The sequence below is a fragment of the Heterodontus francisci genome, chromosome 3 (assembly GCF_036365525.1).
Source record: "Heterodontus francisci isolate sHetFra1 chromosome 3, sHetFra1.hap1, whole genome shotgun sequence".
In the NCBI taxonomy this organism is placed as follows: Eukaryota; Metazoa; Chordata; class Chondrichthyes; order Heterodontiformes; family Heterodontidae; genus Heterodontus; species Heterodontus francisci.
In genome coordinates this window covers 57,618,371-57,906,728 of record NC_090373.1, presented here as the reverse complement: position 1 = coordinate 57,906,728, position 288,358 = coordinate 57,618,371, and the positions used below count along the sequence as shown (strand labels likewise).

General features: G+C 45.1%; 1 long non-coding RNA gene across 1 annotated transcript; it reads left to right on the top strand.

The window, feature by feature from the left end:
* Window positions 1-59,178: 59,178 nt before the first annotated feature.
* Window positions 59,179-267,477, top strand: LOC137356585 (uncharacterized). The gene is made up of 5 exons (XR_010971097.1): window positions 59,179-59,275; window positions 71,352-71,390; window positions 153,392-153,484; window positions 231,223-231,293; window positions 267,212-267,477. It is a non-coding gene; the product is annotated as an uncharacterized lncRNA (long non-coding RNA).
* Window positions 267,478-288,358: the final 20,881 nt, after the last annotated feature.

The window sequence follows — 288,358 nt, the reverse complement described above, 5'->3', positions numbered from 1 at the left end:
CCCCACCACTGCAGTGCCTTTCCCAGATGGGAAAGTGAAGGCACGTGAGTGCCAGCTGCCGCTCAGAAGATCATGGCCCGATGGTAAGATTGGAGTTAATTTTATTTAAATGTATGCCTTCTGCTAATTTGAATATTGTAATCCAGGTCGCATCGCCCATCGTGCCTGGCCCTCCCGGCATCGGGCTCCATGGTGGGTCACTGCCAGAACAATCTTCTGGCCCCCTCCGCCACGGAGCCCAACATCGGAGCTCTGTAAAATCCCGACCTAAAGGTTTACATACACACAAGTATAGATTGGTTGAGTTAGAGTCCATAACAAAGGTCTACAGTCTGTGAAGTTTGGTGATTCAGCTGGCTTCTAGCTGAATTCAGTGGTCCTGAGGCTTTTAGTTTAAGGAAGTAGATGACTGGTTCAGTGAGTTTTATGGAAATAGCGATGCGGATGATTTCTTCCAACAGGGTTTCTGATTGTAGCCGGAGTATGCAAAGGTGATCAGTCAACAGCAGCATTTGAAAGCTTTCAAGCTGGAATGGAGAAAGAGAGAGAGAGAGAGGGACCCCCACTTAGGGTCTGCTCATGTCAGAGTCCAGTTGCTTCTGCCCTGCTGCAGAGAAAAACACCAGTTTAAAAACCACAGATGGGGAGGGGCTTGTCACATGACAGTCACTCAGTGATTCAAAACACAGCAGTTAGCAGTATTTCTCTGCTTGCTGAAAGAACAGGTAGTTCCTTTAAACTTCCTGGGTCTTGGTTCTTGCTGAGAAAATAGCAGACATTTGGGGCTGGATTTTAAAGCCCCTCCGCCATTGGGAACAGTGATGGGGGGGCAATGAAGATCGGTGCGGCGCAGGCCTGGCACCAACCCTGATGGCGGCTGGCCCCTTGCTGATCTCGCCAGTGGTGGCGAGGCCTCATGGCGGCTGTCCCGCCGCTCGGCAACTGGACCCCTATTTCAATATGTAAATTAATTTACATACCTGGTTTAATGAGGGTCCCATCACCTCCTTAATTGCCGCACCAATCTTCATTCAGGTGGCCGACAATGCCGTGCCTTCAACTCCCCATTAGGGGAAACGTGGCGTGACACTGTGGGGAGGGGGGAGGAGGATTTTTTTCTCTGTGCGAGAGGTGGGGAGCAGGGTGACAACAATGTGGATTGGTCGGAGTGGTGATGGGAAGGGGTAAAGGGCAAAGTTGCTGAACTTTGCGGGGGATGGGGGAGGGGAAGGTCAAATTCTCAATATTCTACTTCCGGGGGGAAGGGAAGGGCACGAATGTTTGGAAATGCCATTGGGATGGGAGGCGGTGGGGGGGGGGCGGAAATGTCTGGAAAGATCATTTAATTTTATTTTGTTAAACTTTAACTTATCTGGTCTTTTAAATTTTAAATGTCCATTAAGGGCTGTATGTTCTTTAAAAATGTCGCCAGACTCCATTGCCTGCGTCAGCTCGCCCGCCCCCTCCACGTCATCGTGGGGGGCGGGCACCTTGGCCATACAAATGAGCTGCCGCATTTGATATCGCTGCGGCTCCGTGACGCGGTGCCCGTGCGGGCGGGCGGCACTTTCTTACTTCAGTGGCGGACTCGTAAAATACAGCCCTTCATCTCTCTCCTCACAAGCATTGCAGGGTAGGATACAGTGTTGCAAATTAAGTAGCCAATTTAAGCTGAAAGGATGACTTTGCTGGCAGCATGTCCTTTTGAAAATGTTCTTTTTAAATTTCTTCAAAAAAATATGAAGTCAGATCTCCAGTCAGTGGACCGAAGAAAATTATCATTCAACAAAACACATTGGCATAACACCGACATATAAATAATTGAACAAGGGTTACGAAAGGCAGTTATGGGATTTGGAAAGGGGAATGTAACCCATGTTAAAAATAAAATATATATATGTGTTCTATATGTGTGTGCTGCATATGTGTGTGCTGCTCTCTTTCTTCTGTTTTTCTCTCTCTGTACTCATAGGCCTTTTAAAAATCTCTTTGGAAAAATTATTTTGCTTTATTCTGTGCTCTCCCATTTTCTCTCTGTGTTTCTCTCTATTAATCCATATCCATGTCTTTGTTATTACCTCTTTCTGTTTCTCACTTTGGGTATATATATATTACCTTTCCTTTTTCTCTCTTTACCACTGTGCTTTGAGCCCCTTGCAAACTAGTGCTGCAAGGAAGAACACACTTTAGAATAAGGAGTGGCTGGAACTGGTGGAGAGACATGGGAGCGAATGACTGGGGAGTGACTAGCATCAATATCAGAAGATAAGGAGGATGGAGCCATCAGCATGTATGTGCCTTTGACCTGTTGTGCATGTCATAGAGGCACAGAGTCATAGAGACATTATGGCACAGAAGGAGGCCTCTGTTCTTGACACTGGGTCATAATTTGTGGGTTGATGCAGAGCTGTTTGCTAGTAGGAACAGGTGCAGTGGGTTTTAGGTGGTTGATTTTACACTGAGGGAAACATCAGAGAAATTGAAAGTTGGGATTGAGGAAATTAATAGGTAAGGTTGCAACTTTTTTCATAAAATATTGTCTATTTTTAAGTAAATGTTTGTTCTGTGATAAAGTTTACTTTTAGGGCCCAAGAGTGGGATTGGTAAGAGATGGTCATCGTGGTTACCTCTAAGATCAATTTCTTTTTTGCTGCAATGAGATAGATCAGAAAATTGTGGAAGAAGATCTGGTGAAATCTGGTTGGTGAAGAACAAATAGAAGTAAACCATAGAGATTGAATCAATGATGGAGAAGGAAAACACTTAGCCAATGTGGATTGATATTACAGTCACAAACCTATATTTATAGATAGATATACAATACTGCTTATGTCACTTTTACAACACTGTTGAAACATTTTTCAACTATCATTGACAAATTGATTCTAGTATATAGATAAAGTTGTTTCCTATACTGTTCAGTCTACAGAACTGCATTACTTAAGGCTGTACCACAAGCAGAATGGAGATAATTGAGCAATTCCCCCATCACTGCTGTAAGTGACTAGGATTGATTTTATATAATTTGTATTACACAACTAACCTCCACTCACTGCATTTTGCTGGAGATATAATCCTGCTTTTATTGGGAGACTTTGCTGTCATTTCAGTCCACAAAACTTTGCTTTGCTATAGTTCATAGAGATTCTTTTTAAATATACTCTGCTGAGTAAATAGATTTTATTTGCGGTAAAATAGACTGCTGTAAGTCCCACCCTACCTCCAACTGATTGGTTGATGAAGTACAACTGATTGGTTGACACACTGGTATAGTTACTCACTTTGTTTACTTATTGCTTCAGAAACAGTCGTACATTATAATAATTCATCTAAATGTCAATGTAAATGTCTAAGTCATTGCACTATCAGCTGTGATATGATGCATATGTTAAGGTTTATACTTTGAGAAGGAAGTGGAACACTAAATTTCTCATTTTTGCTAAAGATTAGTGTTAAGGATGAACACTGAAGCCAATATCATTTATTTATAATCTAAATAAAGCAATGGGGTACAGGTATCTGGCACAGAGTCTGTCCCTGTTGCTCAGAAGGGAAGGGGGAAGAGGAGCAGAGCATTAGTCATTGGGGACTCCATAGTTAGGGGAACAGATAGGAGGTTCTGTGGGAACGAGAGAGACTCACGGTTGGTGTGTTGCCTCCCAGGTGCCAGGGTTCGTGATGTCTCGGATCGTGTTTTTGGGATCCTTAAGGGGGAGGGGGAGCAGCCCCAAGTCGTGGTCCACATAGGCACCAACGACATAGGTAGGAAGAGAGATGGGGATTTAAGACAGAAATTCAGGGAGTTAGGGTGGAAGCTTAGAGCGAGAACAAACAGAGTTGTTATCTCTGGGTTGTTGCCCGTGCCACGTGATAGCGAAGCGAGGAATAGGGAGAGAGAGGAGTTGAACACGTGGCTGCAGGGATGGTGCAGGAGGGAGGGTTTTGGTTTCCTGGATAATTGGGGCTCTTTCTGGGGTAGGTGGGACCTCTTCAAACAGGATGGTCTTCACCTGAACCAGAGGGGTACCAATATCCTGGGGGGGAGATTTGCTAGTGCTCTTCGGGGGGGTTTAAACTAATTCAGCAGGGGAATGGGAACCTAAATTGTAGTTCCAGTGTACAGGATGTTGAGAGTAGTGAGGTCAGGGATAAGGTTACAAGGACGCAGGAGGGCACTGGCAAGCAAGAACCTGGTTTAAAGTGTGTCCACTTCAACGCCAGGAGCATCCGGAATAAGGTGGGTGAGCTTGCAGCATGGGTTGGTACCTGGGATCTCGATGTAGTGGCCATTTCGGAGACATGGGTAGAGCAGGGGCAGGAATGGATGTTGCAGGTTCCGGGACTTAGATGTTTCAGTAAGAACAGAGAAGATGGTAAAAGAGGGGGGGGTGTGGCATTGTTAATCAAGGAGAGTATTACAGCGACAGAAAGGATGTTTGAGGACTCGTCTACTGAGGTAGTATGGGCCGAGGTTAGAAACAGGAGAGGTGAGGTCACCCTGTTGGGAGTCTTTTATAGACCTCCGAATAGTTCCAGAGATGTAGAGGAAAGGATAGCGAAGATGATTCTCGACAGGGGCGAGAGTAACAGGGTAGTTATTATGGGGGACTTTAACTTTCCAAATATTGACTGGAAATACTATAGTTCGAGTACTTTAGATGGGTCAGTTTTTGTCCAGTGTGTGCAGGAGGGTTTTCTGACACAGTATGTAGACAGGCCAACCAGGGGCGATGCCACATTGGATTTGGTACTGGGTAATGAACCCGGCCAGGTGTTAGATTTAGATGTAGGTGAGCACTTTGGTGATAGTGATCACAATTCGGTTAGGTTTACCTTAGCGATGGGCAGGGACAGTTATATACCGCAGGGCAAGAATTATAGCTGGGGGAAAGGAAATTATGATGCGATTAGGCAAGATTTAGGATGCGTAGGATGGGGAAGGAAACTGCAGGGGATGAGAACAATTGAAATGTGGAGCTTATTCAAGGAGCAGCTACTGCGTGTCCTTGATAAGTATGTACCTGTCAGGCAGGGAGGAAGTTGTCGAGCGAGGGAGCCGTGGTTTACTAAAGAAGTTGAAGCGCTTGTCAAGAGGAAGAAGAAGGCTTATGTTAGGATGAGATGTGAAGGCTCAGTTAGGGCGCTTGAGAGTTACAAGCTAGCCAGGAAGGATCTAAAGGGAGAGCTAAGAAGAGCAAGGAGAGGACACGAGAAGTCATTGGCGGATAGGATCAGGGAAAACCCTAAGGCTTTCTATAGGTATATCAGGAATAAAAGAATGACTAGAGTTAGATTAGGGCCAATCAAGGATAGTAGTGGGAAGTTGTGTGTGGAATCAGAGGAGGTAGGGGAAGCATTAAATGAATATTTTTCGTCAGTATTTACAGTAGAGAAAGAAAATGTTGTCGAGGAGAATACTGAGATTCAGGCTACTAGGCTGGATGGGATTGAGGTTCACAAGGAGGAGGTGTTAGCAATTTTGGAAAGTGTGAAAATAGATAGGTCCCCTGGGCCAGATGGGATTTATCCTAGGATTCTCTGGGAAGCCAGGGAGGAGATTGCAGAGCCTTTGTCCTTGATCTTTATGTCGTCATTGTCGACAGGAATAGTGCCGGAAGACTGGAGGATAGCAAATGTTGTCCCCTTGTTCAAGAAGGGGAGTAGAGACAGCCCTGGTAATTATAGACCTGTGAGCCTTACTTCAGTTGTGGGTAAAATGTTGGAAAAGGTTATAAGAGACAGGATTTATAATCATCTTGAAAAGAATAAGTTCATTAGCGATAGTCAGCACGGTTTTGTGAAGGGTAGGTTGTGCCTCACAAACCTTATTGAGTTTTTCGAGAAGGTGACCAAACAGGTGGATGAGGGTAAAGCAGTGGATGTGGTGTATATGGATTTCAATAAGGCGTTTGATAAGGTTCCCCACGGTAGGCTATTGCAGAAAATACGGAAGTATGGGGTTGAAGGTGATTTAGAGCTTTGGATCAGAAATTGGCTAGCTGAAAGAAGACAGAGGGTGGTGGTTGATGGCAAATGTTCATCCTGGAGTTTAGTTACTAGTGGTGTACCGCAAGGATCTGATTTGGGGCCACTGCTGTTTGTCATTTTTATAAATGACCTGGAAGAGGGTGTAGAAGGGTGGGTTAGTAAATTTGCGGATGACACTAAGGTCGGTGGAGTTGTGGATAGTGCCGAAGGATGTTGTAGGGTACAGAGGGACATAGATAGGCTGCAGAGCTGGGCTGAGAGATGGCAAATGGAGTTTAATGCGGAAAAGTGTGAGGTGATTCACTTTGGAAGGAGTAACAGGAATGCAGAGTACTGGGCTAATGGGAAGATTCTTGGTAGTGTAGATGAACAGAGAGATCTTGGTGTCCAGGTACATAAATCCCTGAAAGTTGCTACCCAGGTTAATAGGGCTGTTAAGAAGGCATATGGTGTGTTAGCTTTTATTAGTAGGGGGATCGAGTTTCGGAGCCACGAGGTCATGCTGCAGCTGTACAAAACTCTGGTGAGACCACACCTGGAGTATTGCGTGCAGTTCTGGTCACCATATTATAGGAAGGATGTGGAAGCTTTGGGCGGCACAGTGGCGCAGTGGTTAGCACCGCAGCCTCACAGCTCCAGGGACCCGGGTTCGATTCCGGGTACTGCCTGTGTGGAGTTTGCAAGTTCTCCCTGTGTCTGCGTGGGTTTTCTCCGGGTGCTCCGGTTTCCTCCCACAAGCCAAAAGACTTGCAGGTTAATAGGTAAATTGGCCATTATAAATTGTCACTAGTATAGGTAGGTGGTAGGGAAATATAGGGACAGGTGGGGATATTTGGTAGGAATATGGGATTAGTGTAGGATTAGTATAAATGGGTGTTTGATGTTCGGCACAGACTCGGTGGGCCGAAGGGCCTGTTTCAGTGCTGTATCTCTAATCTAATCGAAAGGGTGCAGAGGAGATTTACTAGGATGTTGCCTGGTATGGAGGGAAGGTCTTACGAGGAAAGGCTGAGGGACTTGAGGTTGTTTTCATTGGAGAGAAGGAGGAGGAGAGGTGACTTAATAGAGACATATAAGATAATCAGAGGGTTAGATAGGGTGGATAGTGAGAGTCTTTTTCCTCGGATGGTGATGGCAAACACGAGGGGACATAGCTTTAAGTTGAGGGGTGATAGATATAGGACAGATGTTAGAGGTAGTTTCTTTACTCAGAGAGTAGTAGGGGCGTGGAACGCCCTGCCTGCAGCAGTAGTAGACTCACCAACTTTAAGGGCATTTAAGTGGTCATTGGATAGACATATGGATGAAAATGGAATAGTGTAGGTCAGATGGTTTCACAGGTCGGCGCAACATCGAGGGCCGAAGGGCCTGTACTGCGCTGTAATGTTTTAATTCTAATAATTCTAATTCTAAATCTTAACTAGTACCAGTAAGCCAGAGAACTGGAAATTTATGCTGACTTTGGAAATTATTAAAATGCACAATTGTTTGGACTGTACCTGCCATAATTTAAATTTAATCCCCATTATTTATTTTGTTATCGCATCTTATAGATCATTCAATTCAGAGTTTATTAGCATCTAAACAATACACCTGGACCTGCATATTTCAAGAGTTATTCAGACGCTCTCTTTGGTGGAATAAATACAGGATTCAAAGTTATTGGGTATGCTCTGTCTATGATTTTTAAAGCTGCCATCCTCATGAAAGTTTTTAAAAATTAAGCACTTTTCAAAATAGTAAAAGGCTTTTGCATGAGATAACAGTTTTGCACATGCACTCGTTTTTTGTAACACTAACTTTGATTCTGTAACTATTTCAACTCAAACATAGAACTAGAACTTACTCTAGAAATATAATCGATATATTTTAGAGACTTAAAAGAAAGATTTGAATCTATATAGCTGCTTTCATAACCTCAGGCCATCTCAAAGTACTATACAACTAATTAAATGCCTTTGAATTAGATGCAGGCAGTCAGATGGAGAACATCAAGCTCCCACAAGCAGCCACAAAATAAATGACCGAATCATTTGTTTTAGGTCTTGGATGCGGGATAAACATTAGCCAGAACAGCTGAAGAAATTCCATGCTCTTCTGGTGCCATGGAATCTTTTATGTCCACCCAAATGGGCAGACGGGGCCTCAGCTTAACATCTCATCTGAAGGACAGCACCCCGACAGTGCAGCACTCCCTCAGTACTGCACTGAAGTATCAGCCTGGATTTTATGCTCAAGTCTCTGAAGTGGGGCTTGGACCCAACTTTCTGCCTCAGATGTGAAATGCTACCATTGAGGCATGGCTGACATGTTTATGTGACTCTGTACATGCTGTTTTTTGTGAGAACTTGATTTTATATGGTATAAATTTGTATGGCTAAAAGCTCTGACTATTTTTGGTCTCAAGATAGCTTTGTGGGAAATGCACCATGCAGTTTGATGCAGAGCCATATGGACCAAGAGGACCCAGGTTTGATCATCTGATACATACTGGGCCAAAAAGAAGGCACTATAATTGGGACCTCTGCATCCTCAGTCTAAAGAGGGGGAAATTGATCCGTTCTGCTGTTTGTCTTCCAGTTGTTCCCACTGGGATTGTTTGGATACTTGGTTAAAAAATAGGATCAGGGTTTCACTGTGAGACTTCCAATGGTAAAATAGCAGCCGAAATTTTATGCCCCCAACTCCAGGAGCGGGCTAGGAGGCGGGGGGAGTTGTAAAATCAGGATGGGATGGTGGGGGGGGGGGGGGGGTGGGTGCTGTGTCCATTGCCTAGCTGCCCGCACTGGTATTTTACCAGTGGTGGGGGAGGTGGCAGGCGACCCGCGCGCTCTTAGGCCAATTGAGGCCGTTAAGTGGCCAATAAGGGCTTCTTCCTGCCGCCGCTGGTATTTTACCAGCAGTGGATGGGCACTTCACCACCAGGGGAGGCTGCTCAATTAAACATGGCGGCCTCCTTGATGGGCTGGGGGGACCCTCCTAATTAGGCAGCCTGTACCCCATGGAGAGCTCCCTCAGCAGCATGGGCCATCTCCACTGGAATAAACCCCCCTCCCCCTCACTACAGCCTGGCAGATTGGCCCCGACCCCACTTACCTTATCCTCCGGCCTCCATTGCTGGCTGCATCCGGGCTTTGCTGCAGTCCCAGCACTGGCCACTGCTCCTGGTGGTGCTGCTGGGACTGAAGAACTGCAGGCCCTTTGACCGGAGTTCTTGGTGGCTCTTGGTGGTGGGACTTCCTGCCTCAGGGGGCAGAAGTCATAACCTCAGGCAGTTAATTGCCTGAGGACTATAAAGTATAATTGTAGCTTCCAAGGTTGGTGGAGGTGGTCTCGCCCTTGGCTTTCCAGTTGGTGGGCAGGGCTACCGCCTCCTCGTTAAATTTTTGGCCACTAGAGGTAACTACTGAAACTGGTGCTTAGCAATTCAAACCCAAGCAGGTAATAGCGTTTTGCTGAGGTCAGTCATCTTATGGTTCTGTAGAATCTTACTGGGGCTTCAAGGGTCAAATGATGAGGACAGGTTGCATACACTTGTCTTATATTCTCTAGAATATAGGAGATTGAGGGATGATCTGATCGAGGTGTTTAAATTGTTAAAAGGATTCGATAGGAACATAAGGGACGTAATCTTAAAAATAGAGCAAGGCCATTTAGCAGGGTTATCAGGAAGCACTTTTTCACACAAAAGATAGTAGAAATCTGGAGTTCTCTTCCCTAAAAATGCTGTGGAAACTGGGACAACTGAAACTCTCAAGACTGAGATCGATTGATTTTTGTTAGGCCAGGGTATCAAGGGATATGGAGTTAAGTTATGTATAGCTGTTTAACACTGATAAAATGCTCGGAGATATCAGTACACACGAGGAATGCTGCGAGGAAGTAAGATGCTGAAATTGGTCCCTCCACTGCATAAGTGTTATCCTACTCATTGGAAACAGACAGATTCTACCAAAATCATGAGTCCAATGGTAACCTTTACCTAGGGAAGCATCAGAGGAACCTGCATATTCTACATATGATTCCCTAGAGCCTTCAGTAACATTCTAGGTTGGCTTGGCACAAATATATAGGGGAATCTATTGTATTTTTAAATTTATGACATTCACATTAATAGCGATGCCAAACGGTTACCATTTGAAGAAATAAATTTAGATTCTCATTCCAGCCAAAGCAGACATATTTTATGTTGCATTTTTATTGGCATTCGCTTTATGTAATAGGTAGCATCATTAACTGTTGTGGATGTTAGGTGGAAAAGAAACACAGATTTATATTCTGCAGAGGTTTCATTTTAGTCAAAGAAGTATGTTCACATCAGTGGTTGCAATGTCTGATGTGTGTACATGCAGCCAGTAGTGTCTACAGTTACATATACAGTCTCTAACGTGGGTTTGTATATAGCGTTTAATGTATGTATGTATAAAATGCCTGACATGTGTAACTTCACAGTGTATGATGTGTACATAGGCAGCATCTGAAGTAAATTATTTCTGATGTTTTTCTGTAGTTATTCTGGGATGTGGGCATTGCTAGCAAAGCAGACATTTATTACGCATCCCGAGATGGCCTTGAGAAGGTGGTGGTGGGTCTACTTCTTAGAAACATAGGGCTGATTTTACTGGGCCCTAGGCTAAGAGGCCGGGCTGCTGGCAAAATGGCAGGGCAAGGTGTCAGGAGGGAAGTTCAATGACTTCCCACCGCTATGCCATATTGCCAGTGGCAGGAAATTTGACGGCTTGGGCACCTGCCGGGAGACCAATTGAGTCACTTAAGTGGTTGTGAAGGGCCACTTACTGCCTCTGCGGACATTTTTTCCACGTCAGGAGGACCCGCTAGGTGGGGAGATGACCCAGTGAAACAAACGGCCTCCCAGAGGGTTCTAGGGGGGGGGGGTCAATGACCTACTATATAGGCACTCTGTAGCCCAGTGAGGGGCCCTCGAGCGGCAATGACCCTCGTGCCAACGGCGTCGCCAGCGCTCAACCCCCCATACCCTGATCACCAGGGCCTGCCTGGCCCCTGTGTCCCCCAACCCAACTTACCTGCCTTCAAGGGTGTCTGGCCATTGAGGCACCCTTTCCTTGGAGTTGCATCCTTAGCACTGGCCCCTGGTGACAGTCACGCTGCTGAGCTGCCGGCCCTCTGATTGGCCCAGTAGCTCTTGGTGGGCGAGCTGCCTTCCTTAAATGGACAGCGACCCTGGCAGTGGTCTCTTAATGACTGTTGCTGGCAAAATGCCGCCCCAGGGCTTGCCGCCGGCCGAATCAGGGTCACCACCAACTTTTGGCTTCAGCGATGGGACTTCCCTGTTGACGACAAAATTCATCTGATAGGAACAGAAGTACACCATTTAGTCCTTCGAGTCTGTTCCACCATTCAATGAGATCATGGATTATCTGCAACCTAACACCATATCTCTTAATACCTTCAGTTCGCTAAAATCTATCAAAGTCAGATATAAAATTAATAATTGATCTACCATAAATTGCTGTTTGCAGAACAGAGTTCCAAACTTTTATCTCCCTTTATGTGTAGAAGTGTTTCCTAATTTCACTTCTGAACGGTCTGCCACGGTTTTGCCCGTTCACTTAATCTATTAATATCTCTTTGTAATTTTATGCTTCCATGCTGCTTGCAATGTTCCTATCTTTATGTCATCGGCAAATTGGAATATTTGGTTTTCTGTCCCATTATCTAAGTCTTTAATAAATATGGTGAATAGTTGAGACCTCAACACAGATCCTTGTGGGACACCATGAGCTTTGACTTTAGCTAACAGTCTCTTATGAGAAACTTTATCAAGTGTCTTCTGGATGTCCATATAAATAACATCCAAAGACATTCCCCTGTCTACTACTTTAGTCATCTCTTCAAATAATTCAGTTGGGTTCTTCAGGCATGACCACCCTTTATAAATCCATGTTGGCTCTCTCTTATCAGCTGAACTGTGTCAAGTTGTTTGTGATGTTCTTGGGACTGGAGTGAGGTTTCGCCGAGTTTGGAATAAGATATGTGAGACAGAGACTGCAGGCTGTTGAACATAATGGAGTGTCCTTTATTCTGCTTTACTATCACTTTCCCTTTGCTATCATGAGTTTTGTACAGTGGCCTCAAGTTAACAAAGTTTACAATGCAATTTCAAAACACAACAACAATATAGTGTTCATTCAATCTATCGTCAATTATAGATTCCAGTAATTTCCCACAACAGATGTTAGGCTAACTGATCTATAATTCCTTGGTTTCCCTCTGTCACTTTTCTTAAATTACAGAGTGGCATGCACAATTTTCCAATCTAAAGGAACGGTTCCCGAATCAAGAGAACTTTGGAATATTGTAGAGAAGGCATCAGTGATGGTCTCATCTACTTCTTTAAAATCCAGCATGGAAACCAGTTGGTCCGGGGGGAGTTTGTCACTCTTTAGTGCCATTATTTCTTTAATGACTGTTATTTTGCTTATGTTATTTTTGGTGAGTCCCTGTCTTTGATTCAATATTAGTTTCCTTGGGGTGCTCAGCGTGCTGACGTTTCTTCAACTGTAGATACTGACACAAAATAATTATTCAATGTGTCCACCATTTCCTTATTTTCATTGATGACATCACCTTTATCAGTTTTCAAAGAGTCCACATTGGTCCTGACCACCCACTTTCTGCTAATATAATTTTTAAACATTTTTTGTGTTGATTTTGATATCCCTTGCAAGTTTCCTTTCCTACTTCCTCTTGTAGCTCTTACTTTCTGTTCGTCACCCTTTTCTGTTCTTTGTATCATTCCCATTCACCAGGATCGGGGTTATTTTCTGCATTTTTGTGTCCTTTTTCTTTTAGTTTTATGTTGTCTCATGTCTTTAGTCATCTATGGCATTTTTTTGGCAAGTAGAGATCTTGCCCCTTAGGGGAAAAACCTTTTCCATATCACATTACTTTTGTTTTGAACACTTCTTACTGATCTTCTGTTGTTTTACCCATTAACAGATTTGCTCAGTTCACTGTGAATGGTCTCTGTCTTATCTCATTGAAGTCAGCATTACCTAAATCGAGAATCTTAGTAGCTGTTTGTGCTTCTCTCTTTCGAACAATACCATATTACGATTGCTATTAGATAAATGTTCACACACCATCAGGCTGTTAGCAAAATTTGGCGCATTACTAATCTAATATGGCTCTAGGACATATCTTTGCAGAAAACTATCCTGGACACAGTCACGAAATTCATCATCTTTCTGACATGTGTAAGTTTACTTTTCCCAATCTGTATGAAAGTCAACATTTCCTATTAAAACCACTTTGCCTTTATCACATGCTTGTCTAATCTTTGCATTTATACAATCTACCACTTCATAGCTGCTACCAGGAGAACGTAAGAATATGAGAAATATGAGCAGGAGAAGACCATGTGGCCCATTGAGTCTGTTCTGCCATTCAATACGATCATGGCTGATCTTGGGTTTCAACTCCACTTTCCTGCCCACTCCCCATATCTCTTGATTCCCTGAGAGACGAAAAATCTACCTCAGCCTTAAATATATTCAAGAGCATCCACAAACGTCTGGGGTAGAGAATTCTAAAGATTCACAACTATTTGAGTGAAGAAATTTCTCCTCATTTTAGTCCTAAATGATTGGCCCTTTATCCTAAAACTATGCCCCTTTGTTCTAGTTTCCCCAGCCAGGGGAATCAACGTCAAGCCCCTTCATAATCTTGAATGTTTCAATGAGATCACCTCTCATTCTTCTAAATTCCAGAGAATATAGACCCAATTTACTCAGGAGGCCTAAACACAACTCCCATGACAGTCTTAAATCCTTTTTTATTTCTTAATTCTACCCATAAAATCTCCACTGCCTGGTTACCTCTTGATATATTCTCTCTTATTGTTGAAATAATTTTATCCTTTATCACTAAGGCTACTGCTCCCCTTTTACATTTTCCCTATCATTCCCACTGACTTCTAACCTGGAAAATTAGTTCCCAGTCCTGACCATCTTGCAGCCATGTCTCAGTAATGACTGCTATGTCAGACTCTTCAAGTTGAATTTGTGCCTACAGTTCCTTCAATGTGTTTCTTAGACTCCGTGTGTTTGTATAAAGAACACATATTTGGGCCAAACACCCTAACCTGTCCTTCTGTTCTAATATTTTACTCACATGCTTTTTTGTTTCTCTCTACTGGTTTAATTACTTTATTTACTTTAGTTTTCTTTTCACCTACAATGCCTAAAGCACAATTTCTGACTGTTACTCTACTCCTTTCCCTTTCTTTGGTTTTGGAATGATTATTTATGCTCCCTTTTCCACCTGAGCTCTCCCCCACCATTTACCAGTTTAAAATTCTTGTGTCTGCCCTATTTATCCCGGCCTGGTTCCAAACCACTCCTCAGTGTCTGGTCGCTGCAGCTACAGCAGCAGCCACCGCCTCTGTGGTGGCGCTGCAGCTGCCAGCCTCTGATTGGCCGGCAGCTCTGCAAGGCCGGGACTTCCGGCGGCAGAATCCTAAATTGTGTGGAATCCCGCCACTGTCCAGCTAAGTGCCTGAGTGGCACTAAATTTGGCAGGACTTCCGTAAAAAGCCGGCGCAGGGATCTTGGTGTTGGTTTCCCTGACATCGAGACCCCTGCCGCCAGCACAAAATTCCACCCATACTGACCAATACTTACCAGAGAATTTTCACTCTCACCAAATTCCCAATATTTGCACTCTATTTATGATGCACTTCTTTTTCAACCATTCTGTGTGACAACTCTGTGTGTCAGCAGATACTTTTTACTTGAACCACGACAGTTCATGTGGTGCAGGTACTCTCACAATTAGGTAGGGTAATCCAAGATTTTGACCTAATGACAATGAAAGAATGGTGATATATGACAATATCAAGATGATGTATGACTTAGAGGTGATGGTATTCTCATGTACCTGCTGCTATTATTCTTTTGAATGGTGGAAGATGTGGCTTTTGGAGGTGCTGTTGAAGAAGCATTGGTAACTTGCTGCAGTGCATCCTACGTGTATGCAACATCTGATGTATGAATAAACAATTTATATTTATATAGCAGCTTTAATCTAGTAAAGTCCCACGGTGATTAACTAAAAGAAAAAAATGCAGACAGCGAGCATTATTAATAGTGTTAGGGGATGTGAGTGAGCAGGTAGTTGAAGGGGAGAGTGAGGTAACATATGCATTTGGGGAGAGAGTCCCAGTGAGCAAGGTAAAACTGGCTGACAGCTCTGCCACTAAAGTTGAAGTGGAGGGGGAGAATGCACAGAGGACCAGTGCCAGAAGAATGGAAGACACACACTACCACATCAGGTTGAAGGGGGTTGCAAATTCACGGTACAAGGCCATGAAGTGACATGTAACTAAGGAGGAGAATTTTTTTGTTATACATTCATGGGATGTGGGCATCACTGGCCAGGCCAGCATTTATTGCCCATCCCTAATTGCCCTTGAGAAGGTGGTGGTGAGCTGCCTTCTTGAACTGCTGCAGTCCATGTGAGGTACGTATACCCACTGTGCTGTTTGGAAGGAAGTTCCAGGATTTTGACCCAGCGACAGTGAAGGATCGGCGATATAGTTCCAAGTCAGGATGGTGTGTGACTTGGACGGGAACTTGCAGGTGGTGATGTTCCCAAGCATCTGCTGCTCTTGTCCTTCGAGGTGGTAGAGGTCGCGGGTTTGGAAGGTGTTGTCTAAGGATCCTTGGTGTGTTGCAGCAGTGCATCTTGTAGATGGTACACGCTGCTGCCACTGTGCGTCGGTGGTGGAGGGAGTGAATGTTTGTGGATGGGGTGCCAATCAAGTGGGCTGCTTTGTTCTGGATGGTATCGAGCTTCTTGAGTGTTGTTGGAGCTGCACCCATCCAGGCAAGTGGAGAGTATTCCATCACACTCCTGACTTGTGCTTTGTAGATGATGGAAAGGCTTTGGGGAGTCAGGAGATGAGTTACTCGCCGCAAGATTCCTAGCCTCTGACCTGCTCTTGTAGCCACGGTATTTATATGGCTACTCCAGTTCAGTTTCTGGTTAATAGTAGACCCTAGGATGTTGATAGTGGGGGATTCAGCGATGGTAATGCCATTGAATGTCAAGGGGAGATGGTTAGATTCTCTCTTGTTGGAGATGGTCATTGCCTGGCACTTGTGTGGCGCAAATGTTACTTGCCACTTATCAGCCCAAGCCTGGATATTGTCCAGGTCTTGCTGCATTTCTACACGGACTGCTTCAGTATCTGAGGAGTCACGAATGGTGCTGAACATTGTGCAATCATCAGTGAACATCCCCACTTCTGACCTTATGATTGAAGGAAGGTCATTGATGAAGCAGCTGAAAATGGTTGGGCCTAGGACACTACCCTGAGGAACTCCTGCAGTGATGTCCTGGAGCTGGGATGATTGACCTCCAACAACCACAGCCATCTTCCTTTGCGCTAGGTATGACTCTAACCAGCGGAGAGTTTTCCCCCTGATTCCCATTGACTTCAGTTTTGCTAGGGCTCTTGGATGCCATACTCGGTCAAATGCTGCCTTGATGTCAAGGGCAGTCACTCTCACCTCACCTCTTGAGTTCAGCTCTTTTGTCCATGTTTGAACCAAGGGTATAATGAGGTCAGGAAGCTGATTGGCCCTGTCAGAACCCAAACTGAGCATCACTGAGCAGGTTATTGCTAAGTAAGTGCTGCTTGATGGCACTGTTGATGACACCTTCCATCACTTTACTGATGATTGAGAGTAGACTGATGGGGCAGTAGTTGGCCGGGTTGGACTTGTCTTGCTTTTTGTGTACAGGACATACATGGGCAATTTTCCACATTGCTGGGTGGATGCCAGTGTTGTAGCTATACTGGAACAGCTTGGCTAGGGTGCGGCAAGTTCTGGAGCACAGGTCTTCAGTACCATTGCCGGAATATTGTCAGGACCCATAGCTTTTGCAGTAACCAGTGCCTTCAGTCGTTTCTTAATATCACGCGGAGTGAATCGAATTGGCTGAAGTCTGGCATCTGTGCTGCTGGGGACTTCGGGAGGAGGCCGAGATGGATCATCAACTCGGCACTTCTGGCTGAAGATTGTTGCAAATGCTTCTGCCTTATCTTTTGCACTGATGTGCTGGGCTCCCCCATCATTGAGGATGGGGATATTTGTGGAGCCACCTCCTCCAGTTAGTTGTTTAATTGTTGACCACCATTCACGACTGGATGTGGCAGGACTGCAGAGCTTAGATCTGATCCGTTCGTTATGGGATCGCTTAGCTCTGTCTATTGCATGCTGCTTACACTGTTTGGCATGCAAGTAGTCCTGGGTTGTAGCTTCACCAGGTTGACACCTCATTTTGAGGTATGCCTGGTGCTGCTCCTGGCATGCCCTCCTGCACTCTTCATTGAACCAGGGTTGGTCTCCTGGCTTGATGGTAATGGTAGAGTGGGGGATATGCCGGGCCATGAGGTTACAGATTGTGGTTGAGTACAATTCTGCTGCTGCTATTGGCCCACAGCGCCTCATGGATTCCCAGTTTTGCATTGCTAGATCTATTCGAAATGTATCCCATTTCGCACGGTGCTAGTGCCACACAACACGATGGACAGTATCCTCAACGTGGAGGCGGGACTTCGTCTCCACAAGGACTGTGTGGTGGTCACTCCTATCAATACAGTCATGGACAGAAGCATCTGCGGCAGGCAGATTGGTGAGGACGAGGTCAAGTATGTTCTTCCCTCATGTTGGTTCCCCCACCACCTGCCGCAGACCCAGTCTAGCAGATTTGTCCTTTGGAGCTCGGTCAGTAGTGGTGCTACCGAGCCACTCTTGGTGATGGACATTGAAGTCCCCCACCCAGAGTACATTTTGTGCCCTTGCCACCCTCAGTGCTTCTTCCAAGTGGTGTTCAACATGGAGGAGTACTGACTCATCAGCTGAGGGAGGGCGGTAGGTGGTAATCAGTAGGAGTTTACCTTGCCCATATTTGACCTGATGCCATGAGACTTCATGGGGTCCGGAGTCGATGTTGAGGACTCCCAGGGCAACTCCCTCCCTTCTGTAGACCACTGTCCCGCCACCTCTGCTGGGTCTGTCCTGCCAGTGGGACAGGACATACCCTGGGATAGTGATTGCAGTGTCTGGGACATTGTCTGTAAGGTATGAATCCGTGAGTATGACTATATCAGGCTGTTGCTTGACTAAACTGTGGGCCAGCTCTCCCAACTTTGGCACAAGCCCCCAGATGTTAGTAAGGAGGACTTTGCAAGGTCAACAGGGCTGGGTTTGCCGTTGTCGTTTCCGGTGCCAAGGTCGATGCCGGGTGGTCCGTCTGGTTTCATTCCTTGTTATTGACTTCGTAGCGGTTAGGTACAACTGAGTGGCTTGCTAGACCATTTCAGAGGGCATATATGAGTTAACCACATTGCTGTGGGTCTGGAGTCACATGTAGGCCAGACCAGGTAAGGACAGCAGATTTCCTTCCCTAAAGGACATTAGTGAACCAGATGGGATTTTACAACAATCGGCAATCGTTTCATGGCCATCATTAGACTAGCTTTTAATTCCAGATTTATTAATTAAATTCAAATTCCACCTTCTGCTGTGGTGGGATTCGAACCCATGTCTCCAGGTCTATACCCTGGTTCTTTTGAAGTCAATGTGATAATGGAGGGCCAGTAGAGATTGTTTACAACAGGAGAGATGAATGAGTGGAACCTAGTGTGGGATAGGATGCAAAGAGTGGAATTTGGATCGGGTAGAATTCAAGGGGCTATCGAAGACTGCGTTGAAGAAATCAACCCTGGAGGTGTGGAAGGAGTTTGAACAGAAGTGGGGATTAGGTAAGGGGAGAAGCAGGCTGTTCTGAGGACATGTAAATAAGTGGTTAAATGCCATGCCCATGATACTTCCTTATTTTGAGCCAGTATGATCAACAGAGCAGTTCTACTCAAGCCATCTCATTAATTTGATAAACTGATTCCAAGTAATAGCTTGCAAGTCTGGTTTCAAAGTATAGATATCAGAAAAATGATCCCTTTCTAAATATATCATTCAAAAAACAAGAGTGTCAAATGTTACTGTACCACTTTTGAATATCTTATTGGTCAATAGCATATTAGATTAATAATGATCAAGCCATGATTCAACACTAACTTCCTGAGGGAGGTTTTCAGCATGTTACTTTGAAAAGTTATGTATTAATCTCATTAAGCTGGAAGAATGACTTTACATTTATCAGGTCTTTTCAGTCTTGAAAGATCCCTGTTTCCACTCAATTTCCAAATTACCGAAAGCTGTATTATTGGATATACCACTGCCCAATGTCCCCATTCCTGCATCTTGACAGAATATTACATCAGGTATGTGGCATCATGGATATAGTAACAAGATGCTAAGGAGTTTGTTGACAGAAAGAGATAGATTGTTATCAATAGTATGGCCATTTGAAATAATTTAAATATTTTCTTACAAAATAGCAAATTAGAAGCAGAATCAGAAAGGAATATCAGTTGAATGGTAGTAATTGGCCTAATGGAGGAAAGTATCGCTGAATGAGATCAGGTAGATTAATATTGATGGATATGTGTTCAATTTATCTGAAAAAAGTCTATTTACAATAAGACTACCAACTGTTAATGCAGCAACTCTAATTGGCCACGTAGGTTTATTCGAAAACGAATTTCAGTTTAACTTCCAAACAGAGAGAAAAAGAAAAATATGATAGGCTAACAGAGAGATACATGGATAATAATGAGATAATGTGTGTGAGCCATACAGAAAGAGAGACAGGGAGATTCACCTCTATTATTATGTCTCCAAATGGGGTGAGGTAGTGGCAGAAACTGCAGGAAAATCAGGGGGTGAAGCCTACCCCTGTGGTCTCACCTTGACCTCTATTTCCCTCCCACTCACCATAGCCAGGAATGTCACCAGCTACCCCTTTTCGCCACCTGTCGCATATAACTGATGGTGGAAGCAAACCATCTGACTTCTTTCTTAATGCCGCTGATACTGCCAGATCCAGGGACCACCAGGGAACAGATGACGTTAGTCCATTGGAGGAGCATTGACAAGACCTGTTCTTGATTGGAGAAGGTCTAGTAACGGCCTCTCCTTCCATTGTAGCCTTAAAACCTTACCTGTTGTAGGCCTCATTCCAGTCAAGTGCTTCTAATATAAAATGGAATATGTTCTTCAAGGCTCTTTTGCCCTTTAATTTTGACTCCACCTCTTCTGGTACGACATTTGGCACCGTTTCATCTCGCAGGCTCCTTCTTAGGAGAACTTGTCCTACGTAAATAATCAGCCTTTACCAAGCAACATAAATAGTCTCTGTTCTAGAATAAAAGGGTTCATACCAGAACACTGGTCCTCGATCTAGAATGAAAGGGTTTATATCAGACCAGTGATCCCTAAATGAGAATAAATAGGGAAAATATTATGCTTTTCTACTCAAGGGATAAAACCTTGTCCACTGGGAACTCTTTTCAGGAATAGCCAGAAAATCTGACTCTTTTTGTGCCTGCGATATACAGTCCTGGTAGGCAAGACTTCATGTTTGGCATTAAAACAAGAAATTTACTCAATAGTGTTCATACTATAACAGCGGTCCCTAGTCGAGAATAAAAATTTTGCTAGGAACATCGGAAAAGGAGTAGGCCATTAAGCCCTTTGCGCCTGGTCCACCAACCCAGTTGGATCATGGCTGATCTTTATCTTATCTCCACCCACCTGCCTTGGTTCCATATCCGTTAATACCCTTGTCTAATAAAAGTCTATCAATCTCAGTTTAGAAATTTTCAATTGACCTAGCCTCAACAGCTTTTTAGGGGAGAGTTGTAGATTTCCACAATCCTTTGTGTAAAGAAGCACTTCCTGACATCACCCATGAATGGCCTACCTCTAATTTTAAGTTTATGCCCCCTTGTTCTGGGCCATCCCACCAGGGAAAATAATTCCTCTCTATCTATCCTATCAGCTTCATTGAATATCTCAATTAAGTCAACCCTTGATCTTTTAAACTCAAGGGCATGCAAGCCTGTTCTATGCAACATATCCTGATAAATTAACCCTTTTAGCCCTGGTGTTACTATGGGGAGTCAGCACTGAACCCCTCCAAGGCCAATATATCCTAGCGTCCCCATTTGAAAATGAATTGTTAAAACCAGAATAATGCTTCTATTTAATAAGTATAAATGCAGGTATTCATTCATTGCAAACACCCCTCTAAGTTTGTAATGCAGGTATATTTTATTTAAATGTATTTGAAAAGCTAGCTCTTCTGAAGGCTATTGGAAGATTGGGATTGTATTCTAATAGATCAGTATGAGGGACTCATGTCATCAGTATGAAGAACCAATGTGTTCTCGACCTATCTGCTGCACATTACATTTGACTAAAATTTGAAATAATTAAATGGGCAGCATATTCCAAGCTGAACAGTAAGTTTGCAAGCAACGCAAATTTCTGAAGGGGGAGCTAGTCAGCTGCTGAGAACCAGGATTGCATTGAATTTACATGAATATTTCTAATGGGGAGCAGTACTTACCGCAAGGTCAGTTTTAGATTTCTGCTCACACTGCGAGGGTGCAGGATATCTCAGCTAACAGTGGGCAGCCCCACAAAAAACTGTATCACTTGCAGATTAAAGAGTGAGTTCTACTCCGCAATTCACTAGCAAACAGTTAGCAAGATAAACATACAACAGGTCGGTGAGATATTCTTATACAGTTACTGTATGGAAAGTGCAGAGGAGCTAGTGGTGGGAGTAAACTGTACCTGTTCATCTACATATGTTTCTCTTGAGGTGTCAGTCCTATCTTTAGACCAGAGGAATAGATTGACTACAATATAACTTCTAAATATGTTCTGTCTCCAATTGCCAGTACTGTGCTAAATCCACCTAAACAGGGAGAAAAATAAGGATCTCTGACATAACTAAAGACCTAGAAATAAATATTGTAAGGCCGAGGCAGCACCCTTTTGGGAAAGTCATATATTAAGCCTTTTAAAGAGGGGAAATGTTCTGAAGAAAAAAAAGACTTGCACCTTTCACATAGAATCATAGAAAGTTTAAGGCACAGAAAGAGGCCACGTGGCCCATTGTGTCTGCGCCGGCTGAACAACAATCCACCTATTCTAATCCCACCTTCCGGCATTTGGTCCGTAGCCCTGCAGTTTACCGCACTTGAGGTGCATATCCAGACTCCTTTTGAATGAGTTCAGGTTCTCTGCCTCAACTACCCTTTCAGGCTGTGAGTTCCAGACCATCACCACCCTCTGGGTGCAAAAGTTTTTCCTCATCTCCCTTCTAATTTTTCTACCAATCACTTTAAATCTATACCCCCTCGTCACTGACCTCTCTGCTATGGTGAATAGATCCACTCTATCCAGGCATCTCAAAATTTTGTACATTTCAATCAGATCTCCCCTCAGCCTTCTCTGTTCGAGGAGAACAACCCCAGTCTATCCAATCATTCCTCAAAGCTGCATTTTTCCAGTCCTGGCCTCGTAAATCTCCTCTGTAACCTCTCTAGTGCAATTATATCCTTTCTGTAATGAGGTGACCAGAACTGCACACAGTACTCAAGTTGTGGCCTAACCAATGATTTATACAGTTCCAGCATAACCTCCCTGCTCTTGTATTCTGTACCTTGGCTAATAAAGGAAAGGATTCCATATGCCTTCTTAACCACCTTATCGACCTGTCCTGCTACCTTCAGGGATCTGTGGACATTCAATCCAAGGTCCCTTACTTCCTCTACACTTCTCAGTATTTTCCCATTAATTGTGTATTCCTTTGCCTTGCTTGACCTCCACAAATGCATCACCTCACACTTCGCCAAGTTGAATTCCATTTGCCCTTTTCTGCCCATCTGACCAGACTATCAATATCTTCCTGCAGCCTACAGCTATCCTCCTCACTATCTGTCACACGGCCAATCTTTGTGTCGTCTGCACATTTCTTGATCATGTCCCCTACACTTACGTCCAAGTTGTTAATATACATCACAAAAAGCAGGGAACCCAGTACTGAGTCCTGCGGAGCACCACTGGAAACAGCCTTCCAGTCACAAAAACAACCATCAATAATTAGCCTTTGTTTCCTGCCACTGAGCCAATTTTGCATCCACCTTGCTGCATTTCCCTGGATCCCCTGGGATTTCATTTTTTTAACCAGTCTGCCATGATGAACCTTTTCAAAAGCCTTGCGAACATCCATGTAGACCACATCAACTGCACTACCCTCATTTATCTCCCTTTTACTTCTTCAAAAAATTTGATCAAGTTGGTCAAACAAGATCTTCCCTTAACAAATCCATGCTGACTATTGTTGATTAACCTGTGTCTTTCTAAGCGACAGTTTATTCTGTCTCTCAGAATAGATTCCAATAATTTTCCCACTACTGAGGCGAGACTGACTGGCCTGTAATTATTCGGTCTATCCTTCGTTCCCTTTCTGAACAGAGGTACAACGTTAGCAATTCTCCAATCCTCCGGCACCGCACCTGTATCCAGTGAGGACTGGAAAATGATGGTCGGACCCTCTGCTATTTCCTCTCTTGCTTTTTTTAACAGCCTAGGATACATTTCCTAGTGGTGATTTATCAACTTTCGAGGATGCTAATCCCATTAATACTTCCTCTCTCCCTATGTCTATCACATCCAATACTTCACACTCGTCCCCCTCTTTTGTGAAGACAGACGCAAAGTATTCATTAAGAACCATACCAACTCCTACACATAGGTTACCTTTTTGGTCTTTTATGGACTCTACTCTCTCCTTAGTTATCCTCTTACTCTTAATGTATTGATAAAACATCATTGGGTTCACCTTGATTTTGCTTGTCAATATTCTTTCACGCCCTCTCTTTGCTTTCCTAATTTCCTTTTTGATTTCACTCCTCCACTTTCTATACCTGCCCATTTACCTCCTCTCTCCTCACTATCCCAGGCCCCAAACACACCTTTCAGGTGAAGCAGCGATTTACTTGTACTTCTTTCAATGTAGTATACTGTATTCGCTGCTCACAGTGTGGTCTCCTCTACATTGGGGAGACTAAGCGCAGACTGGGTGACCGCTTTGCGGAACATCTCCGCTCAGTCCGCAAGCAGGACCCTGAGCTTCCGGTTGCTTGCCATTTCAACACTCCCCCCTGCTCTCATGCTCACATCTCTGTCCTGGGATTGCTGCAGTGTTCCAGTGAACATCAACGCAAGCTCGAGGAACAGCATCTCATTTACCGATTAGGCACACTACAGCCTGCCGGACTGAACATTGAGTTCAGTAATTTCAGAGCATGACAGCCCCCCATTTTACTTTCATTTTTAGTTATTTTTTCTTCCTTTTTTTTAACATTCTTTTTTACATTTTTTACAATCTTTTTTTTGCATTTATTTCATTTCATCTTTGTTTGTTCAGTTTGCTTACCCACTGTTTTTTTTCAGGTTTGCACTTGCTGCTGTTCAATATTCAGTGTATTTACACCTAATCTGTACTAATGCTTTGTCTTTCAACACACCATTAACATATTGTTTGCCTTTGCTGCGTGACCTTTTGGTCAGCTACGTGGCCTGGTCCAATTTAGAGCTCCTTTGTTATCTCTTGCCCCACCCCCACCTCACTTGCTTATAACCTGTGACTTTTCTAATATTTGTCAGTTCCGATGAAGGGTCACTGACCCGAAACGTTAACTCTGCTTCTCTTTCCACAGATACTGCCAGACCTGCTGAGTGATTCCAGCATTTCTTGTTTTTATTTCAGATTTCCAGCATCCGCAGTATTTTGCTTTTACTTTCTATACTCCTCTCGGCTTTCTGTAGTATTGAGTTCTCAGTGTCGAACATAAGCTTTCCTTTTCTGCCTTAGCTTACCCTGTAGGATCCTTGACATTCATGGGCCCTAGATTTGGCCGCCTGACCCTTTTTCTTTGTGGGAACATGTTTTCCCTGAGCCCCTTGAATCTCCCCTTTGAATGTCTCCCACTGTTCTGACACTGATTTATTCAAGTAGCTGTTTCCAGTCCACTTTCGCTAAATCACTCCTCAGCTTAGTAAAATTGGCTTTGCCCCAATTAAGAACTCGAACTCCTGTTCTATCTCTGTCCTTTTCCATAATTATGCTAAAACTGACTGAATTATGATAACTATCACCAAAATGCTCTCCCACTGCCACTCTTACCACCTGCCCATCTTCATTTCCTAAAACGAAGTCTAAAACTGCACCCTCTGTTGTTGGACTTGCTACATACTGGGCAAAAAGGTTTGCCTGAATGCACCTCAAGAATCCTGCTCTCTCAATTCCTTTCACACTAAAACTATCCCAGTTAATATTGGGGTAATTAAAATCCCCTACTATTACTGCCCTATTGTTGCACTCTCAAAGATTTGCCTACATATCTGCTCTTCTATCTCCCTCTGGCTGTTTGGGGGTCTATAGTGCACTGCCAGCAGTATGATTGCCCCTTTTTTGTTCCTTAGCTCAATCCTTATGGCCTCATTTGATGAACCTTCCAGCTTCTGTGCCTTAAACTTTCTATGATTCTATATCATCCCTCCTCACAGCTGTAATAGTTTCCTTGACCAAAATTGCCACTCCCCCTCCTGTCTTATTCCCCTCCCTATTGCATCTGAAAACCCTGTAACCAGGAATGTTGAACTGCCATTCCTGTCCCTCCTTAAGCCATGCTTCTGTAATAGCTATGATATCACACTGCCACGTGTCTATCTGTGCCCTCAGCTCATCTGCTTTATTTGCTATAGTCCTTGCATTGAAATAGATACCCTTGAGCACTGGCAAACTATTTTTTTATTCTCTAACCCTCGTTTCCTCTGTCTTTCAGACTCATCCATTAATTTTTCACCTTCCATTTTAATTTCTGATTTCGTCCCAGCTGAGTCTACCCTCAGGTCCCCCTCTCTCTGCCAAACTATTTTAAACCCTCCCCAACAGCACTAGCAAAGCATCCCACAAGGAACATCCCAAAGTGTCGTACTGCCAAATTACTTTTTGAAGTGCAGTCACTGTTGTAATTTAGGAAATACAGTAGCCAATTTGCGCATTGCAAGCTCCCACAAACATAATGTGATAATGACCAAATAATCTGTTTTTTAGTAATACAAAAGCAAAATATTGCAGATGCAGGAAATCTGAAATTAAAACAGAAAATGTTGGAAATACTCTGCAGGTCTGGCAGCATCATGGAGAGAGAAACAGAGTTAATGTTTCAGATTCATCAGTTCTGATAAAACTCGACCCGAAACATTAACTTTGTTTCTCTCTCCATGATGCTGCCAGACCTGCTGAATGTTTCCAGCATTTTCTGTCTTTTAGTGATGTCAGTTGAGGAGAGAATTCCCCTGCATGTCTTTGAATAATGCCATCAGGTCTTTTAGGCCCACCTGAGAGGACAGACTGGACCTCAGATTAATGTCTCAGCTGAAAGATGGCGTCTCTGACAACGTAGTACACCCTTGTTACTGCACAGGAGTGTCAGCCTAGACAATGTGCTCAAGTTTCTGGAATGTGGCTTGAACCCATAGCCTTCTGATTCAGAGATATAAGTGCTACCACTAAACCACAGCTGGAAATAAGGACTTCATGTAACATATTAGTAAGGGATCCTGAGACTGCAGATGTGACAACATTAGAAGTCATGCCAAATTGCAGCCTAATTAAAATGATTGGTTATTGTACTGGAATATTGTGTTGTCCTACAACACTCTGACATCTCTGCGCTCTTCCAATTGTGACCTCTTGTGCATCTCTGATTTTCATCGCTTCGCCATTGATGACTGTGCCTTCAGCTGCCAAGGCCCTAAGGTCTGGAATTCCCTCCCGAAACCTCTCTGCCTCTCTTTCGTCTATTAAGATGCTCCTTAAAATGTGTCTCTTTGACCAAGCTTTTGGTCAGCTGTCCTATTCTATCAGTATGAGGCTTGGGGTCAAATTTTGTTTGATTATGATCCCGTGAAGCACCTTGGGAAGTTATATACAATATTAAAGGTGCTACATAAATGCAAGTTGTTGCTGTCGTGGCTGAAGTTGTCCATATTTGAAAGTGTTTAGTTGTCCATGTTCCTCGCTAACAGTTTTGGGAATGAAATCCATCTCTTTTATTCTCTAAACACAATATTTAAATGCTGTCACACTGGGATTTGTATGATAATGGATAATTAATGTCAAAAAGGGCTGGCACAAACAAAGAAAAATAAAATAAATAGATGACTATCATATTTGTGAGCCAACATGGAGGAATGCTAATTGCCTGTGGTGTTTTGATTGATTCTTTGGCATTTGGGTGTGTCAGATCTTCACAGATTATTGACATTTCAGGGACTGTAGATTTTTTAAATTTCTGGGACATTTAAACATCTTGCATTTATCACACATCCATCAGACTTTGGACATCACACTTCAAAGCGTTCCTCTCACCCGAATCCAAGAATCTACAAGCACCTGCTGATCAGTAATCACCTTTCACGAACAGCAGTAACTCTCTGACCTCAGGATTTAATCCAATTAGATCATGTGGCCTTAAAATAATAAGACAAATATAATGCATTGTATTTGACATTGTGTGACTGTTGTATCATTTTAAAGTAGCCTATCATAGAACATACTGTAAACAATGCCTTGCCTGCTATTTTTTATGCAGAAGTTCCACAGATTTAACTTTCTTGTTGAGTGTTGAGGTGGCCATGTTTTGTTGCTTAATATGCTTTTTGTTCCTTTTTAAACTGAAATGTGGTACATTGGTTCTTCATCTGATAGCATTTGTTCCTCATACTGACAGCAGCAATTATGAAAGCTGGTCACGTGTTGTAGGTCAAAATGTTAGAAAGTAGCCCCATGATATTAAAATGCTGATATCACACCACTACAGAGTCACTGTATTGTAGAAATGTGTAAAAGAGAGGAGATTTTGCAATTCCTGGCACTCCCTGGGCTTTGGCATTCACCTCGTCCACACACCAGAGCAACAAGGCAAACCACTGTGCATATGCTTTTCTTTGAAAGCTGCAATTCTAGACTTTGTCCAGAATTGTCCCAATGAGTGGGCTGGTGGCAGGGGACAGGAGCTGCTGAAAAATTGAGCGGGAGGGAGGGCCGTTCCCAATGTCTTCCCACCTCTGCTACAATTTTACGCTGGAAATGGCCTGCCTGCCCCAGGCCAAGCAAGGCCCTTAAGTGGCCAATTAACTGCCGCTTAAGGGCCTCCTCCCGTCGCCACAGGTATTTTACCCTCGGAGGCCAGATGGCAAAGGCCCCAAGAACCCTGCCTGGTAAAACCAAGTGGCCTTCTTACAGGCTGTGGGGGTGGGGGGGGGCCCTCCTGATAGGGCATTCTGTGCCCCACAGAGGGTCGACCCCGAAGCCCCAACCGTCCCCAGTGCACAACACTCGCCACCTGCCCCCCCACCCCACCCCAACCAACTTCCCTTACCTCGTCAGGGCCCGGCCGATTGTCCCCGGTGAAGCCCCAAAAACTTACCTGAGTTCCGGGGCCGTCCTTCGTCTTGCCTCTGATGGCTGGGTGCAGTCCCAGCAGTGGCCACTGCTGCCAGTGGCACTGCTGGGACTAAGAGCTGCTGCCCCACTGATTGGCTGGCAGCTTCATTTGCTGGGACCTCCTGCCTGAAGGAGGTGGAAGTCCCACCCAAGACCAATTAAGGGCCTGGGGAGCTAAAAATCCTAGCATGGCTTCCCAGGCCCGGTGGAGGCAGGCTCGCCACCGACTTGGTGGATAGAAAATTGGTTGGCGGACAGGAAACAAAGAGTAGGGATAAATGGGTCTTTTCCCGAATGGCAGGCAGTGACTAGTGGGATACCACAGGGATCGGTGCTAGGACCCCAGCTATTCACAATATACATTAATGATTTAGATGAGGGAACTAAATGTAATATTTACAGATTTGCAGATGACACAAAACTGGGTGGGAGGGTGAGTTGTGAGGAGGATGCAGAGAGGCTTCAGGGTGATTTGGACAAGTTGAGTGAGTGGGCTAATGCATGGCAGATGCAGTATAATGTGGATAAATGTGAGGTTATCAACTTTGGTAACAAAAACAGGAAGGCAGATTATTATCTGAATGGCTATAAACTGAGAGAGGGGAATATGCAGTGAGACCTGGGTGTTCTCATACACCAGTTGCTGAAGGTAAGCATGCAGGTGCAACAGGCGGTAAAAAAGGCAAACGGTATGTTGGCCTTCATAGCGAGAAGATTCGAGTACGGAAGCAGGGATGTCTTGCTGCAATTATACAGGGCCTTGCTGAGGCCACACCTGGAATATTGTGTGCAGTTTTGATCTCCTTATCTGAGGAAGGATGTTCTTGCTATAGAGGGAGTGCAGCGAAGGTTTACCAGACTGATTCCTGGAATGGCGGGACTGACATATGAGGAGAGATTGAGTCGGTTAGGATTATATTCATTGGCATTTAGAAGAGTGAGGGGGGATCTCATAGACCACAGAAAGCAGTTGAGGCCAAAACATTGTATGTTTTCAAGAAGGAGTTAGATATAGCTCTTGGGTTTAAAGGGATCAAAGGATATGGGGCGAAAGCCGGTATAGGCTACTGAGTTGGATGATCAGCCATGATCATAATGAATAGCGGAGCAGGCTCGAAGGGCCGAATGGCCTACTCCTGCTCTATTTTCAATGTTTCTCTGTTTCTATGACTTTTCGGCTGGTGAGTGGGCCCTGCTGCCCAACGTAAAATTCCAGCCTTTGTTTCTGTCTTTTCTATCTAACAGATAAGCTGAGTAGTCAGTCAGACAAAATGGTAGGCTATGCTTGCAGAGATGGGTTCCAGAACACCAACGAAAACCACATCTTCAAATTGGATCCTAATGCCTTCGGAGGTTCATTCGCGTTACAACACTGCCTGCCTTGAATGACAGAGTTGTAAGGGCTAATTTTATTAATTCTGTGCCCCTGCTTGAAGCCTCGCTCACCCTTTATGCATTCCAGGAAATCAGGAGGACATTCCCCACAATTTTCCATCTACGATTTCCTAACATGCTACAAATGGGTGAAGTTCTCTAACTGGAGAGTGACTTTGTAAAAGCAGCCCTGTAATGCAAAAGGCGCATAAAACAATCTTATGATACAAGACTCGAACTTTTATTAGCCTTACATGCACTTTCAATAAGTAGAGTGAATGAGTGGCATATGGAACAGTTTGGTGCCTCATAGGTCGAAGTGAAGTGTTAATAAACAAGGGAATATGTTCTATTAGAAGAAAATGGTGGCGTTTTAAATCAAATTTCCTTCACATTTGAGGGGCTGGCAATCTGACATAAAACTGCGGATGAATATTAAATGCTTTTTGCGGTTTGAAGATGGCAGCCACTGTGAGGAGTTACTGATGAGTAAATGTCTCACAACAGAGCTATTATAATTTGTGTTAAATTTAATACATTTGCTATTTTAATTTGATGTTCCGAGGTGGCATAGTGGGATAACATTCACTCGCAGACCTGGGTTTCAATCCAGCCCAGATTAATGGGATGAAGGAAGATCTTCTCTCTGCACTGGATATAACAATCCTATGTGAAATTAGTCTGGGCAATCTTAACCCAGTTCCTCATGGACATGGGGGCAACAGTATAAAACTGATCCTAAATCAGTATTAAAGGAAAAAAATCAATTGTACAGCATCACCTCATGAAGCCTCAAAGCAGTTTACAATCAATCGATTATTTTTGGAGTATAGTCATTGTTAATTTACACACCAATGCATCGCCCAATTTGCATAAAGCAAACTTCCACAAACAACAAATGAATAGATGACCAGATAAGCTGTTTTTGATGGTGTTGTTTGGAAGAGTAAAACATTAGGAAGATGAATATGGCCATTCAACCCCTTGAGCCGGTTCCACCATTCAATTAGATCATAGTTGATTTGTACCTTAACTCCATTGGTTCACTTTTGACACATATTCTTTGATACCCTTATCTAACAAAAATCTCATGTTGATCTCAGTCTTCAGAATTTCAATTTACTCAACATCCACATCCAATTGAGGGAGAGCATTACTGATTTCTACTACACTGTGTGAAAAAGTGCTTCCTGATTTCACTCTTAAATTACTTACCTGTAATTTTAAGATTTTGCCCCCTGTTCTGGATTCTCCCAGCAGAGGAAATAATTTCTCTGTATCTACCCTATCGAATCCTTTTATCATTTAAAAAACCTCAATGGACTATAAGGCATGTTGACGCAACTTTGAGAGAGGAATGCTGTCTAGGACATTGAGTGAACTCCCTGCTCTTCTACAGTAGTGCCATGGAATAGTTTACATACACCCGGTGAGGCAGATATTTTAACGGCTTATTTGAAAGACAGTGCCTCCAAAAGTGTAGCACTCCCTTAATATCACATAGAAGTGTCAGGCCAAATCCAGAGTTGGATTAGAGCATCCTGATCTGGAGGTAGTGCGTGCCACCAATTGAGGGATCCTGACAATTAAATTGCCAATCTTATTCAGAGAGGCCACAGGATGGCTGGGACTTTATGGCTCCACACCCCCAAGGCGGGATCAGAGGAGGGAGGGGCACAGAGTATCGTGACAGGTGGCAGGGGGTGGCAAGGCGTGGCAGGGCGGAGGGCTTGTCTCCCAGCGATCTTCCCGGAGGCAGGATAGGCCGACGATGGTCTTCCCGTGCAGAAACCAATTGAGGCCCTTAAGTGACCTATTAACAGCCAATTAAGGCCCTCTTCCTGCCACCGCTGTGATCTTACAGTGGGTGGGGGGGCCTCTGCTGCATGGGGAGGACACCTTGCGGATTTGGGGGCCCTGCTTCATGTGGAATTTGTGGCTCACAGAAGATCCCTACCAGGAACAACTTTATCCCCAGGATCCCCCTCCCCCTGGACTGAACGACCACCCTTCCCACCTACCTCACCGGGGCCTTCTGGACTGGCCCCGATGACTCTGCTTCACCTACCTCTGGTCGGGGGTTCCAGGGCTGGGCTGGGTCCAAGGCCTCTGCAGTACCATCAGTTGACACTGCTCCAAGTGGCGCTGCTGATATGACTGAGCTGCCGACTCTCTGATTGGCCTGCAGCTCTTGGAGGTGGGATATCCATCCTTTCAAGTCTTTAAAGGGACAGGGATCCCACCTTCTAAAACATTGACACAAAAAGACCAGAAGATTGCTCTGGGCATGTGGGGGTGTGAAAAAAAATGCTGAGGTGGGGTTCCTTCCGACATTTTGGCCTGGCCCTGGGAGTACCGCATCCAGCACAAAATCCAGCCCGATGTCTTGTGTTTGTAACTGAAGTGTTGCATTGGTGCAGTAAAGGGGTTCCCTACTGCGGTGGGGGTGAAGGGATGGTGTTTGGATAGAATAGATGGATTTTTACTCTGTATCCAACCTACACTGTACTTACAGAATATGCTAGAAATGCTCAGCAGACCAGGCAGAGCCTGTGGAGAGAGAAACTGGGGATTTTACTAGAGTCAATGAGAAAGGGAAGGTGGAAGTGGAAGTGGGTGCCGAAGGTCTTCCTGCTCCCACTCCCGTTCCCATAGCAATTTTGCACCAGCCGTCCAATTAACGGCCAGTAGGAGGGGATGCCGGGCACTCAGTGCCCGAAGGTGGGCTATCAGTTGGTGGCCGCGTCGTCACCTGACAATGAAGAAATTGATAGAGCCATGTTTAAAAGGCTGCCAGCACTCAAGCAGCAAGAGACCCCGTGACCTGGCAGCCCCAGAGCTGTAGGAGATCCTGTGACCTGGCAGCCCCAGAGCAGTAGGAGATCCTGTGACCTGGCAGCCCCAGAGCAGTAGGAGACCCTGTGACCTCGCAGCCCCTGAGCAGTAGGAGATCCTGTGACCTGGCAGCCCCAGAGCAGTAGGAGACCCTGTGACCTCGCAGCCCCTGAGCAGTAGGAGATCCTGTGACCTGGCAGCCCCAGAGCAGTAGGAGACCCTGTGACCTCGCAGCCCCTGAGCAGTAGGAGACCCTGTGACCTCGCAGCCCCTGAGCAGTAGGAGATCCTGTGACCTGGCAGCCCCAGAGCAGTAGGAGACCCTGTGACCTCGCAGCCCCTGAGCAGTAGGAGACCCTGTGACCTGGCAGCCCCAGAGCAGTAGGAGATCCTGTGACCTGGCAGCCCCAGAGCAGTAGGAGACCCTGTGACCTCGCAGCCCCTGAGCAGTAGGAGACCCTGTGACCTCGCAGCCCCTGAGCAGTAGGAGATCCTGTGACCTCGCAGCCCCTGAGCAGTAGGAGACCCTGTGACCTGGCAGCCCCAGAGCAGTAGGAGACCCTGACCTCGCAGCCCCTGAGCAGTAGGAGATCCTGTGACCTGGCAGCCCCAGAGCAGTAGGAGACCCTGTGACCTTGCAGCCCCTGAGCAGTAGGAGACCCTGTGACCTGGCAGCCCCAGAGCAGTAGGAGACCCTGTGACCTTGCAGCCCCTGAGCAGTAGGAGATCCTGTGACCTGGCAGCCCCAGAGCAGTAGGAGACCCTGTGACCTCGCAGCCCCTGAGCAGTAGGAAACCCTGTGACCTGCCAGCACTCCAGCAGCGTGACCATGTGACCTAAGTCCTCTGTAGCCAAGGCCTCCCCTCGGCAGCACCAGATTTTGTAAAGCACAACAAACCATCACCATCTGGGAGACCCTTGCTGGGCATATTGTAGTGCCCCACCAGAACGATCCAGGCACCTGAATCTCATCTTGAGAAGACCGATGGTCTGCTCGATGGTGGTGTGGGTTGCCACATGGCTCGCATTCTAACATTCCTCAGCCTCTGTAATAGGGTTCTTCACAAGTGTCAGCAGCAAGTATCTATCCTTGAAGGCGTATGGGTGGCAGGGGACTTGGTGGGGGGGTGGGTGGTGAAAAGCTGTGGCTCCTGGGAGTGCCGGAGGATGTAAGCATCATGGCTGCCCCCAGGGTACGGTGCACACACCTGCAGGATCCATTGATGGTGGTCACAGACGAGTTTATGTTGAAGGAATGAAATCTCTTCCAGTTAATGAAGGTTGCTAGCTGGCCTGCGGGAGCCCTGATGGCCACATGCATGCAGTCTATCACACCTTGCAGTAGGAGAACCCTGCCATGGTGGCGAATCCTCTGGCTCTCTGAGCCTGATGTCCACATCAGTTCAGTAATGAATGTGCTGGCTGGCCCTCCTGAAGAAGGCATCTGTCACCATCTTGATTCAGTGATGTGCAGCTGATTGGGAGATGCCACCTATGTGCACAGTAGGCCCCTGGAATGAACCTGAGGCATAGAAATTCAGGGCCACAGTGACCTTGATGGACACTGCAATCAGAGTTCACCTCCTCTGCCATCATAACACACAGAGCCATCATGGCCTCTTGGGGGAGGCACAGTCTATGGAGACACTCAGATGCCCACCTCAGTTCATAAAGACTCCTCTTGGACTCTGCCACACCTGAGCAGGGCTGGATCAAGGTGCTGTAAGCTGCTAGGCTGAGCTGTGGACTGGGAAGAGTGGAGGGTTTGACCGACAGGCCTGGAGGAGATATCAGGGCAGGCACACGTACTGCTTGCCCCCTTTTCCTCCTGGGATGTTTTACTGGAGTGGTTTTTGTTGAGGTTCATCCCAAGCAGCTCTGTAACACAGGGATCTGTGCTCCACAGGCTGTTCCCAGGGATATGCACCGAGATAAGCATCAACTGCTGCTGGAGGACCATCAAGTCGGTGAAAGACACTCTTTGGTCTGCCCGAAACTTGCTGGTCTTCCAGTGCAAAGAGTTGTCCATGACCGAGTGTTGCAAACTGGCAGAATCCAAGGTTCAGGACAAAGTGCTGAGGGACGCGCTAAAGCTTGGGGCAGCCACTGCAAAGGCACAATGGGGAAAGACCCCTTTGTAAGGTCCTCCCACCAAAGTGAAATGAGGGGCTGCACCCATGGGAAACCCCTCGGGCTGTATACACCAAATATGGGTTTGCTATAAAATGTACATGGCATGTAAAATGGAATGGAAGGGTTTGTGAGGCAGCTCACTCTTCTACTGAAGGAAACTGATTTCCTTTGCACTTTTTGGAATGTCACCTTGGTGCTGTTTTGAACTGTGTTGTAATGTATTTTTTTACAGATTTTTATGAATTAAGTATATTTTTGGGAAAAAAGACATCTGGAGGTAGCTCCTCCTCTGCCTGTATCCCCTTGCTGCAGGGCACTTTCATCTCTAAGCTGGTGCCTGCTTGTAATCCCCTCTGCGGCCTTCCACCACTTGCCCATCAGGAGGCTGCTCCTACAACTGGCCAGGAGGTCTCTGCTGTTCCGATGTATGAGGCCGCACCTCCACTCATTTGAGATTGTGCTCCTCGCTGGAGGGCCCTCCACTGGAATGCATGATGCCCATGGCACTTGGGCACTGCCACTCCGACTTGCACAACCTGCCAGTAGATGCTCCAACCCACCAACACTCTGGCTTCTCTCTATTGAGCCCCCCGCCAGAAGCATGTTCTCATCAAGGGGGCAACAACCCCCAATTGAATAACATCAAAAACCTTACTGCACAGTTGCCAAGTGCAGCAATGGCAGCAGCTCCCGCTTTGTTGCGGCCCTTTAAAGGCTGCTGAGGCTCCAACACCCTCTGTAGCTTGTACGCGTAATGTTAAAAATGGACGGGCCCATATAATCCCTTTCAATTGCCTTAATAAGTTACTTAACTGCTTTTCAAATGCTGATTCTTGAATTGCGAATGGAGTTGCCGTGCATCTTGCCGGCCGCCACTCGGAATGCAGCTGAGGCGAGATGACATTGGGGCTCTGCCATACTCATCCCGTACAGTTTTACAGTCCCTCCCTTGCTTCCATTGCCATCCGCTTATGGATTGTAAAATCCCAGCCGATGTTTCAGGTCGATAATTTTTCATCAGAAAGATCATCGAGCTGAAATGTTATCTCTGTTTCTCTCACAACAACTGTTGCCAGACCTGCTGAGCATTCCCGGCATTTTCTGTTTTTATTTCAGATTTCCAGCATCAGCAGTATTTTGTTCTTGTATTCTGTACTTAGTCTGGGCCAGTGTAATGCAAGCAATAGATGACTAATTTTCTAGTGTTAACATTCTTCAACTTGGTAAGCATGAAAATTCACCAAAAAAATTATCAAATAATTATAGGAGCAAAATATTGCAGACGCTGGAAACCTGAAATGAGCATAGAAAGTGCTGGAAATACTCAGCAGGCCTTGCAGCATCTGTGGAAAGAGAAGCAGAGTTAACGTTTCAGGTCTGTGACCTTTCATCAGAACTGACAAAGTTTAGAAATGTAATAGACTTTGAGCAAGTGAAAGGAGTGGATTGGGGGGGGAGCGGGGTTGGGTGCGGGTAGAAGAACAAAAGTGAGTGTGTGTGATAGGGCCGAGGGCAGCAGAGATTAAATGACAGAAATGAGATGGGAAAAAAGGCAAAGGGCTTGCTGAATAGTTGTAGTGAAAGACAAAGCATTTGTCCAGAGAGAGTGCTAATGGCAGAATAATGAACAGCTCTGTCCAAGAACAAAAACATGAAAAAAACTATACTTGTTTCTTTAATTTAGCATTTTTTGTACTGTCATTCTCAGTAATGCCACTGCTCACCAGTTTAGAAACTCCAGAGTGAATAATAAGATGGAGCCAATTTTATTGATCTCCCCTCCCCCCATTCACAGGCAAAAAGGTCAGGAGAAAGGGGATGGAGACCTGTTAAGTTGGATATCTGCCTCTTTCATGTAACCCTGGGATTTCCAAGCCTTCCAAATGGAAGGGTGTGGAGTGGGATCAGAACTGGATTTGCACCTGCAATGGCCTTAGGCCCATTCTGTTGGTGCAATTGAATTGGGTGATAGTTTTTCTAGGCCCTCCCATCTCAATTTCCTGTTCATGCAGCTTTGGGGCACCCAGATATAGGAACCCCCATAAAACTGGCCATGGAGGCTTGTAAAGGGGCTCCTCCTCAGACTGCACGATACCAACAGTAAGCGAAAGATAAGCCCGAAGGTAATTGCCGCTCTTTCTTTAGTGTTACAGATATTCTTGGCCAGTTGGCTTTCTTGCTGTTGCCCTCTGGCCACAGCCAGAAGACCCCAAGGTTGGTGGCTCAGCCCCCATATGCAGGCTTCCTAGGCCCGCAGCTGCACTCTTTTCCCCCACCCAGTTGCCCAGCACTGAGCCCAGCCAGGGGCAGGGCTGCACTGGGATTTCTCCCAAGCAACGTAAATAGTCTGGGACATTGGAATACATCCCACTTACCTAATCCAGGCACAGGCTACCAAGAGTTAAGCTTTTGGAACCAGCAAATGTGAGAGTAAACCCTTCCCATTGTAGTGAGGATGATGTAATAGCACATGGGTATTAGGAAGGGGCTAGAAGCAATACGAGGTATGCTGGCTAGACAGGCTTGTGGAAAGTGTAAATAATTATATCTGTCTATAATAAAATAGTTATTCTTTAGCCCTACAAAGACTCTGAGACTACTGTAGCCAAAACTCGATCTACGCTACAACTAAATCCACACAGCTGACAAGCACAAAGAGTTTCCAGCTGTTTATTCAGAAAGGATCACCCTATCTGCTACAAGAATGTCAAGCAAGGTTCTTTGGAACCAAATGGGGGATTCCCAGTTCGCTACTGATAGATGTTCACTTCCAGGTCACATGAGCTAGTTTAAGCGGTCAATCTTTAAAGGTGCACTGGCATACTGCGAGCTTGCCTGCTTCAGTTATCAGGTTGCTGAATCTGCCACAAAGGATTGTTTCACTTCCTTTCTCTAGTGCCGGGTGCCATTTTGGAGCTGCCTCAAACTCAAAGGGACTTTACTTTCCCCCCCCCCCCCCCCCCACCTGATTTCAAGGAATACAGTCACTACTCAGTCATTAGGCAGCTGACAAGCAAATGGAAGCAAATAAAGTAATTGCGTTTCACCAATTTGCAAAATTCTGTGCTGAGGGTTAATTTTATTATCAGTAACCTTTGAGGAGACATTTAAAATATAATTCCTCATTTTTAAACATGCGCTTGGAGTTCCAGAATAACATTAAGTATCATCTAAATAAGTTAGTAAGTGCATTTACAATTTCCAATAAAAAAGAGAAGTTGCTACAATGCAGAGATCATTCAGCACCCTGAGGAGAAAAACAGAGTTAATATTTCTGTTTGGATCCTTGATTAAAACAGGCATGGTCAGGTTAGAGAAGCAACAACAAATCAAAGTGAGGGTAGAAAAAACAGGTGGAGGTCAAGAGTACAGATCCACTGACTATTTTCACAAAGAGGCAGTTAAAAGTTTAATAGCCTATAATTAGAGTTAAAACACTGGAAAGAGGTGTAACATGTTAGATGCAATATAAAAAAAAGGCTTCTCATGTACTTTTTATCTGTACCATATAATTTGATTTTATTCAATTGTAAATAGTGCATTTGCCCACACATCGCTGGTCATGTTGTGTGAGTTCCTAGCCCATATTTTTAATAGCTCAGTGCATTCTGTAATGGCTTCTGTAGACTGAACAGAGGCTAATGTAGTCTCCATCTTTAAAAAAGGTGAAAAAACAGATCTGGGTAACTAATCTGGGTAACTATAGGCTCATTAGTTTGACATCTGTAATAGTAAAGATGATAGAGGGAATCATTAGGGATACAACATATGATTGCTTGAATAGAAAGAGACATATTAGGGACACCAACATGACTTCATGAAAAGGAGGGCATGTGTAAAAAATCTAATTGTATTTTTGTAAGAAGTTATGAAGTTGGTGGATGAGGGAAACCCAGTAGGCATTGTCTACTTAGACGTCCAAAAAACTTTTGTTAAGGTACCAGAAAAAGTTTCTCTATAAGTTTGTGTGAAATTGTGCTTGTTTTGCACCATTTTTTGGTTTCTACAAGTGCCATTCATGCTCCAAAATGATGTCTGTGTTGAGTGTAAGGGGGTGAATCGCGCCGGACGCTATATTGGTGCAGGAGTTAACGCATGTGCAGCAATCATATGGTAGAAGTACACAGAGGAGGCAGACCATGACTTCAGTCAGAGTGCAACAGTGCTTAGACACCAGTGCTACCATTTTGGAGCTCACCCCTCCAGCTAACACCCTTTCTTAACCTCTCACTTCTGAACATGTGAACAAGCATTTCTCCTAAGTGAACTTCAGTGAGGAACAATGTGTGAGATGTCTGTGCTTCAGTAAGGAGCTCCTCGCCAAAATCTGCCATCTACTGCGACTACAATTGCAACCAGTGCAGGGAGAGGACTGCATTGCCAGTGGCTGTGAAGGTGATTGTGATGATGTATTTTTATGTCTCTGGCTCCTTTCAGGCTGGAGCTGGAGATATTTACAATGTCTTCCAGTTTTCTGTCCACTGTTGCATAAGGAAGGTCACTGAGGTTCACCATTCATTGAGAACTAACTCTATTTCATTCTGAAGCAGGCAGAGTTGAGCATACAGTTTTGCTAGGATTACAGGCCTCCCCATGGTGCAGGGTGCCATTGACTTCACGCACACATGGCTTTGCAGGTGATGCATGGCAACTCGTCCCTATACCCAGAATAGAAAGGGATTCCACTCCTTCAACATCCAGCTGGTGTGTGACTACAGACAGCACATCATGCAGGCCAATGCCCAGTATCCTGGTAGCAGTCACAATGCCTTCATTATGCACTATCCACTGTGCCAGCTGTATTTCAGCCAACACAGCAAACCAAAGGGTGACTGTTGGGTGACAAGAGCACTCCTCTGACGACATGCCTGATGGCTCTGGCTTGTAACCCACACGCACGTGTGCAGCATGCACACAATGAGAGCCATGTTGCCACACAAGATGTGATAGAGCAGACCATTGGTGTGCCTGGACCACTCTGGAGGAGCCCTGCAGTATTCGGCAGAGCAGGCATCAAGATTCATGGTGGTTTGTTGTATGCATTACAGCCTCACCATCTTGAGGGGACAGCCCCTGCTCTTTGGCGAGCAGCTAAGGAGCAGGAGCATAAGGAGGAGAAGGTGGAGGAGGAGGTAGAAGAGGAGCTAGAGGAAGGGAGGAGACAACTTAGGCAGCACCTTTCTGCCCAGTCAGTCCATGAAGAACTCATTCCTGTGTGATAAAAGCAACTGTAATCACAATTCCCCATTCACCAGCAGTCCCACACCTTACCTTCCCTCTGTCACTGATCATCACAGTGTCTGCTTGGCTACAATGTAGAAATAAAAGCCAACACAAAATAAACATTCCAAGCTAAATTTATGAATGAAATCATCCCATATTGCATACAAATGTAAACTAAGCATCCTTGTGCATTCCCTTAGCGCCTGTCTCTTGCCTGTCTTTACCTATCCCAGTGCTCCTATGCTGTGCCACCTGAGTGGCTACAGCATGGCTAGTGGAAGGCTGCTGACTTTCAATGGAGAAGACTGAATATTGAGCAACTCTGGTCTTTGAGGGTCCGGCTGCCGAGAGCACCATCACAGCATGGGCAGCAGCAGTCTGGATGGGCTGGGTGACAGGCAGCAGCAGGGGAACTGGCGGAGTGGCAGCAGTGAGAGGACAAATGCGGAGCCACTGCCACAGCCCCAGGTTTGGGCCTCAGCAATCCTAGTAATCTGTTGGAGGACAGATTGATGGACTGCTGTGACACCTTGCAAGCCCCTTTGAACACTGGTATCTGTATCCATGATGCTAGTGGTCTGAGTCATCAGAAGCTGCATTATGGTTAGGTCCACAAGCGTGCAAACAGAATTGGCCACCATTTCTACACTGGAAATGATGATCTCCAACCTCTGCACAAAGCCATGTGTCAACCACCATGCTCCTTGACATTGAAGGCAGGCTTCCCAATGCACCATGCATTTTGTTGTGCATACCCATCGATATTCGTCCGTAGATTACCACATCAAAGTCCTCACCACAGTCCTCTGTTGCAAAACCTGTGTGCGCTCTTGCCTTCTGGCAAGCTGGCACCTATACTATACTTGTCCCCGCCTTGTCTGCAGGCCACTTGTGCCCAGTGTCTCGCCACATGCAGATCCCGCCTCTATATATCCTCTAAATTTTATGCACTGTCAATGTCTGAGCTGGTGGCTACGAGTGTGAAATTGAGTGATGCTGTGCCTTTATTATCACTGTCCTCCACTGCCTGGTCAGATTGCAACTTCGGGTATCTGAAAGGAGAAAGGCAGAAGGAAAATTTGTGGTGCGGGGAGGGGGCGGGGTAAGTAAGAGGTTCATGCTTATATTAGCTGCAACATGTAAATTTAACATATGAATGTAAGGTATGAGGCCTGATTAATCGAGATTGTTGGTAGTTGAGCAATAGAGGTATGCTGATTTAGGCAGTAGCTATGGCTACTGGTGCAGTTGGTAGGATATGGCATTTGAAGATGCATTCATTGACCTTAATCATTTGTGTAAGATCATTGAACTTCTTGCGGCACTACATCCAGTTCCTCGGGGTTTGACTCCTGGAATCGACCCCCATGGCTATCTGCTCTCACTGCCTTTTGAATGAGTGTCTGAAGGGCCTCCTGGCCCTCTGTGGATACAGGACATCTCTCCTACTTTCCACTTCCTTCACTAAAGCCTACAGTGCAGCATCCAAAAACTTTGGAGCCTTCTCTGTCTCATGTTGTACCATTCTTCACTGTTTCTCAGATCAGATTAACTTCCTGCCAGCACCTTCTCCAGCCACAATGCACCTCCCGTTTAAGCAGTGCAAGTGAGCTTTAACTAGTGCTAGCAAGTTACGATTTTGGGCTGCTGCTAATGCAAGTAGCCAGTCAACAGTGCAGTTACCGCTGACTGCACACAGAAATCATTCAAAGGAGCCAGCAATATGACATTGGTGTGCCGCCTGCATTACAAGCAACAAGTGCGGGCGAATCATGCATTGCGATTCCCGTGCCCGTTTTTGGGGGGGTTTCCAATTTAGTCCCGGATATGTCCAGAGGAAAGAGCCTGAGAGAAGACAACAAGATATTAATAACAGATCAGAGCCTCTGTCGTTTGAGTGAACTGCTGATTCTTAGTATCAATAGCAAAGATGTTATGTTACTAATCAGTGTAGAAATTGCAATGTTAATTGAGAGCAGAATGTTGACATCATAAAGGTCATTAAAACTCAGGAAGGATAATACTGTTGTAGTTCTGACCTCATTTTGCTTTAGGAAATAATTACCTTTTTTTCCCCTAACGTGTTTTTTATTATTTAGTTTAATTTTTCCTTATTTAGTTTTCCTGCCTTGCCCTTGCTTAGCTGGGTTCACACACATACACACACAGAAACACACATGCACACACACAATGTACAGAATAATAGCTCTGAAACAATACAAACACCCATAAGCATATGAATATGCAGTATAAAATATATACTGAAAAGGAAAGATTTGCAGGGCTATGGGTAAGTATGGGTGATTCAGACTAATTGAATAGCTCTTTCAATGAGTCAGCACAAGCATGATGGGCCGAATAGCCTCCTTTTATTTTGAATGATTCTATGAAACAGAATAAACAGAATGCGAGAAGGCACGCAACCAATTACCAAAGTAAGCAAAGGGTAGTATTGACTATACAGCAAATGATAACCGTGAGTAGTTAACTAATAGTAATGAAAACACAGTGACTGCTGCATCTCAGCTGCATTTTAGTACTTATACCTAGTGGGTGTTGCATTAAGACATGACAGGAGGCATGCCTGTAGAAATCGGGATGGGTCTGATCTGTGTAGCTCTCACATCACAAATACCAGAAGGCTAGCTAAGCTCTATGTTTCATATCAGTTGTATTGAGACATACAGTAAATGTCATTGTGTACCCTGCATATTACCAAATTAGTCATAGCATCTGGCACTGGTCAGCCATGAGCCAAGTCAGTTCTCTTATCTATAGTTTAGCGCTGTGAAAGAAAGCATGAGTTTACAGCAGAAAATCCTTCAGAAAAGTAATCTGAGATATCATGAGACGGAACATATGACTGCAGATTCCAATGCCTTGCTTTCTCATTAAAGAAGAAACAGCTAATATGACTGAAAACGAGTAAGAAATTGACATTTTGAATCACTTTTTTTCCTCACATTGTGATACATATTCCTGCAAACATCTCGTGAAAGGCAATCTATAAAGTTATTTGCCTAGTCAATGAGACACCTCAAGGTAACTATCTGGTAACTACAACATTAGTTTTAGACTCCAAATTATAAAGGTTAGTTGCCAAAATAATTAACCCTCACTTGCCACATTAAGCAACCTGAACTGGCAATTTCACAACTGCCCATTGAAAACCAGGTGGCCTCAGACCTGGGACAATTCAGAGGTACATGGAAGTCAGCCAGTACAATCAGGCAGACTCCAGTGCTGAATTCAACATATCTGAAAAGAATGTCCACTGTATCCTGGCCACTACCTGGCTAATAGTTGAGAAGCAGCAGGACAGATAGGAAGGGTGAAAGTGATGACAGCACAGTGAGCTGACAATGGAAAGGCAAAATAAATCAAACTATTGTAACCATGGCTTATGTGGGAGTTGTTTAGCTCAAGATGTAACTCCAAATATCTGAACGGCTATAAACTGAGAGAGGGGAATATGCAGTGAGACCTGGATGTTCTTGTACACCAGTCGCTGAAGGTAAGCATGCAGGTGCAGCAGGCGGTAAAAAAAGCAAATGGTATGTTGGCCTTCATAGCAAAAAAATTCGAATACAGGAGCAGGGATGTCTTGCTGCAATTATACAGGCCTTGGTGAGGCCACACCTGGAATATTGTGTGCAGTTTTGGTCTCCTTATCTGAGGAAAGATGTTCTTGCTACAGAGGGAGTGCAGTGAAGGCTTACCAGACTGATTCCTGGGATGGCGGGACTGACATATGAGGAGAGATTGAGTCGGTTAGGATTATATTGGCTGGAGTTCAGAAGAGTGAGGGGGGATCTCATAGAAACCTATAAAATTCTAACTGGACTTGACAGGGTAGATGCAGGAAGGATGTTCCCAATGGTGGGGGAGTCCAGAACCAGGGGTCATAGTCTAAGGATACAGGGTAAACCTTTCAGGACTGAGATGAGGAGAAATGTCTTCACCCAGAGAGTGGTGAACCTGTGGAATTCGCTATCACAGAAAGCAGTTGAGGCCAAAACATAGTATGTTTTCAAGAAGGAGTTAGATATAGCTCTTGCGCCTAAAGGGATCAAACGGTATGGGGGGAAAGTGGGAACAGGTTAATGAGTTGGATGATCAGCCATGATCATAATGAATGGCAGAGCAGGCTCGAAGGGCCGAATGGCCTGCTCCTGCTCCTATTTTCTATGTTTCTATCTCCCAATCCTGAGCGCTTTAGCACATGAAAGTGCGAATTGTGAGACTTGCTTGTAGGGGGCAGTACACCACTTAGTATTTGCATGTGTTTGGAACTCTTGGGAACTTTCAAAACACACTGTTCTATGTTTTACTATTGGCTTTCATGTGTCCTTTCTGCCTGTACTTTTCTAAGCTTCAAAATGAGTCACTCAAGGAGCAATACTCTGCACTGTGTCCAAGCACACAGTGCTCAGAGCACTTTGTTGCTATGTTTAATGAGAGACGCTGCTGATGGTACAACTCGGGTCTGTGAGTCTGACACTGGTATCTGCAGTATAAGCTACAGAATAATTTTGTAAAAGCATGCCGCCTGCCATTGATTGCCACTTGCAGCCTTGAGTACAGCATCCTTTAAATGAGCAAACTGGTATGAATGGGAGGACAAAATATACATTAAAATTCAGTGCAAATAAAATTTTTGCCAACATACCTAGACTAGATTTAAATGATTAACGCAAAGGCCTAAAGGTTCTTTTCAACTCCCATAACACACAGATGGATTCTATTATGTAACATTTGATAAAATGCCTTCCTCTGCATTTTATGTGGAATATTGTCCATGAAAATTTGACAAATATAGTAATCCAGGGAACAGCCCCCATAGTGCAATACCTTGCCAATAAACCAGAGATATGACATTCCTATTACATTGTTTTCTTGCTGTAGAAATGCACTACAGCCCTCAAATTAATTTAAAAATAAAAGGGCTAAATTGGATAGTCGCCTCAAACAGGCATGGGGATCGCAAAGTGTGATTACCCTGTGCAAATTCAATGTAATGTAGGCAGCATGCCAGCTACTCCTTTGAATGATTGCTGCATGTAGCCAGTGCTATTCATTGCACTGCATGCATCAGCAGGAGCCCAAAATCGAAACCTACTAGCACCACTTAAAGCTAGCCGGCACTGCTTAAAGTCAGCGGGGCGGGGGTTGCATTCTGGCTGCAGTAGCTGCTGACACTCATGCAGGAAGTGAATCTGACCTGTTAAACTGTGAAAAATGGCTCAGCAGGGGAGAGCGTGGGTTCCAATGTTTTCGGATGCTGTACAGGGGCCTTGGGGGAGGAGGTAGAAAGTAAGAGACATGTCCTGTATCCACAGGGGGCCAGGAGGCCCTCTAGACTCACGCTGAGAAGGCAATGGGAGCAGTATAGTCCCAAGGACCTGGATGCACTGCTGCAAGAAATTTAATGACATCTCACGAGTGGCCACGGTCAGTGAATGCATCTTCAAATGCCATATCTTACCAACTGCACCACTGATCTCAGACATACTGCTCAAATCACCATCACTCACCTATCAACAATCTCTTTCAATCAGGAATCCTACCTCGTGTTCATATGTGTCACCACACGCTTACAAGTTTAGCATTGCTGCAAGCCTGGCATCCACAGCTCACCACTTGCATACACTACCAGCTATTTATCCATGACAGCCGCAACAACCAACAGCATGCACCACATTCACATTATTTATTTCAGGACAAGGTGGTGTAAAACTGGAGACAGCAGGAGCTAACCGGAGGAAACAAGCGCACTGTGTGTCCTAACCTCCATGGAGCAGATGGTACTGGCCATTACTGGAATGCCAATTGCTGAGGCCATGGGGCTGAAACCATTGAAGATAATGGTATCCTCAAACCTAATCTTCTTCCACTCATCCCACATCCCCCTCATACCACAGTCTCTTCTGATTTACAATCTGCAGGTGTTGTAAGAACGCACCTTTTACATTCACCTCCTCCCCTTGTGCCTTTTTCCTTTCAAATACCCAAGAGGTGCAACCTGACCAGACTGTGGAGGAACACCAAGAAGAGAGTAATGATGAAGACACAACATCAATCACTTAGTTTCACATTATCAGCCACCAGCTCAGATACTGACAGTGTGTGCTTCTTAGAGGTTACATTAAAGATGGCATGCTGAAATTTACCGGCCCTCCAACACTGGGGGGTTGTAGCAGGGGGCCCAGAAATTTCTTCTAGGAGAGGCCCGCCACGACCCCCAAGGCCGAGAAGGCCCTATCGCATTTTACCGGCTGCGGCGAGGTCTCAGTGCGGACCCCCCCCCACCCCCACCCCCCGCCACCGCTTGGTGGTGGGCTTTCATTTTAATATTAAAATTAATTAAAACACATGCAAATAAATTACCTTGTCCTGGCGGCCATCCCACGCTGATATTCCGGCCGCTGGCCAGACCTTCCGTGCCTTCGGAACTCTAGTGTGACACTGATGGGGAGGGGGGAGGAGTGAAATTATCAGGGCGGGTGGGGGAGCGGGAAAATATGTTTCCATTGGCTGAGGGGATGGTGGGAAGGGGTTGAAGGGCAAAGATTATAAAGTTTGGAGGTGAAAGGTCAATACTGACAAAAATGTATTTTTGGGGAGGAGAGGGAAATAGATATATTGTTTGATCATGGGCGGAGTGGTGGAAGAGGAGCTTTGATGTTCAATTGACAGTGTTTGTTTAAAGTAAAGGTGCTGTGCTCTTTAAAAATTTAAATTGCCGGTAAGGGCTCGACGCCCTTTAAAAATGGCAGCGACACCTGCATGGTGGCGGTAGGCACCATTGCTGGGGATGGAGAGGCGATGACGTCATCGGGAGCAGCTATTCCACTTCCTCCATTTAAATGAGCCCCCGCACGAAATATCACGGGGTCTCAGCGACTGCCACTCCGTGCGGGCGGACTGCCAACTTTAAAGCGTGCTGCCGCGGTTTGCAGCGTGCTAGTAAACTTCAGGCTGGGATCTACGTGTGATGAGACACGGGGCATAAATGGACTGTAGCCAGATCAGACAGCAATGATAACATAGGTGCCAACTCGCTGCAGGGCAAGTTCACACACAGTTTCTGCTGCAGAGGGTTCAGATGAGCACTCCGATGGGGCAGCTTACAGATGAATACTGATGAGTATGCACAGTGAAATGCTTGGTGCATTGGAAAGCCTGCCAGAAAGCTTGCATTCAGTGTCAAGGAGCATGGAGGAGTCCAGTACAAACTTGGCACAGGGCTTTCTGCAGAACTTGAAGCCCATCCTTTCCAGCCTGGATCTAGTGGCCAACTCCATTCGCACACTTGTGGACTCAACCATAATGCAACATCTGATGGCCAAAGTCCTAGCTTCCGTTGCAGCACAAGCAGCTTCCACTGAACACCTGAGTGCTGTCATGCAAGCTCAGACTGCTGTCATGATGGCTATGATACTAGTGTTCAAAGGGGCTTGTAGGGTGTCAGCAGTTCAGCAATCTGTCCTCCAAAAGATTAATAGCGTTGCTGAGGCACTGCCCCAGGGGAGTGGCAGTGGCTGCACAGAGTGCAAACTTGCTTTCCTCTTTCAAGAAGACAACCCTCCCAATCCTGCCACTCCACCAGTGCCCCTGCCATTGCCCGTCATGCAACCAGCCCAGACTGCTGTCGCCATGCTGAGATGTTGCAGTTCGCAACCAGACCTTCTAGGCCCAGAGCTGCTCAAGGGCATCCTTCAAGGCCATCTGCAGTCTCCTCCAGTGAATAGCAGCCATACTCTAGCCACTGAGGTCATACTGAATAGGAGCACTAGGACAGGCAAAGACCCACGGAAGACTGCACTAAGAAAAGGCACAAGGGAGATTAGTTGACTTTTGTATGTAATATAGAACGATTTCATTTATAAATTTGGTTTGGAATGTTTATTTGTTTTGGCTTTTATTTTTGCATCGTGACCAAGCGGACACTGTGATGGTCAGTGACAAAGATAAGGTAAGTTATGGGACTAGGTTGCCTCATCTGTTCCACTTCCTCCTCATGCTTCTCCTCATGCTCCTGCTGTCCCTCCTCCTCCTCTTTATGGTCCTGCTCCTCAACTGCCTGTGTATTGCTGGTGGCAAGAGCTGTCACCTCATGTTGGTGAGTTTGTGCAGAATGCAGAGGACCACCATGAGTCTTTGCAATCACTCTGATGAGCACTGAAGGGGTCCTCCAGAATGGTCCAGCAATTTTTCAGCGTACCAATGATCTGCTCTATCATATTTCATGTGGCAGCATGGCTTTCACTGCATGCTTGCTGTGCATCTGTGTGGATTACACACCAGAGTTATCAGCAGATAGCTCTTGTCACTCAGTAGCCACCCTTTGGTTTGCTGTGATGGCTCAAATTCAGCTGGCACAGCGGACCGCCACAGAATGAAGACATCACAACTGTTGCCAGGATACCGGGCATCGACCTACATGATTCTCTGCCTATGGTCACACATCAGCTGGATGTTGAGGGAGTGGAATCCCTTCCGGTTCCGGTATAAGGCAGAATTGACATGCAGTGCCCACAAAGCAATGAGCATGCAGTCAATGGTGCCCGGCACCGGGGGAAGCCTACAATACTAGTGAAGCTGGGTTCTTGCTCCTCCTGCTTGACTTTGGAGAGAGAATAAAATGTAGTTCGCTCACTTCGAATAGAGAGTCTCAGTGACCTCCCCGATGCAATAGTGGTTGGCAAACTACAAGATGTTGCAAATATCTCCAGTGCCTAGAAGGAGCCAGATGCACGAAAGTTCATTGCCAATGGCTGTGAAGGTGAGTGTAGCAATATGGTCCTTGTCCTACTGTGAGGCTGAGTTGTGGCTACTGCAGGTAGTAGATTGTAGTAAGGATTAAAGGCCTGCTACCCAACCCGAACCCAATGGGACCCGACAACATGTGTCGGGTTGGGTTCGGGTCGGGTCGGGTCGGGTTGCATTTCCGGGTCTGGCATTCGGGCTTGGGTCGGGCTGGGCATGCTCTATCACAGGTAAGTGGCTCTACTGTTAATTTAATTTTTGGACTAGAAAGGTGGTTTTGTTACAGTTATTTTAAGCTTATGCAGATCAGCAACAAAATGAAAAACAGAAGGTAAGTTAACTGATGGTCGGGTTGGGTCGGGCGCGGGAAAAAATGGAAGGACTCGGGTCGGGCTCAGGGTTGGATGTGGTTCTGTCGGGCTCAGCTTGGGTTTTTTTTGCAGACCCGAGAAGGTCTTTAGTAAGGATTTCCTTACTGAAGCCCAGAAGTCTCTCACATTGTTCCTTGCTGTGGTTCAGGTAGCAGAATTGATCCCTGAACACAATGAGTCCTTCTCCCCCTCATCCTTTTCCTTCTTTTAGCAGCTTGTGCTCTGTGTGGCCTTTGTTCATTCTGTAAGACATGCTGGGCAGGACTTTTGTTTTGGGGTCAGGATGCCGACATCCCGTAAAGTTCCAGGTCCCAACCCCACGTTATGTTGGCCCGACACAATTTTTGTAGGGATGGCCAATTAGCGGCCAGGGGGAGTACACTCGTCATCCAATTAAAGACAGTAGATGGGCTCCCGAGGCTGAAAGGCCAGTAGGAGGCCGTCCAGCAATGACACAATCGGCAGTCCCACTATCAGAGGTGGAGGTGTTCTCTAAAGATGAGGTGAGAAAATCTCAATTTACAAAGGCCACAGCTGTTGGCCTGTCATTGTGGAGGGGCAACCTCTTCACTGGACGGGCAGCGCCCGCAGCTGTGGCCTGATGAGCATCATGGTTGCCGGGGGAGGGTCCTTAGTTGGATGGATCGCTGGCCATCCTCCCAACCCCCACCCCGTTCTGCCCCTGAGAGGTTGCCTCAATCCCCTGGCCATGTTTCAGCCACTGCAGGGGGCCTGACTGCTGACTGGAACGTTCCAGTCAGTGTCTCCCCACTGCCATTATGGGCCCTTTAAGGGTAGTGGGTGGGTAGCCGTCACCTGACCCCAGTTATTCACTTTTAAAATGGCCCAGAGGTGGGAACATGCTGGCAAACCAGCATGACCCTCCCCAAGGCCAATTTTCCAACCGTCCTACCTCTGGTCCCTCTTCGGCCGGGCATCAAAAGTTCTGCCCACTGTGTTCCAATAGGAATGTTTATTAGTGCACCCATGTCTGGTTTGTGTAGAAGCCTTGAAGTCATCAAATAGTCCTTGAGCACCAACTACACCATTCCCTGTAGACTTTTTCAAATTGAAACGACTATAGAAAGCACCAAACACTTGTAGCAGCAGCCAGAAGAAATCAACCAACATCTAAGCTGTAAGTAGTTGATGATCCCTTTCAATACATTGGACCTTCCTGCTGTGCTCAGCTGTGCGAGGTTAAGAGAGGGCATTAGCTGAAGTGTTGCACTCCAAAGTGGCACCACTGGCATCAAATCAGCATTGCATGCTGATTGACGTCATGATCTGCCTGCTCTGCATACTTCTGGTGGGTATTCACTGCAAGCACACGCTAACGCCCTCACCAATATGGCATCCGGTGCGATTCACCCCACAATTGTGCACGTGCCGCAGCTGCTATTGTGAAGCTCTAAGGGCACTCAGGGCTGGTTTTTATGGAGGAGGCGGAGCTACCGGCACCAGGTGAAAAAGGCAGGAGAAAACTTGCCTCGGCCTTTTTGTGCGGCCCTGGAGTGATCCTCCAGTGATTTGAAGCCTTGCTGGCCGGCGTCAGGATTGCTGTCCCTTTAAAGACAGGGATCCCACCACCAAGAGCTGCCAGCCAATCACAAGGCTGGCATCGCAGCAGTATTGGCAGCACCCCCAGGAGCGTGAAGTCCGGGGTTGGAGTTTGCCATGGAGATGTCAATTTTGCCGGCAGGAGTCCTCTGTGGACAACAGATTGCCCACGAAGGAGGAAATAACCCCCCCCCCTCCAACCAAGGAACAACCCCCACCTCCCCCCCCCCGACCAAGCCCACAGGGAGTGCGCCTCATTTTACAAGGCACCCTCCCCTTGCGGAGATCCTTGAGCGGCCTTTAATAGGCTTCAATTGGCCTCTGGACGGGAAGGCCGTTGTCGGTCTACCTCGCCCCGGCAAAATCACTTGCGAACGGGGTGGCAACGGGCCCTCCACCCTCACCGCCCATCAGAACTCTTTGGACCCCCCACCCCCACCACCCACCCCCCCCCCAACCCACGCCTTCAACACCACTTCAGGGAGACCCATAAAATCCAGGCCATAGAATCCAAAAACGGCGCTAACGGGCCCAATTTCTCATTCAAAATATTTGTCAAGTAACAAAAAAATTACAAAATCCCCTGATATCCAGATCCATTTCATAAATAGTGCTTTGTGATCATCATGTGGAAATTAGTTGAATCTTTTCAAATGATCACTGAGTCCATTTATCTTGAAAATTTTATAATTGTGCATCTAACATTTTCCACTATGAATCGGGACTCAGATCCAGCCTTTCTTAATCAGCAAGAGATGGGCTGCCAAGTAAAATTGCCTCCACTTTGTTCTGCAAATGTGATTTAACTTGACTCTTAGAACAGTATTCTGAGTGCGCTTATATGACACTTTTTATTTTTCTTGCCAGCCGCTCCTCTGACCTCGCCTATGCTCCTTCATACTTCTGGATGCATCAGAAGGTTGGTATGAGCAAGGTACATTACACTTGCACTTTTGAGAAGCAAAACTTGCTCTTGTTGTAGCTGTCTTGTAGAAGTTTGAGCCCAGTTTCCCCAGAAGCTCTGAAAGGTACGCTGGTAGTCGAATGGCACGCAATATGCAAGCATACCGGTGGAGCAATTCCCTCAGAGGGATTCAGATGGCTTAAGGGTCAAAATGTGGGCATTGCAGCTTGGGCAGATTTAAGTATTGTATTCTGGCACCCCTCATTTAATAAAATGTTTTTCAAAAGATAAAGCAGTTTTCTTATTGAATCTATTTCCTGCCAGTTGTAAAAGCAAGTCCTCAATGTAAAATCACAGTAGATTTTACACTCTTCGGTTACAGCTGCTGGTTTATCAGCTCGGACCTCACACTGTGAAGAATCTAATTTTTGTAGGCAAAACATTTTTGTTCCAGCTGGGACATTATGAAAATGTGGTCAAAAATTGTATCATGTCTGTGTTATATCCAAGCAAGGCCTGCAGAGTCAGAGGTTATGTATAAAAACATTGTTTATGGATCATATTGTACTGTAGTTTGAAATGATATTTGGTTAACTAATTTAAAGCAGTTCCATGAGTTACTCATAGCAACCCATGAAAGCTATTTCCTACATATATCAAATGTAAAGGTAATAGTGACTGAAGTGACACTGCACAGTTGTGCCAACTTGCTTTAGGTGGAATGTATTTGCCATTTTCTCAACACTGCACTGCAAATGCACGGAGCTCGCTTTGAGAAGAACCAGACCTGGAGAACATGTCAAGAAGATAAGAGGTACTCGCCCAAACAGAGGAGCTGTCTGCTTCTGCTTGAGGCAGCCAGCATTAGCCAGAAGTGAGAGTATTAGGCCTTGAGCTTCAGTGAACCGAAATATCCTGTGTAATGATTTATCACAGATAAAGAGATGCAATCCTCCAAGTGAGTCAGCAGCTTAGTGGTGGCAAGAAGTGTTAAACAGGTTGCCTGCACTTGACAGGACTTTGAACTGGCCTGCTCTGCTGTCTGTCTTGTAGGTGTGGGCGTCACCATGCAATGGAACAAAATTGCTGTTCTGAAATACAGGGTTAGCTCCTTTAAGGAAACAATATCAATAGAGACCTTAGAAAGGGGCCTAAAGAGTTACACCACAAACATACTCTACGAAGCCATGTCAAAGAAATCCTCATTATTTTATACCATGCAAATGTTCTGTGATGCACATATTGTAGCCAGTAGCTATGTTCCTCTGTTGTACCATCCATGTGGCTGCTAATTGTGGTGGATTCTTCACCTGGAAACAGTTTATTTTATGCCATGTGACTTTGAACCATTTTGAATCAGGACATAGATTCACCTGCCTTTAATACTATTGTTCTGAAACCACTAACGAATGGGTTGAACCAGATAAATGTTGTGCGGTTTACTGAAATGTAAAGCAGCTTATGAAAATGGGCCATGAGCTGACCTTTTAGATCGGTTAGGTCCTCTTCATTGACACTCTTTTTGCAGATTCCCAGCAATTTATCCTTCATCCATCCTGCCTGAGTGAGTGATATGCTTATTTACATTTCCAATCCAGTTCCTCCTCTCCTGAAAGTGCTAATATTTGAACCATGGGTACCGCACTCCCGTACCTTGCCCAAGTGACAACTCTTTATGTTCAAATCTAGACAGTGAGTGCTGGCAGGCTGGCAGGATGGCATTTCAGCTCCAGGAAGAGAAGTTGTCAAGGGCGGGGGTGGGTGGAGGTGGGTGGGAGTAATCATTATGGTCACGCCTGATCTGTCCTCACACAGCACTTATGCAGGCACTTCCCCATGTTGCAAAACTACAAAAACTCTCAAATAGCTGAAGGAAGCTTAAAAAAAGGTCTTAAAGGATAACATAAAACTGAAAAACAGCCCTGGGTAATCAAGATCATTACTTGCAGGCAATTGATTAAGATTTTTTTATATTGTATTGGATTTCAGGATTTTTTGTAAGTATATGACATTACGTTCTGCATGCTAGTTGTTTTTCTGTAGAAATTGAACCCAATGGCCTCTGCTATGACAGATGAAAGAAAGTGGTTATAATGAGAGTGCAACGAGATATCAGTTTGCTATAATATAGCTGCAGCTATTCACAGTATCTCATCAGTTGTGTTATTATAGGGGACAAGCTGAAGTATACAAAAGTGCAATTTTTGCACTGGTGGATTTTTTTTTTATAAACCTTTTGAAGAGGCAAATGAGCAGATTTTGTGCAAAAACTTTTTTTTTCTGGGTCTGTCTAAGGATATGCTCCCTCACTGGCAAGTTTTGATCTTTTGACACATTTTAGGGCATTTTTCCCAGTTTGGAATCCATTGTAATTTTTACTTTTGAAGTTAAAAATGACAAATCATAAAGCACACTAGATACCCAGGAGGCGCCTCAGCAATACACTATCATATGTGAAAAGGCACATGTTTCAGAAATGCTCAGTACAGACACCCTGATACTGTTCTTTATGATGTCGTTTACACACCATGGATGAATACATTGGAGTGAAATTGGACACGGGCAGGAAGAAGTTCAGTGAGTTTCCCGTCTACACTTACATGGACCTTGAGGTACTAAATGAGTACTTTTCATCAGTATTCACCAAGGAGAAGGACTTGGTGGATGATGAGCCTAGGGGAGGGAGTGTAGATAGTCTCAGTCATCTCATTATCAAAAAGGAGGAGGTGTTAGGTGTCTTGCAAAGCATTAAGGTAGATAAGTCCCCAAGGCCTGATGGGATCTACCCCAGAATACTGAGGGAGGCAAGGGAAGAAATTGCTGGGGCCTTGACAGAAATCTTTGCATCCTCATTGGCTACAGGTGAGGTCCCAGAGGACTGGAGAATAGCCAATGTTGTTCCTTTGTTTAAGAAGGGTAGCAAGGATAATCCAGGAAATTATAGGCCGGTGAGCCTTACGTCAGTGGTAGGGAAATTATTAGAGAGGATTCATCGGGACAGGATTTACTCCCATTTGGAAACAAATGGACTTATTAGCTGACTTGGTAGGAAAAGGACCAAGCTGGGAACTAGGGAATACTGGCTTACCCAGTCCAGAGGCCAAACTGGGAACCGTACAGATTGCAGAGCAAAGCTAAAAGCTGAAGACAGATAGGGCGGCACAGTGGCGCAGTGGTTAGCACCGCAGCCTCACAGCTCCAGGGACCCGGGTTCGATTCTGGGTACTGCCTGTGCGGAGTTTGCAAGTTCTCCCTGTCTCTGCGTGGGTTTCCTCCGGGTGCTCCGGTTTCCTCCCACACGCCAAAGACTTGCAGGTTGATAGGTTAATTGGCCATTGCAAATTGCCCCTAGTTATAGGTAGGTGGTAGGGAAAATATATAGGGACAGGTGGGGATGTGGTAGGAATATGGGATTAGTGTAGGATTAGTATAAATGGGTGGTTGATGGTTGGCACAGACTCGGTGGGCCGAAGGGCCTGTTTCAGTGCTGTATCTCTAAAAAAAAAATACTGAGGGAGGCAAGGGAAGAAATTGCTGGGGCCTTGACAGAAATCTTTGCATCCTCATTGGCTACAGGTGAGGTCCCAGAGGACTAGAGAATAGCCAATGTTGTTCCTTTGTTTAAGAAGGGTAGCAAGGATAATCCAGGAAATTATAGGCTGGTGAGCCTCACATCAGTGGTAGGGAAATTATTAGAGAGGATTCTTCGGGACAGGATTTACTCCCGTTTGGAAACAAATGGACTGATGAGCATGAGGCAGCATGGTTTTGTGAAGGGGAGGTCATGTCTCGCTAATTTGATTGAGTTTTTTGAGGAAGTGACAAAGATGATTGATGAAGGAAGGGCAGTGGATGTTATCTATATGGACTTCAGTAAGCCTTTGACAAGGTCCCTCATGGCAGACTGGTACAAAAGGTGAAGTCACACGGGAAAGAGGGGAGCTGGCAAGATGGATACAGAACTGGCTCGGTCATAGAAGACAGAGGGTAGCAGTGGAAGAGTGCTTTTCTGAATGGAGGGATGTGACTAGTGGTGTTCCGCAGGGATCAGTGCTGGGACCTTTGCTGTTTGTAGTATACATAAATGATTTGGAGGAAAATGTAGCTGGTCTGATTAGTAAGTTTGCGGACGACACAAAGGTTGGTGGAGTTGCGGATAGTGATGAGGATTGTCAGAGGATACAGCAGGATATAGATCAGTTGGAGACTTGGGCGGAGAAATGGCAGATGGAGTTTAATCCGGACAAATGTGAGGTAATGCATTTTGGAAGATCTAATGCAGGTGGGAAGTATACAGTAAATGGCAGAACCCTTAGGAGTATTGACAGGCAGAGAGATCTGGGCGTACAGGTCCACAGGTCACTGAAAGCGGCAACGCAGGTGGATAAGGTAGTCAAGAAGGCATACGGCATGCTTGCCTTCATCGGTCGGGGCATAGAGTATAAAAATTGGCAAGTCATGCTGCAGCTGTACAGAACTTTAGTTAGGCCACACTTAGAATATTGTGTGCAATTCTGGTCGCCACATTACCATAAGGACGTGGAGGCTTTGGAGAGGGTACAGAAGAGGTTTACCAGGATGTTGCCTGGTGTGGAAGGTATGAGCTATGAGGAGAGGTTGGATAGACTCGGATTGTTTTCACTGGAACGATGGAGGTGGAGGGGCGACATGATAGAGGTTTACAAAGTTATATGCGGCATGGACAGAGTGGATAGTCAGAAGCTTTTTCCCAGGATGGAAGAGTCAGTTACCAGGGGACATAGGTTTCAGGTGAGAGGGGCAAAGTTTAGAGGGGATGTGCGAGGCAAGTTCTTTACACAGAGGGTGGTGAGTGCCTGGAACTTGTTGCCGGTGGAGGTGGTGGAAGCAGGTACCATAGAGACGTTTAAGAGACATCTTGACAAATACATGAATAGGATGGGAATAGAGGGATACGGACCCCGGATGTGCAGAAGGTTTTAGTTTAGGCAGGCATCAAGATCGGCGCAGGCTTGGAGGGCCGAATGGCCTGTTCCTGTGCTGTACTGTTCTTTGTTTGTTCTTTGTTCTTTGGAGCCAGAGTACGCCTCCTGAATAAAGTACGAGATTTGTCCTTGTACTCCCACAGCTTTCTCCTTCTCCAAGACAGGTGCATGAGGAACTCGGTCAAAAACCTTTAAACAATTGACAGAAGTAGCGTAAGGGAGGCCCTCTTGCAACCGTCTGCAATAAAGCCACAACCTGTCCTTTGACATTCCTCATGAGAGCAAATTGTAGCCTGTTCTTTCCTGTTTGCGTATGTAAGCATCTGGTAAACATGCCACAATGACCTGATGAGCCACTTTAAGAGTCAGTGATCTCAATAAAACTCCACACACGCATGCAGGCAAATTTGAAGGCATTCTGACTTGACAGCGAGAACTGCCAGAAGCAGAAAATGATATCCATTAACAAGTCCTGCCGTACAAGCAGTACGGGGAAAATTCTGAATGTCAGCATGAGATGCTGACAGTTTCCATGTGTGTTTCTGTGTCATGATCGGTTCAGGCACGCAATTTATTTCCCACAATTTACCTTGGCACTTGCACAGTGACGAAACTTCAAATTTAAAAAAAGATCACTGTGAATACACAACCTCTGAATGTGAGATTTCAATACCACTACTGCTCGGATCCTTTCAATATAGCAATGGACGTCCCTTTTCTCTATCTCGCTCTCTCTTCCCTCCACTCCCTCACCTAGACTTAAATTGAATAGAATGAAAGGCCATGACTACCTAAAACTTCACACATCAGTAAACACTAGTCTGATTTTCCAACAACACTGGTCTGCTCTTACATGCATGCAGCTGAGTGCTAGGCTGAACAAGTGCAGTGCCTGGGTAATAATACCTCAGACTTCATGCTGATTTGCCTTAATGTCACTGATTTGCACACAATGAATTGGGAGTCACTCTGCAGATTCTGGAGCAACTTTAAGAAAAAATTGCCAGTTGTAAACGCTGATTTCAATCAGCAGTTACTGACAGGCTGACAGGGCTGGGAAGACGCAAACTGCCATTGCAAAATACTGATGATTGTCAGCTATGTTTTCCAGAAAGTGTCACTGTCATGCTAGGCCCCCCACCTGCCAAGAATGAGGCACATCAATTTTGTCATGAACATTGATTTTTAACTGTTGTTGGAGCGAGGAAATGACTTGTTAAACAGATCAGCCGTGGCTGGAAAAAAACATTTACATACTATCAGACATCGAAGGTGAGGAAGCGCAGTCCAGTGCCTGCTAAGGAGGATACAATCCACAAGGGCCAGGACTGGTTAGACCAGGTGGTCACATGACAAACTGGCTGTTCCAGGGTTTTCTTTTAAACTGGCCAGAGAGAGTTTGAACTCAGAAAGACTGTTTGCTCCTGGACTGAAATGATCTCTCCTGTCTGCTCCCATCTCTTTCTCACAAGCATCTGAATCCACTGAAGACACGTAAACCCCAAGAGAGAAAAGTCTCCTACAGTGAATAAGGTTTATGAAGAATACTGGGCCACAACGAAAAGCAAGACCTACCTACAATCAAGGGCTCTACATTGAGCTTGAAGAACCGTAACAAAATCTCTTCAGATATTGCCTCAAATTTTTCCACTTTATTTTTCTTCTGTTCTTTTCTGTCTCTACTTGCATGTGTGAATCACCTTTGCATGCTAGCGTGGACGCATTGTGAATCCGTAGGTGCCAACCAAATTAGAGTTTATGTTTAAGTTTAATAAATTCCAACTTTTCTTCCTTAAACCTAAGAAAACCCGTTTGTGCTGGTTTCTTTGCCTTATAATTGGAAAGCGGTGAACAAGGATTCACCAAGGGGGAGCTAATAACACAATGTGTTTAAAATTAAACCCTGTTATGGTAAGACCAGATGAAGGCTGAGAGGGACCTCTAGACATCTTCTTCACCGGGTCGTAACATTCACTAAGTAACAATAAAAATCAGGAATTTAAACTAATTTATTTCCTCCCTCCTTTCCTAGCCCAGGAAAGCCAACATCAGTTCTAACCATGATGAGAATGAGGGACCCAGCTGACTTTATATATTCAGTACCAGACTGGCTAACTGGGGAGTGCTAGTAAAAGTTATTGCAAATAGCTTCCATTTCATAATGGAAGAGAGTTTAATGCAGAAAGCTGCTTGTTTACTGAAATTCAAGAGACTGAAAATGGGAATGTGATAGAAAGAAGCTTATAGATGAGGAAACCTAAATTGCACCAGTCTTTGTGATAACCTATGGTACTGGAACTAGGTCCCACATTTAAGTGCTCGCAGCCACACTTACTGCAGCTCACTTGTTTATATCAGTCCGTGGCTCTGCTGAAATTTGCTTTTTTTTTAAACACATAAACACATTCAGCAACTGTGTACATCGGACACTGTGGGCTGAATTTTTGCTTCAGGTGTGGGAAACAGGAGCCGGGACTGTTTCCGGGTCCTGAACCCGCTCCAAAGGGGAAACAGTCATGTTGGAATTTTGACCAGGGCACCCCCCCCCCCCCACTTAATTGGCATTGAAACAGGTTCCCTGCCGAAGTAAGGGCGGCAGACAGGCTCTCAAAGTTGGAGGGGCAATCAGAGGCCTTCCTGCTTCAGAGGAGAGGTCGGCTACAGTAAACAGTAAGTAACTGGAACAAGAACAGTGCCCTCTCAGCCACTTTAAAAAATTAATTAATAAATACAGAAACCAGCCAGGCCACCACTGTGGTAGGCTGCGGGGGCTGGGTGGTGTGGTGGTGGGTGATGGAGCCTCTCTATAATGTGGTCTTTGGGTGTACCCCTACCCACGCAGGCAGGTAAGGCCTGTACACCTGCCTGGAAAGCTGGACCTCCGGCCTGCTGCTGGGTGCCCGCCCCCAGGCAGTTAAACTGTCTTCCGTCACTTCAGGAAACTGGAGGCCGACTGGAAAATCCCAGTCAGCCTCCTCAATACCAGGTTAACAAGACTCTTAACAAGCCTAATTACCTTCCCTCCTTGTGGAGGTGGGTGGCCTTGCTGAGCCCCAAAGTCGAACAGGGTCGGGAAACTGGCACGCTGGCCAGCCGCGTAATTTCGGGCAGTGTCCGCCTCCATTCTCGACCTGGGTAGGGCCCGAAAACTCAGCCCTGTGTTTGTCTGTCTTCAACCCAGGAGTCCCTGTAGCTATAAGAGTCGCAACATTTCCCTTGTTCTGATAAACCAGCTGACTGTAAAGTAACCACCATGAGACATTCTAAAGGAAAGAACTTTCAATGCACAATTACTTTATTAAAGCTTGCTAAATGATTAACCTAGAATGCATGTGACTCTGTGCTAAAGGGGCACTGACCTCGTGAAAAATGTTTGGCAAACCTGTTGTTTTTGTGGCGGGTGAACAGCCAGGCAAGTCACATCTCATTTTTGTCATAGTGACATCATAAATGGATGACTTTCAGGCACATTTTTAGTTTAATTTATATAAATACTATACAATTATTAAGAAGAAAATAAACTCACTGAACATTTTTTCATGAAGATATTGTTCTTTTAAATCTCAGCTGCGAGTTTCATCCTTCAGGCTACAAGCATTTCGAAAGAAAGATTTGCATTTAAATAGCACTATATCACTTCTCTCAGAAGTATCTCCAACGTTTCATGATCAATTAATTACATTCAAATGTAGCAATTTTTGTTATGTAGGTAAATAGCTGTTGTTCTTTGGTTCAAAATTCTGGGAGATTGTCAACCTGCACCTGGAATAATGGTGCAGTCAGTCTCAAGCCACAACTAGTGGAACCCCTCCCATGAAGACAGCAAAACCCTGGCATGAGGTCTCAGTTATTTCCAGCAGTTCCTTCACTAATTTGTAAGGGGCAGAAACTCCAACTCACAAAGCAAATGATGGGCAGGTAGTAGGGCCTCCCCAAGCCAGGGGTCCCAGCTTCTGAGGAGCCCAGTGTTTTTGTGGTTGGCTGGTACAGCAAGTAGATATAGGCTAATCCAGCCTCTGTAGGAACTAGGTGAAGTACAACAGTGGGCTCCAAGCCAGCTAGGGTAGCTGAAATCCTGAAGATGTTTTTTATAGTTAGGCTGAGCGGCCCCCCTTTTCACAATGATTGGAAACTTGGTGGAGTTGAGGCTACTGGGTGACACCCCAGCAGAATGGGTAAGTGGGCAGCAGAGACAGGTACAGAAGAGGTGCTGAAGTGCTGACTCATGCCAATTAGGTGCCCTCCCAATCATTCCTCGATCTCCAACTGTGTCAGGGTGGAGGGTATGGCTGGGTGCAATCCAAATGTAACCGCCTGAGGAATTTTAGCTCTTTTTTTTTAGTTGTTGCCTGGTGCAAGCAGCACAAAATAGTCCATCTCAAATAAATTGGAGATCAGTCTAACTCGTGGCATTCTATGGTGCCTCTGTGAGGGTTACGAGCAGGTCTCAGAGGAATGACCTGGCACCACATCAAATAAGATGCAAGGGCAAAAGTTTATTATTGCAAAAAAAAACACAAGCAAGCATTCATCAAGACAAGAGACCTTTGTTACGTTTTTTCCTTTTAAAAATAATTACATGTGGCACAATGTCTTTATGAAGGGTGGTGTTAACCAAGTCAGCACTCATGTCAGATAGTGTAATGCGGTGTTGAGCAAACAGGGATCAATTGTGCACAGAGCACCATGCTAAATACAACTCCTGCACCCAGTCTGATGTTAGCTTCTTAATACAGGGGCAATTAGACGTCTCAAAGCTTGGATGATATGGTGCTAACACTGTGATATTTTTGTTGGCGTCATCATCAGCATTGTCTGCATGGGCCACTGGGGCTCTGATCTACTGCTGGATGATAGGTTCGGGATTGCAATGTTACTTAGTGCGTGGTACTTCATTTGAGGTACAAAGGGATTTGTATGACGGTTAAAAAGAAATTTTCTCCCTCACTCAAGTAGATTGTTAATTATTTTCTCTCTTGACTATATCAGGATTAAATTCCAGCATCTGACTGGCATTTTTTCCTTAGGATAAAGATAGGATTATCTGTTAGACACCTCGGCCCCAGCTGATAAAACTGCGATTAGTTAAACTCTGCTGTTCAAGCAGGGGAATTAACATTTGCACCTGTAAGATATTGGAAGACTGAACACAAAATTACATTTGGGTAAGAATACTGCCATAGCCTCAGTTTTATGGGAGTAATAAAGCCAGCAGCAGTCGAGATTTTAGATGTCCTTCAAAGATTTTCAACAGGTAAACATGAACGCCAGCCATAGTCATTTGCTGAAACTCATAATTGCTCAAGCATAGACTTCTTCTCTATAATATTAACCAACCTTGCTCTTGGCAGTGTTTGAAAACACTCTCTCTCTTATTAAGTTGGCCATGTCATCAATCTATCCATGGCTGTGCCTCAAACAAACAGCCGATATTGAATTTTAGATGGGTCTATTCTGGGAACACTCAGGATTAATACTATATTTTTCTCATTTGCATGCATTAGATTTTATTATATCATAATGGCAACTTTACAGACCTAATGGACTTACCTCATTCCACAGTTTTGTTCTTACCAGTAAAAGCCAAAACATATTTAGAGCTGGGATTGCTGTGATATATATACACACTGGGAAAACTCTCTATCCCCTGCTCCACTGAAGAATGACGGAATAATTCCAACCATTATTTCTTGGTAAGCAGCTGTACAGTATTGTCAATATCAGTGTCAGTGACTCAAGGACACACTGAGTGGTGGGGAGTACTCGCACCTTCCGGTCAGCTGTTTCTCACCTGTTTCTCACAGGTGACTAGCAGGGGAGAATCTGCTGGACACCTCGGACACCCATTAACCTGCCTGATTCAATTTTCAGGCAGGCCTATAAATTGACGCCCAAAATAGGTGCAAGGCTGTTTAAATGTGCAGATACACTGATTGCAATGTTAATGGGATAATGAGCGGAGTGTGTGCAATGCCCATTAGTCACAACTGTGCTGGGCATTTAGTGGTCTAACCAGTGGTCCTTAAACAGTTGCTGAGAAAAAGTTTTTGTTTTTTTGTTTAGGATTATTGTTGGACTGGGAGGAGCATTACTGACCTATTTTTGTTCGTGCTCCCCCCGTTATAAGATCCCCCTCCCTCAACAAGCCTTACCTGCTGGCCAACTCTGAGCAGTAGCCAAATGATTTTCCACCGCCTAAAACCAGCAAGCTGTGACAGATTGCCCGTTTGGTACCTGCAGCTCGCTGATAAAATTTAAATTAGGTCTGAACCTCAAAATGCTTCAAGCCTCCTGACTAGCCTTGGTGAGTTGCACTATACTGAGCCAAAGTTACTGATTTAGCACCCCCACCTTTCCCAAACAAACACCTCACGATGCCAACACTTAGTGTTGCGACCAGCATAAAAAAAGGCTCAAAACCAAATAAAAGAACTTCCCGAAGCTCATAAACAAATAGTAAAAATCATGGTCAGTTCAAGGTTGAAATTTTATTTTATTTCTTCTGACATTACCTGAAGCACTTCTGACTACTGCCTTGTATTCTCTCCCGGGGGGTGGAGGAACTGCTCCATGTGTGATCTTGGCAGCACAATGTTGAATATGCAATAACATACAGCAATTTGGCGTGTCTATGGTAACAAAATGGTGGATAGCTTCAGCTCGTACTGCCGAAATACGCAGTGGAGAGGGAGGATTGAATCACTCTCATTTGCACAGCAGCAAACAGAAGCATCACCGTACAACCTGGCGATGAAGGCCAGCCACTTACATCACCAAAGGAGAATAATGGTGAACACAAGCCATAAGCATCCTGTACAAGGAACAAGACTGGTGCTCAGGTGTAATTGGCCAGTCCTTCTCCTGATCTCTGCACGTGGAAACTTCAGTTATTAAACTCAATGGTTGCTTAAGTGCATTTATTTTTGTTTCGTTCATTTTACAAATTCCTTTTTACTACTTTTCCGACAACGTTACTGAACCTACACATCAGCAGGTCAAAGACCCTTGCACTCAGTATAGAGGTCACAGAATTAGAATCTGCTCAGCAAGCTCCCAAGTCACTCGGGGTGCATTTTGAACACCTGTCTCATGTAAGAGGCTGCAAACTGTGGTGTAGGTGTCCAGACTAGAGGAGCGAATTCCTGAGGTCTCCCAGAAACTTTCTGATGCTTTTCCCAGTGGCCTTCTTGGCAAGGAAGAAACTCTTTAAAAAAAAATCACTTGCCTCCCCTTTGGCGGTCCAGGCCTCAATTCTGGCCTGCAGCATAAACACGCCAAGTTAGCAGGAAGCCCAGATGTAGGTTTGCCTGGACCAGCCCGGCCCCAGCCTCACCATCTCCTATAGCAAGGGCCATATTTGGGGAAAACGGAGGCTTTATTTGTTTATTGTTTCATTTTGTTTTTGCTGGATGTATTCTAACAAAATATAATAACAAATCATCAGTCATTTTATTCATAATTATAGTGTTAGGTTATAATACACATAAGAGTACTTGTAGCGACTGTGTTTACTGTCTTATCCTTTTCATGCACCAACCCAACACTCTGTGACATATCAAATTTAGTGACTGACTGGTGGAAGGACCAGGTGGCTCCATCTGAAGCCTATTGAGAACTTTCTTCAGGTTCTGATGTCCCACTACTTCCAATTTTTGTGCAACATTTTTGTAAGAATATCATACGTTCTTCTGACCAGATGGTCAGAGACACTGAATGGCAAGATTGTGGTGCTGCTCTGAGAAGCCACCAGCTGTCCTACACACCATTGTTGGTGGACAAGCCTTAAGCTGGCCACTGATCTGTATGAGCACAAACCAGTGCACCCCTATGAGATCTGTAAATCACTTACTGGTGGTTCTCACAATACAATCTCCAATTGCATTTAAGCCCACCCTGGTCACATCATGGGTGTAACATCCCAGCTGAACTATAATATTAATTCATGAGATGTTCCACCTACTTCTGTGTACCTGAGGTCTCCCCTCCAGATGTAGCTTGCTGCTCAGTGGAAGCTTGCCTTCTTAAATGTTCCTTTGTGACAGTACAAAACTCAGTGGTGCACTTCACCACAGAAGCAAATGCAGCTTCCAACATGTGTTACAAATACATACGAGTCATTTGCATGAAACTTCTACTTGAAAGGTGGACGCATGAGCTGAGAATCCTGAAGGAGTTCAACAAGGTCAGCCAGAGTACTGTACCTACCGCAGACTGTCCTATCTTTCCCTTCCTCACTTGCAATGTTTCTCTCACTCTGTAATGCCTCCTGAATGTCACTAAGATCATCTAAAAATTGATATTTCTGAGCTGGTGCTTAGTGACAGTTAAAAGGTGATAGAATCTCACAGCACAGAAGGAGGCCATTCAGCCCATTGTGCCTGTGCCAGCTCTTTGAAAGAGGTATCCAATTAGTCCTACTCCCCTGCTCTTTCCTCATGGCCCTGCAAACTTTTCCCTTTCAAGTATTTATCCAATTTCCTTTTGAAAGTCACTATTGAATCAGCTCCCTCCAGCCTTTCAGGCAGTGCATTCCTGATCCTAACAACTAATTGTGTAACTTAATTCTCCTCTTCAAGTCTCTTTCTTTTGTCAATTATCTTAAATCTGTGCCCTTTGATGACCTCTTCTGCCAATGGAAACAGTTTCTCCTATTTACCCTTATCAAAATTATCCATGATGTTGAACACCTCTATTAAGTCTGTTCTTCACTGGTTCTGTGCCTCCAGTCTCACCACATAACTGAGATCTCTCATTCCTGGTACCATTCTGCTAAATCTCCTCTGAAACCACTCCAAGGCTTGATGCAGTCGTAATGTGGACTGAAGGCCAAGGCACTGGCTTGCTTCTTCATAGATATTTGACTTTCTGTTGAAAGAGGAGACAACAGATGATCAGTTCATGATCATTGTTCGCTACCTTGATGGAGAATTCTGAAGCCAGTGCAATAAGGGCACAGACTGGGTGCTGCGACCCACCTGAGATCAACATTTGGTTTGGCCCTCCTCAGCGTAATTGGGGCAAGTTGCAGAGTGCTCAATAAGTGCAAACAGGCAGCTCCCCAGACTGCGTGAGGTGGAAAATCTGACAGCATCTTGGGCAAGCCAAGCCAGAAGAGAGCAGGTAATTTAGGGAGGAGACAAACTCCGTGGGAAGGTAGCAGGGCTTATTTAGTGGCTGGCAGTGGGCTGCAATATCTTTCTGGGGCTGAAAGGGGCATACACCTGTCTCCACAAAATTCCACCCCCCTCATCCCAAAAAGCACCAGCCTGTTGCTGGAACAGCCGCACACCCACCACCCTGTGTCCCCACCAAATATGACTCAGCGGCGCAGGAGGAGTTCCCTTCCAAAATGTAAATGTCTTTCAGGATGGATCATTGGCTCATTGGCTACAATCAGGGGTGCACCTCTGCAACAGATGGAAATCCTGTCCACCTCCACACACCTGAGATGTATGCTAATGAAAAGGGGATAGAAAGTCGTGTTCTTTGGTGTTTGCATTTCAGTTTCAGATCTGTAAAACTTTACTCAAAAAGCAGACCATCTGCTCAAAGGTCAAATGGCTGCTGGTACTCCCTGCTTTTCAATTTTCTTCGAGGTGAACTCCTTCTTAAGGGTATCCTTCCCTGCTGGCTGGGTGACAGGAACCATGTTTATTTCCTGTGAGAATGCCTCCCAAATTGTCTGCTCTCTGCTCCTGTTTGTTGGTTAGTCTTCTGTTCCACTCAAATTGTTTCTTTGTTTCCTCATGCTCCCTCCAGTAATATCCAGGACCTCATCAGCAAACCAAAATCCTGCCCAATTTAACAAGCATATTTCAGGCAATGTGTGTGAGGGCCTCGCCAAAATAGGAAATAAGTTGGTGTCTTTTCTGATGAAAGTTGATCAATCTTAAACATTAACTCTGTTCCTCACTGCACAGATGCTGAGTATTTCCAGAATTTTTTGTTTTATTTCAGATTTCCAGAATTCGCAGTATTTTGCTTTTGTCATAATGAAATTCTACCCTTGTAGTTAATTTGGTAATGGGGATGGAGGGGAAGGAAAGCAAAATAATTTGTTCAGGGGAACAAGACAAAACCCTCCTTAAAAAAAAGTGAAAGACAAAAGAGAAAGCCCAGGTTGGCTCAGCGTCAATCATTCTAGGAGCGTTGGTTTGAGGGCAGCTGATGCTTCATCCCAGTTTGCTTTGCTGGGACTGCTTGCTGGTCAGTGTCTGTGCATAGTAGCATAAATATCTGTCCTTGTTTAACAAAAGACTTGTGCTGCAGAACTTGCTGTGCCCCTAGCCAAGCTACAACACTGGCATCTACCCGACAATGTGAAAAATTTCCCAGGTATGTCCTGTCCCCAACAGTCTGATCTCGATAATCAGCAAAATAATGGACAGTGCTATCAAGTGGCACTTAAACAGCAACAACCTGCTCACTGATGCTCAATTTGACTTCCGCCAGGGCTACTGAACTCCTGACTTCATTACAGCCTTGGTCCTGACTGAGTGTGGCATCAAGGGTCCCTAGTCAAATTGAAATCAATGGGAATTAGGGGGGAAACTCTCCATTGGTTGGAATCATACCTCGCACAAAGGAGGATGGTTGTGGTTGTTGGAGGTAAAGGCCAGCTCAGATCGGGAAAAAGAACCCGACCCGAACCCGACCGATCCACAGTGGACCGGAGCCCAACCCGGCCCAAGTCCCCCCAATTTTGCCCGAGCCTGACCCGACCCCACTCAACCCGACCCGAGCCCGATCTGACCATCCCTTTATTTGCCTTCGGACTGAAAAGCTCCACGAAGCTGCAGCGCATGCGTAATAGTGACGTCACTCGCTCACTGCGCAGACTCAGTTTTGTCCCCAACTTCCAGCTCAGGTAAGTTTGTTATTTTTAATACTTACTGGCAGAGCATTTACCGTGTGTGCCAAGCCCGACCCGACCCGACCTGAGCCCAACCCAGACTCGGCCCGACCTACCCGGGCCCGAAAGACAGACCTGGAAGAGGGGCCCGACCTGACTTGAACCCGACATATGTTGTCCCGTTGGGTTCGGGTTGGGTAGCAGGCCTTTAGTTGAAGGCCAATCATCTCACCCCCAGGACATTGTTGCAGGATTTCCTCAGGTCCTAAGCCCAACCATCTTCAGCTGCTTCATCGTTGACCTTCCCTCCATCATAAGATCAGAAGTGGGGATGCTCGTTGATGATTGTACCATTTGCAACTCCTCAGATACTGAAGCAGTCCGTGTCCATATGTAGCAAGACCTGGACAATGTCCAGGCTTGGGCTGATAAGTGGCAAGAACATTCATGCCACACAAGTGCCAGGCAATGACCATCTTCAACAAGAGAGAATCTAACCATCTCCCCTTGATGTTCAACGCATTACCATCACTGAATCCCCCACCATCAACATCCGGAGGGGGTTTAGCATTGACCAGAAACTGAACTGAATCAGACACATAAATACTGTGGTTACAAAAGCAGGCCAGAGGCCAGCGAGTAACTCACCTCCTGACTCCCCAAAGACTTTCCACCATCTATAAGGTACAAGTCAGGAGTGTGATGGAATACTCTCCACTTGCCTGGATGAGTGCGGCTTTAACAACACTTAGGAAGCTCGACGCCATTGAGGGCAAAGCCCGTTTGATTGGCACCCCATCCACCACCTTAAACATTCACTCCCTGCACCACTGATGGACAGTGGCAGCAGTGTGTACCGTCACCAAGAGTCCTTCAACAGCACCTTCCAAACATGCGACCTCTTCCACCTAGTAGGACAAGGGTAGCAGACATGTGGGAACACCAGCACCTGCAAGTTTCCTCCAATACACACACCATCCTGCTTTGGAACTATATCCCTTCACTTTCGCTGGATCAAAATCCTAGAACTCCCTTCCTAACAGCTCCAGATGGACCACAGCGGTTCAGGAAGGCAGCTTACCATCACCTTCTCAAGGAAAACAAATATTGGCCTTGTCAGCGATGCCCACATCCCATGAAACAAATAAAAAAAATCTCACTGCCATTTACACCTTCATCAAATGAGCATAAGAGCTGAGAATGGTAGTGAGTAATTGGTCCCTAGATTCTGTGGGAGTTCTCCTAGTCGCCCACCACAATTTCAGCAGGAGATTGGCAGAGCTCCCAGAGGAATGACATAGACAGCTGAAAACAGCCATTGGTGCGATTTCTCTGAATGATGTCCTGCTGAAGAGGCCAAGACACTTGGAGACCCCCCGCCCCCAGAAAATTTCAATACCATTGTCATTTTGCACTGGGACTATCATGATTGTACAATCATATCTTTGTACACATGCTTACGGAGGGAAGTTGGGCTCTGGCAGTTTTATTTTGGTTACTGTGTTAGAAATTGGAAGACATTTGATTTGTTATTGGTTTAATCCCAGCATAAGAACCCCACAATAGGGAAAGGTCATCAACCACCCTCCTTCCACAATCAACATGCAATCTACTGCACCTGGGCCTGTCCCCAAATCATTTAAAGTAAAAGGAAGGGAAAAAAGGCTTACATTTATAGAGCATCTTTCACAATGTCAAGATGCCCCAAAGTACATTGAAGCACATTTTGAAGTGTAGTCACTGTTGTAATGTAGGAAATACTGCAGCCAGTTTGTGCAGCAAAGTCCCACAAGCAGCAATGTGATCATGACCTGATAATCTGTTTGATACAAGGTAACATGTTTGAGAGATAAATATTGGCCAGGATACAAAGGAGAACTCCCCTGCTCTTCTTTAAAATAGTGTCATGGAACCATATACGTCCATCTAGGAAGGCAGACAAGGCCTCTGTTTAATGTCTCCTCCAAAAGATGGCACCTGTGACACTGCAGCCTTCCCTCAATACTGCACTGGAGTGTTAGCCTGGATTATGTGCTTAAGCTTCTTCAACCCACAAGCTTCTAACTCAGAGGTGAGCGTGCTACCACTGAGCCAAAGCTTACATGCTTTTACAAATTCCCATCATTACACTTTTCCAGATGGAATATTTTGGGGGGCTCGTGCCCTAATTCCTGTTATGAACCCTGGCCAGTGGGGGCGATACTCTATGCTGGGAGCACAATTTTGATGAAATTACTCCATTAATCTCTGTACAAATCCTCCAAGATCCACAAAAGTAATCAAGTAAAACTCCAGAACACTCTTCTATTCTCACACTTCCACTATTGTATCCTGGCTTTGTTTTACTCCATTGGCAGTACTGCCTGTTCTCCTGCCCAGCATATCTTGTGAATTATTTGATCTTTTCAGATGTTACCTACCTCTATAATCTCCAAACTTAAGACACCTAATATGTAGAATAAAATGAGTCCTTTCAGGCCTAACTAAAATGCTTGTATTGAACCTTGGCATGCACTAATTCACATTTCCTTGGATATAACTGTGAAACAGAAGTGGAGGGAGGTTACAAAGTTCTTCTATAACATTTCCCTAAAAGCAACAACTTCATTGCAAAACCGAAATAAAAACTAAGTGTGCACTCTTAACAGTTTCAGATACACACCCTTGAGTACAATGCTATAAGGGGGACAAAGTTATCAGGAAGTAACACATTATGAACTGATACTGTGTAAGATTTATGCCTGAAATAGAAGCACTGCAAGCTGTAACTCAGTTGACTTTTCATCAGCTGATTAAGCATGACAGATGAGTCAAACAATTGACCTTTATTTGGCTGGGAAAAGTGAAATGACCTCTCTTTAACCTCTTTGTTGGATAGAATACTTCCTACTTCAAAAGTAACTGCCCCAAAGTCAAGGAGGAAATACTAGCAAAACAATTCTATGATTGAATTAATAAGAAAATATTTGAATTATATTAGTAAGACATAAGAAGTGTGTTATACTAAAGACTTTAGAGTGTATTTTCTATGGTGTCATAAGCAATGCATGCTGTATTACAGATTAAGTTGAGCAGTGTTTAGAGTATTTAGAGCATTGGGCACCAATCAATCATCATTAATTATTTCAATTATTTCTAATGAAATCATTGTTACACTAACCACTTTCCCCCTTGAAGTGTTTGGTTTATGTCATTCATTTAATAATGTGATATTAGGATTTAGTTCCACATATGATTCCTGCTGTTCATACAGTCTGTGTGTTTGAACACAAATCCATAAATATGGCTGTTGATGGCTCCTTAAAGGTTGCCAATCTGCCTTTGGGGTACTCGGGGAGGAAGGCACCTTACAGTGGTGAGGTGACCTTTGTCATAGAAGATAAAAGTGGCATGAGGTCACAGGAAGCACATTTCATAATGAGCCCTATTTACTCAGGCAAGTGTATGTAATCCCTTTTCATCAGTCCCACCATCACATCAACTCCAGCTGCAGTCATTTGTGTGGAGAAGAAAGTTATTAGAAAGCTATTAAGAGGAAGCAAAAGGAATTTCACTGGACAAAACTATATATGCACACATTTAGCAACTCCCCCTGAATCATCAGGGGAGCTCAAACATTAGACCAGATTTTGCGGTCAGTGGTGAAGGGACGACATTTGCCACTGACCTTGACAAAAAGCTGCCCACAAAGATTTAGCATCTCTCGACATTGATTTTTCCCCCCCTATTTCAATGTGACTTTCAATCTGGCACCATCTATACAGGATCTATGGCATCCAGCAATAGTGAAATCATCAAGCAGGCTGATTAGTCAAACAAATTGAAGAATTCTCACAGAGCACAGACCAGGAAGTAAAAAGCCAAGATTATAATTCAATTTCGATCATTTTACAGAAAGCAAAATAAAGAATGGGACATACACATGCAATTAAGGTAAGAGCTGAAATATCAAACACAATTAAAATGAAATTATTTTTTATTATTTAAAAAAAATCATGGAATTTCTATCGTGGAATGGAATTACAAAATTTGTTTTTCAAGATCAGCGAGGTGGTTCAACAGTAATTATGACTTAGTACGCCATTAAAATCTCAGTTAGATCTCATTCAACACTTCTTAACATTTTCAATGGTTTTTACAGCATGAATAGTGTGTAAAATAGTGAAATTCACATCAAATCAGTGATTCTGTGTTGATTGCATCTCTGATGACTGCAACAGTGCACCCTGGGTAGCCTTTAACTGTAACAAAGATTTCATAAAGTTGTAATAAGATGAGTCAACCTAGATTTTGAAACAATTTCTTTAAGAAATCAGCCAATTTATCTCCACTCACCTTTCCCAATTTCTCTTCTTGACCATATGTTGTGTAATGTAGGATTTGCTCTATGCCCCATTGATCCTTCATTGATACCTGCCTCCCTCAAACTTTCCTCGGCACCCAAAGAGATTCAGCCAGTTTTATCTTTTTTAATGATTGCAAAGAAGAAAACTTTAAAAATTCATTCTCAAGGTGAAAGTGTTGCTGTCAAGGCCAGCCTTTATTGCCAATCCCTAGTGGCCCTTGTGAAAGTAATGGTGGGTCTTCTTGAACCCCATAACACAGAATAAGGAGGCCACATACTGCTTGGAAAATTGAGCCTAAGTTGGGTAGAAGAGCAAAAGGATCAAAGGGTACAGATGTACAATCAATAAAAGTAGTGACACAGGTTAATAACGCCACTAAAAAAGCAAAGTGATGGGGTCCATTTCTAGAGGGATAGAATTGAAGTGCAGTGAGGTTACATTAAACTTATATAGAACCTTAGTTAGACCACACAGAGAATTGTGTAGAGTTCTGGGACAGGACTTTGAGACCCAGGGCTGGGAACGGAGGCAGGCAGGAGCTCCAAATAGCCCCACGACCAGCTTGCTGGTTCCCCTGCTCCATCTTGCCTCCAGGCCATTTTTGCAGAGGTGGAATGGGGGGGCGGGGCAGCAGAGCTACCCACCCGCATTAGGAGCCTATTGAGGCCAAATAAAGGAGGCTGACTGGGATTTTAGTCAGCCTCCAGGTTACCGCAGACAGCAAGGGCCAGTTTACATTACTGGAGACAGCCACTTGGCAGCGGGGAGAGGGTGGTGCCCAGTGCTTCAGGCAGACCTAGAGGCCCTCCCTGCCCGCATGGGTGCAGGAGCAGCCACAGGCCACCCTGTAGAAGAATTCTCCCACCCCGCCCCCCTCGCCACAGTAGTAGCCTGGCTGCAAGATCCATTTTGAAATTTAAGTTTAAAAAAGTTGGCAAGAGGTACCTCCATCTTGCTACCCTCCCTATTACTCACCCTCTGCTGCAGCCTGCAGCTTCTTTCGAACTGGAAGGCCTCTGATTGGTCCTCTAGCTTTGAGAGCTCACCCACCATTCCTCATCAAATGCCGAGCCTGTCTCCAGGCCAATTAAGGGGGCTCCCCCATGAAAATCACAATGTGTGACTATTCTCTCTCCCAGGGCGGGTTCAGGATCCGGAAGCAATCCCAACCTCTGTTTCCTGCCCCTGAGGAAAAATCCTATCCCTGGTCTCCATGTTATAAAAAGGATCTACAGGCACTGGAGAAGACACAAAGAAGATTTACAAAGGTGATACCAGAACTGATTGGTTATGCTTAGCAGAAAAGATCAAATGGGCGGGATCTCTTTATTTGCTCTTGAAAAGAGAAAGCTGAGGGGGTGACCTGATAGAGGTCTTTAAGATTATGAAACTGTTTGATAGGCTCGACATACAGAAGATGTTTCCACTTGTGATCAGAACTAGGGACCATAAATATATGACAGTCGCTAATAAATCTATTTGTCTTTACCCAGTGAGTGGTTAGAATATGGACCTCACTACCACAAAGAGTAGTTGAGGTGAATAGCACAGATGCAGTTAAGGAGAAATTGTATAAGTGCATGTGAGAGAAAGGAATTAAAAGGATATGCTGATAAGATTAGATGAGGAGGGATGGACCAAAGCTCTTGTGGAGCATAAACACTGGCATGGATTGGGCTGAATGGCTGTGCTGTAAATTCTATGTAGGGCTGGAATTTTAGCCCCCACTGGGGGCAGGAATGGAGGCGGGTGGGTGCCGGATTTCACACCGTCTGCCTGTGTGACGGTTCCCCAGCTCCATCCTGCCCTCGGGCCATTTTGCAGGAGGCGGAATGGAGGGGGCGACAGGGTTACTTACCTACAAATAGTGGGTAGCTTATTAAGTTAATTAAAGACCTATTGAGGTCTACTGAAGGAGGCCAACTGGGATTTTCCAGTCAGCCTCCAGGGTCCTCACAGGTGGCGGGGGATAGTACAGGTGCCTTGAAGCTGTTGGGCCAGCGCTTCAGGCAGGCTTAGAGGCCCTCCCTGCTTGCCTGCCTGGGTTCAGCAGCAGCCGCAGGATGCCCTGCAGAGGTGTCCTCCAACATCCACCTTCACCCACAGTGGTGGCCCGACTTCAAAGGCCTTTTTAATTTTAAATTTGAAAACGTTGGAGAGGGAGTGCCTCCGTTTTGGGGTGCCCTCTCCCTCACTTACCTTGAATGGCATCCTGCTGCTGCTGCTTTCAAGCCGGAGCCTCCTATTGGCCATCCAGCTTTGACAGTCCAATCTCTGGCCACTAATTGGCCAAGTCAGGAAAAATAGCAGGTGAGTGACGGTTTCCCACACAGTGCGGGCTTCTGACCCCCGTTTGAGCCTGACAGCAGGGTCCTGATGCCCACAGGAAAAATCCTGCCTCTAATTTTTTTATAAGCTGTTAAAATGGAAACTGAGGGCCCTTGTTAAAATTTTTCTTAGCTGTTTGTCTAGCACATTCCTAACATAGCTAGTCATGCCTTTTCCTCACATTCAGCTGCAGCAACAATTGTCTGAGCAAGTGATAGCATATAGTGGCTGACACTGTGCCATACACTGCTTCGGAAAGGGTGCCAGTCTGTACACAAGATGCCAGTCTTTGGTAGAGGTTCAGGAATGCTTTTACACTTGAATATAAACATTCTTTTTAATTTACATAGATTTAGTGATAAAATCACACGCATCTATAACCAACACCAATTAATCAGTAGCGTCCCTTTAAATCCCAATGAAACCAGCCAAGTATGTCTTCCAGGTCGCATTAATGAGATTTGCAGTGGGAGGCAGTTGATAACAAGGCTGTAGATTCAGTGGAATTCACAATTAAATCCAGTGATTGGGAAGTCTGATATATTGATGTGCCTTCCGGGTGCCCACCATGATAAGATGCACCTGCACAATTCAACTTGGCAGCTGTGGTGTGTGATGTTGCATGTCTGAAACAAATCGGTCTGTAGTGCATCTTAAGAACATCAACAGTGATCATTTTAAAGGCTATCTATGTAGGCCAGTAAGAAAAAACACACTTATAGTGGAACTTTGGATTTAATGTCAAGCTCCAATGTACTGCTTTGCTCTTCATTTCCCTCACTGAATGACTTAATCGGTCTTCAAAGTGGAATACCACATCTTCAACTATGTTAGGTTAGATATGCAGCAAGATTGAATCAGTTAACATATTTATCTTGGTTTCACTGTCTCTTTGCTCTTTCTCTCTTCCCCCACCCATAGATGTTGAAACTCAGACCTAAGCAACAGGAATGTTGTTTGATGCCACTGCTTGCATGGATGCTTCTATGATGGCAACAAAGAGTGATTGAGGGGCTGCAAATCCTGCACTTTTTCACATTGTAACAGTTGCAACACCTCTAGGCTACAAAGTATTTTACAGCACAGAAACAGGCCATTCAGCCCATCAGGCTCCACGTGAGCTTCCTCCCAACCTTCTTCATCTAACTCTATCAATACTTCCATTTCTTTCTCACTCATCTGTTTATATAGCTTCCACTTAAATGCATTTATTGCTATTTGGCTGAACTATTCCCTGTGGTAGCGAGTTCCACAGTCTCGCCACTCTTTGGGTAAAGAACCTTCTGCTGGGTTGCCTATTGCATTTGTTAGTGACTTTCTTATATTCATGGGCCCTAGTTCAGATCTTGTCCTCAATGGAAACATCTTGTCAACATCAACCCCCTATCAAACCCTTGCATAATTTTGAAGACGTCAGTCAGATCACCCCTCAGGTCCTCCCTTTTCTGGAGAAAAAAGCCCCAGCCTATTCAATCTTTCCTGCTGGTACAATCTCTCAGTTGTGATATCGCCTCTCTCTCAGCCCAAACAATGATGTGTAATCAAGAGGAACTAAACATGAATTCTAAAAAGTGAATGAAGAACTAAATTAACTCTCTCCTCTCCTTCCCTAAACGCAACTGATTTTGTTCCATTAAACAAAGGAGCATAGTTTCTGATGAAAGGTCTCAGAATTGAAACGTTAACTCTGTTTCTCTCTCCACAGATGCTGCCTGACCTGCTGAGTATTTCCAGCACTTTCTGTTTTTATTAACTCAGGTCATTGTTCACCGAAATGGAACTGGGATTTCTATTGGACAAAGATTGAGACTAACCTTTTTGTTTTTTCCCTTCTTTACCTCATCAATTGTCTTCTTATTACACTATATTATCATCATTTTATTTTATGTTATATATCATAGTGTCAGCCTTGGTTTAGTTGTTGGCACTGTCACCTGAGCCAGAAGGTTGTGGATTCAAGTCCCATTCAAGGACTTGAGGACAAAATTCTAGGTTGACACTCCAGTGCAGTACTGAGGGAGCGCTGCACTGTCAAAGATACCACTTTTAGAATGAGATGTTAAACCCTTTCAGGTAGGTGTACAAGATCCTATGGCACTATTTCCAAGAAGAGCAGGAGAGTTCTCCCTGGTGTCCTGGCCAATATTTATCCCTCAATCAACATCACTAAAACAGATTATTTGGCCATTATCATATTGCTGTTTGTGGGAGCTTGTGGTGCACAAATTGGCTGTCGCGTTTCCTACATGACAACAGTGGCTACACTTCAAAAGTTCCTTGTTGGTTGTGAAGCACCTTGGGATGGCCTGAGGTTGTGAAAGGTGTTATATAAATGCAAGTCTTTCTTTTCTTTGCTGACATGCTTACTTCCTGTCTACTACCTTTTGCAAAACCCAGGTTACATTACTTGGTGCAGCAGGTTTCAGATAGGTAGCCAGCATTTCACAGCATAGGGGACGTTGATGGGATGTGGCAGTAATGCAGGTGACTCTGGGGCTTTTCAATACTGGTAGGATGTTCTTGGGTTCTGTAGCAGGGGGCTGGGGATTCCTGGGAAGGGCAGAGATTCCTGAGATTTGGTAAACTAGAGGGGAGAAAGTCAAGAATTTAACCAAACAAGTCTGACAGGTTTGGAACGGAACAACAATTTGCATTCCGCCTGATTTTGGGCTCCATTTACTAACCCTGCCCCATTCTCATTAAGCAGGATAGGTTCAAATGGGGGCTACGGTTTGCCAGAATTGGGGAGGAAGAACATAAAGTTAGGCAGAACTCTGGTCAAAAATATCAGCTCTAGGCCTGCAAGCTTTTGAGAAAGCTAAGGCTCAAAAATTTTAATGATACCATTACATGACACAAAAGACAATTCCACAGATAAATTTAATTATTTTATTGTGAAACTTTTTTTTTTGTTTTTTAATTTATTTTAGTCAAACCTTTATTTTGGACATTGACTACAATGGAAACGATAATTGTACCCAGTGTAAATCAGGCTGCTGATTTGCTATGAGCCCCTATCACACTACTGGAGAAGACCAATTTCATCTCCAGATTTTTATGAATACATATCAATTTTTGCACTGAACAAGAGGATTTTATTTTGTTGGCTATCATAACATATTGTATAAAACAGAAGACAACATAAAGAGCAAAGTATCAGTCCTATACAACTTATAAACCCGAACTCGATACTCACCCTTATCTCAGTGAGTAGAATAAGCCTGTTTGCCAGCCTACAATCTGTGTAATTTTGATTTGATTTTGGAGAGTTTCAACTGCAAATTGGTCTCTATTTTTAAGCGACTTCAACAGTTTCTTAAATGCAAATAAGATAACAAAATCGCACTTCACACAGAAAGTTTGAGGTGAAGTGAACAAGAATTTCAGTGGCTCTTGGGATAACCTCAGAGAATTCATTTTTGAACTGCAACCTGAACTGATCTAGAGGCATGTCTTTAAAATTATCTCTCAGAACAGAGTCACCAGCACCGTCGATTAGATTATTTTTTAGACTTATGACAGTCTTGCCATTTGCCACAAAGCCTTCTGAAAACAGATTTTGAACCCAGGCAAGCCCTTGCAACTCCTTTAGAAAAATATTATGCAAGATCTTTAACACAAATAATACATTGCGACGGCCGATTTTTTATTAGAACCAGTAAATGTGAATCCCAAGTCCAAATCGAGAGGGTCATATTTCTTATTTTTTGATCGGCTCTACTTGTTTCTTTCACGGGATGAACATTCTCAACATTATGCCTTAAAAAATGTTCCATTTCTTTATAATTCTCTAACACTAATCATCACAGTTATCGCAGTTGTATAGCCGGGGTGTTGGCAGCATTTTAATTTGAAATGGTATATCGGCGCTGCTGTCAGTTCAGGCAAGGATCATCTGGACTGGTTGCAAACTATAATATTGTGAAGAGATAGGCTGGCCTGATGGGGCCCTGCAGCTGACATAAAAACAGCCTCACTCCACCTTCCTGCTTTACTATGGTAGATTGGCAATCAAAAATCTGAATTTCTTAAAATTTTGAAGAAACTGAACAAATTTATACTGAAATTTAGAGACAAAATATACAGCAATCCAGCCTTAGATGGGGCGGTCTCAGTATAGAGCCTTGGATAGGGGCTCTGAGGCTCTGTGCTGAGACCGTCCTATCCGTGGTTCCATGTTCTGAGGCTGCATTGGTGTATACTTTGCCTTTGAATTTAAACGTAAATTTGCTCAGTTTCCCTAAATTTTAAAGAAATTCAGGCTTTTGATGAACCTCCATATGCTCCACAAGGTCACATCTGTTACGGGCAGGTGGTAAGGGGTGTGAGTGGTTGCCACTGTTCACGTCCCAACTGGCCACAATCATGTTTTATGAAAATGATGCTTTAGCCCCTGAGTGTCTTTAGGGTCAAATAAACAGACAAATGACAGGTTTTCTCATAACTTTTTTTTAACAAATCCCTAAATAATCACAACACCACTCACACAGGCATTCACGCACACGCACACTCTGAAGAGAAGTTAGATAGAAAAGTACAAGGTGAAAGGTGTTCAGAGTTCACTTTGTAAAAGTCTGTTGTTTCAGGAGTAATCTGTGGGATCCTCCTCTGAAGGTGAATGTTTAAAGTTGCAGGCCTGTTGGCTGGATGTCTGGTATTCGTTGGGTTGTTGCAGTATCCTGGCAGTTCACTTTGGGTTGAAGGCGAAGCTGATTTCTTAGGTCAATTTTCACCAGTAAAAAAGCTGTTTTTGCAAAGGCACTCTCTTGTCTCTGCTGTAGCTAGTTTCTGCTTGTCTCAGCAGGGTTCAACTGTATTGGCTGGAATCTATCTCTCTCCCCCTTAGCCTTGCTAGAATTCAAAATGGCTTTTTTGTTGTTATACTGTGAAAACTGAGGACAGATCAGACCGATATTGTTCTCTCTAGCCCTGTCCTGAAAAGATTCCCCCTTTGTTCCTCAAAACGATTATATTTTAAGGTGAATATTTTTACAAGGGTTGGCTTTGCCCATATCCCTTCAGATTTCGGTCCTAGCTGGGCTGTATAATGGCCTTGATGATGGCACTATTCTGAGGAGATGTGAGAAGTCTGCGAAAGGTCTTATTATTGTGTTTGAATATAGCTTACATCCAGGTGTGATTATCTGTCACATTTCCATGCAGACAGAGCTTAATTGGTTTTCAGTCTTAGTAAATCTTCGTAGACATGGATGTGGATTTGAATGCAAGAGATGCTGAGTGTCATGAGGCTTGTCCTCCATTTTGTTGACAGCCCATGTACCAGTCTCTTTAAAATTGCTCCAGTTTTTTTTATAACTCTTCTGTTTGGTTCTGTACTTTCATCGCTGCAGTTCTCATGAGTGTGACACATCAGTGACTCTTCTTTATAGCCAGCCTGTCCTCCCTGACATCCTTCTGATGCCCCCTCATAGGTGTATGCCCTCCCCCCTCCCCCAGTTTGGGAACTATCTGTTACAGATAGATAAATAGACAGACAGGCAAGTAGAGAGACAGATAGGTATCACTCAGTTCTACTGTGATGTCTTTTTAATATGTACAAATACAACACTTAATAGGGTGCCTTTAAATCAATAAGTACTAATTTTAAAAAGTGCACAGATCACCGTAATTTCAATGTTTGATTTACATAAAAATGAACAAGCCCCAACCTCAGTAAATTCAATACCAAAAATGAACCTTTTACTCCCAGTCTCCCTCCTAACTATCCACTGTGGACTGTGGATGGAGGCTCAGCAATGTGATGACCTTGCTAAAGTAAATTTTTGCGCAAAAAAAAGCTGCTGTTTGGCAATATTTTTCGATGTAATTTCGCCATAATTACATTATCTGTGCCAGATGCATCCAGAAGCTACGTGGTCGCCAATTAATAATTTATCAGAATGTCTAAGCATTCCTTCATTAACGTCAGTAGTGGAATGTTGTAGATGTTTCTGTTTTAAAATAATTTTTGATTAAAATGAAACCCAATAAAATGTATCAGTGCCTGAGGAGTCGAATGAAAAAGCAATAAGAGAAAGTACAAACTCTGAAGTGCCTGTTACTTCAGATTGGTGCTGTGCTAGGAGCTGCCCTCTCACACAAGCCACAATCTATTATTTAAGACTGCACAGAGGGAGGTTTTCATAAATTATGCAGTCTCCAGCAACAGAGCTGAAAAGTCAATTACTATTAATGACTCTATCCGGAATAGCCCATTGATTCGAATAGGATACCATCCACGAAGCTGCATTAGATGCAGTCCAGGCAAAATGTGAAATCCTATCCAGGCCTAAGTGATGCACATTTGACTAAATGAAAAATGCAAACTTTAATATGAACTGATTTTTAGTGCGATCTGCAGTGACAAGTTAGCCTACAAAATAATAACACTGTCCTATATCATAATTTATTACAAGCAAGTTGCGTTTATGTTCTGAATATCTGCAAGAAACTATAGTGCAAAAATGCTTAATACATCACAGTACATATATACACGCGCAAATTATTGGCTCATTAAAGTGCACCATCTTTGTCGTAAGCTCTTTTACAAATATCTTTGTAATTTCTTTTACAAAATAAACAGATATGAAGCAGAAAAGAACTTTGTATAATTACAGTGCAAATGACACTGTTGTACATTGGGATTTTATGCCCATTTTTTCACAGCTAGGATTAGGAAGAGATTTTTTTTTGAAAAGCAAAGTGTGTTCATTCAAATTTAAAGAAAAAACACAAGATGAAAAGTGGTTACTATACAAAAGGGCAGGGAATAAATTTGTTTCTCCAAAGACTGTGAACAATAACCAATTTGTCAGCCTGTCTTATTAATAGATAAACACCTTATACTCATTATGTTGGGAGGTTCCAAGTCCCAGACCCTGCCCTCTATTTGTGAACACAGGGAAATAAAAGATAGATAGAAACACATACTGACAGGTTTTCAAACCAAGATCTGTATGGGCAAACTTTGTGCTGGTTCAGATGGTTACAATTGCAGAGGGAGAGCTGGAAGTTACTTTATTTAAATCGAGCAAGATGGTCCAGTGATTTGGGAAAGTGTAGCATGTTCATTATTTTTGTTATTATGCAAAAACAAGTGTCCTGATTGAACTAAGTGAATCTGATCATAACTATTGCTCTGTTGCTCTGTGTATTCACCTGCTAAGAAAAAAGCAGTTTAAATTATTTGTATTTGGTCTTATCAACTGATTTACTAGTCTGCCTTCAAAAAGGTTGGGGAGGTGCATGGGTAAATATATATGAAAAACATGTATATCTAGTTCAGATCACAAGTGCTCTTATTGTTACACCCTTGGGTTACACTATCGCATAGGTCGATATCGAGCCGTATGGGCACACCCCTAAATATACGGCACTCAAACAACTTCGGAAAGTGACCAGCACAGCTTTTTCCAAAGGCATATCTAGTGCAAGACCCTGACAGACACACTGGTCGGGAAATTGGATTGCACCAACAGGCTGGCATGAACTGAACATAGGGATTGATGTCTGTATTGTAAACAGTAGGCCTGAGGTGCATCTGATAATGGGCCTGAAGCCACAGTTACATCAAATACATCAGAACTGCAGACACCTACTGGGTATCTCCAGCCAGCTTGCTGGCAAAGACCATTTGAGTTCCAGTTGTGGCATCACTGACAGTACTCTCAGGTAGGTCTTAGGAGAGGGGTAGAGCAACTGAGGTGGTTGGGGGAGGGGGGGAGGGGGGGGGAAACAAGCAATTGGGAGAGTGGGGAGTGACTGGGAGAGATGCGGAGTTAACAGCAAAAGAACTATTCCAAAGAAGCAGTTGCCGATCTGTCCAGCAAGACCTGCAATACACTGCCACATTTCACAGGCATTGCCTGTGGCAGTGAAGGTCACTGCATCCCTCAACCTTTTCACCTTGGGATCTTTCCAGGCTGCAACAGGTGTCATCAGTAATATTAATCAGTCTGCAGTCCATTCCTGCATTAAACAGTTCACTGATGCCCCCCTCATAAAGTCCAATAGCATATCATTTTCCTCATGGACACCAAGAGCTGGCAGGAAAAGGCTGTCAGTTTGACTTACATAGCAATCTTCCTCCAAGTATAAGGTATGATTCACTGCACCCATGTAGCCATCAGGGCACCTTCCATAGAGCCAGCGCAGCTTTCATGAACAGAAAAAGCTTCCACTCACTTAGTGTCAATGGCGGAGCTCGGTTTGGCCAATTTTGGTGGAGGTGAAACTTGAGATGTGGCTGACTTGGTAGGAAAAGGACCAAGCTGGGAACTAGGGAATACTGGCTTACACAGTCCAGAGGCCAAACTGGGAACCGTACAGATTGCAGAGCAAAGCTAAAAGCTGAAGACAGATAGGGCGGCACAGTGGCGCAATGGTTAGCACCGCAGCCTCACAGCTCCAGGGACCCGGGTTCGATTCCGGGCACTGCCTGTGTGGAGTTTGCAAGTTCTCCCTGTGTCTGTGTGGGTTTTCTCCGGGTGCTCCGGTTTCCTCCCACAAGCCAAAAGACTTGCAGGTTGGTAGGTAAATTGGCCATTATAAATTGTCACTAGTATAGGTAGGTGGTAGGGAAATATAGGGACAGGTGGGGATGTTTGGTAGGAATATGGGATTAGTGTAGGATTAGTATAAATGGGTGGTTGATGGTCGGCACAGACTCGGTGGGCCGAAGGGCCTGTTTCAGTGCTGTATCTCTAATCTAATCTAATTGAGGTTTCTGCAAGTGAAATGGTGGTGGTCCTCCAAAGATGTGCTGACTGGCTTCATAATGATTGATGGGGCCATGATCACCCCTGACCTCCCACTGACTCTGCCACTGTTAATGTGAATATGAAAATATACCAATTATGGCCAAACTATGTTGGGTTCTATGGAATATCATCTATAACTACTAACACTCATATGCTATGCATCAAATGACATATTAAGTATCAACAAACATTAGTGGACATTCATTTATTTATATGTACATTAGAAAATGTACTCAATATATGTATTGTTCAGTAATCTTGAAGTAACTTATTGCATAAATTTCAGTAACAAAGTGGATTTTCATTTTTTGGAAAAATTAAATAATATGCACATGCTTTCACCAATAAAGGTTTTCTCTTCATTCTTGCATTTCAAGTCATTGCTAAAGACTCTCTTCCATTTTCTAGCCTTTTTCAAAACATTGGGGTGCTCCCTGCACTACCCAAAGTCTCTTCTAGTCCTGCCTTTGTGTAACACTTGCTGACCAAGCTTCACAGCATCAAATCAGGCTCTGAATCCTTTAATGGCTTGACAAAAAAAGCTACATTCTTCTTTCCTATATAATCTAATGTTAATACATCAAAAATCTATGTGGTGTTGTACTTTCTGAGGATCCTAGATACAAGGTGAGAGACAGTCCCAGTTTTCAAATCATTCAGCAGTTTTCCATTAGAATTGATTACAGTTTTCTTTGCAATCTTATTTTTAGGACAGTTACTAGAAGGCAAAAAGAAAACAGTGCAGAGATGTTGCTGCTATTATTGTGAGGATCATAACTGGGATCTGTTTATAACTGGTGCATTTATAACCTTACATCAGCATTCTACCAATTCTATCCCACCTGCCCCTGTGCACAGAGAGTGAGAGGCCTCCAGCGTGTCAGTAGGGTTTCAACCCCTGCTTACCACTAATTAAAAATTAAGCTGCACACCTGCACTTACAAGGCTTTGATATCAGGGGACATATAAATAGTAGCCAGCATTCATGATGACATGACTTATTTCTGGTTTTAAAGGGAAACCATCCCTTTTACAAGTCTAGATAGCCTGTGTTTAGGTCTTTAACTAAGATCTATATAAAGCAATAATTGGTCTGTAACACATTATTATTTTCAATACAAAGGCAGATACTTTGCCTGCTTTTACTACAAGGCTCTTATGGAAGTTATACTTAATTAATTCTCGGAAGACTCCATCTGCTTCATTGAAATAAAAGACAACATTCAAGAACAGTTGTGTAGTTAATGACCAGTTAATGAATGCTGCGATTTCAGAAATATTGGTTTCATATTGAAAATCTTTTTTCCTGTTAGATTGATACAATTATTTTTTATAATTTATTTTGTTACATGTTAGGTTAGAGATGTGGATATTGTAAACAAGTTTCAAAGTGGCCATCAGTACTCAATGTTGGTGTACTTTGGGTGTGTCTCTCTCCAGGGAATTTTGACAGGTCATAAACACTGATGTCTCTGATGAGGCAAACCTGTGAAGTCCTGTCACGTTGACAGTTTTCCTCAACTCAAACCAACATCTCCTCATGTTCTTGGCCACAACATCTGTGGTAGCACCAACAGAATTTCCCCCTACATTAGTGTCATCTGTCTGCCTGTCCAAGTGATACTAGGCATCAACATCTCTTCTCCAAGCAGCACAGGCAACTAAACCACCTCAGCCAATTCCATAGCTACTGCACTGCCCCTTTGGAGAGGCTTCCATTGATCTCTGAATTTTTTGTTCTTTGTATAGTGACATTTTTGCTTATTTTGCTATTTTTCTTGTTTGTGCATTTGTACGAGATGTACATGAATAAGGAAGATCAGAATTCAGAAGAAGTGGCTCAAAAATATCCATCATGAAGATGTAGCATCGAAATAAATTGGTGGGTTCCATGTGTGCTTTGGTCCAGTTCAAATGTATTGTTTTTACTCTGGTTCTTATTTTCTTTAAATACTTAAATAAAACATTAAAAAGTAAAGGACAAAAAGGCGATTCAGCTCATTAAAAGCTGTCATTCAATATTATCCCATTGCATCTAAAAAGAATGACTTGCATTTAGCGCCTTTCACAACCTCAGCATGTCCCAAACTACTTTACAGCCAAGGGAAGTACTTTTAAAGTGTAGTCACCATTGTAATCTGGGACATGCGGCAGGTTCCACTACAGCTACAACACTGGCATCTACCTAGCAATGTGGAAAATTACCCATGTATGTCCTGTCCACAAAGAGCAGGACAAATCCAATTCCCTCCATCATAAGGTCAAAAGTAGAGATGTTCGCTGATGATTGCACAATGTTCAGTACCATTTGCAACTCCTCAGATACTGAAGCAGACTGTGCCCTCATGCAGCAAGAGTAGGACAACATTCAGTCTTAGGCTGATAAGTGGCAAGTAACGTTCGTGCCACTCAAGTAGCAGGCAATGACCATCTCCAACAAGAGAATCTAACCATCTCCCCTTGACATTCAATAGCATTACCATCGCTGAATCCCCCACTATCAACATCCTGAAGTTGCCATTGACCAGAAACGTAACTGGATCAGCCATACTGTGGCTACAAGAGCAGCTCAGAAGCTGGGAATTCTGCAGCGAGTAACTCACTTCCTGTCTCCCCAATGCCTGTCTATCATCTACAAGGCACAAATGAGGAATGTGATGGAATACTCTCCACTTGCCTGGATGAGAGCAGCTGAAACAACACTCAAGAAGCTTGACACCATCCAGGACAAAGCAGCCCACTTGATTGGCACCGCGTCCATCACATTAAACGTTCACTCCCTCCACTACTGGCACACAGTGGTAGCAGTGTGTACTATCTACAAGATGCACTGCAACAACTCACCAAGGCTCTTTCTACAGCACCTTCCAAACCCACGACCTCTAACACCTAGAAGGACAAGGGTAGCAGATGGATGGGAACACCACCACCTGCAAGTTCCTTTCCAAGCCACACACCATCCTGACTTGGAACTATATTGCTGTTCCTTCCGTGTTGCTGGGTCAAAATCCTGCAACTCCCTCCCTAAAAGCACTGTGGGTGTACCTACACCACATGGACTGCAGCAGTTGAAGAAGGTGGCTCACCACCACCTTCTCAAGGGCAGATAGGGATGAGCAACAAATGCAAGCCTTGCCAGTGATGCTCAAATTCCATGAACAATTAAAAAAGGGTAATCAGTGCATAGACAGCAATGTGACCATGACCAGATAATTTGTTTTTTAATAATGTTGGTTAAGGGATAAATATTTGCCAGGACACCAGGGAGAAGTCCCCTATTGTTCTTTGAACAGTGCCATGGGATCTTTCATGTTCATCAAAGGCAGCAGATGAGGCCTCAGTTTAACATCTCACCCAAAATACAGCACTTGAGATAGTGTAGCATTTCCTCAGTGCTGCACTGGAGTATCAGCCTGGATTACATGCTCAAGTCTCTGGATTGTAACTTGAACCCCCAATCTTCTGATTCAGAGGTGAGAGTGCTACCAATTAAGCCACAACTGACACCTTTCCCTACTCTACCCCTTGTTACTGACTATTACAAACATTTATCAAACTTCTAATATATCTGATTTAAAATGATCTGTCATTAATTAAAATTTACACCTCTAATACTTTTCAGAAAGGCTTTCTGCTTCTTGCAGCAGAGGAGAATAAGATGAAGAAGAGGGAGAAAGCCCTCTATGCACGAGTGTGATGGAAATCACACCTGCCAAATGGAAACATATTAATTTTGTCATATGGGACACTGCTTGAAACTTTTTTACTGGATATTGCAAATAACTTGTTTAAAAAAGCAGAGCTGAGTGGCTGAAAACATGGTTGCACATTTGCATTCGGAGAGGACAGGAATAGCTGAGAGACAGTTGAATAGAGAGAGACAATAGGAGTGCTCACTGATCCAATTAGCGAGATGGGTTTCGTCAATAGTAGTGATCAACATCCTTTGACTGTGTAAGAACTAGAACTCCATCCCCAACCAAATGTGTCTGGAAAGCTTTGAAAACCAACAACCCTCCAAGAAGCTGCTGTTTCAAACAAAGAGATGGTCACATGATCTGTCTGCTGGCCAGACTGGGGTTTTTTGAATTGCGCCTCACAGAAAGAAAATAGACTGCAATTTGGACACTAAGGAGAAGATCTCTCTCTCTGTCTCTCTTTGTCTTTCTCTCCAGTACCGTCCCAGGGAACCCACAGTGGCAGCTTAGATTTCAAGACTACAGACAAAGCTCCTCTTCGGCCTTCTGGTACCAGCGAAACAAATTTCGATTTGTGCATGTGGTTCCAGCGAGGACTTCAAAACCTTAACTTCAATCCAGGACACGACATCAAGGGCACAAAGGACAGTACCTGTGTTCCATTTATTGCCAACTCTACTTCAACCCCCCAAATTCTTTATCCCCCTCTGCATCTATTTGTGTGTGTGCCTCTCATATGCATGCGAGCATGGTTGTGTCACGTATTTTAGTAGATTTAGCCGGGTTAGAGTGAAAAGGCATCTTTCTTATTTAAACCTAAGAAAATCAGTCTGATTGGTTCATTTGCAATTGCAATGAGAGTGCAGTAAACAAGGGCTCACTGAGATGGTAAGCTAAAATCACTGTGTTTTAAAAGATTAACTCTGTTACGGCTAAACCAGAGAAGGGGCAAGAGGGGAGCCTGAGACCCATTCCTCACCCAGTCGTAACAATGAGGAAGCTGCATAGAGGGGAGAGACAGTAGAGCAATGCATCCATCAGCCTGAGAAAGGAGGCAGCAACTTATTGCCAGTGGGTTTCAATAAGAAAATTGAGAAGATTATAAAACTCTATCATTCTTACCAGATGTGATGGAGGATAGTATCATCATATACCTTGGCCACCCTTATGAGGTTATTAAACATCTTCCCACACTTTTTGGCACTGATTGCCTCTGCAATTTCCTTCCGTAAGGTCTGTGTCCCCCTTTTATAAAGCTACCTGCTCTCACTCAACTGGAGGCATTCTCTTCTTGCCCTTATTTCTTCAAATAATACAGCAATCAATTCATCTGAAAACCCAGGGCTGTTCCTAATGCTGATGCATGAGGGATACTCTGTGACGTAGTTCTCTCCAAAAAAAAGGATCCCTTTCATCAGTTGTAATATTTTAAATGCTGCAACACTGCTAAATTTTCCACCCTCCCAGGAATCCAATAATGAACAATTTTTCCACTCCAAACCCACCCCAATTACATAATGGATTTGCCTTAGGAAACTACAATGGAGGGGTTGGGAGGCAGATCTGGTGGGGTTTGTGGGGGCTTTTACTGGCGACTGTCAGTGCCAGCCATGTTACGACCCATGCTCAGATAAGTAATTTTATGACATTCTGTTTTGGTGGTGACCTGCAGTAGTCCCTTTAAGGAGCAATATAATGGCCGATGAAACTGAGGGACATGCGCAAAACTGCCACCAGCAGTGGGAGGACTGAAAGTAAAGAATTGCTTTATGTATTAAAAGTTACAGCAGCTGGTGTTATTGCCACACTTTAAGGATTACCTCCGGGCATTATCAATGTCAAAAAAATGTTTCCAACTCATGACAACAGGAAATACAAGTGAGAAAACTGAATCCTGATTATATAAATAAGCTTATCCTATTTATTTAACATTTTATACACTTTGATGAAGTGACCTTTAATCTGCCTTCGTTCGAGAGGTTCCATTATCTTTCCTCACAAAGCCCATCCCCTTTGCCCCCAGTATCAGTCTTGCTGCTTTTCACTGCATCGTCTCTAAAGCATGACTTTGATTTTTGTGGTGCAGTGACTAGAATTGAATACAATATGTCAAGTGTGGTTTGACCAGTGAATCACAGAGCCTTAGCATAGCCTCTAGGGACCTGTATTTTCCTATTCTGGTTATACAAACCAGTGAATCTCACACACATCTTTCATTTTCATTTCAATTTTTCTAGAGGCCACAGGAATTATAAGAAAATTACAAGTCTCGGTATTAAACACAGGGCTTTCATCATAAATCAGTCAAGTGATTGAAGTTATTTGCGAAAACCAATTTAAAAAATGTTTTGTAGGAATTTCACAGCAATATAATTTTCAGGGAATGAAATGAATGAGAGAAATGATACAAAACTTTAAAAAGCTTCCTTTTGGTAGAGAGCAGTAAATGTTAAAAGGTTCTGAATGGATCTCGTACGTGGACACAGATGATGCAACAAATCTATCACTACCTTGGTTGGTATAACATGACACTGTAGTGGAATAATAATTGTTAGAAAACATACTACAAGAGATGGGATACATGATATAGCATGAGAAAAGAACATAAGGCCCTGGCTTGCCAAACTGGGTGCAAGGTATGTTCCCCACACTGTAACGGGGTAGGCCCAAGGCGCACCCGATATTGTACCTCAAGCTTCATTTACATCAGACTGGCAAAGATACTTTGATTTTCATAGAATCATACAATCATAGAAATTTATATCATGGGAGGAGGCTATTTGGCCTGTCATGTCAGCACCAGCTGACATGTAGCCATTCAACCTAATCACACTTTCCAGCTCGTGGTCCATAGCCTTGTAGGTTACAGCATTTCAAGTGTATATCCCAAATACTTGTTAAATGTTTTGAGGGTTTCTGCCTCTACCGCCCTTTCAGGCAGTGAGTTTCAGATCCCCTACACCCTCTGGGTGAAAACATTTCCCCTTGAATCCCCTCTAAACCTCCTACTTCTTAACCTAAATCTATGCAACCTGGTTATGGACTCCTCAACCAAGGGGGTATAGGGCCTTCCTAGCCACTTTATCTATACACTTTGTCATGAAAACTACACCTGCCAAAATGAGTCACATGGAACATTAATTTTAAACTGTTACTGGACTGAAAAAAAAGCTTGACTGCTCGTTTTGCATTCCAAAAGATAGTTGGGAAAAAAAATACAATGGGAACTGCTCACTGATTCAATTAACAGAGATTGGTCTAGGCAACAGATGTCTTTGATTAGTCCATGTCTTTCTAAATAAAAACTTATCCTGTTCCTCCGAATTTTTTCCAATAGTTTTACCACCACCATAGGCTGACTGGCCTGTAATTACTCGATTTATCCCTTTCTCCCTTTTTAAAAAATGGTACAACATTAGCCAGTCCTCTGGCACCATGCCTGTAGCCAGAGAGGATTGGAAAATGATGGTCAGAGCCTCTGCTATTTCTTCTCTTGTTTCCCTTAACAGCCTAAGATATAATTCATCTGAGCCTGGGAATTTATCCACTTTCAAAGATGTTAAACTCCTTAATACTTCCTCTCTCACTAAGTTAATTTCATCTAATATTTCACAGTCACCCTTCCTGATTGCAATGTCTGTCTCATCCCTCTCTTTTGTGAAAACAGATACAAAATGGGGGAATTTTATGTTCTACACCATAGTGGATTTGGTGGCTTGGGTGACGTGCTATAATTATGCGGGAGGTGTTTTTCGGATTCTTGATGGCAGAATATGTTGGAGAAGTTAAGATGATGGTGGATTAGCGGCATTCTGGGGTTCCCCCAGCGCAGTGGCAGACTGCAGCAATGCATTCATTTAAATAACATGAATGCTCATTGCCCTACACATAGTTACAATTTAATCATACCTGCCAGATTAAGTGAATGGCGAGTGATATGCCCATACCACCCAGTTCACGATTGTTCTACCGTGGCATGCAGCAGTCAGATTTTCTTTTTATTCATTCTTGGGATGTGGGCGTCGCTGGCTAAGCCAGCATTTATTGCCCATCCTTAATTACTCTTGAGAAGGTGGTGGTTAACTGCCTTTTGAACCGCTGCAGTCCATGTGGGGTAGGTACACCTACAGTGGTGTTGGGCAGGGAGTTCCAGAATTTTGACCTAACGACAGTGAAGCAACAGCGATATAGTTCCAAGTCAGGATGGTTTGTAGCTTGGAGGGGATCTTGCAGCTGGTGGTGTTCCCATGCATCTGTTGCCCTTGTCCTTCTAGGTGGTAGAGGTCGCGGGTTTGAAGGTGCTGTCGAAGGAGCCTTGGTGCATTGCTGCAGTGCGTCTTGTAGATGGTACACACTACTGCCACTGTCTGTTGGTGGTGGTGTGATGAAGCATAGGTATAATAGGCCTAGTTAGGTAGAATTTAGATATAGTTAATATATTATACCTTTTAGAATTAGACATTGAATAAATGGTCAGTTTTCAAGATTCACTGAAATTCCCCTTTAAGAATGTAGAGTTAGAAATTTCAAGGTCTTTCAACGTCCCTGTTAGGATAGAATGTGAACCAGAAACACTTTTTAAGTTGGAAAATCCATTTCAGCGTTTCTGTTACCAGGGAGTCGGAGAATAAACACACATTGAAACATCCTGTGTGACATCAGTAACAGGTAGCAACAAACTTAATTGCGAGTATTGTTAAAATGTAGACAGATCGACTCAAAAGGTTGTTTCCAGGTATCATAAAAAACACAATTAAAGATTTTTTAAAAATTCATTCATGGGATGTGGGTGTCGCTGGCCAGGCCAGCATTTATTGCCCATCCCTATTTGCCCTTGAGAAGGTGGTGGTGAGCTGCCTTCTTAAACCGCTGCAGTCCATGTGAGGTAGGTACACCGACAGTGCTGTTAGGGAGTTCCAGGATTTTGACCCAGCGACAGTGAAGGAGTAGCGATATAGTTCCAAGTCAGGATGGTGTTTGACTTGGAGGCGAACTTGCAGGTGGTGGAGTTCTCATACATTTGCTGCCCTTGTCCTTCTAGTTGGTAGAGGTCACGGGTTTGGAAGGTGCTGTCTAAGGAGTCTTGGTGCGTTGCTGCAGTGCATCATGTAGATGGGACACGCTGCTGCCACTGTGCGTTGACGGTGGAGGGAGTGAATGTTTGTCGATGGGGTGCCAATCAAGCGGGCTGCTTTGTCCTGGATGGTGTCGAGCTTCTTGAGTGTTGTTGAAGCTGCACCAATCCAGGCAAGTGGAGAGTATTCCATCACACTCCTGACTTGTGCCTTGTAGATGGTGGAAAGGCTTTGGGGAGTCAGGAGGTGAGTTACTCGCTGCAGGATTCCTAGCCTCTGACCTGCACTTGTAGCCACGGTATTTATATGGCTACTCCAGTTCAGTTTCTGTTCAATGGTTGCCCCTAGGATGTTGATAGTGGGGGATTCAGCAATGGTAATGCCATTGAATGTCAAGGGGAGATGGTTCGATTCTCACTTGTTGGAGATGGTCATTGCCTGGCACTTGTGTGACGTGAATGTTATTTGCCACTTATCAGCCCAAGCCTGGATATTGTCCAAGTCTTGCTGCATTTCTACATGGACTGCTGCAGTATCTGAGGAGTCACGAATGGTGCTGAACATTGTGCAATCATCAGCGAATATCCCCACTTATGACCTTATGATTGAAGGAAGGTCATTGATGAAGCAGCTGAAGATGGTTGGGCCCAGGACATTACCCTGAGGAACTCCTGCAGTGATGTCCTGGAGCTCAGATGATTGACCTTCAACAACCACAACCATCTTCCTTTGTGCTAGGTATGACTCCAGCCAGTGAAGGGTTTTCCCCCTGATTCCCATTGACCTCAGTTTTGCTGGGGCTCCTTGATGCCATACTCGGTCAAATGCTGCCTTGCTATCAAGGGCAATCACTGTCAACTCACCTCTTGAGTTCAGCTCCTTTGTCCATGTTTGAACCATGGCTGTAATGCGGTCAGGAGCTGAGTGGCCCTGGCAGAACACAAAGTGCTGCCTGATGGCACTGTCGACAACACCTTCCACCACTTTACTGATGATTGAGAGTAGACCGATTGGGTGGTAATTGGCTGGGTTGGTCTTGTCCTGCTTTTTGTGAACAGGACATACCTGGGAAATTTTCCACATTGCTGGGTAGATGCCAGTGTTGTAGCTGTACTGGAACAGCTTGGCTAGGGGTGCAGCAAGTTCTGGAGCACATGTCTTCAGTATTATTGCCGGAATATTGTGAGGGACCATAGCCTTTGCAGTATCCATTGCCTTCAGCCCTTTCTTAGTATCATGCGGAGTGAATGGGATTGGCTGAAGACTGGCATCTGTGATGTTGGGGAGCTCTGGAGGAGGCTGAGATGGATCATCCACTTGGCACTTCTGGTTGAAGATTGTTACAAATGCTGCAGCCTTATCTTTCGCACTGATGTGCTGGGCTCCCCCATCATTAAGGATGGGGATATTTGTGGAGCCACGTCCTCCAGTTAGTTGTTTAATTGTCCACCACCATCAGTCACGGCTGGATGTGACAGGACTTCAGAGCTTAGATCTGATCTGTTGGTTATGGGTTCGCTTAGCTCTGTCTATCACATGCTGCTTACGCAGTTTGGCACGCAAGTACTCCTGTGTTGTAGCTTCACCAGGTTGACACCTCATTTTGAGGTATGCCTGGTGTTGCTCCTGGCATGCCCTCCTGCACTCTTCATTGAACCAGGATTGGTTTCCTGGCTTGATGATAACAGCAGAGTGGGGGATATGCCGGGCCATGAGGTTACAGATTGTGGTTGTGTACAATTCTGCTGCTGCTGATGGCCCACAGCGCCTCATGGATGCCCAGTTTTGCATTGCTAGATCTGTTTGAAAGCTATCCCATTTAGCACAGTGATAGTGCCACACAACACGATGGAGGGTATCTTGAATGTGAAGACGGGACTTCGTCTCCACAAGGACTGTGCGATGGTGACTCCTCCTAATACTATCATGGACAGATGCATCTGCAGCAAGCAGATTGGTGAGGACGAGGTCAAGTATGTTCTTCCATCTTGTTGGTGCCCTCACCACCTGCCGCATACCCAGTCTAGGAGCTATGTCCTTTAGGACTCAACCAGCTCGGTCAGTTGTGGTGCCACTGAGCCACTCTTGGTGATGGACATTGAAGACCCCCACCTAGAGTACATTCTGCACACTTGCCACCCTCAGTGCTTCATCCAAATGGTGATCAACATGGAGGAGTACTGATTCATCAGCTGAGGGGGCGCTAGGTGGTAATCAGCAGGAGGTTTCCTTGCCCATGTTTGACCTGATGCCATGACACTTCATGGGGTCTGGAGTCAATGTTGAGAACTCCCAGGACAACTCCCTCCTGACTGTATACCACTGTGCTGCCACCTCTGCTGGGTCTGTCCTGCCAGTGGGACAGGACATACCTGGGGATGGTGATGGCAGTGTCTGGGACATTGTCTGTAAGGTATGATTTGGTGAGTATGACTATGTCAGGCTGTTGCTTGACTAGTCTGTGGGACAGCTTTCCCAATTTTGGCACCAGCCCCCAGATGTTAGTCAGGAGGACTTTGCAGGGTCAGTAGGGTTGGGTTTGCCGGTGTTGTTTCCGGTGCCTAGGTCGATGCCGGGTGGTCCGTCTGGTTTCATTCCTTTTTATTGACTTCGTAGCGGTTAGGTACAACTGAGTGGCTTGCTAGGCCATTTCAGAGGGCAAGTAAAAGTCAACCACATTGCTGTGGGTCTGGAGTCACATGTAGGCCAGACCAGGTAAGGACAGCTGATTTCGTTCCCTAAAGGACATTAAAGGACATTTGTGCAGTTCAGTTTCAGGACTGTGCCCTTCTCTCTTTAACATCCACTAAACTAATGCCAGCATTGGATTAGATGTTTGCCTCTATGCTCAGCACCAGCAAGGGTGAATCTTCTCAGGGGATGGCGGAAAAGGCATGGGCGGGGGCTACATGGAGGATTAGGGCAAGGTAGTTGGGGGAGAAAGGGGGAGTGGGGGAGGGGGCGGGACCGTGATCAGGTGGAGGGGGAGGGGGCAGTGATCAGGTAGAGCGGAGGGGGCAGTGATTGGGTGGAGGGGGAGGGGGCAGTGATTGGTTAGAGCAGAGGGGGCAGTGATCGGGTGGAGGGGGAGGGGCAATGATCGGGTGGAGAAGGAGGGAGGAGGAGGGGCAGTGATTGGGTGGAGGGGGAGGGGCAGTGATCGGGTGGATGTGGATGGGGAGAGATCGGGTGGAGGGGGAGGGGGCAGTGATTGGGTGGAGGGGGAGGGGGCAGTGATTGGTGGGGGCAGTGATTGGTTAGAGCAGAGGGGGCAGTGAGTGGGTGGAGGAGGAGAGGCAGTGATCGGGTGGAGAAGGAGGGAGGGGGAGGGGCAGTGATTGGGAGGAGAGGTTAGGGGCAGTGACAGGCGGAGGGAGAGGGAGGGGGAGTGGCAGTGATTGGGTGGAGGGGGGAGTGGGCAATGATCGAGTAGAGGTTGAGGGGTAGTGATCGGGTGGAGGGTGGAGTGGACAATGATCGTGTGGAGGGGAAGGAGGCAGTGATTGGGTGGAGGGGGAGGGGGCAGTGATTGGTTAGAGCGGAGGAGGCAGCGATCGGGTGGAGGGGGTGGGGCAATGATCGGGTGGAGAAGGAGGGGCTCCTTTCATTTCCTACCTGTCCTCAGAGTGAAGGGAGCCCAGAGCTTCCAAAGAGCACAGCTGACTGGGAGAAGACTCGGAGGGCAGAGTTCCGGACCGGTAAGTATAAAAAACTTACCTCTGGTAAAAAAAACTGAAAGTGACTTCACAGGAAAGCTGTGACCTGATTGGCTGGCAGGGAATTTATACTGAATTTGAAAATCAAACATTGATAAAAATTGATTAAAACCCTAAGTAACTAATTAGTAAGTAGAGTAACTAAACCAGAGGGAGGAGATTACTGTATTTAGTTAGCATTTAATATTTATAGCAGGAATCTAGCACTAGGGACCATATAGTTATAATAATTTAGTAAGGATGTAATAAGTATTTATTTATTTTAAATTAATTTATTAATTAGTGCTAGAAATGTCAGTTAGATAGATGAAGTGCTTCACCTGTGAGATGTGGGAGGTCCGTGACGCTTCCAGCGTTCCGGGCGACTACATCTGCAGGAAGTGGACCCAGTTGTAGCTCCTCACAGACTGCATGGATCGGTTGGAGCAGCAACTGGATGCACTTAGTTGCATGCAGGTGGCAGAAAGTGTCATAGACAGGAGTTTTAGAGAAGTGGTTACACCCAAAGTGCAGGCAGATAGTTGGGTGACCGCTAGAAGGGGCAGGCAGTCAGTGCAGGAATCCCCTGTGGCTAACCCATCTCTAACAAGTATACCGTTTTGGATACTGTTGGGGGGGATGGCCTATCAGGGGAAAACAGCAGCAGTCAGAGCAGTGGCACCATGGCTGGCACTGTTGTTCAGCAGGGAGGGACAAAGCGCAGAAGAGCAATAGTTAAAGGGGACTCTATAGTCAGGGGCACAGATAGGCGCTTCTGTGGACGTGAAAGAAACTCCAGGATGGTATGTTGCCTCCCTGGTGCCAGGGTCAAGGATGTCTCTGAACGGACAGGGGGCATTCTGAAGGGGGAGGGTGAACAGCCAGACGTTGTGGTCCACATCGGTACCAATGACATAGGCAGGAAGAGTGACGAGGTTCTGCAGGGGGAGTTTAGGGAGTTAGGTAGAAAGTTAAAAGACAGGACCTCTAGGGTTGTAATCTCAGGATTACTCCTTGTGCCACGTGCCAGTGAGGCTAGAAATTGGAAGATAGTGCAGCTAAACACGTGGCTGAACAGCAGGTGTAGAAGGGAGGGTTTCAGATATCTGGACCATTGGGATCTCTTCAGGGACAGATGGGACCTGTACAAGAAGGACGGGTTGCATCTAAACTGGAGGGGCACAAATATCCTGGCTGCGAGGTTTGCTAGCGTCACTCGGGAGGGTTTAAACTAGTGTGGCAGGGGGGTGGGAACCAGAGCAGTAGGACAGCAAGTGAAATAAATGAGGGGGAACTAGTAAATAAAGCCAGTAAGACTAAGAGGAAGAGCAGGAAGGGAGATGTTGCGGAGCACAGCGGGACTGGTGGTCTGAAGTGCATTTGTTTCAATGCGAGAAGTGTAACAGGTAAGGCAGATGAACTTAGAGCTTGGATTAGTACGTGGAACTATGATGTTGTTGCTATTACAGAGACTTGGTTGAGGGAAGGACAGGATTGGCAGCTAAATGTTCCAGGATTTTGAAGCTTCAGGCGGGATAGAGGGGGATATAAAAGGGGTGGGGGAGTTGCATTACTTGTTAAGGAGAATATCACAGCTGTACTGCGGGAGGACACCTCGGAGGGGTCGTGCAGCGAGGCAATATGGGTGGAGCTCAGGAATAGGAAGGGTGCAGTCAAGATGTTGGGGGTGTACTACAGGCCTCCCAACAGCCAGCGGGAGGTAGGGGAGCAGATATGTCGACAGATTTTGGAAAGATGTAAAGGTAACGGGGTTGTAGTGGTGGGTGATTTTAACTTCCCCTATATTGACTGGGACTCACTTAGTGCTAGGGGCTTAGATGGGGCAGAATTTGTAAGGAGCATCCAGAAACAACTTCTTGAAACAATATGTAGATAGTCCAACTAGGGATGGGGCCGTACTGGACCTGGTATTGTGGAATGAGCCCGGCCAGGTGGTCGAAGTTTCAGTAGGGGAGCATTTCAGGAACAGTGACCATAATTCCATAAGTTTTAAGGTACTTGTGAATAAGGATAAGAGTAGTCCTCGGGTGAAGGTGCTAAATTGGGGGAAGGCTAATTCTAACAATATTTTTTTTTAGTTTAGTTTAGAGATACAGCACTGAAACAGGCCCTTCGGCCCACCGAGTCTGTGCCGACCATCAACCACCCATTTATACTAATCCTACACTAATCCCATATTCCTACCACATCCCCACCTGTCCCTATATTTCCCTACCATCTACCTATACTAGGGGCAATTTATAATGGCCAATTTACCTACCAACCTGCAAGTCTTTTGGCTGTGGGAGGAAACCGGAGCACCCGGAGAAAACCCACGCAGACACAGGGAGAACTTGCAAACTCCACACAGGCAGTACCCCAGAAATGAACCCGGGTCGATGGAGCTGTGAGGCTGAGGTGCTAACCACTGCACCACTGTGCCAGCCCTAATATTAGGCAGGAACTGAAGAATTTAGATTGGGGGCAGCTGTTTGAGGGTAAATCAACATCTGACATGTGGGAGTCTTCCAAATGTCAGTTAATTAGAATCCAGGACCAGCATGTTCCTGTGAGGAAGAAGAATAAGTTTGGCAAGTTTCGGGAACCTTGGATAACGCGGGATATTGTGAGCCTAGTCAAAAAGAAAAAGGAAGCATTCGTAAGGGCTGGAAGGCTAGGAACGGACGAATCCCTTGAGGAATATAAAGACAGTAGAAAGGAACTTAAGCAAGGAGTCAGGAGGGCTAAAAGGGGTCATGAAAAGTCATTGGCAAACAGGATTAAGGAAAATCCCAAGGCTTTTTATACGTATATAAAGAGCAAGAGGGTAACTAGGGAAAGGGTTGGCCCGCTCAAGGACAGAGAAGGGAATCTATGTGTGGAGCCAGAGGAAATGGGCGAGGTACTAAATGAGTACTTTGCATCAGTATTCACCAAAGAGAAGGACTTGGTGGATGATGAGCCTAGGGAAGGGAGTGTAGATAGTCTCAGTCATCTCATTATCAAAAAGGAGGAGGTGTTGGGTGTCTTGCAAAGCATTAAGGTAGATAAGTCCCCAGGGCCTGATGGGATCTACCCTAGAATACTGAGGGAGGCAAGGGAAGAAATTGCTGGGGCCTTGACAGAAATCTTTGCATCCTCATTGGCTACAGGTGAGGTCCCAGAGGACTGGAGAATAGCCAATGTTGTTCCTTTGTTTAAGAAGGGTAGCAAGGATAATCCAGGAAATTATAGGCCGGTGAGCCTTACGTCAGTGGTAGGGAAATTATTAGAGAGGATTCTTCGGGACAGGATTTACTCCCATTTGGAAACAAATTGACTTATTAGCGAGAGGCAGCATGGTTTTGTGAAGGGGAGGTCGTGTCTCACTAATTTGATTGAGTTTTTTGAGGAAGTGACAAAGATGATTGATGAAGGAAGGGGAGTGGATGTTATCTATATGGACTTTAGTAAAGCCTTTGACAAGGTCCCTCATGGCAGACTGGTACAAAAGGTGAAGTCACATGGGATCAGAGGTGAGCTGGCAAGATGGATACAGAACTGGCTCAGTCATAGAAGTAGCAGTGGAAGGGTGCTTTTCTGAATGGAGGGATGTGACTCGTGGTGTTCCGCAGGGATCAGTGCTGGGACCTTTGCTGTTTGCTGGTAGCCACACTACCAGAAGGACGTGGAGGCTTTGGAGAGGGTACAGAGAAGGTTTACCAGGATGTTGCCTAGTCTGGAGGGCATTAGCTATGAGGAGAGGTTGGATAACCTCGTATTGTTTTCACTGGAACGATGGAGGTAGAGGGGTGACATGATGGAGGTTTACAAAGTTATGAGCGGCATGGACAGAGTGGATAGTCAGAAGCTTTTTCCCAGGGTGGAAGAGTCAGTTACTCGGGGACATAGGTTTCAGGTGAGAGGGGCAAAGTTTAGAGGGGATGTGCAAGGCAAGTTCTTTACACAGAGGGTGGTGAGTGCCTGGAACTTGCTGCCGGGGGAGGTGGTGGAAGCAGGTACGATAATGACGTTTAAGAGGCATCTTGACAAATACATGAATAGGATGGGAATAGGGGGATACGATCCCTGGAAGTGCAGAAGGTTTTAGTTTAGGCAGGCATTAAGATCGGCGCAAGCTTGGAGGGCCGAATGGCCTGTTCCTGTTCTGTACTGTTCTTTGTTCTTTGTTCTTTGTTTGAGGGAGGGGGATGGGCAGTGATTGGATGGAGGGGGAGGGGCAGTGATCGGGTGGATTGGGAGGGGCACAGATCGGGTGGATGGGGAGGGGCAATGATCGGTGCAGGGGGAGCAGGCATTGATCAGGTAGATGGGGAGGGGTAATGATCGGGTGGAGAAGGCGGGAGTGGGAGGGGCAGTGATTGGGAGGAGAAGGCGGGAGGGGGAGGGGCAGTGATTGGGAGGAGGGGTTAGGGGCAGTGACAAGCGGAAGGGGTGGCAGTGATTGGGTGGAGGGGAGGGGCAGTGATCGGGTGGATGGGAGAGGGCAATGATTGGGTGGAGGGGAAGTGACAGTGATCGGGTGGAGTGGGGAATGGGCAATCAGGTGGAGGTTGAGGGGCAGTGATCGGGTGGAGGAGGAGGAGCAGTGATTGGGTGAAGGGGAGGGCGCAGTGATCGGGTGGAGGGGGAGCGGCAGTGATCAGGTGGCTTGGGAGGGGCAGATAGGGTGGAGGGGTAGGGGCAGTAATCTGGTGGATGAGAAGAGGTCGTGATAGGGTGGAGGGGGAGGGGGCAGTAATCGGGTGGAGGGGTAGGGGCAGTGATCGGATGGAGGGGTAGGGGCAGTGATCTGGTGGATGAGGAGTTAGTGATAGGGTGGAGGGGGAGGGGGCTGTGATTGGGTGGAGGGGGAGGGGCAGTGATCGGGTGGAGGGGGAGGGGCAATCGGGTGGAGGGGTAGGGGCAGTGATCTGGTGGATGAGGAGAGGTAGTGATAGGATTGAGGGGGAGGGAGCTGATTGGGTGGAGGGGGAGGGGCAGTGATCGGGTGGAGGGGGAGGGACAGTGATCGGGTGGAGGGGTAGGGGCAGTGATCTGGTGGATGAGGAGACGTAGTGATAGGGTGGAGGGGGAGGGGGCTGTGATTGGGTGGAGGGGGAGGGCATGGATTTGTGGAGGTGGATGGGCAGTGATCGAGTGGAGTGGAGGGGGCAGTTCTTGGGTGAAGCGGAGGGGGCAGTGATTGGGTGAATGGGGAGGGACAGTGATCGGGTGGAGGGGTAGGGAGGAGGATGGGGCAATGATCAGGTGGAGGGGTAGGGGCAGTGATCGGGTGGAGTGGGAGGGCGGAGGATGGGGCAATGATCAGGTGGAGGGGTAGGGGCAGTGATCGGGTGGAGGGGGAGGGAGGAGGATGGGGCAATGATCAGGTGGAGGGGTAGGGGCAGTGATCGGGTGGAGGGGGAGGGAGGAGGATGGGGCAGTGATTGGCTGGAGAGCGTGCAGTGATCAGGTGGCGGGGTAGGGGCAGTGATCGGGTGGAGAGGCAGGCAATCAGGAAGTGGGGATGAGTGGCAGCCTTCAGCATTCCGGGATTTTACTGTGGAGCCAGGAGTAGCATTCCTGATCCTCACAGCCCCACCTTCAGCAAGGTATTTTTTTATAAAACACCTTTTTGTTAGTGGATCCCTTGATTAGGCCATAAGTTGACCTGATTTTCCTGACCACAGCTGGTCTGGTACCAGCCACATTCAGGACAGCCCAGTTTTACAAAGGGGACCTCAGGCAGGTATTAGGCCTGTTACGACCAGGTGAGAGGGGTCTAGGGGTTCCCTCTCAGCCTTTGCCTGGTTTCACCATAACAGGGTTTAATTTCTTGAAAACACCAATGTTTTTAGCTCCCCCTTAGTGAATCCTTGTTCACCACTTTCCAATTGTAAGGCAAAGAAATCAATTCAGACAGGTTTTCTTAGGTCTTTAAACAAGAAAGTTGGAAATTTATTAATCTTAAACTCAATGTGGGTTCACTGTGGAGTCTTTGGTTGCCAGTCAGTCCTGCTGTTCGTTGGGGCCCAGTTCGCGCTTCAACCTGTTTCTCTCTTGAGGTTTACGTGGCTTCCGTGGGTCCGATGGCTTGTGGAGAAAGCGAAAGAGGCTTCCTTGCTCCAGGTTCCAGTTCAAATAGCCTTCTGTCTTTCTCTGTGGTACAATTCAAAAAACCCCAGGTTGCCCAGCAGTTTAGTCATGTTACTAGCTGGTTTGACCACTTCTGTTTGTGGATTCTGCCATCTTAGCAGTTATCCTGGAATGTGAGCTTCCTCTTCTTCAATGTCTGGTAATCAAAGTCCAATTGATCAAGTGGACCAGGGAGCAGTCCTTTTGTCTCTCCACGCACTGTCTGTTAGTATGCAAATATTTTTTCCAGCCACTGTTTAACAAATCATTTCCTTGCTCCAGCAACAGTTTGAAATCAATGTTCATGTGACAAAATTAATATGCCTCATTCTTGGCAGGTTGGGGTCTGCATGACAGGCCCTTTATTTTTATAGGTAAAGGATCACCTGCATATTTCAGGCATGGGTCCTGGATGTCTCCTCTCAATACCATAGCAATATGGCTGGCGACGCACTTGGGGCTCAGAATGAGCAGACACTGCCACCCGCCATGTTGGATGCTTTTGCACCTGTTTTATGTTTGAAGAAGAACTTTAGAAAATTGCAGACTGGTATGAGTTTACAGGAATTACAAGCTGTGGAAAATTAATTGAGAACTATAGTTTTTACAAATTTAAATGACAGCTTCTTTATTATAATACCAAAGGAAGGGACAGAAAGAACATTACGACTACATTAAATGATAAGAAAATTGATTTTAAATAATGATCAATTTAACAATAATATTTATAATCTGAAAATGTTATGGAGAATTTTACAACAGTTATATATTATTCTTCACAATTGTAAAATATACACTTCAACAGAGTGCTTGTTTTGTGGAGCAATTTTTTCAATTTCTATAAAATTTGTTTATCTTTAAAATATTAACAAGAATATTTGCACATATCTTTACTAGTTCCTCAATGTGTGCCGCACACAAAGGAATTATAGATTGGGCTGTGATTGCTGTAGAAATGCATTCCATGGAGGGGTATCAAGTTGTAATATAGGACAGATGTTACCCACTGTGGTGAACATGCTTCAGACTTCTCACAATGCTCAGTTATTTCCCATTAACTCAGTCAATGGGCTCAGTCATGAATTTCTGCTCTTATCGCAGGTACTTGGTGTTGATGAGTTGGAGAAATGATTCAGGATCCTGTTAAGTTTTTATGTAGGAGATGTGAGAAAAGTAATGAAAGATAGCAGGGAGCAACTAGGGAAAGAGGTTCGGAGTAGGAGCATCTGCCTGAAACCTCGAGCCAACATTTCACGCAAATTGACCCTAAATAACAAGGGATTTATGTGAAGCTGGAAGGAACATTCTTTTTTTGTCTGCTTAGAATGCACCTCGTAGAAATAGGCCGCAAAATGCGGCACTATAGCCCTGGTGGTTCATTGGTTGAGGGGATAACTGGCAGGGGGTCTACTCTCAATTACTTCTGGTGTGGCGCATGACGATCACCATGTTGCGGAAGGCCATAGTGCAGGCACCCCATGCATGTGTCGGAGGTATGCAGAGTGGGCAAATTGGGACTTCAGACAGCACCTAATGTTGATTTGATACCCGACCTGCCATTGTGGACCTCGCTGCTCCTGTTAATGCCCTTTCTTAGACATCCACAACTGAACATATGTTCAGCTGCTTGAGGGACACTCCCCTCCCCACCAGCGCTATTTAAAGGCACTGCCATTCAACTTGCAGGTGAGATGCTTTTCACTATCCGCTTGCTGCTGCAGGGTTAGTGGAAGTATTGTGTTGTTGGAGGAGTTGACAGCAGTTGTATAAGTCTGAAGGGACTGGTGCTGGACGTTTGGAAGCAGTTGTGTGCTTTTTTTTATTCGTCCTTGAGATGTGAGCATCGCTGGCAAAGTCAGCATTTACTGCCCATCCATAATTGTTCTTGAGAAGGTGCTGGTGAGCCACCTTCTTGAACCGCTGTGGTCCATCTGGTATAGGTACACCTACAAAGCTGTTCGGAAGGAAGTTCCAGGATTTTGACCCTGCGACAGTGAAGGAACGCCAATATAGCTTAAAGGGTCTCTGAGGACACCACTTTCTCCCAGTCATGGGAGTTCCCCTTGGGCTGCAGCATCAGGGGGAGTTGGAGCCGAAACAGCACACAGCGCACAATTTGCTCATAGAGTGAGGAGGAAGAGGGATCTCAGCAGGATGCCTTATGCACCTATGGTCTTCAAAGAGCATTTCTTCTACTTGCAGCTTAGCCAGGAGCAGTGTGTTCAGTGACTGTGCTTCTCAAAGGAGGTGGTCACAGAATCATGCCTCCTCCTTGAATCAGACCTGCAGGCTCAGAGAAGGACGAGAATGGCTTTGCCAGTGGCCATCAAGGTCACCGTAGCCCTCAATTTTTATGTTAGTGGATCATTCCAGGATGGAGCAGGTGACATTGCAATATATTGCAGTTCTCTGTCCATCACTGCATCCAGGAGGTCACTGAGACCCTATATGCCAGGAGAGGGGACTTCATTGTCTGCTCTCTAAGCAGAAAGAAGCAGCAGGAGCAGGTACAAGGCTTTTCCAGGATGGCGGGATTCCCCATGATGCAGGAAGCCATTGGCTGCAGGCACGTGTCTCTGTAGGTGTCACATCTCCTTGGGGAGATGTACTGCAGCCCCAAAGGGCTCCACTTCCTGAACATGCAATTGATGTGCGACCATGTCCAGAACATCATGTTCGTGAATTCCTGCTATCGTGAGAGCAGTAATGATGTTATCACTCTGCACCAGTCAACCGTTCCTGCTATCTTGGAGCCACCTCGTCAAACCAGGGGGTGGCTGCTCGGCTACAAGAGCCGCCTGCAGAACATATGGCTGATGACTCCTCTATGCCACCTGACCATACTCGGCCAGTGCTCCTGTAATGACAGTCATGCTGCAAAAAAGAACATCATGGAGCAGACCATTGTCGTCCTGAAGACATGGTTCCACTGCCTGAACCACTCAAGGGAGCCCACCAATACTCACCGAGTGTTTCCTGTCTCTCTACTGCCCTCTGAGGTACGTGCAGTGCCAGTATCTGAGCTGGTGGCTGGGAGTGCCAGATTAAATAATGGTGCTTCTTCCACAGATGTCTGCTCTTAATCTGGGCTTTCATCTTCATGCACCACTGGCTGGCCAGGTTGCCATTCCTGGGTATCTGAATGCATAAATACACAAGGGAAGGGTTGGGGTGAGAGAAGGGAGTGTGGGGCAAAAGCAAGAAGTGCATGGTTATACTATCTGCAGCTTTTGCTTCATATCAGATTGCGGGATGAGGATGAAGTGGAATTTCAGAAGGCGCATAAGGCAGGGACATACCGTCATCCTGGATGGCTTCAGCAACGCCACTTGCCATGCCTCAGTGATGGCCAATCCAATTATCTTCAGCACCATCTCTTTCATCGGGGTCAGCAGATGCAGCCGTGCCTGTCCCCCACCGGTTGCTGCTGCCGTCTATTGTGGGCCACCTTGTCCTTCAAGAGAGAGGGAAGAGAATCAGTGTCAGTGATTGTGTTGCAATCTGTTTACGTGAACTGCCTGTCATAGCTGGCAGTTTGTGGAAGCTGTGAGATGTGGGTGTGAGGGTTGCAGCAGTGGTAAGTGTGTGAGGTGGAGCATCTGGATGTTAGGGATGAGTCCTGATTACTAGAGATTATTAATGGGTCAGTGATGGGAGTGTGCTGCATTGAGCAGTTTGTGTGATCAGTGGGATATGGAATTCAAAGATGCATTCGCTAACCACCACTCGTGTGAGATCATTGAACTTCTTCTGGCTGGATTCAGGTTCTTGGTGTCAAACTCCTGCCATTGACCTCCATGGATTTCTGCTCCCGCCGCCTTCACTGTGTCTGTCTGGAGTGCCTCCTGGTTCCCTGCAGAAAGATGACCTCTCCTCTTTTCAACCTCCTGCCCTAAGGCCTCCAGCAAGAACATAGAAGTCCTTTCTCTGGACTGTTGCACCATTAGTCAGGTTGATTCCTTCCCCTAATGTGTTTCCCAACCAGTTGAATGAATTGCTACAGCCAGAATGCATCTCCCCTTTAATTGGTGCTAGCCTCGCATGAAAGTGACAGCACCTTCCAAAACTGTGACCTTTACCATCTAGAAGGACAAGGGCAGCAGACACATGGGAACATCACCACCTACATGATCCACTCCAAGTCACACACCATCCTCACTTGGAACTATATCACCGTTCCTTCACTGTCACTGGATCAAAATCCTGGAACTCTCTCCCCAATAGCACTGTGGGTGTACCTACACCAGATAGACTGCAGCAGTTCAAGAAGGCAGCTCACCACCACCTTCTCAAGGGCAATTAGGGATGGGCAATAAATGTTGGCCTTGCCAGTGATGCTCACATCCCATGAACAAATAAAAAAAAGTTTTAAAAAATTATCGGGCCTTATCAAATTTTTAGTTCATAGGATTTAAACCTACATAAATGCAAATACCTTCCTTTGGTTATATATAAGTATGAACATACGAACATATGAATTAGGAGCAGGAGTAGGCAATTTGGCCCCTTGAGCTTGCTCCGCCACTTGATAAGATCGTGGCTGATCTGATTGTGACCTCATCTCTACTTTCCTGTCTACCCCCTATACCCTTTGACTCCCTTGTTAATCAAAAATCTATCTAACTTAGCCTTAAAAAATATTCAAAGATACTGCCTCCACTGCTCTCTGGGGATAAGAATTCCACAGACTAACAACCCTCAGAGAAAAAAATTCTCCTCATCTCCATCTTAAGTGGGAGACACCCTATTTTTAAACTGTGTTCCCTGGTTCTGGTCTCTCTCATAAAGGGAAACATCCTCTCAGCATCCACCCTGTCAAGTCCCCTCAAGATCTTACATGTTTGAATAAGATCATCTCTCATTCTTCTAAATTCTAATGGATATAAGCCCAACCTGTCCAACCTTTCCTCATAAGATAACACTTCATCGCAGGAGTTAGTTGAGTGAACCTTCTCTGAACTGCTTCTAATGCAATTATATCCTTTCTTAGGTAAGGAGACCAAAACTGTACACAGTACTCTAGATGTGGTGTCAATAATGTCCTCTACAACTGTAGCAAAACTTCCTTACTTTTATATTCCATTCACCTTGCAATAAATGACAACATTCCATTTCCCTTCCTAATCACTTGCTGTACCTGCACACTAACTTTTTGTGACTCATATACCAGGACACCCAGATCTCTCTGTACCACCGAGTTCTACAATCTCTCTCCATTTAAATAATATACTGCTTTTCTATTCTTCCTGCCAAAGTGGACAAGTTCATATTTTCCCACATTATACTCCATCTGCCAAATTTTTGCCCACTCACTTAACCTATCTAAATTCCTTTGCAGACTCCTTATATCCTCCTCACAACTTACTGTCGTAACTATCTTTGCGTCATCAGCAAACATACATAGAGTCACAGAGAGATACAGCACTGAAACAGGCCCTTCGGCCCAACAAGTCTGTGCCGAACATCAACCACCCCATTTATACTAATCCTACATTAATCTCATTTCCCTTTCTCATACCACCTACCTACACTAGGGGCAATTTACAATGGCCAATTTACCTATCAACCCGCAAGTCTTTGGCTGTGGGAAGAAACCAGAGCACCAGGAGGAAACCCATGCGGTCACAGGGAGAACTTGCAAACTCCGTACAGGCGGTACCCAGAATCAAACCTGGGTCACTGGAGCTGTGAGGCGGTGGTGCTAACCACTGCACCACTGTGCCGCACTAAAAGAGACACCTGTCTCTTCATCCAAGTTATTGATATAGATTGTAAATAGTTGAGGCCCCAGCACCGATCCCTGTGGCACTCCACTAGTTACACCTTGCCAACACAAAAATGACTCATTTATCCCTATTCTCTGCTTCCTGTTAGCTAACCAATCCTTTCTTCATGCTAATATGTACCCCTCGACACATGAGCTCTTATTTTGTGTAGTAACCTTTGATGTGGCACCTTACCAAACACTTTTTGGAGATCCAAGTATACCACATTTATCCACGTTGCTTGTTACTTCCTCAAAGTACGCTAATAAATTAGTCAAACATGAATTCCTTTTCACAAAACCATGTTGACACTGCCTGTTCACTATCCAGTTCTTGCTGGAAATTGTGTGTGTATATGAATATATCATAAAGGATAGAATCAGGCCTCCCTGTGATGTGGGCACTCGTCGAGTGAGTCCACAGACAGAGCATACTAATTTCAGTGGATATTTTGCTGTAGAACTGTAGTTTGGCATGAGAACAGGTGACAAAAGAGTGAGAAAATGTGAACATATTGCAGTCATTTTCTTTCTTGCACTACATTTTTTCAACTGTTGCAATGTGTGTGTTTTATATCAATTATGTGATATAAAACCTGAAAAATTTGGTTATTTTTGACAGTTATAGAACAATTCATTCTCTTATGTGTTTGTATGCGCACATAAGTGTCACATGCCACACACTGCTCACCTTCTGATGTTTCTCGGCTGACATTTTTGAACAGCATTTAATAATTTTTGTTAACCTCAATCATTTACACAAATATGGTACAGTTAAAACTGTTGAGTTCATTTTTCTTTTCCTTCCCTACTAATTTTCTTGTGCTTATTAATTAATATGAGATGTTTACAGTGGAGAAACATTTTAGGGATGATTTTAACCTAACTTGGCAGGCTGGAATATCCTGGGATCAGGTGGAACGCCAGGTTTACACCCTGTCCAATATTACTGTCAATTAATTTCAATGGCAAGTAAAATCAGGTGGTCTATAAGACCAGCATTGCTCCCAATCCTGTCATTTTCCTAAAATAAAAGCAAAATACTGCGGATGCTGGAAATCTGAAACAAAAACAAGAAATGCTGGATTCACTCAGCAGGTCTGGCAGCATCTGTGGAAAGAGAAGCAGAGTTAACGTTTCGGGTCAGTGACCCTTCTTCGGAACTGCCAGTTCCGAAGAAGGGTCACTGAGCCGAAACGTTAACTCTGCTTCTCTTTCCACAGATGCTGCCAGACCTGCTGAGTGAATCCAGCATTTCTTGTTCCTGTCATTTTCCTGATGGGCGGGTTGGGTTAAAATTGCCCCCTTTGTTTCTGCCACCCACCCAATGCCCACAAAAATTCTGCCACCCAACGCCCATGTCAGGAAATGGGCACACCCAAAAACTGTCTTTACACTGTCCCAATAATATAGGTTAACGGTAAACTCAGAGGACTAACCACTTACTGCACTGGTGTGACATTTCTATTTTCCATGCCAGCCATCCTTGTGGCCCTAAGAAACAGTGCCAATCTAGTGCCATACCACTGTGGGCCCGCACTATTAGGAGCAGGGTGGAGCTGCTCAAATTTATTTTATGCAGCACTCTTACAGTAGGTGGACGGAGGAGTTCAGCCCAAGGTGGAGTCAAACACAGTGCCCGAAGTAAACAGTGTGCTAACACATTGCTCACTCCAGAACTCAGCTCATATTTACTTTAAAAGAACATGAGGAGACTTTCCACATGGACATTCCCGGCAGTGTGCCACCATTTTCTTACACCCACATCTGACGGGCAAGGCACCGCATTATCAAGTGAACATATAAAATTGGCCTCTCTAGCTAACTATATATGGGAAATTTCTAAAATGCTTACTCTGCTTTTTGGGAGATTTTCAATGAAGTTAAACCACAAACACTAGATCAGTGCTAAACGATAGGTTATTAGAAGAAGACTTTATAGACAGGAAATGGGTTGGGGAGTCCCAGCTGGGTTTCATTTCAATATTTTAATATCACACAAAATAACTGATTTATCATGCACATGGAGAGAATCTCACCTTCCACATTTGTTTACTGTACAGATGGGGTGCTACCATTTATTAATTTTGTGGGGGGATTTTGTCATGAAAATGCAGGGTGTGGGGGCAGGGTGCGGACGGGGATCTCAATATTGGAAGTTGAACAGTTTTCCATTTTTTCCAGTTCTCAATACATTTTTCAATATCAGCATCAAGCACCCCAGGTCAGGTATAATGTAGATTCAGAGTAAAGCCCTTGTTACAGTTAAGGATGAATGGCCCATCGCCCCTGTGCTCGCTGAACTACATGGTCATCCATTTTCAAATCTCTCCATGGCCTCACCTCTCCCTATCTCTGTAATCTCCTCCAAACCTAAACCCGCTAAGATATCTCTGCTGTTCCAATTCTAATGTCCTTTAGGGAAGGAAATCTGCAGTCCTTACCTGGTCTGGCCTACATGTGACTCCAGACCCACAGCAATGTGGTTAACTCTTACATGCCCTCTGAAATGTACCTAACCGCTACGAAGTCAATAAAAAGGAATGAAACCAGACGGACCACCCGGCATCGACCTAGGCACCGGAACCGACAACAGCAAACCCAGCCCTGTCGACCCTACAAAGTCCTCCTTACTAACATCTGGGGGCTTGTGCCAAAGTTGGGACAGCTGTCCCACAGACTAGTCAACCAACAGCCTGACATAGTCATACTCACGGAATCATACCTTACAGACAATCCCCGGGTATGTCCTATTCCACCGGCAGGACAGACCCAGCAGAGGTGGCGGGACAGCGGTCTACAGTAGGGAGGGAGTTGCCCTGGGAGTCCTCAACATCGACTCCAAACCCCATGAAGTCTCATGGCCTCAGGTCAAACATGGGCAAGGTAACCTCTTGCTGATTACCACCTACCGCCCTCCCTCAGCTGATCAGACAGTACTCCTCCATGTTGAACACCACTTGGACAAAGCACTGAGGGTGGGAAAGGCACAAAATGTACCCTGGGTGGGGGACTTGCGGAGACGAAGTCCCGCCTTCATATTGAGGATATTATCCACCGTGTTGTGTGGCATTATCGCCATGCTAAATGGGATAGATTTCAAACAGATCTAGCAATGCAAAACTGGGCATCCATGAGGCGCTGTGGGCCATCAGCAGCAGCAGAATTGTACTCAACCACAATCTGTAACCTCATGGCCTGGCATATCCCCCACTCTACCATTACCATCAAGCCAGGAGACCAACCCTGGTTCAATGAAGAGTGCAGGAGGGCATGCCAGGAGCAGCACCAGGCATACCTCAAAATGAGATGTCAACCTGGTGAAGCCACAACCCAGGACTACTTGCATGCCAAACTGCATAAGCAGCATGTAATAGACAGAGCTAAGCGATCCCATAACCAACGGATCAGATCTAAGCTCTGTAGTCCTGCCACATCCAGCCATGAATGATGGTGGACAATTAAACAACTAACTGGAGGAGGTGGCTCCACAAATATCCCCATCCTCAATGATGGGGGAGCCCAGCACATCAGTGCGAAAGATAAGGCAGAAGCATTTGCAACAAACTTCAGCCAGAAGTGCCGAGTTGATGATCCATCTTTGCCCCCTCCTGAAGTCCCCAGCATTACAGATGCCAGTCTTCAGCCATTTTGATTCACTCCGTGTGATACCAAGAAACGACTGAAGGCACTGGATACTGCAAAGGCTATGGGTCCTGACAATATTCCAGCAATAGTACTGAAGACATGTGCTCCAGAACTTGCCGCGCCCCTGGCCAAGCTGTTCCAGTACAGCTACAACACTGGCATCTACCCAGCAATGTGGAAAATTGCCCATGTATGTCCTGTACACAAAAAGCAGGACAAGTCCAACCCGGTCAATTACCGCCCCATCAGTCTACTCTCAATCATCAGCAAAGTGATGGAAGGTGTCATCAACAGTGCCATCAAGCAGCACTTGCTTTGCAATAACCTGCTCAGTGATATCCAGTTTGAGTTCTGACAGGGCCACTCAGCACCTGACCTCATTACAGCCTTGGTTCAAACATGGACAAAAGAGCTGAACTCAAGAGGTGAGGTGAGAGTGACTGCCCTTGACATCAAGGCAGCATTTGACCGAGTATGGCATCAAGGAGCCCCAGCAAAACTGAAGTCAATGGGAATCAGGGGGAAAACTCTCTTCTGGTTAGAGTCATTGCTAGTGCAAAGGAAGATGGCTGTGGTTGTTGGAGGTCAATCATCTGAGCTCCAGGACCACTGCAGGCGTTCCTCAGGGTAGTGTCCTAGGCCCAACCATTTTCAGCTGCTTCATCAATGACCTTCCTTCAATAATGTCAGAAGTGGGGATGTTCGCTGATGATTGCACAATGTTCAGCACCATTCGTGACTCCTCAAATACTGAAGCAGTCCTTGTAGAAATTCAGCAAGACCTGGACAATATCCAGGCTTGGGCTGATAAGTGGCACGTAACATTTGCGCCACACAAATGCCAGGCAATGACCATCTCCAACAAGAGAGAATCTAACCATCTCCCCTTGACATTCAATGGCATTACCATTGCTGAATCCCCCACTATCAACATCCTAGGGGCTACCATTGACCAGAAACTGAAATGGAGTAGCCATAAAAATACCATGGCTACAAAAGCAGGTCAGAGGCTAGGAATCCTGCGGTGAGTAACTCACCTCCTGTCTCCCCAAAGCCTTTCCACCATCTACAAGGCACAAGTCAGGAGTGTGATGGAATACTCTCCACTTGCCTGGATGGGTGCAGCTCCAACAACACTCAAGAAGCTCGACACCATCCAGGACAAAGCAGCCCGCTTGATTGACACACCATCCACAAACATTCACTCCCTCCACCACTGACGCACAGTGGCAGCAGTGTGTACCATCTACAAGATGCACTGCAGCAATGCACCAAGGCTCGTTAGACAGCACCTTCCAAACCCGCGACCTCTACCACCTCGAAGGACAAGAGCAGCAGATGTCTGGGAACATCACCACCTGCAAGTACCTGTCCGATTCACACACCATCCTGACCTGGAACTATATACCGTTCCTTCACTGTCGCTGGGTCAAAATCCTGGAACTCCCTTCCTAACAGCACTGTGGGTGTACCTACCTCACATGGACTGCAGCGTGCAGCGGTTCAAGAAGGCAGCTCACCACTACCTTCTCAAGGGCAATTAGGGATGGGCAATAAATGCTGGCATAGCCAGTGTCACCCACATCCCATGAATGAATAAAAGAAAAACACTTCTGGCCTCTTGTGCATCTACGATTTTAATCGCTCCATCATTGGCAGCTGTGCCTTCTGCTGGCGAGGCCCTAAGCTCTGGAATTCCCTGCCTGGACCTTTTTTGCCTCTGTACCTCTCCTCCTTAAAATCTCCCTCTCTGACCAAGCTATTGGTCATCTGTCATAATATCTGCTCATGTGGCTCAGTGTCAAATTTTGTTTGATAACATTCCTGTGAAGCACCTTAGAATATTTTACTACATTAAGGGCACTATATAAATGCAAAATATTGTTATTTTTGAGGAACATTAATGTCACACCAGCTGAATTACACTCCCTGCACACAATGCAACTTCAATTTCCTCTGAAACTCAGAGGACCAATCCACATGCAAAAGCATCTTCGCCCGCACTGCTATTGTAACATTCATCACTGACAGGAGGAAACCAGAACACCCAGTATTCACAGCCAATTTCATCTGGTGCCATATATGCCTACTGGAGTTAAACAATCCAGCATGGTGTTACAGGCGTTGGACTCAGGTTAGTAAAGACACAGAGTAAGCTGGTTGTGCATCATGGTATCATTGTGTCATGACACAGTCTGACATTAGCTGCTATAGCTCAGTGCATCTCCACTACCTTGCCTGAGTCTCTTTGGAAATGGAACAGATGGCAATGCAGCTTATCTGCTCTGTGGTACAGGTTTCACACTAACATTCATACCTCGATAGATGTAAGTTCAATACGAATGCCCAGATATAACAGGAACATTAAACTCCTACGAGACTGACCTATCAGTGCGCCCCCTGCAGTAGTGTGACATTTCTGTTTCTCACACGAGTTATTCTTGTGACCTAGCCACAGCAGATTCAAGGGAGTGTCCTGCATATTACTGTAATCAGGAATTCAGATCTCAGAAGGGTGCTTTATTATTATAGTTTAGGGGACTTTGTGCAGGCAAAAATATTGTACACATCTACATAAAATTCTTATAAACATACCCCTGACTAATAGAAAAATTCCCCCAAATAAACTGCTCTATATTCAGTCATCTTTCCAAGCTTGTGCATGCAGATGGCAGTTAGCTATGGGAGGAAGTTCTAAAACAGCAGAGGTTTATTTATTGTTAAAATTCATTAAGAAGGTTATCTCAAATTTTATCCTGAATATTTTCCTTCAGGCTTAATTGCTGTCTCATCGTTAGCTATTGTACTCAGGGAAAATTCATACTGGTTGCCAGCCTGGTTTAGGTTTGACGAGTAAGATAGCAATTCAATACAGAATAAATGATGAGTGCTTTACAAGCATGTGATACAATTAAAGAATTCAAATAAGATCACAGTTTCAAGAGTGAACCCCAAAAGCTGTCAGTTTTTAAATTATATAACAATGTGAAGAAAAATACGACAACAGTTGTGAAAGTACTCAACCATTTCACAAATTATGGTAGAAAGGGCTAGTGATACATGATAAATATTTCACTGGGTGATTCTGAAAGTTGTAAATCCTTATCTCACATTGACTCGAGACAGGTCAATAAAGTCATGCAACCTCTTAATCTAATGTCATTTAGAAATGTTAAACTTGGATGGCAGTAGGACGCTAATGGACCAGTTCTCTAATAGGTTGGGCCATGGCAGTGGCAGGGGGAGACCACCATGTTGTGCAGCCAGGGCATCTCTCTGTTCAGCGTCATCTCCCTCCACCTCCAGTTACCCCTCCTGTCTTACCTATGCTCCTGCTTCTCCTTTGATGAGCTATTTCCTTCCAGGGCCTCACTGCCCTCAAGGTCCACATCTTGCTGGAGGACCATGTTATGAAGAACACAGCAGACCACCACAATGGCCGAGACCCTTGCAGGAGGGTATTGCGGGGCACTACCTGACCAGTCTAGGCACTGGAATCACATCTTCAGAAAGCCAATGACCTGCTCAATGGTTGTCCTGCTGGGCAGGTGGCATTGGTGTATTGCCTCTGTCTGGGACTCCCTTAGACAGGTCAGTTGCCATCTCTTCAAGGGATTTCCCTTGTCCGCTAGGATCCATTAATGCACTTCGGTGGTTGGAGTAAAGATCTGAGGCAGCCTGGACTGGCGAAGGATGAAGAAGTCATGGCAGCTACCAGGAAGGGGAGTGCACACATGGAGGAAGGTCTTGTTGTGGTCGCAGACCAGTTGGACACTGAGGGTGTGGAAGTCCTTCCTGCTGATGGATCTCATTGGCCAGTCACTGGTTGCCTTGATGTGCACATGGGTGCAAATGATGATGCCCTGCACCTAGGGTAATCCAGCGATGGAGATAAAACCCAATGCCCTCTGTCTCTGTAAGACCATGCCCATTGTCAAATGAATGTGCTGTCCAGCTCTGGCAAAGAGGGCATCATTGACCAGCACGATGCAGTGGTGTACAGTCATTTGGAGATGCCATCAAGGTCTACAGCTGATCCTTGGAAGGAGTCATAAGTGAAGAAGTTCAACCACAGTGACTTTGACAGCTACTGGCAGGGAATGGCAACCAGTGCTGTGAGGTGTGAGGTCTTCAGTGACAAGGGCACAGATGTCAGTGACCATCAGCCTGGAGAGTTGCAGTCTCCTGCAGCACAGGTTTTCCATCATCTCCAGTTAGCTCCATCTTCGGCAGTAGATCCTGTGTTGAGGGTTTGGCCTCCATTGTTTTCTTACCCCTTTTTCTTCTCCTGTGCCCTTCTGATGTCCAAGGCTCCACTCTGCCTGTGGCATGTGTTGCCCCTCATTTCCATTGGCCCCAAGATCTGACAGTCTGCCCCAAATGCCAGCTGTAGTCTTCCTTTTAGACAGCTGTCCATCCTATTGTGATTAGCAGTCTTGCCCCCTGCTCTTCTACCCCCACAATGCCTGGGGGTGATGACACTGTTGGATGCCCAAGCACAGTGCCCACTTTCCCTGCCACCTGCACAGCGCCAAGGACACCTACTTGCCATCCCCTTTTGCCCTACTGACCCTCTTATGGGGCTCGGGTGATGCCCTGGGGCAGCCTTGACTGGGTCTCTACAGTGTACTCACCTCCCCTCAGTGGTTCAGAAACTGACATCTTCTAAAACTTGTTTTCCCCTTTAAATATTCCACTCACCCCTTTCAACAAGCTCTTTAAAAACTTTTTAACTAGCTTAATAGCTTAACTAGTTTTAACTAGACTAATACCTGGAATGGGCAGATTGTCTTATGAGTAAGGCACACGTCAGGAGTGTGATGGAATACTTTTCACTTGCCTGGATGGGTGCAGCTCCAATAACACTCAAGAAGCTCGACACCATTCAGGACAAAGCAGCCTACTAGATTGGCACCTCATCCACCATCTTCAACATTCGCTCCCTTCACCACCGCACACAATGGCAGCAGTGTATAGCATCTACAAGATGCTCTGCAGCAACTCACCAAGGCTCCATCGACAGCACTATCCAAACCTGTGACCTCTACAATCTAGAATGACAAGGGCAGCAGATGTATGATCACACCATCACCTGCAAATTCCCCTCCAAGCCGCACACCATCCTGACTTGAAACTATATCACCATTCCTTCACTGTCGCTGGATCAAAATCCTGGAACTCCCTTCCTAACAGCACTGTTGGTGTACCTATAAACCATGGACTGCAGCGGTTCAGGAAGGCAGCTCTCCACCACCTTCTCAAGGGAAATTAGGGATGGGCAATAAATGTTGGCCTAGCCAGCGATGTCCACATCCCACGAGCTAATAAAAAAAAAAGATTGGATAGGCTAGTCTTGTATCCACTCGGGTTTCGTAGAGTAAAAGGTGACTTGATTGAAACATATAAGATCCTAAGGGATCTTGATGGGGTGAATGTGAAAAGGATGTTTCCTTTCGTGAGAGAATCTAGAACTAGAGGTTACTGTTTAAAAATAAAGGGTCACCTATTTAAGACAAGGATGAAGAGAAATTCTTTCTCTCAGAGCGTCGTGAGTCTTTGGAATTCTCTTCCTCAAAAGACGGTGGAAGCAGAGTTTTTGAATATTTTTAAGGCAGAGGTAGATAGATTCTTGATAAGCAAGGGGGTGAAAGGTTATTGGGGGTAGGCAGGAATGTGGATTCGAAGTTATAATCAGATCAGCCATGATCTTGTTAAATGGGGGAGCAGGCTCGAGGGGCTGAGTGGCCTACTCCTGCTCCTAATTCATATGTTCATATGCTTGGATGTTAACTGCCCTCAATTGGGAAGGCAGCAGGATTCCTGTCCCACCCTGGTGATTATTGCCAGCGCTGGGATCAGAATCCTTGAAATTGGCATGTTGCCCAGTGCCAGTATTTTTGGGGGCCCCTCTGCCTCCCTTCTCAACATCGGTCGTCCTGAAAATTCAGCCCGATGAGTTACTGAACAAAGGGATTAAATTGGAGCTGAGCCACCGGCAGTTCTCCTGAAAGTGGGATTGATAATGCTATGGCAAAAATCTGCGCATTGTAAGGAATTATCAGAGAATGAACACTTACAGTTGGATCTTAGCAAGGAGACAAATGCAAGAAAGATTGCTGATCCCTTAGTTTATTTGATACTGCTTTTATCTATATGAATTAAATAATCAACCAGTTACATCAGAATCAACAGGCTAATGTCTGCATTAAAATTGTACAAACAGGAATTTATGTGAAAGGGTTTTGCTTAAAACAGCTCACAGAAGGAATTATACCCACAGCTGTCTCTGGGGCAGCGATGAGGGGGTGAGTTGACTTTGGTAAAATGACACAATCAGCATCTCTGCCAGGAAATTCTTGGAGGGAGAGTCTGGAAACCTGAGAAAATCAGGAAAATCACAGAAAGAAATCCACCTTAAATTTTAACAATTCCAACTGAGAACTATGGGACACAATGAGAGATGATTTCCCCCCAGAATTATATTTAATAAAATCAGTAATCTTTCAAACAAGAATGGGCTTATCATTTTGTTACACATAGCTCATAGAGGAAATCCTCCCGCTGATATATCCAACTTGTGATTAAGACCTTCGTAGCAACTTTGCAAATTTGTTACTTGTGGCTTAAGAGATCTTACTCCTTTGAGGGACAAACTGCATTCTAACGATTCCCCACTGTATCTCCTCTAATCTTAAGAGGTATGTGCTTGTCTGTTATTGCAATCTCTGAAGAGCTCCAGTCTATTTTGTTTCAGCCACATGACAGGACTATACCAAAATGATAGCCCAAATGCGAATGATATCTGACAGTATATTACTTACGAGTCAGTGCATGAGTAGCTTCCTTGGAATGAGTCGATTTATTTTTATTTTCATTAATTTTAATGGGAAAATGGGCTTAGCAAACTGGGTAATACATGTAATTTACACCTTATCTTGACTAAAGTAGACATAACAGCTTGAGTGTTAAGCTCCAGAAATCTATTTGAAAGCTTTCAGTGGATGCTAAATCTTTCTCTGACTTCAAATCCTTAATAACCTTGTCAGTGAAACAGTTTATCAGTATTCTACAGCAAGCCTTTGAACTGTTAGCAGTCAGCTTTCATCCAGCTAAAAACTGTAATTGTCTATTAATAAGAAAACATGTCGTAGATGTTTTAGATGGGATGTAGTTTTAGTTTACGTGTTACAATTTTTTGAAAAGGCTGGTCAGTTCCAATTTCATTCTTAGCTCGGTGTGCATTAGTCCTTGGGGAATATTGAAGGAAGTCTATTTACTCTGGGCCTACTGGAGTATATCTACTATAAGTCTTCATTCTGAATGTTGTTAATAAAAAAAACTTACATATCTCTAAATGGTAATGGAATGTTCACCTAAATAGTAGCAGTTACTGCACTTCAGAAGTGACTGATGGTGTGAGCACTTCATATTTTCCTTTATGCTTCAGCATGCTAAGACGCTCTATATTATAACACGATTTATATTATTATAGTATTAGCGGAAGAAGGACTGAGTGATGTAATGGGTGAAAACTTTATTGTTTAACCTCTAATGCATCCAATGCAGACTAATAGCTGAAGGCTTTTTCTTTCTGATGAATGTAAAAATCGTGAGTGAACGAAACATGGGGCTACAGAAATTCAGTTGTGCCGTGGCCGTTTTACAGACGTAAAATTGCCGTCCAAACATCAATTATGGTGGGCAGCACATGGGCGCTCAATCTGCGCTGGAAGTGCACCATCCGCCATATTAGTGAAGGGTCCTGCGTTAGACCCTTTGTACATGCAAATAGGGATGGCTGCCTCCAGAAAAATAGGTTTTGATTTTATTACTTATTGTATTGTGCTGCAGGGAGGAACAGGAGTGCTCTTCCCAGCTCCACATTAATTTCGCAGGCCAATGCCAGCCAATTTCCATGCCAATCCCAAATGCCTCCACCCCGCCCGAGCTCCAGGACTTCCTTCACGACTATAGTTGGCATCCAGCCAGCTGATTTTGCTGTCTCCTAGATTACTCACTTTACCCACCATCCATATCCTATATTAGAACCAGGTGTGACTTTTTTTTAAATCTCTATTCTACCCCAAACCTACAGAACAGTCCCCGGCAGTCAGGGAAGTGGTTAGGAGTACTTCACGATTGGGGGCATGGGGAGGGGAAGGCCAGATCAGGGAAGGCCTAAGGTTCCTCCCAGTCCACAAGGAAAGCCAACAAAAAGGTTACATAGAAACATAGAAAATAGAAGCAGGAGTAGGCCGTTCGGCCCTTCGAGCCTGCTCCGCCTTTCATTGTGATCATGGTTGATCATCCAACTCAGTAACCTGTTCCCGCTTTCCCCCCATATCCTTTGATCCCTTTCACCCCAAAAGCTATATCTAACTTCATTTTGAAAACATACAATGTTTTGGCCTCAACTGCTTTCTGTGGTAGCGAATTCCACAGGCTCACCACTCTCTGGGTGAAGACATTTCTCCTCATCTCAGTCCTGAAAGGTTTACCCTGTATCCTTAGACTATGATCCCTGGTTCTGGACTCCCCCTCCATCGGGAACATCCTTCCTGCGTTTACCCTGTCAAGTCCTGTTAGAATTTTATCGGTTTCTTTGAGATCCCCCCTCACTCTTCTGAACTCTGGCCAATATAATCCTAACCGACTCAATCTCTCCTCATATGTCAGTCCCGCCATCCCAGGAATCAGTCTGGTAAACCTTCGCTGCACTCCTTCGATAGCAAGAACATTCTTCCTCAGATAAGGAGACCAAAACTGCACAAAATATTCCAGGTGTGGCCTCACCAAGGCCCTGTATAATTGCAGCAAGACAACCCTGCTTCTGTACTCGAACCTTCTCGCTATGAAGGCCAACATACCATTTGCCTTTTTTACCGCCTGTTGCACCTGCATGCTTACCTTCAGCGACTGGTGTATGAGAACACCCAGGTCACGCTGCATATTCCCCTCTCTCAGTTTATTGCCATTCAGATAATAATCTGCCTTCCTGTTTTTGCTACCAAAATGGATAACCTCACATTTATCCACATTATACTGCATCTGCCATGCATTAGCCCACTCACTCAACTTGTCCAAATCACCCTGAAGCCTCTCTGCATCCTCCTCACAACTGACCCTCCCACCCAGTTTTGTGTCATCTGCAAATCTGGAGATATTACATTTAGTTCCCTCATCTAAATCATTAATGCATATTGTGAATAGCTGGGGCCCGAGCACCGATTCCTACAGTACCCCACTGGTCACTGCCTACCATTCGGACAAAGACCCATTTATCCCTACTCTTTGTTTCCTGTCTGCCAACCAATTTTCTGTCCATCGCAATACACTACCCCCAATCCCATGCTCTTTAATTTTACATGCTAATCTCTGATGTGGAACCTTGTCGAAAGCCTTCTGAAAGTCCAAATAAACCACATCTACTGGCTCCCCCTCATCAACTCTACTAGTTACATCCTTGAAGAATTCTAGTAGATTTGTCAAGCATGATTTCCCTTTTGTAAATCCATGCTGACTCTGCCCAATTGTACCACTGTTCTCCAAGTGCTCTGCTATAAAATCTTTGATCATGGACTCTCGAATTTTCCCCACTACTGACATCAGGCTGACTGGTCTATAATTCCCTGTTTTCTCTCGACCTCCCTTTTTAAATAGTGGGGTTACATTAGCTACCCTTCAATCTGTAGGAACTGTTCCAGAGTCTATAGAATCTTGGAAGATGACCACCAATGCATCCACTATTTCTAGGGCCACTTACTTAAGTAATCTGGGATGTAGATTATCAGGTCCTGGGGATTTATCAGCCTTCAATCCCATCAATTTCCCCAACACCATTTCTCTACTAATAATGATTTCCTTCAATTCCTCCCTCTCACTAAACCTTGTGTTCTACAACATTTCTGGTATGATATTTGTGTCCTCCTTTGTGAAGGCAGAACCAAAGTATGCATTTAGTTGGTCAGCCATTTCTTTGTTCCCCATAATAACTTCCACCAAAGCCTTTGACCTCGTCAGCAGACGTGGTCTCTTCAGACTACTAGCAAAGATCGGTGGTCCACCAAAGCTACTAAGTATCATTACCTCATTCCATGACAATATGAAAGGCACACTTCAGCATAATGGCACCTCATCAAACCACTTTCCTATCCTGAGTGGCGTGAAACAGGGCTGTGCTCTCGCACCTACATTGTTTGGGATCTTCTTCTCCCTGCTGCTCTCAAGTCTTCAGAAGAAGGAATTTTCCTCCACACAAGATCAGGTGGCAGGTTGTTCAACCTTGCCCATCTTAGAGCGAAGACCAAAGTACGGAAAGTCCTCATCAGGGAACTCCTCTTTGCTGACAATGATGCATTAACATCCCACACTGAAGAGTGTCTGCAGAGACTCATTGACAGGATTGTGGCTGCCTGCAATGAATTTGGCCTAACCATCAGCCTCAAGAAAACGAACATCATGGGACAGGACGTCAGAAATACTCCATCCATCAATATCGGCGACCATGCTCTGGAAGTGGTTCAAGAGTTCACCTACTTAGGCTTAACTATCACCAGTAACCTGTCTATCGTTGCAGAAATCAACAAGCACATAGAAAAGGCTTCCACTACTATGTCTAGACTGGCCAAGAGAGTGTGGGAAAATGGCGCACTGACACGGAACACAAAAGTCCGAGTGTATCAAGCCTGTGTCCTCCCTGCCTTGCTCTATGGCAGCGAGGCCTGGACAGCGTATGTCAGCCAAGAGCGATGTCTCAATACATTCCATCTTCGCTGCCTCTGGAGAATCCTTGGCATCAGGTGGCAGGACCGTATCTCCAACACAGAAGTCCTCGAGGCGGCCAACATCCCCAGCATATACACCCTACTGAGCCAGTGGCACTTGAGATGCCTTGGCCATGTGAGCCGCACGGAAGATGGCAGGATCCCCAAGGTCACATTGTACAGCAAGCTCGTCACTGGTATCAGACCCACCGGCCATCCATGTCTCCGCTTTAAAGACGTCTGCAAACGCGACATGAAATCCTGTGACATTGATCACAAGTTGTGGGAGTCAGTTGCCAGTGATCCCCAGAGCTGGCGGACAGCCATAAAGACAGGGCTAAAGTGTGGCGAGTCTAAGAGACTCAGCAGTTGGCAGGAAAAAAGACAGAAGCGCAAGGGGAGAGCCAACTGTGTAACAGCCCCGACAATCAATTTTATCTGCAGCACCTGTGGAAGAGTCTGTCACTCTAGAATTGACCTTTATAGCCACTCCAGGCGCTGCTTCACAAACCACTGACCACCTCTAGGCGCTTACCCATTGTCTCTCGAGACAAGGAGGCCAAATAAGAAGAAGAAAAGAAGAAGAAATTCCCCTGTTTCTACATTTGTCTTCACCAATCGTTTTCTCTTCACATACCTAGAGAAACCTTTGCAGTCAGTTTTTATGTTCCCTGCAAGCTTACTCTTGTACTCTATTTTCCCCTTCTTCATCAATCCCTTGGTCCCCCTTTGCTGAATTCTAAACTGCACCCAATCCTTAGGTCTGTTGTTTTTTCTGGCAAATTTGTATGCCTCTGACTTGGATCTAATGCTATCTCTAATTTCCCTTGTAAGCCATAGTTTGGCTACCTTTCCCATTTTACTTTTGCGCCAGACAGGAATAAACAATTGTTGCAGTTCATCCATGTGCTCTTTGAATGTTTGTAATTGCCTATCCACCGTCATCCCTTTAAGTAACGTTTCCCAATCCATCATAGCCAACTCACACCTCATACCTTCGTAGTTTCCTTTATTATGACTCAGGACCTTAGTCTCAGAATCCACTACGTCATTCTCCACCTTGATAAAGAATTCTATCAGAGTTCTGACCTTTATGGGCCTCTTCTGACATGGCTCCTGTTGGCAAGATGGATACAGAACTGGCTCAGTCATAGAAGACAGAGGGTAACAGTGGATGGGTGCTTTTCTGAATGGAGGGATGTGACTAGTGGTGTTCCACAGGGATCAGTGCTAGGACCTTTGCTGTTTGTAGTATATATAAATGATTTGGAGGAAAATGTAGCTGGTCTGATTAGTAAGTTTGTGGACGACACAAAGGTTGGTGGAGTTGCGGATAATGATGAGGATTGTCAGAGGATACAGCAGGATATAGATTGGTTGGAGACTTGGGCGGAGAAATGGCAGATGGAGTTTAATCCGGACAAATGTGAGGTAATGCATTTTGGAAGGTCTAATGCAGGTGGGAGGTATACAGTAAATCGCAGAACCCTTAGGAGTATTGACAGGCAGAGAGATCTGGGCGTACAGGTCCACAGGTCACTGAAAGTGGCAAGAAAGCATACGGCATGCTTGCCTTCATCGGTCGGGGCATAGAGTATAAAAATTGGCAAGTCATGTTGCAGCTGTACAGAACCTTAGTTAGGCCACACTTGGAATATTGCGTTGTGAGTGCCTGGAACTTGCTGCCAGGGGAGGTGGTGGAAGCAGATACGATAGTGACGTTTAAGAGACATCTTGACAAATATATGAATAGGAAGGGAATAGAGGGATATGGGCCCCGGAAGTGCAGAAGGTGTTAGTTTCGGCAGGCATCAAGATCAGCGCAGGCTTGGAGGGCCGAATGGCCTGTTCCTGTGCTGTACTGTTCTTTGTTCTTTGTACATCTTTGATGAGGCAAAAGCAAAATACTGCAGTTGCTGGAGATCTGAAATAAAAACAGAAAGTGCTGGAAATACTCAGCAGGTCTGGCAGCATCTGTGGAGAGAGAAACAAAGTGAACGTTTCAGGGCGATGACCTTTCATCAGAACTGGGAAAAATTGGAAATGTAATAGCTTTTAAGTAGGTTAAATGGGGGAGGGTGGAAAAAGAACAAAGGGGAAGGGCAGAAGATGGGAGACATTAAATGACAAAAGAGTAGAACCTTGTTGTGGACAAATTGGCTGCTAAGTTTCCTACATTACAATGGTGACAGCACCTCAAAAGTACTCATTTACTGTAAAGTGCTTTTGGACATTCTGAAGATATGAAAGGCATTATAAAAATCCAAGGGCTGTATTTTGTGCCCACAGTGGGTGTTCTGATGCCAGGCTGGAACGGTAGGGGCAACCCCACATTGACCGTTTGGAGGACAGCCCGTCGTATTTTTCGGCACAGACAATTAACAGCCTGGTCCTGGGGCTCTGGTTCCTTTAAAAGATGGGAGCCTGCCTCCAACAGCTGCCGGCCAATCAGAGGGTTGGTGGCTTTTCAGTCTCAGCAGCACCACCAGCCAGCATGGAGGCAGCCCCAGAATGAAGGTAAGTTTGTGAGGCTTGCCGGGGCCAGTCAGTCAGGCAGGGGTGGTTGCTGGTGTGAGGGCAGGGGGGTTCTTTCTGAAAGGAGCGGCCTTGCCTCCCCTCAGGCCCTCTGTGGGCCACAGGGTGTTCAATCAAGAGGGAACCCCCACCCCCTCTGAGCCCGCAGGCAGGCCTCCAGCTTTTACTGGTCAGCCTCCCCACATGATGGAGGGTCCCCCCACTGTTGGTAAAATACCAGCAGTGACAGGAAGACACCCTTAAGTGGCTCTTAATTCAGCACTTAAGGGCTTCAATTGGCCTCTGGCAGGAAGGTCGTCCTCACCCTTCCCCACTCTGGTAAAATTTCATGGCATTGGGAAGATGATGGACACTCCAATCCCCACCTTCCCCGAATGAGTGAGTAAAGAGAAAAAGAAATGTTGGGTCAGAATGGGTGGCACAGTGGCGCAGTGGTTAGCACCGCAGCCTCACAGCTCCAGTGACCCGGGTTCAATTCTGGGTACTGCCTGTTTGGAGTTTGCAAGTTCTCCCTGTGTTTGCGTGGGTTTCCTCTGGGTGCTCCGGTTTCCTCCCACATTCCAAAGACTTGCAGGTTGATAGGTAAATTGGCCATTAGCAATTGCCCCTAGTGTAGGTAGGTGGTAGGGAAATATAGGGACAGGTGGGGATGTGGTAGGAATATGGGATTAGTGTAGGATTAGTATAAATGGGTGGTTGATGGTCGGCTCAGACTCGGTGGGCCGAAGGGCCTGTTTCAGTGCTGTATCTCTAAACTCTGATAGAATGGTGGAACTCCCTACATAACTGCATTGTGAGTGAACCTTCACCACACGGAGAACAATGGTTCAAGGAGAAAGCTCACCACCACCTTCTCAAGGGCAACTAGGAATGTCAGCCTTGCCATTGATACGCACATCCTGAAGAATGTTTTTTTTAAATGTAGCAGTCAAAATGTTACTCTATGGAGGTTATTTGATATAGACTACTTCACATAAACACAACACTACTCTGTACTATGTTACTGCTTGTTGTATCTTCAGTTAAGTGCTGTAGCAATATAATTACACTAAAACTGATAATGAGTTTGTAAGAAGTCCTTTTTTGGGCAGGGGTAGTTCGGTGAAGGTTATTTTCAGTAAATTATGGTGTCTAGCACATGTGGCCACAATTCCTATAGAATAGTTGTATAGATATGGCTTCCAGCTGCATGGAACAATTTTGCATTTTGAAGAGAATTGGCATTTTTTCTAATACAGGCCTGCTTCACAGCTGTATTTTCTGTGCCACTGGCTCACTCAAAACAGTATGTTATTCAGAAATAGTAGAACATTTCAGCAAAACAAACATTGATTCTGAATCAAGAATATTGGAGTTTTAGGAACAGCAAAATGGGATTACTCTCAACAAGTCAGTCTTTTTGATTGATCTAATGCCCATCGTCTCACCATATCCTTCAATTTCACCTCTCTCCAGAGACACATCTAACTGATGCTTTCAGGAGGGGTTAAAATTGGGCCATTGTCACAGAATCATAGAATGGTTAGGAGCACAGTGCCAGCTTTCTGCAAGAGCAGCTCACCGTGTCCCTGTTTTCTCCCTGTAGCTCTTTGAATTTTTTTCTCTTCGGATAATTATCCAATTCTCTCTTGAAAGCTTTGATTGAATCTGCCTCCACACAGTCTTATTGCCCATTTCTGCTCCTGCCTTGGTCTCTAAACTTCTGAAATCCTGATTCATGCTTCATCTGTTTCTAGACTTTATTATTTCCAGTCCCTCTTTTCTGGCTTCTCATTCCCTATGCATTCCAACTTTTCCAGAATACAACTGCTTGTATCCTGTCCTTGCTGATTGTAGTGTTCTCAGGACTGAAGTAAGGTTCAGCCACGTTTAGTAACAGATATGAGACTGCATGCTGTTAAACAACATGGATTCTTCTTTATCCCTTCTTTACATGCACTTTTCAGCCGCTCTGCTGGCAATGTGTGTGTGTACAGCAGCCTCAAGTGAACAAAATGTACAATGCAATTTTCAAAACACAACACCCTCTCCTCTTCGGAAATGAGAGACATAGTATGTTTCTTTATTGGGATGTGGGCATCAGTGGTAAGGCCAGCATTTGTGGCCCATCTTTAATTGTCCTTGACCTGAGTGGCTTGTTAGGCCATTTTATTTATTTTTATTTAGAGATACAGCACTGAAACAGGCCCTTTGGCCCACTGAGTCTGTGCCAACCAACAACCACCCATTTATACTAACCCTACAGTAATCCCATATTCCCTATCACCTACCTACACTAGGGGCAATTTACAACGGCCAATTTACTTATCACCTGCAAGTCTTTAGCTGTGGGAGGAAACCGGAGCACCCGGCGAAAACCCACGCAGACACAGGGAGAACTTGCAAACTCCGCACAGGCAGTACCCAGAATCTAACTCAGGTCCCTGGAGTTGTGAGGCTGCAGTGCTAACCACTGCGCCACTGTACCGAGGACAGTTAAGAGTCAACCACATTGCTGTGGGTCTGGAGCCACATGTAGGCCAGCAGATTTCCTTCCCTAAAGGACACTAGTGATCTAGATGGGTTTTTACAACAATCATTTCATAGTCACCATCACTGAGACTAGTTTTCAATTCCAGATTTTTAATTAGTTGAATTTAAATTCCACCAGCTGCTGAGGTGGGATTTGAACCCATGTCCCTAGGACATCAGCCCAGGCCTCTAGACTACTAGCCCAGTGACACAAATCCCCAGCTGTTCACAATATATATTAATAATTTGGATGTGGGGACCAAATGTAATATTTGCAAGTTCGCGGATGACACAAAACTGGGTGGGAATGTATGTTGTGAGGAAGATGCAAAGTGGCTTCAAGGGGATTTGGACTTCTGTCGCCGGGGTCCTTGATCCTGGGGAAGCCCCCTGCTTTGTACTTAAAAGTCTAATTGGAAAATGATCTGGCAGGCCTTGCCCGGGGAGGCAACACGGGGCTCTCGCTTTTGCCAGTGGTTGAGACAACCATTGCCAAGACATTTCAAAGAAGTACTACATTGGCTAGGAAGCATATTGGGATGCCCTAAGGTTCTGAAAGGTGCCATATAAATTTAATTTTTTTCTTCATGGACACAAATTGACTGCTGCATTTCCCCACAGGGCAACAGTGATTACAATTCAAAAAAGTATTTCATTAGATGTAAATGTCATGATCATGAATGGCTCTGTATACATGTTGTTTATTTCTCTCATTGGTTTACAATTGGAATTGTTATCTTACAGTACTTATCAGTCTGCCTTCCAGAAAACAGAAGAATTGCATGCGGAATAGGTGTGAGATATCATTATCCACAACACACAATGATGGGATTATTGTTATGGGCCTGGGTTGTAATTCAATACTGGGTAGGAAAGGTAAACCTCGATTGTAGGGACCACTTGTGAGAGTGTCCTGTGATACTGATTAAAAAGAATATCTAGAGCAGACCTGAAACTTGACGGAGGTATCAAAAAATAAGCTCCCATGGAATTATATACCATTAATGCTATCAGGAATGGTGAGGAAAAATTTGGCAAGAAAAAGTTTCAGATGATCTATTATGAGTACTAGTGTCAGCATTGCAATTAATTTGAATGTGGGTAATCCAAAACTAAATCCAGAGACCTAAATCCAAATAAGAAATTAAACTCTGTCAAATAAAGCCATCATGGGATGTAAACATAAAGTGCTGGAAATACTCAGCAGGTCTGACAGCATCTGTGGTGAGAGAAACAGATTTACTGTTTCAGGTCTGTGACCTTTCACCAGAGCAGCCATCATGGGAGAAGCCTAACTGGCCATAGGATTGGCTGCATACCTTTCACCATACAGTTGAGTATACCACCAGGTAATACCCTCCATTGAGCTGCCAGATAGTCTAATACAGAAGACAGCCAAAGAACCAGATGCAGTCCCTTCACAAAAATGTACATTTCTCCCTCCGTTACCCCACTGAAATCACATGCATTTCCACTACTGGACTGTATTTTCATTATTAGGCATTCAGGAATCATATAGATGTCCATCCCCAACCAAGTGAATCGCATGCATTCCTGTGACTAGACCAGATAGGAATGACCTGCATTCATTGGACTATTCCAGGAAATCAAACATGGAGCCTTCACCATACCACCAGGGAATCAGATGTATTCCCATCATACGATCATGTATTCCCTACTCAAGGCTACATGGAAATCAAATTCTTCATTAGACTGCTACACAACTGGATAAGTAGAATCATTGCATAACTATAAAAAAAACTACATTTAACTGCTACAATTATTGGAAAGATGATCACAGGTGAGGCAGAAAAACAGAACAATTCTTTTGATATTCACATCAGATCTGTATTCACATAGCACATTTCACATCCACAGGATATCCCAAAGCACTTCACAGGTAATGAATTACTTTGGAAGTGTACTGTCTGTCAATTAGTACATAGCAAGGTCCCATAACCAGAAATGAGATAATAGCCAGTTAACTCTGTCTGATGGTATTGGTTGAAGAGTAAATGGTGACTCTGACACCTGGAGAATTCCAAAGTTTTGTTTCAAATAATGTCATTGGATCTTTTCCTAGTACCTGAACAGGACTTTCATAAATAGCTGTCCAAGTGATGTGTCAAGTCCAGGTGTGGGGCTTGAACCCATATTCTTCTGGCTTAGAGATAAGAGTACAGCCATTCAGCCAAACTAACACAAATATAAACTTTAGAATAGCATTGCCTATAAACAGAAACACAAACCTGCAAGTTTTTGCTCTGCACTTGCAACGTATGCAAATAGTCATACCTGGGCCAACATTAATATTTTTTGGAATGTTTGAATTTTGACCCAATTCAGACCACTCTGAACTTGGAATTTTAAATTTGCTACTCATCTCCAGTTGGCAGGCTATCAAAGTCTTTGTTGCCTGGCTAAGATTATTGTCATTTGGGATTAGATTCACAGTATTCAACAGAATAGAAGCTTTAAACAAGCAGTTTGTTGCAGCAAACTTACTGGAGCAAAAAAGAACGCTTTGAAGTTTCAGTCTCATTCCAACTCAAATTGAAAGTGTATGATAATATTATAACTTTGTGCACTGTGGTAAACATTTATCTGCGGGTATCATACCATGAATCTCAACCTAGTCTCCCATTTCACTTATAAAATAAATAAAATTTTCAAATTGCAATAAATTATTTATTTTGTGTACAATTGACCAGATTAATCTAATTATATATAATGCCCATTGTTCAAATGTGGACCTAAGAGCAGATTTCTTTGGGGAGGGAATAATATTGAGAATGATATGAGGGTTACCTGTTTTCAAAATTTCTATTCAAAAGTTGCATCAAACATCTGGGTAGATAGAAAAGACCTCAGTTTAATATTCTTTCCGAAGAACAATCCCACCAACAGTGCACTGTGGTCGCCGTGTTAGGTATGAGCTCAGATTACACCAGATGGAAGCTGAAACCAGAACATGCTGCTTCAAAGATGAGATACTGGTAACTGAACTGAGCACTAATGAGAAAAAGGGCAGTGGAGCTGTAAGGATACTGCTGGTCAGGGAACTGTTGTCTCCTCATGTTAATTCTACATCGATACATTATAAGAACTCCCATCCATGGTATAGGGTGTCAGGAAAGTTCACCTTTACTCTCCACATTACAGCCGTTATTTTTCACATCCTAACCTCTTAATAGTCACATCTCAAGCCTCATTACTAATACAGCATTTGCCCCCTAACATCTATATTCTCGTGCTCTTAATGCATATATTGGATCTTGTTTAAAATATCTGATCAATTTACTTCACCTGCATGATGCTTGTGTTTTTAAATGGTTAGAATGTTCATGGAACTGGCCTTGTATAGAAGGAAACATTTACATACGAACATACGAATTAGGAGAAGAAGTAGGCCATTCGGCCCCTCTAGCCTGCTCTATCATTCAATAAGATCACGACTGATCTGTTTTTGTCTCAAATTCCAGACTTCCATTGCCCCTGATAACCTTTATTCCCTTGCCTAAGAAGAATCTATCTACCTCTGCTTTAAAAATATTCAATGACCCTGCCTCCACCACCTTCTGAGGTAGAGAGTTCCAAAGTTTCACAACCCTCGAGAGAAAAAAATTCTCCCCATCTCTGTCCTGAAAGGGTGACCCTTAACTTTAAAACAGTGTCCCCTAGTTCTGAACTCACCCACAAGAGGAAACATCCTTTCCACATCCACCTAGTCAAGACCGTTCAGGATCTTACAGACTTCAATCAAGTCTCCCCTCACTCTTCTAAAACAAGCCCAATCTGTCCAACCTTTCCTCATAAGACAACTCACTCATTCCAGGTATCAATCTAGTAAACCTCCTCTGAACTACCTCCAACGCAGTCACATCCTTCCTTAAATAAGGAAACTACACACAGTATTCGAGATGTGGTCTCATCAATGTCCTGAATAACTGAAGCAGAACATCCTTACTTTTATTTTCAATTCCTCTTGTAATAAAGGATAGCATTCCATTAGCCTTCTTTATTAATTGCTGTACCTGCATACTAACTTTTTGTGACCCATGCGGTAGAACACCTAGATCTCTCTGCACCTCGGAATTCTGCAGTCGTTCTCCGTTTAAGTAATACTCCGCATTTTTATTCTTCCTGCCAAAGTGAACAACTTCACATTTTTCCACGTTATACTCCATCTGCCAGATTTTTGCCCACTCACTCAACCTATCTATATCGGTCCATATTGGTCTGCATCTGTAGAATATACTGTATATTTCAGCCCTCAGCTTCTGTTCCTGATGCTATGACCCTGAGGTGGCAGCAGAAACTTGTAAACACTTCCTGTCTTGTGATTGGACAAGAAGCCACCCGGGAGAGCTCAGTTCCTATAATGGTGGCTGTTAGTTGTGGTAAGAGGAATTGACAACAGTAATGGAAGATACAAACTGCAATTGGAAAGTACAAATGGAAAATCACAGAAGCATTAAAAATCAGAAACCAGTTGGCTAGAAGGCTATAATGATCTCTCTGGAGTCAGAATGATGCTCTCGAAATGGCCAGGTTTTCCTCTCACAATTCATATAATCTTTGCCCCTCGAGTGTGCTAGAGCTTTGTAATATATTTCCGTTCATCTGTTATTCTTTTATCTTTATTATGGTGCACGCAAACATAATTGTGTGCATAGTAATGGATATGGAATAGATCTGATTGCAGTGTGGTTTAGTTAGAAGGAAGTGTTTTGACGTTGAATTGTTTAAAATGCAAACTTCGTTTCCAGAAACTAATCCTAATTTGTTCCGAGGGAAGCAGAGGAAGAGGTTACATCCTATGAACATTAATGCTTTCAGGTATTCAAACAAATGGTCGACATGAAATAGCTTTTATGATAACTGTTCTCATTATCTGACTAAAAGCACATCAGAAAAATACAATAAACAGAATTTACAGATGTCCAGCAGATGGAAATTTCAACTCAAACAATTTATGTGCTAATAAAAAATATGCATATTACAGAAATTGACAGCGGGCAAATATGATTTAAGCAACTGTATGGTGCACAGCTGAATTCCTACAAGCCCATCTGGGAAATAAGCAGAAAAACATTTAATGTAAGTTGCTGAGTTTTTTTGGTTTTTAAAATTGCAGTTGAATTTGGCACTGACAATCAAACGTGCAGTGCTTACAGCAAGTACATCGATTTTGGTGCACAATGAAGTGTCATTTGTAGAAGAGCTGCTTAGGAAACATCTAAAGAATTCTGAAAATTAACCCAGCCATTCAGGGCCAGATTTAAAAAGCAACACGTGGAATAGTGCCTTGGGACGTTTTACTATGTTAAAGGCATTATTTAAATGCAAGCTGTTGTTGTTGTAACTGTTCAGATGTGGCTTCCAATGCACTACAATGCCACTACATTACAACAGTGACTACACTTCAAAAATATTTGATTGGCCGTAAAGCACTTTGAGATGTCCTGAGGTTGTGAGAGGCATTATAAAGTCTTCCTTTCTTTCTATAAGGTGGCTGGGAAAAAGAGCTTCTGATGCATAGAGTTGGCTGCAGGCCAATTCTACTTTAGGGTTTTCTAATTACTTTCCAAGGTTTTCAATGAGAAAAAAATCATCTTCACAGCTTGCTGACATGACCCTTAAATACTTAATAGCATTGCCTTGCATCCTTGGAACTCAATTTTAAGAACCTTTTTCTTTCCTTACACCAAATATTGGCTGCAGTTTAATGTGATGTCACACCAACAATATAAACTAAGCCCATTGTCTTTCATCTGGTTAGTAGTTTAGTAACATCACACCAAACAAGCAGAAATGCTTTTGAACTCCTGTTGTCTGGGATATTATTATACATGATATTGCTTCTGAGAAGGCAACCACTCTAATGCTACCAAAGTTGGCAGCAGGGTGCCCTGAATATCATACATACTGCTGCACAGTCGAACGCACAGGGAACTCCATAAAACCAAGAGAAAAGCAAAGTACTGCAGATGCTGGAAATCTGAAATAAAAACAGAAAATGCTTAAATTACTGAGCAGGTCTGACAGCACCTGTAGAGACAGTAACAGAGTTAAAGTTTCAGATTGATGAACTGAGTTCTAATGAAAGGGCATTGAAACCTTTAATTCTGTTTCTCTCTCCACAATCTGCCAGACCTGCTGAGTATTTTCTAGTGTTTTTTGCTCTTTATTCCATAAAATGCTTATGAAGACTCTGGGGCAAAATTGGACTTGGTAGCACCTGTCTTTTGGGTGCTATGAGGCCCTTAGGGTTTCAAAATGGTGTCTGCAGTACACGTGTACATTTCTGATCTGAAGTGCCCTGGAAACCATATTGATAAAGGAGTTAGCGTGCCACATGTAATGTCCACTTGAAGTATGCAGAGCAAGCAGATCATGACGTCAAATGCTAATTTGACACCAGCGCTACCATTTTGGAGCTCTACACTCCAGCCTATGCCCTCTCTTAACCTCACACAACTGAGGCATATTAAGCAGCATGGAGGACCCCCACCGCCCCGGCACTATTGAAAGTGTCATATAGGCCCCCACCTGCCAAGAATGAGGCACATTAATTTTGCCACATGGACATTACATTTCAAATTGTTGCTGTGAAGGAGAGAAGGCCTGTCACAAGGGGTTTCCAGGCCCCTGTCTGGAAAGACATTTTTGCATATTAACAGACAGTGCTGGTAGACAAAGGAGCTATTCCCTGCTCCAATTCAATCCACAAACAGACCTGGTCAGACCAGTTAGTCACATGACTAACCTGCTTGGCAGTCTCGGTTTTTTTCTGAATTGTACAGTTTTGAACTGAGAGGGCAGAAAGCTTTTGCTCCTGGATTGAAAAGACATCTCCTGGCTGGCTTGCCACAGCCTGTCCTGTTTGCTCCCATCTCTTTCTCACGGAACTCCAAAAACTGACTGAAGACTCATGAACCCCAAGAGAGAAAAGTCTCCTACAGTGAACAAGTTTTAAGAAGAATACTGGGCCCCAACGAGAAGGAAGATTCACCTACAAACAAGGACTCTACAGTGAGCTCGAAGACCCATAACAAAAACTTTTCAGATATTGCCTCAAACTTTTCCACTTTATTTTTCTGTCTCTATTTGCATGTGTGTATCACATTTACATGCTAGAGTGGGGCACAGTATGTATCCTTAGACATTAGCCGAATTAGAGTTTTAAGTTTAAATTTAATAACATTTCACCTTTCTTCTTGAAACCCAAGAAAACCTGTTTGTGCTTATTTCTTTACCTTATAATTGGAAAGAGGTGAACAAGGATTCCCCAAGGGGGAGCGAAAAACAGTGGGCTGAATTTTACCAGCCCCTTGACGCCGTGGGTCGTGGCGGGGGGGCAGGTAAAATTATGCAGGGAGAGGCCCACCTCAGACCATGGCATCGAGAGGGGCCCACTGCATATTACCAGCAGCTGGGGGACCACGGTGAGGCCCCATGCCACCTGGCGACGGGCCCTTCATCAGCATATGCAAAGTAACATTAATCATACGTAAATAAACTTACCTGCAGGTGGCGGCCGTCCCACGCTGAGATTATGGCCGCCATTCTTGTTTTGTGCACTTCTGAGGCAAGAACCTGGAGGGAGGGGGGAGGAATAAAATTTTCAGGGTGGGAGGGGTGAGGGCGCAGGGAAAACAAATGCTATTGGTTGTGTGAATGGTGGGAAGGGGTTAGGGCCAAATGTTAGAAGGTTGGAGGGGAAAGTTCATAAGAATATAAGAACATAAGAAATAGGAGCAAGAGTAGGCCATTCGGTCCCTCAAGCCTGCCCCGCCATTCAATAAGATCATGGCTGATCTGCCCCAGACCTCAACTCCTCTTTTGTGCCAGCTCCTCATAGCCCTCAACTCCCCAATATTACAAAAATCTATCTACCTCTTCTTTAAATACTTTCAGTGATCTAGCCTCCACAACTCTCTGGGGTAGACAATTCCAGACATTCACTACCCTCTGAGAGAAGAAATTCCTTCGCATCTCAGTTTTAAATAAGTGTCCCCTTATTCTGTAAGTATGTCCCCCTCGTTCGAGATTCCCCCGCCAATGGAAACATATTCTCAACACCTACCCTGTCAAGCCCTTTCAGAATCTTGTACGTTTCAATAAAATCACCCCTCATTCTTCTAAACTCTAATGAATAAAGGCCTAACCTGTTTAGCCGTTCTTGATAAGTCAACCTCTTCATCCCAGGAATCAGCATAATGAATCTCTTTTGAACTGCCTCCATTGCCAGTAGATCCTTTCTTATATACAGGAACCAAAACTGTACACAGTACTCCAGGTGTGGCCTCACCAACACCCTGTACAGTTGTAACAAGACTTCCCTATTTTTAAACTCCAACCTCCTAGCATTGAAGGCCAAAATTCCATTTGCCTTCTTAATTACTTGCTGTCCCTGCATGATAATTTTTTGTGTTCCATGCATAAGAACAGCCAGATCGCTCTGTGCTACACCTTTTCGGGAAGAGAATAAAGTTTTTTCTGAAATTAGGTGCCACTTAAATGACCATTGTGGGGGAGGAGGTTGTTGGGGAAGGGCCTCCATCACAAAAATTTTTATTTGATAAGATTTCACAATCTACCACTTTAAATATTAAAATTGTATTGGAGAGTTTAAAGCCCTTTAAAAATGGCACTGGTGCCTGCATGAAGGTGCCGGACGCTGTTGCCGGGGATGTGGTGACTTCCCCCTTACATCATCGGGGTGGCCACTCCGCCCCCTCTATTTAAATGAGCCCCCACACGTAATATCGCCACCATTACAATGCGCCGCCGCGAAGAGTGGCGCACTCGTAAAATTCAGCCCAGTGTGTTTACAAATAAAGTCCTGTTATAGTAAGACCAGGTAAAGTCTGAAAGGGAACCTCTTTCTCACCTGGTCGTAACAAAAGGGATCATCAACCAAGGGTAGTTGTTGGTTTATTTCTTCTGGCATTTGCTGCAATTCTGCATGTTTTTTGGTGTTCTCCATAGTTGTTTCAAGTTTCAAAAGTCTACAGGCAGTGGTCTTCCAGGTGCTGAAGGACGTTTTGCTGATTTCAAGGCTTCTGCCTAAACCAGTTGCCCACAGACATGCGCTGGTAGGCCTTCCCCTTGGAACGCAGCATGTCTGGGAGAATGAGCAGAGGGCACACAGAGCAGGAAACTCTGCTGGAAGATGGAGAGGAAGAGGGCAGAAGGGCTTCGAGCAGAAGGCCATTTTCACCCATGCTGTGCAGGGAGCAATTGTCCTACCTGCATTTTAGTGATGACCAACATTTGAGATGTTTGTGCTTCAAAAAGGAGAACATCACTGAAATCTATCAATTATTACAGTCACAATTGCAACTCAGAGCAGGGCGAGGACCACATTACCAGTGGCTGTGAAGGTGGCCGTGGCTACAACAACAACAACTTGTATTTATATAGTGTCTTTAATGTAATAAAAGTCTCTAAGGAGCGTCACAGGAGCATTATGAAGCAAAATTGGGCACTAAGCTGCACAAGGAAATATTAGGGCAGATGCCCAAAGGTTTGGTCAAAGTGGTAGGTTTTAAGGAGCATCTTAAAGCAGGAAGGCAAAGTAGAGAGGCAGAGAGGTTTAGGGAGGGAATTCCAGAGTTTAGGGCCTAGGCAGCTGAAGGCAAGTCCACCAAGTGTGGAGAGATTAAAATTGGGGATTCTCAAGAGGCCCGAATTAGATGCTTGCAGATATCTTGAAGGTTTGTGGGGCTGAGGAGCTTGCAGAGATAGAGAGGGACAATGCCTTGGAGGGAGCTTGAAAACAAGGATGAGAATTTTAAAATCGAAGCCTTGCTTGTCTAGGCATGTTGGGTGAACAGGTCTTGGCATGAGTAATGACACTCGCAGCAGGGTTTTGGATGACATCAAACTTATCGAGGCCGACCAGGAGTTTGTTGGAATAGCCAAGTCTAGAGGTAACAAAGTCGTGCATGAGGCGATGAACTTTTATGTGTCTGTTCCTTCCAGGCTGCTGCTGGAGATATTAGCAGCATCTCACAGTTTGCTGTGCATTATTGCAAAGGGAGGTCACTGAGGTTCTCTATTCAAAGAGAGACAACTTCACCTCATTCGCTCTTGCCAGAGAGAAGCAGGCCGAGTTGACACAAGGGTTTGCAAGGATTGCAGCCTTCCCCATGGTGCAGGGTGCCAAGAACTCCATGTACGTTGCTTTGCATGTTCCTCATTTCAGCTCTGCCATGTACCTGAACTGAAATGGATTCCACACTCTCAATGCCCAGCACGTTTGTGACCATAGGTCACTGCCCGATATCCTGGCAACAATCATTATGTCTTCATTCTGTGGCAGTCCACCATACCAGCTGTATTTCAGCAACCACAGCAAAGCAAAGGGAGACTGCTGGGTGACAAGGGCTCTCCACTGTTGACATGGCTCGTGATGCCTGTTGTAATCTACATACATGAGCACAGCATGCAGGCAATGAGAGCCTTGCTGTCTCAAGAAATCTGATAGAAGAAAGCACTGGCATCCTGAAACAACAATTCCACAGGCTGGACCACTCTGGAGGAGCTCCGTGGTAGTCGGCTGAGCTGGTTTGAAGATTTGTTGTGGTATGCTGCATACTGCACAACTTTGCTGTAATGAGAGAACAACCACTACCTATCGGATGGGAAGCTAAGGGATAGGAGCATGAGGAGGAGGTGGCAGAGGAAGAAGAGGAGGTGAAAGAGGAGGATGAGGAAGTGAGACTGCAATTTAGACGGCTCCTTTCTCCCCAGGCTGTACATGAACAACTAATTCAAGGGAAATAACAGTCACCTCAACCCCAATTCTCCATTTGCTAACAGTCCCACATACCTTATCTTGCTTCCGTCACTCATTATCACATCCTTTCGGCCACAATGCAAAAATAAAAGCCAACATAAAATAATCAGTCCAAATAAAATTTATAAATTAAATCATGTCATATTGCATGCAAAACTAATTATCCTTGCTCACTCCCTTAGTGTCTATCTTCTGTGTGCCTTTGCCTATGCAGTGCTACCCCAGTGGCTGCAGCATGGTGGATGGAAGAGGAGGAGACTGTAGATGACCTTGGAGGGTGGTTCTAAGTAGCTTTTGGCCTAGAAGGCCTGGTTTCAGACTGCACCAGATCAACATGGCTGCCGCAGTCTGGACTGGTTGGTTGACAGGCAACAGCAAGGGTACTGATGGAGTGGCAGTGGTGGGAACACGAATGCTGTTTTCCTGAGAGAGGACAGCAGGTACGTGCTCCACAGAGCCACTGTCACTATGCTGGGCAGCGCCTCAGCAATCCTAGCAATCTGCTTGAACACATTGTTGGATTGCTGTGATGCCCTGCAAACCCCTTTGAAGACTGGTTTCAAGAACCAAGATGGCAGCAGTCTGTAATACTCAGATGTCAGGTGGTTCCTGCTTGGACTACAGTGGAAGCTGAGAAATTGGCCATTGATGCTGCCTTATGATTGGTCCCATAATTGTGTTGACGGAGTTGGCCAACAGCTCCACGCTGAGAAAGCATGGGCTCCAAGCTCTGCGCAAAACCCTGTGCCAAGTTGGGGCCAGAGTCTTCCATGCTCCTTGACACTAAATGCAGGTTTTCTGGCAGGTTTCCCAATGCACCAAGCATTTTAGTACATACACCCATCAGCTTTCTTCTGTAGCCTGATCCATTGAAGTCCTCATCTGAATCCCCTGCAGCAGAACTTGTGTGTGACCTTGTCCTCCAGCATGCGCTATCCTTGCCCCCCCATCCACCTGCCCTGGCTGCAGCTCATGCAGCACATTCATGCCCGGTGTGTCACTTTGTGGCGATCCCACCTCTATGCTCTTTTCTAAGCTGCATGCAGTGTTGGTATCTGAGCTGGTGTCTGCGAGTATGAAATTGAGTGACGGTGTGTCTTCATCATTATTCTCTTCCTGCTCTTCCATCACTGCCAGTCAGGATGCAGTCCTTGGCATCCGAAATGAAAAAGTGATAAGGGTAGCATTGTGGTGAGAGAAGAGGAGAAAGTAAGCGGTGCATGCTTACACCATCTGCAGCTTGTAACTAAGAAGAGATTGTGGGATGGAGGAGAAGTAGGATGTAAGAAGGAGGATTCGGTATGTGGAAACTGACATTTTCAATGGATTCAGACCTGTCAGTGGTCATGGCCTCAGCAATGGTCCTTCCCATAATGGCCAGCACCATCTCTGGCATATCAGTCAGAACATGCAGGCCTGGCTCTCCCCCTCCTGTTAGTTCCTGCTGTCTCTGGTTGTGAGCCACCTTCTCCTGTAAGAGAGGGGAAGTGTGTCAGTAGTGTCCTGCAATAGGTTTGGGTGAAGAGTACCATGATGAATAGCTAGCAGTGTGAGATGTGTGTGTGAGGCTTGTAACAGTGCTAAGTGCATGAGGGGGAGTTGAAGCATATGAATATTAGGTATGAGTCCCGATTGATAGAGATCGTTGGTAGGTGAGTGAAGGGGTGATGGTGATTTGAGCAGTGACTGAGGCTAGTGGTGGCATTGGTAGGATATGGCATTTAAAGGTACATTCACTGACCTTGATCACTCATGTTAATGTTCCACACAAACCTCATGTCTTCCTTCATGGAGTACAATTGAGAATAACTAAAATAGTGTGATCGACACACTTCCAGGGATGGTGGGGTCGATCAATCGATAAAAGTGTTGCTTTGTTGGACCAAATGACCTTTATGTAAAATTATTTTTAGATTTCTTTTGATGAAAGAGATGGAAATTACCAACCAAATTAGATTTGTAGGAAAGCAACATTTGTTTTAGCTTTCCTCCTTCAAGTGGAGCCGTCACCTTCTTAAAGATCCTAGAGATAGTTATCACGCTGTAGATCAGGGGTTCCCAAACCATGGTATATGTACCCCTGGGGGCATGTGAGAAATCTAATGGTGGGGGGGTGTTTGACAGAAATTATCTAATGCTGGATTTAAGGTCTAAATCAAACAATCATTTTTCCCTCTTTTTAAAAAAATTCAATATATTTTCATTTTGTGCGTGTGAACAAATGAAAGGTTAGGATGCTTCCTGGTGGATGTTTGTTCTGCCTGTTGTATTTTTCCTAAATGCAGGGGCATGTGGTGTGGCCCAGGGGCGGGCTGATGATTTGTCTCGCAGGGCGGGTCTTGGTGTCATTTGGACACCAGCGGCTCCTCAGCCTGCTCATTTTGAGCTTCCTAATGCAGATCGGAGGGCTCCATGGCGATCTGGTCCTCTTCAGACAACTTGGAACTTGTAGGGTCGCCTGAGAAATGTACCGTCCGGGGGGAGGAGACCATCAGCCACACTTACCTGGTCTTTTGCCTGGGGAAGCAAGACAAGCTGCCAACCTTTCCTGAGAGTGCAGGATTTCCAGCTGGAGATGGACTTGCAGGGTTAGCAGGGGCAGATGGATCTTCAACTGCTCCAGACTACTGACTTCAACTGACGACCATGTGGAGATTTTACACCCTGAGAGGGACCTGGTTCCTCTGGGATCCTACTATAGATTGGTGCAAAGGCGCCAGGAGGGGCCGGTGAGGCTGTATGTTTCCTGGTACCACATGATGTGGGGCAGAGACTATACTGAAAACTTCAATCATTTCGATATAAAATTCAGAGAGTTTCCAAACTTTTGTTTTGCAAAAATCACAGAATCATAAAATCATAAAATCTGCACGTCATTTAACACTCCATTAAGGAAATATTTCATTTATATTTTATATAAATGTGTACATGATGGTACTAACATTTAAGAGTATTGTCTTGATAAAAAAAAGTTCAATTGCTTTGTGTGCAGGTACAACACAAAAACCTGAACAGCAAATTCAAACAAAAGCTTGCATTTATATAGTGCCTTTAACATAAAGAAAAACATCCCAAGGGACTTCACAAATGGAAGTTGGCAGGGAAAGGGATGCGTGCCCTGAAGGGAGAGATTAGTAGGAGAAGACCAAAACCTGGCCATAAAGATGGATTTTGAGAAGACTTTTGCAGGAGCAAAGGCTGGTCGAAATGCAGAGGAAGTTAGCAGGAGAGTGGAGCCAACTTGTAGAAAACGACTATGACTCAGACTATCCACTACGACTCCAAACATTATGTGCCTATGCTCGAACAAACAACCTCATTCATCACATTAATGGAGAGTAGCACTACTAAGCCATTGTTTAAGTTGTTTATTTGTATTATAATTTATAAATTTAGTACAATGCTTGGGCATTAAAGCGGTTAAAATATTAAAACTGTATGCTGGTAGGGGTACGTGGGCAGTTGGCAGATCTGGAAGGGGGTACACGATAAGCAATGTTGGGAACCTCCGCTGTAGACCATATCTTGCTTCGGTTTTATTTCTTATTAACAAAATTTTTATTTGTTACAGATGTATAATTGCATGTTCTGATCAGAAGAAATCTAAACTGCATTGTTCATTCTTAGTGCTTTTGCCTGTTTATGCCACAGTGTATTTTTACGTTTGGCTGTTATAAGTTTTTTCCTTTAAATGATTTGGTCTTTTTCTTACGACCATCACTTTTTAAACCTACGTAAAAAGATCTCCTAGCTTGTGCTATAAAATAAACATAAAGTGTGGGATATGAATGCGACTCCTGTGAGAAGTGTGTAGCTTTCCTCGGGGTACGTAAGGCCTCGGTCTGCACAAAGTGGAGTTTATTTGTGTAGCATTATGGCAGTTAACTTTAAGTGTTAAGTGTGTCCATGTGTTGGCAGAGTGCGCATGAACTTGAGAGTCCTGTTGCATTAATAGGGCTGATCTTCCTGAGGGATGTGTGATAAATTCTGACTGGGGTTAATGTAGTATGACAGACCGAAAGCCAAATTCCCTTTAATGTAGTCTCATTAGGAAGCTCTGTTGTAGGCATCTTCCCCCTAACTCTGAGAGCATGTGTGCCAGAACTGGTGGGATACCACATTGCCAGCTGCCGAACATGACATTTCTGACTATGTTGCTGAACCCCAGCAGGTGACATCTGTGCAGCAGCCTTTCATCCTTGCATACTTTGGATGGCTGGATACCTGCATGGTGTAAGAACCCTAGGAGGCTCAAGTGAAAGGAGCCAATCTGTTCCTCCCAGCTGGGCTTTCATATCTGCGGGCTGTGGATTCCCATACTGCTGATCTCAATGTCAACACTTTTGCAGTCAGTACTTCTTTGTCTGTCCCAGAGTCATCTGATGTCCACAGGCAGAGTCTGGCCATACATAGAGCATAAACCATCTGAGCATTTGGAACCAACAGCTATTGCAATGCATCGCCATGGTTAATGAAGCTCGTCAAAATGTACCATAGTACTGAAAAAGTCAGTTGTGTTACAGTTTAGCTTATATTACAAAAGACTGAGCCTGAGAGTTGGTTACCTGTCCTAATGTCGATTTATGTGTTTGATAATAGTCCTGTGAAGTTTCTTGGGATGCTTTACTATGCTAAGGGTACTATATAAATACAAGTTGTTGTTTTTGGATAGCCTGCATATATCCATGTTGGATCAATGCAGATAGCAACGGTCACCTTCTTTCACTTACCTTATATAGGCCTTGACTCATTCTGAGGCCTTAATAAAAGTTTTAGGCCTAATCGTCAGGCACTTGAGGAACCTATAATGGTGACTTCGCCTCTCTCTGGTGTTGCAGCCAGTGCCCGGTTGAAGCACTGACACATTTCTCTGGCAGCAGTGACCCCTTGGAGAGCCCATTCTGCATTCTTCAAGAGTTGTTGCCCAAGAGAAGGGGTTGGAGTCACACAGAGTCAGGTGGGCAGTGAAATTCCAATCTCAATATGCCCCAGAGGAAGATCCAGCCCACAGACTCATAAATGGATGCTGCTGTGATTGTGTTTCAGGACAAATGATACAACTGGTGTGGCAGATAATCCCAGTTTTCCCTTCCTTCTCATTGTTGGGTGATCTAGTAGCCTAGTTGAGAACAAATGGAATGAATCCAATCAAGACAATAAAATACCGCATCTGTCATTATGTGATGAGACAGACAATCTTTGGTTTGATTCAAGTGCTCAAACACCCAAGTCATATATTTTCCATTCATTTTTATGTAAGCTTATTTTCTCCCCACTATGTGAGCCAACATTGTCCAGCCAAGTAGCTGGAGGCAAACTGTTCCTGGGCATGTGTCATTCATTGTTGCTTGAGGTATATGAGAGTGATCTGGAGTGATTAGTTGACAATCACCTGACCATGGTGCAGAAATAGAAATGATAAATGCTCATGAAATATCACTACTAATGGCTGTAATGTTAGATGGTCTCATACAGTTTGATAAGATTCAGCATTATCCATGTTCCTAAATATAGATTAGAAGTATCTTCCTCCTAATTTTTAGTATTGTGACGGAAAACACACATGCCAAATGGAAATATTAATTTAGTCATATGGAACACTGCTTGAAATATTTTACTGAATATTACAAATAACTTTTAAAAAGCAGAATTAAACAGTTAAAGATGGCCATGCACCATTTGCATATGAGAAAACAAAGGCTGGCGGGGAGAGAGAAGTAAATTACCCAGTCTGGAACAATGTGGGTGCTCCCTGATTCAATTAGTGAGATTGGTTTTGTCAATAGTGGTGAACAAAAGCCGTCAACACCCTTTGACTTTGAAAAGGCCAAACCAACACCCCCTACCAAGTATGTCTGAAGGACTCTGAAGTTCAAACAACCCTCCAAGAACTCTTCTGTTCAAACAAAGAGGTGATCACATGACATACCTGCTGATCTAGCACTGAATTTGTGAACTGTGCCTCAGAGTGAAAAAGAGACTTTAACTGAACTCCAAGGAAAAAGCATCTCTCTCGCCATCTCTCTCTCCAGCACATCTCAAGACTACAGAACCTTACAGCAACCACCATGAAGATAGATAAAAACCCCCTTCGGCCTTCTGGAACTAGAGAAGCAAGCCTGAATTGTGCATGTGGCCCCAGCGAGAACTCCAAGATTTTAACTTCAATTAAGGACATTGAAGCTCAGTATTTGAATTCTATTTGTTACAACCTCCTGTTATGACCATGTGAGAAAGGGGTCTAGGGGTTCCCTCTCAGCCTTTTCCTGGTTTGGCTGTAACAGGGTTTAATTTTTAAGAGACTGTGTTTTAGCTTCCCTTTCAGTGAATCCTTGCTCACTGCTCTCTAATTGTAATAGCACAGAAATCACAGGTTTTCTCAGATTTAAAAAAGAAAGGTGTAAGTTTATTAACTTTAAAACTCTAATTCAGTTAAAACTACGAAAAATATGCGACACTACCACACTAGCATGCATACACAATAAATGCACATGCAAATAGAAAGAGGAGGAGAAAGAAGGAGAAAGATTTGAAGTAATAGCTGGAGTTCAGTTACTGGTTTTGGATTTGATGTAAAGTCTTTGATTGAAGTTAAGTCTTGCAATTCTCATTGGGGCCCAGTGCATACTTTCAAACTTGTTTCGCTGGTATTCTGTCTTGAGGCTTAAATTACTTCCGTGGGTCCCTGGAACTATGCTTGAGAGACAGAGAGAGAGAGACAGGGAGAGACCTTCCTTCTCTTTTGTCTTCAAATTGCAGTCTTTCTCTGTGGTACAATTCAGAAAACCCCCCAGGTTGCCATCAGGTTAGTCATGTGACTAGCTCCTTCTTTGGAACAACCTCTCCAGCGAGGCTTGTGGATTTCCCCTAAGCTTACTAGACACTCTCAATGGTGGGGGCGGGGGGTGGGGGGGTGGAATGCTGGCTTTTACACATTCAATGTCTCTTGATAAAAATCCATCGGGCTCATTGAATTAGAGAGGCACTCCCATTGTCTTCTTCAGGCAACTGCCTTTTAGAATGTAAATGTGCAGCCACGTTTTCAGCCACTGTCCTTTAGAATGCAAATGTGCAGCCATGTTTTCAGCCACTGTTGTGGTCTTTTTAAACAAGTTTTTTCAAGTCCAGTAACAGTACAAAAGTAATGTTCCATATGACGAAATTAATATGTCTCATTTTTGGTAGGTGTGGTTTCTGTCACACTCCCAACTCTTTCTTCCCCTCTGTATCCATTTGTACATGTGTGTGTGCCTCTCGTACGAATGTGAGTGTGGCTGAGTCATGTATTATAGTAATTTTAACCGGATTAGAGTGATAAGGTTAATAGACTTACATCTTCCTTGTTTAAACTCAAGAAAATCTGTCTGATTGGTCCATTTGGAATTGTAATTAGAGTAACAGGAGCAAGTGCTTACTGAATCAGTAAGTTAAACCGCAGTGTTTAAAACGATAACTTCTGTTATGGTCAAACCGGAGAAAGGGTGAAAGGGGAGCCTGAGACCCCATCCTCACTTTGGCGTAACAGTATTTTTGAATGGTGAGCGAAGAAAACTGCTGACAAGGCTGAAACATAAAACAAGGCGACAACTCTCTTGAAAATCTCAGTTGATTATTCAAAGACACTGAGCAGTAACTCCAATGGAACAAATTTTTGAATGGATTGTTGCATATGCTGAGTGATTGTGGACCATCCTCACTTTTGATATTAAAAAGTACACGCAGGGAAGTTTAAAACAATGTGTGTGATAACAGCTCCAATTTTGCAGTTTAACTGTAATCCTGTTGAACCAGATACAGAAATCTGTGTTTGGACTTGTAAATGACTGAATGCGGACAGTTGTTCAGTCATACCCAATGATGCTATGTCAAAAGAGCCATATGTGTGCACTGGGGAAAGTTTTATTACTGGAATGATTAATGCGGAGACAATCTTGGCTGCTTGGTTTGACATCACTGCTACCATTTCTGGGTCAAAAATTTCCCATCATTGCTCAGGACATCACACCAAGCCAAAAAAAAGACCTATTTGGCCTCACTCTTTAGGAGTGAGCCTCAATAAATGTAATCAATTTTAACATATACCATTCTTAGAAAGGTTTTGCAAACAGCCTCATTCTTTATCAACAAAAATTTCACTCCCCAAGTCTGCGCTGAAGCTGTGTTCAATCTGATCTGCTGAGCGCTTTCTAACGTTATGGAAAGCAGATGCTACTACCACGCCTCTCCTAACATTAAAAAAAGGCAGCTGGGGGCGCAAAGCATGAATGCACAGAAGTTTCTACCATCATCTGCAATGTGAGTGACAGGGCATAGCATAACTCAGGCCTTCCTGGCTGTATTTGGCACTCAAACAGCTACCAGTCTCAGATTGAAAGTGTAGTATTAAAAGCAATAAAGGGGGTAATTTTTGTGACCCAGGCAGGAAGCCTTGCCCTCCAGTAGTGCAGTAGGGATAATTATTTCATCTGAAGCTATTTTTGGGCCCAGAATCAGTGCTCTGCAGGCAGTGTACATGCTCTGACCAGGAAGCCCAAGGTGGGCCTGAAATTGGGCCTTGGGTCTCATTTCAATAATTTAGGTGAGATAACTATGCCCACTTTAACAGTTGGATTTTGGAGGAGGCACCCTCGCAGAAGTGCTGGGGTGGGAAGTGGCAGGTAGTGACTTTCGAGGAGCCTCCCGGCTTCACATGAATGTTTATTAAAAATTTAAATTTTTCTTTTCATTGTTGGCCAGCTCCCTCGTCATATCCATACCAGGAAAACTAAGCCTAATTTCTCAGAGGGGATCTAAAACAACATTCAGCTCTCATTAGCACATGCACAGGACTTAATGCCGATTTTCGGCGGCCACTCCGGACATCGAGCGTTTTCAGTCGTCCTTGCACCCCAGGTCTACAAAAGCAGGCACCAGAATGACCAATGTCTATTCCCATATTGGAAATTTGGGAATGTAATGCACATAAATATTGTGACCATTAATTCAAATGGTTAGAAAATCACATGCACCCGCCCAAATTTCTAACATGTTTTTCCAGTGGCTGAGGCTTCATTCAGTCAGAATATGACCCCTAAGTCTAGCCCAGTTTCTCGCTGAAATCTTTTTAATCATGTAACCAATTTTCCATGAAGTAGGACCTAGTCTGTGTTTCTGCTGTTGCTAAACATCATTTGTACACTGTAGTCTTCTATTCACATCGCATTTAGAACTCTTTATGTTGGTCTTAGCTGCTTGAGCGTGAGAGAGGAGAGAGTAATTGGAGATAGGATGGTATTACTAATGCCTGAGATTTTAGATTTTCTTTCTCAGTGCTAATGATGCATGACTTATTAACAAGTCTCAAATGAGATGAGAATTTAAAATCATTTTCCCCCACAGATTTATGGAACAGACTCCTAGCAAAAGCAATTGGTGCTGTGTTGATTAATTCCTTCAAAAGAAAGGATATATAAATCTGGTTGCAAATGGGATTTGAAGGTTATAGGAATTAGGCCAGGGCGAGATGATCAAGTGCTCCATGGAGCATCTTGTGCTGTTGTTACCTAGGGGAGTGTGGGGCAAAATTGTCTTCTGTGAAAACCGCCAGCCAGAGTTCAATTGAAATGTGGGGATGGACAGTTAATGCAGAATTCACTTAACTACCTTTGGAGTGGGGATTTCTTTTTATTCCCTTTCCTCATCCATTTGCTTCGCAAACTGGATACTGATTAAAACGCCCAGGTGCACATTATTCATCTGTGAATATTAACAATGAATGTTGGCAGGCTAATATCAATGCAAGGTGGGACAACAACCAAATTTATTCAGTTCTCACCCAAGTCCATACACACAGAATTCTATCAATAGTGAGAAACTTGGAGATGATTTTTTCCAGCCTAACCCTGTGGTGCTGAGAGCAATTCATGCTCAGGATATGATTGGCATGGCATGGCTGGCATTTATTGCATGGAAACAAAGTTAGGTCAATCACAATGGTGCTCGACTGGGGTCACATAAAGCCCAGAAGGATAAGGACAGCAGGTTTCTTTCCCCAAAGGGCATTAGTGATCCAGTTGGGTTATTATGACAATCCAGCATCCTCATGATCACTTGTACTGGTACCAGCTGTCTATATCCAGATTGTTTTTTTAACTGAATTCTAACCCTCAAAATGCAGTAGATGGGATTTGAACATATATGCTCTGTATTATCACTCAAGGCTTCCAGATTAATTGTGCAGTGGCATAACCATGACTCTCTACCATACACTCAGCAATTGTAATACCTTGACTACCACAATGGCTGTGATGCAACAGGGGGCCTGAACCTGAGACCTTTCTTTGATGACGTGATTGACAGGCGACATCGCTGGCAGTACTCAGTAGTGTAGACTGTCTAATGATCTAAGTGCCTCCAAGAGGAAGCCTCACCTGCTGGGAGTGCACATTGGAAACTTGGATGTTTATTGTGTATTATTTTCTGAGGTGCCACAGCAGGGGGGAGCAAGTTGTAAAACAGAATAACATGATTTCTTCTCCTGCCAACCAGCCAGATTATACCCAGGTCTGACATCTGTCAATATCTAGAGTTTAAAATTCTGCCCTGCCCATTGAGGCCACATGATGAGCATATTCAATTGGACCATCATCAGGCATTGCCTTCATATCAGAGCACTGGTGGGGAAAGATCTGGGAAAGCAACTCAGTGAATTAGGCAGGAGGTTGGATGAGGGGGGAGGGGGAAGGGTGCTTGTGTGAACTGAAGGGGAGGGAGTGTGAGTGGTTAAAGAGAGCATGAACTGGGGATGGTTCCTATTTGAAATGGAACAGTCAGGTGAATAATAACCAATTTTAAAGCAATTTTCAATATGAAGCCATAAAACAATCAGACTTAGCAACAATGCACCAGTTCACATTCATAATATCCCATTATTTCCCTGTATGAAATGAGGGAAAACCCCTTGGCGGGACAGGTGATGTGTCACAGTTGCAGTATGTGGGAGCTCCTGGATGCCATAGCAATCCATGGCAACCACATCTGCAGTAAGTGTCTGTGGCTTGAGGAGCTTCGTCTCAGAGTAGATGAGCTGGAGGCTGAGCTGCAGACATTGTGATACATCAGGGAGGTACACTTTGTTCCAGAAGGCAGTCACACCCCTTAGGATAGGGTCATCTGTTTTGGTCAGTGGCCAGAGACAGGAGAGTGTGACTGCGAGCCAAGCAGGTAAGGGGATTGAGAAGGTGGAAGTGCCATAGCCTCAGCCTTTGCAATTGAGCAGCAAGTTCGAGGTTCTTGCAGCTTGTATGGACAAGAGCGACGGTTGTAGTGTGGATGAGCAGACTGACCATGGCACCATGGTACAGGAAGTTATTCAAGCGGGGGAAGCATAAAGGAAAGTAGTAGTAGGGGACAGTATAATGAGGGTGATTGACACTGTTCTCTGCAGTCAAGAGGGAGAGTCCAGAAGGCTGTGTTGCCTGCCTGGTGTCAGGGTTCAGGACATCTGCTCAGGGCTGGACAGGAACTTACAGTGGGAGTTTAGTTTAGTTTAGAGATACAGCACTGAAACAGGCCCTGCAGCCCACCGAGTCTGTGCCGACCATCAACCACCCATTTATACTAATCCTACACTAATCCCATATTCCTACCACATCCCCCACCTGTCCCTATATTTCCCTACCACCTACCTATACTAGGGGCAATTTATAATGGCCAATTAACCTACCAACCTGCAAGTCTTTGGCATGTGGGAGGAAACCGGAGCACCCGGAGGAAACCCACACAGACACAGGGAGAACATGCAAACTCCACACAGGCAGTACCCAGAATTGAACCCGGGTCGCTGGAGCTGTAAGGCTGCGGTGCTAACCACTGCGCCACTGTGCCGCAGTGGAGGGGAGGGGAGGGGAGGGGAAGGATCCAGTCGTCATGGCCCGTGTAGGTACCAATGACATAGGCAGGACAAGGAAAGAGGTTCATAGTCAGTATGAGGAGCTAGGCACCAAATTAAGAAGCAGAACCTCAAAGATAATAATCTTTAAATTGGCATAGGACAAATAAGATTAGAGAAATGAATGCGTGACTCAAAGACTGGTGTGGTAGAGTTAGGTTCCGGTTTGGGGGTACTGGCGTCAGTACTGGGGAAATTGGGGGCTGTACCGTTGGGACGGTCTACACTTGAACATGCTGGGACCGGTGTTCTAGCGAGCTGCAGAACTAGGGAAGTAGAGAGGGTTTTAAACTAAACAAAGAGGACAAGGGATCAGATTTGGGAAGGTGTGGTAAATCAAAGTGTAGAGACAAGGCAAGAGAGAATGGTATTAATACAGGAAAAGATAAACAGACCATGACAGGAAGGGACAGTGAGTTCAAATCAAAGAGTAAATCAGATATGGCTAAAGGTTACAAAAATAATAAAAGGACAAAACTAACGACTCTGTATCTGAATGCACGTAGCATTTGAAACAAAACAGATGAACTGAGAGCGCAAATAGAAATAAATAATTACGATCTGATAGCCATTACAGAGACATGGCTGCAGGGTGACATAGATTGGGACCTGAATACTGAAGGGTACATGACATTTAGGAAGGACAGGAAGCTAAGAAAAGGTGGAGGGCTGGCTCTGTTAATTAATCATGGTATTAGCACTGTAGAAAGGGATGACCTAAGTTCAGGAAACCAGGATGTAGAAGCAGTTTGGGTAGAGGTGAGAAATGATAAAGGCAAGAAGTCACTTGTGGGAGTGGTGTACAGGCCCCCTAACAGTAACCACATGGTAGGAAGGGGTATAAAGGAAGAACTAATGGGCAATGGGTCAGAAAGGTACAGTGATAATCATGACGGATTTTAATCTACATATAGACTGGAAAAATCAGATGGGTAAAGGTAGCCTAGATGAGGAGTTCTGAAGAAGGATCTCTCTCTCCACAGATGCTGCCAGTCCTGTATTTCCAGCATTTCTTGTTTTTATTTATTATTGAGGAGTGCATAGAATGTTTTCAGGATAGTTTCTTAGAACAGTACATTCTGGAGCCAACCAAAGAACAGGCTAATCTCGACCTGGTATTGTGCAATGAAATAGAATTAATTAATGACCTCATAGTGAAGACGCCCCTCAGCAGCAGTGATCATAATATGATTGAATTTTACATTCAGTTTGAGGGAAGAAGAGTGAGTCTAGGACTAGTATTTTAAACTTAAATAAGAGCAATATGAGAGCATGAAAGCAGAGCTAGCTAAAGTGAACTGGAAAATTAGGTTAAGGGATAGGTCAATAGAGATGCGGTGGCAGACATTTAAGGGGATATTTCAGAATACACAGCATATATACATTCCAATGAGAAAGAAAAATTCCAAGGGGAGGACCCACCATCCGTGGTTAACTAAAAAAGTATCAAACTTAAAGAAAAAGCATATAATTGCACAAAGATGGGTGGCACGTCAGAAGATTGGACAGAATATAAAAAAAGCAAAGAATGACTAAAGGATTAATGAGGAGTGAAAAATTAGAGTACGAGAGAAAGCTAGCTAGAAACATAAAAACAGATACGAACATACGAATTAGGAACAGGAGTAGGCCACTCGGCCCTTCGAAACTGTTCCACCATTCAGTAAAGTTCATGGCTGAACTGATTACTCCACATTTCCCCCTACCCCCGATAACCTTCCATCCCATTGCTTATTAAGCATCTGTCTACCTCTGCCTTAAAAATATTCTAAGACTCTGCTTCCAGCACCTTTTGAGGAAGAGAATTCCAAAGACTCACAATCCACTGAGAGAAAGAATTTCTCCTCATCTCTGTCTTAAATGGGCGACCGCTTATTTTTAAACAGTGACCTCTAGTTCTAGATTCTCCCACAATGGGAAACATCCTTTCCACATCCACCCTGTCAAGACCTCTCAGGATCTTATATGTTTCAATCAAGTCACTTCTTACTCTTCTAAATTCCAGCAGATACAAGCCTAGTCTGTCCAATCTTTCCTCATAAGACAGCCCACCCATTCCAGGTATTAGATTAGTAAACCTTCTCTGTACTGCCTCCAACATATTTACGTCTTTCCTTAAATAAAGAGACCAGTACTATACACAATACTCCGGGTGTGGTTTCACCAATGCCCTGTATAGCTGAAGCATAACCTCCCTACTTTTGTATTCAAATCCCCTTGTGATAAACGATAACATTCTATTAGCTTTCATAATTACGTGCCGTACCTGCATACTAAACTTTTGCGATTCATGCACTAGGACACCCAGATCCCTCTGCATCTCAGAGCTCTGCAATCTCTCACCATTTAGATAATATACTTCTTTTTTATTCTTCCTGCCAAAGTGGTCAATTTCACACTTTCCGACATTATATTCCATTTGCCAGGTCTTTGTCCACTCACTTAAACTTATCTATATCCCTTTGTAGCAAGAGTTTCTATAGATATTTAAAAAGGAAAAGAGTTAACAAAGTGAGTTTTGGTCCTACAGAAAGTAAGTCTGGGAAATTAATGGAAAAGTAAGGACATGGCAGGTATTTTGCATCAGTCTTCACTATAGAGGATACAAGTAACATCCCAGAAATAGCTGGAAATCAGGAAATGGAAGGGAGGGAGGAACTCAAGAAAATTACTATCACCAGGGAAGTGGTACTGAGTAAATTGTTGGAGCTGCAGGCTGACAAGTCATCGGGTCCTGATGGACTTCTTCCTAGGGTCTTAAAAGAAGTGGCTAGTGAAATAGTTGATGCGTTGGTTTTAATTTTCCAAACTTCCCTAGATTTCTATTAGATTGGAAAATAGTGAATGAAATTCCTTTATTCAGAAAGGGAGGAAGATGAAAGCAGGAAACTACGGGCCAGTTAGCTTAACATCTGTCAAAGGGAAAATGTTAGAAGCTATTATTAAAGATGTTAGAGCAGGGCACTTAGAAAAATTCAAGATAGTCAGGCAGAGTGAACATGGTTTTGTGAAAGGAAAATCATGTTGAACCAATTTATTGGAGTTCTTTGAAGAAGTAACGTATGCTGTGGATAAAGGGGAACTGGTGGATATACTGCACTTAGATTTCCAGAAGGCATTTGATAAGGTGCCACATCAAAGGTATTGCGGAAAATAAAAGCTCATGGTGTAGGGGGTAACATATTGGCATGGATAGAAGATTGGCTGGCTAACAGGAAACAGAGAGCAGGCATAAATGGGTCATTTTCTGGTTGGCAAGATGTAATGAGTGGTGTGCCACAGGGATCAGTGCTGGGTACTTAGCTTTTTACAATTTATATAAATGACTTGGATGAACGGACTGAAAGTATGGCTGCTAAATTTGCTGATGATATAAGGAAAGTAAGTTGTGAAGAAGACATAAGGAAGGCTACACTGGGATATAGATAGGTGAAATGGGTGGGCAAAGATCTCGCAAATGGAGTATAATGTGGAAAAATGTGAAATTGTCCATTTTGGCAGTAAGAATAAAAAAGAAGTGTTTTATCTAAATGGTGAGAGATTGCAGAGCTCTGAGCTGCAGTGGGATCTGGGTGTCCTTATACATGAATCGCAAAATGTTGGTATGCGAGTTCAGCAAGTAATTAGGAAAGCTAATAGAATGTTATCGTTTATTGCGAAGGGGATTGAATACAAAAGTAGGGAGGTTATGCTACAGTTATACAGGGCATTGGTGAGACCATGGGCTAAATTTTACCAGCCCTCCAACGTTGGGGTCGTGGGGGGGCCCGGAATATTCTTCCACGAGAGGCCCGCCATGAGACCCCCAACACCAGGAAGGTCCCGCCCCAATTTACCGGCGGCATGCCCTCGGAGCGCCCCCCCCCCCCCCCGCCGCTCAGCTGCAGCACCCCAATTACCATATATAAAGTGCTACTTACCTTGCCTGATTATGCATCCTGCTGCCTCTCGCTCCACAGTATCGCATTTGACGCTGAATGGGCGACTGTCACGTTCACGAATGAGAACAGCCGTCGGGACAGCACAAGTAGGAGAGATTGAACACAGTACAGGTAAGTCTGGGTATACCGGGGTCTCAACTCTGCATACTGGAAAGGAGGTGGGGGGGAATGGGATTACAGGGGGTACAAGTCTGCAGATGTGTACTGAGCCACTGTGTTTCTGCCCTCTGTACAGGTTGTCCACTCTGTGCCATTGACTGCCTCTGTCAGTGAAGGAGCAATGGCACCCGAGTCACCCTGTATATGGGGAGAGTGTCAGAAACGGGCTGGTGGGCTGATTGATGCAGTTTGTATAATCTTTATATGGTCATGCTGTGCCACGCTTAGTGGGAGCTAAGATGGGCAATACCATGCCAGGCCACATAGTTGATGCATGAAAGCATCAATCTCTGCCCTGTTAGGTACCTTCAAAGAAGTGAAGGAACCAAGTTGAATTGCAACTTGGTGATGGAGATGTTTCACTCTATATGCATTTTTCCACTTGTTGTGAGGATCCATATGCACCGCAGGTGAAACCAACAGGCAGTTGCAGCCCAAATAGAGGCCCCCAGTCATGTGCAGCAGCGGCCCCCAATGAGAGCTCACCACTTCAGATCGCCGTGCGCCTACAGGCCTCACATGACATACCTGCAGATGTCAGAGTACCAGTGTCAGAGGCGACTATGGATGTCGAGAGAGGCGGAGACTCATATCTGTGCCCTGCTCAACAATGACCTGCAGCCCATGGGCTTCGGGGGACATCCTATGCCTGTGGCCCTCATAGTGACAGCGGCTCTTAATTTTTACGCCTCTGCATCATTTCAGGGGTCCACCAGAGACCTTTATGGGGTCACACAGTCAGCAGTGCACCACTGCATCAGGGAGGGCTCCGATGCCCTGTACTGGATTATGTCCGCTTCGCGACAGACCCTGAGAGTCAGGCCCAGAGGACCATCGGTTTCAGCTCTATCGCAGGATTCCCACAGGTGCAAGGGGTCATAGACTGCACCCATGTTGCCATCAAGGCTCCCTCCGGGCAACTAGCTGAATATGTAAACTGTAACTCAATCAATGTGCAGCTCATATGTGATCATCGGAAATGCTTCATGCAAATTTGTGCCCGCTTTCCAGGCAGCTGCCATGACGCCTTCATCCTGTGCCAGTCCAAGTTGCCGTTGCTGCACACTGAACTGGCTCAGATGGAGGAGTAGCTTCTTGGAGACAAGGGCTACCCCTTGCAGTTCTGAAAGGCCAATGATGTATTGGGAGGAGACATGATTGGTACATGCTAGAACACGTCAATCACACAGTAAAAGCAACACACGTTAGTGAAGAAGATTTTGATTTCAACCTTTTTACAATGTTGTGTCACCCGTGCAGACCCATTTGTGACATGGTGTTTTTTGGAAACGCTTGCGGGTACTCCTTCGTGGTGCCACCTCTGCGCTAGCAGCTTGACTGGAGGAAGGCTGCTGATCAGATTGCCCTTTGGATGTGGAAGGCTGTGGATTGTTCATCCTCTGTGTGCACGAGGCCTGGAGGGCCCTGGCTGGCTGGGGGAATTCTGTGTCACTGCACAACTCTCCTCAGACATCATGGCTGCTGGAGCTTGACTCACCGGCAGAGGGGTCAGTGGACACAATGGATTCACCTTGAGGGGGGACCCCAGATATGACACGCAGGCTCGCCTCCTCCAGCTCAAGGCTCATTTAAACCTCTCTGCTCTCCCGGGAAGGAACAGGGCAGGGTCAGCCTCCATGCTCCTGGTCCCTCTCGCACCTTGCTACAGATTTGTGGATCTGATGGCCTCGGCAAGGGATTGCAAGTCAGTGGATATTAATGGAATGAGGCTCACCAGGAGGGCCACCATCCATGTATGATGCCATGTGCTCAAATGCCTGGCATACGGCAGCTGTCATGGCCTGGATGAACTCCCCCATCATCTGCTCAAGGCTGCACACGGCCTGTGGCATCTCCACCAGATGTTGCCACAACTGCTGCTTCAGCTCTAGCATGCCCTGTGCTGTCGACAACAGAGGGTTATCAGCAGCCTGAGGCTCAGCATGGGCCTGGTCACCCACAGCCCTCTGACTGTCAGGGGCCTCGGCTGTCTCAGCCTCAGTCAGCTGCTCAGGCGCGTGTACAGTGCTCTCACCAGCTTGTGACCCAGACTCTAAGGCCAATCGGATTCCCGTCGAGGTGACTGTATTTGTGCTTGTGGAAGGTATGGGAGTGTCATGGAATGCTGCTTACTTGGAGGATGTCTCTTTCTCTGAGGTGCAGGAGGTGTCCTGGGCCACCATTGCCGACTCAGAGCGATGACCTGCAATATACAATGAGAAGAGCATATTGTCAGTCTTTATGGTGAGCATGTAACGATTGTGACAGCATTGTGTCAAACACCATGCTTTTCACACTGATTATTGTGTCTAACAAATGGATGCATGGTCACTCAGCACCCTGAGCTCAACGTCACCAAAAGCACGGTCCACATGTGTTGCAGCCAGTTCGAGGGCCTCCTCCTCAGCCTGTGTCAGGTTCCGCATGTCTGTCACTCCTCCACCAGTCCGACTCACCTCACGAGCATTGTGGGTTCTCTTTGCCCGGAGGAGCAAGGAGGCAGAGATTAAGGATGGCAAGGCAACAACCCGATACATGTCACAAGAGGGGTGGTGGGCCCAAAGATGGGGAAGGCTCGGTGTGTACTATTGAGCTAGCCACTCATGTAGATGCCATGTTGTAAACTGCAGACAAGGGTGAGTTCTGTCATACTTTCATCCATACATGTTACATCATTCATCCCTGCCCAAGCTCCCTGTCTTTGGCATAGCAGTGGCACACATGTGCCACTCTGTGTGGAGACACCAAGATTCGGTGGGGCCATGATAGAAAGTGCCACTTACTTTTGCGGTGCGACGCAGATTGTTCATCATCTTCTGGCATTAGACCCTTTCACACCGGATGGCCCCACGGCTACTTAACTCCTCTGCCACCTCCAGCCAGGCTGCCTTGGTCAGGCGGGAGGGCCTCTTCTTACCACCGCTGGGGAAAAGGACCTCCCACCTTGCCCGCACAGCCTGGAGAAGAGTGAGCAGGGAGGCATTGCTGAACCGTAGGGCCACCCTAGAGCGCCCCTCTGTCATTTTTGGTTTTTGATTTTGTCCTTTAAATGCAAAGGTGATTCCAAAGTGTAACTGCTCTAACTTCTGGCTGCAAAGTTTTTTTGCACATGTTTGAACACTAATGCAGGACTAGTGAGGAAATCTGTGATGTTGTCCTGGTTTTTCATCTATGACAGATAGACACAGATATACATGTTCACATACACTTTACTTTTGCTGCAGTTGATCATAATTATTGATACAAAATTTCTGGTTTGCAATGCAGCTAGAATATAAACATATTTTCCTGGTTCTTTAACAAGTACTTTTAATTCCAGTTACATGTCTTTTCATGTAGCAGTTAGCAACAAAATGATTACAGACTCCAAATGCATATTAGTCTGCAGCTTTTCACATTCAGGAAATTAAATGCCCACAATATGTAGATATTCTTAAATTATGCTTTTATTTCTGAGAGTGTATTTGCCTTTTATGATATAATTCAGTCTCACATTCTGGTATGTACAAAAGTAAGATTTCTCACTCAGGTGCAGCATGCCTACAAGAAGAAATGTTACACTTGAGTGGAAGAAGAGGATCTCAACTGCACAGGACACTGGGACAAAGCAGAGTAAATATGTGGCAGCAAAGCAGAAAGTGCTGGAGAAACTCAGCTTTACTGCCAGATTGCCAGCATCCCCAGTCTTCTATAGTAAGCTAAGTATTTATTTGGCAGCTGTCAGGAAGCAGGTGCTGGGGCACTTTAAATAGAGCCCCAGCACCAGCTCCTTTGCTGAGCTGACGTCCATCATGGCGCCGGATGTCCCGCCTCCCGCTACGCAATTTGGGGGGATGGGCGGCGCATCACCATGATGCTAATGAGTTGCTGCGCTAAATATAGCGGGGGCTCAGCGATGGCCGATCCGCAATCGGCGGTGCACTCATAAAATTCAGCCCCACATCTGGAGTGCTGTGTAGAGTATTGGTCTCCTTATTTAAGGAAGGATGTAAAGGTGTTGGAAGCAGTTCAGAGAAGGTTTAGAACAAAGAACAAAGAACAGTACAGCACAGGAACAGGCCATTCGGCCCTCCAAGCCTGCGCCGATCTTGATGCCTACCTAAAATAAAACCTTCTGCACTTCCGGGGACCGTATCCCTCTATTCCCATCCTATTCATGTATTTGTCAAGATGTCTCTTAAACGTCGCTATCGTACCTGCTTCCACCACCTCCGCCAGCAGCAAGTTCCAGGCACTCACCACCCTCTGTGTAAAGAACTTGCCTCGCACATCCCCTCTAAACTTTGCCCCTCTCACCTTAAACCTATGTCCCCTAGTAACTGACTCTTCAACCCTGGGAAAAAGCTTCTGATTATCCACTCTGTCCATGCTGCTCATAACTTTGTAAACCTCTATCATGTCGCCCCTCCACCTCCGTCGTTCCAGTGAAAACAATCCGAGTTTATCCAACCTCTCCTCATAGCTAATGCCCTCCAGACTAGGCAACATCCTGGTAAACCTCTTCTGTACCCTCTCCAAAGCCTCCACATCCTTCTGGTAGTGTGGCGACCAGAATTGCACGCAATATTCTAAGAGTGGCCTAACTAAAGTTTTGTACAGCTGCAGCATGACTTGCCATTTTTTATATTCTATGCCGCGACCGATGAAGGCAAGCATGCCGTATGCCTTCTTGACTACCTTATCCACCTGCGTTGCCACTTTCAGTGACCTGTGGACCTGTACGCCCAGATCTCTCTGCCTGTCAATACTCCTAAGGGTTCTGCCATTTACTGTATACTTCCCACCTGCATTAAATCTTCCAAAATGCATTACCTCACATTTGTCCAGATTAAACTCCATCTGCCATTTCTCTGCCCAAGTCTCCAACCGATCTATATCCTGCTGTATCCTCTGACAATCCTCATCACTATCCGCAACTCCACCAACCTTTGTGTCGTCCGCAAACTTACTAATCAGACCAGCTACATTTTCCTCCAAATCATTTATATATATACTACAAAGAGCAAAGGTCCCAGCACTGAACCCTGCGGAACACCACTAGTCACATCCCTCCATTCAGAAAAGCACCCTTCCACTGATACCCTCTGTCTTCTATGACAGAGCCAGTTCTGTATTCATCTTGCCAGCTCACCTCTGATCCCGTGTGACTTCACCTTTTGTTCCAGTTTGCCATGAGGGACCTTGTCAAAGGATTTACTGACTAATACCTGCAATGGACAGGTTGTCTTATGAGGAAAGGTTGGACAGGCTAGGCTTGTATCCGCTGGAGTTTAGAAGAGTAAGAGGTGACTTGATTGAATCGTATAAGATCCTGAGGGGTCTTGACAGGGTGGATGTGGAGAGGATGTTTCCTCTTGTGGGAGAATCTAGAACTAGAGCTCACTGTTTAAAAATAAGGGGTTGCCCATTTAAGACAGAGATGAGCAGAAATTTTTTCTCTCAGAGGGTTGTGAATCTTTGCAACTCTCTTCCTCGAAAGGTGATGGAGGCAGAGTCTTTGAATATTTTTAAGGCAGAGGTAGATAGATTCTTGATAAGCAAGGGATGAAAGGATATCGGGAGTTAGGCGGGAATGTGGAATCAAGGTTACAATCCGATCAGCCATGATCTTGTTGAATGGCAGAGCAAGCTCGAGGGGCCGAGTGGCCTACACCTGCTCCTAATTCGTATTTTCGTATGTTCATATGAAGGATAGAACAGGGGCCTAATCTTTATACATTTACAACACACATTACATATCATGCATTTCCAATCCAAAAATCACAGTTTCAGCCTGCTCCTATATAAATGAGCACAGGTGAATCCCCAATTATTGCCCACCACCTAAATACAATTAAACACCCAATTAATATACAATTAACAGCTTCCCTTCTCTCTCTAAATGTACAACCAAAATTTGAAAAATAAAAATAAATAAACACTTCCATACTCTGTCCAGGACCCCTAACAATTTCTTTGTATGTGCACTTCTTTTCGTAAAACAATCCAACAGTTGATGACTTGAATCCATTCAATTTTAGAGATTTCCTTTCTCTCCCGTATTTGTTTCAAGCTGGCAGAATATCACTTAAAATGTTTTGCCAACAGAATTTCATATCCACTACAAGAGCCAGTGTTGCAGCAACCAGAGTATTTTTAACAAATTTTTATTTCCCAAGCTAAAGGACAATGGGCTGAATCTTGTAAGCCCATTACGGGTGCCGGCAGCGGCACTGAAAGTGGGTGCTGTTTCCGCATGTTACGTGGCTGCTGGCCAATTAACATAACCGAGACGCGGGGCCCATCTTATTGCAGGAGGGGGTGGCTACGAGGCGTTGATGTCGGCTTCAGCTGACGAGAATGCAGGTACTAGCACCATCTTGAAAGCGCTGCCAGACGTGCTTGTACTGCTGCCTTCCACTGACGCAGTGACGGAGTGCTGTTGGACCCCTCTACTGCTGCTGTAACTCCTGGACTTCCCCCTCTAATACTACTGCTGCACTGCCCACACCCCTCTGCATCCCTGCACCAAGACTGTGGACCAATCGGACGTAGTGGGAGCCAACTGGGACCATGTCCGAGGCAAGACACCAGGTTTCCCCATGGTTTAGCCATATCTCCCTGCTTATTCTCCTCCAGGCAGCAAGGGAAAGGTGGGAGGTGCTCTTTTCAAGGGATGGCAAGAAGAGGTCCTCTCACCTGACCAAGCAAGCCTGGATGGAGATCACAGAGGTGGTCAGTAGCCATGGGGTCAATTCTGGAATTGGATTCTGTGTTGCAAGAGAGTCAATGAACTCCTTCATTTCGCCAAGGTGAGTCCCACAAATCCATCTCCTCTTTGGGCTTGAATGTGGCTGCACAGGAGGGAGCACTGCATGAGGAAGGAGTGATCACAAAGGGAGTGAGGCATCACCACATCCTGTCAGATGCATGTCTGCATCTCGGCGACAGGTCACCTTCTTTCAGAGCTCACCCCCATTAAATCCCCTGAGAGCAGACATCGGGAGGAGACATTTGGGAGACCCAATCAGGGGACGAGGGGCTGCCAATAGCATAGGTATTCTGTTGTTATTTGTGCAAAGTCTGTGTCCCTCTTACCGCTTGCAGGAAAAAGAGGCCCATACCAGCAGGGAGTGGTGGAGGACTGGTGGTGCGATCCCTGATGTGAGTCCTTTGATGCCAACAGAAGAGGAAGCTCTGGAGCTAACGGGAGTCCAGGGCGGCTGTGCAATCATGGACAGTGAGACTGGAGTGTCCGTGCAGGAGAGTGAGGAGACATTGTGTTCATGTGTATCAACCACACTTCTGGAGATCCACATCATGCATGGTAGGCATGACAAGATCTGAGCAACCTAACCCACAAATGTTTGGGTTCTTTCATGCAGGTCACTTTAGAGACAAGCACAGCTATCTCTGAGAAGGCAGAGGATCAGTCAGAGGATGCACCATCACATTTTTTCCCTGCGCCCTCCACCAGCGCAGATAGTCTCACGTTGGTGAGTATGCGCTCAGGCTTGGATTAAGGGTCACCAGCTGGTGAGAGTACCACACACGCATCATGTGTCAGGCACCTGAGTGCATGGCTTCCTCCATCAAAAGGTTGGCGACCCTCACAGAGAGCCAGATCCCACCCAGTCTTCATCAGATTCCCGTCTTTCTATGGTCAGCAGGGAGTTTCAAGTGAGCCTTGAAAGGAAGGAGGAGAAGCTGACCTCCACAGATGGGGGTTGCCCTCAGGGTGCTCTGAGTGTGGACAGCAGCTCCTCAGCCCCTCCGCCAGTGACTCCAGCTCCAGTAGGTGCCATGCCTGAGGAGAGTCCTGCACCTGTGCAGGAAATTCTCAGGCAGCCGGGTCCCTCCAGTCCTCAGGCACCCAGAGGACGGCCGCCAAAGCCATCACAGGCCAAGGGGCAACCTGATCAGCAGCCTGCCTCCAGCAAAGCTGCTAGCGCCGGGAGTTGCACTGCACACAAAAGCATATAAAGAAGAGCACCTGGACGCACTTGGGGCTTCACAGGTGTATTAATTTTGGCCTTTGCATTGGTTGCTACAATTGTGGTAATAAATAGAGGTCAGAGTCATTGCTGTAAATGGCTCATGCTTTCATTGCTGACTTGTAAGATGCAACCTTGATCCTTGCTCCCTCATTGGACTGCCGGTGGAGACACAGGCTGTGTTTGATAAACGTCTCAGATGTGTTAGAGCACGTGATGAAGCAGAGCCCTAGGCACAGAATCAAGATAGAAAGGAGGCGGCAGGCAGAATACAGTGAGGTGAGTCTTTATTGATTTTACTCTGAGAGGCCATCATGGTGGCAGGATGTGGGTAAGTATGAGATTATCTCTTGCCTCCCTGGCCTGTCGCTCAATCTGCCTGACCTCTGGTGCATGGGCTTCAACATCCAGTGCTACCCGCTCATCACCCTTCTCCTCATCCTCCCCATTGGTGGAGGAGTAGCGTTCAGTCATGGCCTTGTCATGCAAGGCCTCTCCGCACTAGATTGTGCAGTGCACAGTAGACCACCACAATATACGAGACCCTCGCTGGGCCATACTGTAGGGCTCCACCAGATCAATCGAGGCAGTGGAATCTCATCTTCAGCAGCTCAATGGCATGCTCGATGGCTGCTCAGGTGGAGCCATGGCACGTGTTGTACCTCTCCTCTGCTGCGATACCTGCTTTCCTGACAGGCATGAGTAGCCATGGGCTGGATTTTACCGATCCCCCAAAGTCGGACTCCGTGGCGGGGGGGGCGCCTGAAGATGGGTCCGGAAAAGGTCTGCCACGCACCCCAACACTGGGAGGACCCGGCATGATCCTCCCTGCGGTGGCGAGGCTCTGTGGCAGCACCCCTGCCGCTGGGCGATGGGACCTGAATTTAAATATTTAAATTCATAAAGTGAATACATTTAAATGGACTGACCTTCAATCTTCCGGGCCCGTCGTGATCTTTGGCGTGGCGGCCGGCATTCCTGCGTGTTCAAATCCCTGTCCAGGGAAAACCAGCGTGACACTGTTGGGGAGGGGGGAGGAGTTAATATTTTCTGTTGGGTGGGGAGACAGGGTCGAATAAATGCAATGGGTGTAGGGAATGGTGGGAAGGGGTGAACTCTAAACTTAGTGCAGTCTGGGGGATGGAAAGGTCAGATTTAAACATTAAGTGTTTTGGGGGGAAGGGCAAATAATTCACGTAATTGTTATTGGGGGGTGGGAAAGGTGTTTAAAATTTATTTTATATATTTATAAATTTTTGGGGGGGATAATTCTTTAAAAATTCAAATTTGCCGGCAGGGCTGACTGCCCTTTAAAAAGGGCACTAGCGCCTGTGCACAAGCAGCTGATATTATTACTGGCATTGGACAGCCCGCCTCCACCACATGATTGGCAGGGGGGCGGGGGGCAGGCCGCCATGGCTATTTAAATGAGCCGTCACATGGGAGATCATGGCGGGGCTTCAGCTAGCAGCCTGGGCGGGTGGGCCGCCATATTTTGAGCTCGCCGCCAAGATCAGCGGTGGGCTCTTAAAATCCAGCCCCATGTCTTCAATGGGTAGCCATTGTCTCCGAGAATCTATCCCAGTCGAACAGGGGGCCTGAAAAGCTGTGGCACCTGGGACTGTCGAAGTATGTAGGTATCATGGCTGCTTCCTGGGAAGCTGTAGGAAACGCTTTTGGTGGTCGCAGACCAGTTGTACATTGATTGAATGGAAGCCCTTCCTGTTGATGGAGGCAGCTGGCAACTCCATGCGAGCCTTGATGGCCACATGCGTGCAGTCAATGACACTGGGGAAATCCAGCGATGGCACCGAATCTGATGGCCCTCTCTGCCTGACTGTCAGGGTCGATCTGGTATCGCACATAGTCATCGGCCCTCTTGAACATGGCATTGCTCACCTCCTTGATGCAGCTGCTTGGGAGAACCCACACATGTCCCCTGTGGATCCGTAGAAAAAAACAGATGTGTAGAAGGTGAGTGTCACACTGATCGTCAGGGTCACGGGCATTGGGTGTTCACCAAAGCCCATGGGTCACAGTTCATCCTGCAGTATGGCGCATAAATTGTTGATGGCCTCCCTGGAGAGCTGCAGTCTTCACTGACAATGCTGCTGTAACATTTGGAGATAGCTGAGGCGAGTCCAGTACACTCTCTGGCGTGGATAGGCCCTTCTTGTTGTGGCCGGCTTCTGCCGCGCTCCTATTGGAGCTTCACAGGCTAGCCCACCCGGATCCTGGTCCTCCCTCCTCTGAGCCTCTGCTGCACGATATAGGGATCCACAAAGACGGGGTGCTTGAGAATCATGCTAGCTTTTCAGTCGGTGGTCAGCTCCCATCCGCCTACCGTAAATTTCCAGCCCATACGCTGGAAGCATCATTCAGTCTATTCCCCTCCCAGGACTTAGCTTTGAGCAACTGCCAGTGAGGTAAGTGTCGTGATATTCATTTCTTCAAATGAGTGAGCTGCTTGCGGAGGTGCACCAGGTGCCGACAGCTTCCCTAAATTATTGAAATGAGGTTCGAGGCTCAACTTTGGGCGAGCCTCGGGCCTACCAGGGCGGCACAGTGGCGCAGTGGTTAGCACCGCAGCCTCACAGCTCCAGGGACCCGAGTTCGATTCCGGGTACTGCCTGTGTGGAGTTTGCAAGTTCTCCCTGTGTCTGTGTGGGTTTTCTCCGGGTGCTCCGGTTTCCTCCCACAAGCCAAAAGACTTGCAGGTTGACAGGTAAATTGGCCATTATAAATTGTCACTAGTATAGGTAGGTGGTAGGGAAATATAGGGACGGGTGGGGATGTTTGGTAGGAATATGGGATTAGTGTAGGATTAGTATAAATGGGTGGTTGATGTTCGGCACAGACTCGGTGGGCCGAAGGGCCTGTTTCAGTGCTGTATCTCTAATCTAATCTAATCTACCAGTTGGGGAGTGTTCTGCTAGCTGAGTGCTAACTCTGGGCCTGAAAACAGGAGATCACTGCCTTGTATCCATAGCCGTGTCACAGTGCGCTGATTAGAAATTCAGTCTGGCACAAACATTCTCCCTGAAATGATCGTACTTTATGCTACGATAACTCTAAAGCACAGAATTTTGTGCACGAGGGCAATAAATTTGTTGGTTCCAATGTGAACTGAGCACGAGAATGTCACAAAGGTCAAACACGGCTAATCATGATTCTTCCAAATTTGAAAGAGGGATGCATTGGGAGATACGCTCTTTGAAAGCTATTACACAATTAACAGACATGTTATCAAAGTTGCAGCATTTCATAGAATCTATTGAGTGAGGTTTAAGGAGTTAAACCATTGGAAAAATAACTCGGTGCTAATTTGGTTAAATCTGAGGCATCACAGTGTAACAAACAAGAAAAGCAACAGCAGCAATTTAATAATTAGAAACACTCTAAGTATTTGAGCTTGTTGCTGCTGCTTGTTATTTTATAGCATGGTCTCCAGCACAGTGCTGTTTTACTGTATTATAAAACACCACCAAGTGAGTTCAAGGCAGGTACAAATTGCTTTATTAGCCACTGAATTGCTGCTGTTGCTTTTTTTCTGTTGCTTCAAAGTCATTTGTATTTATTTGAGCAAATTCTTTTCACGAATCATTGCTTTTCTAAATCAGCAGTTCGCCAGTTGATTGATCGAGAATTTATTGAATTGGAAAATAAGCTTGTCTGAAAAATAGGTTTGTGTGTAAAATAATAAATAATTATATGGCCGAACAGGAATTCAGGAGTTTATAAATGTAGTCGGTGGAAAAACAAGTTCATCAATTCAGTTTAGGAACTACTATTTCAGTTACCTCCGAAAAATACTCTGCTACAGTCTACATTTCTGGACAGAGTGTAATTCTATAGGCCCATAAACTAAATTCAACACCGTCCCTAGCTGTATAACAGCATGTAATGTTTTCTTGATAGATTTTCAAATTCCACCAAATAGCACTGTGATTCAGGAAAACGTGCCTTCATTGTGAAGAACGGTCTGAAAAATGATTATATTAATCACACATCTTTTCTCAGTTGCCCTCCCCTGCATGAGGTTAACAAAAGTATCAGCCATTCCTTGATCTTGTATACGTTTACTCAGATGACATATACATACTTTAAAGCTATGAATGACTTCACTCAGCTTCCCTGGTATACTTTTTAACAAAAGCAATGGAGCGAAGACTCCTGCAAAGCCTCAACATGAGGGCCGCAGAGATGCCTGATGGTCAAATTGCTCCATCTGGGGTTTAGCCATTAGTCAAGTTCTTAACCCTTCTCATATTCTTTGTTTAACTGCCCTCATTCTGTTTCAGTTTAGCTGTACTGCTGCCAAGTTCAGGAGCAATCCATTTAACATGAATGCTATTGATATGCTTATCACCCACCATTTTGTTCATTTAAAAGCTTGTAATAATGCAGTTGAATGTCAGTGACCAGGACATATGCTTTAGCACGTGGCCAGAGAAGAAGAAGCAAACAGCTTAAGCTATACCAGATTTTCACACCAAAATGTGGTTCTATGGGCAAACACAAGTTTGTGAAATGTGACAATACCAGTGTTTAAAACAACAGTTAAAGTATTTAAAATGTACAAACTGAATCACAGCACCTTTCACCATCACTATACTTGCAGGTGCACCATAATCAGAGGTGTCCTCGCATTTTAAACCTTAGAAAACCTAGAATAACCTTTTAATAGTTAACCAGTTTAACTGCAACAGACTCGAGGCAATAAAGTCCAACTATGTTAGACTTGCTAGACCCCCACCTGCCAAGATTGAGGCATATTAATTTTGTCATATGAACATTGATTTGAAAACTATTGCTGAAGTGAAGAAAGGATGTGTTCAAAAAATCACCAGGCCCCTGGCTGGAAAGACATTTGCATATTAATAGACAGTGCTTGTGGAGACAAAGGGGTTACTTCCCTTATCCAATTTACCCCACAATGGACTTTGAGCGCCAAGTATTGTGCATAAGAAGAGATATTCCAGGTTCGGCTGAGACCAGAAAATCCACAATCAGACGTGGTCAGACCAGCTGGTCACGTGACTAGTCTGCTTGGCAACCTGTTTTTTTCTGAATTGTACAAACAGTTTGAACTGAGAGTGTCTGTTTGCTCCTGGACTGAAAAGACTTCTCCTGGCTGGCTCACCACAGCCTCTCCTGTCTGCTCCCATCATTTTCTCCCAGAACTCCAAATCCACTGGAGACACATGACCCCCAAGAGAGAAAACCCTCCTACAGCGAACAAGGTTTAAGAAGAATACTGGGCTCCAACGAAAAGCAAGATCTACCTACAATCAAGGACTCTACAGTGAGCTCGAAGATCCATAACAAAAACCCTCCAGATATTGCCTCAAACTTTAACACTATTTCTTCTGCTCTGTCTCTATCTGCATGTGGGTATCGTGTATGCATGCTTGCGTCAGTGCGTCGTGTATCCATAGGCATTAACCAAATTAGAGTTTAAGTTCAATAAATTTCAACCTTTCTTCTTTAAACCTAAGAAAACCTGTTGGTGCTGATTTCTTTGCCTTATAATTGGAAGGCGGTGAACATGGATTCACCAAAGGGGAGCTAAAAACATGGTGTGTTAAAAATTAAACACTGTTACAGTAAGACCAAGTGAAGGCTGAGAGGGACCCCTAGACTTCTTTCTCACCTGGCCGTAACAATGTCTGGTAGTAGTGCATAGGTGTGTTGCCTCCAGCAGTGAAATGGAAACAAGCACCTACAGTATTAACTCCAATAAACATGGTGCAGCAGCATTCCTCCTAGTCACTAATGGTAACATTTCCAATGGTAGAAATCTCAGAATCCCTTTTTCATAACTGGCTGTTGATCAATAGAAGCCTTGGATGTGTCTCATTCTGTCACCTTTTCAGTTAGGTCAGAATATCAAAGCTAAACAACTCTGAGTGGTCTTTATTTATTTATTTATTTAGAGATACAGCACTGTCTTCTCAATTCTCACATGCGTCACAGTCAAGAGACTGCTTTCTCCCAGATTTCTGACACCACCACTCTTCAACTGGCCACTAGGAGGTTTATACAAGTGGCCTGACAGTAACATTGATGTTCTTTTACTTCCTGTGGGGAGGCACCGGATTACTATCTGACAGAGCTGAGGCTGCAAGCTCAGCCCCCTGGAAGATCAAATCTGTGTCTCACTGCTCTGCGATGGCCCATGTCTTGAACAGACTCTTCCTGTACACCACAAATTTTCTCTTTTGTTTCCTGCGCAATTTTCAACAGATGCTAATAAGTCATTAGCCCAGAAGGATATGGAGTTGATTTGATTGTTTCCAGAATGATTAAACTCTTCCCACATTTCCTTGCATCTATTCAGCCACATACCTTGTTCCCACACTGATAATTTGGGATATTCTCTTTCTCTATATTTGCTGTTGATGTGGCTCCTTACTGTTCTTTTACTTGTCCCTTTGTGTTTCACCATCTTGACTTATTTTCCTGCGTCATCTATCCTCCTTGACTTTTTGATTTTTCCTTTCTTTTTCTTTGCTCCTCCTCTCTCTCTTGACTCACCTGCCTGCCACTCCTGTTTCCTTTCTTTATCCTTCTCTGCTCTCATTTCCAGAATCTTGAATGGTACCTTTTATTGGACTGACCCGAAAATAATGTGCAGCACATGCTCTGTCGAAATGAATAAAAAAGATACTTAATAACTTAGCACAGTGGCGCAGTGGTTAGCACTGCAGCCTCGCAGCTCCAGGGACCCGGGTTCGATTCTGGGTACTGCCTGTGCGGAGTTTGCAAGTTCTCCCTGTGTCTGCGTGGGTTTCCTCCGGATGCTCCGGTTTCCTCCCACATGCCAAAGACTTGCAGGTTGATAGGTTAATTGGCCATTATAAATTGCCTCTAGTATAGGTAGGTGGTAGGGAAATATATAGGGACAGGTGGGGATGTGGTAGGAATATGGGATTCGTGTGATTAGTATAAATGGGTGGTTGATGGTCGGCACAGACTCGGTGGGCCGAAGGGCCTGTTTCAGTGCTGTATCTCTAAACTAAACTCAAAAACTTTGGAACTTCTACAAAAATATTGTGATTATTCTAGCAGTCTGGTTGTGTCCTAGAAAGTGTGTTGAAACAAGCATCCATACCCATATACCAAATGGGGTCCCATTGAGCCATATACAGCTCTGTATAGATAGAAGCACTGACGAATCATGTTGTAAGGCCCTTTTTCATGATTTCAGTGTGCTATCTACTGTGAGCAGAAAGTACAATTATGAGCCAATGGTAGTGAGACTCCCTTTTTACTGGGTTTCCTGATCTGTCACTGTATTACTGCTTCCTGTGCAGCCCTAATGATTCTTATAAGCATTTTTACTTTTGGGCTGTAAAATTGGCTTATGATGTAATCGCATATAATAGATTGGGCCAGCTTAATGTCCATTTACTGACATATGCTGTGAGGTAAAGTTTCAATAGTCGACTATGCCTGCTGGCTAGGGTGGCCAGAAAATGTAGGCCTGCCAAGGATTTCCATACAACTGCACAAGGCGTCTACTTTATGAATCAGCCTCCAATGGGCCTAGAGAAGAATGGAGACACAGGCCAGCATCTAAATGTGGGAGAATGGCACGCTTGCAAAATGTGATGCAAAAGTAAACACACCTATAGGTTTCCTGTCCTTTACTGTTGAGTTATTTCAACTGGGATAAATAATCATTATTTTGTACTTAAGATTATTTCACCTAACACTTTCTGAGAGGAGGCTCTAGTTTACTGCAAACTGTAAATTATTTGTTTGTCAGATTGAATATAAATGCAAACCATCACACTTTGTGAAAATAGGCGACAGGTTTAGATAGAGGCTCTGGATCGGCGCAGGCTTGAAGAGCCGAAGGGCCTGTTCCTGTGCTGTAATTTTCTTTGTTCTTTGTTCTTGATATTTAGGGGTATAGTGTATGTGTCAACAGGGTGGGGAGGGATATGGTGTCCAGAGTGTACGGGTGGGGATGCAGTTTCCAGCTTCTGCACCATAATGGCACTGATTTCACCTGCATTGCCAAGGGGAGGTACCAGGTAGCAACCAGAGGACTCCCAAAAGGGAAGAGAAATAACCAATTGCCAATCACTTGTTGGCACATCTGCAAACAGCTTGGCTGAAGAGGTTCATCAGCAAGGGCCTGGCAACAAGTTGTTCATCCATCCTCTTGGTCTCAGGTGCTTGCACTGCATTCTCTGTGGCTTTGAAGATGGTTTTTTGAACCAGTCTAATTTTCAAGTATCCCAGACACATTATACCCATTATATATCCATTGTACACTGGATTTATGAATCCTGCAGTGGACATGCCAATGAGCTACATGTGAACTTCTGCTGCAAACAGCTTTGCAAGGCACAGCTCACCTCATGTTGATATATGTCAAGCGTAACTCACCATGTAGATATTTAGGATCAGAATATTAAAAGTAGCAAGAACCCTTTCACCCCCAGTTTAATAGAAGATGACACTTCTAATTGTGCAGCATTCCCTATAAATCATGCTGGTTATCAGATTTTCTTTGTGCTTAAGTTCCTGTTGTGGGACTTAAACCTACAATCTTCTAACTCAGAAGCAAGCATGCTACCAACTGAGCCACAAGTGACACTCAAGTGAAATAAAAGGAAGGAAAGAAAGATTAGATTAAGCAAGAAAGCGACAGAAAGAAAAAGTAAAAAAAATGTTTTGCTTTTAAATTTTATAATTTTTAAATCTCCAACAATGTTTAAAACCTGAAGGAATGAGACTCCACATTTGTAAAAGTTAATTTTCAGTGCCAGAGTTGTTAGGTAGTAATTAACACTTATCACATTGTTAAAATGGGACTTAAACTGAAATGGACAAGACCTAACTTTCTGTGGTCGGTTTAGTTTGTATCTTACCATGCAAATACAAGCATTTCATGCCATTCAATGCATGCCAATGGTGAAGCAGATAGTGAGGGGCCACTTTCGCAAAGCTAATGGCGAAGCTGTGCAACTTGGACAGCAACTTTTGGATATTTGAGTTTAACCACGCATCTGCCCCTCACCTGAAGTTGCTGTAGCATTTGTGCATAAATGCTCACAATGCCTTTAGCCTCACTATTACAGTGACAGCAAAATCTGGACCAATAGAAAAGCCCCTGTTATAATATTAAGAATGTAAGAATCTTTAAGAAGATGAAAAGCACATTTGACTCAACAAACCTATCCCATCTTCATTAATCTCAACCCTGGCTGCCTGGCTTCTCATCCTATTACTCAATTCCTCTCCTTAACTATATCTGCTTGCCTTTTATTCAGCTTAATTGCTAAAACCAATCCCTAGTAACACCCTTAGTGTATATTTCTGCCAGACATTCGTTTTTGCCATTAACTTCTACACTTTAGATTGCGGCTCCTGACATGCAAACATCCTAATAGAGCAAACCATCCGCTGCGATTTTATTTTGTTGCAACAAATACATTTTAAGATCCAAAATCTAGATGTGGATTGGAGAGTGTCATAGAAGCATGGAGCAGAGCGAAGAATGCAGTGTACCAGTGGGAGAGTGGTGGAGAGAAGCAAGCACGTAAAATCATAGTGGGAGACTTCGGAAAACATATGGGATTGTGATGGATATGGGGATTTATGTGTTTTTTTTATGTATACTCAGAGGGATGGCTCAGCTATCTATGGTCTGCATATGTGGAGCGAGGGGTTTTATTTCTTCTGAGGATCTAATGCATCAATTTCTATCTTGTGAAAAAAATAACTGTCGGTGCTTACCTGCATAGGATAAAATATAAAATTTTACCTCAACTCCATGGAGCGCAGATGGTTTTGCATTCCATCAATTTCTCTCCTTCCTGCCAAACTTGTGTGAAAATTAATATTATGTTAAATGGTTTCATGTACACAGCATCCGTAGAATGTCACAGAGCTCTATTGAGATGAGACTGTAGATATCTCATAGCCAGTGTATGGAAATCTTCTCTAATATCCTGGATTATATTTGATTCTATAATTATGCCACAATTCGCCTATCAGATTTCCACTCTTCTACATTTATTACATTTATGGGTATCATGGTGCTTGTACATCACATCTAACGTTTAACTTGACTATATGACAAGAGATCATTTCTAATTTAGGGCAATTTTAAAATGTATTCATGCACAAGCAAATTAATTTTAATGTAGATTAAAATGGAAACCCACTGTGATAATTTGCAGCAATTTGCATTATGTAAACAGTTGTCATCAAAGCCTTCCTAATTGCACTGGTGTAAAAATTAAGATCACAGATTTAACAAAAATTAAAGATAACAAACTGAGAAATGCAGCATTAGAACATTTTGGCTCAACTATAACTTCCCCATCTGGCAAAAACCAGGCCTGGGTGTGGCATGGGTCAGGGGCAGCAGTTAAAATTGACTTTTTGACTTCTTCCTTGGCTCAATCTGCCCAACTGCAATTATAAGTTGCAGCCAGCAGGGGCACCTGCTGCAAACCAGCAGGGTTCTGTTTAAATATGTAAGTCAGGCCCCAATGGCTTCACAGCCTGATCTGCTATTTTATCCTGAGGCCTGAGAGGCAGAGCAGTGGTGGTTTCCCCGCCAGGCCAACCCTGTTGGGAAGAGCAGCTAGAACCAGAGCAAGCAAGGTTAATCTATTAACATTTAATTTGCTTGCTTGTCGACCAGGAGAAATGCTTCTCTAGGCCTCACGAGGAGGCTTGGAACTCCCCTAGTCCTTCCCTCCCCACCATGATTTCCCTGCTGAGCTTTCTTCAATCTAATTACCTTATGCGGGAACCGTTCTCTCGGTTGAGGGAGAAATGATAGCCAGGGCACGAGGAAAACTCCCTGCACTTCCTCAAATAGTGCCATGAAATCTTTTATGTCCACCAAGACAGGCTGATAAGGCCTTGTTTAATGTTGCTTCCAAAAGACGCCACCTCCGAAAGTGCAGCACACCGTCAGCAGTGCACTGGGTTGTCAGCCGAGACCATGAGCTCAGGTCTCCGGAGTGGGAATGGAAAATGTCTCTTTCTGACTCCAAGGTGAATGAATAGCAAGCTGACAGTATGGGGAGAAAAGAATAGTTTGGCAAATCTCAGCACGTCTGCAATGAGAGCTGCAGAGTCTGGTGAGAAGGAGTTTTAAGGGTTAATTTCTATCGAAAGTCTATTTTTTTCTTCAATTTAGCAATTAACTAAAAATCATTCCTTAAGTTAAGAGAGGTTAAGTTTTATTCCAACACTAAAACAGAAGTATACTCTGCGAGCTGTTGTAGCTAGTTAGAATTAGAATTAGAATTAGAATTAGAATTAGAATTAGAACATTACAGCGCAGTACAGGCCCTTCGGCCCTCGATGTTGCGCCGACCTGTGAAACCATCTGACCTACACTATTCCATTTTCATCCATATGTCTATCCAATGACCACTTAAATGCCCTTAAAGTTGGCGAATCTACTACTGCTGCAGGCAGGGCGTTCCACGCCCTTACTACTCTCTGAGTAAAGAAACTACCTCTCACATCTGTCCTATATCTATCACCCCTCAACTTGAAGCTATGTCTCCTCGTGTTTGCCATCACCATCCGAGGAAAAAGACGCTCACTATCCACCCTATCTAACCCTCTGATTATCTTATATGTCTCTATTAAGTCACCTCTCCTCCTCCTTCTCTCCAACGAAAACAACCTCAAGTCCCTCAGCCTTTCCTCGTAAGACCTTCCCTCCATACCAGGCAACATCCTAGTAAATCTCCTCTGCACCCTTTCCATAGCTTCCACATCCTTCCTATAATGCGGTGACCAGAACTGCACGCAATACTCCAGGTGCGGTCTCACCAGAGTTTTGTACAGCTGCAGCATGACCTCGTGGCTCCGAAACTCGACCCCCCTACTAATAAAAGCTAACACACCATATGCCTTCTTAACAGCCCTATTAACCTGGTTAGCAACCTTCAGGGATTTATGCACCTGGACACCAAGATCTCTCTGTTCATCTACACTACCAAGAATCTTCCCATTAGCCCAGTACTCTGCATTCCTGTTACTCCTTCCAAAGTGAATCACCTCACACTTTTCCGCATTAAACTCCATTTGCCATCTCTCAGCCCAGCTCTGCAGCCTATCTATGTCCCTCTGTACCCTACAACATCCTTCGGCACTATCCACAACTCCACCGACCTTAGTGTCATCTGCAAATTTACTAACCCACCCTTCTGCACCCTCTTCCAGGTCATTTATAAAAATGACAAACAGCAGTGGCCCCAAAACAGATCCTTGCGGTACACCACTAGTAACTAAACTCCAGGATCAACATTTGCCATCAACCACCACCCTCTGTCTTCTTTCAGCTAGCCAATTTCTGATCCAAAGCTCTAAATCACCTTCAACCCCATACTTCCGTATTTTCTGCAATAGCCTACCGTGGGGAACCTTATCAAACGCCTTACTGAAATCCATATACACCACATCCACTGCTTTACCCTCATCCACCTGTTTGGTCACCTTCTCGAAAAACTCAATAAGGTTTGTGAGGCACGACCTACCCGTCACAAAACCGTGCTGACTATCTCTAATGAACTTATTCTTTTCAAGATGATTATAAATCCTGTCTCTTATAACCTTTTCCAACATTTTACCCACAACCGAAGTAAGGCTCACAGGTCTATAATTACCAGGGCTGTCTCTACTCCCCTTCTTGAACAAGGGGACAACATTTGCTATCCTCCAGTCTTCCGGCACTATTCCTGTCGACAATGACGACACAAAGATCAAGGACAAAGGCTCTGCAATCTCCTCCCCAGAGAATCCTAGGATAAATCCCATCTGGCCCAGGGGACTTATCTATTTTCACACTTTCCAAAATTGCTAACACCTCCTCCTTGTGAACCTCAATCCCATCTCGCCTCGTAGCCTGAATCTCAGTATTCTCAACAACATTTTCTTTCTCTACTGTAAATACTGACGCAAAATATTCATTTAACACTTCCCCTATCTCCTCTGATTCCACACACAACTTCCCACTACTATCCTTGATTGGCCCGAATCTAACTCTAGTCATTCTTTTATTCCTGATATACCTATAGAAAGCCTTAGGGTTTTCCCTGATCCGATCCACCAATGACTTCTCGTGTCCTCTCCTTGCTCTTCTTAGCTCTCCCTTTAGATCCTTCCTGGCTAGCTTGTAGCTCTCAAGCGCCCTAACTGAGCCTTCACGTCTCATCCTAACATAAGCCGCCTTCTTCCTCTTGACAAGCGCTTCAACTTCTTTAGTAAACCACGGCTCCCTCGCACGACAACTTCCTCCCTGCCTCACAGGTACATACTTATCAAGGACACACAGTAGCTGCTCCTTGAATAAGCTCCACATTTCGATTGTTCCCGTCCCCTGCAGTTTCCTTCCCCATCCTACGCATCCTAAATCTTGCCTAATTGCATCATAATTTCCTTTCCCCCAGTTACTTAGGTAGCTGGCTTAAACTGATTTTCAGAAGCTTGAATCAGTTGTTTTTCTGAAAGTATAAAAGCAGGGCTTCTTCAGTGCTGCTTCATCGGCACTGAGAGCTGCTTTGAGTGCACAGAGTGTAAAGTGAGAGTTTGGTGAGTGAAGGAGTTCAGTGAAGGAGGTGCTCCTTTCTTCTACCTTTTTCAGCCTTCAGTTACTGGATCTTACTTCGGTACAGGGGAAGAAGCTAATTGGTGAGTAACTGGTAAGTTATTCTACTTATTCTAATTGTAATAAATAGTTTTTTGAAGTTACGGCATGGCAGATCAGCTCGGCCAATTGGAATGTACATCCTGCGGCATGTGGGAAGTCATGGACGCACCATGCGTCCTAGAGGAACACATTTGCAGGAAGTGTCACCGGCTGCAAAAGCATGAGCTCTGGGATTCGGAACTCGAGCGGCAGCTGCAGTCACTGTTGTGCATCCGCGAGACAGAGGACTATGTAGGTAGCAGGTTTAGGGAGGTGGTCACACTGCAGGTTAGGAGCATGCAGGCAAAGAGGGAATGGGTGACCACCAGGCAATCTAAGAGAACCAGGCCGGTCGTGCAGGAGGCCCCTGAGTCTTTCTTGCTTGCTAATTGGTTTTCCATTTTGGCTACTGGTGAGGGCAATGGTCCCTCAAGGGAGTGCAGCCAGAGCAAAGTCCATGGCACCACGGGTTGCTCAGCTGCACAGGAGGGGAGGAAGAAGAATGGAAGAGCAATAGTAATAGGAGATTCGCTATTCATGGGATCAGACAGATGTTTCTGCAGCAGTAAACGTGACTCCAGGATGGTGTCTTGCCTCCCTGGTGCCAGGGTCAAGGATGTCAGGGAGCAGCTGCAGGACATCCTGCTGGGGGAGAGTGAACAGCCAGAGGTCATGGTCTACATTGGTACCAATGACAGAGGTAGGAAGAGGGATGAGGTCCTGGAAGCAGATTTTAGGGAGTTAGGAAGGAAATTAAAAAGCACAACCTCAAGAGCAGTAATCTCAAGATTACTCCCAGTGCCATATGCTAGTGAGCATAGGAATAGGAGGATTGATCAATTGGACACGTGGCTGGAGAATTGGTGTAGGAGGGAGGGCATCATATTTCTGAGGCATTGGGACCAGTTCTGGGGCAGGTGGGATCTGTACAAGATGGACGGGTTACACCGAAACAGGACGGGAATAACATTCTCACAGGGAAATTTGCTTGTGCTGTTGGGGAAGGTTTAAACTAGCTTGTCAGGGGGATGGAAACCTGAGGGGTAGCTCAAATTGGAAGTAAGTAAAACTGGTAACAGGAAGTAGAAAAGTACCAAGTGAAATTTGAAGGCAGGCAAAATAAAGGCATTTATCAACTTGGCTTAGAATGCAGAATAATATCAAAAAGACAAGGTTAAGGGCACTCCACATGAATGCATGCAGCATTCGCAACAAGATAGATGATTTAAAGGCACAGAGGTAAATGGGTATGGTCTAACTGCCATTACAGAAATGTGACTACAGGGTGACCAAGACTGGGAACTGAATATTCAAGGATATTCAACATTTAGGAGGGACAGGCAAAAAGGAAAAGGAGGTCATGTTGCACTGATAATAAGGGATGGGATCAGTACATTAGTAAGGGAGGATCTCAGATCAGAAGAACAAAATGTGGAATCTGTTTGGGTGGAGCTAAGAGACAGCAAGGGGCAGCAAACATTGGTAGGAGTTGATTATAGGCCACCAAACAGTAGTGGTAGTGTGGGGCATGATATTAATCAGGAGATTAGAGAAGCATATAGCATGAGTAATACAGTAATCATGGGTGACTTCGATCTGCATATATAGACTAGGTAAACCTAATGAGCACTAATACTGTGGAGGACGAGTTTCTACAGTGTGTTAGGGATGGTTTTCTAGGGCAGTATGTTGAGGAACCGACTGGAGAACAGGCTATTTTAGATCTAGTATTATGTAATAAGAAAGTGCTAATTAATAATCTTGTTGTAAAAGAACATTTAGGGAGAGTGACCATAATATGATAGAATTTTACATTATGTTTGAAAGTGAGGTACTTCAATCTGAAGCCAGGGTGTTAAATTAGAACAAAGGAAATTATGAAGGTATGAGGGGAAAATTGGCTGAGGTGGATTGGGAAAATACCTTAAAACGTATGACAATACATAGGCAATGGATAGTCTTTAAAGAATTATTACATAGTTACAGCAACTAAACATTCCATCAAGGCACAAAAACCCAAAAAGATAGGTCAGTCAACTGTGGCTAACAAAGGAAGTTACGGATTATATAAGATTAAAAGTAAAGGCTTATAAAGTTGCCAGAAATAGTAGCAAACCTGAGGATTGGGAGGATTTTAGAATACAGCAAAGGAGGACCAAGAAACTGAAAGAAAGGGAGAATAGAATATGAATGTCTTCTTCTTCTTTGGCCTCCTTGTCTCGAGAGACAATGGGTAAGCGCCTGGAGTTGGTCAGTGGTTTGTGAAGCAGCGCTTGGAGTGGCTATAAAGGCCAATTCTAGAGTGACAGACTCTTCCACAGGCACTGCAGATAAAATTGGTTGTTGGGGCTGTTGCACAGTTGGCTCTCCCCTTGCGCTTCTGTCTTTTTTCCTGCCAACAGCTAAGTCTCTTAGACTCGCCACACTTTAGCCCCACCTTTATGGCTGCCCGCCAGCTCTGGCGATCGCTGGCAACTGACTCCCACGATTTGTGATCAATGTCACAGGACTTCATGTCACATTTGCAGACCTCTTTAAAGCGGAGACATGGTGGGTCTGATACCAGTGACGAGCTCGCTGTACAATGCGTCCTTGGGGATCCTGCCATTTTCCATGCGGCTCACATGGCCAAGGCATCTCAAGCGCCGATGGCTCAGTAGGGTATATATGCTGGGGATGTTGGCCGCCTCGAGGACTTCTTTGTTGGAGATACGGTCCTGCCACCTGATGCCAAGGATTCTCCGGAGGAAGCGAAGATGGAATGAATTGAGACGTCGCTCTTGGCTGACATATGTTGTCCAGGCCTCGCTGCCATAGAGCAAGGTAGTGAGGACACAGGCTTGATACACTCGGACTTTTGTGTTCCATGTCAGTGTGCCATTTTCCCACACTCTCTTGTCCAGTCTGGACATAGCAGTGGAAGCCTTTCCCGTGCACTTGTTGATTTCTGCATCGAGAGACAGGTTACTGGTGATAGTTGAGCCTAGGTAGGTGAACTCTTGAACCATTTCCAGAGCGTGGTCACCGATATTGATGGATGGAGCATTTCTGACGTCCTGTCCCATGATGTTCGTTTTCTTGAGGCTGATGGTTAGGCCAAATTCATTGCAGGCAGCCGCAATCCTGTCAATAAGTCTCTGCAGACACTCTTCAGTGTGAGATGTTAATGCATCATCGTCAGCAAAGAGGAGTTCCCTGATAAGGACTTTCCGTACTTTGGTCTTCGCTCTTAGACAGGCAAGGTTGAACAACCTGCCCCCTGATCTTGTGTGGAGGAAAATTCCTTCTTCTGAAGACCTGAACGCATGTGAGAGCAGCAGGGAGAAGAAGATCCCAAACAGTGTAAGTGCGAGAATACAGCCCTGTTTCACGCCACTCAGGATAGGAAAGGGGTCTGTAATATGAATGTAAACTAGCAAAAAACATACAAACGGCCTGTAAAAGCTTCTATAGGTATGTAAAAAGGAAACGTTTGGCTAAGACAAATATGGGTCCATTGCAGGCAGAGTCAGAAGAATTTATAATCGGGAATAGAGAAATGGCAGAGAAGCTAAATGATTACTTTGTGTCTGTCTTCACTGAGGAAGATACAAGAAATCTCCCAGAATTAGAGATCCAAGGAACTAGGGAGAATGAGGAATTGAAGGAAACTAATATTAGTAAGAAGGTCGTATTGGAGAAAATAATGGGACTGAAGGTTGATAAGTCCCTGGGACCTGATATTCTACTTCTCAGTGTGTTGAAAGAGGTAGCTATGGAGATAGTGGATGCATTGGTGATCATCTTCCAAAATTCTATAGATTCTGGAATGGTTCCTGCAGATTGGAAGGTTGCAAATGTCACCCCACTATTTAAGAAAGGAGGGAGAGAGAAAACGAAACTACAGACTTGTTAGCCTTACATCGGTAGTAGGGAAAATGCTAGAATCTATTCCAAAGGATGTGATAAATAAATTGGATAATAATGATCTGATTGGGCATAGTCAACATGGATTTATGAATGGGAAATAATGTTTGAAGAACGTATTGGAGTTTTTTGAGGATACTGCTAACAAAATTGATAAAGGGGAGTCAGTGGACATAGTATACTTGGATTTTCTGAAGGTCTTTGATAAAGCCCCCCACAGGAGGTTGGTGAGCAAATTAAAGCACATGGAATAGGAGGTAATATACTGGCATGGATTAAGAATTGGTTAACAGGCAGAAAACAGACAGTAGGAATAAACGGGTCATTCTCGCGTTGGCAGGCTGTGACTAGTGGGGTACTGCAAGGATCAATACTTGGGCCCCAGCTGTTCACAATTTATATCAATGATTTGGATGTGGGGAACAAATGTAACCTTTCCAAGTTCGCAGATGACACTAAACTAGGTGGGAATGTGTGTTGTGTGGAAGATGCAAAGCGGGTTCAAGGGGATTTGGACAGACTTAGTGAGTGGGCAAGAACATGGCAGATGGAATATAATGTGGAAAAATGTGACGTTATCCACTTAGGTTGAAGGAATAGATGTACAGAGTATTTCTTAAATGGTAAGCAATTAGAAAGTGTAGATGTACAAAGGGACCTGGGTGTCCTCGTCAATAAGTCACTGAAAGCTAACAGGCAGATGCAGCATGCAATTGGGAAGGCTAATGGTATGTTAGCCTTTGTCACAAGAGGATTTGAATACAGGAGTAGTGAAGTCTTACTTCAATTGTATAGAACCTTGGTTAGACCGCACCTGGAGTACTGCGTGCAGTTTTGGTCCCCTGACCTTATGAAGGATATTATTGCCATAGAGGGAGTGCAACAAAGGTTCACCAGCAATAAAAACAAAAAGTGCTGGAAATACTCAAAAGGTCTGGCAGCATCTGTGGAGAGAGAAGCAGAGTTAATGTTTCAGGTCAGTGACCTTTCATCAGTACTGGCCTTTGCTGTCAAACCTGCTGAGCATTTCCAGCACTTTTTGTTTTTATTTCAGATTTCCAGCATCTCCAGTATTTTGCTTTTATTGAAGGTTCACCAGACTTGTTCCCAGGACTGTCCTATGAAGAGAGATTGGGGAAACTGGGCCTGTATTCTCTTGAGTTTCGAAGAATGAGAGGTGATCTCATTGAAACCTACAAAATACTGAAAGGGATAGACAGGGTAGATGCAGATAAGATATTTCCCGTGGTTGGGGAGTCGAGAGCCAGCGGATACAATTTCAAAGTAAGGGGGAAGCCACTAAGGACAGAGATGAGAAGAAATTTCTTTACTCAGAGGGTTGTGAATCTTTGGAATTCTCTACCCCAGAGGGCTGTGGAAGCTCAGTTATTGAGTATGTTTAAAGCAGAGATCGATTTCTAAATACAAATGACATAAAGGGATATGGGGACAGTGTGGGAAAAGGCGCTGAAGTGGATGATCAGCCATGATTGAATTTAATAGCAGAGCAGACTCAATGGGCTGAATGGCCTAATCTTGCTGCTGTGTTCCTATGTGTTTGTGGGACTCCTATCACCTTAATCCCACTCCCACCTGGAAGAATTTCTGCCTGAAGTACATGACAGTTGAAACTATTTCAGAAGTAGGAGATGGGGAGAAGTGTTGATGCCAGAGGTGTTCTAAGTCATGCACAAATGGTGCAATAATATGTTTGCAATCAATGTGCATCACTCTTTTTTGTATGTTTACAAACCCAGAAAATTGCCAAACGCTTTTTCTGTTTTATCAGATGGAAGACCCCTCTATTTTGTACAGAAATGCGAGCAGGAACTAAATACATTTGTTTTTTAAACCAACGTCTGAATATCAGAATATATCAACAGTTCAAATACTTTTTGTTCACTTCAAAGGGCATCAGAGTTAATTTTGGGTCACTTCACTGTGTGGCATTTATAGCAGATAGAGCCACCTGCAATCAGCAAGAACAGCAAAAGCTTTATAAGATTTTTTTTCACCTCTATATTCCCCAGTTGTTTTACACAGCTAATGCATTTTGGAATTAAGATCTGTATGAAAAGAGCTCTGTCCAGATTGAACTTCAGGTCATGAGTGGTAAAGCTCATCGTCAGCAAAGGTCAAAACTTGATCAATAATCTGTTTATATCACATTGTCTGCTCTGATGGGTTTTCGTGTTAGGTTTGGTTCATGCATGGCCGAAAGGCAGTACTGACCTGTAATTTCCATCTTTCTGTGTGTTGCTGTCAGCCTGTGAACAAATGCCTTTGAATGGAAATTTCTACAATATATGTTGCTTTTCGCTTTTTTGAAATATCAATTTCCCAGGGCTGTCGATATTGCCAGCTGAAATCACTTGCAGTGAAATTTGCCAGTTTGACAACACACTAGGGCTATGGATTCAAAGCATATAGGCTACTCCTACATTTCCAAGGCAATCATTACTGGGGAACTAGGAGCTGTGGTGACTTGGACACAAACCTTTTACTTTCTCCAGCCCAGACTGATGGGATGAAAACCTCCCTTGCCTGAAATGAGTTTAAGCAGTGTATGGGTATGGTAACATAGTGGTCATGCAGAGAACATCAATTCAAATTCCACCATGGGCAGTTTGAGAATTTCCATTCATCTCTTTAAAATCTGGAAATAATATCAGTAAAGGTAACCATCAATCTATCAGATTGTTGTTAAAAAAGCAACTGGTTAATATCTCAACCAGGAGTATGTGGCCCCTAGGGGTTCCACAAGATTTCAAAGGGTCTGACAAAAATAAAAATGTAATTGACACGATAATAGAACAATCATAATTGGCGTTATGACAAATGATGGTCCAGATGCCTTGTCAATCAAGGGATGCTGGTCAATGAGAATGAATCAGAGCCAGGGTCTCTGTGTTTGCAAAGGTTTTGGTTAAAGTGTGGAGAGAAGGAAGAAAATCAAGGCAGCGGTGGCAGTTGGTGTTTGGACACAACGGGTGGAGGGAGACCCTGGATGGAGGAAGGGAGGGAGGGCACTGAACAAATCTTGTCCTTGCTTGTAAAATTATTACTTTTATGTTCATAAAGCAGCAACTGACAGGGGCTAGACCTGTGCTTAATGGTTTACAGCCATTGCACAAAAGCTCAAAATTTGTAAAAAGATTTTATATGCCTTTGGAGTCAATGTGTGCAGGTGCCATTTGATTGGAAAAATGCTAGTCGAGACAGGACTTGTTAAACTGCTGTGTAACTGAATTGTATTAGACTAAATCATTAATGCAGATATTGTAGTTTTTATAGTTGTTATTCTATGAGTGAATTTACAGGAGTGGTAAAGTTACAATTGAGTTTTTATCTGCTGTACCATTGGGAGGTAGAATTGTGTCCAGTACAATATTTATATAATATATGCATTTTTAAAAAGATGCTTGCTTATGGTACAAAAAAACTTGCAAATTGGAAGGATAATTATTTGAGATGTCATTGGGAGTGTGGCAAAAAGAATCTCAACCCATGGTTGGGAAAAAGTGGACGATAGCAGTCAATTTGTAAGTACAACAAAAATAATAAATATACATGTTTAGTTGTATAAGTTGTACACAGAAAAAAATACTTGTATTGCAGGGGGCCAATGGAATTTTTGGGAGGAGAGCAGCAGGAGAAAATGTTGAGAACCCCTGCTCTAGAGAAGGAAATCTGCAATTTTATCCAGGACTGGCCTATACATGACTCCAGTCCCACACCAACATGATTAGCTCTTAGCTGCCTTCTGAAGTGGCCTAACAAGCCATTCCATTGTATCAAACTCAGGGCAAATGGGATGAACAATAAATGCTGGCCTTGCCAGTGACACCTACATCCCAAGAACAAATTTTAGTAAAAGCCTACAGTGCAAAATTACTTTATATTCAGCACTTATTTTGATAATGTCACTCTCACACTGCCCAAAGGTGTTCCTGTGGATAATGGAAAAATATCACATCGAACCAATGGTTTATTGGGGTGGGGGGGATGCGTCTTCCGAGGTTGGGGTTAGGACAATGCAGAAGGGGCTTATCTCTGCATCTGGCTATGCTGTGTTTAACCTGGGAATCATTCATGCCAAAGTCCATGTTTTGACCACCCCCCCCCCCCACCCCCAACTCCCCTCAATGCCACTTTATACCCACAAGAAGAGCAATTCCCACCTGCTATGTGGGGTGGCTGAAACCATGACCAGCAGCAGGACAATTCGGGTAACAGTTGTTATGAGAAAAAAAGGAATGGCTGAAGGAAAGACTGAAGGAAAGAAAAAATTGAGAATCTGAGGGGGAAAGGAAAGGAGGACTAAAACTATGAGTGATGCATTGGAGGGGAAAATGGGGAAAAGGTAGGAGGAAGTAACAACATTAACTGAGGGAACAGAGAAAAGAGAGTGGCAGCTTCAACTAGTAAGAGTTGGAGGCAGAAAAGAGTACCATGCTGAAGTGAGGAGGAGAGGTATAGCTCAACGTGAACTGAGGGTATTGAACAGGGCGAGCATTTCCAACTTGAACTGAGGTGAGTCAAAAAGAGCCAGCACGAACTAGGAGGGTTTGAGGAGGTATCTATCTGTGGTCCTGAAATTCCATAGGGAGTCTCTCCCAATCACTTCGCAAATTTGGCGGAAGACTGGTGAAAGATTTTGTCCTGTAGTAAGGTCACAATTTTACTTCACTATCCTGCTCCAAATCAACGGGATAATAGGAGCAACAGCAGGAAAGTTGGGACGGAGAGGCTGACTGTCACATTACCACCACGACCATAACTTTTCTTCCTCTTCACTTCCCATCTCCAAGGCTGCCAGTGACCCTTGCCACAGGTAAATGCTGGTGGACACAATGGGTTCAGACTCCTGCCTGATATTGTCTGTTGCTGCTGCTGAGAAAATGGCAACAACACCCTTCAGGTTGTTACGTGGAGCTTATTCAGTCTGTGAATATAGGAGATGTGACTGTTTCCAGCACTAATTAATCAAGTGTAGTATCAAACCGTAAGCCGATAAGGAGCCACATAAAAGGTTACTACACAAGATAAGAGATCATGGTGTTGGGGTAATATATTAGCATGGATAGAGGATTGGCTAACTAACAGGGAGCAGAGGTTGGGATAAATGGGGCATTTTCAGGTTGACAAACTGTAATTAGTGGAGTGCCGCAGGGATCAGTGCTGGGGCCTCTATTTGTGATCTATATTAATGACTTGGATGTAGGGATAGGTAGGAAAGCAAGTTTGAGGAGGACACAAAGTGTCTGCAAAGAGATATAGATAGGTTAAGTGGTGAGCAAAAATTTGGCAGATGGAGTATAATGTGGAAAAATATGAAGTTGTCCACTTTGGCAGGAAGAGTAGAAAAGCAGATTATTATTTACATGGAGAGAGAGACTGCAAAATGCTGCAGTAAAGAGGGAACTGGGTGTTATTTTTTATTCATTCATGGGATGTGGGTGTCGCTGGTCAGGCCAGCATTTATTGCCCATCCCTAATTGCCCTTGAGAAGGTGGTGCTGAGCTGCCTTCTTGAACCGCTGCAGTCCATATGGGGTAGGTACACCCACAGTGCTGTTAGGAAGGGAGTTCCAGGATTTTGACCCAGCGACAGTGAAGGAACGGCGATATAGTTCCAAGTCAGGATGCTATGTGACTTGGAGGGGAACTTGCAGGTGGTGGTGTTCCCATGCATTTGCTGCTCTTGTCCTTCTAGTTGGTAGAGGTCGCGGGTTTGGAAGGTGCTGTCTAAGGAGCCTTGGTGCATTGCTGCAGTGCATCTTGTAGATGGTACACGCTGCTGCCACTGTGCGTCGGTGGTGGAGGGAGTGAATTTTTGTGGATGGAGTGCCAATCAAGTGGGCTGCTTTGCCCTGGACGGTGTCGAGCTTCTTGAATGTTGTTGGAGCTGCACCCATCCTTGTGCATGAATCATAAGAAGTTAGTAATGCAAGTAATTAGGAAGGCAAATGGAATGTTGGCATTTATTGCAAGGGGATGGAGCATAAAAGTAGGGATGTCTTGCTACAACTGTACAGGGCATTGGCGAGACCACAACTAGAGTACTTAAGGAGGGACATACTTGCTTCGGAAACAGTTCAAATAAGGTTCACGAGGCTGATTCTTGGAATGAAGAGGTTTATGAGGAAAGATTGAGCAGGTTGGGCCCATACTCCATGGAGTTTAGAAGAATGAGAGGTGATCTTATTGAAACATATAAGATTCTGAGAGGGCTTGACAGGGTATATGCTGAGAGGATGTTTCCCCTCATGGGGGAATCTAGAAACTAGGGGGCAAAGTTTCAAAATAAGATGGAGATGAGGAGAAATTTCTTCTCTGAGGGTCGTTAGTGTTTGGAATGCTCTTCCCCCAGAGAACAGTTGCGCCTGGGGCATTGAATATATTCAAGGCTGAGTTAGACAGGCTTTTTATTGACAAGCAAGTCAAGCGTTATTGAGGAGCAGGCAGGAAAGTGGACTTAAGGCTACAATCAGATCAGCCATGAACTTATTGAATGGCGGAGGAGGCTCGAAAGGCCAAATGGCCTACTCTTGTGTTCTCTTTGTTCCCAATGCACTGAAAGGGATATGTAGTGATAGAAACCATTTGATGCAGTGATGCTGTCGTCATTATCTAATTTTGAATGAGAGTTGGTAAATTGCCCATCTTCAGTAATAGTTGTGTAAACATAATGATTGTTGCAGTTTATTTGAAAAAAAGTTAACTAAGCTGTTAAATCATAGGCTGAATTAGTGCACATTTAATATTGTCATAAAATCATCTAAGGGATTATGTGGTGTTTACACTGCCCAAGCAGTGGGCCAGAAACCTGGCATTGTAATGTTGCTAGAACATATCACTGCTGAAACTCAGGGCAGGATATCCCCTGAGGGTTTCTGAACCCTGTCGTCAGGCTCAAATGGGGGTCAGAAGCCTGCACCATGTGGGAAACAGTCACTCAATGTGATTTTCCCCGGAGCGGCCAATTAATGGCTAGAGGGCAGCTCGCTGTCCAAATAAGGACGATGGGTGGGCTCTTGAAACTGCAGGACCAATCAGAGGCCTTTCAGCTTGGAAGCAGCAGCAGGCTGCGACAGCAGGTAAGGAAGGGAGAGGGTATTTCAAAATGGAGGCACCCTCTCTCCAACTATTTCAAATTTCAAATTAAAAAAATGACTTTTGCAGCCAGCTCCCCACTGTGAGGCGGAATCTCTCTACAGGGTGGCCTTCGCCTATGGCTGCTGCTGCTGTCGCATCCAGGCAGTCAAAGAGAGCCTCTAAGCCTGCTTGAAATGCTGGCTCCCTGGCCTGCCACCAGGAGACTGCCCCCAGGTACCTAAACTGACTACATCATGTCCAGAAACCTGAAGGCTGACTGGAAAATTCCAATTGGCCTCCGTTAATTGGCCTTAAGTGGCCCTTAGTGAGCCTGATCGGCTGCATGCCACATGCGGATGGGTAGCCCTGCTGCACACCAACACTCCACCCCCCCCAACCACCCCCCCCCACCCCCTCATCCCGCCTCCGTGAAAATGGCCCGGGGATGAGATGGAGCCGGGGAATTGGCACGTTGGCTGGCAGTGCTATCTTTAGTGCCCACCCGCCTCTGCTTCCGGCCCCGGTAGGGGCTAAAAATCAAGCCCTCAGTATCTGTTTTTGAGGTCGGGATGCTTGACTGTGGATGCAGGCTTTGATCTCTCTCCCACTGTCTCTGACAGTGTCATATGGATTTTTTACGCAACATTTTACTCTGAGTAATGTTCACAATATGACAAGTCTTGAAGCATTTTTATTCCGATGACGGGGGTCCCAGAGACAGACCGGAAGGTAGGGGAAACCCTGCCTCTGCCCTCTGTCATCGGAATAAAAGTTGCTATCTCACGACCAATTAATGGCCTGCCGTCGGTGATGCTGTCCCTTTAAGGGACAAGTTGCCACCTCCAGAGCTGCCAGTCAATCGGAGGGGCAGGAGCTCTGCAGTACTGGCAGTGTCACCAGGATCAGTGGCCACTGCCAGTACTGCAGGAAGCCCTGCAGTATCGAAGATGTCAGAGACCCCGGGACAGGTAAGTAGGGTTGGGCCGCTGGGGCCGTTCAGGCAGGCCCCACCGATGGGGTGGAGGTGGGGTTAATGAGGATGGGGGGAGGATCTTCCCGGGCGGGTGGGGGCAGCCATCATCATTGGGCGACCCTCTGGGGGCTATCGATTGCGCCCCCCCAGGAGGCTGCCTCAATTTGCCTGGGGCGGCAAGGCTGTCCTCGGCCTTCCCAGCCCTGGACAAAATAGCAGGGGACCCAGGCAATGTCAGGAACAGCACCTCATGCTATTTTGTTTGCTCCACAGCCTCCGTTCCCATCTCCAAGGGCGGGATAAAATCCTGCCCATTATTCGAGTAACATTCAAAGAAGTCGACGAGAATTTGAGTTACATTATACCTAATCTGTTCTCAGCCACAGACATTAAACTCACAACAAAAAACAATAGAGACCGATTCCTGGCCATATTGGATTGCCTGGGCACAGCAGACAGAGAATGATCAGCTGGGAGGATTGCACACCTGAAGGAAAGTTTCACTTATCTCACAAAAGAATGAAAGACCTGCATTTATATAGCATCTTTTCACATCCACAGGATATTCCAAAGCACTTTACAGCCAATGAAGTATTTTTTGAAATGTGGTCACTGTTGTAAGGTAGAAAGCAAGGCAGCCAATTTACGAACAGCAAGGTCCCATTTTTCGATGTTGGTTGAGAGATAAATATTGTCCAGGACACCAGGAAGAACTCAATCTGCTCTTCTTCAAAATAGTGCTGTGGGATCCTTAATGCCTACCTAAGAAGGCAGCATGTGGGGTTGACCATGGAGGCTGGAATTGGGCCCCAAGGTAACATCTAGTTTTACCAGGAGAAAAGCTGCAGAAAGAAGTACCAAGTTGCAAGTGTACATGTAGAGTGACTAACATGTGTCAACCTGAGTATCAAGATGTGACTGTACATTGTGCCGCTGGATTCCTCTAAAATATTATGGCCTGTAAAGATGCGAGTTGACATGGTTTCCTATTTCGCATTGTATCTTAAAGGTGTGCCCTCCCAAAGTAAGGCTATGCATGACATGCAAAGAACAAACTGTAAGGCTATGTGCAGGGTTGATATGAGTGAGAAGTACATGCAGAACATTTGCTTCCTTTAAGTGTACAGTCTTCTTCTCCATCCATTTCCAGGCCCAGGGATACTACACACAGTTTTGAACAATGCTTACTCCCTGCTGCCGGGAATGGTGCATTGGTAATCTTTTGGGAGGGTGACCTGAAGTGTCACATCAGACAGCCTCCTCACACTTGTTCATGCAGTTGTAGGCCCATTCAGCCATCTATTAAACAGGGGTCAGGTGCTGTAAGACACCAACAGGATATATTTTGTGCCTCCACATTAGCTTTGTTTTCACGTTCTTTATGCCCAAAACTTCAAACCACCAGCAGCCCCTGCTCCCACCCCTCACACTCTCACCACCTGCTTCTCAAGATGCAGACCGGGCCTACAAGTATCTGAAATTGATTTTGAAGCTTGACAAAGGTGAAAACAAATTGTCCCCATATAAAGTCACTTACCCTTAAGTCAGTACATCCCTTTAATTTGGGCTTGTTGTCTGTTCCACTTACTTCTTTGGGTTTGCTCCCTGGAAAAAGGGCAACTCTGCACTTGCAGCTATAAATATTTCAAAGTGATTAAGAAGGCAAGTGGAATATTGTCTTTTATTGCAAGGGGAATGCAATATAAAGTAGAGATGTTTTGCTGCAGTTGTACAGGGCATTGGTGAGACCACATCTAGAGTATTGTGTACAGCTGTGTTCTCCTTACTTAAGAAAGGATGTAATTGCATTGGAAGCAGTTCAGTGAAGGTTCATTCGAATGATTCCTGGGATGAGAGGGTTATTTTATGAGGAAAGGTTGGACAGGTTGGGTCTGTATTCATTGACGTTTAGAAGGATGAGAGGTGATTTTACTGAAACATATAAGATCCTGAGGGTCTTGGCAGGGTAGATGTTGAAAAGGCATTACCTTTGTGGGAGAGACTATAACTAGGGGTCAATGTTTAAAAATAAAGGGTCTCCCATTTAAGATAGAGATGAGTAGAATTTTTTTCTCTCAGATGTTTGTGAGTCTGTAGAACTCTCTTCCCCAGAGAGTGGTGGAGGCGGGGGCATTGAATGTTTTTAAGGTAGAGGTAGACAGATTCTTGACAAACAAGGGAGTCAAAGAGTATCGGGGGTAGGCAGGAAAGTGGAGTTGAGGTCACAAACAGATCAGCCATGATCTTATAGAATGGCAGAGCAGGCTTGAGGGGCCGAATAGCCTACTCCTACTCCTAGTTTATATGTAAATGTGGTCGTGGTTGGTGCTGTTTGAAAAAATTTCAGTTGCGACAGTATTCAAATTTCAGCGTTCAAATTCCAAGGGAGAAAGGAAGCAAGGAATAATCTTTCGTATCCCTATCTCTGCTCATGCCCCAGTGGATTGCCAATAAATTGTCCTCCTGTAAATATCATCATGACTTTTTCCAGATCCTGGTGAACAGATCAATATTTGGGATTAAAAAGCAAAAGTACTGGAAACACTCAGCAGCTCAGGCAGCATCTGTGGAGAGGATCATAGGTTCATAGGAAATAGGAGCAGGAGCAGGCCATTTAGTCTGTCGTACCTGCTTCGTCATTCAAACAGATCATGGCTGATCATCTACCTCTACGCCATTTTTCCCCACTATTTCCATATTCCTTGATGTTGTTAGTATTCAGAAATCTATTGATTTCTGTCTTGAACATGCTCAATAATTGAGCTTTCTCGGTCTTAAATGGCCTGCCCCTTATTCTGAGACTGTGTCCCCTTGTTCTAGACTCACCAGCTAGAGGAAGCATCCTATCCACATCTACCCTGTCACACTCTGTAAGAGTTTTGTCAGTTTCAATGAGATCACCTCTCACTCTTCGAAACTCTAGAGAATACAGGCACAGGTTCTGCAATCTCTCCTCTTAAGACAATCCTGCTATCCCAGGGATTAGTCTGGTGAACCTCCGTTGCACTTCCTCCATGGCAAGTATATCCTTCCTTAGATAAGGAGACCAAAACTGCACACAATACTCCTGGTGCGGTCTCACCAAGGCTTTACACAATTGCAGCAAGACATCTTTACTCCTGTACTCAAATCCCCTTGCAATGGAGGCCAAGATACCATTTGCTGCCTTAATTGCTTGCTGCACCTGCACACAGCTTTTAGTGACTCATGAACAAAGACACCCAGGTCTTTTTGGACATCAACACTTCTCAACCCTTCACCATTTAAGAAATACTTGGCCTTTCTGTTTTTTCTACCAAAGTGGATAACTTCACACTTGTTCACATTATATTCCATCTGACATCTTCTTGCCCATTCTCTTAGCCTGTCCAAATCTCCTTCAAGCCTCCTTGCATCCTCCTCACAACTTACATTCTCTCCTAGTTTTGTGTCATCTGCAAATTTGGAAATATTACAATTGGTCTCCACATCCAAATCATTTATATAGATTGTAAACAGCTGTGGCCCAGCCCTGATCCTTGTGGTACCCCACTAGTAACAGCCTGCCAACCCGAGAATGACCTATTTATTCCTACTCTCTGCTTTCTGTCTGTTAACCAATTCTCAATCCTTTGAACTATATTACCCCCAATCCCATGTGTTCTAATTTTGTTTACTAACCTCCTGTGTGGGACTTTATCAATAGCCCTCTGAAAATCCAAATACACCACATCCACTGGCTCTCCTTTATCTATGCTACAAGTAACATCCTCAAACAGGTTTCCTTTTCACAAATCCATGTTGACTGTGAGACCAATCATAACATTATGTTCCAAGTGTCCAGTTATCTCATTCTTTTAACAGATTCTAACATTTTCCTTACGACTGAAGTCAAACTAAGAGATCTGTAGTTCTTCGTTTTCTCTCTCGCTTCCTTCTTAAATAGTGGGGTTACATTTGCTACTTTCCAGTCTGCAGGAATCCTTCCAGAATCTATAGAATTTTGAAAGATAACCACCAATACATTCGTTATCTCTATAGCCACCTCCTTCAATACTCTGGGATGTAGCTCATCTGGTCCAGGGGATTTATCAACTTTCAATCCAATTAATTTTTCGAGTACTACCTCTTTTTTGAGACTAATTTCTTTCCGTTCCTCATTTTTACAAGTCCCATGGTTCCCCAGTATTTCTGGGAGATTTTCTGTGTTTCCTCTGTGAAGACAGACACAAATTAATTGTTTAGACTGTCCGCCATTTTCTCATTCTCCGCCACAAACCCTCCTGTCTCTGCCTATATTGGACCTACATTCATCCTTGCTAATCATTTCCTTTTCACACAACTAAAGAAGATTTTACAGTCTGCCTTTATGTTTTTAGCTAGCTTACATTCATAATCTCTATTCTCTTTTTTTATCAGTTTCTTGGTCCTCCTTTATTGGACTGTAAATTGCCCCCAATCCTCGGGCTTACCACTTTTTCTGGCGACCTTATAAGCCAATTCCTTTGACCTAATGCAATCTTTAAGTTCTTTTGTTAGCCACGGTTGGTTCATCTTTCCTGTTGGGTTTTTGTTGTCAACTGTGTAATAAATCTTTAAGTACTAGCTATTGCCTGTCTACCGTTAAATCTTTTAATGTATTTTCCCAATCCACCATAGCCAACTTGCCCTCATACCGTAGAAATGTAATTGGTTTTAAGCAAATAAAGCGGGAGTGGGGCAAGAGATAACAAAAGAAAAGGTGTTGATAGGACAAGGTCACGGAGAATTTTGGTAGACACTTTATCAAATACCAGGAGGGTCACTGACCCGAAATGTTAACTCTGCTTCTCTCTCCATTGATGCTGCCAGACCTGCTGAGTATTTCCAGCATTTCTTGCTTTTATTTCAGATTTCTAGCATCTGCAGTATTTTGCTTTTATTATTATGCTCATACCTTTATAGTTTCCTTTGTTCATATTTAACTATCTCTTTTTCAAACTTAATATAGAATTCTATCATATTGTGGTCACAGTTTCCTAATGGAGAGAAACAGAAAGTTGATTACCTTTCATCAGAACTTTCTCACAATTTCTGGGTTTGGTTAATAATGATTAATCATTGTAAAACTCTGGAAGTGCACTTCACCCAATCAGAATTCTTTGTTATCCCAATCTTAAATTCCTCACAATCATCATTCATCAGGTTTTTAATGGAAACAGATGAATAAAACAAGGTTCTTAAAATAATCACTCAATATTCACTCTTACTCCTATCATGGTTTCAAATTAAGCAGGCTCCCACATCCATGTCGAACAGCTTCAACTTTGTTTGTAATGAACACGCATTTATCACATATCAAAGCTATTCACAAGGACTCAACTCAGATCATTGGTCCGTAGCTGATGAAGTGATCTTTCTCAATCCTTAAATACACGTACAGGTATATAGATGCTCCTGATGCTACAGAAATGTACAATAACAGCACATTTAAATCCACTACAGCTGTAAATGTCTTATTTTATATCCATTAGGCTTAATGATATCTTGTTGCAAAAAATAAACATTTGTCTACATCCATGCTTCCTTATGTGAAGATACTTTAACACTGTTATCCAATGAATAGTGTAGCATATTTTCTGGAGCCTCTTCTAAGTACTTATTCAACCTGATTAAAAAATCTTTGACTTCCGAATATCTGCCACTACACCATCACAACCATTTTTCTTTAATTTTCCAGTCATTTGGATTTGTTGCAATATTTCATTCAGTGAAAGTTTCCATTCCTAAATCATTTCAGTGCAGAGAGAACACTGGTGGTGAAATTGGTCCTGGGCAGTAGCATAAAATGGATGATAGTAAAGTGACATCTCGTTTTACACCCTAACTGATTTTATTTTCCATTGAAATCATTAGAAAATTGGCTGTGTGTAAAACAGAATATCGCCATTTTGCATTACCACTCAAGACCAATTTCATCCCCACTCTCTTTAACTAACCCTTTAATAATCAACAGGTATTCTTCCTGTCCAGTTACTGTCAATTTATGAAAACATGATGGCCTTGATATTCCTCTCCTGCAATTGGATCAGGTTGAGATTTTGCCTACCTGCCCAAATCCCATCATTGATCTCAACCCGTAGGGCAGGGGCAGGGTTCTGGTGGTATGCCCACTTTGTAGAGAGAACCTGACAACTGCCAGGGAGGAAAATGCTGTGGTGTTGCAGCAGGGCAGTCACTATCATATTGGAAATAGCACAAAGAACTGTTAAAGGGACAAGATCTCCCTTAAAGGTGCAACAAAATTTACTTGGTGTAGTATAAGTGTTTGAAAGGGTTAATATTGAGAAAGTGTAAAGAATACCTCCCATCATGATGATGTAAGAGATCACATGTGAGAGAGACTGGAGGGAGATGCGGTGTGGCTTCAGAGGAGTCACACAGACTGGTGTGAAGCTGTACATAGTTAGAACATAATAAAAGAGTTAATGTTCAAAGAACTGAAGACTCAGGAATCTCTCTAAGCTAGACTAAGTATATTAAGGTGGCAGTGGACAAACCAAACATACAACATGATGAACAGTGGTGTGGATGGTGAACATCGGCGGTTCTTACCATGCAACACCCAGAAGGATTTGAAGAAATAATTTTAAGAAAGCTGACCTGATAAAAGCGCCAAAACTGCAGAACTCGAGAAGAGGCTGTGAAAAAGCTCCAGAGCTGCTCTGTGGATGAAGGAGGCACGAAGAGTCAGGGAATTGGCTTGTAGAGGCATTCAGGCTGCACCACAGAGGCAGGTAGCTTGTGGAAAAAAAATTCCAGTCCAGTGATCACAGGCTTCGAGACGGAGAACCATACAATGATTGGGAATTTGGTGAGCAACTCTGAAAGAGAGTAAAAATGTGTTTCTAATGGCAGTAGGCAGGCAACATCAAGAAAAGCAAAAGTCCTTGGCAAGGGCAGATCTAAGGTCCGTGCCATTACGTGAGGCAACCAGAGCGAGTGAAGAGAAAAAACCAAGAGGATGCAAATACTCGATACTCTAAGAGAAGGGAGTATAAAGAGAATAGTAGAAGTGCTACAAAATGGCATGTTATGAAAGAAGGAAATCAATACATAGTCTGGTGGAGAGATTTCCTTGAGAAAGACAGTGACAGCAGCGGGAGTCAACGCGGGGCTGAAAAAGCATGGGAAGCTCCCAATACTGGAGGGAAAATTTTAAAAAGAAAGTAAACCAAATAGAAAGCCATGGATCTTAAATTCACAATACCAGAAAGGTTTGTACACATGGAAGGACCAAATCAAACTCAAAATTGGTCACTCTGGCAAAAAAGATTTTTGAGATACAGAATTGTTTCCAAATTAGACAGCCAATCTGAAGCAGAGCAAGTTAACACATTTCTGTATTCCATTGGACCAATAGCAGATGATGTTATTGCAAGATAAGGCATTAATGAGACATCAGATGAATTTGATGAAGTTTTAAAAGCCTTTGATAGCTATTTCAACCTGTGGAGCAATAAGATTCTGGAAAGGGCAAGATTTAACAGAAAGGTCCAGAAACCAGGTGAAACAGTTTATGCTTTTATTAATGACCTTTACTGTCGAGCTGTAAGATGTTAATATGGAGACCTGGAAGCATAATTAATAAGAGACCGCATTGTAGTAGGTATTACTGATGAATCCCAATCAGAATTATTGCATTATAAGGAAGATCTCACCCTAGATAAAACATTTTAGCTGGTGAGACAAGCAGAGGTCCAGAAGAAGAACAGAGCAATTCTGAGAGGTGAAGAAAGACCTTGGTTCAGGAATCCTCCAGCCAGCGTACAGTTCCTTAACCAGAGGGCTATAAAAGAAGCACCAGAAAATAAGGTACACTCTGGGGGCAGGTGTTGTGGGTGTGGAAATTCAAGATGCCATGAAACCCTGATGAAACCCTGCCAGGACTGTGGCACTAAAGAGGCCCAAAGGCATTGTGTTGAGAAAAGACGCTAAACCTGTATGTCTTTTCACGCCTAGCAAGATGTCACACCCACTAATGAAGTAAGTCCAACATCAGCTAGAAGAGATGACCAGGATGGGAGTCAGTTCTCCTGTCACTGAACCTACAGAGTGGTGTTTGGGAATGGTTCCAGTTCCTAAACCTAACGGTACTCTTCACATTTGTGTAGACTTAACTCAACTTAATAAGGCTGTGGCAAGAGAAATTCATCCGATGTCCTCAGTGGACGAAAGCTCGGCAAAGTTATTCAAAAATACCATGTTCATGAAGCTTGATGTGAATAGTGGCTTTTGGCAAGTTCCATTGAATAAGAAGTTTAGGTTACTGACAACCTTCATTATTCTGTTCAGAAGATTTTTTTTTTAATCAGTTACCATTCAGTATATCAGCGCCAGAAATATTCCAAAGAATTATGTCAAACATTCTATAGGGGTTTAACAGAGTAATATGCCATATGGACGACATCATACGTCCATGGTGAATCCATTGAAGAACATGACCTGAAGGTTAGAGCAGTTTTGAATTGTCTACAAGAAGGCCTGACACTTAATGAAAAGTGTGAATTTTCAATATCCGTTTCCTAGGGCACATTGTCAGTAGCAACGGCATAATGGCAGACCCGCAAAAGATGAGAGCATTAGTGAACTCCCAATTCCTATTTCTGTCCAAGATCTTTAACGATTCCTTGAAATGATTAATCTGTTGGCAACATTTTTGCCCAATCTAGCACAAGTTACTGAGCCTTTATGACAACTATTAAAGAAATCTCAAGCATGGTCTCAGTTATAGCCACAACATCATATTTCCACATGGCTATCTACACCTGTACCTCACCAGTCTTATTACCACACTCCATGCATTCACATACATGCACATTAACCCTGATTTAGACTTTATTACTTTCTCCTTTACTCTCACCCCACCTAATAATATACTATTCCCTACTCTAGTGCTATCTATCTCCCCCAGTATTCTGTTCACCTTTGTATTCCTCTTTGATACTTGCTCCTGTTTTCCATAGTCCTGACACTTTACCAGTTTTGCTTCCCTCCAATCTGAGCTCCCTCTCAGGTTCCCATCCCCTGACAATTTAGTTTAAACCCTCCCCAACAGCACTAGCAAATCTGCGAGGATATTCATCCCAGACCTGCTAAGATGCAACCCATCCATCTTGTACAGGTCTCACCTGCCCCAGAACCAGTCCCAATGTCTCAGAAATCTGATGCCCTCCTTCCTATACCAGTTCTCTAGCCACATGTTCAATCACTGAATTCTCCTATTCCTATGCTCACTTGCACGTTGGACTGGGAGTAATCCTAAGATTATTGCTTTTGAGGTCCTGCTTTTTAATCTCTTCCTAGCTCCCTAAAATCTGCTTTCAGGACTTCATCCCCCTTCTTACCTGTGTCATTGGTACCAATGTCAACCACGACCTCTGGCTGTTCACCTTCCCCCGAATAATGTCCTACGGCCGTTCCGTGACATCCTTGACCCTGGCACCACGGAGGCAACACACTGTCCTTGAGTCACGTTTACTGCCGTGTCTACTACAGAGGGGGGACTTGGTTGGGAGATTCCATCATCAGGGCTATCATCTCAATGCAATCACAATGTCAAAGAGATTCAACATCTATCTCTGCTGATACCCCCATGTCTAAAGGGATTATTTCACAAAGTGGTTGTCAGACTACTGATAAGCATGAGTATGAACTCTCATTAGGATAACAATAGGTAGCAAGAACTCCTCATGATTCTATAGTGAGCAGCATAACACATCGTAAGATCCTCCTAACCATAAATTTGATTTCCACCATATCACATTGAATGGTGGCTCCAACAGTTGGAGATGCAGAGCTTTAACAGTGGCTGGTAACCTCACTGAAACCCAACTGTGGTAGAAACCTAACCCAGGCATATTCTTCTACTCGGTCTCCAGGCAATGCCTTCTAGCAACTGACATCTGAAGTCTCAGAGCTCCGTCAGTGGCTATTCTTTCTGTGTGTTTAGGAGGTATTGCACGAGCCACCTTGATGCCCTGGACCTTCCCGTCCAATGCCATGTTCCAAGCTTGCTCATCACCAAATGCTTAATCCAATTCCACATATGAGGGATATTAGCAAAGGCATGTGTCCATTAAAAGGCCTGACTCCTCCAGGGGATCAAAATTCTGCTTTCTTGCAGTCACTCTCCACAATTATATTGTGCATCCTTGATTTTAATTGCTCCACCGTTGGTGGTCATGCCTTCAGTTGCAAGGCCCTTAGCTCTGGAATTCTCTTCCTAATCCTCTCTGCCTGTCTGCCTCTCTTTCCTTCTTTAAGATGTACCTGAAAACCTCCCTCTTTGACCAAGCTTTCAGGCTTTTGCTCCAATATTTCTATGTGGCTCGATATAAAGTTTTGCTTGATAATGCTGCTATGAAGCACCTTGGATGTCTTACTGTGTTAAAGGTACCATATAAATGAAAGTTTTTGTTGTTATTGATCCTAAATCATATTGGATTTTGTCTCTTCACCCTCACCATCGTGTTAATATGTAGCTCCAGTAACAGCAAATCTTTCTGCTCCTGATGCTTGTCACTTCCTTTCAGCAAGAGTTTGAATAGATCATTCGCAGTGTGACATAGAAACTGAAATATGTCTCAAAAGGATAGGAATCAACATTCTTCAATCTATATCTGACCAGTGTCATCAATTATGGAGCATTTACATCCATGTTCCTTTTTTTCTTTACAAATTAAAACTTAAAAATGGATAAAAATGCATTATCTTTCCTAGCAGTCAATAGTCAAAGCTGGAGAGCTGCCAAAATCTATGTAAGCCATAAGTGGACCCATTCAGTCCATTTCTTCTGTCCCTGAGTAACCACTGGATCAAATGTGCAGGTTTTTGCACATTTTCTCTTTTTATTGATCTTAATGCTTGACGTGGAGCAAAATCAGAAGCACAACATAATACCCACTTTTTCTTTAAGTGCTTTCATCCAATATTCTTCCCTTTCTGTTTCCTGAAGGCATTGATTTCTTGTCAGGGTTCAGTTCCTCAGCTATCGGTTGCAATTTGGAATCTTGCCCAAGATGCCATTATTCTTTAATACAATAGCAAAATACTGTAGATGCTGGAAATCTGAAATAAAGACAGAAAATGCTGGAAATACTGAGCATATTTAGCAGCATCTGTGGAGAGATAAACAGAGGTAATGTCTAGAATTTTATGCCCCCACCACCACCCTCCCCCCAGAGCAGGCTGGAGGCGGGGTGGGCGGGACGGGGGGGGGGGGGTATAAAATCAAATGGGAAGTTTGGGGGGGTGCGGGGGATCACTTAAGGGCCTCCTCCTGCCGTCACTATCTTACTAGTGGCAGACAGGCACGTGGGCACCTGAGGCGGCCACCCAGTAATACCTGGCGGCCTCCTTACAGGCTGAGGGGGAGCCTCCTGATCGGGCACCCTCCTGATTGGGTACCCTGTGCCCCCCATAGAACACCCCCCCCCCCCCCTCAGCTGCAGCTGCTAAAACTACCTGCCTGTCCTACAATCCAACTCCCACCCCCTCGCTGGAGCCTAGCTGATTGTCCCCGGTGTAGCCCGATCACCACTTACCTGCCCCGAGGCCAGCGTCCATCGTGACTCCTCTCACTGGGTGGTGTCCCAGCAGTGCTGCTGGGACTGGGGAGCTGCCAGCCCTTTGATTAGCCAGCAGCTCTTAGAGGCAGGACTTCCTGCCTCAGAAGGATAGTAGTCCTGACCCAGGCCGACTAAGGGCTGAGGCCAATTAAGAGCCTGGGCCACGCAAAATAGCAGTGTGGCTTCCAGGCCTCATGGAGGCAGGCTCTCCCTCAACTTTTTAGCAGAGCAGCTAAGTAGGGTTCAGGCTTCGCCACGGACAATTGGCTGGGCTGCGGCGAGGGCGATGGGGGTCAGACTATAGGGCAGGGTGGGGGGGGAGGGGTGGGGTGTGGTGGGGGGGGGTGGGTTGTTTTAGCCGAGGCAGCCTCTGCTGCTGGAGGGCACTTGATGGGGCACAGGGTGCCCGATCAGGAGGCTCCCCTCCCCCAGCCAGGCATTACTAGGCGACCTCCTCAGGTGCTGAAGTGCCTGTCCACCCTATAGGTAAGATGCCAGCGGCAGCGGGAGGAGGCCCTTAAGTGGCAATTAATTGGGCACGTAAGGGCCTCAACTGGCCTGGGACGGGGGTGGGCTTTTTGTCACCTCTGCCGCAGCTGGTAAAATAGCAGTGGGGGTGGGTAGGAGATGGGAATGGTGCCCCTCCCCCACTACGTTGCACTGGATTTTACACATCCCCCACCTCCCAGCCCCTTCCCGGGGAGACGCATAAAATTCTGTCCATTAACTGTTTCTCTGTCCACAGATGCTGATGACCTGTTGAGTATTCCAGCGTTTTCTGTCTTTATGCCATTATTCATGTCTGAACCTTGAAAGTGATCGTTACAGGCTACACCACTGTGGGAGAATATCACAGCTAAGCTCACCCCTTCCGCAGCCCATGTGTACAAACAGTAGGAAGCAAAGGGCCACAATCTGGGGTGGCATCCTGGTTGACTTCCCTCCCCCAACCCATGTACCCAACATTTTGGCTGCTCTGTAGTCATGAATTCAATTTCCTCTTAACAAAGAGAAGTCACAGGAAAGCAATTTGTTTTAACTTCTAATTCAATGGAAATCAGCAGTTTCTGGTCCCATTATATCAATGATCTAATTACTAGAGTTGTTTCACAGAGAGAGAGAGAGTGTATTGAATCTTGCTAATGAGGAGACTCCTTTAATATTCTGCAGTTAAGCTGTCTGGCGTGTTTCATGTTGTTCAGCAAGAAAGATGTGTCTATCAGAAAATAGCCAAAATGTATGAAGCATGAAGGATCAAAGGATTGCATTTGAAGAGCTCCTTCGTTGAACATGATGAAATTATTATATCAAAGAGTGCAGTTTAAAGTGATTGATTTGAAAATTTCTGTAGTATTGAACATGGTATTTTCTGTGGTGTTCCTTGATGTTGATAATGTCAAAATTGAACAATTTTCTTACTGTGAGAAAAAGTTGAATTAAAAAGCATTTTATTAAGAAATCAAAGTGTAGAAAGTATAATGTAAGTAACACCAACAAATGTAATGTAGCATCACTGCCCTGGTTTGATATCATATGGAATAAAATTGCACTTAGGACCCCACTGTTATAACATGATTGCAGCACACAAGATGTTTTGAGTTACATTATATTTTAATACATTTTCACCCTATTGACTTGCAATCTTCACATCCAACCTATACATTATCAGGAACACAAGAGGCCACTTGTACCATAATGGAATTTTGTCAATTTTCACAGGCAAATCAGCAATTTTCACTTTGTTATTGAGAGCAGTTTTCACCTGATCTCAATAAAAAGTCCAATCTAATACCGCCCTCATTTTTCATTTGAGGCTGCACTTATTCACAAAATTTAGAAGTGGGATAAAATGCAGCCTATATCTATGAACCTGGGCTTGAAAGCAGCCCACAAAATGTATGAAAAGTTTTCTTTCTCTGCTAATGGTAAGGATCCGTTATAAAATGAGTTTAAATGCCTTGACCCAGTATCTAGTGGATGAGGCCCACAATTCAAACTTTAAATTAATTAAAAACTCATTTTAGTTTGACGCTAAATTAGCAATTTCGTTCACAGAAGTCACAAAAGTGGAGATGTCACATTGGTGCAGTGGTATGTGCTCTTCTGAAGGTGCATAGTTTGTATTCCAGGACACCAGCTCTCTTTATCCCAGTGGCAGAATTACAAATCCATGAAATACAGTTTACTGGTCTGCTGCCAGGACAAAGGAGTTGAGTATAGCATTGCAAGTGCTGGAATGCTGCTCTCCCAGACACCAAGACTAAATCGGCCCCTTATTGAATTGTTCTAAGATTTTACAGCAGGCCGTTGGGTTAGTATTGTAAATGGGTGTGTTGTACCTGATCTGGGAGTGATTGATGTGGATATTGAGGTTCTGATATTAACTGCAATGCCCTGCGAACAAGATGTCTGGCAGTCTCCTAATTGGCCAACCTCCTTCCTATCCCATTCACCCCTCCCAGCCTTGACCCTGTGGATCAGCTATTGCCAGTCATCTCCGCATCTCCCTCCAGAAAGCATAATGTCAGGTTCCACACGTATGCTGATGATACCCAGCCCTACCCCAACAGCACCTCTCTCCACCCTCCAATGATTTGTCATGCTGCTTGTCCAATATCCAGCATCAGAAGAGCAGAAAATCAGCTCCAATTAAATATTGGAAAGACAAAGCCATGGTCTTCTGTTTCCCCCCTTCAAACTCTGTTCCCCAGACACTGATTCTATCGCTCTCCCTGGCTACAGTCTAGTCTGAACTAGACTGTTTGCAATCTTGTTATCCTATTTGACCCTGAGCAGAGTTTTTGATCCCATTTCCTCTCCTTTACCAAGTCCACCTACTTCCACCCCCATAACATCACCCATCTCCACCCAAGCCACAGCTCATCTGCTACTGAAACCCTCATCCATGCCTTCATTACCTCTAAACTCGACTATTCCAATGCTGTCCTGGCCGACCTCTCATCTTCCATCTTATGTAAAATTGAACTCATCCAAAGCCCAGTATCATAACTTGCGCCATGCTCTGTTCGTCCGTCACCCGTGTGCTCACTGACCCACATTGGCTCCCAGTACAGCAAAGCCTCGATCTTAAAATTCTCAACCTTGCTGTTAAATCCCTCCATGGTCTCATCCTTCCCTCTCTCTGTAATCCCCTCCAGCACTTCTGAGCTGTCTGCACACCTTCAAGTCTGGCCTTTTGTGCATCCCTGATTTTCATCGCTCCACCATTGGTGGCCGTGCCTTCAACTACCTAGGCCCTAAGCTCTGGAATTCTCTCCTGAACCTCTCTGCTGTACTTCCACTTCTCTCTCTTGCTTTAAGGTGCTCCATAAAAACTACCTCTTTGACCCAGTTTTTGGTCACCAGTCCTAATATGTCTTGATATGGCTCTGTATCAATTTTTGTTTGATAGTGCTCCTACAAAGCACCTTGGGATGTTCTACTACTTTAAAGGCACTAAATACGTGTGTGTTGTTGTTGACAGGACTCGCACAAATTTGATAATATGGTGGAATTTGCCACCTTTTATCAGAGGGCTGATTTAAACTGTGCAAGATTCCATCAACATCCTTGTGGGTCCCACATCCATCATTCCATTGATTGCAGTATATTGCCAGTGGCCAGTAGGATGGGGGCAGTGAAGGAGGGAGCATTAGGAAATCTAGTGGATTAAGCCATCCTGCTGGCTCCTGCTTTTTTTTCAATGGCAGACCTCCAAAGAACAGCAGAAATTCTGCCCAACCCATCCGCCACAGGATATTTATGTGATATAGATCTTTCCAGTGGAGGGGCCTCAGCTCCATTCTCCACCCCTGTCACATTAATACCACTATATTTCTGGCCCCAGATACACCATTGACCACAAGGAAATTTGTGGCCACTGTTTCAAAAGTTAAATTCTCAGAATTGTACAAAGATACCTTAACATATATTTCTCCAATAATTTTGATAGTCATTGTGAAGTTCTCATGAGCAATAAAAAGCCCATTGATAATGGCCCTGAAATTCTGAAGGTGCTACCAGCCTCCTGTCATAATTCCAGTGGAAGATTGATTATAAACCACTGAGAAACAGTATAACTCTTTGATTCTCAATTAAAAGCAATTTTTAACCTATCGTATTAAGACCATTACAATAGGTTACTGACACCAACCAGCAATATAAGATGATTTGATAATATTGGAGTTTCCCTTTAAAGGCACGCATATTAAATCAAAGGACTTCTATTAAAGTTCATTCAGTCCCTACGGTCTAATTTATTTATCACCAAGCTCGTTTTTGCCCTTCTAAATAAGCATTTCAAGCAGTTGGATTGGCCCAACAATATGTTTGAACATATCCCTCAGATTAGTTACATCTTGGTGGCTTCTTATATGTGCTACAATATTGCTCCCCTCTTTAGCTTTTTTGGTCTGTGGAGAGACTACATGGTACTTTAAAGCAACAAATGAACACATATTTCGAATTGATTAAAAAACAAACTTGTGATCGGGGTCAGGGCTAAATGGGGCCTATTTAACTGAACAGTACGTTTAAATATAACATGTCTATTAATCATCATCATTGGGAGCAGTGTTTTGTTAATCAGGCAATCTTGTGTCATTTAGTTCAAACTATGATGGGTTTGTTGAATTTGTAAACATTCGCCCTGAATTTGTAAGACTCTGTGCCCGGCAGAAGCACAAATCAGATGCGTGGACTCCAAGGTCAGACATCATTTGCCACAGTCCGCTCCTGATTTTCCAGTTATTAAAATCTTGTAATTTTAGGGCTATTGATCATGTCGCATATTAATTCTGTGCAATGTTAAAATAAAATAGCAAATGTGGTGTCACAAACTTCTTTGTGCTGAACTCAATGACATCTGGGCCTATATAGATACATTTTACTGCCATTTGTGACTGGCAAATGCTTATTCTGTGGTTACAACATGGAGGATAAAGTGGCATTAACCCATGAAAACCAGGTCTTGCCTCCCTTCATATAGCCCCAGGATTCATGCATATTCCCCTGAGGGGACTGAGGGGAGGCAGAATGCTTGAACTTACAACAGTGCAGGCGAAAGGCTGCAATGGTAATGAGGGGTTGGGACTGGTTCCTATCCTCATTTCCTGTTGGCTGGTCAATGAGACGGGTGGGGGGAGTGGGGTGCATTTTGAGAAGTCGGTCGAAGAAGCCAGCCTTTTTTTTGCAGTGAACCCCACACCAACCCCCACCTCCTCTCCAATTGGATTGCAAAGATGGTGGAATGAGAAGGCAAGGCCATTCTTTATTCTGAGTGCATCAACCATGACAACAACAATGACTTGTACTTATGTAGTGCCTTTAATCTCCTCCAGCCCTACAAGCCTTCAAAATTTCTGTACTCCTCCAATTATGGCATCTTGTGCATCTCTGATTTTAACCTACTTCTTTGTCTAAGCTAGTGGTCATCATCCCAAGGCTCTTAACAAGCAATATCAATAAAATATTTCAGCATGAGACACAGAAGGAGATATCAGGACAGATGACCACTAGCTTAGTCAAAGAAGTAGGTTTTAAGGAGCATCTTAAAGGATAAAAGAAAGGTCGAGAGGTTTAGGGAGGGAATTCCAGAGTTGAGGGCCTCAGCAGCTGAAAGCACAGCTACCAATGGTGCAGCAATTAAAATCAGAGATGCACAAGCTGCCATAATTGGAGGAGTACAGAGATTTTGAAGGCTTGTAGGGCTGGAGGAGATTACAGAGATAGGGAGGGGCGAGGCCATGGAGGGATTGGAAAACAAGGATGAGGATTTTAAAATTAATGCGTTGTCAGACCAGGGCTAGTGTGGGTTAGCAAGCACAAGGGCGATAGGTGAATGAGACTTAATGCAAGTTAATGTGACAGGCAGTAGAGTTTTGGATGAGCACAATTATGGAGCCTGGAAGGTGGGAGGCCAGCCAGGAGTGTGTTGGAATAGTCTAGAGGTAACAAAGGCATAGTTGAGATTTGCAGCAGCAGATGAGCTGAGGTAGGGTCAGAGTCGAACAATGTTATGGAAGTGGAAGTAGGTGGTCTTGGTGATTTAGAGGATAGACACTTAGAAGCTCATCCAGGGTCAACCATGATGCCAAGGTTGTGAACAGTCTGGATCAGCTTCAGACAGTTGTCAGGGACAGGGATGGATACAGTGGTCAGGGATGGAGTTTGTAGGAGGGATCAAAGACAATGTCTTCAGTCTTAATGTTTAGTTGGAGGAAATTTCTGCTCATCGAATGTTGGATGTCAGACGGGCAGTGACAAATTGGGTGGGGGGGGTGGGGGGGTGGGGGGTGGTGGTGGGAGGGGTCGTTGTTCAAGAGAGGTGGTGGTGAGGTAGAGCTGAGTGTCATCAGAGTACACCTGGATCCTAATGTTCTTACGTTTTCCAATGATGTTGCTGAGGGGCAGCACAGAAATAGAAAGGGGCCAAGGAAAGATCCTTGGTGGTGTGAGGGAGTTGTGGGGGGTGGGGGGGTGGGGAGGCAGTGGCTGGAGTTGTTCTCCAGAGATAATGGCACAGGAGGAGGGAGAGAAGTCAATGTAGGTATTTCTAGCTATAGATCGATATTTAAGAATGGAACCAGGCACAAATCATGCCAGTAATCAGCACAGGAGGCCTCCTGGATGCTGCTTTTGGATAACAGTTAGAAGACCCTGACAATAGTGGCCATTACTGTTGCTGTCAGCCTCTTTATGGTAGACTTTCCTTCCCTCTTTTCAGGTGCTATGCCTTACCTGTGGTGGGTCTGTGCCAGGAGAACATAAGGGCCAAGCAAATCAGTTCAATCACAAACCCAGGCCATTAATGAGACTACACCTAGTGTAATATTACTTGTTCCTTTGGTATGTGAACTGTTGTAAGTTTCACAGGGCTCCAAGCAATATCCAAAAATTAAGTGTTTGTTTTTATTATAACTCAGCTGAAACATATATATATATATCTATTCTACACAGCTACTGCAGGAGCCACATCTGCACATATCTCACTCTGTCGGGCTACACCCACAACTCCCTGGTCATGTGTGATGCCACATCACCTCCTCTGGTGACCTTCACTTACAGCCTCCTAAGGTGGTCCCACAACACCTATAGTACTACGCACAGTTTTAAGCTGGATATACTTGCATTGGAGGCAGTTCAGAGAAGGTTCACTAGGATGGTTCCTGGGATGAAGGGGTTGTCTTATGAAGAAAGGTTGAACAGTTGGGCCCATGGAGTTCAGAAGAATAAGAGGTGATCTTATTGAGACATTTAAGATTTTGAGGGGGCTTGACGGGGTAGATGCTGAGAGGATGTTTCCCCTCATGGGTGATATCCATAACTAGGGGACACAGTTTCAGAATAAGGGCTCACCCATTTAGATGGAAAAGAGAAAGAATTTCTTCTCTCAGAAGATCGTTAATCTTTGGAATTCTCTACCCCAGACAACAGTGGGGGCTGCGTCATTGAATATATTCAAGGCTGAGCTAGACTGATTTTTGACCTACAAGAGAGTCGAGGGTTATGGGAGGCCGGCAGCAAAGTGGCGTTGAGGCCACGATCTGGTCAGCCCTGATCTTATTGAATAGTAGAGCAGCCTCGAGGGACCAAATGGCCTATTTCTAATCCTATTTCTTTTGTTCTTACGATTCAGATCAGACACTGCACTTGTGTGTGCATGAGTGTATATCTATATGTATATGGGTGCTGGATGTAATCATAAATGGACTCGGCTGTGATAGCCCATGGTCAAACAACTTGAAAACACCCCGTTTCTAAACTCACTCATTAAAAATGACAACTTGTGTGAGGTGATAGAGGATTTTTGTTATCCATAAAGCTGCACTGCAACTTGAACTCATGCTATCAGAAGCATAAAGGAAGAAAGAGCAGAAAAACACAAATAAATTATTCTGGATGTGAGGCTTCCTTTTGATGCAGTGATAAGCAATGATCTTATTTAACTGATAATATTAAAGATAATTGATTGGGAGCTGGCAGGTCCAACAGGTGTTGGAGCCCCACAGCCATCCAATATCCCAGTGTGCCTTCATTTTGGGCCTTTTGCGCATTCCTGATTTCCATTGCTCCACCATTGGCGACTGTGCCTTCAGTTGGCGAGGCTCCAAGCTTTGGAATTCCTTCCCTAAACATCTCTAATGCTCTCTGCACCTTTTAAGATGCCCCTTAAAACCTACTTGTTTGACCAAGCCTGTCCTAATATCTTCGTTTGTGACTTGGTGTCAAAGTTTGTTGATACCACTCTTGCGTACTCCTATGTAGTGCCTTGGGATGTTTTATATAGAATTACGTAGAACTTACAGCACAGAAACAGGTCATTTGGCCGAATGGGTCTGTGCCAGTGTTTATGCTCCACATGAGTTTCCTCCCTGTCTTCATTTCACCCTGTCAGCATACTCTTCTATTCTTTTCTCCCTCATGTACTTATCAGTTTCACCATAAAAGCATCTATTGCTATTTGCCTCAACTACTCCATGTGCTAGCAAGGTCCACATTCTAACCTCTCTCTGGGTAAAGATGTTTCTCCTGAATTCCTTATTAGATTTATTATTGACTATCTTATATTTATGGCCCTAGTTTTGGACTCCCCCCACAAGTGGTAAAATTTTCTCTATGTTAAAGGCACTATATAAATGCAAGTTGCTGTTGATGGTCTGAACTGATTCATATGGGAGAGCAGAGCTCATAACTTGATCAGGAGAGATTTGATAGGCTACATTTATACGGTGAGTGTGAGCCAAAAGAATGGCAGACATTTATCAATAAGAGAAATTCTCCATTTTCTTGCTTTGCCATAAAATATTAAAAGTAACGAGAGAAAAGGCTGACCTTTGACATGATGAATACACACTCTAGGTACCCAAACTGGCCTAGCAATATGTAGAATATATTCCTCAGATTCTGCCATATCTTTGTGGCTTCCTATATTTTCCATAATGTTGCTACCTACTATCTGCAGCCTATCAAAATTCATCTGTTTCCTCTTTCCCATTGCAAGATCTTATCTGACTACTTAACATATTTTTCCAACCTCACTTTACTGAGTACTGAATCTCAAATTCATCCAATTCCTTTTGGAATGTTTCCAATAAGTCAGCTCATACAGATTTGCTATCTAAAAAAAAATATTGCATACTTCAACAATTCTACGTGTGACGGTATTCCTTATGTTTTGTTTAACTTGTGATTTCTTTCATTTGTACTCATGCTCGTTTATTCTTTAATCTCTTTGCATCCAGTCATGTCCTTCTACATAGTGAGTGTCTGGTGACAATTTGACCATAGGAGACATCATAGCAGATCGTGATGCACACCTGACAAATACACACACACGCATTTCAGTCGGGAACTGGAGAGCAAAGAGGAATAGGATCCCTGCCTAGGAATGCTGAAACCAATTGTAATACATCTTTCTCGCCAAACCCACCATCACTGTTGCAACAGAAATCATCTAACCTAGCTCAGACTGGGATCAAATGTGTGGTCCACTTGATCTATAAAGTTCAGTACCAACCTAGGCAGAATATTTTCCCATTGAGCCATCAAGGAAGCCATCTGTTCACAAATATAAATAAACATATGCTTGAGAAGGGAAATATCCAAGCTCGGACCTAATGGTGTCAACCATAGCTCAATTGGTATCTCTCTTAATTCTGTGTCAACAAATTCATGGGCCTTCCCCCAAGGGGTGGCAGAATTCTTCAACTTACAATAGGGCAGGATGTCCTGTCTTTCAGAAGAGATGTTAAACTGATGCTGGTTGATCCTCTCAGATGAACATTAAAAAACCCCTGGCAACAGTTTCAAGAAGTGTAGGGACTTCTCCCTGGTATCCTGGCCAATATTAATCCTCAGTCAACAAAAGAAAATCAGGTTGTTATCACATTGTTGTTTGTGGGACCTTGCTGTATGCAAATTGGCTTTTATAAAATTCATTTCATGGGACGTGGGCGTTGCTGGCAAGGCTGCTGCATTTCCTGCATTCTAACAGCAGCTACACTTCAAAAGTACCTCAGTGGCTGTAAGGCACTTTTGGATGTCCTGAGGTTGTGAAGCTGCTTTATAAAATCAGGTCTTTTTTCTTTTTTTCTCTTAGAATGTAGTTGTTGAAGCATCTGTGCCTTCTAGACTTTACAGATAAAAATTACTCACAAAAAGCAGTGATATGTAATTGCACAAAGGCGAGCATGGGCAAATTGTTCATCTGTAATTATGTGCAATTGGAGCTGAGATGCAAATCGTAATTCAACAATATTAAAGATATGCAAATATGTTAAATTTACAAAGGAAAAGTTGCGGGCAAAGGTGACAGAAAAAAGAATAAAGCTCTAAAATAGATTTTGCAGTCAGTGGACTGAATTAAAACAAGCATTGCTGAGTTTGTAAGATTCTGACTTGGCATAATATTGCCAAGATATTACTATTTGTCCTTTAAGCTTCCTTGCACAGATTAGACCCAATGTAGGAAGGTCACTCATTGTGTGGGTGGCATATCTGGCTCGACAGCAGCTCTTAAAAAGCTACTGCTGTGTAAAGGTAAGAAGCAGGTCCTTTGGCAGCAAAACATTTTTTCTGTTCGACTTATAGAACAAAGAAGATAACATAATAGAACAGCACTCAGGCAACACTCGTTTTTTTTTCCCCTGCTAGTACTTTCTTATTATTCTTTCGTGTTACTGCCATTTAAATTGCACCATACAAAGCTGTGAGAATAGACATTTCTTCAGGGGCTCCGAAGGCACTGCAGGATTTAGATACAGTAGTGATATTCACCAGCAGCCAAAAAATGTAGGTTAAATAACACCTGAGGCATTTGCCCACAAGTGTCACTCGCCAGGATCCACATTTATGGAATCTCCACCTGTACCAGGAGCAGTCAGAGGAGACCTTTCTTTGTCACCGCAGGTTTGTGCCATCTGTTGCGGGATGACCCACAAACAATATTTGGATCAGGGCTGGATCTTCACAGAGAACTGATGATTACCAAAGCAGGAAGCTTTCATGCTACCAGATCTTGCCAAATCATGCTAGGGGACATCTTTCACATCAGGCAATCTGCAGTGCATTCATTTACCATGCAAATGATCAATGCTATGTTTGCAAGTGGCAATACTTGCATTACTTTGCTCGTGGAAAAGTTACATCAGCTGAACATGGCACAAGATTTTCACTGGATGTCAAGATGTCAAAGATGGCACCTTTTGTGGGCATCAGGATTCATTATATTAACCCCATGGCCTGCATTATCTGTTTCATTCTATCTCTGTCCACCTCTTGTTTGTACTGTCTCAATAGACTCATGAACCAGGGTTGACAAGAGTATCCTTGGTCATCAGGGAGCAATCTGTCCAATTCAATTATAAATTGCTGTAAAATGACCATTACTTGGGTAGCAGGCACTCATTTGCATAAATTTATATATTAATAGAATGGAATGTTTTTCTATCCATGAGCATGGGATTCATTGCAGGGGCCTGAATGGCCACACGTGCGGCATACATTTTGGGAAACCTACCACATTGAAAATATACAGTACATTCTCATGCTGCTGGTGGATTTCATATGCAGAAACTGATGAAAGAATTTGTCCTGACAAACAAGACATCTGTTGTGTGCCAGCTGAACTCATGCACTGCTACTTGTCTAATTTGGCATATATCTCCATGGCGGCTTGGAATGAAGCAGATGCATAAAATCTCAAGATTGTGGTCACTTTCATAGACATTAGTAGAGCCATTGTCTGGTCAATCTTCTCTGAAGGTCAGGCTGGAGGGAACAACATAACTCCATGGCTGCCTCCCTCCCTCATGAAGATTAGTTGGCAAAGGGAGATGTCCTCCGGATTATTTAGGTAGTTGTGCCATGGTTAATAGATATGCTGGCAACCTACCTCAGGTGTAAATGGACCTCTCTTATCACATGATCACAAGATAATTAAGGATGAGAAAGGCCATTGGGCCCATCTAAGTTCATCGATGCAGAGATATCCAAACAATCCCCATTGGTCTTTCCAAATATTTCTTAAATAATTTTTGCCTTCACTACCCTAACTGAAAGTTTATTCCACAATTCTATCACTCTTTATGTGAAGAAGTGTTTCCTGACATCAGTAGTAAAATTCCCTTTTACTAATTTGATTGTGCTCCCTAGTTTTATTTTTCCAGCTTAATTTAAGGTGATATTCTGAGTTAATTGGTTCTATACCCTTAATAATTCCATAAATATAAGTTCACTTCTCTGAGATCTCCATCCCAGGATGAAAAGCCTGAATTTCTCCTGTATCTCCTCATGAGCCTCATGGCTCGTCTAATTTCCTCCAGGGCTTGAATACCGCTATTTTTTTCTTCTTAGCAATCAGCACTACACATAGCATCCAATGAGGAGGATTTTATCCTGCCTTTGGAGACTGGAATGGAGGGGGGAGTGGCATCGGGTGGTATGCCTGACATTGTCCTGGCGCCCTTCTATTTTGTCCAGGGCGAGGAAGGCCAAGGACAGACTTCCCTCCACAGGCCTGTTGAGGCCCCTAAGTGGCCAATTAATGGCCAATTAAGGGAAGCCTCCTGCCTCAGCTCCGATTTTATTGAAGATGGAGGGGCCTGCTGCCAGGTGAAATCTGGAAGCCTCCTAGTGGGCTGGGGGTGTCTCCCTCCTTTGGGACAATCCATGGCCCCTGGAGGGCCACTCCAGAGGTGATGGCCGCCCCCCCACCCTCCCCCCACTACCCCCCGACAAGACACCCCACCCCCAGTTAATTGGCTTCCCGCTGTGAAATTGCAATGGGAGCCCAACCGAGGCAGGGTCTCCCACACCTTCAGGCCCTCCGCCAAGACCCACAGCGCCGAGATAAAATCCCGAGCAATGTGTGGTCTCACCAAAGTCCATTACCTCCTCTGATTTATATTCAACTGTTTTGCCAATGTAGTTCAACATCATATTAACTGTTGTTAATTACTGCTCTGCATTAGTTAGACATGTTTAGTGTTGTATCTACTAAAATATTTGTCTTTTGTAGCTTTAGTTTTACTTATTTCAACACCAGTCATAAAGTGCACATGTTATCTATTTTTCCCTCCTCTATCTGGCACTTTGCACATTTCTGCGTTAAATTTCGTCTGCCTATTGTTCTGCCTATTTAGATAATTTGTCCAACTTGTTCCACAATATCTGATTCACCTCTTCCAAGTTTCTGCCACTCTTTTTGAACATAGATACCACATTGATCCTCCTCAGATCCTCCTGTCTTCCTTTTCCAAAACAAGCAAAAACAGCATAATATCCAGAAAAATAACCATCTTCTAAATTTTGCTCCAACTAAACTTCCAGCTTCCAAACAGCCAGAAACAGAAAATGCAGTGGAAAAAAATGTAAAAACTAAAGCAAGAATACAAACAGCAAATGTGCATTTAAAAAGAAATGCAGAGGGTGTAATACTAAAAGCATTAGTGCATGAATCCAAACGGCCGTCACAGATATTGCAGACACCATAAAAGCACATGTTCTGAAAGTACAGAACGTGTCCTCTCTACATCATCAATTTGAAATGGGTGCAGCAAGCAGACAGTGCAATCTTGGTGAGAAATGGAGCATTAACATCACTGAAATAAATTAAAATAATTTATAGGACCTCAGTGAGGCTATCACACATTTCATATGAGATCATACATGCTGGCCCTGTCAGCAGCATTTTTCATTCAGTGTTCACTTGCTAACAAAAAAAACATCAGCACAGAGTTGAAATTTTCCATGGTTTCTGAGGTTGCCACAGAATTCCTCTGATAGATCATGGATTTCATCTAATCTTTTTTAATCTCCTGGAGGAAGGTACTGTAAAATTTCTCCCTGACTACCCCTCTTCCCCCCATAGGTTATGAAGCTAAATTCCAAAATCTATATAACCTTACAAGCTGCTTTACACGTACAAGCTACATTATATGTATAAATGTAACATATTGATGCCAACCTTCCATGCTTTATGTGAACACTCATTGTTTAGCTGAGCCAGTATAAAACTCCATAAGCTGAGAAATACACCAAATACCAAAAAACAACATTTTCTTCGGGGAGAGTACAGGGCTGCCATGTGAAAAAAAGCCTTATGTTTCATTACATTGAGTTACACATAAATTGCAGCACAGAAACAGGACATTCTGGTCCAACTGGTCTATACTGGTATTTATGCTCTGCACAACCCTCCTCTTTGTCTCACTGTATCAGTGCTTGTTACCTTCCAACAGGCATTAGATATTTATGCTTCTTTAACCCCCTCCATTATAAGTGAAGGAACGTTGAATGTATCTACAGTTTAAGCTATAGAAAGCCACTGTATTTTCTATGTAAAACATGTCTTTTTTACATTATAATGCCTGCGCCTGCATTTGGGTCCTTTGTTGAGTTGTCTACTTTTATGCAGCAGAGTCAGTTATTTTTTTGAAGCTGTTGTTTCAATTTTTTACAGGTTTTTTAGGTTGGCATGTACACAAGAGACCAATACAGAATAAAAATGATCTGGCTGGGAAATAATGGTGACCCACGCCATAAATTTGACCATTATGAGCCCTGACTCTCCAGTGAGAGTTTACGCAAATCGTTAGCATGTGGATTTGAGGCTAACATGGAGACATCAGGTGTGAATTTCCGTAGGGGTTCTCCAGCTGGTCCACTGTAACTTTGGCTGAAGATCCATGGAAACCCTGGAAGGATTATGTAAATGATGTTTTTCTGGTTTCCGCTGCCCTTCCATTGAAGGTTGCAGTGGACAAGTGGAAGAACTCCTATGGAATTCATACCCATTGAGAACAGACTACATGGCTGTGATAGGCTGTGTCATAAAATAAGTTGGCACCTACCCAGTGCCTATACAGGTTTGTGCCATCTAGCACCTAGGAACGCCTAGATCAGAATTTGAAATCGATAATTGCTTGAGAAAGAGGAATGTTAAAGGATGTGGGGAATGAATATTACTATGGAATTATAGTAGGTGACTGGTGGAGAGAACATATTTGATGAATCAAATGGCTGTTTCCAATTATTTTATGATTCCAGAAGACCATGGTCTGGTTTCTCACCCTGGAGACTTCAATGGGACTGGATGTGTCATAGAATAAAACCCAAATATTCTAGCAATTAAATAAAACAGAAATGCTGGAAATACTCCGCAGGTCAGGCAGTATCTGTGGAGCGAGAAACAGAGTTAACGTTTCAGGTCGATGACCTATCATCAGAACTGGAAACAATTAAAAGTGTAATAGGTTTTAAGCAAGTACAGAGACAGGGAAAGTGGGTGGGGGGGAGTGGTAGTGAGGGGAGGAAAGAACAAAGGGAAGGTCTGTGATGGGGCTGAAGGCAGGAGAGATTAAATGACAAAAGGGATGATGGTGCAAGGCAAAAGGGACAAGTAAAGAAACAAAAGATGAGTCTAGAGAAGCTGAAAATAGCAAAAACAGGATCATTATCAGGACCTGCTGTCAGAAATAATGGGAGCAATGGTTACAATCTGAAATTTTTGAACTCAATGTTGAGTCTGGAAGGCTGTAAAGTGCCAAATCGAAAGATGAGGTGCTGTTCCTCAAGCTTATGTTGAGTTTCATTGAGTATAGGTGGCTGAGGACAGAGAGGTCAGAGTGAGAGTTTGGTGGAGAATTAAAATGGCAGGTGACCAGAAGCTCAGGGTCAAGCTTGTGGACTGAACACACGTGTTCTGCAAAACGATTACCTAATCTGCGTTTGGTCTCCCCAGTGTACAGGAGACTGCTTGATGAGCAGCGAATACACTATACTACATTTTTTAAAAGTACAAGTAAATTGCTGTTTCACCTGGACGGAGTGTTTGGGGCCCTGAACAATGAGAAGGGAGGATGTAAAAGGCAGTTGTTGCATCTCCTGCGCTTGCACTGCAGATGCTATGCAACAGGGTGGGTGTGGGGGATGGGGGGATGTGACTGGTGATTGAGGAGTAAACCAGGGTATCACAAAGGGCAAGGTCTCTTTGGAATGCTGAAAGGGAAGGGGAGGGGAAGATATGTTTGGTGGTGGCATCACGCTGGATGTGGTGGAAATGTTGGTGGATCATCTATTGAATATGGAGGCTGGTGGAAGGTGAGGACAAGGGGAACCCTATTGTGGTTCTGGGAGGGGGGTGATGGGGTGAGAGCAGAAGTGCAGGAAATGGGACGGACACAGTTGAGGGCCCCGTCAACAATGAAAATGTAAGATATATTGGAAGCACTGGTATGGAAGATGGCATCGTCAGAACAGATGCGATGGAAGTGGAGATGATGAGAGAGTGGAATCGAGTTCTTACAGGAAGCAGGGTGTGAGGAAGTGTAATCAAGTTAGTTATGGAGTCAGTGAGCTAATAGCAGATCTTGGTTGGCAACCTATCCCCAGAAATAGAGATAGAGAAGTCTGGACAATGTGAAGTTGATTTTCACCTCATCCAGACACATCTTTTGTTTCTTTGCTTGCCCCATTACCATTCACTTTTGCCTTGCACCATCACCCCTTTTGTCATCTAATCACTCCTACGTTCCACCCTATCACAGATCTTCCCTTTTTGATTCCTCCCCTCCCCCTTTCCCTGCAACAGTACTTGCTTAAAACCTGCTACATTTCTAACTTTTTCCAGTTCTGATGAAGGGTCACAGATCTGCAACGTAACTCTGTTTCTCTCTCTACAGATGCAGCCAGACCTGATGAGTATTTCCAGCATTTTCTGTTTTTATTTCCGATTTCTAGCATCTGCAGTACTTTGCTTTCACACCAGTAATGAAATCAGCTTCCAACAAATTCCATCTTCCTTTTCTTGATGGCATGCTTCACAATTTAATAAGGATGCATTGTGCTTGTGTAGGTTTTGATAAGACGTAACGTATGTTGAGTTAGATGTACAAACATCGACTAACCACATTTATTACAATCTAGGGCTCCTGATTACAAATCCAGTGGAAATCATTTACTGTCGAGCTAAAAGCAGATGACAAACACTGGGCCTGTGATTGCACATAGCTTATAATTCAAACTAGTAAAGCGAATCTAAATTCATGCAAAATCCAAAGCTTATTTTTAATAATAATAATGTCATGCGTATTTTGCTAGATGGCTGACAGAGGACCAAATGAAAATTAAAAATGTACATTTCTGTTATTTATTCAAGTGTTCAGAGTAAATGCTCACTACATTTCTGATAAACACAAATCAAAGATATATGTGTCATTTCCAGCTGTTAATTAATACAATCTACCTATTTATATTTGGTGAAAGGTAACATGAGTAAAGCTGCTGTAACTGTTTACAACATTGCAAATAATAATAATTTTCTTCTCCACCAATACAATTAATCTTACAAGGAATTCAGTTGTTGTTCCCATGGCTACGTACACCTTGTGTAAAAAGTGAAAACACCGCCTTTTCCAGCTACTGCAGATGGCACCATGTCAGTCAGGTTTCCCTGTGTCCCTGATTCAAAGCAACTCCAAATAAGATGAACTGGAGCTCTGTTAAGTGTTGAGAGGTGGAGAGGATGTTAACACTGCTACAGATAACAGAGAGGAGGGCAATTTCCTCAATTCCAATTTAACATGTTTACATATGTCAACGACAAAACAATCTTCTGTGTGAGCAAGAGAAGTCTGGAATTCGCCAATAGATTCAGGAGATAAAAAAGGCCTGAATACAATGGGCTGAATCTTAACTCCCAAAAATGGGTGGGTTTGGGTCAGGTCAGAGATTAAAATTCAGAAAATCTGGAACAGGAACCCAACCTGCCTTGAATCTGCCCACTTCCTGCATGGGCTGAAATTTGTGCTCTCGTCGAAGGCGGGTTCAGTGGCATGGGGGGGGGGGGGGTGTTGGGGACAGAAAGTCGCTGCAGAGCCATCTGTCCCCAGACCTGGCGCCATACTGCAGTGTATTGATTGTGTCAGAGGCAGGGAAGTACTGTGGCGGTATTGATGCTCCAACGCAACAACAACCTAGGTTAAATTGGAGAAATGCTGTTGAGCATGAATTTAAAAGTAATTATTTGTGATTCAGTGACTGGACCATGATTTTGTGAATGGGGTGCGACATTCACGTGCCTTCAGCTTTGCAACTGTTAAAAGCAGAAGGCACCGAAGCGAGAGGTATCCTGACCATTGCACCATAGGGGAGGTGGGGGGTATCTGAGATCATTGCTGCTTTCCTGATTTAGGGTCTTCAAGGGGGACGTGTGTACCAGGGGCACTGCAAAGGGGCAGTGTGTACTGGGGAGTTCTGCAAGGGGGCAGTGTATATTGGGGGGCTCTGCAAAGGGGTAGTGTGTACAAGGGGGTCTGCAAAGGGGCCGTGTGTACCGGGGGCTCTGCAAAGGGGCAGCGGGTACTAGGGGCTCTGCAAAGGTGCAGTGTGTACTGTGGTGCTCTGCAAAGGGGCAGCGGGTACTGGGGGCTCTGCAAGGAGGTAGTGTGTACCGGGGGCTCTGCAAAGGGCCACTATGTACTCGGGAGTTCTACAAGGGGGCAGTGTGTACCGGGGGGCTCTGCAAAGGGGCAGCGGGTACTGGGGGCTCTGCAAGGAGGCAGTGCATACCGGGGGCTCTGCAAAGGGGCAGCGGGTACTGGGGGACTCTGCAAGGTGGCAGTGTGTACCGTGGGCTCTGCAAGGGGGCAGTGTGTACTGGGGGCTCTGCAAGGGGGCAGTGTGTACCAGGGGGTCTGCAAGGGGGCAGTGTGCACCGGGGGCTCTGCAAGGGGGCAGTGTGTAATGGGGGGCTCTGAAAAGGTCTAGGTTGCGTGTATCGGGAGGCCTTTAGAGGGCATCACAAATGATGTTGTAATGTTTGTGATGTCTCACACATTCGGAAAAGATGGCAGCCCAACAATTACCTTTAGTCTTGAGACACATCAGGCATTCAGACTAGCAAAGATTGATAAGCATTGTTTCCAAGGCAGGCTCATCTCTGCATCTGAAGTGATTCAAAGGCCCTAGGACACCTGCTAAGGATCTCACACACCCTGTGTTTTTGGATCTCCTTGGCATGTTGAGGCAGCTCCAATGGGGGCAGGCCGAAGAGGCAGCTGCGCCTGAGCCTGAAGCTCCATGACGCGAACAACAGCAGCTGGCCTGGCCAAGAAGGGCCTCCGTACGCCAGGGAGTCTACAGGACCCGCATCACCTTCCTCCAAATGTCTGAGTGGCACTGTCAGCAAAGACTACAGCTCTCTAGGGAGGCCTTCGCTGACTTATGAGGTCTTCTGGAGTTTGGGGGCCACCCTATGCCTGTGGCCCTAAAGATTACAGTGGCACTAAACCTCTACACTTTTGGATCATTCCAGGGATCCACCGGGTTCTCTCAGGCTGCAGCCCACCACTGCATCAAGGAGGTGACCAATGCCCTGTTCAAGAGGGCCGGTGACTATGTGCACTACCGGACCGACTCTGACAGTCAGTCCGAGAGGACCTACAGATTCGGTACCATAACTGGATTTCCCCAGGTACAAGGTGTGATAAACTGCACGCATGTGGACATGAAGGCTCCAACAGACCAGCCAGCCACCTTCATCAACAGGAAGAGCCTCCATTTAATCAGTGTTCAATTGGTCTGCGACCACTGAAAGTGTTTCCTGCAGGTGTGGACCCACTTCCCAGGAAGCAGCCATGACGTCTACATACTTGGATAGTCCCAGGTGCCTCAGCTTTTCGATCTCCTCGCTCGCCTTCAGGAATAGATTCTCGAGGACAAGGGCTACCCTTGAAGACATGGCTACTGATGCCTGTGAGGAACCCTCACAATGCAGCGGAGGAGAGGTACAACACTTGCCACGGCTCCACTCGAGTGACCATTGAGCAGGCCATTGTGATGTCCTTTGAACTTGAGTGAGGTTTAGGCAAGCTTAGTACAATGTATGAGGCAAAGACAGAGAGACAAAGACTGCAGCAGCTGAACATAAAGGCTTCTCTGTTTATTCTGTCCGTTTTAGTTTCACTTTGCTAGAATGTGTGTTCTACTGCAGCTTCTAGATTACACAATCCACAATGCAAATTGCAATTTCATAATACTACAACACTACATCCCTCCCCTTCTTAGTTAATGAGAGACATAGCATGTTTCAATGATTGAGTTTATTGTTTACAGTTTTAGAAACAAAACACAAATAGTTCATCTCATAACAATCACTTAAGTATGGTGGACGTTTCCCTCACAAGTAGGATATTGTCTGACATCAGATGTAGTCTCATTTGACACATGCTCTTCATCTGAGGTGTCGATGTTGGAGTTGGATTTAATGCTTTTGAGTGGCGTTTTCAGTGCTTTGAAGAATGATGCATTTCTTGTGATGATTTGTGAACTGCTCTCAGCAGTGATCATTGATCCTTTTGTGTTGGTCACAACAAATGGTTGGATGTCATAAGGGGTTGTTTGTTTTCCAATATGACCATCATGTTTCACAAGTACTTTAGCTCCTGGCTTTAGAAGTGTAACTCTAAGTTTCATGTTTCGCTCTGCATTTACGTTCATTTGATCCTTCAGTTCTCGATCACATTCGTGTACATGTTGATCATTAGCTCCACAAGGTAGCTCAGGAAGACGTGTGCACATAGAATGTGCAAAGATGAGTGTAGTTTTAGTTTAGAGATACAGCACTGAAACAGGCCCTTCGGCCCACCGAGTCTGTGCCGACCATCAACCACCCATTTATACTAATCCTACACTAATTCCATATTCCTACCACATCCCCACCTGTCCCTATATTTCCCTACCACCTACCTATACTAGGGGCAATCTATAATGGCCAATTTACCTATCAACCTGCAAGTCTTTGGCATGTGGGAGGAAACCGGAGCACCCGGAGGAAACCCACGCAGACACAGGGAGAACTTGCAAACTCCGCACAGGTAGTACCCAGAATTGAACCCGGGTCGCTGGAGCTGTGAGGCTGCGGTGCTAACCACTGCGCCACTGTGCCGCCCCTGGAGGCTTTCCAGTAGTTGAGTAAGGAGTCACTCTGTAATTACGAAGAAAGTGATATAGCTCTTGATTCCATGACTTGTTCTCAGCTGTAGCTGTACGTATCACTTTTTTCAAGGTTTGCATAAATCTCTTGGCTTCACCATTAGCTCTTGGCCAACGAGGTGTGATTTTTCCATGAATGAACCCTCGGTAGTTTGTGAATTTACTGAACTCATCGCTGTTGAACGGGGATCCATTGTCACTTCTTACCGTTTGAGGGATTCCAAACCTTTTCCCTACGGAATTGTTTGGTCTTGACTATTCCTTGGTGTCCTTCATGTGCTTTATCGACAACACATTCCCAAAATGAGTGTGGAATGGCAATACAGTTATTGCATAACATGAGATCAGATGTGGTTGTAACGGTGAGCTCATTTCGAACATTGTGAAGACCTTATAGCGTGTGAACAATTTCATTTGTAGACGCTTTCTCGATCATGTCTTTTCAGTTTCGTGATTCTATAGCCTCCATACATAATTGCAGAGTCTCATCTTGTTTTGTTGCTGCTTTGATGTCGGCTAGTTTTAGTGACATTGGAGCCGCATTTATGCTTATGTAGTGCATCTCACTGTCCAACAGATATTAGGAAAATGATGGTTCACCTGGGGAGTGCAGCCAGAGCCAAGTCCATGGCACCATGGGTGGCTCAGCTGCACAGTGGGGTACAGGGAAGACTGGAAGAGCCATTGTGATAGGTGATTGAATAGTCAGGGGAACAGGCAGGTGTTTCTGTAGCTGCAGACATAAATCCAGGATGGTGTGTTGCCTCCCTGGTGCCAGGGTAAAGGGTGTCACTGAGCGGCTGCAGAGCATCCTGAAGGGGGAGGGTGAACAGCCAGCAGTTGTAGTTGACATCGGAAGCAAAGACATCAGTAGAAAGAGGGATGTGGTCCTGCAGTCAGAATTTAGGGAGCTAGGTAAGAAATTAGCAAGCAGGACCTCAAAAGTAGTAATCTCCGGATTACTCCCAGTGCCACGTGCAAGCGAGCAGAGGAATAGAAGGATAAGACAGATGAATGCGTGGCTAGAACGATGGTGCAGGACAGAGGGCTTTAGATTCTTTGGACATTGGGACCGGCTCTGGGGGAGATGGGAGCTGTACAGGCTGGACGGGTTGCACCTGAACAGAGCCAGGACTGAGTTCCTTGCGGGACGTTTTGCTGGTGCTGTTGGGGAGGGTTTAAACTAGTTTGGCAGGGGGATGGGGACCTGTGGGTAGACTCAGTTGGGACAAAATCAGAAATGAAAATGGAAGGCAGAAAATTAATGGATGAGTCTGGAAGGCAGAGGAAACTAAGGTTAGAAAATAAAAAACAGAGTTTGGGAGTTCTCAAGGGTATCTATTTCAATGCAAGGAGTATAACAAATAAAGCAGATGTGCTGAAGGCAGATAGTCACGTGGCAGTATGATATCATAGCTATTGCAGAAACATGGCTTAAGGAGGGACAGGAATGGCAGCTCAATGTTCCTGGTTACAGGGTTTTCAGACGCGATAGGGAGGGAGATAAGAAAGGAGGGGCAGTGGCAAGTTTGGTTAAAGAAACAATTACAGCTGTGAGGAGGGATGATATGTTGGAAGATTCATCAAATGAGGTCACATGGATTGAGCTCAGGAACAAAAGAGGGGCAATCATACTGCTGGGAGTGTACTATCAACCACCAAACAGTCAGAGGGAGATAGAAGAGCAGATATGTAGGCAAATCTCTGAGAAGTGCAAGAACAATAGGGCAGTAATAGTAGGGGATTTTCACTACCCCAATATTAACTGGGATAGCTTTAGTGTGAAAGGAATTGAGGGAGTAGAATTCTTGAGGTGGAGTCAGGAGAAATGTTTGGCCAGTATGCAACAAGTCCAACAAGAGAGGGTGCAGTTTTAGACTTAGTTTTAGGAAATGAAGATGGGCAGGTGGAAGGAGTGGCAGTAGAGAGCATTTTGGTGGTAGTAATCATAATTCAGTCAGTTTTAACATAATTATGGAAAACGACAAGGATAGAACAGGATTTAGAGTTCTCAATTGGGGCAAGGCCAATTTTACTAAGCTGAGGAGTGATTTAGCAAAAGTGGACTGGAAACAGCTGCTTGAAGGTAAATCAGTGTCAGAGCAGTGGGAGGCATTCAAAGGGGAGATTCAAGGGGTTCAGAGTAAACATGTTCCCATAAAGAAAAAGAGATGAGTAAGAGGATAACTAAGGAGAGAGTAGGGCCCATAAAAGACCAAAAAGATAACCTATGTGGAGGGGTGGAATATATTGGTTTGGTTCTTAATGAATACCTTGGGTCTGTCTTCACAAAAGAGGGAGACAATGCAGATATTGTAGTTAAGGAAGAGGGGTGTGATGTATTGGATGTGATAAACATTGGGAGAGAGGAAGTATTAATGAGATTAGCATCCTTGAAAGTGGATAAATCACCAGGGCCAGATGAAGTGTACCCCAGGCTTTTAAAAGAAGCAAGAGAGGAAATAGCGGAAGGTCTGACCATCATTTTCCAGTCCTCACTGGATACTGGTGTGGTGCCAGAGGACTGGAGGGCTGCTACCATTGTACCTATGTTTAAAAAGGGAGTGAGGGATAGACCGAATAATTACAGGCCAGCCAGTCTAATCTCAATAGTGGGCAAATTATTGGAATCAATTCTGAGAGACAGGATAAACTGTCACTTAGAAAGGCATAGATTAATCAAGGATAGTCAGCATAGATTTGTTAAGGGAAGATCTTTTCTGACGAACTTGATCGAATTTTTGAAGAAGTAATAAGGAAGATAGATGAGGGTGGTGCAGTTGATGTGGTCTACATGGATTTTAGCAAGGCTTTTGACAAGATCCCACATGGCAGACTGGTTAATAAAATAAAATCCCATGGGATCCAGGGAAATGTAGCAAGGTGGCTCAGTGGCAGGAAACAAAGGCTAGTTGTTGACGGGTGTTTTTGAAACTGGAGGGTTGTTTCCAATGGTGTTCCGCAGGGCCCAGAGGATCATGGGGATCTGGAACTCACTGCTTGAAAGGGTAATTGAGGCAGAAACCCTCAACTCATTCATAAGGAGTCTGGATATGCACCTCAAGTGCCGTAATCCGCAGGGTTACGGACCAAATGCTGGAAGGTGGGATTAGAATGGGTGGATCGTTTTTCGGCCAGCACAGACACGATGAGCCAAGTGGTTTCTTTCTGTGTCGTAAACTTTCTAGATTCTAGATCAAATGTTGTTCAGCAAACTTTTCCTCACGACTAATAGGACTGGATGTCAGCAACGGATGTCATGAAAGATAGTCTGCTGGGTTGAGCTTGCCTGGCTGATACTCAACACAACACTGAACTTGTATTCTTGTAGTTTGAGTATCCAATATTCTATTCGAGTAGGTGGTTTGCTATGTGGATTGTTGAACAAGCTCACTAGTGGTCTATGATCAGTTATTACTTGTTACATCTTCTTCTTGTTTTCTGGTTCCCAGATGTTGGAAATAATCACACTTTAAACTTGGAAAGGTTTGATTTGTTCAGCCACCATGCTGCCTGCTGTAGGACTGGTGAAACTGTTTTCTTGTTACACATCACATGACTCTCCAGTGCAGCTGTGAATGTGGCCCCACTGGAACACTTACACATGACAACTAGTTCCTAGCTAATTAGTTCCTAGTATTTTACAGGTAGGATCACAACATATAACATCCCTTTTTTTTAAAAACATAATGCCCCTATATCAAAATAATTAGCAATATAACTAAAGAAGATTATCAACCGACTTTTGGAAATAATCTGAACCCCTTTTTAGAGTATTTTATAGTGTGTATTCTATTTCTAAAAAATATTATTCATGGTATCACTTGTATGGTAAGAAGTTGTGCCTCCATCTTGTAGATTTGGCATTTGTTACCCTTAGTGGTGAGTTGCCACGATGTACAAGCGATGTTGTGTCACTTGCTGGTGATGTTGTTCATGTTGTCTCGCTGGATAAAGATGTTTCCAGTGTTGTTGATGGTCTTTTCTGTTGTTCCAGCTCAGGTGTAGGTCTACTATGGATTCTGTTCCTTCTCATTTGGTTACCAGTTTTGGTCTCAATGATATATGACCTTGGAGTCTCAGCTTCACTAACAACTTTTGCTGGGCTCCAGGTTTTCATGATTGGATCCTGTATATGTACAGTTTGTCCTTTCAACAGCTTGGGTAGGGATTGAGCATGCTTGTTGAAGTGTTGCTTTCCTCTTACCAGTGAGTTGTTGTCTCGCTTCCTCCTGGTCACTTGAAGGATGTATTTTGCTTGGCAGAGTAGTCTTATATTTTCTTCCATTCACCAGCACTGCAGTGATTTCATGTCAGCCTTGAGAGGTGTGGATCGGAGTGACAATGAGGCCAGGTTTGGGTCTTCCTTCGTCTCTTGGCATTTCACAAGGGTTATTTTGACTGTCTGGATGTGTCTTTCTATAAATCCGTGTCCCCGTGGGTAGTGTGGTAATGAGGTGATGGTGTTGAACCTATACTGATCAGCCAATTCCTTAAATTCTCTGGATGTAAATTGGGTGCCATTGTCACATATTAACCTTTCAGGAATCCCTTGCTCAGCAAACAGAACTCGTACTACTGCGATGGTTGTTGCTTCCCAATTCATTATGGGCTGTAGCTGTGCATTCATTCCTGTCTCGGCTGACATTTCATTTTTCGTTTTCGCACAAGTCACTTCGTTTTTCTTTCTCTCTCTCTGGCACTAATTTGGGTCAATTTTCCCAATCTAGTTCTTTCAAAATGTTCTGGGTTTACCCACAGAAACTCGCTGCCACCATGCTACATCTTCTTGTTGTTTTCTGGTTCCCAGATGTTGGAAATAATCACACTTTAAAACTGGAAAGGCTTGAGCTTTTCATTTATTTGTTCAGCCACCATGCTGCCTGCTGTAGGACTGGTGAAACTGTTTTTTTGTTACATATCACATGACTCTCCAGTGCAGCTGTGAATGTGGCCCCACTGGAACACTTACACATAACAATTAGTTTCTAGCTAATTAGTTCCTAGCACTTTACAGATAGCATAACAATATATAACATTACTTTAAACTCGCTTCCATATAAGTAGAGATGAAAGAGTAAGATACCCCATGTGATTGAGAGTGCTTCTCTGTCTGTTTGCGAATAACGTGGCTCTACAAGTGTTCACGATCTGCTTGCCATCACAACGATTAATGGGTTACCTGTCTTGTCTTTCTCTATGAGAGCAGCACCTAAGCCAACTGGGCTTGCATCCATGACTAGCTGGATGATTTTCTCAGAGTCGAAATAAGCATTTGTGCAACTTGCTGACAAACGTCTTTTGATCTTGTGTACCACCTGTTTGTGTGATTTAGTCCATTCCCAATTGGTGGTCTCTTTTGTCGGATCAGGTAGGGGGGCAGATAGTGTAGCGAGGTCAGGAATGAAGCGACTGCAGTATGTGACAAGTCCCAGCAGACTCCGGATTTCTTGCATGTTTGTAGGATCTGCAGCATTTGCAATGGCTTTAACTTTCTGTGGATCTGGTGATACTCCTTCACTGAACATGTAACTGAAGAATTCAATTCTGCTTTCCTTGAACAAACACTTATCTTTGTTCAAGGTGAGGTTACATTCTCTGAGACGTTGTAGGCATACATGTAGATAGATGTGTCTCGAGTTCCCTTTCAGTGTGACCATAGATGAGAATGTGATCACTGATGTTCAGTGTGTCTTCAAGACCTTGAAGTGCAGATTGAATCAAGTGCTGAAATACCTCAGCCGCTGAGCTGACTCCAAAGTTGAGCCTCGTGTGTTGAAAAGGTCCAATGTGAATAGAGAACACAGTAAGATATCTCGATTTTTCTGCAAGCTCGATTTGATGGAAGTCTGCATTGAGGTCAAGTTTAACAAAGTATTTAGCACCTTTCCCTTTCTCAATGATATCATCGATTGTCGGTGTCAAGTGTCTTTCTCATTGTATGGCTTGGTTTGGTGATTGCATATCAATGCAGATTCTAATCTGGTTCTCACTCTTGGGTTTTCTGACTTGTATGGGTGAGACCCAAGGGATAGGCTCATCCCCAACTTTCTCAATAATGTCAAGGTCAAGTAAGCTTTGAAGTTCCTTCTCTGTCTGTTTCCTGATATGAAATGGTATGTGTCGCCATTAATGTGCAATTGAGGCACATTAGGGTCGACATGCAGCTTGCAGGTAACACCTTTCAGCTTTCCTATACCAGTGAAGCAATCAGCATACAGTTGAAGAATGTTTTTGTTTTGTGAAGGAATCGTGTATCTGACTGCAATCATGTGCAAATCTGTTGCTGTGTGGAAACTGATAAGCATGTCACATTCTCCAGATATGACATAAATTAAAGCATTCATCCTAGTGTCTTTGAATGAGACTGGCATTTCAAAAGTGCTGAGGATTTTCGGTGGTTTGTCACTGTTGTACGGGAAAATTTTCATATTTCCTGGTTTGCAGAGAACGGGGCAATCATGAAGTTTGTTGAATGTTTTGTCTCCCGTGACATTGACAGATACTTCTGTGTCTATGAGAGCATCAATGTCCGAACAGTCAATGGTCACTGTCACACGTGGCTGTTTGCTGTGTCTGAGAGTGAGCTCAAATGTATGTTCAGGGTCATTCACCTCTACTTTACCTACATTCTCTTGCCTTTTTGCTGTGGTATGCATACGTGGCACCCTTCTATTGGTATTGATCTTAGTAGTTGAGTTTACTGATGAGCAACAAACACGAACAAAGTCGTTGGGTTTTCTGCAAGCTTTACACTGTTTACCAGTAGCAGGACACCCTGTACGGTGTGGGTAAGCACTGCCACAGTGGAAGCATTCTTTGGATAAGCAGCTGTGTTTGTGAGACAGCTGTTGTTGCTGTTCAGGTGGTTTCCTGGCGTGTGAGCGATGAATAGTGTTCACAGGAGTTGAAATTGGAGTGTGGTAGTTACTGTTAGCCTCAACTTCAGTAGCTCTGGACTCTAAGAGCGATAGTGATCTTGCTAACTCCAGTAGCTCTGCCAACTTTCTGAATTTCTCGAGTGCTTTTCAGCATAATTGATTAGAGAGATAGCCTTCGACTATTCATGTTTTGATTTCCCGTTCAATATGTTCAACATCACCAAAGTCACATTTTGTTGCCAGTTGCCTCAAATGTGTGCAATATTGGTCAATTGTCTCGTTTGTTCTGATGCACTAAGCAAGAAGCTTATGGTGTTTTTCTTGGGCGTGAAGTAGGCTGTTAGTGCATTTTTTGGCTAGGTTGTAGTCAATGCACTCAGCAGTAAGTGTCTCAAAGATATCTTCTAATTCTTCACCTCCATAGTGTAGAAGTAAAGCCTGTTTCCTTGTGTTGTCTGTGATTGTGAAACCTGCCATTGTGCCTTCAAAATGTCGCAGCCACTTTTGCCAATGTGGGGATACAGATGATGACTCTGAATGCACATCAAAAGGTGGTAGGTTGGGCATAGACAACACCATATTGATCATCAATACAGTGATAAGGGATCCGGAATTGTGCTCCTTTCAGAGGAAACTTCTCTGCAGTGATCCAAGATTATATACTTTTTTTTGATTGGATGGTTATTTTGGGGAGATCAATGTGTGAATATACACTGTACTAGCTTCCTGTATGTCACTCTGACAGTCTCCAAGTTAAAATGTTGTCTGTGAAAGTAGACAAAAACCTTCCAAAATTTTCATACCTGAAAGCAATGTTTCTGTTTTTTTTCATTCATTTTCAGTTTACCATGTCGCCATTGTGATGTCCTTGGGACTTGAGTGAGGTTTAGCTGAGTTTGGTATGTTATGAGGCAAAGACTGAGAGACAAAGACTGGAGCAGCTGAACATAAAGGCTTCTCCGTTTGTTCTGAAGAAGGGTGACTGACCTGAAAACGTTAACTCTGCTTCTCTCTCCACAGATGCTGCCAGACCTGCTGAGTATTTCCAGCATTTCTTGTTTTTATTTCAGATTTCCAGCATCCGCAGTATTTTGCTTTTATCTCCGTTTACTCTGTTTGTTTTAGTTACACTTTGTTAGCATATGTATTCTACAGCAGCCTCTAGAGTACACAATGCGGTTCCGCTGCCTTGATCGATCAGGTGGAGCCCTGTAGTATGCCCCAGCAAGGTTCTCACATGTCATGGTGGTCTGCTTTGCTCTGCACTATCAAGCACTACAGAGCAGAGAGGCCTCACATGAGGAAGTTATGCCTGAGTGGCAAACATCCTGTGGCGAAGAGGATGCGGAGGAGGGACAGGACCAAACAGCTATGGAAGATGATAACACAGCGATGGAGGCCAGACATGGTGAGCAGTGCACAAAGGAGGAAAGAGACAACCTCATAATGACTTGCTTTCAGCACCCTGATGTCTACTCAATGAGAATCCAACACTGACCTTCATACATGTAGTCTTCTGCCCCCTTTCCATCTGTTACTTGATTGCTGAACAGCTGCATTGTGCGCTAGTGACCATGGGAGACCATTTCTTAATGAGATCTGCAGTCACATTGCCATGTTAGTAAGAGCCATGGTCACAGTGGCACTGCACTAAGGGGTAGGGTGGATGTCAGAAGCTCACAATTAAGGCATGATGAAACATGGGTTTTACACAATGATGTCTGATAATTGGTATAAAAGAGCATTTAATTACATTCCACATAACATATTGGTATCACCATGATTATCCATGTGTAGCTAGGTGATTTTCCTAATACGCTTGCAGGTACTTCTATGCGGTGTGACCCCTGCGCTAGCAGCTGGGCTGGAGGCAGGCTGCTGATCAGACTGCCCCTTGGCCTGTGATGAATTCGGCAGCTGTCCTCTGAGTGCCTGAGGCCTGGAAGTCCCCGGCTGCTTGAGGCTTTCCTGCAGTGGTGCAGGACTCTCCTCAGGTGTCATGGCTACAGGAGCTGGGCTCACTGGCGGAAGGGCTGAGGAATCGCTGTCCCGGCTCGGTGACCTGAGGGGAATCCCTAGATATGAAACGCAGCCTCTCCTTCTCCCTCTCAAGGCTCAATGGAACCTCCCTGCTCACCAGAGAAACACTGGAGGCTGGATTTTGTGTAGGAGGCGGGGCTCCTGGCACTGAGTGAAAAGGTGCCTTTTCCTGACCCCGGTACCCAACCCCCGCCACCCCCCAGAGCGATCCTCCGGTCTTTCTCAATCAAAGTTTCATGAGACGGAATTCCTGCTCCTTAAAAAGTCGTGATCACGTCTGCATGAGCTGCTGGCCATCAGAGGGCTAGCAGCTCAGCAGTAATGGCAATATCACCAGTAACGGTGGTCACACCCGGCACTGCAGAGGCCTCGGACCCAGACCCAGCAGTGGAGCTCCTGACCAGAGGTAGGTGAGGCAGGGTCGCCAGGGAGGGATGGTCTTGCTGTCCAGGGGGAGGGGGTTCCCAGTGGATGAAGTGGTTCATGGCAGGGAAGTTCCATGTTGCAGGGTGACCTCCCCACATGGCAGAGGCCCACCCCCGCTGGGAGGGGGCCATTAATTGGCCACTTAAGAGCCTCAATTGGCCACTGGATGGGAAGGCCATCATTGGCCTATCCCGTCCTCGGGAAGATCGTTTGGCAATGGGGAGGCTAGGGGCCCACTGCCCCTGCCACCTCTCGCGACTGTCCGTGCACCCCGCCTCCAGCCCCATCTTAGTGGGGTCCATAAAATTCAGCCCTTGGAGCGGGAAAAGTCTCCAGGCTCCTGGTCTTTCTCTCGCCTTGCCACTGCTGAATTGAGCTCATGGCCAAGGCGATGGTGTGCAGGTCCTGATGCATCCGTGGAATCTGGCTCTCTATGAGGATCGCCAACCTCTCAATGGAGGAAGCCATGCGCACGTATGCCTGGGACATGGCAGCAGTCATGGCATGGATGGACTCCTCCATCGTCCGCTCATGACTGCGCATAGCCTCTGGTATCTCTGCCAAATATTGCTTTACCTCTCTCTGCAACTCCAGCAAGCCCTGTGTCGTCAACACCAGAAGCTCGTCATCAGCCTGGGGCTCAGCATGGGCCTGGCCACCTACAGTCCTCCAGCTGTCTCAGCCTCAGACAGCTCCTCTAGCGCATGTGCTCTCACCAGCTAGTGACCCTGATTCTAATGCCATTTGATTACCCACCGAGGTGAATGTGAGTCTGTGCTGGTGGAAGGTGCAGGACAGTCACGGAATGGTGCATCATCTGAGTGGTCCTTGTTCTCAGATGTTGACGAATGTCCCTCTGTGGCTGCAGTCTCCTGCAAACGCCAACCTGCATTAGAGAACACAAATATGGGTGGGTTAGGCTGCACATAACCCGTTATGCCAAACATGCCTGAGGTGGCTCTTCATCATTAAACAATTTTTCGATGAATGGCAATAATCACTCTCTTGCGCAGGAACTCCAGTCCCTGTCAGATATGGCGTGTCTGCTCTGGCTCCCCACTAGTTCTCAGGCCTCTTCTTTGGCTTGGCTGAGAGGACATATGTCTGGGACACCTCCACCGGTCCTGGCCGCCTCCCTCTGGTTATGGGCCCTCTTCTCCTGCAAGACGAAGGATGTTGAAATTATAAATTGGCATACATTTCACCATGACTGTTCTGCTACCATGGGCTCCCTCGTCACCAACTGGGGGACTTGATGTATCTCATACTGACTCACGCTGTCATGGGATTTACTGGGGCTGAGCAATGAATGTGGCTTGTTTCCCAGATGCAGCCATGCATCTGTCTTGATGTTATAACCTTGCTTACTTTGGGATGGCAGTGGCACCCTCACCATATTGAACACCCTGCAGTGACATCCACACCCCAGAATGAAACTTTGGAACATGGCGCTCACCTTGGCTGAACGCATGAGATCATTGACCCTCCTCCTGCACTGCACCCAATTGCATTGGGTGACCACACAGATGCTGACCTCCTCTATGATCTCCATCCAGGCTTTCTTGGTCAGATGGGAGGACCTCTTCTTACCACCGCTGGGGAAGAGAACCTCCTACCTTTCCCTTGCAGTTTGGAGAAGAATCAGCAGGGAGGTGTCACTGAAACATGGGCCACCTTTAGTCTGACCTCTGTTATCTTCTCCAGTCTTCCTAGAGGAGATGATTGTTGAAGATGACAGTGATATAAACTTCTAAGTGTAACAGCTAAATCACTCTCTGTAGACTGCAAGAAACGAGTGAATGCAGGGCTGGCAGGCCTGTACAAATGGCACTAGCACCTGATTCGATGTTCACCCTTGGTATGTGATTGGGGTAACTGCCACCTCCATTATGTTAAATGGCCATCCGCCACATAATCGCTGCAGCACAGCCGCACATTTCACACACGGGACCACCACTATTTTCTGCACCTTCTGTATGTCCTGACGGTAGGTTCATTAAATTCAGCTCCCTATTTTAATGGAGGCAGGATGAGGGGTGGGTGGCCAATTCACTCACAGGAGGCTGGTTGGTCATTTAGATATTTTAATGAGGCTGTGTGACTTCATTTTAACAGTGTTTCTATTTTTAACCAGGGCTGGCCAAGTTTCCCTAGCCTCGGGAAACTCAGTAAATGAAAAGAGACGAGAAGGGCTGAATCCATGAGGTAAGTGCTTTTACAGCACTGCTTGTGGGCCAGGAGGAGCAGGATTGTTTCCTCTAGGTCCAACGAGGTTACCCTGTAAACCACCAACGCCCCTCTCAATCTGTCTGCTCCCGTGCCCATCATTGGATGACCCCACCCCACCGTCAGACCACCCACACCATTGGACCCGTCCTCGACCATCATCTGCTACCACTGACCATCATTGGACCCCCATAGCCAACTACCATCTACCTCTTAGCCGTTCCACCCCACCCTTGTGTGGTCAGAACCCCCTCCATGCAATCGCAAACCCACCATGAGACTGCAACCACCCTGTTTGATTGGAAATCCCCATCCCCCACCGCGATCAAACACCATCCCCCTCCTCGTAATTGTAAACCCCCTTCATACGATCAGAACCCCCACCCTATCCGATCAGAACCCCTTCATGCAATTGGAATCCCATCCAATCAAAATCCTCCCCCCCAACACCCACCCAACTTGACAGGAGCACCCAGGAATTAAGATCCACCCTATTGGGCATGTCATGTCTCTCCAGATGTGGCTCAAGAAACCCCGGGACTTTTTCTCCCCCTTCTCAAATAAGAAGCACCTATGAGTCTGATCCCATTTCAAGCAGAAATTACAGACTTCCAACAACACCTTCAGAGCAAAGGGAATGTGCTAAACGTTCAGAGCCAACATCCTTCTGAAATTGGAAACCCTGCACTATGATAAATCAAAGAAACAATTTGATTATTGTCTTTATGTAAAAAATTGGAAATGGTTTTATCATGTGGTTTCAATAGACATGAATATGCACTTTCAAATATATTCAAGATTATGTTTCATTATCCTGGCTTCCTTCTTTCTTCCACATCTCTACTCTGGATCCCATCAAAGAGATGTAACTCTGCTGTATTTCTCATACTTGAATGTTTCATTGGATCTCTGTATATTTTTCACAACATTTAAAGCTTGTTCTCAGCCCTTTTGTTAACATGTGCAGTAAACCCTTTAAAGTTAGAGAGGAAAACAGTACAAGATAGAAACAGTGGGCTGAATGTTATGGGTCCTCTATGGTTGGGAACGGAGGCAGTGGGGCCCATAAAAATGTGCAGGGAAGCAGGGACAAAATGACCATAGCCTTCCCAACGCCTTACAATAAAGTCCGAGGTGGAGAAGGCCGAGTATGGCCTTCCTACCCCAGGCCAATTGAGATCCTTAAGTGGCCAATTAATGACCACTTAAGTGCCTCTTCCTGCCTCCACTTCAATTTAATTAAAAGCGGAGGGGCCCGCCGCTACAGGGAGATGTCGCCAGATAAAACCTGGTGGCCTCCTGGTGGAGTTGGGGGGATCCCTCCTTTGGGGGAAATCTAGGGCCTCTGGAGAGTCCCCCTGGCAGTGATGGCCACTCCCCCAGGAAGAACTCCCCCCACCCTCACTAACAGCACCCCCCACCCACCCTCTCGTCAGGGCCTGCCTAAATGGCCTCGGTGTCCCCAACCTCACTCACCTGTCCTGAGGTCTTCTTCACTCTTCTCCTCCCTTTGTGCTGCTGGGCCTCCTGCAATACCAGCTGAAGCCACTGCTCCCAGTGCCGCCTCCGGTACTGCAGAGCTGCTGGCCTTCTAATTGGCCAGGACGGCATCCCTGATGGCAGGCAGTTAATTGGCTGCCGGCCGTGGAATTGCAACAGGTTTCCCCCACTTCCAGCCCTCTGCCCGGACCCCCCTCGCCAGAATAAAATTCAGCCCAGTGTCTACTTCTTAAAATTTATCCTACTCCAGAGACTTGAGCACAAGCTCTTGCCTGACATTCCAGTGCAGTACTGAGGAAGTGCTGCACTGTCAGAGGTACCATCTTTCAGATAAGACTTTAAACAGAGGTTCTATCTGCTCTCTCAGGTGGATGTATTAGATCACATGGCACTATTTCAAAGAAGAGCAGGGGACTTCTGCTTGAGGTCCTGGCCAATGTTTATCCCTCAACCAATCCATAAAAATGGTTATCAATTACCATATGATCATATTGCTGCTTGTGGGAGCTTGCTTTGACCAAATTGGCTGTCACGTTTCTTACATTACAAAAGTGACTGCACTTCAAAAGTACCACATTGCAAAGCATTTTGGGATGACCTGAAGTCATGAAAGGCACGATAGCAATGCAAGTCTTACCTTCATTTTTTTTCTTTCAGCTGGAGTATTGTAGACAATTCTGGTCGCCAAGCTTCAGGAAAGATGTAACGGCCTTAGAAAGAGTACAGAGCAGGTTTACAAGGATGTTATCGGGGATGAGGCGCTCTAGTTTTGAGGAGAGGTTGGAAATGTTAGGACTGTTTTCCTTGGAACAGTGAAGGTTAAGAAGCGATCTAATAGAGTTTGTCAAGATGATGAGAGGTTTTGACAGAGTAGATAGAGAAAAGGTATTCTCTCTGGCGAGTAGGTCAATATCCAGAGGTCATAGATTTTAAATCATCCACAGAGGATCTAGAGGGAAGACGAGGAGAACAGTTTTCACTCAGAGAGTTGTTGGGACCTGGAGCCCTCTATCAGTTGGAAGCTGATTTCATAAATCATTTTAAAAAGGAGTTGGACAAATACTTGAGGATGAGCAACATACAGGGTTATGGCAATAAAGCAGAGGTGTGGGACTAAACACAACTGCTCTTTCAAAGAGCCAGCACAGGTACGAGGGGCCAAATGGCCTCCTTCTGTGTTGAAAGTTTCTATGATTCTATAATTCTCGTGAAGAAAATTGATTTTTCACTGACGTTCCCTGACTGCAGTTGTAGTGCGTTTCAGTGGTGATGTTAAATGTGAATGTGTCCATTATCTTGGTGATAAGGTCCTCATACAAAGGGTCCAAATGTTGTCTTCACCACTTGGATGGTGAAACAGCAGAGTGGATCACCCAGTCATTATTGAAACTGGCCCGATTTTCAGCTCCAGTGATTTCGTTTTTTTTAATTTCCAAAATATACTTTATTCACAAAAAACTGTAAAAAAATACATTACAAAACAGTTCCAAAAAGCACAAAGTCAAATAATACAAAGAGTGCAAAAGAGATCAGTTTCCTTCAATACAGGAGTGAGTTGCCTCACAACCCTTCCATTTCATTTTACATGCTCTGTACATTTTACAGCAAAACAAATATTTTCTGGATACAGTTGAGGGCTTTCCCATGGGTCCAGCCCCTCAGTTCACCTTGGTGGGGGAGACCTTACACAGTGGTCTTTCCCCATTGAACCTTTGCCACGGCTGCCCCTGGTTTTAGTGCATCCCTCAGCACGTAGTCCTGGACCTTGGAATGTGCAAGTCCGCCAACATTCGGTCGGGGACAACTCTTTGCGCTGGAAGACCAACAGGTTTCGGGCAGACCAAAGGGCGTCTTTCACCGAATTGATAGTCCTCCAGCAGTAGTTGATGTTTGTCTCGGAGTGCGTTCCTGGGAACAGTCCGTAGAGCACAGACTCCTGTGTTACAGAGCTGCTTGGGATGAACCTCGACAAAAACCACTGCATCTCTTTCCACACCTGCTTTGCAAAGCCACATTCCAGGAGGAGGTGGGTAACCATCTCTTTCCCACCACAGTCATCTCGAGGGCATTGTGCAGAGGGGTGAGACTCCGGGCATGCAGGAAGGATCTGACAGGGAGGGCTCTTCTCACCACCTACCAAGCTATATCTGGTAATTGTTTGAAAGTTCTGGTGATGAGGCATTCTGCCAAATGACCTTGGCAGTCTGCTCAGGGAACCATCCGACCGGATCCACCATCTCCTTTTCCCGTAGGGCCTTGAGGACATTCCGTGCAGACCACTGCCTGATGGATTGGGCAAAGGTGTTTTTCCGCAGAAATTTTTCCACGAAGGATAGGTGGTATGGCACGGACCAACTGGATGGCGCGTTCCGCGGCAATGTGATTTCAAACGGGCGTTCTGCCTCGCCTGTTGACCGCCCAAGCATTAAAAACTTAACTTTATCCCAATGTCACTATTCAGAGCACACATGCAGGTCAAAATGTGATGGCCAGGCTATGTATGCATGTACCGTGGGCCCCACAGTCCAGCCAGTTTACAGGGAGGCTGGGTCCACATTACACAATTGAGAGAGGGGCTCAGCTAGTTTACTGTCTCAAAATTCAGACTGTGTTGGAAAAGGCCTGCTTCATTTGGTTTTTAAGCCTTTAATTGAAATGATCAATTGTGTTTCCTTCCTGTCATGAATTAATGTATTACTACCTAAAGTAGAAATGCTAATGAAGGCAATGTGAATACTTGTGAAAGCAACATTAAAGGCTGTAGGCCTTGTAATTATGGAATGCGCCAAGATGACCAAAGCTATTAAATTCCTTAGTCCATTATTTTAATTATTTTAAAAATGTGTTATTGCCCCAGGTAAAATAGCACACCAAATAAGTTAATGCAAGTATCTCATACATTCCTATGCTAGTCCTTGCACGGAAAAATTTGAAGGCTTTAATTTGTAAATATTTATTTGGTGTGTAGCTCCAGTATCCTTTCATCTAATGGTACCCAGAACCTTACTTCATTGTAAATTGAACTGATGTTCTTTGCTTCATCATCCCCACCATCCTCTCTACCAGAGAGAATCCTTTCAGCTTTGCCAGCATTTCCTGGCACAAGAAAACTGATTCTGGCAGATGCTGTCTGTCCTTTTGACAGTTGCATTGATCTGAATTTCTGCAATTGGCTTGTAAGTCTGGCTCTTACATTTGGAACCTGATCTGTGTTTTAGCATCCTAAAATTCTTTTCCTCTGTTTTGGGGTAAAGTAATTCCCACTTCTGTTCCTGAGAAAGACTGTGCTGTTTTTCTTTCCTCTGCTCTGTATGTATTCCTTCTTTGCAGGGGCATGATGTTGCATTCAGTTTGAATACTTGAATTTGTATCTGCAAACTGACTATATTATTTACTGTAATGTGCATACTAGATCATAATAAAATGCTGCTTTTGACCCATGGCTGTAGTCCAGCACAATCAGTCAGCTCTGCAGTAGATTTAGAACAGACGCCACGCCACAGTAAAATTGGGCCCTATTTCTGTAAGAGAAAGGGTGCTTGTTTCATTTGTGAAATATTCAGTAACAATCGAGAAGCCGCAGGAGTCTGCCACTTGTGATGAGATACCTCAATGCAGTGAGCAAAAACCACTTTAAAAAGCCAGAAGGGAGGTGACAGGAAATGTAACATTAAATTTGTCTTGCTAAAATAAATTGAACTGGCGCCTTTTAATATATGACTCTAAATAAAATAAACTATATCAGTATCCAACTTTGGTGCAATGGGAGTCTTTGTGGCCAACTAATAAGTAACAAGAAACCATCTGAAGCTGTAAGTGGGATGTAAAGAGCGTCAAAGTCAGCCGCCATTTTCCTTTAATAAAAGAATGCCTGGATTACATGGAATTTCTAAATCCTATTCATAATTATGCCATTCAGTAGGACCCACAACTATCTGAAAAATCATTGCGTCATGTTAAACACACAACTTAAGGCATGTACCACATAACATAAAGTTTTTATTAACATGTTTTTAAAAATATCAAATCTAAGTTAAATACAGAAAACAATGTCAATAAAAATTCCTGATAGCTGTATTCTTTAGTGCGTTAATTGCATTTAGCAACATATGTTTCTTCAGTGCACTTAAAATCTGAAACACTCAATATGAGCTTACTTGTTATGGCCTCTTTGTCCAGCTTCTCACAGCTCCTGTTGCCAGTCCTTAACAGATGGCACAGAGCAGCAATCCCCTTGGTGTCCCACCAAAAAGAAAGGGATCTGAGGGCTTGAGTGTGTTTGACAGTTGAAACAGATGATGCAGTACACCACCTATGTAAACAGAAATAGTGCTGGGACTGATATAGCACAGAGATATGACCCTGACCATAGAGCCAGTCAGTCTAGACTCCAGATGTGATCATAATGTTACCAGGACATTTCAAATCCAACTGGTAAATATTTCTAACAGACGACAGTGGTTTGGTCAGAAAAAGTGAGACGGAAGACAAAGGGAATGTTATAAACACATTGCAAAGCATTATGAGCAGCTTTCCAAAAATATGCTGTGTCTACAGTGATGAAAATAGCCGATTTGTTTCAAACAAACATCTAGAGTCCTAACTGCTGTGAGTTGGAAACCATCCACAGAAAACCCAAGCCACTTTGGGGCACACCAATAAATTACTTTTTTTTTAATAGAAACCAACTGTACAATTAGTAAATTAAATTTGTTTCAGTCATAAAATTACTTGAGTGCCTTTTTGAGGGGAAAATCAATCCACTTGAATTTTTACAGAAGTTGCATTAGAAAACCTGATAGACAACCCAGAAATACGTATGGAACCATTTATGGTAGGAAAATGCGAAATACTTCAGCTAACCCTTTTACGGCTGAATTGCTGTGGCACTTTGCAGAATGTAAACCTGGTTTTAATGAAACTGGATATGACTCGTTGCTGCAATGTCTCTGCTTTTCCCTCTGTCTCTCATTCTCTTACTACATCATTGCAGAAATGGTTTCTAAAAGCATAGGCGGCCTCCTCAACCGTTTGGAGAGGATCCAAAATCCTTAAAAAAAAAGATGAAACATTTAAATCCATGCAGCCAAACTGCACAAATGAACATAAAGGCATTACTGGTAATTCCAAGCTTCTAAATTGGATGGGTGAGAAATGAATTGAAATGATTTGCACTGAACAATGATCATTAAATTCATATAAGTGTCCAGAAATATGAAGAGAGGTTTCATATCAGACTCCTTGTAATGAAGGCCCAATAATCCGAACACTGATCCTTGGCATTGCATTTGTAATTAAGACAGATAGCAATCATAAGTAACTCTGACATAGATGTAACCAGGGTTAGGGATAAGTTGCAGACACAGCAAGAGCTAAAAGAAGAGCTAGAGATGGAAAATAAAGTAAAATTCCTTGGCGAAAAATAAAGTTGGACTTACTCATAAAAGGATTGCATTTAGGAACAAGAAATCAGATTGATTTCGATGAATACCACCCAAATGCTTTATTTTAAAAATTAATTTGAGAGCAAAGGACACTTTGAACATCTAGAGAATTCACTGCCTGACTTTTGATGTATAGATCCTTGAAAAGTCGCCTTTTGCAAGCAAATGAATGACATGGATAAATAATCCTCCAAGATCAGAAAAAATGCAACTCTTGTTGTATGTGCCACATTTCTGATGTGACCTAGATAGACAGTCATTTGCCTGCCCCAGATGATTTTTTCCTTCAGAATTTAGTCCCATTTCCATCATACAATTTAGGCCTGGGTCACTCAGGCCAGTGACACACGAGGCAATAGCATGTCCTTATGAGTAAACGTAAGCACACTAATGGTTAAATAAAGATTTTGCAGTCATATAATGCCTTTCAAAACCCAAGAGCATCCCAAAGCGCTTTACAACTAATATTCCTCTGAAGTGTAGTAACTGTCATAATGTAGGAAATGTGGCAGTCAGTTTGTGCACAACAAGGCCCCACAAACAGCAATGAGATAATGGCCAGATAATCCATTTCTTAATGATGTTGGTTGAGTGATGAGTATTGGCTAGGACACCAGGGAAAACTACCTTGTTCTTCAAGGGAATAGTACTGTAGGGTCGATCATTCATCCACTTGAGAGGACAGACAGGGTTTTGGTTAAAAGTCTCATCTGGAAACCTCTGACAGGGCACACTCTGTCAGTACTGCACTGGGAGTGCCAACCTGGATTATGTGCTCAAGTCCCTAGAGACTGCAACCCACAACTTTCTGACTCAGCGGCGAGAGGGTTACCACGAAGACACGGCTGACACCCAAAATTATGACTCAGCACTAATTTGAAATGCTTGCCTTTGTCACTTTTTATATCAACTAAACTTGCATCATAGCATCTTTAATGTAGAAAAATTTCTCTAGTCATTTAGAGGCTTAATGAGGCAAAAATGGAAAGCAAGCCAAAGAAGGAGAATATTAGGAGGAGAACTAAAAGCTTGGTCATAGAGGATTTTAAAAAGCTTCTTAAAGAGGTAGAGAGAGGTGGAGAGGCAGAGGGGTTTAGAGAGGAAATTCCAAAGTATGGAGCCTGGACAACTAATAGTGCAGCCGCCAATGGTAGCTCAGGGGGAGGGGGGTGGGTGGCAGCACAAGGGGCCAGAGTCAGAGGAATGCTGAGTTCTGGTGGAGGTCTGGGGTGGGTGGGTGGGGGGATTGTTGCTGGAGGAGGTTACAGAGATGGGGAGAGGTGAGGCCATGATTTAAACACAAAGATGAGAATTTTAGATTGGAGGTGTTGAGACACCAGGTGCCATTATAGGTCAGCAATAACAGGTAGGATAGATGATTAGGATCTGGTATTGGATAGGATATTGGCAGCAGATCTATAAATGAGCTGAAGTTTACAGAGCATGGAGGATGGGAGGCCAGATGGGGTAGCATTAGAACTGCTGAGGCTGTAGGTGACAAAGACATGTATGAGTGTTTCAGCAGCAGATGGACTGAGGTAGAGTGAAGGCGGACATTGTTATGGAGGTGAAAATAGGTGGTCTTTGTGATGGAGAGGAAATAGGGTCAGAAGTTAACTTTGGGGTTAAAATAGGACGCCAAATTTAAGAAGACTCTGTTTGTGTCTGAGACAAAGGCTGGGGAGAGGGATGAAATTGGCAGCAAGGGCCTGGAGGCCGTGACGGAGCAGAAGACAATGGCTTCAGCTTTCCCAAAGTTTTATTGGAGGAAATTGTGGCTCATCCAGAACTGGATGTTGGACAAAAATTCTGACAGTGGAGGAGTCGAGAGAAATGGTGGAGAGATTGCACTGGATGCCATAAGCGCTCATGTGGAGCCTGACATGTCTTCAGATGATGTCACTGAGGGACAGCATGTAAATGAGGAAGAAGAGGTGGGGTGCCAAGGATAGATCCTTTGGGGACTCCAAAGGTAATGGTGCTGCAGTGGAAAGAGAAGCCATTGCTGGAGATGCTCTTACTACGGTGGAATAGGTAAGAGTGGAATCAAGTGACTGAGGTCCAACTGAACTAATATGATTTCACCCCCTATGTAGAAACATATCTCAAAGAATGTACTTTTGCTGTAGTCGCTTGGGTATTCATCCATTCATTTTAAAATGGAATCTATGTACTATCAGAACTCTTAAAGGGTATGCATGCATTCCCAAACCTTCAATGCAGGCTTATTTTTCCATGCTTTGTTTATATATCCTAGATAAGAAATTCTTTGTGAACACAAAATAAGCAATAGTATTTTTATTATTTCCTGTTATGAATTCTCACAATAAGTCTCTATACGACAACCAAAGTAAATGTTCTTTCTTTAAAATAATATATGTTGAACTTTCTACATTTTTATTTATTATTTGAATGACAGGTTTTATTTAAAGTATTCCTCATGGAGGAATTTGGCAAGACTGCAGTCTGGCATTAAATATTGATACTGCAAAATCTGTGTGTTATTGTCTCAAGTTTCAACTTGGTTTGATGGTTTTAACAATATGAGTCTGCACTCAATTACACTAAAACTGAGAAACTTTGCCATTTTGAAATATTGCACATAAATCTTACAGCCCAAAGGCTATGTAAAGATGTACCAGCATACAACAACTGTTGAAGCCCTCAGCAAGCACTCCAAATCTTAAATATCCCCTATTCGAAGGGAATACACTGCCTTTATTTTATTTAGAGCCCAGAAGAGAAATCATAGGTAAGAGCGAGAAACAGTAGTTAAGTGGCAGACTAGTACTCTCGGTTTTTTTTGTGACTTCTTTTGAATTTACAATGTGATGGGCAGGAGCAAGTGGGTCTGTCTATGAGGTCCATCAGATGGAGGAAAGATGTGGGTGGGAAGGTGGGGAGCGCTTGTCACAGAGCCTGAGTGTTTGGATAAGGCCTGTGAGTGTGTGGAGGAATCAGCGTGAAGCAACACACCTGGAGGAAAAGACAGCTAATCCAACCACAGTTCCATAAGACTGGCTCCACAAAGTCTAGCCAACATCTGGAATGGATATCAGGAGACACTGAGCAGCCCTGACTGGCGCACTATCCTACCTTTGTACTTTCGTTTAAAACGTAAAAGCAAACAGACATCAAGGATATATTTATGTTCACCCGTCTTTGAGTAGCAATTCTGCCTCCTTCGGCTACACTTGAAAAGTTTCATGTTATTCACAGATAGTCACTGATAACAAAATGCAATTCTGTAATCTTCACGATGCCTTCCTTCTTTTGTGAATTAATGTCACTCTATGTGGATTTTGAGACAAAGAAAATTTAAATGACTATGAATACCAAGACAATTAGCAGAGTATTAAGGTTCATTTTTCTTCTGTAGGTATTAATTGAATGTCAGCCAGCTCCACTACGCTCTATTGAACCTCTTTACAGCAGCTTTAACCCTTTCTCCAGCACACCCTTTAAATGCATTTTGGATTCTGACCCTATAAGGCAAAAAAAAGCAACTTGGCTCCATTCAAGCTGATATTTTGGGTTTTATTCAGGCAGGCAATTTTATTATTATTAGGAGGAAAGAATCGTGAAAGTGTAATTTTGAAGAAAACCTTTTTTTTATGGTTTGGTACTCTGTGTGCATCCAGATATTAATCAATACTGATATTTTTAATGGAAGGAAATATATTGCTTCCAGATTTCTCTGCTATCAGAGCCATACATATATAATATATTGGGTGGCGGTTGGCTTGAAGTGCCTTACCAGGCAATACCATGATCGAGGGGTTCCTATAATGTCATAAACTGTGAGAGTAATGTTTGATCCATTGACGCAATCACAGGAGCCCCCAGATCGTGTTGCATTTTACTGATCATGTCAGCTGTATAGACTCCCTGCTCACATGGTGGGCTGAATTTAATGTAGCTGTTAAAGTGAGAATGGTGGCGTGGGGAGACAGAGAATTGCATTAGAACCATCTGCCCGCAAATCCGACATCGTGATGATTGTTCCGGATGATGTCAGAGGCGGGAAAGCACCAAGGTGGCACTGCTGCCCCGATGCAACAAGAATCTCTTTTCAATTGCTGAACAAATGATTGTAATAAATTTGCATCTAATGCACCGCCATTTCATTGTGGGCTTGTTATTTAGTGGATGGCGGGTGGCACTCACGTGCCTTCGGGTTTATGGCCGTTAAGAGCTGGTGGCACCAAGGTTAAAGGCTTCAGTGCCGCGACGGGAAAGCAACCCTGAGCATTGCTGCACAAGGGAAGCAGGGGTCGCAGAGGTCATTGTTGGACTGTGCTGCTGTGTGCTCTGCAAGGGGTGGGGCGGGGTTTAGGGATCTCTGACGGCGGTTCTGCATCTCAGGGTCTCTGACAGAGGTTCTGGGTCTCAGAGTCCCTGTTAGGTGATTCTGGGTCAGGGTCACTGATGGGGATCTCAGGGTCTCAGGGTCTCTGACAGGGGTTCTGGGTCTCAGAGTCTCTGATAGGGGGTTTAGGGTCTCAGGGTCTCTGACGGGGTTTCTGGGTCTCGGGGTCTCTGACAGGGGCTTCAGGGTGTCAGAGTGTCTGACAGGGGTTCCGGGTCTCAGGATCTCTGACGGGGTTTCTGGGTCTCAGGGTCTCTGACAGGGGCTTCAGGGTCTCAGGGTGTCTGACAGGGGTTCTGGGTCAGGGTCTCTGATGGGGGTTTAGGGTCTCAGGGTCTCTGACGGGGTTTCTGGGTCTCAGGGTCTCTGACAGGGGCTTCAGGGTCTCAGGGTGTCTGACAGGGGTTCTGGGTCAGGGTCTCTGATGGGGGTTTAGGGTCTCAGGGTCTCTGACGGGGTTTCTGGGTCTCAGGGTCTCTCACAGGGGCTTCAGGGTCTCAGGGTGTGTGACAGGGGTTCTGGGTCTCGGGGTCTCTGATGGGGGTCTCTGGGTCTCAGGGTCTCTGATGGGGGTCTCAGGGTCTCGGGGTCTCTGGCGGGGTTTCTGGGTCTCAGGGTCTCTGACAGGGGTTCCGGGTCTCAGAGTCTCTGACAGGGGGTTCTGGGTCAGAGTCTCTGATAGGGGGTTCAGGGTCTCTGGGTCTCTGACGGGAGTTCTGGGTCTCAGAGTGTCTGACAGGGGTTCCGGGTCTCAGAGTCTCTGACAAGGGGTTCTGGGTCTTAGGGTCTCTGACATGGGGCTCAGAGTCTCGGGGTCTGATGGAGGTTCTGAATCTCGGGGTCTCTCACAGGGGTTTCCGGGTCTCGATTAAGATTTAAGTGGCTGTACTAGGGTCTCTGGCAGGGATTTTGTGTCTCAGGGTCTCTGACAGGGGCTTCAGGGTCTCAGGGTGTCTAATAGGGGTTCTGGGTCTCAGAGTCTCTGAAAGGGGGTTCTGGGTCTCAGGGTCTCTGATGGGGGTCTCAGGGTTTCAGTCTCTGACAAGGGGTTCTGGGTCTTAGGGTCTCTGACAGGGAGCTCAGAGTCTTGGGGTCTCTGACGGAGGTTCTGAGTCTCAAGGTCTCTGACAGGGGTCCGGGTCTCATGGTCTCTGAGAGGGTTTTGGGTCTCAGGGTCTCCGATGGGGGTTTAGGGTCTCAGGGTCTCTGATGGGGGATTAGGGTCTCAGGGTCTCTGGCGGGGTTTCTGGGTCTCAGGGTCTCTGACAGGGGCTTCAGGGTCTCAAGGTGTCTAATAGGGGTTCTGGGTCTCAGAGTCTCTGAAAGGGGGTTCTGGGTCTCAGGGTCTCTGATGGGGGGTCTCAGGGTTTCAGAGTCTCTGACAAGGGGTTCTGGGTCTTAGGGTCTCTGACAGGGAGCTCAGAGTCTTGGGGTCTCTGACGGAGGTTCTGAGTCTCGGGGTCTCTGACAGGGGTTCTGGGTCTCAAGGTCTCTGACAGGGGTTCCGGGTCTCATGGTCTCTGAGAGGGTTTTGGGTCTCAGGGTCTCCGATGGGGGTTTAGGGTCTCAGGGTCTCTGATGGGGGTTTAGGGTCTCAGGGTCTCTGGCGGGGTTTCTGGGTCTCAGGGTCTCTGACAGGGGCTTCAGGGTCTCAGGGTGTCTGACAGGGGTTCTGGGTCTCAGGGTCCCTGATGGGGGTCTCTGGGTCAGGGTCTCTGATGGGGATCTGAGGGTTTCAAAGTCTCTGACAAGGGGTTCTGGGTCTTAGGGTCTCTGACAGGGAGCTCAGAGTCTTGGGGTCTCTGACGGAGGTTCCGAGTCTCAGGGTCTCTGATGGGGGTCTCAGGGTCTCGGGGTCTCTGGCGGGGTTTCTGGGTCTCAGGGTCTCTGACAGGGGTTCCGGGTCTCAGGGTCTCTGACGGGAGTTCTGGGTCTCAGGATCTCTGACGAGAGTTCTGGGTCTCATGGTCTCTGACAGGGGTTCCGGGTCTCAGGGTCTCTTTCGGGAGTTCTGGGTCTCAGGGTCTCTGATGGGGGTCTCAGGGTCTCGGGGTCTCTGGCGGGGTTTCTGGGTCTCAGGGTCTCTGACAGGGGTTCCGGTTCTCAGGGTCTCTGATGGGAGTTCTGGGTCTCAGGGTCTCTGACGGGAGTTCTGGGTCTCAGGGTCTCTGACAGGGGTTCCGGGTCTCAGGGTCTCTGACAGGGGGTTCTGGGTCTCAGAGTCTCTGATAGGGGGTTCAGGGTCTCAGGGTCTCTGACGGGAGTTCTGGGTCTGAGGGTCTCTGACGGGAGTTCTGGGTCTCAGGGTCACTGACAGGGGTTCTGGGTCTCACGGTCTCTGACAGTGGTTCCGGGTCTCAGAGTCTCTGATAGGGGGTTCTGGGTCTCAGGGTCTCTGACGGGAGTTCTGGGTCTCAGGGTCTCTGACAGGGGCTTCAGGGTGTCAGAGTGTCTGACAGGGGTTCCGGGTCTCAGGATCTCTGACGGGGTTTCTGGGTGTCAGGGTCTCTGACAGGGGCTTCAGGGTCTCAGGGTGTCTGACAGGGGTTCTGGGTCAGGGTCTCTGATGGGGGTTTAGGATCTCAGGGTCTCTGACGGGGTTTCTGGGTCTCAGGGTCTCTCACAGGGGCTTCAGGGTCTCAGGGTGTGTGACAGCGGTTCTGGGTCTCGGGGTCTCTGATGGGGGTCTCTGGGTCTCAGGGTCTCTGATGGGGGTCTCAGGGTCTCGGGGTCTCTGGCGGGGTTTCTGGGTCTCAGGGTCTCTGACAGGGGTTCCGGGTCTCAGAGTCTCTGACAGGGGGTTCTGGGTCAGAGTCTCTGATCGGGGGTTCAGGGTCTCTGGGTCTCTGACGGGAGTTCTGGGTCTCAGAGTGTCTGACAGGGGTTCCGGGTCTCAGAGTCTCTGACAAGGGGTTCTGGGTCTTAGGGTCTCTGACATGGGGCTCAGAGTCTCGGGGTCTGACGGAGGTTCTGAGTCTCGGGGTCTCTCACAGGGGTTTCCGGGTCTCGATTAAGATTTAAGTGGTTGTACTAGGGTCTCTGGCGGGGCTTTTGTGTCTCAGGGTCTCTGACAGGGGCTTCAGGGTCTCAGGGTGTCTAATAGGGGTTCTGGGTCTCAGAGTCTCTGAAAGGGGGTTCTGGGTCTCAGGGTCTCTGATGGGGGTCTCAGGGTTTCAGTCTCTGACAAGGGGTTCTGGGTCTTAGGGTCTCTGACAGGGAGCTCAGAGTCTTGGGGTCTCTGACGGAGGTTCTGAGTCTCAGGGTCTCTGACGGGGGTTCTGGGTCTCAAGGTTTCTGACAGGGGTTCCGGGTCTCATGGTCTCTGAGAGAGTTTTGGGTCTCAGGGTCTCCGATGGGGGTTTAGGGTCTCAGGGTCTCTGATGGGGGTTTAGGGTCTCAGGGTCTCTGGCGGGGTTTCTGGGTCTCAGGGTCTCTGACAGGGGCTTCAGGGTCTCAGAGTGTCTAATAGGGGTTCTGGGTCTCAGAGTCTCTGAAAGGGGGTTCTGGGTCTCAGGGTCTCTGATGGGGGTCTCAGGGTTTAAGTCTCTGACAAGGGGTTCTGGGTCTTAGGGTCTCTGACAGGGAGCTCAGAGTCTTGGGGTCTCTGACGGAGGATCTGAGTCTCAGGGTCTCTGACGGGGGTTCTGGGTCTCAAGGTTTCTGACAGGGGTTCCGGGTCTCATGGTCTCTGAGAGAGTTTTGGGTCTCAGGGTCTCCGATGGGGGTTTAGGGTCTCAGGGTCTCTGATGGGGGTTTAGGGTCTCAGGGTCTCTGGCGGGGTTTCTGGGTCTCAGGGTCTCTGACAGGGGCTTCAGGGTCTCAGAGTGTCTAATAGGGGTTCTGGGTCTCAGAGTCTCTGAAAGGGGGTTCTGGGTCTCAGGGTCTCTGATGGGGTTCTCAGGGTTTCAGAGTCTCTGACAAGGGGTTCTGGGTCTTAGGGTCTCTGACAGGGAGCTCAGAGTCTTGGGGTCTCTGACGGAGGTTCTGAGTCTCGGGGTCTCTGACAGAGGTTCTGGGTCTCAAGGTCTCTGACAGGGGTTCCGGGTCTCATGGTCTCTGAGAGGGTTTTGGGTCTCAGGGTCTCCGATGGGGGTTTAGGGTCTCAGGGTCTCTGATGGGGGTTTAGGGTCTCAGGGTCTCTGGCGGGGTTTCTGGGTCTCAGGGTCTCTGACAGGGGGTTCTGGGTCTCAGGGTCTCTGATGGGGGTCTCAGGGTTTCAGAGTCTCTGACAAGGGCTTCTGGGACTTAGGGTCTCTGACAGGGAGCTCAGAGTCTTGGGGTCTCTGACGGAGGTTCTGAGTCTCGGGGTCTCTGACAGGGGTTCTGGGTCTCAGGGTCTCTGACAGGGAGCTCAGAGTCTTGGGGTCTCTGACGGAGGTTCTGAGTCTCGGGGTCTCTGACAGGGGTTCCGGTCTCATGGTCTCTGACAGAGGGTTCTGGGTCTCAGGGTTTCTGATGGGGGTTTAGGGTCTCAGGGTCTCTGACGGGGTTTCTGAGTCTCAGGGTCTCTGACAGGGGTTCTGGGTCTCAGGGTCTCTGACAGGGGTTCCGGTCTCGGTCTCTGACAGAGGGTTCTGGGTCTCAGGGTCTCCGATGGGGGTTTAGGGTCTCAGGGTCTCTGATGGGGGTTTAGGGTCTCAGGGTCTCTGGCGGGGTTTCTGGGTCTCAGGGTCTCTGACAGGGGCTTCAGGGTCTCAGGGTTTGTGACAGGGGTTCTGGGTCTCAGGGTCCCTGATGGGGGTCTCAGGGTCAGGGTCTCTGATGGGGATCTGAGGGTTTCAAAGTCTCTGACAAGGGGTTCTGGGTCTTAGGGTCTCTGACAGGGAGCTCAGAGTCTTGGGGTCTCTGACGGAGGTTCCGAGTCTCAGGGTCTCTGATGGGGGTCTCAGGGTCTCGGGGTCTCTGGCGGGGTTTCTGGGTCTCAGGGTCTCTGACAGGGGTTCCGGGTCTCAGGGTCTGACGGGAGTTCTGGGTCTCAGGATCTCTGATGAGAGTTCTGGGTCTCAGGGTCTCTGACAGGGGTTCCGGGTCTCAGGGTCTCTGACGGGAGTTCTGGGTCTCAGGGTCTCTGATGGGAGTTCTGGGTCTCACGGTCTCTGATGGGGGTCTCAGGGTCTCGGCGTCTCTGGCGGGGTTTCTGGGTCTCAGGGTCTCTGACAGGGGTTTCGGTTCTCAGGGTCTCTGACGGGAGTTCTGGGTCTCAGGGTCTCTGAAGGGAGTTCTGGGTCTCAGGGTCTCTGACAGGGGTTCCGGGTCTCAGGGTCTCTGACGGGAGTTCTGGGTCTGATGGTCTCTGACGGGAGTTCTGGGTCTCAGGGTCACTGACAGGGGTTCCGGGTCTCAGGGTCTCTGACAGGGGTTCTGGGTCTCAGGGCCTCTGACGGGAGTTCTGGGTCTCAGAGTGTCTGACAGGGGGTTCTGGGTCTCAGGGTCTCTGATGGGGGTCTCAGGGTTTCAGAGTCTCTGACAAGGGCTTCTGGGACTTAGGGTCTCTGACAGGGAGCTCAGAGTCTTGGGGTCTGACGGAGGTTCTGAGTCTCGGGGTCTCTGACAGGGGTTCTGGGTCTCAGGGTCTCTGACAGGGAGCTCAGAGTCTTGGGGTCTCTGACGGAGGTTCTGAGTCTCGGGGTCTCTGACAGGGGTTCCGGTCTCATGGTCTCTGACAGAGGGTTCTGGGTCTCAGGGTTTCTGATGGGGGGTTTAGGGTCTCAGGGTCTCTGACGGGGTTTCTGAGTCTCAGGGTCTCTGACAGGGGTTCTGGGTCTCAGGGTCTCTGACAGGGGTTCCGGTCTCATGGTCTCTGACAGAGGGTTCTGGGTCTCAGGGTCTCCGATGGGGGTTTAGGGTCTCAGGGTCTCTGATGGGGGTTTAGGGTCTCAGGGTCTCTGGCGGGGTTTCTGGGTCTCAGGGTCTCTGACAGGGGCTTCAGGGTCTCAGGGTGTCTAATAGGGGTTCTGGGTCTCAGAGTCTCTGAAAGGGGGTTCTGGGTCTCAGGGTCTCTGATGGGGGTCTCAGGGTTTCAGAGTCTCTGACAAGGGGTTCTGGGTCTTAGGGTCTCTGACAGGGAGCTCAGAGTCTTGGGGTCTCTGACAGAGGTTCTGGGTCTCAAGGTCTCTGACAGGGGTTCCGGGTCTCATGGTCTCTGAGAGGGTTTTGGGTCTCAGGGTCTCCGATGGGGGTTTAGGGTCTCAGGGTCTCTGATGGGGGTTTAGGGTCTCAGGGTCTCTGGCGGGGTTTCTGGGTCTCAGGGTCTCTGACAGGGGCTTCAGGGTCTCAGGGTTTGTGACAGGGGTTCTGGGTCTCAGGGTCCCTGATGGGGGTCTCAGGGTCAGGGTCTCTGATGGGGATCTGAGGGTTTCAAAGTCTCTGACAAGGGGTTCTGGGTCTTAGGGTCTCTGACAGGGAGCTCAGAGTCTTGGGGTCTCTGACGGAGGTTCCGAGTCTCAGGGTCTCTGATGGGGGTCTCAGGGTCTCGGGGTCTCTGGCGGGGTTTCTGGGTCTCAGGGTCTCTGACAGGGGTTCCGGGTCTCAGGGTCTGACGGGAGTTCTGGGTCTCAGGATCTCTGATGAGAGTTCTGGGTCTCAGGGTCTCTGACAGGGGTTCCGGGTCTCAGGGTCTCTGACGGGAGTTCTGGGTCTCAGGGTCTCTGACGGGAGTTCTGGGTCTCAGGGTCTCTGATGGGGGTCTCAGGGTCTCGGGGTCTCTGGCGGGGTTTCTGGGTCTCAGGGTCTCTGACAGGGGTTTCGGTTCTCAGGGTCTCTGACGGGAGTTCTGGGTCTCAGGGTCTCTGAAGGGAGTTCTGGGTCTCAGAGTCTCTGATAGGGGGTTCAGGGTCTCAGGGTCTCTGACGGGAGTTCTGGGTCTGATGGTCTCTGACGGGAGTTCTGGGTCTCAGGGTCACTGACAGGGGTTCCGGGTCTCAGGGTCTCTGACAGGGGTTCTGGGTCTCAGGGTCTCTGACGGGAGTTCTGGGTCTCAGAGTGTCTGACAGGGGGTTCTGGGTCTCAGGGTCTCTGATGGGGGTCTCAGGGTTTCAGAGTCTCTGACAAGGGCTTCTGGGACTTAGGGTCTCTGACAGGGAGCTCAGAGTCTTGGGGTCTCTGACGGAGGTTCTGAGTCTCGGGGTCTCTGACAGGGGTTCTGGGTCTCAGGGTCTCTGACAGGGAGCTCAGAGTCTTGGGGTCTCTGACGGAGGTTCTGAGTCTCGGGGTCTCTGACAGGGGTTCTGGGTCTCAAGGTCTCTGACAGGGGTTCCGGGTCTCATGGTCTCTGAGAGTTTTGGGTCTCAGGGTCTCCGATGGGGGTTTAGGGTCTCAGGGTCTCTGATGGGGGTTTAGGGTCTCAGGGTCTCTGGCTGGGTTTCTGGGTCTCAGGGTCTCTGACAGGGGCTTCAGGGTCTCAGAGTGTCTAATAGGGGTTCTGGGTCTCAGAGTCTCTGAAAGGGGGTTCTGGGTCTCAGGGTCTCTGATGGGGTTCTCAGGGTTTCAGAGTCTCTGACAAGGGGTTCTGGGTCTTAGGGTCTCTGACAGGGAGCTCAGAGTCTTGGGGTCTCTGACGGAGGTTCTGAGTCTCGGGGTCTCTGACAGAGGTTCTGGGTCTCAAGGTCTCTGACAGGGGTTCCGGGTCTCATGGTCTCTGAGAGGGTTTTGGGTCTCAGGGTCTCCGATGGGGGTTTAGGGTCTCAGGGTCTCTGATGGGGGTTTAGGGTCTCAGGGTCTCTGGCGGGGTTTCTGGGTCTCAGGGTCTCTGACAGGGGGTTCTGGGTCTCAGGGTCTCTGATGGGGGTCTCAGGGTTTCAGAGTCTCTGACAAGGGCTTCTGGGACTTAGGGTCTCTGACAGGGAGCTCAGAGTCTTGGGGTCTCTGACGGAGGTTCTGAGTCTCGGGGTCTCTGACAGGGGTTCTGGGTCTCAGGGTCTCTGACAGGGCGCTCAGAGTCTTGGGGTCTCTGACGGAGGTTCTGAGTCTCGGGGTCTCTGACAGGGGTTCCGGTCTCGGTCTCTGACAGAGGGTTCTGAGTCTCAGGGTTTCTGATGGGGGTTTAGGGTCTCAGGGTCTCTGACGGGGTTTCTGAGTCTCAGGGTCTCTGACAGGTGTTCTGGGTCTCAGGGCCTCTGACGGGAGTTCTGGGTCTCAGAGTGTCTGACAGGGGGTTCTGGGTCTCAGGGTCTCTGATGGGGGTCAGGGTTTCAGAGTCTCTGACAAGGGCTTCTGGGACTTAGGGTCTCTGACAGGGAGCTCAGAGTCTTGGGGTCTCTGACGGAGGTTCTGAGTCTCGGGGTCTCTGACAGGGGTTCTGGGTCTCAGGGTCTCTGACAGGGAGCTCAGAGTCTTGGGGTCTCTGACGGAGGTTCTGGGTCTCGGGGTCTATGACAGGGGTTCCGGTCTCATGGTCTCTGACAGAGGGTTCTGGGTCTCAGGGTTTCTGATGGGGGGTTTAGGGTCTCAGGGTCTCTGACGGGGTTTCTGAGTCTCAGGGTCTCTGACAGGGGTTCTGGGTCTCAGGGTCTCTGACAGGGGTTCCGGTCTCATGGTCTCTGACAGAGGGTTCTGGGTCTCAGGGTTTCTGATGGGGGGTTTAGGGTCTCAGGGTCTCTGACGGGGTTTCTGAGTCTCAGGGTCTCTGACAGGGGTTCTGGGTCTCAGAGTCTCTGAAAGGGGGTTCTGGGTCTCAGGGTCTCTGATGGGGGTCTCAGGGTTTCAGAGTCTCTGACAAGGGGTTCTGGGTCTTCGGGTCTCTGACAGGGAGCTCAGAGTCTTGGGGTCTCTGACAGAGGTTCTGGGTCTCAAGGTCTCTGACAGGGGTTCCGGGTCTCATGGTCTCTGAGAGGGTTTTGGGTCTCAGGGTCTCCGATGGGGGTTTAGGGTCTCAGGGTCTCTGATGGGGGTTTAGGGTCTCAGGGTCTCTGGCGGGGTTTCTGGGTCTCAGGGTCTCTGACAGGGGCTTCAGGGTCTCAGGGTTTGTGACAGGGGTTCTGGGTCTCAGGGTCCCTGATGGGGGTCTCAGGGTCAGGGTCTCTGATGGGGATCTGAGGGTTTCAAAGTCTCTGACAAGGGGTTCTGGGTCTTAGGGTCTCTGACAGGGAGCTCAGAGTCTTGGGGTCTCTGACGGAGGTTCCGAGTCTCAGGGTCTCTGATGGGGGTCTCAGGGTCTCGGGGTCTCTGGCGGGGTTTCTGGGTCTCAGGGTCTCTGACAGGGGTTCCGGGTCTCAGGGTCTGACGGGAGTTCTGGGTCTCAGGATCTCTGATGAGAGTTCTGGGTCTCAGGGTCTCTGACAGGGGTTCCGGGTCTCAGGGTCTCTGACGGGAGTTCTGGGTCTCAGGGTCTCTGACGGGAGTTCTGGGTCTCAGGGTCTCTGATGGGGGTCTCAGGGTCTCGGGGTCTCTGGCGGGGTTTCTGGGTCTCAGGGTCTCTGACAGGGGTTTCGGTTCTCAGGGTCTCTGACGGGAGTTCTGGGTCTCAGGGTCTCTGAAGGGAGTTCTGGGTCTCAGAGTCTCTGATAGGGGGTTCAGGGTCTCAGGGTCTCTGACGGGAGTTCTGGGTCTGATGGTCTCTGACGGGAGTTCTGGGTCTCAGGGTCACTGACAGGGGTTCCGGGTCTCAGGGTCTCTGACAGGGGTTCTGGGTCTCAGGGTCTCTGACGGGAGTTCTGGGTCTCAGAGTGTCTGACAGGGGGTTCTGGGTCTCAGGGTCTCTGATGGGGGTCTCAGGGTTTCAGAGTCTCTGACAAGGGCTTCTGGGACTTAGGGTCTCTGACAGGGAGCTCAGAGTCTTGGGGTCTCTGACGGAGGTTCTGAGTCTCGGGGTCTCTGACAGGGGTTCTGGGTCTCAGGGTCTCTGACAGGGAGCTCAGAGTCTTGGGGTCTCTGACGGAGGTTCTGAGTCTCGGGGTCTCTGACAGGGGTTCTGGGTCTCAAGGTCTCTGACAGGGGTTCCGGGTCTCATGGTCTCTGAGAGTTTTGGGTCTCAGGGTCTCCGATGGGGGTTTAGGGTCTCAGGGTCTCTGATGGGGGTTTAGGGTCTCAGGGTCTCTGGCTGGGTTTCTGGGTCTCAGGGTCTCTGACAGGGGCTTCAGGGTCTCAGAGTGTCTAATAGGGGTTCTGGGTCTCAGAGTCTCTGAAAGGGGGTTCTGGGTCTCAGGGTCTCTGATGGGGTTCTCAGGGTTTCAGAGTCTCTGACAAGGGGTTCTGGGTCTTAGGGTCTCTGACAGGGAGCTCAGAGTCTTGGGGTCTCTGACGGAGGTTCTGAGTCTCGGGGTCTCTGACAGAGGTTCTGGGTCTCAAGGTCTCTGACAGGGGTTCCGGGTCTCATGGTCTCTGAGAGGGTTTTGGGTCTCAGGGTCTCCGATGGGGGTTTAGGGTCTCAGGGTCTCTGATGGGGGTTTAGGGTCTCAGGGTCTCTGGCGGGGTTTCTGGGTCTCAGGGTCTCTGACAGGGGGTTCTGGGTCTCAGGGTCTCTGATGGGGGTCTCAGGGTTTCAGAGTCTCTGACAAGGGCTTCTGGGACTTAGGGTCTCTGACAGGGAGCTCAGAGTCTTGGGGTCTCTGACGGAGGTTCTGAGTCTCGGGGTCTCTGACAGGGGTTCTGGGTCTCAGGGTCTCTGACAGGGCGCTCAGAGTCTTGGGGTCTCTGACGGAGGTTCTGAGTCTCGGGGTCTCTGACAGGGGTTCCGGTCTCGGTCTCTGACAGAGGGTTCTGGGTCTCAGGGTTTCTGATGGGGGTTTAGGGTCTCAGGGTCTCTGACGGGGTTTCTGAGTCTCAGGGTCTCTGACAGGTGTTCTGGGTCTCAGGGCCTCTGACGGGAGTTCTGGGTCTCAGAGTGTCTGACAGGGGGTTCTGGGTCTCAGGGTCTCTGATGGGGGTCAGGGTTTCAGAGTCTCTGACAAGGGCTTCTGGGACTTAGGGTCTCTGACAGGGAGCTCAGAGTCTTGGGGTCTCTGACGGAGGTTCTGAGTCTCGGGGTCTCTGACAGGGGTTCTGGGTCTCAGGGTCTCTGACAGGGAGCTCAGAGTCTTGGGGTCTCTGACGGAGGTTCTGGGTCTCGGGGTCTATGACAGGGGTTCCGGTCTCATGGTCTCTGACAGAGGGTTCTGGGTCTCAGGGTTTCTGATGGGGGGTTTAGGGTCTCAGGGTCTCTGACGGGGTTTCTGAGTCTCAGGGTCTCTGACAGGGGTTCTGGGTCTCAGGGTCTCTGACAGGGGTTCCGGTCTCATGGTCTCTGACAGAGGGTTCTGGGTCTCAGGGTTTCTGATGGGGGGTTTAGGGTCTCAGGGTCTCTGACGGGGTTTCTGAGTCTCAGGGTCTCTGACAGGGGTTCTGGGTCTCAGAGTCTCTGAAAGGGGGTTCTGGGTCTCAGGGTCTCTGATGGGGGTCTCAGGGTTTCAGAGTCTCTGACAAGGGGTTCTGGGTCTTCGGGTCTCTGACAGGGAGCTCAGAGTCTTGGGGTCTCTGACAGAGGTTCTGGGTCTCAAGGTCTCTGACAGGGGTTCCGGGTCTCATGGTCTCTGAGAGGGTTTTGGGTCTCAGGGTCTCCGATGGGGGTTTAGGGTCTCAGGGTCTCTGATGGGGGTTTAGGGTCTCAGGGTCTCTGGCGGGGTTTCTGGGTCTCAGGGTCTCTGACAGGGGCTTCAGGGTCTCAGGGTTTGTGACAGGGGTTCTGGGTCTCAGGGTCCCTGATGGGGGTCTCAGGGTCAGGGTCTCTGATGGGGATCTGAGGGTTTCAAAGTCTCTGACAAGGGGTTCTGGGTCTTAGGGTCTCTGACAGGGAGCTCAGAGTCTTGGGGTCTCTGACGGAGGTTCCGAGTCTCAGGGTCTCTGATGGGGGTCTCAGGGTCTCGGGGTCTCTGGCGGGGTTTCTGGGTCTCAGGGTCTCTGACAGGGGTTCCGGGTCTCAGGGTCTGACGGGAGTTCTGGGTCTCAGGATCTCTGATGAGAGTTCTGGGTCTCAGGGTCTCTGACAGGGGTTCCGGGTCTCAGGGTCTCTGACGGGAGTTCTGGGTCTCAGGGTCTCTGACGGGAGTTCTGGGTCTCAGGGTCTCTGATGGGGGTCTCAGGGTCTCGGGGTCTCTGGCGGGGTTTCTGGGTCTCAGGGTCTCTGACAGGGGTTTCGGTTCTCAGGGTCTCTGACGGGAGTTCTGGGTCTCAGAGTGTCTGACAGGGGGTTCTGGGTCTCAGGGTCTCTGATGGGGGTCTCAGGGTTTCAGAGTCTCTGACAAGGGCTTCTGGGACTTAGGGTCTCTGACAGGGAGCTCAGAGTCTTGGGGTCTCTGACGGAGGTTCTGAGTCTCGGGGTCTCTGACAGGGGTTCTGGGTCTCAGGGTCTCTAACAGGGAGCTCAGAGTCTTGGGGTCTCTGACGGAGGTTCTGAGTCTCGGGGTCTCTGACAGGGGTTCTGGGTCAAGGTCTCTGACAGGGGTTTTGGGTCTCAGGGTCTCCGATGGGGGTTTAGGGTCTCAGGGTCTCTGATGGGGGTTTAGGGTCTCAGGGTCTCTGGCGGGGTTTCTGGGTCTCAGGGTCTCTGACAGGGGCTTCAGGGTCTCAGAGTGTCTAATAGGGGTTCTGGGTCTCAGAGTCTCTGAAAGGGGGTTCTGGGTCTCAGGGTCTCTGATGGGGTTCTCAGGGTTTCAGAGTCTCTGACAAGGGGTTCTGGGTCTTAGGGTCTCTGACAGGGAGCTCAGAGTCTTGGGGTCTCTGACGGAGGTTCTGAGTCTCGGGGTCTCTGACAGAGGTTCTGGGTCTCAAGGTCTCTGACAGGGGTTCCGGGTCTCATGGTCTCTGAGAGGGTTTTGGGTCTCAGGGTCTCCGATGGGGGTTTAGGGTCTCAGGGTCTCTGATGGGGGTTTAGGGTCTCAGGGTCTCTGGCGGGGTTTCTGGGTCTCAGGGTCTCTGACAGGGGGTTCTGGGTCTCAGGGTCTCTGATGGGGGTCTCAGGGTTTCAGAGTCTCTGACAAGGGCTTCTGGGACTTAGGGTCTCTGACAGGGAGCTCAGAGTCTTGGGGTCTCTGACGGAGGTTCTGAGTCTCGGGGTCTCTGACAGGGGTTCTGGGTCTCAGGGTCTCTGACAGGGAGCTCAGAGTCTTGGGGTCTCTGACGGAGGTTCTGAGTCTCGGGGTCTCTGACAGGGGTTCCGGTCTCATGGTCTCTGACAGAGGGTTCTGGGTCTCAGGGTTTCTGATGGGGGTTTAGGGTCTCAGGGTCTCTGACGGGGTTTCTGAGTCTCAGGGTCTCTGACAGGGGTTCTGGGTCTCAGGGTCTCTGACAGGGGTTCCGGTCTCATGGTCTCTGACAGAGGGTTCTGGGTCTCAGGGTCTCCGATGGGGGTTTAGGGTCTCAGGGTCTCTGATGGGGGTTTAGGGTCTCAGGGTCTCTGGCGGGGTTTCTGGATCTCAGGGTCTCTGACAGGGGCTTCAGGGTCTCAGGGTTTGTGACAGGGGTTCTGGGTCTCAGGGTCCCTGATGGGGGTCTCAGGGTCAGGGTCTCTGATGGGGATCTGAGGGTTTCAAAGTCTCTGACAAGGGGTTCTGGGTCTTAGGGTCTCTGACAGGGAGCTCAGAGTCTTGGGGTCTCTGACGGAGGTTCCGAGTCTCAGGGTCTCTGATGGGGGTCTCAGGGTCTCGGGGTCTCTGGCGGGGTTTCTGGGTCTCAGGGTCTCTGACAGGGGTTCCGGGTCTCAGGGTCTGACGGGAGTTCTGGGTCTCAGGATCTCTGATGAGAGTTCTGGGTCTCAGGGTCTCTGACAGGGGTCCCGGGTCTCAGGGTCTCTGACGGGAGTTCTGGGTCTCAGGGTCTCTGACGGGAGTTCTGGGTCTCAGGGTCTCTGATGGGGGTCTCAGGGTCTCGGGGTCTCTGGCGGGGTTTCTGGGTCTCAGGGTCTTTGACAGGGGTTTCGGTTCTCAGGGTCTCTGACGGGAGTTCTGGGTCTCAGGGTCTCTGAAGGGAGTTCTGGGTCTCAGGGTCTCTGACAGGGGTTCCGGGTCTCAGGGTCTCTGACGGGAGTTCTGGGTCTGATGGTCTCTGACGGGAGTTCTGGGTCTCAGGGTCACTGACAGGGGTTCCGGGTCTCAGGGTCTCTGACAGGGGTTCTGGGTCTCAGGGCCTCTGACGGGAGTTCTGGGTCTCAGAGTGTCTGACAGGGGGTTCTGGGTCTCAGGGTCTCTGATGGGGGTCTCAGGGTTTCAGAGTCTCTGACAAGGGCTTCTGGGACTTAGGGTCTCTGACAGGGAGCTCAGAGTCTTGGGGTCTCTGACGGAGGTTCTGAGTCTCGGGGTCTCTGACAGGGGTTCTGGGTCTCAGGGTCTCTGACAGGGAGCTCAGAGTCTTGGGGTCTCTGACGGAGCTTCTGAGTCTCGGGGTCTCTGACAGGGGTTCCGGTCTCATGGTCTCTGACAGAGGGTTCTGGGTCTCAGGGTTTCTGATGGGGGGTTTAGGGTCTCAGGGTCTCTGACGGGGTTTCTGAGTCTCAGGGTCTCTGACAGGGGTTCTGGGTCTCAGAGTCTCTGAAAGGGGGTTCTGGGTCTCAGGGTCTCTGATGGGGGTCTCAGGGTTTCAGAGTCTCTGACAAGGGGTTCTGGGTCTTCGGGTCTCTGACAGGGAGCTCAGAGTCTTGGGGTCTCTGACAGAGGTTCTGGGTCTCAAGGTCTCTGACAGGGGTTCCGGGTCTCATGGTCTCTGAGAGGGTTTTGGGTCTCAGGGTCTCCGATGGGGGTTTAGGGTCTCAGGGTCTCTGATGGGGGTTTAGGGTCTCAGGGTCTCTGGCGGGGTTTCTGGGTCTCAGGGTCTCTGACAGGGGCTTCAGGGTCTCAGGGTTTGTGACAGGGGTTCTGGGTCTCAGGGTCCCTGATGGGGGTCTCAGGGTCAGGGTCTCTGATGGGGATCTGAGGGTTTCAAAGTCTCTGACAAGGGGTTCTGGGTCTTAGGGTCTCTGACAGGGAGCTCAGAGTCTTGGGGTCTCTGACGGAGGTTCCGAGTCTCAGGGTCTCTGATGGGGGTCTCAGGGTCTCGGGGTCTCTGGCGGGGTTTCTGGGTCTCAGGGTCTCTGACAGGGGTTCCGGGTCTCAGGGTCTGACGGGAGTTCTGGGTCTCAGGATCTCTGATGAGAGTTCTGGGTCTCAGGGTCTCTGACAGGGGTTCCGGGTCTCAGGGTCTCTGACGGGAGTTCTGGGTCTCAGGGTCTCTGATGGGAGTTCTGGGTCTCACGGTCTCTGATGGGGGTCTCAGGGTCTCGGCGTCTCTGGCGGGGTTTCTGGGTCTCAGGGTCTCTGACAGGGGTTTCGGTTCTCAGGGTCTCTGACGGGAGTTCTGGGTCTCAGGGTCTCTGAAGGGAGTTCTGGGTCTCAGAGTCTCTGATAGGGGGTTCAGGGTCTCAGGGTCTCTGACGGGAGTTCTGGGTCTGATGGTCTCTGACGGGAGTTCTGGGTCTCAGGGTCACTGACAGGGGTTCCGGGTCTCAGGGTCTCTGACAGGGGTTCTGGGTCTCAGGGTCTCTGACGGGAGTTCTGGGTCTCAGAGTGTCTGACAGGGGGTTCTGGGTCTCAGGGTCTCTGATGGGGGTCTCAGGGTTTCAGAGTCTCTGACAAGGGTTTCTGGGACTTAGGGTCTCTGACAGGGAGCTCAGAGTCTTGGGGTCTCTGACGGAGGTTCTGAGTCTCGGGGTCTCTGACAGGAGTTCTGGGTCTCAGGGTCTCTGACAGGGAGCTCAGAGTCTTGGGGTCTCTGACGGAGGTTCTGAGTCTCGGGGTCTCTGACAGGGGTTCCGGTCTCATGGTCTCTGACAGAGAGTTCTGGGTCTCAGGGTTTCTGATGGGGGTTTAGGGTCTCAGGGTCTCTGACGGGGTTTCTGAGTCTCAGGGTCTCTGACAGGGGTTCTGGGTCTCAGGGTCTCTGACAGGGGTTCCGGTCTCATGGTCTCTGACAGAGGGTTCTGGGTCTCAGGGTCTCTGATGGGGGTTTAGGGTCTCAGGGTCTCTGACGGGGTTTCTGAGTCTCAGGGTCTCTCACAGGTGCTTCAAGGTCTCAGGGTGTGTGACAGGGGTTCTGGGTCTCAGGGTCTCTGATGGGAATCTCTGGGTCTCAGGGTCTCTGATGGGGGTCTCAGGGACTCGGGGTCTCTGGCGGGGTTTCTGGGTCTCACGGTCTCTGACAGTGGTTCCGGGTCTCAGGGTCTCTGACGGGAGTTCTGGGTCTCAGAGTCTCTGATAGGGGCTTCAGGGTCTCACGGTCTCTGACAGTGGTTCCGGGTCTCAGAGTCTCTGACAGGGGGTTCTGGGTCTCAGAGTCTCTGATAGGGGCTTCAGGGTCTCAGGGTCTCTGACAAGGGGTTCTGTGTCTTCGGGTCTCTGACAGGGGGCTCAGAGTCTCGAGATCTCTCACGGGGGTTTCCGGGTCTCGATTAAAATTTAAGTGGCTGTACTAGGTGACCAAATTGTTGTGTCGAGATGTTTGGTCACCCATACTGCTGGATGAGAGGGTCAGCTATCAGCATGGGTGGGCTCATCGGGACATCAGGGAGTCCATCGGGAGAAGTGTTAATAGCTCATTTGCCAGGAGAGTCTTCTCTGCACCGACACCTGTCATGGGTCTCATACACCCTGTCTTTTTGGATCCTCTGTGGGGTGATGCAGCATCTCCAACAGAGGGAAGGCCAGGAGGCAGCTGTACCTGCCTGTGAAGCTCCACGCCGAGTGCAGCAGCAGCCGGCCATGACAAGAAGGGCCCACCTGCGCCAGAGAGTGTACCAGAATAGAATCAGCTATCTCCAAATGTCTGAGCGGCATTGTCAGTGAAGACTGTGGCTCTCCAGGGAAGCCATCACTGACTTATGCGCCCTGTGGCAGGGTGATTTGCGGCCTATAGGATTTCGGGGTCACCCCATACCAGTGACTCTGAAGATCACAGTGGCTCTGAACTATTACGCATCTGGATCATTCCTCACTGATGAGGAGGACGCGGAGGAGGGAGAGGAGCAAGCAGCACTGGATGTTGAAGCTCTTGCACTGGAGGCCAGGCAGATTGAGCAACAGGCCAAGGAGGCAAGAGACAAGCTCATAATTACACGCTTCCAGCTACCCTGATGTCCACTCTTACAAAAGCCAATAAAGACTCACCTCAATGCATGTGGACTGTCGCCTCCTTCCCATTTGTGTTCAGTGCCTAGCACCCAGCTGAAATACACACTAGTGCCCATGGGAGATCAAAAGTTCATGAGGACTGTGGTTACATTGGCATTCCACTAAGGGGGAAGGATGAAGTCAACAGCTCACAGTTGACATAATGGAATAGTGACAGTTACACAAGGATCATTAATTACTTGAACAAAAGAACTTTATATTAATCATTGCATGTCAAATGTCAGACACCCGTGATTCCCAAAGTGTGTTTCGGTGGTTTTCTTAATGCATTTGCGAGTGCTCCTACAAGATGTAAACCCAGCAATAGCAGCTGTGCTGGAGGCAGACTGCTGCTCAGGCTGTCCCTTGGCCTGTGATGACTTCGGAGGCCATCCTCTGGCTGCCTGAGGTCTGAAAGGCCCCGGCTGCCTGAAGGTTTCCTGCACTGGTGCAGGACTTTCGACAGGCGTTGCGTCTACTGGAGCTGGGCTCACTGGCAGAGGGGCTGAGGAGCTGCTATCCATACTCAGAGCGCCTGAGGGGAGCCTCCAGTTGTGGAGGTCAGCCTCTACTTCTCCCTTTCAAGGATCACTTGAACCTCTCTACTGAACAGAGAAAGACGGGGAGTGGGAGAAGACTCCAGGCACCTTGTCCTTCTCTTGCCTTGTCACTGCTGTGTTGAGCTCATGGCCAAGGTGATGGTGTGCAGGTCTATACACATCTGTGGAACCTGGCTCACCATGAGGATCGTCAACCTCTCGATGAGGAAGCCATGCGTTCATATGCCTGAAACATGGCAGCAGTCATGCATGGATGGACTCCTCCATCATCCACTCATGGCTGTACGTGGCCTCTGGCATCTGCTCCAGATGTGGCTTTACCCCTCTGTGCAATTCCAGCATGCACTATGCTGTCAATAGCAGAGGCTCATCACCAGCCTGGGGCTCAGCATGGGCCTGGCCAACCACAGTTCTCCGAATGTCAGTGGCCTTGGCTGTCTCAGCCTCAGCCAGCTGCTCAGGCGTGTGTGCAGTGCTCTCACCAGTGTCTGACCCTGATTCTACAGTTGAGCAGAAACCGAGCCATTGAGGTGAAAGTATCTGCGCTGGTGGAAGGACAGAAGAGTCATGTGACAGTGCATCCTCTGACTGCTGATCCTCCTCAGAGGTGGAATTCTGCCCCCCATTCACTGGAGTCTCCTGTGGATGCCGATCGGGATGACAGAACTCAAGTCCATGTGGGTTAGGCTGTGCAGATCTCATCATGCCAACCATACATGAAGTGGGTCTCCAGAAGTGAACTATATGTCAATGGTAGACAATCCTCACTCTCTTGCTCGGAGGCTCCAATCTCTCCATCAGATATGGAGAGGCCACCCTGGGTCCCTGCTAATTCTAATGCCTCCTCTTCAGCCGTGGAGAGAGGCCTGATGTCTGGGATCCCTCCACAAATCTTTGATGTCTCCCTTGTGTTATGGGCCCTCTTGTCCTGCAAGTGGAAAAAGGGAGATGTAGTACTTCACTGGGACAGCAACGTGACAGTTCTGCTCATGGCAGCCCCTAGTCCCCTATTGGGGTTTCCTATATAGCTCATCCTACCGCCTGCTCTGGGAGAAGTTAATGGGAGTGAGTTGTGAAGGAGGCACGTGGCAGACACACAGCCATGCATCTGACAGGATGAGGCGATGCTTAACCTCCTGTGCCCAAGCTTTTGTGGTGCCTCCCTCCCCATGTCCTGCTTCTTCCTGTGTAGCCACTTGCTAACACCAGAAAGGAGAGAGTTAAGGAGCCATCACCTTGGCAGAATGAAGGAGGTCGTTAACGCTCTTGTGGCACTGTACGCATGTCCAGGCGGTGACCCCACGGCTGCTGACATCCTCAGTGATCTCCGTCCAGGCTTGTTTGGTCAGGCAGGTGGACCTCTTCTTCCCATCCCTTGGAAAGAGGACCTCCCGCCTTTCCCTTGCAGCCTGGAGGAGAATCTCGAGGGAGGCATCGCTAAACCATGGGGCCACCCGGTGTCTTTCTTCAGCCATGGTCACTGCAGGCTTGGGTGCAGGTTGACTATCAGGTAGAAGAAGGGATCCTGGGGCAGCAAATGGCACATTTGCAAGCACTGTTGTGAAGCAAGCAAGAGTGAATGCAGGGCCGCCAGCGTTTATATATGGTGCCAGGACCTGCTCCAGGGTCATCTGACGCCATATTCTGTGTCTTACCTCCCGCACCCACCCCACCACCCCCCCCACCCCCTGATTGTGGGGGCCCTGCACCTCCAGTATGTAAAATAGCCACCCGCCGCGTGATCACGGCGGCTGTCTATGTGACAATCAGGAACCAGTACCAGAAATCAGTTTCCAGTCCCACGGCCAGGATGACTAAATTCAGCCCGGTAAGTCCAATGGGCTGTGTGCTACTGAGCCACACTGACCTTGATGTTCCAAGGCTCAATCCCTGGTCTGTGCTGCATTAGCCAGTTTTAACCAGGGCTTAGTAATGCTGATATAAATCACTCAGCACTCCTGGGCTAGGCAAGTAGAAAAGATCAGCCCGTGTTTGGAGTGCTTTCTATCGCTATCCTGTGACAACTGCTGAAGACTGCACGTCTGTATGGGCATAGGGTGAGGACAGGATCAAATGCAATTGTGATTCTTCCAAAGCCTCCCAACAGTGATGGTTTAAGTTATAACAACACCCATGGAACTAGCCCCAGCAAAGAGAAAATGGTGTATTAATGACAAGGAATTTGAAAGTGCCATGAATTGGGTGCACTGACCTACACAAGACAGCACCCAAAGAGTGTAGTCCCTGAAAATCTATCCTACTAGCTTTAGGAAAGAAGGGTGTTAAAAGTGATTTTCTTGTGTATCTAAGACGCTCTGTATGTGAAAACTGAAATTGGTGAACCGTTGACATCCCCAGGGTTCACAATGTGGCCTGACAAGAATGGCAATAGGGTGTTGGATAGAAGATTGACTCAAGGATAGAAGATTGGTTAGTTTACAGGAAACAGAGAGTAGGCATAAATGGGTCATTTTCTGGTTGGCAGGATGTAATGAGTGGTGTGCCGGTGCTGGGGCCTCAACTTTTTACAATTTATATAAATGACTTAGATGAAGAGACCGAAGGTATGATTGCTAAATTTGCTGATGACACAATGATAGGTAGGAAAGTAAGTTGTGAAGAAGACAAGGAGGCTACAAAGGGATATAGAGAGGTGAAGTGAGTGGGCAAAGATCTGGCAAATGGAGTATAATGTGGGAAAATGTGAAATTGTCTTTTTTGGCAGGAAGAATAAAAAAGAAGCATATTGTCTAAATGGTGTGAGATTGCAAAGCTCTGAGATGCAGAGGGATCTGGGTGGCCTTGTGCATGAATTGCAAAATGTTAGTTTGCAGTTACAGCAAGTAATTATGAAAGCTAATAGAATGTTATCGTTTATTGCGACGGGAATTGAATACAAAAGTAGGGAGGTTATGCTACAGTTATACAGGACATTGGTGAGACCACATCTGGAGTACTGCGTACAATATTGGTCTCCTTATTTAAGGAAGGATGTAAATGCATTGGAAGCAGTTCAGAAAAGGTTTACTAGAGTAATACCTGGAATGAGTGAGTTGTCTTATGACGAAAGGTTGGACAGTCTCGGCTTGTATCCACTGCAGTTTAGAAGAGTAAGAGACGACTTGATTGAAACATATCAGATTCTGAGGGGTCTTGACAGGGTGGATGTTTCCTCTTGTGGGAGAATCTAGAACTAGGAGTCACTGTTTAAAAATAAGGGGTCGCCCATTTAAGACAGAGATGAGGCAAACTTTTTTCTCAGAGTCGTGAGTCTTTGGAGCTCTCTGCCTCAAAAGGCAGTGAAGCAGAGACCTGAATATTTTTAAGGCAGAGGTAGATAGATTCTTGATAAGCAAGAGGGTGTAAGGTTATCAGGGGTAGGCGGGATTGTGGAGTTGAGGTTACAATCAGATCAGCCATGATCTTGTTGAATGGCAGAGCAGACTCGAGAGGCCATTGGCCTGCTCCTGCTCCTAATTTGTGTGTTCCTATATTCGTATGTGTTGTTTTTTTGGTAAGCCTGCCATTACATATCATAGAGTCAGTTACGGCACAGAAAGAAGCTATTTGGCCCATTGAGTCTGTAATATTACTTGTTCCTTTGGTGTGTGATCTATTGTAAGATTCACCGATCAACAAGTAATATTCAAAGAAAACATGGGTTTTATTATACTTTAACTGGAACATACATATACAATCGACTATTGCACGAGCTCATCTAAAACATATCTCACTCTGTTGAGCTCCACCCACAACTCCCTGGTCACTTGTGACATGACATCACTTCCTCTAGTGATCTTCACTTGCAGCTCTTAAGGTGGTCCCTTCTTAAGGTAGTCCCATAATATCCCCCTTTCTTCCAAAGATAAACATATGTACAATAAACAATGATGATGTGGTTCGGAATAACTATACATGATTAAAACAGAATGTTATTTACAGGTAAGCAAATTTAATACTCCCTAAAATGTTGACAAGGTTTGCTTATTCATCCCAATCTAGTTATCGTAAACTTCTTCCCTTGTTTGGAAAATTTAGAAAGATGATGACTGGCAACATCACCAATCACCAGCAATCCCTCTGGCTTCTGGATACTTGCTGCAACGAACTGAAGCCAGAGGAGAATCGTCCAGTCATATTGCCTCTTCGTGTTAAGACTCCCAGCCTTTGTGCTGTCCTTTACAAGGACTAACCCAATACATTCGACCTGAGTATTTTGTACCATCTTCGGTGCATTACTGAATCCATGTATTGTGACAACTCATAGATCTTGATATACTGGAAGTAATGCCACAGCTGGTCCAGTTATGTCTAAAACGTAAAAAACTTGTGTTAGCCATTCATAGCTCCAATAGCTGTATTGTAAGATTATAATTCCAACACACTTGATTAGAGAACCATTGTAGGCAGTCAGCCTAGCTGTGATGGGTTGCACCATAGCTTCCCATTTCTTTAGATACATGAACTTAATTATATGGATGGGCAGAATATTTGGACTTGCTCCGGTCTTGATTCTTACTCTGAACTTATGCCTGCCGCTCTTCTGCTGATATATAATCTTGATCATGGTGAATGCCTCAGATTGTATGATAGTATTGACATGATGATCCAAATTGACTATGTGGAATGCTTGCTCGCTGTTCGCACGAGTGCATTCTTCATCCATGTCCTCCTAATAATCTGTCTCCCTACTGACCTGATGTACCTGCTTGGGCTTTTGCTTTGTGTTGGCATGCCTCTTGTTGTGTTTGCCATCCCTTCTTGCTGATGTTCTCTCTGCATGTGGTCTGCCATCATTTCTGTGTGCAGTATCTGAGCTCGTCCTTCTGCATTGCCTTACCCAATGTCCTCACATGCCACCAGCTTTGCACAGGTCCTGCTTTGCTGAACAATTGCGAATTGGGTGAGCCAGGCCACATTTGCCACAAGGCCTAACAGACATCTGAGCCTTGGTTACCATACCAAATATTGTAGCCGCCCCCAAAACTTGTAACTGTTGGCACTCAGCCATGATGGCTTCAAATTTCCTTCCATCATTAAGTAGTGCATCTATGGTGTGCCCTTTATTCTTTTCTAGCAGGTATTTTTGCAAAGCTTCTATTGGGGTAAACACAATTACTAGCTCTATAACCCGTTCCAATAATTCAATATCTGCAAAGTCGCATTCTTGAGCTTTGTCTCAGCATCTTGCAACAAACTGGTCAATGGACTCATCATGCCTTTGCCAGTAGGTCATAAGCTCAGGCCTATGTACTCAGAAATGTACCTTCCCTTTGAGATCCTGCTGCAGGAATGTCCATAGCTTGCTCGGGTCTTTCTGAGCCTCAGCTGACAATCCTGATGTATTGATTCATTGCAAGCCCTCGTTGTCCAGCACAATCTTTAATTTTGGTACCTTGTTTCTCTGGATTGCTCACTTCTTGATCAATGAAACACAGTTCCATTCATTGTTGAAACTGTTTAAATTCAGACGCCATGTCTGATGCCTTCCAATCTATAATTGGATATCTGAAAGCCACTGTCTTAATGATCCTCCTTTTTTATAAATGTAGGACTTTTTCACAGGTTTTCTTTTCACAGGCAGACTTCTTTCTCTTTCCTTTTTAAGGCATATCCATTTTTTGCAGCTCTGCCCCTTTTAAGAGTGAGAGACTATATTGGTTCCTTCTTAACTGAGGGAAAGATTTTCTCTGAGGGGCCTGGAGCTTGCAGTACCGACAGCTGCCACAACCAGCCCTTCTCACAGTGTTGGACCGCCGGTGACGCTGTTGAGTACTTCTCACTCTTATTGGCTTAGGCCCACCAACAAAGCAAAAAAACCTGGGAAAACTAAAACAGTAATGGCTTTAGCTACAGCTTTTAAAATTTTTTGACTCACAACCAGACCTGTTGAAAGGTCTGATTCCCTGGCAAATTGCCTGTTATACTCACAGAGTTTCAACACTTCCCAGGGTCCTGTCTGTGCTCACTGCCTGTTGTGGGGTCTCCTGCTAACTGCTTTCCAGGATCTGCAGCCACCCCAGTTAGCCAGCCTGCTTGTTTGCTTTTGGTATGTTCTTCAGAAAAAAAAATCAATTGTTGCCATGATGTAATTTTTAGTAGCCTTCAGAAAAAGTATATCCCAAACTTTGCCACCATGTAATATTTGGCAGTCTTCAGAAAAAACATATATTCCAAACACTGCCACCATATATTGTTACTTGTTCCTTTGGTGTGTAATCTATTGTAAGACTCACAAGACTACAAGTAATATGCAAAAATATGTGGGTTTTATTATACATTAACTGGAACATATATATACAAACAGTTGTTGCACGAGCACATCTAAAACACATCTCACTCTGTTGGGCTCCAGCCACAACTCCCTGGTCATGTGTGACAGGACATCACTTCCTCTGTTGATATTCACTTACAGCTCTTAAAGTGGTTCTCTTTTATGGTGGTCCCTTCTTCAGGTCATCCCACAACATAGTCTATACCTGCTCTGCCTAAAGTAGTCCAGTCAGTCCCATTCCCCTGCTCTACCCCCATATCCCTACAAATCTATTTCCTTCAAATGCCCAACCAATTTCCTTTTGAAACCACTGATCATCTCCGCTTCCACAACCCTCATAGGCAATGAGTTCCAGATCATTACCACTCACTGCATAAAAAAGTTCTTCCTCACATCCCCCCTGAATCTTTTGCCCAAAGCTTTAAATCGGTATCCCCTAGTCATTGTACCATCAGTTAATGGGAACAGGTTTTTCTTGTCTACCTGGAAAATACTTTTTTTTAACCCTTCCGGTACGTTGCAAGAACAAACGATGGGTTCAGACTTCCCACCGAATTCAAAAGCAAGAGTGGTTCCATAAGTAGTGTAGGCATGCAGGAAGGATACTGAAACATTTTCATTTTGCATTATTTTATCCCCCTGCAGGTGCTGAGAAGTGAGCCTATGGACTGGAAGAAGAGGCAGAAGGCCAGCTCTAAGTGAAATCAAATCTACAGCCTGCCCTTAGCAATTGTTTTTTGTGACACAATCTGATAAGTGAGCGCAGATAGGATCCATTAATAACAGATTTTCTTTGCATATCTATCATTTTCTTTAGTTAAAGCACTTCATTCAGAAAGGTGGTAGAGGGGAATATTTAAAAACTGTTTAAAAAGACTTTTGCCTTGTGCGGTTTGAAAAGACAGGAGAATTGGACATGAATGTTTAGTAGTCATAGCTAAAATTAAATTCCTACACGCATTCTGCATTTGCTGTACACAGGCAAACAAATGTTAGATTTATATGTATGCACTATTGTCCATAATTTAATGTACTGACTTGCACTCTTGTATCATACAAAGGTATATGCCGCATATAATAAGCCTGAAATATCTGCTGTGTGATAGTATCGTACAAACCCTCAGTGCTATTTATTCATGATTCCATCATGTGGGCACTTTGCTGTTTTAACAGAAGTGATAACCTAATTATTTTAAAATGGCAGATCGAGGAAATTGATTTAAGTGTGCCAAGGACTCATATGATCATATTGCACCATGCTATTTCCAGGCTATGGTTTTTGTGAGCTTCCCATTATTATGTTTTTAGAAGCACCTATGTTTGTATGTTAAAGGTTGAGCAATTACTCACAAATATACATCTGCGAGGCTTCTGCCTGTCTGCAGTGTGTCTGGAAATACATAAAGTGTGTAATGTGATGATGTCTCTCTAAACATGTCAGGATCATTTTCCTTATGCTGGACATACAAATATGATGCAACTGTACATTTATAGTCAGCCTGTATAGTGCTCCAGATAAATTACTGCAGGAAAACAGGCCTGTCAGAGAAGTCTTCCAAAGTAGTGGAAAGAATGTTAAAGGAGATGATAAGTGTCTTTCAGATTATTCAGATGACAATGTGTAAAAGGTGCTGTTTCCTCTCGGACTGCTCAAGGACAAACACTAACCTTGTATCTCTGTCCAATGCTGCAATAATTCCAATTTGCCTCACTTTGAAAACAATGTTCTTTCATTCCAAAAGGTCATGGCAAGATTTCCACATTACTGCTGAAATTCCCTGGGTGGGGAATTTTAATCTCCCCCCCCACCGACCCCGGCCACCACCAAAAGCAGCAAAAGAGGGTTGGGGGTTAAAAAATGTAAAATGGAATAATGTGACTCCAACCCATTGCTTAAGGTCTGTTGCCATTTTTGCAGCAGTGGGTTGCATAATGTGTGTGTTTTTCGTCTTGAGAGGCAGAACACTTCAAAATAACATTGAAGTCAGACTCCCACAGTGCAGTTGGGAATCTGATTTAAATTGAATTTTGGCCAGCCGGGTTTCCCATGGCTCGAGAAATCTGGAAGCAAAACGGAGACGTGAGGAGCCAGATCCAGCAGGTAAGTGCATTTTAGAGCATGGCTTATGGGCTACGAGTAGCAGGAGACCTCTCCCCAGCCCCTTGAGCAAATCTTCTGCGGCAATCAGCCAACAAATCCCCCTCCACTAACCTCACAATCTTTCCTGGTTCTACCCTCCCTCACAATTGCTGGTCGAACCCCCAACAAACCCTTAATCTTTCTTGCTGGCTTTCCAGCCTCTCAATCTGGCTGGCTGCTTTGTGGAAACTGAGCAGAAAATTGTTCCATCTTTTCATTGGTTTCCCCACTGTCATCATGGAGTGTTTGGTGAGTCTATATCATCTGAGGCTGGAATAACAATGATAAGGATAGGTGCTGTACATGTTAACTTTTTTCAGGAACGGTAAGATTGACGTGAATCCAGTCCATAGCAGTGGATTGTTCTCATTGTGCAATTGGAATAGGTAACATTGTGAGAGAATAAACCCCCCCAATTATTCTGCTAACAGAGCTACTCCCAAGGAGACTCAATGCACCTTTTCCTCTGGTAGCATAGGGGAGCTGGCCTCAGCAATCCACAGTAATCTAGTGCATGCCTGTTAATTAAAGAATGATGAATGAACACATTTCTATAATGCCTTCCTCAGCTTCAAGATATCTCAAATTTCTGTACAGACATTGAAATATATTTGCAGTGTAGTTACTGTTGCAATGTAGGTGCACAGCAAGCTTTGACAAACAGCAATATGGTACTGATCAATTGATATGTTTTAGTGATCTTGACTGAGGGGTAAATATTGGCCAGAAAACCAGAAAGAATCACTTTGCACTTCTTTAAATAGTGTCATGGGATCTTACACGTTCGCCGAGAGAGCAGATGGGACCTCACTTTAACATCTCACCCAAAAGATGGCACCTCCGAGAGTCCAACATTTTTTGCATTTATTTATTGATGTACTTTGTCTGGTTATATTGTTGTTGTGTGGGGAGAGGGGTATGATACTCATATTGGAAAGATAAATGTCTCCTTTCCCTGTCACTTCTGGTAGCTTGATGGATCTGGAGAAGTGCAATCCCTAACAGCGTCAAGGTGGTTAGTTGATTGAATTGGCTAGAATAAGGGTGGGGAGATGCATTTGCATTGACCACCGGTTTAGGGAGACTTGCATGCTGGCTGCTGTGGAGCATCAGTTTCACTTTCATATATTGGTCAATTACGGTACCTGACACAGCTGAATTTCAAGCCAAATCTCACAAAGATATTTCATTCCTAAAATTCAGTTTTATTGTCATGAATTTTTCACGGATCATATACAAAAGGCATGATTACTACAGTGAGAGCTCATTGTCTGTTGTCGTGCAGCCATTTTGCTTGAGGCATGTATTTGAGGCCATTTTGAGTAAGATTATAGTCCATTTTCCACCTTGTGTAGCGAGTTCCAAAGAAGGGTCACTGACCCGAAACGTTAACTCTGCTTCTCTTTTCACAGATGCTGCCAGACCTGCTGAGTGGTTCCAGCATTTCTTGTTTTTATTTCAGATTTCCAGCATCCGCAGTATTTTGCTTTTATCATATAAAACCATATTCACTATTTTGTTAACCAGCCCTCTTCATACCTGGATTTATTTAACCGTGTCTGAAGGAGCTCAGTCAAGGATTCTAGTGGAGCTCAAACCTGAATGAAATGAATCAATGATCAATGAATGGTCCTTGGAACTTCACAAACACTTAGGCCTGGATTTTCATCCACTGTCCCACAAATTGGGTGAGATAGCAGTCAACACATTGGGGAAAATCAGACACCAGTATTCCCTGTGGTAGTGGTGGGGAAGCCCCAAACTACAGGAGTGGGGGTGATGGCCTTGTAATAGCCTCCTCTCCCTTGAATTCAGCCTCAAGTATCAACCTTTATAGGGCTCAATCTCAGTGGACTACCTACTTCTTTGGGGCACTACTGCCCCTTAAGGAGCTCTCTTGCCTCTTTGAGCACTGTTGCAGCAATACACCGACTTTCCTGGGAATCATTGGCGGACGGGAATCTCACCAGAGCCCACCATGAACACCTAATGACCTGCAACCCTGGATAATGGGCCTGATCTTGATAAGGTTGGGGCAGAAAAAAGAAAAATTAAGTGCCTAAAGTTTTTAATAAGGAGATTTGTAATTATCATTAAAGTTCCCCTTTCAATTTTACCGAGGGAAAATCTTTATCTGCAATAACTAAACTTTAAACAATTACTTTAGAGTGAAGACCTACCAGCAGAATATAAGGACATGCTAATTGATAGATTCTGTACTCTGGCTCTTATCCAGATTTCATTGCAGGAATGCTATCTGTGGAATGTAAGAGATTGGGTGAATACTGTTAAATTGATATTTTATTCAATTACCCTCTAGGTCAGAGAGGAATTTCACAGTTTTACCTTCTTTAAACCTTTATTGTTTTCACGCTTCCCTCAGGATATTAACAACTCGAACGCTACTAATGAGATAACTTGTTCTGACAGAATGCGCCTGCCTGTATTTCTGATGAATTCTCTCATCAGGACAATTTAAATTTCCAAATGTCATCCCAATTTCAGGACAGTAATTTGAGTGACCAGGCCAAATGACATTGTTCAGTCTCTAGACTGGTGCAAAGGACAGCCTTTGGAACCATTTGTTTTATCTAATCAGTGATTGAGTAAAATAATACTAACATTTGTATAGCATCTCACCATGTCAAAATGTGTCGCAGGCTCTCACTACTTTAATCACTGTTGTTATGTCGGCAAATATGGCAGCCATTTTGCCATAGCAACATCCCACATATAGCAATGAGATCAGTGCAGAATTTGTGGCATAGAAATTGAATGAGGCGTCCAAAATGGTGGGCAGAGTGTGTGCACATGTTCTTTGGAGAAAGTGTAACATCTACCATATTGGCATAGGCATCTAAAGAGGCGTCCAGGACCCACCCATGCAACAGGCATTAGGTCCTTTGCATATGGAAGTAAGAGGCCTAACTGCTGTTTGAGGCCCCCTTTACCAAATTGGTTTGACCTGAACGCAACCAGCACCAGCACTTTTGCGTTCAATAAAACATGGTCTACATGAAGCCTAACCAGAGGTCCGAAAGGGCTGTTGGAAGCCAAAAAGGTAGGTTTCGTAAAATATACTGACCTGATGGTGGAGTTAGGAGGTTCAGGGGTGTTCCTCCCAGCTCCACTGCAGTTCTGATGACCACTAACAGCTCTTACTTGTCCCCATCCTTATCACCTTCCTCCCTCTCCAGGTCACTGCCCTCCACCCCCTTCCAGTCACCTCAGCCTCTACCAATTGCTTCACCCCCTCTCCCAGTTCAGATTACAAAGGGATGCTTTTGTTACATCCCTGGGTGTATTGTACAAGTAGATATTATGACGAATATCTGCCAAAATGAGACATATAAATTTTGTCATATAGAACATTATTTTTGAACTGTTACTGGCCTTGAAATAACTTATTTAAAAAGACCACACAGTGGCTGAAAACATGGCTGCACATTTGCATTCTAAAATACAGTTGCCTGATGAAGACAATGGGGCTGCCTCCCTGATTCAGTTAGTCAGATGGTTTTTGATCAAGAAACATTGAATGTGTAAGAGCCAGCATTCCACCACCACCCCCCGCCCCACCCCACCCTCCCAACACTGACAGTGTCTGCTAAGTTTGAAGAAATCCACAAAATCTCACAGGAGAGGTTGTTCCAAAGAAGGAGCTAGTCACATAATTAACCTGCTGGCCACCTTGGAGTTGTTTGAATTGTGCCACTGAGAAAGGAAGAGACTGCAATTTGAAGACAAAAGAGAAGGAAGGTCTCTCCCTGTCTCTCTCTGTCTCACACAGAGTTACAGGGATCCATAGAAGTAACTTAAGCCTCAAGACTGAAGATCAGTGAAACAAGTTTGAAAGTGTACACTGGGCCCCACTGAGAACTGCAAGACTTAACTTCAATAAAAGACTTTGCATCAAACACAAAGCCAGTAACTGAATTCTAGCTATCATTTCAAACCTTTCCCCTTCTTCTCCTCTGTCTCTACTTGCATGTGTGTTTATCATGTATGCATGCTAGCGTGGTTGCATTGCACATTTTTAGTAGTTTTAACTGAATTAGTGTTTTAAGGTTAATAAACTTACACCTTTCTTGTTTAAATCTGAGAAAACCTGCCTGGTTTATTTCTTTGCCATTACAATTAGAGAGCAGTACGCAAGAAGTCACTGAGAGAGAAGCTAAAACATGATGTTTTTAAAAATTAAGCCCTGTTATAGCCAAACCAGGAATAGACTGCGAGGGAACCCTTAGACCCCTTTCTCACCTGGTCGTAACAATTTAGAGCAGTGTGAGCCAACTCCTATAACAATAACACACACAGACCAATTATTGGAGTGACTGACTTCACTGAATCTGAGAAGAAATCTTTGGTAGACCTGAATTTGTAACGATGATACGGTGATGTCCTTCAAAGTCACAGTGAAGTATTAATGTGTTTGAAATGATGCTTCAGATATTGGCTTCACAGCAGAAACCATCAAACAGGTCATTAATCTTAGACTAATGCCCCATGGGTCATATTAATATTTCTGAAATTAGTTCCCCTCCTAATGTTTGGATGTTGCAACAATTACTGCAGTAAATGCAAACATTGTACATTTAGGATACTTTCAAAAAAAATGGCAAATGTAAACTTTGAGACTAATTTATAACTATTTTGCTGCGGCTTTGATCTTGAGAATTGTACTGCAATCTAAACACAATCTGCAAGTCAGACATTAGTCAGAGTTTTTACACTACTGGTTCAGTTGGCAGTTAGCAATATTCTATTCTGTTTCAAAGTACCATTTAGTAACAATAAATCAAATAATCAACAAATTCATTTGAGAATTGATGTTAATCAAGGATGAAGTATGCCAGACATTACTCCTTTCTTGAGAAACTTTACTGTCTGTCTGAAATGGTTTTCATTTCTCAGCAATAGCCTCACTGCAAGTACAGGAATACTTAGAGCTCAACATAATTAGCACAGAATAGTGAAGCTCTAAGCACAAAATGATTCCATACATGTTCCTGACACCATTACCTCACTGTCCATGCATGTGGTTCAGGGAAGTATTTGTTTTTTTCTGTTAAATGTATAATGTCGTATCTGTTCATTGTTACATGTTGTAACTTAGATAAAACACCAGAATGGGACAGTTTTACAGGATCAGCATCTTATTGTCATCTTTCCGATGAGATGTTAAACTAAGGCTCAGTACTTCTGTTGTAGGATAAAATATTTATAGTAGAATAATAGATTTATGTAGTGCTTTTAATGGCATCATAACAGTGGCAGCAGTGTGTACCATCTACAAGATGCACTGCAGCAATGCACCAAGGCTCCTTAGACAGCACCTTCCAAACCCGCGACCTCTACCAACTAGAAGGACAAGGGCAGCAAAAGCATGGGAACAGGACCTGCAAGTTCCCCTCCAAGCCACACATCATCCTAACTTGGAACTATATCGCCGTTCCTTCACTGTCGCTGGATCAAAATCCTGGAACTCCCTTCCTAACAGCAGTGTGGGTGTACCTACCCCACATGGACTGCAGCGATTCAAGAAGGCCACCTTCCACCTTCTCAAGGGCAATTAGCGATGGGCAATAAATGCTGGCCTGGCCAGCGATGCCCACATCCCTGAATGAATTTAAAAAATGAAATCCCAAAGTGCTTCACATCAAATTAATTACTTTTGAAGTGTTGTCATTGTTATTGTACAGGCAAATGCAGTGGTCAAAATGAACACAACAAGCTGCCACAAACAGCAATGGGATGAATGACCAGTTAATCTCTTTCTCGGGATAGTTTTTGAGGGATTAATGTTGGCCATTAGCAAGATACTAGTATTATCATACTTAACACAGATGGAATTAGCCCACAAGGGATTAAAATATCACCTTCAAAATATATTCCTTGGGTCATTCAGAAATTTGCAAGCCATTTGAATGAAACAATTTTTTGTACACTTTCTGATGCAATATCATATATAAGAAATGCAATTCTCATGTTGACCTCACAAAGTTCAATTTCACAAGCAAACTGAACTAGTTGTGAACAGCTGGGACAGTGTTTTCATGTCAAAAGAAGTCTTTCTAGTCACGAGTATTAACATTGATTCATTAAATATTTTCTTCCCAAGGCAATCTCTTGATGGGTCAGTCATCAACGATAATTAATTTTCCTCTTTCCTTCTAGTCTGCGAGCTTGCATACATCAACATTTCAAAGAGAGACTACCCAGATACAAAGCAATCTTTGACCTAATTAGTTTCTGACACAGACACTGGCACCTACAAAGTAGCGAGCTAACTCTCATTAACAATGTGGATGGGCCTTGTCAGTTCTTTGTGCTGGATTCCGCTTGCCACAGAAACAATGGTTTCCTTTGAAGACTGCTAGATGAAACCAATCTTTAAATCACATTTACTATCTATCTAAAGATACATTTTTTTTAAAGTCCAAAATTCTCCCGAATTGTTACAGTATAACCAGGAAAAGATGATGAATGTGTGTTTGTAATTCTGTTACACAAAGTAGAAGCACTTCATAATGTTTGTTGTTCTACCAAAGTAAATGATAAATAATAAATAAAATCATATTAACGATGTTTTCTAGTTATTTACAGTATTTGTCATGTCACTGATGAACCGTGCTTTCATCATTTTATTGTTGTGACTATTAGATTGGCCACAGATCCAATTAAAATTCTGTTTAGGTCCACAAAATTCTATTGCATAAGTCATCACTCTTTGTTTTGTGCTTTGATCACTTATACAACATATAACCATGCTGGCTAGAAACGACACTTTAAGCCAATATAAATGTAACTTTACTACATGAGAAAACATTTTAATTTACAAAAAATTTTCATCTATGACTCCACATTTAATACTGAATAACTCCACAGTTTATACATTTTGGTTCATTACAATAGTACGCTCCCTGAAACTGTGACAAAAATAATGCCCTGTTATCAGTGCTCTCATGTAGTGAGGTAACAGGGCTGTCAGAGTGTTGGCTGGGAATCTGGGTGGTGCAGTGAGTGGTACAATGTCCTTTCTGAGGTCTGGGTTTAAATCCAGCTTCAGCTAACATGAAGCAACTCCTCTTTTTGCTGTGAAGACCATTATATGAACCCGGTAGGCGCCAGTCCACAGTACAAAACTGCAAATGTGTGACTTACCTCACTCTGAGCTTCCAAGGAAAATGGTATGGGAATGAAAAGAGTTGGTGTTCCTGTAGACCCTGTACCATGCCCAGTCCCCCATCCACATCTTGTTAGCGCTGGCCAGGCACAGTGAACTCAAAATGTACTCTGCCTTACCATAACCCTTGGTCATAGTCTCTTGCTCCGATTATTAACCATGGCTGAATGCACCCCCGATCCATGTCCACCCCTTGGCAAGGTCTTACACTGGAGGAGGTCATGCTGCCAGTCTGAGAGGCACCAGAGATTTCTGGCTGCTACCCAAAAGCAGCCGCCAAAAGGTTTCCAGCACCAATCTCTGGCCTGATGTCCCTGAAATAAAAAGCAACTTAACCTTTGCGTCCAGTTGTTCCAACTGCCTGTCCTTCTCTAATTCTCCAGACAGAGAAGAGCTTGTGTAGGTACCTGGCGTAAAAGCCATTTCTCCTGAGTGTGCAACAAAGTGAGCATGCCACTTGTGATCGAGGAGAAAGGTCAAGTGGGAAGGCCACGAATGCCCCTGCCCACCTCACCAACATGACATGCTCTGTCTGGATGAAGTTTATAGCTCTACCCTTGAGACAAGCCCTGGAAATCCCAGCAGCAACATAAAGGGTGGTGAAGACCCGGCTCATTGATCTCCACTACCCCCCAAACTCTGCCCCCAAACAACCTTTGCCTCTCCTTTGTTCTGAAAAAATAGGAATTCCTGGATGCTATTGAGAGGAAAACAGGCCTTGAAATGTCACGTTTATGTAGTAAGAGGTTCTGTTTTGAAATGGAATATTATTGGAGAGGGAACTATTCTGTACCTCATCTGTACTATACCTGACCAAAGAGTGTTAGGAATTGCCATAGGGTGTCAATCTAGAAAAGAGCAAAAAATAGCTCAGGCTAGAAATTTCTGTTAGAGATGTCAGCAGATAAACACTTCATGCAGTTGTTGGACATTTATTTGTCTACTATTTTAGCAGAGGTGTTAGATCATTTAAAATAGGCAGTGTTAGATACAACCGGCATTAGAAATGCAGATAGAGGAATGTCACATGAATATATTTAAATACTCATCCACTAATAGCACCAGCCATCATCTGTTCTTTTAAAAATGACTAGAGTTCTTTTCCGAGTATTAACTCTTGAAAAGAAAAGTAAGGTAAGAACTTGATGCCAAACAGTAAAAAATGCAAGATAAACAAGCACAGATATCCACAACAGCTATAGTCAGGACTGACTTTCGAATGAGGCAAACATGGCCACTTCACCCGTAGAAACAATAGCTGTCCACAGGTTTTGGTTTGTTGTTATTACACTGAAACTTCATTTGCATACCTCAGCAAGGTGCTTTGCCATTATCTTACTTTCATTGTGCACATGTAGTAAGTAGGTCTGCCAACTTTTACAATGTCCAAACACAAAAGGATAAGGGAAGGCATAGGAGTGGAATCACACCTTGTGTCAGATTTTTACTTCAGGATTTGACCTGATACCAATTAATGGCAGAAGGCCTTTATTAGATACACAGCAGAGATCAATGCAATGTTGTATATCACTGCAGCAGTTTACAACTCTGGTTGGTTTTACCTGCTCAGTCACTGGGCAGAGTAGCATGCAATGTCCTGGTAGTCTTTGTTCCTTTGACTAAGCAAATGTTAGGCTCCAGCAACATTTACATCCACCCGCACAAGCCTGATGATTTCATCTTCTCCTCTACTTCTACAACTGACCGTTCACAATCCTTCTTCGTTGATGCTCTAAAGTGTCAGTCATCACTAATCATCTGACTCCAGACATCCAATCATCTCTGTCCATGCCAGTTTAAGCTTACCTATTTCAGATGCCCAGTCATCTTTGTCCACTCCTAGTAGAGGGTCCTTCTCTCTATTCCCTTTAGTCTGATGCAACATTCATTTACTATTACATTTCTTAGCTTATCTTATCAATCCTTTGCAGACAATGGTTACAATCAGTGGCTTATGAATTTTAGTTCCTTATAAGTTAAAAGCACTGGTCTCTTTGTACAGAGAGGTCCATTCAAACATGTGGTTTGCATTTTAGGATTAATCAAGCCATTTCATTGTTAACAACAGAGTTCTATGAAATAAGACAAAGACTAGTAAATGAATTTTTTAAAAATTATTTGTATGTACAGTATATCCAGTATGTGCCGGATCTGAGAGGTGCCGGATAATCGAAAATTCTGGTTAATCAAGTGCTGTACTTACCAAGGCAATCCAATGCAATAGTTTTAAGTTTAAGAGAAATTATTACATACAAAGTACAAGATGATGTACAAATGCAGCGCCACTAAGATGATTAGTAGCAGCATCACTAACTAATGCCGAGAACAATCAACTGCACTAGGGAAAATTCGGCTTGGGAGTGCTTTGGGAGATGTCTGGAGGTACCGAATGGATTCTGGTTACTGCAATCGAGACTTGTTTAGGGAGATTTTGGAATTTCTGGATAATATAGCTTGCCGGTTGGTAAAGTGCCAGATAACAAAGCTTTTACTGTAGATCAATCCATGATAAACTTACACTTGAATTCTGATGTGTTCTTTACTACATGAAAATACATCGAAAACTTTAACAATTAAAGCCTGTGTATCACATGGCACAGAGGTAACTGTAAAAAACAATTCTTTATTGTAGTCCCAAACCTGGACTTAGTGAAAGAATGAGAACACAGGTGTTTTTTTTAATTCTTTCATGGGATGTAGGTGTCGCTGGCAAGGCCAGCATTTGTTGCCCATCCCTAATTGCCCTTGATAACTGAGTGGCCTTGCGAGGCCATTTCAGAGGGCAGTTAAGAGTTAGCCACATTGCTGTGAGTCTGGAGTCACATGTAGGCCAGACCAGGTAATGACAGCAGATTTCCTTCCCGAAAGGACATTAGTGAACCAGATGGGTTTTTACAACAACGCGAGGGCACTGACAGATGACCATCATCTGTCTTTGGTGCAGCCTGACCTATCTGACATCCTGTCATTCTTCTATTCTTATCCAAAAAAATATAAAGAATGAGGGATTCCCACAGAGAAACCCATTGTTGCAATATGTCACACAAAAAAAGGCAGTGTCAGAACAAGGCCTGGTAACCTATTAAGTACAAACATGAAAAAAACACAAAAGCTTCAGAACTAGCCTCAAAATAGAGCTACAAATCTTACTGTAGGTTCCTTGGAGTCCAATTCCTTAAACAGCATTGTGTCTAGCAGCCCTGAATGCACATTTTATATGGTTGACTAGAAAATTGAGTGCAATCCAGTCATAAACGCCAAGAAATTGCATGGAATGAAATTATTTCATTGTGGTCTAGTAACTGTCAAATTGGAGACTGCTCCTTGTGCAATCTCAAAACCTTCCCAAGAAATTGGATGTGCACTAATTGGACAGAAATCCAATGTAGTGGATCTCAACCCATTTTTCTGATCAGTTCAGTCCACTTTATGTAGTTTACTTGCAACAGAGAGAAAACTTATAATAACCAGGATCTTAAATAATATAATAAAAATCAGGATCATGGTGGTGCCCCATCAGCTCTTGGTAAGATCAAGAAATGGGTAAGCGAAGCTTGTCTATCATTGGTAATCCATGTTTTATGTCTTTTGTTGCACCCCAGAACAAGAGCAAGAACAAATAAACCAGTAAACATAACAGAGAAATACATCAGACAGATTGCACTATCTGAGGAGGTCAGAGATACATTTTCCAGAATTTCTTTTTCCCTTATTGGTCTTGAGTTAGTTCTGTTTTTTTTTGCCTCTCCCAGAAGATTGCATGGTTGCTGGGGTGGCGGGCAAGGGGTTGGGGCTGAGGGATGGGGTGGGGTGATGCTGAGGGTGGGATGGTAGGAAGTGCCTAGTCACCGAGTGTAGAGCAAGCTTGATGGTGTTGCGTGATTGCCTTTAAGAGTGATGTTCCTTTAAGATTTTAGTATGCTAATAAGCCAAGTACCAGGACACAGTCATGTGACTTGGAGCCAGTCTCACACTGTAACTGTAACACCAAGAGGCATGTACTGTAATTAGTATGCTCTGCACTGTGGATACTTGTTAGCTATTAATAAACCTGTTTGAGATCTTCAACAACTGAACTCCACGCATCGCTTTTATGTTGCATCAGACAACATAAAAACTTCTCATTACAGATGGACCTGCTGGTCTTTTCCTGCCCATTATTTTCATTAGTCGGTAGGTTGTCAATCAAGTTCAACTTGGCCAGGAACCCACAGAGCAACTCTTGCAAGGGCCCTTGAACCAGACCTGGCCATTCTTGTGATAAACCAGAACAATCTCAGTGACTGATACTGGGTGAAGTCTAGAATTTAAAAACTGTTTGATGACTAGGTTGATAAACATTACATATCAGATACATAGAGAGTACAGATCATGCTTTATGATGAGATTCTGTTATACTGGCTTTTCACCCATTTTATATCAATGATTTTATAATATAATCGATGTTGCATATGAAATGCCTTGTGAATCTGTCTGCTCCAATTACCCAATCAGTATTAACAATGTCCTTGGCCAGTCAAATAAAATCATCTGCTTCCTTGGTCTGATAACACCAGTTGTTAAATTTCACAGAAATATCCTACCATGCAAAGGCTCTAAAGGGCTGAGTTCCCAACCAGGGTCTCCGAGCAAGGAACCCAGCAACCTAGAGGAATTGCAGGCCCACAGCACAGGATTTGTTATTCTTTAACTTAAATAGACAGAATTATCAGGGGCTGCTTACCTATAATTTCTTTACCCATGCTCCCTGAGAGTACTGCTCATCACTGGGAGCAGCCGATCAGGGAAAAGACTTTAAATATCTGTTTGAAGGATTCTGCATTTAAACATCAATATCAATATCCCATATTTAAACACCAATATCAGCAACATTTTGGATGTGAAAGTCACTGCTCAGTCTGCCTGACTGTTGTTCTGTGGCTTATCTTTTCTTGCAGGTACATGTATGACATGCTCTCTTATATGTAAATTGAACCTATTTAGGTGTGTACTAAAGATCTTGTTTCAACTCATATCAGAAAGAAAACTCACCACCCAAATTATAGTGCTTGAAACAAATGTTCTAGCATTTCTCTGGAATGCAAGCATATACCTTCCTCCTTCCCCTAAGGCATAGGAGTTCAGATGCTAAGTGAAGAGGTTTTCAAGTTTATAGTCTGACTACTTCTGGATGGAGAGGCTCACTATGGGCTGAATATTCCCATTGGTGCCAAGAATCCAATTGTGGGGCCATTTCCGGGTCCCGAATCCACACATTTCAGGAGCTTGCCTGCCAGCATAATCTTAGGGGAGGTAGCAAATTAGCAGTCAATTCATCAAATTAGAGACAACAGGTGGCACACAAAAATGGGGGGCGGTGGGGGCAACCAGAAGGGACGAAGGGAGGGCTGGCCTGCAGCCCTACTGGGAGAGGTGAGCATTGCTCAGGTAGACAGAGCGCAAGGGGATGCTTATCTAAAGAGGTCCAAATGGCATTGTTACAATCAGATGAGGAGGGGTCGAAAGGCTCCCCTCTGGTCCCCCTCCTTGTTTGACCGCAACATGGTTTATTTCTTTTAAACAGTGAATGTGCTTAACAATTCAGTAAGTGCTTAACCCTTTATGTGTTATAATCATAAAAGAACCAATCAGACAGGTTTTCTTGAGTTTAAACAAGAAAGAGGTTAGTTTATTGTACTTAAAATCAAAACCCAATCTAAGTAAAAATAATAAACTTTGAAACCTTGCTCCAACTTTCATACACACATACACAAGAATCACATATACACAAATAGGTTACAGAGTGATGAAGAATAGTTTGGTTGGATTAGAGTCCAGGACAAATAAAAATAATATACAGTCTGTGGAGTCTGGTAATTTAGTTGTCTTCTGGCTGAAGTCGTGGTCCAGAAGTTCCTGGCTGGTAGATGTGGCTCCCTTGGTTCAGGGTTTACTTGGAGACAGTGATGTAGGTGGCTTCCTCCTCGGAGTCTCTGTCTGTGTAATGATAGACTTGGATGTTCTGCATTCTGCGGACAGCTCAAAATTTGCCGTATTACCTGGAGAGAGAGAAAGAGAGAGAGATAGCCCCACTGGGGTCCTGCACTGATTAGCTCTCAAAGCTTGTCTGGTGTGCCCAAAAGAAACTCCAAGTTTTCACAGAGATGGACAGACTGTCACATGATTATCTTAGTGTATCCTCTGTTGCACTTTAATGAGATTCAAGTCTAAGAATTTCAATCTCTCTCAGGCCTTATTGTTTCAATGATTACCCCCGGAGGCTTGTTCTCCACTAGGGCTAATCTTCCAGGATGGCTTTGAATGTCCTGCTATTGAAAGTGATATCAGGTAGTTCATTCAACTGTTGAAGCCATTGTCCTGGACAAGAGCTTATTTAGACATGCACCTCCACTTCGATACCTTGGAATGTGAGGTATTTCAGTGCAAATTGTGGTGGTTATCTTAGCTGCTTGCTTTTTAAAAATTGAATGTAGGATTCCAGCTTTCCTTTTAAAAGTTTAATCTAGGTTTCCAACTGATGAATTAAAATTATCATTCAACATTGCAAGTTTTCATGACAGCATCCTTTGGATAGCAGCCAGAACACATCTCGGGGATCAGTGTGCAGGGGAAATGGCTCCAAGTGCCTGTGGATATGCTGATTACGACCTTTCTGATTATTTTTAAAGAAATCTGCAGGGTCATATGATGCCACTCGGTCCACCTGCCCTGAAGCCACCTTCGATGTGTTACCAGGCTCCTGATTCGACCAGGGTGCCCATGTGCCATGGGTAAAATTTCACTGCAGTACCAGAATTGCCCTTTCAAAAACCTTAATTAACTACCTGCCTCTGCCGGGAGGATATTCATCGCCACTGGGAGCCAGCTTCCAGTAAAAGTTCACAGATGTGGGAACCTTTCAGGGAGCTGACACGGCACGTTGCATTCTCACTTTCCACGCTCCCTGCAGCCCTGCTCCAAAGCCGCCTCCACGGGCTGGTAAAACTCCGGCCTATGACAAAAAATGAACTAAGAAGTTACATGTTTCATTGGATGTATACGGCTTCATCCACAAGCAAGAAAATGATGCTCGTTGGATCTCCAAGCAATTCCCAGTTTGTCAGAATATTTACAAATTATTCATTATGTATTTTAGGGTGCTGGTTTAACTTTAATTTCAGTGATCAAAATGATTTAGTTTTTGATGTTTCAAACTGGCTTTTAAATAGCCAAATCAGTTGATAAAACTTATCAGAGGGTATAAGTAACTTCATTCTCAGGTATTGTTCATTGTTTGTTCACCTGTCAAAATATTGGTATTGTGGATGAACCCTGATTAAAAATTCTGCAAGAGGGGATGGATAGCTTGGTAATGTTGTGGCATATTTCATCATTCCAAAATATGCTTCACGGAAGAGAAATATCAATTGGACTCATATTATATTGAAGTATATTGGCTCTTGCTTCAGATTAATCAGCAATATTCACACAATACTGTTATACATCTATGTATACCCATATCAAGTACTGCGATGAATTTGGAAACATCAATGTATTCAGGGGTTTGACGTGAATAATTTGCAAACGCTCTGATATATATTGCTGGATCCCACCAACATATCAGTACTGACTTCAAGACTGATTGCAGTTACATAGAATTGATATCTATTGAGGTGGTATTATTTTAAATATATGTTGATAAATTATGAGAACTAGTGATTTCTTTTACCATCAAAATATTTGTCATTGCTGTGGGTTTACAGATAATCCAGTAGACTGATAACATTAATAAAACAATAATCTATATAAACACAAAAGAGAAGTCTTGAAATATGTTTTATCAAATTCATCAACACCTAGCAATTTTGCATAAATAGTCTATATATGTCACAATGCAAGCCATGTTTCCAGTGCTCAGCTCAGAGACTCACAATCAATTGAATAATATTTTAATTTTATTTTTACATAACCTTTTATTTTTAAAGTTATAATTTTTTTAGGAGTATATTATAATGAGCACTCCTAAAATAAAATGTATTTAAAGGTCACAATGGTTAGGTCATGTATTTTAAGGAGTCTCCACTCACTCTTGTATACGTGCCTGTTTCCCAAAATCTTTGCAGCATTGCACATTTGTTACAACACAACACAGTCTAACAAACCAGACCATGGTGGCTGGAATAATTGAAATTTTCCAGACCAGCTGAAAGGCTGCCAACGTTGACCCTCTAGACTGTACTTTTGCCTGCTGTTGTGTCAATCTGATGATGTTTGGATGGTACCTATAGATCCACACAGTAGGTCGGTTCGCTGTGGGAAAGACAAAAGCACATAAGCTTCTTCAGCAAGCTCATCAAGGTCATAAACTCTGTACATTTCACTAATGCCCTTACAAGCATCCCAACCGTTTGCATGTTGCTCAGTTTCTCAGATCTGATTCAGAGAAGGCAGGTGGCTGGGAAACAGCAAGAACTTCTGCCAGTCGAACAATAATTCTATGTGGCCCATCATAGCTCATCCACTCCAAAAGACCCTAAAGACCCACTATCGTGGTATCCAATTTTTTCTGAAATAATTCCAGAGTTTTCACCTGCACTACTCTGAAAGTCAACTCTTTGTGTGAAGAGCTTCAATCCTAAATTTGCTTTTTACTAAATTGAGCCTGTGTCCTGTTGTCCAACTCTTACAAATTGAGCTTAATTTTCTCAATTTAGATTGTCCATGCTGTTCACTGTTTTACTTACATTGATCAGATAACCTATCAGACGCCTCTTTTCAAAGCAGTCCTTGGAGATCATGATTGCTAACAGTATCCTACAGCTATGCAGATACACATGAATCAAGGGAATAATATCAAAATTATCCTCCTGCAATTTGTTATAAATGCAGCACATTTCAACGAGGTGGAAGAAAGGTCTTTTTCTTTATTTAAGTGTGGCTCCAACCTTGTGCCATTAATCCTCCTACCTCCTTTCCTCTTTCAGAAAGGAGTCTGTTCTTCTAGATGACCACTCGACATGTGATTCGCAAAATCTGCTTCTGTTGGGCAGTGCTATTTTATCTCCTCATTCTCCCACCCAAGTTCCACAAGGTGAGAATCTTCTGCCTCCGACCTGCACTCTGTCCCTGGGTCTAAATGGAATGTGCAAATCTTGCCCATCGAATCTTCCCTTTGAGTGATACTCAAAACTGGACTTGGAATTTAAAGAGGAAGGAAAGTCTAGGAGCAGGAATATCTTTGGTTCAATTTCCCAGCCTGGCTCCAAAGTGGCTTTCAGCTGGCTTGAAGTTGCTTCCTCCTCCTCCCCTTCTCTTTGCAGTGGTGCTACCCTCGCAGCAACAACAATAACTTATATTTATATAGCACCTTTAACACAATAGAATGTCCCAAGATGTTGCACAGGAGCATTATAAAACAAAATATGGTGGATCGATTAAAATCGGAGATGCTCAAGAGACCAGAATTAGATAAGCGCAGATATCTCAGAGGGTTGTGGGGCTGGAGGAGATGACAGAAATAGGGAGGGGCCAGGCCATGGAGGGATTTGAAAACAAAGATGAGAATTTTAAAATCAAGACCTTGCTTGACCAGGAGCCAATATAAGTCAGCGAGCACAGGGGTGATAGGTGAACGGAACTTGGTGTGAATTTGAGCATGGGCAGCAGAGTTTTGGATGACTGCAGGTTTAGGGAGGGTAGTATGTAGGAGATCAGCCAGGTATACATTGGAATATTCAAGTCTAGAAGTAACAAATGCATGAATGAGGGTTTCAGCAGCAGATGTGCTGAAACCAGGCGATGTCAGGCGACGTTACAGAGTCGGTCTTAGTAATGGCACAAATATGTGGTTGGAAGCTCATCTCAAGATCAAATCTAACACCAAGGCTGCCATCAGACTGGTTAAGTCTCAGACTGTTGCCAGGAAGAGGGATGGAGTCGGAATCGAGGGAACACAGTTTGGAGCAGGAATGGGAAAAATTGGCTTCAGTCTTCCCAATATTTAATTGGAGAAAATTTCTGTTCGACCAGTACTGAATGTCAGATAAGCAGTCTGATAGTTTAACAACAATGGAGGAAATGAGAGAGGTAATGGTGAGTTAGAGCTGGGTGTCATCAGCATACATGTGAAAACTAATGCCATACTTTCAGATGTTGTCGCAAGAGGCAGCATGTAGATGAGAAATAGGAGGAGGGCCAAGGATAGATCCTTGGGGGAACACCAGAGGTAACGGTGCGCAAATGGGAAGAGAAGCCATTGCAAGTGATACTCTGGCTACCATTAGATAGAAAAGAATGGAACCAGGTGAGTGCAGTCCCACCCAGCTAGACAACTGTGGGGAGGCTTTGGAGGAGGATGGTGTGATCAACTGTGTTAAAGGCCGCAGACAGGCCAAGAAGGACAAGGAAGAATAGTTTGTCTTTGTCACAGTCACATAGCATGTCATTTGTGACTTTGATAAGAGCCGTTTTGTAACTGTGGCAGAACAGAAACCTGATTGGAGGGATTCAAATATGGTGTTCTGGGGAAAATGGGCAATGATTTGGGAGGTGACAACACATTCAAGGACTTGGAAAGGATTGAAGAAATTCCTGGAAAGAGTGCTATTTTCTTCTATTAAAATTTAAGTAATTTGAATAAAAAAATCCCAGCCCCCAAGCTCCTGACCCCCAAGTCACTGAATTTTCCTTTTAAAGAACTGAGTAGAAATCTAAGCATCTCAGCTGTATTAAAAGAGCTACTCAGTTATCCCAAAAAGACATACTTGAAAGTACAAATATTTCGTGATTTAAATTACATATTGATTTTTATTTAATTTCTCTAGAAAAGAATTACATTCGGTGCTAAAAAGCACCTGTCTCTCTCTTCTTTGGCCTCCTTGTCTCGAGAGACAATGGGTAAGCGCCTAGTGGTGGTCAGTGGTTTGTGGAGCAGCGCCTGGAGTGGCTATAAAGGCCAATTCTAGAGTGACAGACTCTTCCACAGGTGCTGCAGATAAAATTGGCTGTCGGGGCTGTTACACAGTTGGCTCTCCCCTTGCGCTTCTGTCCTTTTTCCTGCCAACTGCTAAGTCTCTTAGACTCGCCACACTTTAGCCTCGCCTTTATGGCTGCCCGCCAGCTCTGGGGATCACTGGCAACTGATTCCCACGACTTGTGGTCAATGTCACAGGACTTCATGTTGCGTTTGCAGACATCTTTAAAGTGGAACCATGGACGGCCGGTGGGTCTGATACCAGTGACAAGCTCGCTGTACAATGTGTCCTTGGGGTACCTGCCATCTTCCATGCGGCTCACATGGCCAAGCCATCTCGAGCGCCGCTGGCTCAGTAGGGTGTATAAGCTGGGGATGTTGGCCACCTCGAGGACTTCTGTGTTGGAGATACGGTCCTGCCACCTGATGCCAAGGATTCTCCGGAGGCAGCGAAGATGGAATGAATTGAGACATCGCTCTTGGCTGACATACGTTGTCCAGGTCTCGCTGCCATAGAGCAAGGTACTGAGGACACAGGCTTGATACACTCGGACTTTTGTGTTCCGTGTCAGTGCGCCATTTTCCCACACTCTCTTGGCCAGTCTGGACATAGCAGTGGAAGCCTTTCCCATGCACTTGTTGATTTCTGCATCAAGAGACAGGTTACTGGTGATAGTTGAGCCTAGGTAGGTGAACTCTTGAACCACTTCCAGAGCGTGGTCGCCGATATTGATGGATGGAGCATTTCTGACGTCCTGTCCCATGATGTTCGTTTTCTTGAGGCTGATGGTTAGGCCAAATTCGTTGCAGGCAGCCGCAATCCTGTCAATGAGTCTCTGCAGACACTCTTCAGTGTGACATGTTAATGCAGCATCGTCAGCAAAGAGAAGTTCTCTGATGAGGACTTTCCGCACTTTGGTCTTCACTCTTAGACGGGCAAGGTTGAACAACCTGCCACCTGATCTTGTGTGGAGGAAAATTCCTTCTTCTGAAGACTTGAACGCATGTGAGGGCAGCAGGGAGAAGAAGATCCCAAACAGTGTAGGTGCGAGAACACAGCCCTGTTTCACGCCACTCAGAATAGGAAACGGGTCTGATGAGGCACCGCTATGCTGAATAGTTCCTTTCATATTGTCATGGAATGAGGTGATGATACTTAGTAGCTTTGGTGGACATCTGATCTTTTCTAGTAGTCTGAAGAGACCACGCCTGTTGACGAGGTCAAAGGCTTTGGTGAGATCAATGAAAGCAATGTAGAGGGGCATCTGTTGTTCGTGGAATTTCTCCTGTAGCTGGCGAAGGGAGAACAGCATGTCAATGGTGGATCTCTCTGCTCGAAAGCCACACTGTGCCTCAGGGTAGACACGCTCAGCTAGCTTCTGGAGCCCGTTTAAAGCAACTCGGATGAAGACTTTCCCCACTATGCTGAGCAGGGAGATTCCACGGTAGTTGTTGCAGTCACCGCGATCACCCTTGTTTTTATAGAGGGTGATGATATTGGCATTGCGCATGTCC